The sequence below is a fragment of the Schistocerca piceifrons genome, chromosome 9 (assembly GCF_021461385.2).
Source record: "Schistocerca piceifrons isolate TAMUIC-IGC-003096 chromosome 9, iqSchPice1.1, whole genome shotgun sequence".
Taxonomy (NCBI): domain Eukaryota; kingdom Metazoa; phylum Arthropoda; class Insecta; order Orthoptera; family Acrididae; genus Schistocerca; species Schistocerca piceifrons.
The window spans coordinates 50,547,294-50,835,651 of NC_060146.1; the positions used below are offsets into that span (position 1 = coordinate 50,547,294).

General features: G+C 44.0%; 1 protein-coding gene across 1 annotated transcript; it reads right to left on the bottom strand.

Annotated features, from left to right (window-relative positions):
• Positions 1 to 93,275: 93,275 nt before the first annotated feature.
• On the bottom strand, positions 93,276 to 224,716 carry LOC124716695 (homeobox protein Hox-D11-like). Its single transcript, XM_047243236.1, has 4 exons — positions 224,191 to 224,716; positions 129,589 to 129,761; positions 115,481 to 115,588; positions 93,276 to 93,500 (listed from the first exon to the last, which is right to left on the bottom strand). The coding sequence occupies exons 1-4, from the start codon at positions 224,714 to 224,716 to the stop codon at positions 93,276 to 93,278; spliced, it is 1,032 nt and encodes a 343-aa protein (XP_047099192.1).
• Positions 224,717 to 288,358: the final 63,642 nt, after the last annotated feature.

A 288,358-nucleotide genomic window follows, 5' to 3' on the forward strand; every position in this document is an offset into this window, starting at 1 on the left:
TCTACTCAACGCTGGTGACTACTTTGAACGACAGTAACAGGCGCAAACATGTAACTCTTTTGTATCGGTAGTGAATAAATAGTTGCCACTATTTAAGTTCCAAACCTCGTATAATATATTATTTTTCAAGCTAACATCGCGTTTCCTCAACACATACTAGTTTTACAGGGATGAGTCAAGGGTCATTAGCAAGATTTTTTGACCGGCTTCTGACACTACGTACAGATTTTGCGCTAAAAATTACTATTCTTGGTTATTTTTTCCGTGAAAGATACTTTTAACTATCATAGACAAAGGGGTATCATGGACGCCCAGCTTAAAACGTATATTTTTCGGAGCTAACTTATTAATCAAGAATAAGAGACTCCGTTGTCATATTATCTTATTACAAATATCATTTCGTTTGTTTTAAAGTACTTATTGACTGAATAATTCGCATATAGCATTGTAGTAGATCATAGCCGTCACCATTGCGGTATCCCATAACCTGTCGTACTAGTTGACTTTCTGAACGAATGTACTTTCCGAAGCGACAAACATATCTGTAGTTGTCTCATTGAATTGTGATTTACCTTTTGCTACTATGGCCTAACGTGCTTACATGGAGTACGATGTGCAATTAAAAGTATAAAAATACAGTTGCCTATTAAAAGTTGGATTTCCTATCACCACAAACAAGCCGCAGGTGGAAACGCTTCGAAGAGCAGGATTGTCTTTACCAAATCCCGTCTTTACTCACGGACAATCGCACATAGCCTTATCGAACGCAGATAAGTCAAGTGAAAAACAAGAAGTACACGAAGATTACATTTTTACGTCAAGCATCGTTTATATTGAGGTATTGTAATGCTTTGCCAAGAATTTTGTTCAAAATTATGTGCCTGGAAATGAATATACAAGCATGTATAATAAATGCATGATTATTCTTTCACGTCGTTAAGTTCATTTCTAAATACGCTTTCTTCTCATTCCCAAAACTATTCTTATACCAACGACTACACTCATTTCAAAATCTGGGCAGCATCAGATAACACAGTCAATGACGTGGGGGGTTCAACAACCACACCCTCCCCCCTCCCACCCACCGCAACAATGCTTTGTGTACTGTCGAGTTCCACAGTAGCATTGGTGCTTAAACTGCAGGTGCTCCTATAACCTGGGTGTATCGTTAAAAGAAATTAAATATAAGAGGAACGCAATGGCATGCTGTGATGTGCGCCAATTCTCTTCAGCTCGTTGTTCTTCCCGCAAATAAATAACTGCGACCAATCGCTGTATTCTAAATCGATTGCTCCAGATGAAGATCGCTTTGTTCGTCATAACCAAACTTCAACACTGCTTGAAATTATCCGTCCCGTTCCTTCCATTTTTGTTACGAGGGGGTTCCCTAAACAACGCAACATTTTTTTCTGAAAGCTGGTTGGTTTTGTTAAGGATTCCCATACACCATATTTTTCGCCACTATTTTTGGCCACAAAGCTCTGTTTCTGAAGATAATTTTCCTTCTATGCGACGGCCTTATGCCACTTTAGTGGGAAAACCCCTTACCCGAGCCGGCCGGTGTGGCCGTGAGGTTCTAGGCGCTTCAGTCTGGACCTGCGCGACCGCTACGGTCGCAGGTTCGAATCCTGCCTCGGGCATGGATGTGTGTGATGTCCTTAGGTTAGCTAGGTTTAAGTAGTTCTAAGTTGTAGGGGACTGATGACCTCAGACGTTAAGTCCCATAGTGCTCAGAGCCATTTTTGAACCCCTTACCCGCATGCTACCACGTAACTGTCCGCCCGGGTAGCTGAGTGGTCAGCGTGACAGACTGTCAATCCTAAGGGCCCGGGTTCGATTCCCGGCTGGGTCGGCGATTTTCTCCGCTCAGGGACTGGGTGTTGTGTTGTCCTAATCATCATCATTTCATCCCCATCGACGCACAGGTCGCCGAAGTGGCGTCAAATCGAAAGACCTGCACCAGGCGAACGGTCTACCCGACGGGAGGCCCTAGTCACACGACATTTCCATTTACCACTTAACTGGTCGACATCGGAACTAACATTTTGCTGCATCAGTAACCTCTCGCTCATCCACGTACTGCTTTCAGCGGAGTGCATCCTTCATTGAGACAAGGAAATGGAAGTCGGAAGGCACGAGATCCGGGCTGTAGGGCTAACGAGGAAGAACAGGTCAATGAACTTTTGTGAGCCGCTCTAGTCTGCGCAGACTTGGGTCAGGTCTTGCATTGTCACAGAGATGCAGAAGCTTGTCTGCATTTTTTTGGTGACCAACACGCTCAAGCCCTGTCTTCAGATTCATGAGTGTTGCACAATACTCCTTAGAGGTGATCGTTGCACGATGAGGGAGGACACCAAACAGAATAACTCCTTCAAGGTCCCAGAAGAAGGTCGCCATGAGTTTACCGGCTGACGATCCACTTTGAACTTTTTCTTCAGCGGAGAGATGGTACAGCGCCACTCTTTGGGTTGACGTTTTGTTTGTTGTACGAAGTGAGGAACGCATGTTTCGTCGCCTGTGAAGATGTTCAAAAATTTTCACTATCAGTGTCGTAGTGTTCAAGCAACTCCATACGGATGGTACGTCGTCGCTCTTTATAATTTTCTGTTAGGCCGGGTGGTGGGGGGTGAGGAGGGGTGGGGGGAAACCCAGCGGGCACTCATCGTTGAGTACACTAACTGGTAGACAACAATGACATCCAGTTTCGTAGCGACGTGTTTGATTGTGATCCGTCTGTCACGGCTATTGAGAGTGTCCACACGTTTCAACTTTGCAGAAATCACAGCCGTGTGCGGCCGGCAGGCACGCTGGAGGTCAGGCAGGTTTACGATGACGAGAGACCTCTGGTCCAACGACTTAACGTGCTTTTGTTCACTGTCAGGTCACCACAGACATCTTGCAAGCGCCTATGAATACCTGCCAGGCTGTGGTTTTCCGCCAAAACAAACTCAATGACAGCTCCCTGTTTGGAATGATTCTCCGTTACCTGACGCCAGGCGAAGTATAGTGCCGCCACCCATCGGAACTTCATGAACCATAGAATCTGAAGAAGGGATATTCCGCGATGTCCCACAACAATTTCCGCATTTTTTCAACCGAAACCGATCGATAAAAAATGTTTTCCATTGCTCATTGAGCGTCCCACTTCTATTCAGTTTATCAGCTTTCTTCGAGTAGTATTTGTTATCTTTTCTTAAATTGCACCAGCTTAACTAACATGTATTGAAAGTCAGGGCCATCCCGTATCCGCAGTGACTTAAGGGGGGTAGGACGTCAAACGGGCCGACTTGGAGCAGGAGAAGCAGCCCAGGACATTTTAATTTCCACTGTCTATACTTTTACAAATAAATTCATAAAACTTTAACAGAATGACCAGGCAGGATTCAGGATTCATACTCATAGCAGCGGAAGTTCAAAAACGCAACAGAACACATTTTTTTTACATGTGAAATTTCATCTTTTTTTTCACTTACAACTGGCTGCATTTGTTGCTATAGATACACTTTTCTTCCTAAGTAAGAGAGATTCTTCGATGACTTGTGCACAGCATACAAATCATGGTTACAGGTGTATGAAACTCTAGAAGTTATTTAATTTATGAAAAAATGAATCAACTGTTACATTTTAAACTTCATGTTTAGAAAAAATTCAAGTTTTATTGTTAATTGTCTCAATTTTTTCCACAGTTTTCTAATAGATTTGGAAAATTCTAGAGTTTCATACACCTATAATTACTGTTTGTATGCTATAAAAAATTCATCGAAGAACCTCTCTTAGTTAGGAAGAAAAGTGTACCTATAGCAACAAATGCAGCCAGTAATAAGTGAAAAAATGATGAAATTTCACGTTTTTGAACTTCCACTGCGATGTGTGTGAGTCCTCAATCCTTCCTGGTCATGGTGACAAACTTTTGTGAATTTATTTGTAAAAAGTATAGACAGTGGAAGTTAAAATATCCTGTGGTGACTCTCCTGCTCCAAGTCGGCCCGTTTGACGTCCTACCCCCGTTAAAGGTTTTGTGGCGTAATAGGTTCCATCAAACAATCTTGCCACTGGACTCGCATTCGGGAGGACGACGGTTCAATCCCGCGTCCGTCCATCCTGATTTAGGTTTTCCGTGATTTCCCTAAATCACTCCAGGCAAATGCCGGGATGGTTCCTTTCAAAGGGCACGGCCGACGTCCTTCCCCGTCCTTCCCTAATCCGATGACACCGATGACCTCGCTGTCTGGTCTCCTTCCCCAAAAACAACCAACCAACCAATCTTGCAGAGGCTGATAGGAGAACACTGCTCCTCTTAAATTTGATACTTCTTTTAGAGAAGTGTTTTGAAGCTGTGGGTTTATTTCAATCGAAGAAGGATATCGATTCTGATAACTACACGGAAGCGCTAAAGAAACTGCTATAGGTATGCGTATTCAAATACAGAAATATGTTGTTAACAGGCAAAATACAGTGCTGCGGTCGGGAACGCCTATGTAAGACAACAAGTGGCTGGCGCAGTGGTTAGATAGGTTACTGCCCCTACAATCGCAGGTTATCAAGATTAAAATGAGTTTGAACGTGGTGTTATAGTTGGCGCAGGAGCTGTGGAACAGTATTTCTGAGGTAGTGATGAAGTGGGGATTTTCCCGTACGCCCATTTCACGAGTGTACCGTGAATATCAGGAATCTGGTAAAACATCAAATCTCCGACGTCACTGGGGCCGGAAAAAGATCCTGCACGAATGGGACCAATCACGACTGAAGAGAATCGTTCAGCGTATCAGAAGTGCCACCCTACCGCTGTAGATTTCAATGTTCGGCTATCAACAAGTGTCAGCGTGCGAACCACTGACCTAAATATCATCCACATGTGCTTTCGGAGCCGAACGTCCATTCGTGTACTGCACGACACACAGCTTTACGCCTCGCCTGGGCGCGTCAACACCGACACCGGACTGTTGATGACTGGAAACATGTTGCCTGGTCGGACGAGTCTAGTTTCAATTTGTATAGAGCATATGGACGTGTATGGGTATGAAGACAACCTAATGAATCCATGGACCCTGCATGTCAACAGGGAACTGTTCAAGGTAGTGGAGGCTCTGTAATGGTGTGGGACGTGTGCAGCTGGAGTGATACGGGACCCCAGATACGTGTAGGTACGACTCTGAAAGGTGACACCCACGTAAGCATACTGTCTGATCACCTGCATCCATTCATGTCCATTGTGCATTCCGACGGACTTTGACAATTCCAGCAGGACGATGCGACACCCCACACGTGCAGAATTGCTGCATAGTGACACCAGGAACACTCTTATGAGTTTAAAAACTTCCGCTGTCCGCCAAATTCCCCAGACATGAACATTATTGAGCATATCTGGGATGCCTTGCAACGTTATGTTTAGAACTCCACTCCCTCGTGCTCTTAAGGATTTATGGATAGCCCTGCAGGATTCATGGTGTCAGTTCCCTCCAGCACTGCTTCAGACGTAAGTGGAGTCCATGCCACGTCGTGCTGCAGCACTTACGCGTTTTCGCGGGGGCGCTACACGATATTAGGCAGGTGTACCAGTATCTTTGGCTCTTCAGTGTAGTTTCACTTTAAAAGTGATATTTTGAAATTGGAAATATTTTGTGTTTGCGGAGTCGAACAGTTTTCAGATAGGTTTACAACTTCAGCATAAAACACACAGTTATACTACAATTCTTTTAATAGAACCTAATCGACTTCAGTCCAACATCAGACCATCGTCGCGTCTCATAATCACCTCAGCTATGAGTTCTCAAATTGCGATACCAACTGAAGCTGAACTGTTGAGTGACGCAAACGCGGCAGAGCGAGGTTTCCTAGCAGTTAACTTTCGATGAGAAACCATTTCTCTGTCTTCGGGAACCTCCAACTGACAGACTTCCGCAATGGGAGGCGCCCTCCGCCTACCTATAGTGCCGGCTGAGCCGATGTATTGTGGACTTGGAAAGGTTTTAGGCTGATGTGCGCTTAGCCGGTTGCGAGGTAGGGAGATACGGGAAGACTTAGACAAAATTTTCAGTTGGTGTCAGGAATGGCAGATGTGGAAAAATGTGAGTTAATGCGAATGAGTAGGAAAATCAAACCTGTAATGCACGGATACAGTATTTCTAGTGTCCTGCTTGACACGGTCAACTCGTATAAATATCTGGGCGAAGCGTTGCAAAACGGTATCAGGTAGAACGAACGTGTGAGAACTGTGGTAGGGAAGGCGAATGGTTTACTTCGGTTTATTGGTAGAATTTTAGGAAAGAGTGGTTCACCTGTAAAGGAGAGCGCATGTAGGACGCTGTTGCCACCTATTCTTGAGTGCAGCTCGGATTGAAGGACGAAGTAATTCAGAAGCGGGCTGCTAAATTTTTTACCGGTAGGTTCGAACAACACGTAAGTGTTGCGGAGATGCTACGGGAACTCAAATGGGAATGCGGGGAGGGAAGGAGACATTCTTTTCGAGAAATACTATTGAGAAAATTTAGAAAACTGCCATTGAAGCTGACTGTTGATCGAATTTACTGTCGCGAACATACACTGCACGTAAAACCTACGAAGATAAAAACGAGAAATTAGGGCTCTTGCGATGGCATATAGACAATCGTTTTCCCCACGCTGTATTTGCGAGCGGAACAGATGGTTCAAATGGCTCTGAGCACTATGGGACTTAACATCTGTGGTCATCAGTCCCCTAGAACTTGGAACTACTTAAACCTAACTAACCTAAAGACATCACACACATCCATGCCCGAGGCAGGATTCGAACCTGCGACCGTAGCGGTCACGCTGTTCCAGACTGAAGCGCCTAGAACCGCACGGCCACGACGGCGGGCAGCGGAACAGAAACGGAAATTTCAAGTAGTGGTACAGTGTACCCTCCGCCACACACCGCACAGTGGCTTGCGGAGTATCTATGTACGAGGGTAATCCCAAAAGAAAGGTCTCCTATTTTTTCATAATTGCATTGCCCTGTTTATTTCTACAAATAGTTTACATCAGTTTACAGCTTGAACATTTAGCTATTTTTCGACATAATCACCATTTATGTCGACGCATTTTTATAGACGCCGTAGCAGTTTTTGTATGCCCATGTCATACCTGCTCGCCGCCATGCTGTTCAGAAAGCTATGAACCTCTTCTTTCACCTTGTCGTTGGAGCTGAATCGCTTTCCGGCCAAATGTTCTTTTAACCCAGGGGACAGGTGATAGTCACTGGGCGCCAAGTCAGGACTATACGGAGCGTGGGTGATTATGTTCCACTGAAACTGTTGCAGGAGAGCAACGGTTTGCCGAGCGATGTGTGGGCAAGCGTTGTCATGGAGAATGTGTACGCCCTTGCTCAACATTCCTCTTCTCCGGTTGTGAATTGCCCGTTTGAATTTCTTCAGTGTCTCACAGTACCTGTCAGCGTTAATTGTGGTCCCAGTGGGCATAAAGTCGACCAACAATACCCCTTTCCGATCCCAAAACAGGTTGTCGTGACTTTACCGGCAGACTGTGTTTGTTTGAATTTGCGCGGCTTTGGCGAAGAATGATGCCGCCACTGGCGTGATTGTTGCTCGGTCTCAGCTGTAAAGTGGTATGCCCAGGTTTCGTCACCCGTGACAACTGAGTCCAGAAAGTTGTCCTGTTCGGGTGCAAGGCGGTGAAGAAATGCGCGGGAAGCATCAACTCGTTGCCGTATGTGGTCCTCAGTCAGCATGCGTGGCACCCATCTTGCGCACACCTTCCGGTAGTTCAATGTTTCCGTTAAAATTCTGTGAGCGGTGCTTCGGGAAACTTCGGGAACGAATGTGCAGAGATCATCCAGGGTGATCCGCCGATCTTCACGCATGCTTTGCTCAACCTTCAACACTGTCTCCGGCCGGCCGAAGTGGTCGAGCGGTTCTAGGCGCTACAGTCTGGAACCTCGCAACCGCTACGGTCGCAGGTTCGAATCCTGCCTCGGGCATGGATGTGTGTGATGTCCTTAGGTTAGTTAGGTTTAAGTAGTTCTAAGTTCTAGGGGACTGATGGCCACAGCAGTTAAGTCCCATAGTGCTCAGAGCCATTTTTGAACACTGTCTCCTCAGAAGTTTACTGTCTCCCGCTCCTTTGTTCGTCGTCAATTTCGGTTCGACCAGCTGCAAACTCTCTACACCACTTACGAACATTTTTGACATCCACGCACGGCTCACCATACAGTTCCCTCAATTGGCGATGGATTTCAATCAGCGCAGTGCCCTTTGGGATCAAAAACCGAATAACTGTGCGCAACTTGCACTTGGCGGTAACATCCAACGGGAGCTCCATTCCCAACGGCTGCCAAGCCAGGACTAGACTCGGCCACCGTTTCTATGTTTCGATACAGTGTATCGACACGTGCAACTGTTTCAGTGTTTCGGTACGGCTGTGGTTCACTGTTTCGAAACAGTGGTGTTTCATTCCGCCCCTGTCTCGGATTCGATCTCGAACGAGACACAGAAACTGTATCGTTGTTTCAAAATAAGGCTGTTTCAGTCCACCTGTGCTTCGAACGGACTAATTGTATCGAAACAGTGATGTTTCATTCCGCTCTGTGTCGCACGGGATTCGGGCTCGGCACAGGTACTGAAACAACATACCACTTTATGAAACACTTTCAAAGAGTGTCGAAATGAAGCTTAAGATATGTGAAAATAAAGTTTCGTTTCTAGCTGACTGTCCTATTCCGAAATGGCGTAACATCTGCTTTATAAACACTAACCAAACAATAAAACAACGCATACTATTCACATTCAAAATAATAAATATATGAAAATCATTCAAATAAATTACACTTTTTTTTATAACATACGCTTCTCTGTTAATGTACAGTAATCATTTTAAGAAACGCAAGTAAGCCTACAACATTTTGAATAAAAAAAAAGGCGTAGAGTGATAGTTATTAGACATATACATAAATTTGATGTAGGTATAATTGCAATCAATCTGTCTGACATATCACTTATAGTGTAATGATGAACGGGAAGTGCTGGGGAGCATGGTGGATTTATAGTAACGGTTCGAAACACCTTGAAAGACAAAATTTTTTTCTGTTGTATTTTGTTATTTATTCGAATTATTTAGCGTTATTTGTGAGTCTATAGTCAATGTGCCTATTATCCACAATGATTCCCTTTGTGTGCATGGAAATTAGCAGGATGGGTATATTACCCATACTAACGGAATGTGGGAATCCCAGTAGAATATCCGCAGTTTCTGCAGTTTGCTCCCACCTCCAGTTCCGTTCGTGGTGGTTCTTCTGTCTTCAGCTATGGCTGTCCTCAGCCAATTGAAAAGTATGAAAGTCACACGACACGAAAACAGCACATTTGCTGCAGGAAATACGAGACTGCCAAGACGCCTAAGTGATAATTTCACACTTCCTGCGACATGATTAGCGCTGTCGCACCTCATATTTGTTTATATGGACATACTTATACAGTAGACAGTCAAGATGATAAAATGTGTAGGTTTATTAGATTACAAAACACCAACTGTTTCACTGTTCCGAAACAGCGTATCGAAACATTACATTGTACTGTCTCATTTGTTTCGAAACAGTTAAGAGTTTCAGTTTGCCCATCTCTAGCCAGGACTCAGCGCGGCGTTCGCGTGTTTACACACAGCGCGTGAAGCACTCTTCATAACAGTATGACCAACTGCCGCACAATCAGAGTTCTGTGCTTGTAAAAAAATAGGAAACCTTACTTTTGGGATTGCCCTCGTAGATGTAGGAGTAGGCGCTTGCAGAACGTCTACGGAGAAATGGCAGAGAACGAAACTAAGGTAAGCCGCTGGTGAGGCCATCTGCCATCATCGTAACAAGATCGCGCAAATGAGTCCGATTTCACGCGTCCCAGTCGACTGCGAACAGATATGCTACCATCCGAAAGTTGAAGAAAAGATACCAGCGTGTTCGTCGCCACGAAAATGCCAATCAACTTCTCCTTTTCCATGACAACGCAAGGCGTCACACACGTCTGCGCACACTGGAGGAGCTCACAGGACTTCATTGAACTGTTCTTCCTCATCCCTCCTACAGCCCGGATCTCGCACCTGCTTGGCCCAAGAAAGGATGCTCTGCGCAGGAAGCACTACCTGGGTGACGGGGAGGTTATTCATGCACTAAGACCTTGATTCTGACGTCGACCAGTGGAGTGGTACCATGTGGGCATACAGTAAGGCCGTCGCATTTAGCGGAGATTGCACTGTTGGCCATTAAAATTGCTACACCAAGAAGAAATGCAGATGATAAACGGGTATTCATTGGACAGATATATTATACTAGAACTAACATGTGATTACATTTTCACGCAATTTGGGTGCATAGATCCTGAGGAATCAGTACCCAGAGCAACCACCTCTGGCCGTAATAACGGCCTCGATACGCCTGGGCATTGAGTCAAACGGAGCTTGGATGGCGTGTACAGGTACAGCTGCCCATGCAGCTTCAACACGATACCTCAGTTCATCAAGAGTAGTGATTGGCGTATTGTGACGAGCCAGTTGCTCGTCCACCATTGACCAGATGTTTTCAGTTGGTGAGAGATCTGGAGAATGTGCTGGCCGGGGCAGCAGTCGAACATTTTCTGTATCCAGAAAGGGCCGTACAGAACTTGCTACATGCGGTCGTGCATTATCGTGCTGAAATGTAGGGTTTCGTAAGGATAGAATGAACGGTAGAGCCAAGGGTCGTAACACATCTGAAATGCAACGTCCACTGTTCAAAGTGCCGTCAATGCGAACAAGAGGTGACCGAGATGTGTATCCAATGGTACCCCATACCATCACGCCGGGTGATACGCCAGTACGGCGATGACAAATACACGCTTCCAATGTGCGTTCACCGCGATGTCGCCAAACACGGATGAGACCATCATGATGCTGTAAACAGAACCTGGATTCATCCGAAAAAATGACGTTTTGCCATTAGTGCATCCAGGTTCGTCGTTGAGTACACCATCGTAGGCGCTCCTGTCTGTGATGCAGCGTCAAGTGTAACCGCAGCCATGATCTGTGAGCTGATAGTCCATGCTGCTGTAAACGTCGTCGAACTGTTCGTGCAGATGGTTGTTGTCTTGCAAACGTCCCCATCTGTTGACTCAGGGATCGAGACGTGGCTGCACGATCCGTTACAGCAATGCGGATAAGATGCCTGTCATCTCGACTGCTAGTGATACGAGGCCGTTGGGATCCAGCACGGCGTTCCGTATTACCCTCCTGAACCCACCGATTCCATTTTCTGCTAACAGTCATTGGATATCGACCATCGCGAGCAGCAATGTCGCGATACGATGAACTGTAATCGCGATAGGCTACAATCCGACCTTTATAAAAGTCGGAAACGTGATGGTACGCATTTCTTCTCCTTACACGCGGCATCACAACAACGTTTCACCAGGCAACGCTGGTCAACTGCTGTTCGTGTATGAGAAATCGGGTGTCAGCACCGGCGCGAATCTTGTGTGAATGCTCTGAAATGCTAATCATTTACATATCACAGCATCTTATTCATGTCAGTTAAATTTCGCGTCTGTAGCACGTCATATTCGTTGTGTAGCAATTTTAATGCGAGTAGTGTATGTTGAAAAATAGGGTTTTGTAGCCAACAGAGTGGGGAATAATATGGTGTATTGGAATCCTTAATAAACCAAACTCCCTTTCAGGAAAAAATAATGTGTTGCATTACACCATCTAGGCTTACTTTGCAGTTTTAAAATCAAGTTACCTTACGCTGTCTATGGAATTGCGTGTGAATTTTTTTTTTTTTTTTAATTTGTAAAGGGGCTTTATGGACGCGACTGAGTGTTTGGTGACCACATCGCGAAAGGACCGCAATGCGATGATGACGCAAATTGTGTACAGAGTTACGCCATGTCCGGAACGGGTTAGCGGGTTGGGAATGGAGGACGGATAGATACACAGAGCGCCTGGGGCTCCAGTCCCACCTAAATGGCTTCGCTCGCGTACGAGCAGAGCCGGCCAGTAATGAGCAATATTCAAATCATCAGCGGCTGTAGCAGTGCGTGCACGCAGCCACGCATCTCTGCGTGCGGCCCGGGGCGGTAGCGGTAGCGATGCGACGCGACGCGAGCTCGGCGCATAATTCACTGCCCAGCCGGCCGCGACAATCCTTCCCTCCACCTCTCCTCCCATCTACGCACACGCCCACGCACACACACGCACACACACACACACACACACACACACACACACACACATCCCTCCTGCCCGTCGCTACTACACGTTTACAATCAATACTCCCATGGAGTTGGAACTGTTCTACCATTTCGCACAGATCATCCGTGTTGTGTATACGTGACCGTGCAAAATATCTCTAACGTACTTCTAGAGGTCGTACAGTGAGGCCTGCATACGAAACATGCGAGGTGTGTGAGAGAAAAGTAATGGAGATTGACAAGACAGCAGGTGATCTGGCAACGCTGTATTGTTCTACTTTTGTAGACCAGTGTGTTCATCCGTTCCAGATGCTCAGTCCGAGTTTCAGCTTTGTATTGACACCACGCGATTTTTTTTTTGGGGGGGGGGGGGGGGTGTCGTCAGCGGAATTGTGGTTTTGTTTGTGTGTTACGAAATTTGGAACCGCAGAAAGTAGAGCAACGTTATGCCACCAAGTTTTGAAAAATTAATGAATTACTGTGCTGATAAACCTCTTAAATTATTTGATTTTCAGACAGCTGAGCAGAACTGAACGTACTCAGACATTTCGCTCTTTGCGTATTCTGATCAACACTAAACTGACGCACAATATTTTTAGCGCAACGGAATCTGACTTCCAAGAAAGGCCCTTACTAACAATAATCTATACCTTTCATCAATCGCTTACCTCAATAGCCCTGACTAACAATAATCTGTACCTTTCATCAATCACTTACCTCACAAAAATCTTCGTTACTCGAACTACTGCAATACAGCGAGCGCCACTACTGCCAGCTAAATAAAATATTCAAACTACTTAAGTCGCTAACTACTGATAGGCACAGTTAGCAAATGAAAGATTTTGATAGAGAACAAACAATGTATTTACCTTAATAGTGTTGAAAAGTCATTATATATATATATATATATATATATATATATATATATATATATATATATATATATATATATATAGCAGTTCATGACATCCAGTCTTACAATTTTACTGTCTCTGATGGACACACGTCCAGATCATCCGCTCTCAAAACTCCGCCATTTCTCTCCCCACATCCACCACTGCTGGCGGTTCACCTCCAACTGCGCAACGCTACGCGCTGTTAACAGCCAACTGCCCAACACTACAATAGCAAATTCCAACAATGCCACCCAGCCACAGACTGCACACAGCACAGCCAGTGATTTTCATACAGAGCGCTACGTGGCGGTAGCGTTACCAATATAAAAACCTAAACAGCCTACTTACAAATTCAGTGGCGGCTCGTGAGTATAAATTCTGGTCATTCAAAAATTCAGATACATTGAGAGTGTGAAATTAATATAACCTGCTATATAACAGTTATGTTTATCAACAAGTTTACACAACTACAGTCACTGTTAATAATAATAATAATATGCCAGAATGAAATTTTCACTCTGTAGCGGAGTGTGCGCTGATATATCCTTTCTTCCAGGAGTGCTAGTTCTGCAAGGTATGCAGGAAAGCTTCTGCGAAGTTTGGAAGGTAGGAGACGAGGTACTGGCGGAATTAAAGCTGTGAGGACGGGGCGTCGGTAGTGCATGGGTAGCTCAGTCGGTAGAGCACTTGCCCCCGAAAGGCAAAGGTCCCGAGTTCGAGTCTCGGTACGGCACACAGTTTTAATCTGCCAGGAAGTTTCCATAATAATATGCGTAACATAAGGGAAGGCTGATTTTGAGGAAGATCTTAGGTCCCATCAAAGGCAATGGGGGACACAGAAGACGACATAATCATGAACTGGATTCCCACATAGAGAAGATAACTCAACCATCCGGAAAAGAAGGATTATGTTTTGTGGACATATGACCCGAATGAGCCCTGGAAGACTCACCAATCATATGGTCGCCTACTTTCAGTACAGGAAAACAAAATGGGCCTGGTTCACAGAGGTGGAGAAAGATCTTAAAGAAGTGAGGATCACCCATTATGGCATCTTGGAGCGTGTCCCAATCAAGGAGAAACTCATGGCGTGGCAGGGTTTCCAAGAAAAGCCAAAACTAAAAGCAGGAAGGGCTTGGACCCAGGGGAGGAAGAAGCAACACCGAGAACGAATGCGGGAGCACTGGGCAAACATCAGAACACGTGAAGCAAGACAGTTGAAAACGCGTGGTCCAAAGATGGCCTATACGAAATGAATGAATGAATAAAAGAATATGCATAACTTGTTGTTTTTTACATAATTAAGTACAGTTTAGCGCAGGAACGAAATAATGTGTAAGCTTTCGTTACTCTCCGTTTTACATTTTTGTAAGTGTGAGTTTTCGTGCTAATTTATTTTTTCCGACAAATGTACAAGATCCGTAATACATGTATTAGTTCACGAATTAACTTCTGGGCTGAAAATAAGAGACTTTTACTTTGCCCCATCTGAACAACGTATGGTATTGTACAATCTTTGATAAATGTTCGCTTGTACAGACGCTTATTTGATTTCGTCACGTTCTCAATCGACGGGAGGCCCTAATTCCTTTGCGGCTAACTTTTCCTGGCAAAATTATTTTCTGCTAGCACTTAAAAACACATTCAGCAGAGTTAATGTTGACACTGCACACGAAATCTGTTTGCCGGCCGCGGTGGTCTCGCGGTTCTAGGCGCGCAGTCCGGAACCGTACGACTGCTACGGTCGCAGGTTCGTATCCTGCCTCGGGCATGGATGTGTGTGATGTCCTTAGGTTAGTTAGGTTTAAGTAGTTCTAAGTTCTAGGGGACTGATGACCACAGCGGTTGAGTCCGATAGTGCTCAGAGCCATTTCAACCATTTTTGAACGAAATCTGTTTCCGGCACAGTAAACAATCAACTCCGAACAAAAACTGCTGTTTGTGGAAATGATTAAATTCAAGTAGTAATGTCTGCCGACACGGTGATTTGACTAGAATACAAATGATTTGCTCAGAAGTACAAGGATCAAAAGCACACCGTCGTCTGTCCCACATTTAAGTGAATATCATAGAAACTAAGACAGCTTTTCGTGAATGTTCGTACTCATATATGAGGACCTGCAGTACAGAAACCTGTCTCACAGCAAGATCAACAGACGTCAGGAGCATGAATTAATGCCACAATCTCACAAGCTATAGGGCCTCATGGTTCCCACCGCCTCAAATGGGTTACTGTATGACAAAATCCAAAACTTAATATACTATAACTCATTCACAAACCACAACATATGTTTTTCTATCAGTATAAATGTAACGTGTTCTAACGTCCGATCTAATTTTTCTATACAGTGAGTGAATTGGCTTATCTGCGGACTGTGCTACCGTCTAACGCTATTTCCGCCAAGTGAACGCAGACAGAGGTTAGCTGCAGTGTGCTACCACCTGGTGGCATAAACGTGAACTTGTAGTTGAGTGCTAGGGGCCAGTGGTGCACGCCATGAGCTGTGCACGCTGTTTCTCAGACCCATGTGTGTTTGGCCCGTAAGGCAATGACGTCGCGCCAGTTGCGCATGTGCAACAGCGCCTTGAAATGTGCACAACTGAAGAGGTGCTCACGACCCTTATGCCAAGTTTCGCAGAGTTTAAAGCAGTAGCAATACTTACCACAGTAGAGTTAATGTTGTGTATTTCAGATTACCTCAACAGTGTAACAGCATTCAAAGAAAAATAACCAACAAATTTGCAAGTTGGCAAAAATAGGCTGTTCATGTGCTCTGGTGCCCTTATACAGCAGTCGCCACTGGTTGAAGTTGGGGAATCCGCGAATGTAACCTTTGAAAAGTTGAAATAGGCCTATGGGGTACATTCCTTATCAAGAGCACAAGTTCTTCGACGGCACAAATCATTTTTGAAGGTCCGAGAACACCTTGAACATGAACCTCCCTCAAGTAGACCATCAGTGTCAAGAAACGAGGAAATGTCGAACGTGTGCATCCTCCAGATCAAACTTTCAAACAAGTATTTTTTAAAAAAATGGCCTTAACAGGCAAAGAAGAGGGTCAGTCGACTGAAACCGGACATTGCAGACAAGTTGTGAGATTGTCCGCACTTTCTATACACAGAGCGAGTGGACTAATGGGTGCAAACTTAGCTTACCACTTAGCGCACATATGGACAAAACATCTGAACTGTCTTCTCAAGCCCAGGGTGTTAAACAGACATTCTAAATAAATATGACCCTGGCCCTTTAAGTCAGTTAATATCATGTGCGGATCGTAACAAAAATCATTAGAAATGCTGCTGTCAGTTAACTAGAATGCATGAATTAATAAAAGTGAAAGTTTGGGGTCTATTCTAGAAAGATAAAGCAGCTATTCCCTTTTTATTCTACATATAATTTATCAACTGTGCTTTCAGCGGTCAAGTGATACACAACAATCATGTTCATTACACTCGCAATACACAATAACAAAACATTTAACTCTTGGACATTCGAATTTACTATTACTAGAATCGTTATCTCTAACTATGAAAAAAAAATTATCACAGGAAACAATGATTAAAATCTTCATTACCTCATTTACATCTATGATGTTGTAGGTGGTCAATGCACTGAGTTGGTGGAGAATAAATTTACTTTTTGAACCAATGGAGAAACTCTCATGTAATCAATGTGAGGGTAGGTTAGTACCCTAGCTTTTGACATTCAATGGTCAAAGTGTATGCAAGTTGGAGTGTGCAAAATCTCGACTCAAGATTTACTGTGGTGTAATATCCGATGGTACTTTACCGAGCGCCATCTGCTACTGCCTTATCTCCGTGCTGGATCTGAAACGCTAATTCCCTACACTGGCCTTGACTGAATTCACTCAGTCTCAACTTTCCTGCGTTCCATAGACTGTTAACTTCTCCCTACTCGAAATAAAGGCTACTGCACACTTGCTAAGGGTTGGAACGACGAGCATAATTTCATTGTGCAAAAAAATTCCCACAGGAATGATTAACTACCTCTTTGCTGTCTGTCGCCACGATACGTGAAGCGAATCGTCCACACTTCGCAGAAAGCAAAGCTCTCAACGCCCCCACTATTTTCCACACACTTGTGTGGTCCATCGCAAGACGAGAGAGATATCTATAAATTTTAGTTCTGAAAATGCTATTATATAACGGGGATTCCTCACCATGCTGCGTTTGTGTTGTGCGGTATGGATTGAGCAAATCACTGCCTCTCTAGAGATGAATTTTATTTATCTTGCCGGGTCACAGCCTAGCCCTGTTGAAGCTGTCCAGCCACTTACCCTCAGTCCCGACCGTATTTATGTTAAAAGGAAGAATGTATTGTTCTGGGCTTAGCCCTTTCTGTGCTGAATCTCGCTGTTCTCTTGTTAAGTGGGGTTTTCCGATGCCATTAACCACCTGCTCGGTTCGTCTCCAAACTGCGTTTCACTTTAAGCTATTTATTCATGCACCTGTCAATATTGATGGTTATTGTTTTGTTAGTTTTCGGTACATGAGATTGCCGGCCGCGGTGGTCTAGCGGTTCTAGGCGCTCAGTCCGGAACCGCGCGACAGCTACGGTGACAGGTTCGAATCCTGCATCGGGTATGGATGTGTGTGATGTCATTAGGTTAGTTAGGTTTAAGTAGTTCTAAGTTCTAGGGGACTCATGACCACAGATGTTAAGTTCCATAGTGCTCAGAGCCATTTGGACCGGTACATGAGATTACTGCAATTGCCTTTTGTTGATGCAATATAATTATTTTTTTCTGAGGATCTCATACTATATCATACTGTCGCTTTGGATCAAGCTCTTGAAAGGTCCGTAAAATCCGGACGCCTTTCAAAGTGGACACTGCATCATGCCGCCCCATGTCACAAGGCCACATCCATCACGGAATGTTTGACCTCAGAAACCATTCTTATTGTTCTAGGGCCCTCCCATTCACCTGATCTGAGTCCTTGGGACTTTCCTCCTTTCCAAATATTGAAAAATGTCTTAAAAGGACGTCATTCTGGGACTCTGAAGAACCTTCAAAAGAATGTGGCCGACATGTTAAAGGCCCTACCAGGTGAAGACTTTCAGTGCTGCTGCCAAGACAGGCAACAACGATTCCGCCGTTGTATAGCTGCCGAATGGAACTACTTTGTAGGGGAGAACATTGTAGTTAAATAAAATAAAAAAATAAAAACTTTGATACATGAAAATCAGTCTTGTTACTTTTCATGCACCTCGCATGTCCTTTTCTGTGTTAAAAGGAAAACTAAATCAATTGACAGTCAAGGAACATGGAGAATTACAAGTCAAAATTCATCAATTCTACACGATAACTATGAAGTCTCTTATATCATTCGTTACCTTTGGCTGCTATAAAACGCAATCTCGCGTCTAAAATAGCGTTATGCTGACTGATTCCGTGACAGGGACGATGGCCGGCCGGGGTGGCAGAGCGATTCTAGGCGCTACAGTCTGGCACTGCGCGACCGCTACGGTCGCAGGTTCGAACCCTGCCTCGGGCATGGATGTGTGTGATGTCCCTAGGTTAGTTAGATTTAAGTAGTTCTACGTTCTAGGGGACTGATGACCTTAGAAGTTGAGTCCCATAGTGCTCAGAGCCATTTGAACCATTTGAACAGGGACGATGTTGTTGTTGTTGTTGTTGTTGTTGTTGTTGTCATGGTCTTCAGTCCTGAGACTGGTTTGATGCAGGTCTCCATGCTACTCTATCCTGTGTAAGCTTCTTCATCTCCCAGTACGTACTGCAGCCTGCATCCTTCTGAATCTGCTTAGCGTATTCATCTCCTCGTCTCCCTCTACGATTTTTAGCCTCCACGCTGCCCTCCAATGCTAAATTTGTGATCCCCTGATGCCTCAGAACATGTCCTAGCAACTGGTCCCTTCTTCTTGTCAAGTTGTGCCACAAACTCTTCCTCTCCCCCCAATTGTATTCAATACCTTCTCATTAGTTATGTGATCTATCCATCTAGCACCACATTGCGAAAGCTTATATTCTCTTCTCGTCCAAACTATTTATCGTCCATGTTTCACTTCCATACATGGCTACACTCCATACAAATACTTTGAGAAACGACTTCCTGACACTAAAATCTATACTCGATGTTAACAAATTTCTCTTCTTCAGCAACGCTTTCCTTGCCATTGCCAGTCTACATTTTATATCCTCTCTACTTCGACCATCATCAGTTATTTTGCTCCCCAAATAGCAAAACTCCTTTACTACTTTAAGTAGTTCTAAGTCTAGGGGACTGGTGACCTCAGATGTTGAGTTCAATAGTGATAGGGATGATGGAGACGGGTAAATGAATCAATTTGACGTAAGGGAACCTAGATCGAAAATAGCTGTGTCGAAAGTTATAACCGAAAATTATCATCATACTTCAGACAGTGGACCTCTTCCACTGCAGGCTCTTTACTTTCCATATTTCTGGAAACGATAGAATGGACCAAAACAAGAAAAAAAATCCTGGTAATCATGGGCTCTAAAATGCATACTTCAATGGATCCTTTCTCAGACTATCCTGATAATTTCAGGAAACTTTTGTAACAGACATAAAAGAGATCTGTTACTTCTGAAATACGATCTGGACGCAGCCGAGAAGGACACATCGGGATTTTTCTTATCATCATGGGCTTATTCGGTTTCTTCAAATACGTTGTCTACCGCTACGCAGAGTTCACCACGCGCTGCTACATTACCGAGGATGACTGATCTGCCCTCAAATCCAGAAACGTTTCTTCTAAATACGACGCAAACTACTTCGGGAAAGTGAACTGTTGTAGAATTACTATTCAGGGTTTATGAATTTCTAACCATTACATGTGTACGTACAACACTGAATAAAGTACCACAGTACCTGAACTTACAAAAAAAATGCACTTTCATGGTGGTGTTTGTAATGTCACTCAAACACTTTACGCAGGAGAAGCAGCAAGCCGAAAACAGATATCCTGCTTCCTCACAGCAGCTAATATTAGTTGGTCTAGAAATTGGAAACCGTCTGGAGTCGTTATGTAACATTCGTTGCATTGTTGTTTATGTTAAGAAAGGTCACGAAACATCGCACACGAGCTATACTGACGTAACAAAAGTCATGGGATACCGATATGCAGATGGCGGTAGTGTCGAGTGCACAAGGTATAAAAATGGTTCAAATGGCTCTAAGCACTATTGGACTTAACATCTGAGATCATCAGTCCCCTAGACGTAGAACTACTTAGACCTAACTAACCTAAGGACATCACAGACATCCATGCCCGAGACAGGATTCGAACCTGCGACCGTAGCAGCAGCGCGGTTCCGGACTGAAGCGCCTAGAACCGCTTGGCCACAGCGGCTAGCACATGGTATAAAAGGCCAGTGCATTAGCGGAGCTGTCGTTTGTACTCACTTGATTCATGTGAAAAGGTTTGAGACGTGATTACAGCCACTTGACGGGAACTAACAGAATTACACGGAATGGTATGATTCTTCAGTTTCTCCTGGCGTATTTGATAATCAAAATATCCACGGATGTAGTGCCGGTCTACAGTGTCCAACGGGCACAATATTTCGGCGATCATACATGTCGCCATCATCAGATGAACTGACGGACTGAGCTCCTGTGAACGTGCCGGCACGGAGATCCGTACACTATGGCTGCTCAGGGGGAACTGGGTTCGGTCGCGGCGGCGGCAGACAGCTGCCACCACCCTTCACAGAGGAATGGGATACTTAAAACTCTAGTACATAGGGTGCGCACTATCTCTGACGCAGAGAGTGTACCCCAGTAATTGGAACATCTGAGAACTGTATTTCGAAAAAATGGGTACTCAGAGTGGCAGATTCGACGTGCTCTCCGCCCAACCACTACAGCACAATCTGTGGAGATGGATGAAATCAGGAGGGAGAAGGTAGGCACTGCGTTTATTCCATATACAGGCGCACTCTCGGGGAAAATCGCCAGCATTTTGAAGAAGCACCGGGTCGGAACTGTGTTTTGTCCTCCGAATAAAACTCGTGCGCTGGTGGGGAGCGCCAAAGATGACCTCGGTTTGAGGAAGGCCGGCGTGTACCACATTCCGTGTCAGTGTGGTAAGTCGTATATTGGTCAGACGATGCGTACCGTCGAGGATCGATACCGTGAACACCAGAGGCACACTCGATTGATGTATCCGAGCAAGTCGGCGGTCGCTGAACATTGTTTGTCGGAAAATCACGCTAAGGAGTATGAACGCACGAGGATTCTGGTACAGACGTCGAGATACTGGGACAGCGTTGTTAGAGAGGCCATCGAAATTCGCACCAATGACGACCTCATAAACCGAGACTGTGGCTATAATCTTAGCAAGGCTCGGGAACCAGCGATTCGGTTAATCAAGAGTGAGTCGAGTAAACGTATAGTTGTGACGACCACGGCGGACAGAGCCATCACACCGACGTCATCTCAGACGCCGTCGCAATCTGTTCCACCGCGCGACCGTGGCGCGGGGCGCGGACGGCGGAGGCAGCGCGCCGCGGGCGGAGGGTATTTAAATCGGCCGCCGCCGCGACCGAAGCCAGTTCCCCCGGAGCAGCCATAGTGTACGGATCTCCGTGCCGGCACGTTCACAGGAGCTCAGTCCGTCAGTTCACCTGATGATGGCGACATGTATGATCGCCGAAATATTGTGCCCGTTGGACACTGTAGACCGGCAGTACACCCGTGGATATTTTAACATGGAGTGGTAGTTGGAGCTAGACGCTTGGGACACTCCGTTTCGGAAATCGTTAGAGAATACAAAATTCCGAGATCGTGTCAAGAGTATGCAGTGAATAACAAGTTCCACACATTACCTCTCACCATGGGCAACGCATTGGCCGACGGCCTTCACTTAACGACTGAGAGCAGCACCGTTTGCCTAGATGTGTCAGTGTTAGCACACAAGCAACACTGCCTGGAAAAACTGCAGAGATCAATGTGGGACGTAGTACTAACGTATCCTTTAGGACGCTGCGGCGAAATTTGGCGCTAGTGATCTGTGGCAGAAGACGACAGACGTGGGTGCCTTTGCTGGCAGCAGGACTCCGCCTTCTGCGCCTCACCTGCTCTCGTTACCACATTGGCTGGACCCTAGACGACTGGAAAACTGTGGCCCGGTGAGATGAGTTCAGATTTCAGTCGGTACGAGCTGATGGGAGGCTTCGCGTGTGGCCCAGACCCCACGACGCCAAGGATCCGAGTTATCAACAAGGCACTGTGGCTCCAAAGTGGTGTGGGCTGTGTTTACATGGAGTGAACCTATCACTGACTCGAAATGGTTATGTTCGGCTACTACTGGATCATCTGCAGCCATTCATGGACTTCGTGTTCCCAAACAACGATAGAATTTTTGTGGATGCCAACAGGCCGCACTTGTTCTCGAATGGTTTGAAGAAGCAGTAGCCCAAACTCTTTTAAGTCCAAACTGAAGAGTTTCCTCATGGCTCACTCCTTCTATTCTGTCGAGGAGCTCCTGGAAGAGCTAAAAAATTAAGCAAATTCCAGTGTTACATTGTTGATTTTCTTTATTTAAACTTACGACTTGTCGCCTGAATATGTTTCTTACATTTCATTTTATCTGTTTCTACAATCGTGTTATAATTTCGTGTGTTGACTCGTTCCATGACCATGGAGTCTTCTCCTTAATTTGGTCCCACGGAAGAATAAATAAATAAATAAATAAAAAACATTCTGGACAATACAAGTGAATGATTTTGCCACCCACATCGCCCGACATGAATGCCATCGAACATTTATGGAAGGTAATCGAGAGGTCGGCCAACGGCCTTGCCGCATTGTTTCCTGAAATTATCAGGAAAGTTTCCTGAAGTTTCCTGAAATTATCAGGATAGTCTGAAAAAGAATCCATTGAAGTATGCATTTTAGAGCCCATGATTACCAGGATAATTTTTTTCTTTTTTTGGTCCATTCTATCGTCTCCAGAAATATGGATGGTAAAGATCCTGCAGTGGAAGAGGTCCACTTTCTGAAGTATGATGACAATTTTCGGTTATAACTTTCGACACAGCTATTTTCGATCTAGGTTCTCTTATCTCAAATTGATTCATTTACCCGTCTCCATCATCCCTATCACTATTGGACTCAACATCTGAGGTCATCAACCCCCTAGGCTTACAACTACTTAAAGTAGTAAAGGAGTTTTGCTATTTGGGGAGCAAAATAACTGATGATGGTCGAAGTAGAGAGGATATAAAATGTAGACCGGCAATGGCAAGGAAAGCGTTTCTGAAGAAGAGAAATTTGTTAACATCGAGTATAGATTTAAGTGTCAGGAAGTCGTTTCTGAAAGTATTTGTATGGAGTGTAGCCATGTAAGGAAGTGAAACGTGGATGATAAGTAGTTTGGACAACAAGAGAATATAAGCTTTCGAAATGTGGTGCTACAGAAGAATGTTGAAGATTAAATGGGTAGATCACATAACTAATGAGGAGGTATTGAATAGAATTGGGGAGAAGAGGAGTTTGTGGCACAACTTGACTAGAAGAAGGGACCGGTTGGTAGAACATGTTCTGAGGCATCAAGGGATCACCAATTTGGTACCGGAGGGCAGCGTGGAGGGAAAAAATCGTACAGGGAGAGCAAGAGATGAATACACTAAGCAGATTCAGAAGGATGTAGGCTGCAGTACGTACTGGGAGATGAAGAAGCTTACACTGGATAGAGTAGCATGGAGAGCTGCATCAAACCAGTCTCAGGACTGAAGACCATAACAACAACAACAACAACATCGTCGCTGTCACAGAATTAGTCAGCATAACGCTATTTTAGACGTGAGATTAACTGTATTGCGTTATATAGCAGCCAAAGGTAATGCATGATATGAGAGACTTCATAATTATCGTGTAGAACTGATGACTTTTCACTTGTTTTTCTCCATGTTCCTTGACTGTCAGTTGATTTAGTTTTCCTTTTAACACAGAAAAGGACATGCGAGGTGCGAGAAAAGTAACAATACTGATTTTCATGTATCAAAGTTTTTTTTTTTTACTACAATGTTCTCCCCTACAAAGTAGTTCCTTTCGGCAGCTATACAACGGCGGAATCGTTATCGGGCTGGGCTAGCACGAAGGGTTTGGCTAAATTCTTTAGCAGCCAGAGCCTTATGACACCAGTCAGTAGCGCATCATGAGTCACTTCTTTAACTTTTACTTGCGATCCAGCATGAATTCCAAACATTGAGCAAGCTCCATCTGTGCATATTCCACTGAACTTTTTATTGATATTCCGTTTTTACGAAAAAAGTGTTAATCTTTTCAGAAAGGTTCTGAGTTGCAACTATTTTCAGTATCAGCTCACAAAAAAGCAGTTCCTCTAGAATGCTAAACTCGTCAACGAAACTAAGATAAGCAGAGAAATGAGCATCTTTGTCACTCGCGTCGTCCACTTGAAGTCCTAAACACTTGTTGCACACTTTATCGATTAACTGCGAGTGTCATAAGAATTATCTAATTTTTTTTTACGGACTGTGTCGCTGAAGATAGGAATACTTCTTAAGCGTTTAGGAATGAGTCACCGTACATTGTTGACAGCATATCAGTCGCTGCAGCTGTGTGTGTTTCTTTTCCAATTAGCAATCCTATGCAAAATCTGGTAAGATGCTAAAGGGCCTTAGAAGACACATTCCTCGTTTTAGCGAAGTTCTTCTGAATAGACAATAAAACATTTAGTTTCCTGACAAAAAATTTCTTTGTTTTTCGCGTTAATTAAAGATGTTTGGTTGAAAGATGTGTCGTTAATTTGTTAGGTTTCATGCTATGAGCCGCAAAAATGATTAAACAAATTATGCACTACTGATGGTCTTTACTATAGGTCTTAATTCTCGTGAAGCCTAGGAATGAATAGTTCACATCATATCTTCTCGTTGTTGCCATTGGAGTAACTGCTTCCTTTCCGACAGTTGATGGACCACAGGCGTCTTCATGCCCGTCACTACCCAGGAATCGCTTCACACTGCGGTCAAGTCTTCCTCGCAAAGTCTGAAGGAGACCTCGAGATACGTGAGACAAAGCTTTCACTGCACGCGATATTTAAGGATACGGTCGCGGTGCAACAGACAACGGCCGATTCCGCAGCCCAGCTCACCGACTGCGGGCGAAATTCAGTCCAGATCAACAGCGTCTTCTCTGTCCGAAGGAAAAAAATTGGCGTAATTGTTTGTTACTAGGAAGATATTTTGAATTTTTAACTTCCTTAACTTGCTCCGCTCGCGTAGATTGCATGGCGTGCAGAGATTTTTTTGTTTTTTATGTGTCTGACATATTGCAACACCTTGTAGGCTTTTCCCGCTAATTAAGGCCATATAAGCATGGTCTTTTCCTAACGCACTTCTGACCAAAAAGCCATTCTGATAGTTGGAGTACAAAGTTAGACTATTACTAATAATGCCTTTCGCTTTCTTGTGGAGATATTTATTTTGTGGCGGCGTTCGTAGCGACAAGCAATTCGCTGTAGAAACGGCTTACGAAGTCACCGCCACACTTTTAATAGCGGGCCGACCGGTCCGCTGGAACAGTGAACAGAAAGATGAAAACCCAAACACTCTGATTAAATAAAAGTCGGTACTTATCTTTATTAACGAAGATACAGATACACAGTAGTGAACTCCGTGACTACAGAAATCTGTCTAGTTCGAGTCGGAGCGGCTAGGTCAGCGTCGGCTGACGACAAACAACAACTCTGCTGCGATGAACACACAACTGACTAGCAAGTACACAATTCGGAGGCGAGTATACAACTGAGCGGCGAATACAGAACTGTCCTAGCGCTCGCGACTCTAGCGCTTAAGAAACCAGAAGCCAGCGGTGGCGCGCGCAGACTTGCGGCGATTTCCTGTCTCGCTGGCGCTGCTTATGCTGACGGCGTCCAGACTTCGATGCTGCCAACCTTTTGGCAGCGGGCTCGGGTGGCATTACTGGCTAGGATATAACAATTTACATAGCAGTTTTCATCCTCCAACAAATATTTGCTTGCATCCAACCGAGAAATGAAATAACAATTTTCATAAATTTAGCTTTAAAATTTATTTAACGTAACGATATATTTTCTTAAATATTTTCGTCTCTTATTGCACTCCCTTACGGGCCGAATTTCCATAAACACTGAAAAAGTCTTTTTTCTAAACGAGAAGTCAAATACCAATTCTTATACACTGAAGCGCCAAACAAACTGGTATAAGCATGTGTATTCAAATACAAAGATATGCAAAACAGGCAGAATATGGCGGTACGGTCGACAACCTCTATGTAAGACGAGTTTCTGGCGCAGTTGTGAGATCGGTTACTGGTGCTTCAATGACAGGTTATCAAGATTTGAGTGAGTTTGAACGTGGTGTCATAGTCCGCGCACGAGAGATGGGACACAGCATCGCCGAGGTATCGTTGAACTGGAGATTTTCCCGTACGACTATTTTATGACTGTGCCGAGAATTTCACGAATCCGGTAAAACATCCGGCATCGCTGTGGCCAGAAAAAGATCCTGCAAGAACGGGACCAACGACGACTGAACAGAATCATTCAGTGACAGAAGTGCAGCCCTTCCGCAGATTGCTGCAGATTTCAGTGCTGGACCATTAACAAGTGTCAGTGTGCGAACAATTCAACGAAACATCATCGACACGCGCTTTTGGAGTCGAAGGCCCACTCTTGCACTCTTCATGACTGCACGACACAAAGCTTTACGGTTCGCCTGGGACCGTCAACAGCTATGGACTGTTGATGACTTGAAACATGTTGCCTGGTCGAACGAGTATCGTTTCAAATAGTATCGAGTGGCTGGACGAATACGGGTGTGGAGACAACCTCATGAATCCATCGACCCTGCATGTCAACAGGGGACTGTTCAAGCTGGCGGAGGCTCTGTAATGGTGTGGGGTGTGTACAGTTGGAGTGATATGGGACCCCTGATATGTCTAGATACGACTATGACAGGTGACACGTACATAAGCATCCTGTCTGATCACCTGAATCCATTCATGTCCATTGTGCATTCCGACTGACTTGGGTAATTCCAGCAGGACAGTGCTACACCCCACACGTTCAGAATTGGTACAGAGTGTTTCCGGGAACACTCTTCTGAGTTCGTCCACTGGGCACCAAACTCCCCAGACATGAACACTATTCAGCATGTCTGGGATAGCTTAAACGTGCTGTTCAGAAGAGACCTCCACGCCCTCATACTCTTATGTATTTATGGACAGCGTTGCAGGATTCATGGTGTCAGTTCGCTCCAGCACAGCTTCATACGTTAGTCGAGTCCATGCCACACCGTGCTGCGGCGCTTCTGCATGCTGGCGGGGGCCCTACACTATTAGACGGGTGTACCAGTTTCTTTGTTTCTTCAGTGTATATGTATCCTCAAAAAATTTTTAGTAGTTGTTTACCAATTAATTATTTTTTTAAATATTTCACCCAACATTTTATTTCTTTAGTGGCTGAATTTCCAAAAACGCTGTAACACGTTTTTTTTTTTTTTTTTTTTTTTTTGACTGAGAAACCAAATATCAGTTTTCCTAGTTGTACCTTCAAAGTTCCCTAAATAGCGACGTACTTTAAAAACGCCTTTTATCCCTTTTTTATCTCCATAGGAATGGAATTTCGGACTTTCCTTTCATAAACGAAGCCTAAGGTATAAGGTCCACATCCTCTCCAATCTTCAAGTTTTCATTCTTAGCGGTTTAGGCTTGTCGATCATCCTATTTCACGCTCTTAAGGCTTGAACTTCCAAAAACAGTGAAACATGTATTTTCCCATCTCTAAACGTAAGCCAAACACCAATTTTCAAAGAATTAGCTTCAAAAATGCTCTCGCGATAGATTTAACTTCAAATATGCTTGCACAATGAAATATTTCCATGAAAACATACGTGCCCCGTTTCAACCCCATGGGGGTTGAATCTCGAAAAAGAGTGAAACATTTCTTTTTTATTTCTAACTGAGAAGCCAAATTTTAATTTTCATAGATTTAGTTTTAAAAGGCGTTCATAATAAAATATTTTCATGAATAATTTCACCCCCCAGTTTCATTCCCTTAGGGTTGGAATTTCGAAAAATCCTTCTTAAGCGACCCTGAAAGTATTAGATCCACACTTTCTCCAAATCTTAAATTCCTATCCGTAGCGTCGCAGGTTCGAATCCTGCCTCGGGCATGGATGTGTGTGATATCCTTAGGTTAGTTGGGTTTAAGTAGTTCTAAGTTCTAGGCGACTGATGACCTCAGAAGTTAAGTCGCATAGTGCTCAGAGCCATTTGAACCATTTGAACCTATCCGTAGCGGTTTTGACTGGGTGATGACGAGTCAGTCAATCAGTGAGTCACGACATTGCCTTCTATACAGGGTGTTACAAAAAGGTACGGCCAAACTTTCAGGAAACATTCCTCACACACAAAGAAAGAAAATATATTATGTGGACATGTGTCCGGAAACGCTTACTTTCCATGTTGGAGCTCATTTTATTACTTCTTTTCAAATCACATTAATCATGGAATGGAAACACACAGCAACAGAACGTTCTAGCGTGATTTCAAACACTTTGTTACAGGAAATGTTCAAAATGTCCTCCGTTAGCGAGGATACATGCATCCACACTCCGTCGCATGGAATCCCTGATGCAGCCCTGGAGAATGGCGTATTGTATCACAGCCGTCCACAATACGACCACGAAGAGTCTCTACATTTGGTACCCGGGTTGCGTAGACAAGAGCTTTCAAATGCCCCCGTAAACGAAAGTCAAGAGGGTTGGGGTCAGGAGAGCGTGGAGGCCATGGAATTGGTCCGCCTCTACCAATCCATCGGTCACCGAATCTGTTGTTGAGAAGCGTACGAACACTTCGACTGAAATGTGTAGGAGCTCCACCGTGCATAAACCACGTGTTGTGTCGTACTTGTAAAGGCACACGTTCTAGCAGCACAGGTAGAGTATCCCGTATGAAATTATGATAATGTGCTCCATTGAGCGTAGGTGGAAGAACATGGGGCCCAATCGAGACATCACCAACAATGCCTGCCCAAACGTTCATAGAAAATCTGTGTTGATGACGTGATTGCACAATTACGTGCGGATTCTCGTCAGCCTACACATGTTAATTGTGAAAATTTACAATTTGATCACGTTGGAATGAAGCCTCATCCGTAAAGAGAACATTTGCACTGACATGAGGATTGACACATTGTTGGATGAACCATTCGCAGAAGTGTACCCGTGGAGGCCAATCAGCTGCTGATAGTGCCTGCACACGCTGAACATGGTACGGAAACAACTGGTTCTCCCGTAGCACTCTCCATACAGTGACGTGGTCAACGTTACCTTGTACAGCAGCAACTTCTCTGACGCTGACATTAGGGTTATCGTCAACTGCACGAAGAATTGCCTCGTCCACTGCAGGTGTCCTCGTCGTTCTAGGTCTTCCCCAGTCGCGAGTCATAGGCTGGAATGTTCCGTGCTCCCTAAGACGCCGATCAATTGCTTCGAACGTCTTCCTGTCGGGACACCTTCGTTCTGGAAATCTGTCTCGATACAAACGTACCGTGCCACGGCTATTGGCCCGTGCTAATCCATACATCAAATGGGCATCTGCCAACTCCGCATTTTAAAACATTGCACTGACTGCGAAACCACGTTCGTGATGAACACTAACCTGTTGATGCTACGTACTGATGTGATTGATGCTAGTACTGTAGAGCAATGAGTCGCATGTCAACACAAGCACCGAAGTCAACATTACCTTCCTTCAATTGGGCCAACTGGCGGTGAATCCAGGAAGTACAGTACATATTGACGAAACTATAATGAGCTCTAACATGGAAATTAAGCGTTTCCGGACACATGCCCACATAACATTTTTTCTTTATTTGTGTGTGAGGAATGTTTCCTGAAAGTTTGGCCGGACCTTTTTGTAACACCCTGTACACAGATATACAACGCGCCCCTCTTGAACGCTACTGGCCCCCTCCCCCAGGGGGGTCGCGCCCCACCGTTTGTAGAAGCACAGTGGTATCCGAACGAGAGGTGGTCGTGTTGTGTACCCAGTGGAACCCACAACCAACACGCCATCTTCTCGGCCCGTGCGATGGTGACGAACGCAGTCCTTAGAGCCTCCACGCTTGGCTATCTCCACTGTGATGCAGCACACAGTACCAGCACGTTTTCATGGACGACGTGGGGCCGCTCCAGTGTCCAGTGGTCCAGTGTTACCGCTGGACACACCCATGTCGGCGCTCCTCTCCCTAAGGCGACGTCAAAGGAAGCCGCAACAATGGTTGCCGTGCTGACTGTCTCTGTTGCACCAGATGTCTTCTCACTGTCCATGTGGATACTTGTCTTGCTGCAAACAAGACAATTTCCAGGTCCAAGTTTTGTGATGTTGTGTACCAAGCAAGAGGTGCTCAACAGATACGGCGAGAGGCAGTCACCATGCAGTCGTAACCACTCGGCTGGCCCCTCTCATTTCCCTGCGTCGGACTCCAGATGGCGCTCACAACCCCGGACCTCTTCCTTCAGTGCGTCTGCCATTAATGACTGTAACCGCCGTAATCGGCGCTTTCGACCACGGACTACATTGTCATTGCCTGCTATGGGTGGACAGGGAAGTTCTTCCACTGACAGGCACAAAACACGACGCGCTGCAGGCACTCATGGCCGAGTGCACCAACCTCGGTTTAAAATTAACAACAGTAAAGTCGACGTTTAACCCTATTGAACGCAAAATTCTGGTGCACCCACTTCGATCAAGGGAAAACAAGAGAGTTGACCGTGGTTAAATTTGACCACTGCTCATGCCTAGTTTTCGCGATATGACCAGGGTTTTATAGGCGTACGATATTAAGATTGCAGCATGTTTCGATGTACTGAGATGGCCTCAAGGTATTGCATACGGTACCCTATACGTACGATGAACCTCGAAAGTTTATTAATTTATGAATAAAAGTTATCAGGAATAGAATATAATTGTGCCTCTATGAGGTTCATTCAAGTTCTATGGCCTCCGATTTTTTTTCTCCGGACTGGAAAGAGATAGAAACATGCGCATTGTCTTAAAATGAGGCCGCGTTCATTGTCAATACGTCCCAGATATGGCAGCACCGTACGGGAGATGGAATTTTACCGCCAGCGGCGAGAATGAGAACTGTTTTAAACACTTAAAATGGCGACGTTTTCCTTTCTTGAACAGCGTGCTATCATTCGTTTTCTGAATTTGCGTTGTGTGAAACCAATTGAAATTCATCGACAGTTGAAGGAGACATGTGGTGATGGAGTTATGGATGTGTCGAAAGTGCGTTCGTGGGTGAGACAGTTTAATGAAGGCAGAACATCATGTGACAACAAACCAAAACAACCTCGGGCTCGCACAAGCCGGTCTGACGACATGATCGAGAAAGTGGAGAGAATTGTTTTGGGGGATCGCCGAATGACTGTTGAACAGATCGCCTCCATAGTTGGCATTTCTGTGGGTTCTGTGCACACAATCCTGCATGACGACCTGAAAATGCGAAAAGTGTCATCCAGGTGGGTGCCACGAATGCTGACGGACACCCACACGGCTGCCCGTGTGGCATGTTGCCAAGTAAAAAAATGGTTCAAATGGCTCTGAGCACTATGGGACTTAACATCTGTGGTCATCAGTCTCCTAGAATTTAGAACTACTTAAACCTAACTAACCTAAGGACATCACACACATCCATGCCTGAGTCAGGATTCGAACCTGCGACCGTAGCAGTTGCCCAGCAATGTTGACGCGCAACGACAGCATGAATGGGACTTTCTTTTCGTCGGTTGTGACAATGGATGAGACGTGGATGCCATTTTTCAATCCAGAAACAAAGAGCCAGTCAGCTCAATGGAAGCACACAGATTCACCGCCACCAAAAAAACTTCGGGTAACCGCCAGTGCTGAAAAAATGATGGTGTCCATGTTCTGGGACAGTGAGGGCGTAATCCTTACCCGTTGCGTTCCAAAGGGCACTACGGTAACAGGTGCATCCTACGAAAATGTTTTGAAGAACAAATTCCTTCCTGCACTGCAACAAAAACGTCCGGGAAGGGCTGCGCGTGTGCTGTTTCACCAAGACAACGCACCGGCACATCGAGCTAACGTTACGCAACAGTTTCTTCGTGGTAACAACTTTGAAGTGATTCCTCATGCTCCCTACTCACCTGACCTGACTCCTAGTGACTATTGGCTTTTTCCAACAATGAAAGACACTCTCCGTGGCCGCACATTCACCAGCCGTGCTGCTATTGCCTCAGCGATTTTCCAGTGGTCAAAACAGACTCCTAAAGGAGCCTTCGCCGCTGCCATGGAATCATGGCGTTAGCAATGTTAAAAATGTGTACGTCTGCAGGGCGATTACGTCGAGAAGTAACGCCAGTTTCATCGATTTCGGGAGAGTAGTTAATTAGAAAAAGAATCGGAGGCCTTAGAACTTGGATGCACTTCGTACATGTGACCACATTGCTTTTTTTTTCTCTAACAAAGGGCCACATGAAAACTGGATTTTTTTTACATTTACTGAAAGTTCGATGCAACTCGCATAAAACTCTCGAGAAAATCGGCCAAGTTTAATATGCTAGAAAAAAAAGGATTGACTTTTTCCAACAAGTAGTATGGTACTGGGTTAACGTCCTTGCTCGTAACGTGAGGCGCTCGTCCTCGGTTCCACGTACATTACAATCTTTTATAAGAGATCGTAATTGAACATTCTTATTTGCAACGAAAAATAGGATTTTGTATGTAGAACGCAACCGGAAATAAGAAGACGTGCCTTTTTACGCACATTACAGATGTGTTGATTAGCATGTATTTGATAAATTTTATGCTTTAATGATGTAGCAGGTATTCGAACTCAATGGGAAAAAACGAGAAAATAATGTAGAAATAATTCAGAAGCCAAGATCGCTTAAATACTGTTTGCTGGATGACCGGTTTCAACACACTAAAGGTGCCATCATCAGATGTGAATGTAGACTAACAACATTTATAAACCATTTGGATATAACGATACATGAGGCAGACCAGCTGATATGAAATCATTGTCACAAAAATAAAAAATAAAATAAGTGGTCTCATGGGCATTCTTTTCCATAAGATATGTAAAACCGGCGTCACAAGATAAAACTATTTGGTACATGACCGCTGCTCGAGTAACTTGTTAAGGCTTTCTTTTAACTGGTACTTGTATTAGTACCCATGTTTAACATCTCTTATAGTTGTCTCACCAAATATATTTTACTTGGTTCATTTATTTAATAGAAACTGTTACATAGCCACAGTTTTGAATGTGATGTTAATGTTAAAATGCAGTACCACCACACTCTCAAAGGTTGCATTTACAGTATGTTCCCTCAAAAACCTAGATTTTCCTACATTTATATTTTCTGTTTATCTGACGCATATTGCTTAAGTTCCGTATGTATTCTGTAGTTACATTGATAATTGTTTCTTCTTTTAATTGGTTTGTGTATCACTCTCCATGTTTTATACCTCCTGATGTAGGTTTGTCAAGTACTAATTTTATTTTATTAGTTTTGATTATTGATAGAAACTGTTACGTAGGCATGCTGTTCCTATTTTGTGTTAAAGTTTTTCCTGTCTACTCCATTTTTATTTATTTACTCTTCAATTTTTTATTTTTTGATTGAATTACCACCCACTGTCAGAGATGTTACTGTATGTTTCTGCTTCAGTCTAGATGTGCTAATTCTCTTCCAATGTTGTTTGCAAACATTGTAACTTCTTTGGTGACAATACTCAGTAGATGTTTGAAGATGGCCATGTAAGCCGAAAACCGGTTAACACAATAAAAGTAATATTGTACAACAAAAGTAAACTGGTGCTTTTCATTTATTACAATGTTGTTTTATCAACAACAGACTGAAGATTCTGTTTACATAATTTTATAGACTGTGAAGAAACACCAAAGTTATTTAGATTTCACTGTATTAAGTTTAGGACAACAAGTGTCTTGCATCAAACTAACTACGGAACTAAACAAAACCTCCGTCCGAACAGGTCACGGAAGAACCTAACGGTGCTGACCGACCGCCGTATCATCCTATGGGCTACACTGGATACGGATATGGAGGGCGTGAGGTCAACACATCGACCTCCTCACAGTTGTCAGTTTTTGTGACCGGAGCCGTTAGTTCTCATCAAGCAACTCCTGAATTTGCCTCACAAGGGTTGAGTGCAGCCCGCTTGCCAACACCGCTCGGCAAACCGGACGGTAACCCATCCTAGCGTTAGCCAAGCCCGACAGCGCTTAACTTCGGTGATGGGACGGGAACCGGTGTTACCTCTGCCCCAAGGCCGTTGACGCCAAAATACTACAACAGGGAAACATTGTTCTGCTAGCATGGATGTTTTGGATAAACTGTTAGTAGCACTGAATTACTACTTTCACAACAGGTGATACGCTCGTGCATGGCCGAGCGACGAATTCGTGTGTGCTCTCGGGCAGTAGAGTCGTGATACGCTTCATATTCGCATGACAGTCGCGAGGTCCCGACCAGCGCGTGCAGAAGTATGGCGAAACAACAAACGGCGGTCTCTAAGCGGCGCAATCCTCTTCTTTTTCTTCTACATCTATTCCCTCTACGATAACTTTTTCCCTTTCCTTTTACTGGATCTGCATTATTGTACGAGCTGAGGCAATCTTAATGACAGTGGGTGGCCAGATGCTGTTGGTGACGTCACTACCCCGCCGGCCACGGAATCTTCAAAATGGTTGAAATGGCTCTAAGCACCACGGGACTTGACATCTGAGGTCATCAGTCCACCATACTTAGAACTACTTAAACCTAACTAACCTAAAGACATCACACACATCCATGCCCGCGGCAGGATTCGAAGCTGCGACCGTAGAAGCAGCGCGGTTCCGGACTGAAGCGCCTAGAACCGCTCGGCCACAGCGGTCTGCGGACGAAATCTTGCGTCCCTCATCTGTCTCCTTTTAGAGTACGTCGGTGTTCAAGTGTCAGAACGTCATTTTAATTGCCTGCGTAGCATACATCTGAGAGGGGCGTGGGTTCCAGATTGAGATTCACCTAGCTGGATGAGTCAAATGGTGAACAGCCTAGAAACCACATAGCGGCTGGCAAGTGAACTATACTTCGAGTGGCTTGTAGATAGGTGCTCGATTGCGTGGGTAATGGTTGTCGTGGATAAAAATTTCGAAATAGTAGGAAAATCAACGGTAAAAATATCATAACAATTGATATAAACGAAAGACTAGCCTCAGGGTCAAGACGTCTGTACTCATTAAGCCACTAAAAAGCAAAGCTTTGTCAATCACCACAATGATGAAGGTATACAACACTATCATCTGCCCCCTAGTACTCTACGGATCAGAAAGCTGGACACTTACAAAGAATGAAAGAGAAAAACTGAATGTTTTCGAGAGAAAAGTAATGAGCAAAATCTGGGGACCTGTGTTGGAGAGTGCTGTACGGAGAATTCGAAAGAACAATGAAATTCATCAGTTAATGAGGCAACCCACTATCATCCAGAAATTAAAAAGTAGGAGACTGCAATGGGCTGGACATGTGGCCAGAATGGAAAACAACAGAATCACCAAGAAAGCATTTGAGGGAACTCTCCAGGCAACAATACCACTGGGCCGACCTCGTACAAGGTGGAAAGATGACATAGAGAAGGACATCGCAGCATTAGGAATTTCCGCAGGGTGGAGAGAGGCTGCGGGAGATAGAAGGCGGTGGAAGCAGATGGTTGATGCAGCGCGTGGTCTGCAGGGTCTGTGATCGCTGAGAAGAGAGAGAGGAAAAATACTATTAAACGCGTGAGCGACTACTGGCGATCGATATCTCTGCACCATCAACTGGCAATACGAATCATGCCATAAAATTTTAATCCTGAAAGGGAAAAAAGAGCAGGCAACATTTCTATCTAGAAAGAACTACGCGGACGCTGTAAAAAAAGGGATAAGTCTCACCATAAGCCAGTGTGGACATTTATTCCTATCTTGTTACAGTCCATAAATTTCGATACAATGTTAGCATAGCCGCGCGGGATTGGCCGAGCGGTCTAGGGCGCTGCAGTCGTGGACTGTGCGGCTGGTCCCGGCGGAGCTTCGAGTCCTCCCTCAGGCATGGGTGTGTGTGTTTGTCCTTAGGATAATTTAGGTTAAGTAGTGTGTAAGCTTGGAGACTGATGACCTTATCAGTTAAGTCCCATAAGGTTTCACACACATTTGAACATTTTGAATGTCAGCATAATTAAGACGGCACTCTCCTTGTCAAAGTCTGGACACATTCAACTTCCCTCATGAATCGATATAGAGGCCAACTACTTCATTCCTTCGTAAGATAGTGCATAACGAAGAAAATAGTGGGCAGAGAGAAAAATACGAACTGAAGGCAAAAGACAGTAGGAACTCTTACGAAAGAAGACGGTTTAACAAAATGGTACTAACCCGCCCGTGTTCGACGACAACACGCAATAGCCACTCAGAGACTGGAGTGGTAGCACTAGCAGTGCAGGGTATATAAAACGTGTCGGGCGGACGCGGAAAACAGTAAAGTCGTTGTCGTTATGGGGAAATAGAGCGATTTATCTGACGTTCAAAATAGCATGAGTATTGGCTTCCGTGCGAAGGGAGAAAGCATTTCCGAAACGGTTAACTTCTGAAATTGTTTCCGTGGCGTCGTGGTTAAAGTACTCAGCCCATGGCAAAACGGCGCTATCCAAAACCGGCTCCGAGGCAACTACGGTGCAGCATGGGCCACAGATGACAGGGGAGATGTGTTCGGGCGAACATGCTCGTACAAGGGGCGTTTGAAAAGTCCGTGCAAAGACCGAGGGATGGCACCACCGGTGCGTATCGAGGTCATGTTTAATTAGTAGCAACTTTGGAAAGAACGCACACCAAGTTTCAGCCACATTGGTCTATTTTTTTGTGTTTGGCATTCGTGTGAATTAAGAAAGTCGAGTGATTGTCAAAAAATGGACGAAAAAGAATCAAGTGTGGTGATTAAACATTACTTTATGAAAGGCAAAACGCCTCAGGAGACTAAAGAGAAGCTTGATAAACATTACGGTGACTCTGCACCTTCGACTAGAACAGCTTATAAGTAGTTTCAAAATTTTCGAAGTGGCCATATGGGCACAAGTGATGCTGAACGTTCTGGACGCCCTGTGGAGGCTGCGACTCCAGAAATCATTGATAAAATCCATGATATGGTGACGGATGACAGAAGAGTTCAGATTCGTGAGATTTCTAGTGCTGTGGGCATCTGAAATGAACGGGTACATACTATTTTGCTTAAACATTTGCACATGAGAAAGCTATGCGCAAGATGAGTTGCGGGATTGTTCACGCTTGACCAAACACAGAATCGTGTGAAGTGTTGCAAGGATGGTTTGCAGCTGTTCAGGAAGAATCCGCAGGACTTTAAGCACCGTTTCGTCACTTTGGATGAAACAGGGATACAGTACTATACTCCTGAGACCAAACAACAATCTAAACAATGGGTTAACATGGGAGAATCTGCACCAAAAAAGGCGAAGACCAATTCTTCGGCCGGAAAGGTTATGGCGACTGTCTTTTGTGATTCGCAAGGGATAATCCTCATCGACTATCTGGAAAAGGGTATAACTATTACAGGTGAATATTATTCATCGTTATTGGACCGTTTGAAAACCGAGCTGCAAGAAAGATGCCGGCGATTGGACCGCAAAAAAGTCCTTTTCCAGCACGACAATGCACCAGAACACACCGCAGCAGTAGTGGTCGCAAAATTAATGTAAATAGGATTCCAGCTCGTTTCACATCCCCCCTAGTTTCCAGACTTGGCTCCTTCGGACTACTATTTGTTCCCCAATTTGAAGAAATTGCTGGCGGGACAAAGATTTTATCCAAACGAGGAGGTGATTGCAGCAACTAATAGCTATTTGCAGACTTGGACAATTCCTATTATTCGGAAGGGATGAACAAATTAGAACAGCGTTGGACGAAGTGTATACGTCTAAAATGAGGCTATATCGAAAAATAAAAAAGGTTTACCCCAAACACGTAAGTAGTTTTTATTTTAGAACGGACTTTTCAAACGCACCTCGTATGTGCAACTGTTGAGAAACTGATCACTCATATTAGCGAATGTGCTGCCGCCAACGACCGTTCAGCGGAAGTTGTTGTGGCGGGCGATTCATGCACCCATGGTGACTGCTGTTCGTCTACGACAAAGGCTGGAATTTGGAAGCCAGTACTGGAACTGGATATCAGTTAAATCACGTTACATGCTCCAACGGACAGATGGCAGTTAACATGTGCGACGTGAACACCCTGCAACAATGATCGGGTGGGTCAAGGCCAGAGAGGATTTCCTGGGTGAATTCGTCGTTCTCGAAGGCACAGTGGACCAACACGAGTATGCATCCACCCTTAGGAACCACGTCCTCTCCTACATGCAGCTTGTTTTTACCTCGACACGATGGCATCTTTCAGCAGGACAATGCAACGTATCGCACACCACGTAGTATACGCGCGTCATTTGAATAGAATCAGGACGAGTTTCCGTATTCCCCTGGCCACTGAACTCCCCGGACATAAACCCAGTCGATAATCTGTAGGAGCACTTCGATCGGGTCGTCCGCGCCATGAATCCTTAACCCAGAATGTGGCGGAGCTGACCACGACAGTGGAGTCAGCATGGTTTCACCTCCCTGTCGACTCCGTCCAGAACCTCTCCGGCTCTCTTCCTGCACGTCTCGCAGTCGTCCGCACTGCAGAAGGTGGTTATTCAGCTTTTCGACGCGTGGCCGCATTGATGTAGATGTCACAGTCATGACAATAAAATGCATTTTTCTTCACACTGATTGTTTGTTTATATTGTAAATGGTGGCTGAAGCGGCTTCTTTGTTAGTTAGCGAGGCGGATCCGATGCGGGGCAGGCTCCTCTCACCGTATCCTAAAGCCGTCGGCACACGGACCGTGCTGTCGAACGTTAACATTGCGCGTGCCAACTTCAACGTGCTGCTGAACACTCAGGAACGGTGCGACTTGTGCATACGGTACGTGGGCCCCAACGTGGCGTACGCGATCGCAACGCACTCCAGCGGCAGTTGAGGGGTGTTTCTAGTTCGTAAATCACACTGTTTACTCAACGGACGCGCGTAAAATTCCCACGTTAGCCCTATTAAAACGCACATTTCCTCCATCGTCCACGAAAAGGAAAGTACCATGTCCAATCAATAAGGACACAGGCTTATAAAAGTTCCATTACAAGCAGTGCGGTACAAATTTGGAATACTTCTCCGCATAACATAAACATTATTTCATCAGTCCCGACGGCCGAAGTGGCCGAGCGGTTCTAGGCGCTAGAGTCTGGAACCGCGCGGCCGCTATGGTCGCAGGTTCGAATCCTGCCTCGGGCATGGATGTGTGTGATGTCCTTAGGTTAGTTAGGTTTAAGTAGTTCTAAGTTCTAGGGGAGTGATGACCTCAGAAGTTGAGTCCCATAGTGCTCAGAGCCATTTGAACCATTTTGAACCATCATCAGTCCCACAGTTTAGTAAAACCCCAAGGTCAGTCTTACTTGATCACTGTTCCTACCCACGCAGCAGAATCTTTGCAACATGTGAATTACGAACCGTAAAAGAAAAAGGAGCAAAATATCTTTATACAAGTAGCGCAAGCTGTCCTGTAGATTAAGCCAAAAAGGTGAACTTTTTACATAACATAAAATATTATAGGATATACTTATATTAAACTAATAATAAAGTATCAGAACCTAATAAAAACGCGAATGTTAGGGGAAAAAAATGGAAGTGTTGAGACACGAACCACTGCCCCAACAAAAAACTCATTAGGTAGCAGAGACGCTTTTCACTACGCTAGACCAACAGTAAGCTCCTTATATTTAATTAAATTGTTTTCCCCCTTGATAAAAACGTTAATCGTAGATAATTATATTACTAATTGAAATTATAACAAATTGTACCAAGAATAATGCGTTTTGGGTGGATCTTCAGTCTGTCACTGGCTTCAAATAGCCTACTATCACAATACGCAAGTTACAATAATTCTTTTGCCACGAATACGATGTTTCTCCTTATTTTATTTGAACGAAACACACAAGTAACAATGGGTTTTCCAGTTATTCTCAATTTGCTGGTGTTCAGAAACGGCATATGAACATATAGGCTTGAAATGAATGCCAATACGCCCGCATCTCGTGGTCGTGCGGTAGCGTTCTCGCTTCCCACGCCCGGGTTCCCGGGTTCGATTACCGGCGGGGTCAGGGATTTTCTCTGCCTCGTGATGGCTGGGTGTTGTGTGCTGTCCTTAGGTTAGTTAGGTTTAAGTAGTTCTAAGTTCTAGGGGACTGATAACCATAGATGTTAAGTCCCATAGTGCTCAGAGCCAGCCATTGAATGCCAATATGGCGCCTCACAACCCTGTAGTGAACGGAGACGGCGTGCGTGTGACGTAGGTGGCGTTGTGCCATCTGATTGGTCAACGCTCAGACGCACGCTCGGAATATCTGACATACCAGATACTGCTCTGCACATTCGGAAAGACTTCCGAACGTGCTATTCCACGCTATGACGTCAGAAACTCGGCACGCTCGACGCTCAAAGTTCGGATGCACAGTCCGTGTGCCGGCGGCTTTAGTGTGGTCATTGAAATGCTTATCATCTGCTTATCTAACAAGGGAACCTCCCCATCGCACCCCCCTCAGATTTAGTTATAAGTTGGCACAGTGGATAGGCCTTGAAAAACTGAACACAAATCAATCGAGAAAACAGGAAGAAGTTGGGTGGAACTATGAAAGAACTAAGCAAAAATATACAAACTGAGTAGTCCATGTGCAAGATAGGCAATATCTAGGAGAGTCCGCGTTCAGCAGCGCCGTGGTCCCGTGGTTAGCGTGAGCAACTGCGGAACGAGAGGTTCTTGGTTCAAATCTTCCCTAGAGTGAAAAGTTTCCTATCTTTATTTTTGCAAAGTTATGATCTGTCCGTTCGTTCATTGACGTCTCTGTTCAGTGTAATAAGTTTAGTGTCTGTGTTTTGCGACCGCACCGCAAAACCGTGCGATTAGTAGCCGAAAGGACGTGCCTGTCCAATGGAAACCGAAAACATTTGATTGCAAGGTCATAGGTCAACCGATTCCTCCACAGGAAAACACGTCTGATATATTCTATACTACACTGGTGACGGCATGTGCGTCACATGACAGGAATATGCTGTCGACCCACCTAACTTGGACACTTGGTGAATGGGTAAAAAGATTCTTCTACCTTGCCCGATATAGGTTTTCTTGTGGACGTGATAATCAGTCCCAAAAAAGTGATGAAAACATAAGAGTTTATCACATAAACTGCAACAAATGAATGCAACAGTTTCACAGTCGCACAGTTTTGTCTGTGCTCTGTCAAAACATATGTTTTTAACGTTTTCAAATTTTTCCGTGTGTAGACCGTCAAATCCTGCATATGTCCAAGCAAATCTGAACATGTCCTGGAATTTTGGAGAGCGAAGTTGATTATATGTGAGTGCCTGAACTTTGATAATTGTCTGAAAACAAAAAATTAAAATTTTCTCATGAGGGAAGACTTGAACCAAGGACCTATCGTTCCGCAGCTGCACACGCTAACTACGGGACCATGGCGCTCGTTGGTTCACCCCGACCTGGATGTTGCCTATCTTACACATGGACTACTCAGTTTGTATATTTTAGTTTATTTTTTCATAGTCCCACACAACTTCTTCCTGTTTTGTCGATTGATCTGTGTTCAGTTTTTCAAGGCCTATCCACTGTGCCAACTTATAACTAAATCTGAGGGGGGCGCGATGGGGAGGTTCCCTTGTAGGCACCACTTCATGTCAGTTCGATGTTTGTTGCTTGCCGTACGCATGCTGTTGCAACTTTAATGGCCGGAGGTGTACGTTGCGCTGTTTATGGTCGCTCAGCAGTGTAGCTGCGGAATGCAAAACGTTTCCGAAGTGGCCCGGTATTTCTCGGAGTAACGGGGCTGGTTGCAACTGAACTGTTAGGCGTGTGCCCTTTCAGCCGTGTTCACGGCATTCGCGTGATGCGCCACTGTTCTGTAGTCGACATAAAAGAGGCGTACGTCCGCAAACGCAGAGGGGTCGGTGTACATAGAGAGAGAGAGAGAGAGAGAGAGAGAGAGAGAGAGAGAAAGAAATGACGACAGACACGGGTGGAGTATTAATGTCAGCTCGCAGCACAGCGAACACCGATAGCGTGCGTTTCAAAATTTCCGGACTGGGTCCCGCGGTTTTGATCTGAATCCGCACAAAGCGGCGCGGCTGCCGGCTCCGAAAAACCTCGTTGTGTCCGCTGGGCCCAACACTGCCTCTGCTATTCGTAGCTTCCCCCCACCCCCCCCCTGCCTTCAGCGCCCGCCCCCACCACCTGCTGTGTCTCCCCCCCACCACCCCACCCCCTCCACGCGCCACAGCTACGGCGCCCAAAGTTCCCCCCCCCCCCCCCCCACCACCACCACACCCACGCGCGCGTCCACTCTCCCCCGCCAACCGTCCCCTCCCGCTCATCCTTCCCACCACCCCCGCCTCTAACCGCGTTTCAACATGGCCGGATGGCGCACTGTATCGATGCAATAAGGGGGAAATATGCAATTGTGGCGATGCAGGACCGCGCAAACGCGTCTGCAAAGCCAGCGTTTCTGCTCTGCACTACACGGTACGTGACGGCGAGCGCTTAAAGCACGCGAGGCTCTCCAAATCGTCGACGTACTGCACCTGCTGAGATGCAGCTACAACTGGAAAGTTACACCTGAGTAGAGATGGGCAAACTGAAACACGTAATTGTTTCGAAACAAATGAAACAGTACAATGTAATGTTCCGATACGTTGTTTCGAAACAGTGAAACAGTTTGTGTTTTGTATTCTAATAAACCTACACATTTTATCATCTTGAATGTCTACTGTATAAGCATGTCCATATAAACACAAATGAGGTGCGAGAGCGCCAATCGTGACGCAGATAGTATGAAACTATCACGCAGGCGTCTTGGCAGTTTCGTATTTCATGCAGCAAATGCGCTGCTTTCGTGTCGCGTGACTTTCATACTTTTCAATTGGCTGAGGACAGCCATAGCTGAAGACAGAAGAACCACCACGAACGGAACTGGAGGTGGGAGCAAACTGCAGAAACACACATTCCGTTAGTATGGGTAATATACCCATCCTGCTAATTTCCATCTACATAAAGGGTATCATTGTGGATAATAGGCACAGTGACTATAGACTCACAAATAACGCCAAATAATTCGAATAAATAACAACATATAACAGGAAATTTTTTTGTCTTTCAAGGTGTTTCGAACTGTTACTATAAATTCACCATGCTTCCCAGCCCTTCCCGTACACCATTACACTATCAGTGATTTGTCAAACAGATTGCTTGCAATTGTACCTACATCAAATTTATGTATATGTCTAATAACTGTCACTCTACGCAATTTTTTTATTCAAAATGTTGTAGGCTTACTTTTGTTTCTTAATATGATTACTGTACGTGAACAGAGAAGCGTATGTTATAAAAAAAGTGTAATTTAACTGAATGATTTTTCACATATTTGTTATTTTGAATGTGAATAGTATGCGTTGTTTTATTGTTTGGTTAGTGTTTATGAAACAGATGTTACGCCATTTCGAAACAGGACAGTCAGCTAGAAACAAAGCTTTATTTTCGGATATCTTAAGCTTCATGCTTATTGCTTGTCAAAAAGATTTCGACACTCTTGAAAGAGTTTCATGAAGTGGTATGTTGTGTTTCAGTACCTGCGCCGAGCCCGAATCTCGTCCGACACAGAGTGGAATGAAACATCACTGTTTCGATACAATTAGTCCCTTCCAGGCACAGGTGGACTTAAACAGCCTTATTTTGAAACAACGATACAGTTTCCGTGTCTGGCTCGAGATCGAATCTGGTCCGAGACAGGGGCGGAATGAAACACCACTGTTTCGGAACAGTGAACCACAACCGTTCCGAAACACTGAAACAGTTCCACGTATCGGTACACTGTATCGAAACATAGAAGCAGTGGCCAAGTCTACACCTGAGTACAACCGTGCCTCCAAAGTTGGCACGGTGCCCTCCGGAGACCGTTATTTCACTAAAAGCGTTTACATCGACCGCCCAGAAATTCCCGAAACTGATTGTACTAAGCCACGTCAGTGCAGTAACTATAGTCCGATTACAATTACCTGATAGTTGACGTGCGTCACTTGCCACTACACTGTTGCCATATCCGCTGCCAGCTGGCGCACGATTATAGGAAACACGCAAACACGGCGGGTTACTTCACAGATGCTGTTAATCTGAAATGCTGAGCAATTTTGGAATAGGGATGAGGAAAACCGACCTGTTGACACCGATACCGGTATTTCAGTTCTGAATAACCGGCATTTTTCGCTATTTGTTAGGGATCGGTTACAACAGCTTCTTTAAATTTTATACAAATAAACGGGTTAAACCGATTTATCAATTTGCCATTGAAGCAGTGCTAAGACTTTGTTTTTGAGTAAAACTTTTCCATCAAATTTCAACCGCTTTGAAATACGGGGTTATTATAGAATATTGGAAAAGCGATCAATGCTGTTTTTGTAACAACGCCGTTAGAAACGGGCAACAAACACACGACACGTCGTAAGAATCGGTGCAGCATTTGCTGAGAGAACAATGTAGCTGGTATACCGTCTGGCGTTGACTCTTATAAAGTACGTGTCTACGTGCAGTGTGCCAGCCTTGCTCTCACTTCCTCTACGTGATCTACCTTTACATGGATACTCTGCAAATCACATTCAAGTGCCTGGCAGAGGGTTCATTGAACCACCTTCACAATTCTGTGTTATTCCAATCTCGTATAGCGCGCGAGAAGAATGAACAGCTATATCTTTCTGTACGAGCTCTGATTTCCCTTATTTAATCGTGGTGGTCGTTCCTCTCTATGTAGGTCGGTGTCAACAAAATATTTTCGCATTCGGAGGAGAAAGTTGGTGATTGGAGTTTCGTGAGAAGATTCCGTCGCAACGAAAAACGCCTTTCTTTTAATGATGTCCAGCCCAAATCCATTTCTGTGACTCTCTCTCCCATATTTCGCGATAATACAAAACGTGCTGCCTTTCTTTGAACATTTTCGATGTACTCCGTCAGTCCTATCTGGTAAGATACACCGCGCAGCAGTATTCTAAAAGACGACGGACAAGCGTAGTGTAGGCAGTCTCCTTAGTAGGTCAGTTATATTTTCTAAGGGTCCTCCCAATAAAACGCAGTCTTTGGTTAGCCTTCCCCACAACATTTTTTATGTGTTCCTTCCAATTTAAGTTGTTCGTAATTGCAATACCTAGGTACTTAGTTGAATTTACGGCTTTTAGATTAGCCTGATTTATTGTGTAGCCGAAGTTTACCGCGTTGTATGTAAGTCTGCAGCCTTTCGTGGCCGTTGTCACTGAAGTTAAAATCTTCTGGGTTATTAGGCCGCGTCATGTTTCTTCTAAAATGTTCGACGTTTCGACCCCTCTGCTGGGATCTTCCTCAGGATCTTCTGGTGTCCACTACTGCTGGAACACAGTGTTCTAGCAGTAGTGGACACCAATAGATAACCCAGAAGATTTGAACTCATGTGGATGACCTCACACGTTTCGTTATTTAGGATCAACTGCCACTTTTCGCATCATTCACATATCTTTTCTAAATCGTTTTGCAGTTTGTTTTGATCTTCTGATGACTTTATTAGTCGATAAACGACAGCGTCATTTGCAAACAAGACAGTTGCTTAGATTGGCCCCAAAATCGTTTACATAGATAAGGAACAGCAAAGCAGATAGTTTCTTGCTGTCGTCACCGAACATTGGTTGTATTCTGTAAGCGTTTTACAAAGTAGTACTAATAATGTTCACTGCTCGTTTCGCTTCAAAGGATTAAAGATTTGTCTGCCCCGCGCGGAGTGGCCGCGCGGTTTGAGGCGTCATGTCACGGACTGCGCTGCCCATCCCGCCGGAGGTTCGAGTCCTTCCTCGGGCATGTGTGTGTGTGTGTGTGTGTGTGTGTGTGTGTGTGTGTGTGTGTGTGTGTGTGTGTGTGTGTTGTTCGTAGCGTAAGTTAGTTTAAGTGGTGTGTAAGTCTAGGGACCGATGACCTCAGCAGTCTGGTCCCATAGGAATTCACACACATTTGAACATTTGTCTGCCATTTCTATGAAATAATAAGAGAGACAGGAAAGTATGACAACAGTAACAAAGTAAAAATCTAACAATACATTCGCTGGTACAACAGAAACAGAAAGTAGCAGATCTGCTTCTTCTGTCTACATAATATCCCTTTATCTGCTTGTAATCCATGGAAACGGAAAACTCGATACGAAAATTGATCCTCGAGTACAACATGATTTTTGAGCAGAGTTTCCAAAAAAGTTAGAGTCATTGGGAGAGTACAGGCAACTTTTTGTGGATTTCAACCCCTTCTTACTTTTCGCGAAAAGCGAATGTTGGATGTAATAAGTTTTCTTTTATTTTAATATATTATTTGATATTTTGATTTTGCACACCTTGAAACTTACCAGTACAACGCATAAGTCTACCAAAGTGATCTACATTTTTAAGCTCAAACAGAAATAACAAAAACAGAAAATCGGTTACTTCAGAAACCGGTTATTGTGAGCAGTTTTAAAGATCAACACCTAGTGTGGCTTAAGCACTCATCACCGTAGGCTTCCTGCATCATTTGGTTCAAATGGTTCAAATGGCTCTGAGCACTATGCGACTTAACTTCTGATGTCATCAGTGCCCTAGAACTTAGAACTACTTAAACCTGACTAACCTAAGGACATCACACACATCCATGCCCGAGGCAGGATTTGAACCTGCGACTGTAGTGGTCTCGTGGTTTCAGACTGCAGCGCCTAGAACCGCTCGGCCACTTCGGCCGCCCCATCATTTGGTGTGACTAAACATTTTCCTTAGCTTCACGCAAAATTTAATGCAGATGCATTGCTCCTATAACTCTGCCAACTGTCCGGCACAACATTCTACTCTATACAGCACTGAACAACAACTAGGAGACATACAACAATGAAACTTCCTGAAGTTACACATTCAACACAGTCGTGTGCAGGGATGCCAATCGTATTTCTCTCCAACACAGCATTGGCACGAAATTTCGGATGTTCCGGAAGTTTTTGATCAGTCCTCGTACAGTTTTCATGCCTACGAGCTACCTCCCTTCGGCGTGTCGGACGTCGCCGATTGTTTCCGGATGGTTCCGACGCAAACGGCGTGCCTACTCGGCCCGCCGGCGGTCCGTTGTGCGGTGGAAGCGACTGTAGCGCCGCCATCGACGCAATTTAAAGCGCCCTAATGAAGTGCTGTTCTGCTGCCGGTGCCAATACCGCCCGAGCGATGCGATGGCATGGCACGCCGTGGCGTGGGTTGGGCCGTGACGGCACGGGGTGGACGCCTCCTCCCTCGCTCCGTGAGGTGCTGACAGTTATGACGCCGCCGAATGACAGCCCCTGTGTGTGTGTGTGTGTGTGTGTGTGTGTGTGTGTGTGTGTGTGCGAGCGATGCAGATCAGGCATTTTTCCCCGCCGCCAGCCCGTATCGTATCCAATCGCTTCGCGTCACATTTTATAGCAGAGCTCAGCAACAGTGTTGTTGCGCTGAGGGATAATACACCGCGCCTCTGTTGCTAATGCGTCGGAACTACACTACTGGTCATTAAAATTGCTACAACAAGAAAAAATGCAGATGATAAACGGGTATTCACTGGAAAAATATATTATACAAGAACTGACATGTGATTACATTTTCACGCAATTTGGGTGCATAGATTCTGAGAAATCAGTACCCAGAACAACCACCTCTGACCGTAATAACGGCCTTGATACGCCTGGGCATTGGGTCAAACAGGGCTTGGATGGCGTGTACAGGTACAGCTGACCATGCAGCTTCAACACGATAGCGCAGTTCATCAAGAGTAGTGACGTTTTCAATTGGTGAGAGATCTGGAGAATGTGCTGGCCAGGGCAGCAGTCGAACATTTTCTGTATCCAGAAAGGCCCGTACAGGACCTGCAGCATGCGGTCGTGCATTATCCTGTTGAAGTGTGGGGTTTCGTAGGGATCGAATGAAGGGTAGAGCCACGGGTCGTAACACATTTGAAAAGTAACGTCCACTGTTCAAAGTGCTGTCAGTGCGAACAAGAGGTGACCGAGACGTGTAACCAATGACACCCCATACCATCACGCTGGGTGATACGCCAGGATGGCGATGACGAATACACGTTTCCAGTGTGCGTTCACCGTGATGTCGTCAAACACGGATGCGACCATCATGATGCTGTAAACAGAACCTCTATTCATCCGGAAAAATGACGTTTTGCCATTCGTGCATCCAGGTTCGTCGTCGAGTACACAATCGCAGGCGCTCCTGTCTGTGATGCCGCGTCAAGGGTAACCGCAGCCATGGTCTCCGAGCTGATAGTCCATACTGCTGTAAACGTCGTCGAACTGTTCGTGCAGATGGTTGTTGTCTTGCGAACGTCCCCATCTGTTGACTCAGGGATCGAGACGTGGCTGCACGATCCGTTACAGCCGTGCGGATAAGATGCCTGTCATCTGGACTGCTAGTGATACGAGGCCGTTGAGATCCAGCACGGCGTTCCGTATTACCCTCCTGAACCCACCGATTCCGTATTCTGCTAACAGTCATTGGATCTCGACGAACGCGAGCAGCAATGTCGCGATACGATAAACCGTAATCGCGATAGGCTACAATCAGACCTTTATCAAAGTCGGAAACGTGATGGTACGCATTTCTCCTCCTTACACAAGGCATCACAACAACGTTTCACTAGGCAACGCCGGTGAAATGATGTTTGTGTATGAGAAATCAGTTGGAAAGTTTCCTCATGTCAGCACGTTGTAGGTGTCGCCGCCGGCGCCGACCTTGTGTGAATGCTCTGAAAAGCTAATCATTTGCATATCACAGCATCTTCTTCCTGTCGGTTAAATTTCGCGTCTGTAGCACGACATCTTCGTGGTGTAGCAGCTTCAATGGCCAGTAGTGTACAAGGCGCCTCTGTTGCTAATACGTCGGAACTAGTTCGCGTAAATACGAAACCCGTGCCGCCGTGCTGCTATAACATCCTGATTCAGAGAGTGTCAGGCGAATTACCTAATACAGTTACGAACTGATATTGTGAACGTTCAAAATGGCTCTAAGCACTATGGGACTTAACATCTGAAGTCATCAGTCCCCTAGACTTAGAAGTACTAACAAACCTAAGGACATCACACACATCCATGCCCGAGGCAGGATTCGAACCTGCGGCCGTAGCAGCAGCGCGATTCCGGACTGAAGCGGCTGGAACCTCTCGGCTATAGAGGCCGGCTATTGTGAAAGTGCGGCTTTGCTGTGTTCGTTTGAGGCGAAATCTCCTTACGTTAGCTATTCACACTGTCCAATCCATTAATGTGACCACCTGTCAAAAGGCTGAGCAACAAGTTCGGGAAGCGTGGACCACTGCGAGACTTAAAGGAATGGAGTCACTTAGGTTCTGGAAGGGACCGACAGGGATGTGGAGCCATCCCGACTCCAGTGGCTTGTCCAGATTTGGTTGGGGACACACAGAGCGAAAAGGCCGATCGAGGTGGTCTCATAGATTCTCGATTGAGGTAAATCCTGAGGGTTTGTATCGTAAACTTACTCTGGTGCTCTTTTTCTAATTATTGGTTCTCGGGACGTGTCCATCCAGTCTTCTCAATAGTGGAAAGTCAATTATGACGTTACGAACGTAAGGACAACACGACACTCAGTCTCCGAGCAGAGAAAAATCCCCTACCTGGCCGGGAATCGAGCCCGGGCCCCTTCGCTTAGTAACCCACTGTACTGACCGCGCAGCTACCGGGGCAGACATCTTCGAATCACGCACATACACTGCGAGCTGTCCGCCCCCGGTAGCTGAGTGGTCAGCGCTACAGAATGGCAGTCCTAAGGACCCGGGTTCGATTCCCGACTGGGTGGGAGATTTTCTCCGCTCAGGGACTGGGTGTTGTGTTGTCCTAATCATCAATCATCATTTCATTCCCCCCGACGCGCAAGTCGCCGAAGTGGCGTCAAATCGAAAGACTTGCACCCAGCGAACGGTCTACCCGACGGGAGGCCCTAGCCACACGGCATCATCATCACTGCGAGCTCTGTGACATGTTGCATTGTCCTGCTGGTAGATGTCATCGTGCCAGGGTAAAAACGAGCTGTATCTCAAGTTGGGCATGGTCCCCAAGGATAGATCCGCACTTGTCCTGACCCGTTGTGCGTTCTACCACGACAAGATCACCCAGTGATGCCTACCGGCTCGGACACTTCTGACGATTGTTGAGGGCTTTTGCTTTCAGACGCTTCAGCCGTACTCGCCAAAGAGCAACTGTCCGATGCAGCAAAAAACGTGATTCATCTGCAAAGGCTATTTCTCGCCATTCACAGCACGTCCAGATGAGGTACTGGCTGAACGGTCGTTGAGGATACAATGTTAGTAGGCCCTTGGTTCTTCTAGGCGGAGACATCTATTCACTCGTGGTTCAGCACACTTCCCTCGGCGCCGGTTTTGGATGGCATCATTCCGTCATTCACGATAGGGACTATACTTTAACCACGGCAGCACTTGATCAGCTTGTAAACTAAGCCATTTCGGAAGTGTTACCACCCTTGAACCGAAAGCCAACATCATGTCCTTTTGGATGTCAGATGAATCGCTCCGTTTCCGCACTGCACTGTTATCCGCGTCTCACCGACAAGCTTTATATACCGTCCACTGCTAGTGCTGCCACCTGCTGTCACCGACTGTGAGTGGTTATGGCACGTTGACGTCGAACACAGGCGGCTGCCACATTAATACGAGTGGACCGTGTCGCTGGGATCTTTGTGCTTTTCGTTTTATGGACAGTGGTCCAAGAGACATTTGTCCGCCTAACGTTTCGTCTTCCATTGCTGGAGACAACATCAGAGGCTATAATGATTCAAAAAGCTGTCAAAGTGTCAGTATGTATATCCAGGTAACGGTCGGTTCGTAACGTTATCAGACCGATGGCTAAGATTCCGGAGTGGCGCATCTATGTGCTATGACGCTTATAGTGGGGAAGAGCTAGCGCTGTTTGCTCTGTTAGCGCTACGGCACCCAACCTAGCTAATTTCAAGCTTATTTTCTGTCAGATCTACTTCTCTTTGCTTCTGAATTACTATGGCCTCTCTGTACATCCTAGCATAGTAATGATTAGACCTTGCCAGAACCACAGCGACTGAGCGACCGATTTGTTGGGGCTCCCCCGTCGGAGGTTTGAGTCCTCCCTTGGGCATGGGTGTGTGTGTTGTCGTTAGTGTAAGCTAGTTTAAGTTAGATTAAGTAATGTGTAAGCCTAGGGACCGACGACCTCAGCAGTTTGGTCCTATAGAACTTACCACAAATTTTTCCGGGTTTGGTGCTTCCCTGATCCCTGCGCATGATCTGCTACTCCCAATTTGTCCACGTTCCCAAGTTGACAATCCTCTTGTGTACCCTAAGGTCGCTTTTAACGCTGCCTTTTGTAGTTCCTACGTACGCTTGACTGCATGCGCTAGTAATTTTATACACTCTCGCTCTGGCAGGCAGCAGGTGTAAGTTCATGCTGTGCTCAAATGTTCACGCTCCCTTCTTGTTGCTTTATATACTGTGTGAATACCCTATCGTTAAACGTCCTGATGGTATCTCCAGGTCCACAGCCTAATGCCTGTAAAACCAACATTAGCAAAAATGTAGTTAATGAAGAGGAGAGTTAGTCAACACGTTTGAGATTTGGATTATTGGTCAGTACTGAGATATGTTTTGTGGCACTCGATCTGAATTCCACAATGGAAAATAGCATTTTGTCCTACAATACCAAAATCAAAGTTACATGCTAAATAGCCTAACTCGCATAACAGAGCGAGTGGTTCTGATGACGACATCGCTCCGCTTATGGAACTCTCTGATGTCTTTGACAGCTGTCCTCAACAAATTGCTTTCTACTACGTCACAACCCACACTGAAAATGGCTATATCAAAAGAGTACGTATATTGCTCGAGAGCGGGTGTGCTTCTCTTTGAAGTTCTTTTTACTGTACACACGGTATTGAGGATGTAAGACTGTGTTGTATACTACTTTGCACACAACTGTAAGGAGAGGTGTGCTACAGACAGCTGCAGCAGCTGTCGTCGTAGGCAAGCTGGGCATGAGCAGAAATGATTAGCGAACATGCAAAAGGAGTAAAAGGAAGTTTCATTTAATTTGTAGCTTTCTCCACGTATTGTGAAGAAACTTTACGTAAGACCGAACAGCAGTTAAGTCTAGCTATGACAAGAAGCAACCTAAAGAGTGTTGTGCAGTGTGAGAATCCCACTGTAAATACATGAGCGAACTGTCGAAGGCTGACCAAGTCTGAAGACTGTCGGAGACTGCGACAGCCTGGGTCGTGCAGCTGTCGACAGCCAGCCCATATTGCGGCGCCGGCGGGAGTGGCCGTGCGGTTCTAGGCGCTGCAGTCTGGAACCGAGCGACCGCCTCGGGCATGGATGTGTGTTATGTCCTTAGGTTAGTTAGGTTTAATTAGTTCTAAGTTCTAGGCGACTGATGGCCTCAGACGTTAAGTCGCATAGTGCTCAGAGCCATTTGAACCACATTGCGGCAGCAGAGGTCGCTGGTAGTGGCTCAACGGGCGCGCATCACTGGATCCGCCAGCTCCACGCGCGACCGCTTTCGACGTCTGTCGGAAACGTGCGTTTCCGTTCCCAAGTGCGAGGCACCGGTGACGGCGGTATCGACCTATGATTGGTTCATACAACAAACCCCATTGTTGCTGTAAAATACACGCTGCATCTGTAATATATCAAGCAGGGGCGGTTCTAGAAGTCGGTCAAGGGGGGGGGGGGGAAGGGGGGCTAATGGCGGGGGGGGGGGGGGTGAAGGGGGTTTGGGGGAATGGAATATCGCTTAACAAAAGGAGAGGAGAGCTGGGTTCCTCCACCGACAAACTGGTAACTGTTTTGGAGTTCCGGGTAGAAACGTGCTACAGAATATGCGAGCCCGGGAAAAGAATACGATTTGACCCAGATGTCCGGCGATTTCAAAGTTTTTGTCTGGAGTCAGCAATTTAAGTGTTGGTAGGCATACCCAGCATATTTAGCTTTCATATTAACAGAATCTTCCGTCGGTTCTTGATAGAACAACATTATAATAAATGAAAAGCACCAGTTTGCCTTTCGTCCGCAGCTCGTGGTCGTGCGGTGGCGTTCTCGCTTCCCGCGCCCGGGTTCCCGGGTTCGATTCCCAGCGGGGTCAGGGATTTTCTCTGCCTCGTGATGACTGGGTGTTGGGTGATGTCCTTAGGTTAGTTAGGTTTAAGTAGTTCTAAGTTCTAGGGGACTGATGACCATAGATGTTAAGTCCCATAGTGCTCAGAGCCATTAGAACCATTTGAACCAGTTTGCTTTTGTTCTACAATATTACTTTTATTGTAAGTGCCTGAAGATGGCCTTGTAAGCCGAAAACCGGTTTACAATAAAAGTGATATTGTAGAACAAAAGCAAACTGGTGCTTTTCGTCTATTATATTTAGCTTTCTTGATTATTGTAAGTGGTACTTGTACTTTACTACACATCCAGTGTATATTAATAAATAATAAGACGCCATTTTAAGTTGAATAATATTTATTGGTTTAGATAGTAAGCAATTTTCCGCTCTTATTCTTTTGTTAAAATGTATTTGAAATACATTGCAACCTATATTGTTGCATAATTATTAAAAAAATGATTGACTGTGTTGAAGTAATATATTTGCTGATTTCTGAAGTCCTTTTATCCAGTGTAATATGATACTTCATAGCCCCCCCCCCCCCATGCCACCACCCGTGATATCAAGGTAAAATTACTCTATAACAGCTGGCTGAGAACCATGTATTTCTTCCAACAAACTTCTTAGCACAGTATCCGAACGCATTTCAAAAACTTTGTTTATAGGGATTGTTTCCACCCTACACTTGGCGGACCACTTTTGATCGTAATTAATGATGATGATACCGGTAAAGGGAGAGAGAAGGCGGGAAGTAGGGAGGGAGGGAGGGATGGAGGGAGGGAGAAGGGGAGGGAGGGAGGGGGGGGATGGAGGGAGGGAGGGACGGAGGGAGGAAGAGAGAGAGAGAGAGAGAGAGAGAAAGAGAGAGAGAGAGAGAGAGAGAGAGAGAGGAAGAGGGAGAGACTGAAACATACCAACAGGAGCACAGTCAGTTATTGTTCTGTGTGCATAGGCATAACTTACATAGTAAAGTTGTAGTACATGCACGCCTTTTGTTATTGGCTGTCCACTCATAGGCATTTTTCATCGAATAGATATAGACTAGTAACCCCGTCCCCTCTGATTCTCTGGTTCTTTCAAGAATCGAACTCCTGTGAGTAAAACAGCAATTGTAAAGTGTGTCGGAAGTCGCTAAGAGCTGTCATTCTCAAATACTTGACGAATATAGACTGCGTAATTGGCGCGTTATGCGTTACGCTGACGCTGCCTCAGAACTTATAAACAGTTTCTGACTTTAATACTTGACTTTCTGTGTTAAACTTTGGACTGAAAAGTACACCGCTAATGAATACTTTATGACAGCTTTCGAAATTTACAAAGCTAGTAAAAATGCCGAAAATCAAATTTTTGTTGCTCCCGGAAGCAATCTGCAACGAGGAGTTGGGTGAACGTTTCAGACGTTGAGTATTATGGAAGTAACTGGTTTGTCAGGTAGGTCTGGTGATGGAACGTTTATTTCAAAATCGATATAAGAATAGTCGTAATCAATAAATGAATTATCAACACTAACAATATGCTTGCAAACCAGCCTGAAATGCTTGTACAGGTGTAGCAGAGTAAGCTGTGCTGAGAAACAATTTCTAAGAAATAAATCGGGCGTTACGGCATTTCAGATTTAATTAGAATTGAATTTAGCCAATCAGGCCGTCGCACGCGCGAATTCGAGCGGCTCGCCAGATACAATCAGTGTCAGTTGCTCTCACAGCGTAGATGACAATGCACAAGTCTGCTCACTTTACTCGGGTACGATCCTTATTTTTGTCCCGTGTCCAATTTTAATACCACTCTCTTGTTCGACTTCAGGAAACCAAACGAAGGAGACGTTTGGTGACAACGAATATGGCGGGCCGCTTGAATTTACGTGCGTTCTGAGCTGGATGGCTAACTTCAATGCTAATTAACTCGAAAACGGCGCAACATATCGAACTTTTTTCTTAACAATTATTTCTCAGCAAAACCTACCCTACAACACACTTTTCAGACTGTGTGCGCATTTAGAATACAGCCTTCTCCTCTACATACGAGTAGATATACATATAACGTTCACCTATGCAATCTTAACACCCACATAACTTCGAGCCTGGTGCCACAGATTAGTGCGTGTTGCTCACGTGACATTTCTTCTTGTGCTCCTTCAGGTGGGTCTTAATGCTTCTTTTTGTAGCTCATATGGACACTTTACCCCTCATCAGTGGTAGGACTATGAAATCATTCACAGGGACCAATGAGCCACCAACTTTTTCCTGCGATACTGTTGTTTTTTAGACCATAGAAATTTAAAAAAAAACTTAAATGAAAAGAAGAAAGATTGAAATTTGACAAGTTGTTGGACTAAGTGCTAAAGAGAAAAAACAGAGCCAGCTCTTTCCCACTATAATATCCAAGCTCCATAAACACATGTATATGCAGCCCGACGATCTTTGCCAGCGCTCTGATGACGTCACGAACCGCGTGGATACGTTCAAATAGTTCGACTTGCTGAGCTTGTTTGAGGCAGCATCTGTTTTCTGATGTCGTCTCCATAACTGAAGACAAATCGATGGGTAGAGATATACGACTTGGACCTCGTTCTTACACCCGCAAAATGCAAATCAGCAAGAATGCAGGTACTGGGTGCAGAAGCTTGCATATTGTGATTATTTATTGTTTCTTTAGTTACGTTCATACAATATATGTTACATGACGTATCGAAACCTATATATAAAATATTTACATGCATATTTTGTGTAAGTATGGGATGTGTTTCGCCTCTAGCCAGCCCTGTAATAGGAGTTTAATAAATAATTTCTGTTTCCATTTAGAAATGATGACAGCAATGCAATTGTGTGTGTGTGGGGGGGGGGGGGGGGGATGAGAGCCACACACATGCAACAGGAGAGGAGGTGGAGGTCAAAGTGGGGTGTCTAAGAAGAACAAGCCAGAGCGCCGCCTGCCAGTTGGAGTTCCTGCATGCCGGCTATGCTTAGCAGGTTGCGTCACCGCCCCCCCCCCCCACCACCTCCCCCACCACTGGCGCAATATGTGGAGCAAGTCTGCAGCAACTCATTAGATTTAGAGTTGTACCTCTTTAACGCCTGAGGCAACTTCCAGTAAACTGGGCACATGTATCACCTGGAAACTGGAAAAAAAAGTTACAGTGATTGCAAGACCCCCAACACCGCTGCAACTGAGGGTGGAGGTAATATTGAGTGATATGAAAGCTTAACCCTCGGACGCCTGGAGCAATTTCAACCACATCTGATATAAAAAATGACAAATTTGTACCAAACAGACAAGAGACTGTGTTAATAAGAAACGTCATTTTTTTATACCAAATGTGGTTGAAATTGTTCCAGGCCTCTGTGAGCTCATTATCGCCCATTGTTACCCCCACTCTCAGTTGCAGCGGTGCGAGGGGGTCTTGCTATCACAGTAATTTTTTTCCAGCTTCCAAGTGATACGTGTGCCCAATTTGGTGGAAGTTGCCTCAGGCGATAAAGAGGTGCAGCTCTAAATATAATGACTTGCTGCAGACTCACTCCACACGTTGCGCCTGTGGGGGCCGTGACGCAACCTGCTAAGCACAGCCGGCGTGCAGAAACTCCAACCGGCAGGCGGCGCTCTGGCTTATCCTTGTTCGACACCTCACTTTGACCTCCACCTCCTCTCCTGTTGCAGGTGTGTGCCTTCTCACCGCCCCCCCCCCCCTCCCCCCACAATTGCATTGTCGTCTAGTTCCAAGATGTGTTTAAAATTTCAAGTCTCTAGCTCTTCTGGAGATTAGTTTAAAACCAAACGAGCAAACATAAGTAAGTGACCCAATAAAATCATGTTAACAAAGTCATGATGATCTACCCACTGGCAAGGGATTCTGGGTTAGTCCTTCATTCAGATCTCTGGGAGGGGCCTAGCAAGGCGGAGGTAACCACTAGAAAAAGATAAAATAGGTGAGTCAAAAGGCCCAGTTTTCGCACAAACAGTCATTTTCGTCCTCGCCAATAGCGCACTGTGCACTTGACCTCGACCTCATTGTTCGGAACCTTTACCCAAAACCACTCCTTTACAGCCATCCTGGTATTCTTGTTAAAATTATGAGGAAGATTATTCCACACGGCTATTTTAAATTCTGCCGAAAAGTCTTCTCTCCAACAATGGCGGGTGCTTTTAAATTTACTTTTCTTGTTTTCAGGTAAAAAAGGACTGAGACCCTTCAAATACGTTATTGTTGCCAGCACTGCGTAGATTGTTCTTGAACACCATCCTCTTCCACGTGTTCCTTGGTACTCGATAGGAGGTTGCGGTTTTGAAAAGATTTTTCGCTGTCTGGGCTCCTCTCTCTGTGCCACCTGGATGACACAATCGACTCTCGCCTTTGCGGTTATTTGTATGGAAAAATTAAATTTTTGTATTATTTAATAATAATAATTATTTATTATTATAATAAGTTATTATATCTATGGTTATTAATATTACTATTATTACTATTATTATTACTATTACTGTTTTTTATGATTCACTGTTTATTATAGTTACATTCAATATTTGTTCACAGAAACAACAGTAAAACCGAAAGGTCAGAGTGGGCATTTTGGTCACTAAATAGCCACTGTGCCCACCTAGACGCCATTCCACGAAAGTTGGCAAGGTGTCTAGCGAAGCAACTGTCGCCATGGGAATCTGCTACTAATTAACTATTCTTTCAGTGTAATTATGCTAGAAAACCTAACTCGGTATGTAAATTTCTTGCAACTACATGAAGTGAGAACTTTCGTTAGAGCAGAAGGTCCGATACCGGACAAAAGATGACTGCGAGACAAGGTTGGTTTTTTTTTTTTTTTTTTTTTTTGCTTTAGGGCGTAAAAAACAACTGGGGTCATACGCGACCAAGTCAAAACTATAGAACACGGAGACAGAGAGGAGTTAAGAAATGACTATACGTCAGTCCCAAGTGACATAAGAGAAGACAGCTAAAAACAGGGACGTCGAGAAGGAGCTAAAAGACACCATACAGAAACGAAGATCCAAAACTAAAAATTAAATGGCCTTTGCCATATCACTTTGGCGGATAAAAAATTAAACGTGGTCGACAGCCCGCGCGCCATTTCATAAAACGGCCGGTAACTGAGACGGCAAACCCAAGCGGCTACGTAAACGGTTAAAAAATGGGCAGTCCGTCAGGAAGTGGCGGACTGTTAAAATTTGAGCGCAACGCGTGCAAAGTGTTGGCGTAGCGTCACTTAGAAAATGACGATGGCTCCTTCAGATGACTATGCATAACTGATGGGGTTTTGAGAGTCACCTCTGTGCTGGCGACGTGAGACTGCAGTACTGTGCAGAAATTCAAATGATAGTATGCCCTTCCATATAATGGGAGTAGCATTAATTGAGAATAGGAAGGTAGGGTACTTAGTGATTTGTAGTGAACAGTTCAATGACAGGGTTGTTCTCATCAGAATCAACAGCAATCCAACGGCAACAACAGAAGCTCAGGTACCTATGCCAACATCACAGGCATAAGATGAAGTGATAGAGGAAATAAGTTAATTAAAATAAAACTGTGAAGTTGCCATAATTCAAATTTTAAGTCCTACGTAGATATTTTTCTGTAACACAAATTTCTGAATCTCATCCCAGAGCTACATATTAAGAGACAAGTGATTTCCGTTTTAAGGTAACTCCTGACATCTTTAAAAGATTTTAGTTAAAGCAGAAAGAACTAGCCCCATTGTGTTGCTCTGGGTTCAGTAAACGTATGTTACATATTAAACTAAATTACAATAGGAGACGAGGTACTGGCGGGAGTAAAGCTGTGAGGACGGGGCGTGAGTCGTGCTTGGGTAGCTCAGTTGGTAGAGCACTTGCCCGCGAAAGGCAAAGGTCCCGAGTTCGAGTCTTGGTCCGGCACAGTTTTAATTTGCCAGGAAGTTTCAATATGAAATTTGTTAGTTTTTTAATTTAATACGGAAAGTTTCAGTTCCATAGTTCGCAAATTATTTCATTTACCATCACATAAGGTGAGAGGGACTTCTAAAACAAGGTACCATCCAATTTTATACTGAAGTGTTGAACACAAGACAGTGTTTAACTGCGTAAGTTGTATGTTATACGCGAACAAAACTTCCGAGTAAGTACACACTGCTATGACAGTTGTTGAAAACTCATAAACATTCTAAAATTTTTTGTGTATGCAACTGCAAAGGAAAAGATTAAGAAGTTTGTCTTCAATAATAAAGTCTTGTATAATTTCCTATAGTTGTTCAGTTACATAACAAAAAAAATTTTCCCTTGGACAAAAACATTATTTTAACAGTTTCGTAGCCTTTAACTTAGCAAAATCTTCCGATGTATAATCTGAATCTCCTGACTTCAAGGTACCGCGTTCAGTGGCTGCTGTTCATAGTGCACACAATCGTTCTTGAGAAATTGTTAGATGAAGGTATGTCTTCATCAGCCTTTTCACCACTGGCTTCACAAAGAGATGCGGTCAAGGGGATTCATAAATTTACAAAATTATTTGGATAAATGTCAACAAAATTTCTTTTTCAATACAAGGTTATGAGCTCCCTGCTCGAAGAAGGGGCGTTAAAGTCAAAAGTTCATCGTTACCCAATGAAGTTACTTTCGACGCTATTGTGGGGGTTTTCCGGTCTCGAGGTTTCAAAAATTAGTTTTTTTTAATATCTTGACTCCTTATAGCCTTAAGAATGTCGGATCAAAAAAATTATGTCCGGACACGTTTCAATGCAAGCGCGCATAAACCCATTCTAGCGTCTCTCGGCTCTTAGGTTGCTTACAACTCCAATCGGTATCTTCTTCTCCGTAAAGCTATTGTAACATTTTAGGTCAAAGAAAATAGCGGCATAGGTGTTGCGCTTTTCCGTCAATATATCCTTCGACAAAACTGAGATGAGGAAAGCGCTTATGGCGGCAATTTATCACACGAATTCAACGAATGGCAATCTACAACACGATTTCTGTTCTGAAAGTTGGTCTGAATTGAAGTAAGGTGAGATGAACAGGACACTCGATACTTTTTATCGCAACCTGTCACTGAAGAGTGACGTTAATGAAACCATTGATGATGTGCACAAACATCATAATGACAACAATTTCATGGAGAGATCCCTTGAGACCTATACGCAGAACCACAATGAAGCACTGAATTCATTAATTTTGACTTACGCTCCAAAACACACGTTTCCGACTGTAAAAGTCGTCCAAATTGCTAACAATCTGGTTCAAAATGGTTCAAATGGCTCTGAGCACAATGGGACTTGAACATCTGAAGTCATCAGTCTCCTAGAACTTAGAACTACTTAAACCTAACTAAGCTAAGGACATCACACAAATCCATGCTCGAGGCAGGATTCGAACCTGCGACCGTAGCAGTCTCGCTGTTCCGGACTGAAGCGCCTAGAACCGCTCGGCCACCTCGGCCGGCGCTAACAGTCTAGAGTGCGTTGTTTTTAACGGCCTGTTTTACGGGTGCCCCACATAAAACGAAAGTCACAGAAGTCGTTATCGACACCGCGGCTTGCTCATTCGTCACGAAAACCGACGAGAAACGCCTCGAGCGTGCGGACCAGCGCTCGGTGCAGAGCACAGCCGAGGCTGGAACTGCGGCTAGAGAGACTCGCGCCTTAGGAAATGAGATCTTTGAAGAAGAGAAAGGTTAACTCTGTGGCTCAGGAATAGCAGATTAATGGTAAGTTCAATTGTTTTAAAGAAATACACACAAATATCAAACCAAAAAGTTTAAATATGTATTTCTCGAGACAACATTTGTCTCTATGCATGTCTTTGTTTTTGTTTCTTTTAAAGACTTGGTAAAACAAAACAAAAAAAATGGTTCAAATGGCTCTGAGCTCTATGGGACTTAACTGCAATGGTCATCAGTCCCTAGAATTTAGAACTACTTAAACCTACGGACAGCACACACATCCATGCCCAAGGCAGGATTCGAACCTGCGACCGTAGTGGTCGCGCGGTTCCAGACTGTAGCTCCTAGAAGCGCTCGGCCACTCCGGCCGGTGCTTGGTAAAACACCTGGGAAAATAGGAAGCCGTTTTGAATTTTATAAAATAGAGACTTGTAAATTTGGCGTGAACCTCAAAAAATAATACTTTTTCATAATGTTTGTCATTTATTTACATTGAAAGGGAACAAATCAGGCCGAAGAATGAAAATTTTTACAAAGTCCGGGATTGCTCATTGGAACCATATAGCTCCATTTGGTTAAATCATCTGTGCCTGGGCCGCAGGCAGGTTCACCGGCTTCTTTCGGTGCTGAGGTGCTGTTTCAACACAGTTTGAGAGCATCTGGAATGCCGTTCCAGTTTAGGGGGAATACCAAGTGGTCTGAAGCGTGAGTGGGAATCTGGACAGAGGATGCAGGCGTGCTGGAGTAATAGGTGCGGTCGTGCAGAGGCACTGCGCCAGGGTGGCGTAGTGATTGGCGCACCTGCGTATTGAGTAGGGTGCCCGGTTTTGAATACCAGCTTTGGTACAAATTTGCATTCGTCGATTCCATTTGCATGTTGTTGTTGTTGTGGTCTTCAGTCCTGAGACTGGTTTGATGAAGCTCTCCATGCTACTCTATCCTGCGCAAGCTTCTTCATCTCACAGTATCTACTGCAACCTACATCCTTCTGAATCTGCTTAGTGTATTCATCTCTTGGTCTCCCTCTACGATTTTTACCCTCAACGTTGCCCTCCAATACTAAATTGGCGATCCCTCGATGTCTCAAAACATGTCCTACCAACCGATCCCTTCTTCTAGTCAAGTTGTGCCACAAAGTCCTCTTCTCCCCAATTCTATTCAATACCTCCTCATTTGTTATGTGATCTATACATTTAATCTTCAGCATTCTTCTGTAGCGCCACATTTCGAAAGCTTATATTCTCTTCTTGCCCAAACTAGTTATCGTCCATGTTTCACTTCCATACATGGCTACACTCCATACAAATACTTTCAGTAACGACTTCCTGGCACATAAATCTATACTCGATGTTAACAAATTCCTCTTCTTCAGAAACGCTTTCCTTGCCATTGCCAGTCTACATTTTATATCCTCTCTACTTGCTCCATCACCAATTATTTTGCTCCCCAAATAGCAAAACTCCTTTACTACTTTAAGTGTCTCATTTGCTAATCTAATTCCCTCAGCATCACCCCACTTTATTCGACTACATTCCATTATCCTCGTTTTGCTTTTGTTGATGTTCATCTTATATGCTCCTTTCAAGACAATGTCCATTTCGTTCAACTGCTCTTCCAGGTCCTTTGCTGTTTCTGACAGAATTACAATGTCATCGGCGAACCTCAAAGTTTTTATTTCTTCTCCATGGATTTTAATACCTACTCCGAATTTCTCTTTTGTTTCCTTCACTGCTTGCTCAATATAGAGATTGAATAACAGCGGGGAGAGGCTACAACCCTGTCTCACTCCCTTGCCAACCACTGCTTCCCTTTCCTGCCCGTCGACTCTTATAACTGCCATCTGGTTTCTGTACAAATTCTAAATAGCTTTTCGGTCCCTCTATTTTAGCCCTTCCACCTTCAGAATTTGAAAGAGAGTATTCAAATCAACATTGTCAAAAGCTTTCCCTAAGTCTACAAATGCTAGAAACGTAGGTTTGCCTTTCCTTAATCTAGCTTCTAAGATAAGTCGTAGGGTCAGTATTGCCTCACGTGTTCCCATATTTCTACGGAATCCAAACTGATTTTCCCCGAGGTCGGCTTCTACCAGTTTTTACATTCGTCTGTAGAGAATTCGCATTAGTATTTTGCGGCCGTGACTTATTAAACTGATAGTTCGGTAATTTTCAGATCTGTCAACACCTGCTTCCTTTGTGATTGGAATTATTATATTCTTCTTGAAGTCTGAGGGTATTTCGCCTGTCTCATAGATCTTGCTCACCAGATATGTGCATCAAAAAGTACCTGCTAGATCTTAAACGGACATTCGTGACTTCAGTCTCTATATATGCATCAAAGGGTGCAAAGTGTGTGGCTTGGGCCTTAAGCCGGCACTGTGCATTGCGTCCCAAAGGTGGATCAGGATGCTGTTAATCAGATATGGTCATAATCAAACGTCGGCCGAACAATTCGATGCGAAAGCGAACACCCACTATGTCAATTGCAGCTGTACTAGGGTTATTTTAAGGCGAGACAAGAACAGGCGCAAACTGTACTTTAGCGAAGCAGGAGGGGTGGGGGAGGGGTAACTAGGGAGGAGGAGTCATTGGAAGCTCAGTACGGATGGAAAAGGTGGGGAGGGGGGAGGGGGAGGAAGTGTAATGCTCTACGGCACGTCTAAGACGATATCATTAAAGATGGAGTTCGAACTGGGGAAGTACAGAGAAAGAAATAATCTGTGTTCTTTAGACTGAACCATCCCGGAATTCGCCTTAACGCTTTCGTGAGCCGTAGGAAACATGCTTCCCACTACAATGAACTCGCTGCTAGTCCCGTGGGATTCACAGTTCCCACCTCTCTATGGTGCTACCACCTAGTGAACAGTATAGGGCACTACTTCCAATCGGAAGTTCCCGCAGTTTTTGCTGTACCTTCGCGCAGAGGCATTGTATAGCTGAGTGTTGCTCTGTAGAGGAGCCTTTCAGTGCTGTTTGAGTGATTTTTTCCTCAAATCTTTAGTATAAGGTAAATACTTTTGATTTACTCAAATTTACGAAGGAAAACGTAAAATTGGAACGAGGAGAATTCCAGTTTGAAACAAAGGGAGCCATTTCAGCAGTAAAATGGATGGATAACCGTCGACTCACTTTTCTGTCCTCAGTTTATGACCCATGAGAAACAGCCACAGGGAAAAGAGAATCAAGGATGGTACTAGTACAGAGATTTCTTGTCCTGAAGTTGTGGCAGAAGGCAACAAAATAATGGGTGGTGTCGATAAGTTTGACCAATTACGAGGAAGGTATGCTATTGGCAGACGTTCTGTAAAATGGTGGCGCAGAATATTTTATTTCCTGGTGGACGTTGCTGCGGTGAACAGTTTTATCCTGTGGAAAATAAGTAAAAGAGAACGTGGACAGCATGATCAGCTCACATACAGGATCCACCTAGCCAGACAACTGATCGCTGGCTTCTCATCCCGAAAAAGGCGTGGACAAAAACGTGTCCTTCTGGCAAAAAGGGGTAAAGTACCTGAAAATTTTCGTCATGTGGCTGTAGGGGAGCATCTACCCATTTTAGGAGAAACCTACTGGACGTGTCGTCATTGTAGTACCAATGCTGCGGAAAAGAGCACTCACTGTGTTTGTACATATTGTCAAATACCACTTTGCATAGATCCATGTTTCAGAAAATTTCATGGCAAGTAATTGTGAACAATCATTGTAACAAGAGAAGTAAATTTATCAAATAAATATGACATATATTGAAAAAGTTGTTTTTGTCATTTAACTCCAAGGAAGGGCAGTGGGAAGAATACTTCCCGCCTTGTTGTGTGACCTGACTTTCACAGTTGGAGCAAATTTGATATTCTGTGTGATAAATATACCTATCTGTTAACTACTATCTGCTCTCCATTCATTAAAAAAACTGCTGAATAATTTTGCCCACGAAAGGGTTAAGTGATTTAAGGAAAGTACAGATGGCGAGAAATCCGGATAGCGAGACGGGGATTGATCCTCTGCCCTCCCGGCTCCACTATCTCACCTCTGCGCCATCGCCGCAGTGTGGATGGACGGAGGACCAGATGCCAGATTGAGAGGGCTAAGAGCTAGGGGGCTTTGAGTGCATTACCTGTGGGGGAGCGGAGTGGGCAGCTTTCGTGCAGCTTAAGGCGCGCGCGGTCTGCAGGGTAGAGGGCTAACGAGATAACGGCGGGCAGCATCCGCCACCTGTTAGGGGGCGAGCAGATCTGGGGAACGACGGCTTCCAGCCCACAGGCCTCGCCAAGTCTAGAGCAGTGCTACACAAATCATGAGCTAGTGAGTGGCCACGCTTTTTATTTTCGTCGTCAGTCCTCTAACTGGTCTGATACGGCTCTCTCTGGATGACCTCTCCGGAGCCAACCTCCTCCGCTCAGAAGATGCAACGGCGGTGGCGAATCTGAACCACATCATACTGGCGTATGACAAGTATTCGGCCGCACAGGCGTTCTTGTACGAAAAATTCGCTGCGAGGTACCACCCCTTTTCTACAAGAGTAACTGCTTTACTTCACGGGTTGGACATACGAGGTGCGACAGCAAAGTAATGAGACTGATTTTCTTTGCAAGATGTGTCAACCCCGCAGGCTTGCGTAGGCACAACATCTTTGACCTTGGTGTATAAGCTGCTTCTAGTCCAAGCGGCACATCGATGCAACTGCTCAGTCGTAAGTTGTGCTGCAATAAGTTAACACGTGTTTGTGTCTCTCGTCACGGAAATGGAACGGTCGCAGGTTCGAATCCTGCCTCGGGCATGGATGTGTGTGATGTCCTTAGGTTAGTTAGGTTTAAGTAGTTCTAAGTTCTAGGGGACTGATGACCACAGCTGTTAAGTTCCATAGTGCTCAGAGCCATTTGAACCATTTGAACGGAAATGGAACCGCATAATATTGCGCAACGGTATGCCATTTCTTTTTGCGTTAAATTGGGTGAAAACGCGACGACAACTTACGGTAAGCTTCAGAAGGCTTTTGGAGAGGAGGTTATGTCAAGAGCTCAAGGTTTTCTTTGGCATAAAATGTTTAGTGAAGGCAGAACGAATGTTGAAGATGAAGACCGCAGTGGACGACCATCAACCTCACGGACGGATGACAACTTGGCCAGGGTGCGTGAACTCGTACGACCTGATCGAAGATTATCCGTGAAAATGATTGCAGAAGAACTGAACATCAATCGAGAAACGGTTCGTCTAATAATAACTGAAGATCTTGGTATGAGAAAGATTTGTGCAAAAATGGTCTCCAAAAACCTCCCACCACAACAGCGAGAAACACGGGAAAATGTGGTAGCCGATCTGTTAGGGCAAATGGAAATCAATCCAGAATTATTGAGCCGTTTTATCACTGGTAATGAAAGTTAGTTTTTTCAGTATGATCCAGAGGCAAAACGCCAAAGTAAGCAATGGTGCTCAAAGGGATCACCCAGACCAAAAAAAGCTCGCATGTCAAAGTCAAAAGTGAAATGCATGCTTGTGTGCTTGTTTGATTCTAAGGGAATTGTTCATACAGTGTGGGTGACTCCTGGACGAACAGTTAACCAATATTACCACAAATAAATTTTAGAAAGACTTCGTAACAGAGCTCTTCGTGTCCGTGCCAACATTGCTGATAATTAGATTCTGCATCACGATAATGCACCATCCCGTACTGCTCTGCCAGTACAGCAATTTTTAACCTCAAAACAAATTTCAGTACCACCACAGCCACCTTATTCACCAGATATCGCTCCGTGCGATTTTTTCTATTTCCAAGGCGGTCAAGGGACGCCATTTTCAAACAACACAAGATGTCCAAAAAGCTGTGACGAGGGTCGTGGAGGATATTACAGAAGATGTTTCAGAAATGTTACCATCAATGGCAAAAGCTCTGGAAAAAGTGTGTGCAATCAGAAGGGAACTAGTCTGAAAGAAAGAACACTAAACTTGATTAAAATGGTAAGTAACATTTTTTTTCACTTCAGTTTCATCACTTTATTGTCGCACCTCGTATGTATGGGTATTATTTACTTACGAGCTATGTAAAAGACGCCAGCCTTGACGTATAAGTTGTGTGGATTTTGTTCTCCCATATATTTTTAAACAAAGTTATTTTCCAGCTTTCAATTTTAAGTTGTTGTATATACCATACTCCTCTTTTCGAAACCAGGATCTTAATATTCTCTTTCTTTTTTTTTTTTAATTTAACAAACTTACACACTAACGTAAACAGTCGTTTTATTGCCGCGTCCCCGGTGACCTAAGAAATTGCGAAGGAATTATTTGAGCTCAAGTCTTCCAAAGCTCTTCTAAGTTTTGATTCTAGTACTGTATCCCCTATCTCTTCACTGTCGACTCCTGTTTCTTCTTCCATGACGTCATCAGACAACTCCTCCCCCTCATAGAGGCGTCAATGTACTCTTTCCACCTATCCACTTTCTCCTCTGCATTTAACAGTGAAATTCCCATTGCAGTCTTAATGATACCGCCCTTACTTTTAATTTGACCATCTGTTAAACAATATCGTTTCATCTTGAGTGGCACTTGTCTTATATAGGCGTTACCGACCGCCGTATTCTGCGTGTTTACATATCTCTGTATTTGAATACGCATGCCTATGCCAGTTTCTTTGGTACTTCAGTACATACACAGCCGTAGGAGATAGACTTTCACGGCATCATATACCATTAACGACTCCTATATAAAGTAACTCTTAGTATGTCTGGGGGTATGACTTGTTGTTATGTTAAATTCGTGAGTGATGTAGGGTGCAGCACGTAAAACTGGCTCGTCGTACGCAACGAAAATGTGGGTGCCCACGCGTCACTAATAATAGAAAACGAGTAACGCTCCCCTCCAAACTGTCGCGCACGACTAACCATTTCCTCTGATGTACCGACACTACACAGAACTTTGTTGTTGTGTAAGGCAGCTGACACCGCATCCAGTGAACATTGTCGAAACCAGGTGAGAAAAAGGCCACATTGTGTCAAGCCGGGTTAGTGTGAGTGTGTGATAATGCAGTACACGTTACCCGAGCGTATTGCCATTGTGGGAGCGTTTATTCACTCTGGATCTTTTGTGGAAGCAATTTGTTTCAGGAGAAATTTCCAGTGCGTTATGTACCAGCTAAAAGCACCGCACAGGAAGTGATTGAAAAATGTCGGCGTACAGGATCGATTGAAGAAACGCCCAAGAACTGACGACCACCTGTCTGCACACATGAATTAAAGAGGCAAGTGCTGGAGACAAAGGCGAGAAGTACTCGTTACTCAACAAGGAGACTGAGTCAACGGGGTCATGCGCGAGAGAGAAGTTACAGGCGTGTTTTAAGGAGACTGCAGTTAAAACCGTACCGGCAAGTGTTGTGCAGGACCTGAAGGAGCCTGACCTGTAGAAGAGAGTGCATTTCTGTTCGTGGCTCTTCACGAGTGAAGAGGCGTGGTTCTACCTGTGTGACTACGTAAGTTCCCAAAACAACCAGCATTGGTCGACAGAAAATCCACACGCCATCCGCCAGATACCCTTTTATGACGAGAAGTTTGGTATTTGGTTTGCTATCACCGCCACACGTGTTATGGGGCCCATATTCTTTGAGAGAACAGTGAACAGTGACGTGTATTTGGGAATCCCGGAGGAGTTTTATTCAGACTTGACAGAAGAGGAGCGTCAGTTATGTTACTTTCAGCAGGACAGTGCAACACGCCGCACACCAGCTGCATAATTGTCTCGTGTGCTTGAGATGTTTACACCAGGGGGAACAATCACCAAAGGCTTGTTGCCTCCTCGGTCGTCAGACTTGTCCATCTGTGACTTCTACTTGTGGGGACTGTTAAAGGGAAGAGTATAGGAAACGAATCCACACACAATTGAAGAACTCGAGACCAGGATCTAGGATGTCATCAACAGCATCACAAGAAAAGAACTAAGAAGGGTATATATGAATGTCTTCAAGCTGATGAATATTTCTCGGGTTATCAGCCGAGTGGTGGCGTCGTCTTGTTGCAACGTTTCAATGAGTTTCGTACCCATTATCTTCATCGCCAGAAGATGATGGGTACGAAACCCATTGAAACGTTGCAACAAGACGACGCCACCACTCGGCTGATAACCCGAGAAAAACGCATCAGTGGAATACGCCGAGAAAGACTGCAATCGCATATCTCTTCAAGCTGTTCACATGTTTGTTCACGTGGGCGGAGGACACTTAAGTACCTAATATGAAGGTGAGTAATCATATTTAATACATTACATCTCATTTTATACTGAAGCGACAAAGAAACTGGTACAGGCATGCGTATTCAAATACAGAGATATCTAGACAGGCAGAATACCACGCTGCAGTCGGCAACGCCTGTACGAGACAACAAGTGTCTGACGCAGTTTTTAGACCACTTACTGCTGCTAGAAACACAGGTTATCAAGATGATTTTGAACGTGGTGTTACAGTCGGCGCACGAGCGATGGGACACAGAAACTCCGACGTAGTGATGATGTGGGCGTTTACCCGTACGACCACTTCATGAGTGTACAGTAAATATCACGAATTCGGTAAAACATCCAATCGACGACATCGGTGCTGCTGGAAAAAGATCATGCAACAACGGGACCAACGACGTCTGAAGATAATCATTCAACGTGGCAGAAGTGCAACCTTTCCGCAAATTGCTGCAGATTACAGTTCTGGGCCATCAGGAAGTGTCAGCGTGAGAACCATTGAACGAAACACCATCGATGTGGGCTTTCGGAGCCGAAGGCTCACTCGTGTATCCTTGATGACTGCACGACGCATAGCTTGACGCCTCGCCTGAGCCTATCAACACCGACGTTGGACTGTCGATGACTGGAAACATGTTGCCTGGTCGGACGAGTCTCCTTTCAAAGTGTAACCGAGCGGAAGGATGTGTACGGGTATATACACAACCGCATGAATCCATTGAATACGCGTGTCAGCACGGGGCTGTTCAAGCTAGTGGAGGCTCTGTAATGGTGTGGGGCGTGTGCAATTTGAGTGATATGTGACCCCTGATACGTCTAGATACGACTCTGACGAGTGACACGTACGTAAGCATCCTGTCTGATGACCTGCATCCATTCATGTCCTTTGTGCATTCCAACGGACTTGGGCAATTCCAGCAGGACAATGCGACACCCCATAGGTCCAGAATTGCTACAGAGTCGCTACATTAACACTGTTCTGAGATTAAACACTTCCGCTGGAAACCAAACTCCCCAGACGTGAACATTATTGATCATATCTGGGAGGAGGTAGCGTCGGTTGTGCACCCAAGGAAGAGTGGCAGAAGTGCTCTACTTCTCAGCATATGTAAATGTCTGATGGACAGGGTGATAAGCAATACTCGACTGCTTCCTGACAACGCTCAGTGTATTGGAAAGTGTCGTCATTGAGTGACTATGGGAGATTACAAGTTGACTTACAGAGTAATTATTTGGTGTGCTGAATGGTAGCTTGCTCTAAATGTAGAAAAATGTAAGTTGCTGCAGGTGAGTAGGAAAAACAGGCCCGTAATACTCTAATGCAGTACTAGATGTGTGGTGCCTGACAGAGTCACGTCGATTCAATACCTAGATATAGCGTTGCAAAGCGATATGAAGGGAACGAACACGTATGGTCGTCAATAGTCGTCAATAGGGAAGCGACTGATTGACTTCGCTTTATTGGGAGAATTTCAGGAAGGCGTGACTCATGTACAAAGGCGACCGCGTACAGAAAACAAGTGCAACTCATTCTTGAGTAGTGCTGGAGTGTTTCCGATCTGTACCAGAGCGATTAATGGGAGACGTCGAAGTAATTTAGAGGCTCGCTGTTAAGATCTGTCTCAGGTAGATTCGATGAACCGGCGAGTATTTCGGAAATGCTTCGTGAATTAAGATTGTAATCTCTGGAAGGATAACCACATTTTTTTGGTCGAACGCTATTGAGAATCTGTAGGTAACTGGCATCTGAGGCTTACTGCAGAACAATTCTATTGCTGTTAAATTACATTTTCCGAAAGAACCGCGAAGAGAAGGTAACTTAGAGTTCATGTGATAGTATGCAGACAGCCGTTGTTCCCTCGGTCTGTTTGATACCCTCCGCCAGGTACTGTTTGGTGGCTTGCGAGTATGTATGTAGATGCACATAATTATGTCCTCTTGTATAGACAAGCCACAGAAATTTTTATACATCGTGATTATTTTAGTAGAAGGGAAGAAGGAATTAAATAAAATAAACTATGAATGTCAGCTTCGCGTAAAATCACGAACTGTGGCGACTGATTACTTGTAGTTGGTAATAAGGTCGCCTGTCAGAGACAACCTACATTCAGCATGATGGAGGTCTCCTGTACAGGATGGAATCGAGTTGCAGCAATAAAATCTCGGTTTCTCAGCGATATTTTCCGAGTAGTTTGGTGCAATGGACCCAAGCTCTCCGGGCCGCGTTACGCACTAATTGCATTTCGATTGATTTAATATCCCCATGTAACTTTACATCTCAAACGCACTTAAAATATCTCCAGAACTCAACAGGGGACGACGCTTTGCACTGTGTGTCATACCTTGTTTCGTTCATTCACAGTACTGTACTTGCTGTTAAGCCGGCCGAAGTGGCCGTGCGGTTAAAGGCGCTGCAGTCTGGAACCGCAAGACCGCTACGGTCGCAGGTTCGAATCCTGCCTCGGGCATGGATGTTTGTGATGTCCTTAGGTTAGTTAGGTTTAACTAGTTCTAAGTTCTAGGGGACTAATGACCTCAGAAGTTGAGTCCCATAGTGCTCAGAGCCATTTGAACCATTTTTGAACTTGCTGTTAACAAAACGTCCTGCTTAACTCTTGGCCGGAAACCACCATTTTTGCGTCGGAGGGCAGTTGCTCTACACTGTGTTTTGTGTTGTACGTTCTGTTGACTGCATATGCAGGCTTTCTCACTGTTCATACAAGTACTAGTAACTGAGGCAGCATACCGAAAAATTTATAATTACATTTTTACTCTGTAAAGAATTACTGGAGAGCCTATGCCCGTTATCCCCCCCCCCCTCTAGACGTTTATTTGATTCCGACTCTCCGTGGCCTCATAAACTACAGCACGCCAATTTCTTCTGTTCTGCACTACCCACCGTCGACTATGAGTACAATGTCATAGATCAGCTGTTTCATGTGATTCTGAGCTGATCAGTTCAGATAACACTAATAATAAAAATTCGCAAATTTTTCAACCTCCCATACTGAAATGTTATGGCTCCAGACGTACTCTTCCTGTCGCAGCGTTGACGTACCTGCATCCATCACGGGCCTGTTGGACCGCGGGTCGCCAACGGTTGTCGATGATAAGACGCAAGCGCTGGGAGGGTGGGGGAGGGTGTGACACCGGGGGTGGAAAATTGTGAAAGGAAGCTGGGAGGGGGAGGGGGAGCAAAGCCTGGCTGCCTTCCTCACTCACGACTGCCCGCCTTATTGGATCACACAGAACCTTTGGTTCATCGCGCCGCCCCAGTGTGTGGGGGGGATGGGGATTGCGAGCGTACATAGGGGGGGGGGGGGGGGGAGAGGGAGAGGGGGACAAGAGAATTCTGAGGAGTACGTGGCTGAACTACCGTCTGAGGCGGAGGGGAAAACACTCCGAGCCACGCATGTGAGGGGCGTGGTCTTTGTTTAATTTCTGCTTCGAATCCTGCTCTCTCCCAGGGCAAACTACAGAGAAGCATCATTAGTCTTACTGCCACAAACGGTTTTAATTATATTCACAGACGATACCTTCTGATATCGAAAATCTTTGACTGTGTGGAAGCACTAATTATTTACGGTGTGTTGTTGTTGTGGTCTTCAGTCCGAAGACTGGTTTGATGCAGCTCTCCATGCTACTCTACCCTGTGCAAGCTTCTTCATCTCCCAGTACCTACTGGAACCTACATCCTTCTGAATCTGTTTAGTGGATTCATCTCTTGGTCTCCCTCTTCGATTTTGACCCTCAGCGCTGCCGTCCAATACTAAATTGATGATCCCTTGATGCCTCAGAATATGTCCTACCAACCGATCTCTTCTTCTAGTCAAGTTCTGCCACAAATTTCTCTTCTCCCCAATCCTATTCAATACTTCATTATTAGTTATGTGATCTACCCATCTAATCTTCAGCATTCTTTTGTAGCACCACATTTCGAAAGCTTCTATTCTCTTTTTGTCTAAACTATTTATTGTCCACGTTTCACTTCCATACAAATACTTTCGGAAAATACTTCCTGACACTTAAATCTATGCTCGATGTTAACAAATTTTTCTTCTTCAGAAACGCTTTCCTTACCATTGCCAGTCTACATTTTATATCCTCTCTACTTCGACCATCATCAGTTATTTTGCTCCCCAAAAAGCAAAACTCCTTTACTACTTTAAGTGTCTCGTTTCCTAATCTAATACCCTCAGCATCACCCGATGTAATTCGACTACATTCCATTATCCTGGTTTTGTTTTTGTTGATGTTCATCTTATATCCTCCTTTCAAGACACTGTCCATTCCGTTCAGCTGCTCTTCCAGGTCCTTTGCTATCTCTGACAGAATTACAACGTCATCGGCGAACCTTAAAGTTTTTATTTCTTCTCCATGGATTTTAATGCCTACTCCGAACTTTTCTTTCGTTTCCTTTACAGCTTGCTCAATATACAGATTGAATAGCATCAGGGAGAGGCTACAACCCTGCCCCATCCCTCCCCATATAGTGCTTCCCTTTCATGTCCCTCGACTCTTATAACTGCCATCTGCTTTCTGTACAAATTGTAAATAGCCTTTCGCTCCCTCCATTTTACCCTTGCCACCTTTAGAATTTGAAAGAGAGTATTCCAGTCAACATTGTCAAAAGCTTTCTCTAAGTCTACAAATGCTAGAAACGTAGGTTTGCCTTTCCTTAATCTTTCTTCTAAGATAAGTCGTAGGGTCAGTATTGCCTCCCGTGTTCCAACATTTCTGCGTAATCCAAACTGATCTTCCCCAAGGTCGGCTTCTACCAGTTTTTACATTCGTCTGTAAAGAATACGTGTTAGTATTTTGCAGCCGTGACTTATTAAACTGATAGTTCGGTAATTTTCACATCTGTCAATACTTGCTTTCTTTGGGATTAGAATTACTATATTCTTCTTGAAGTATGAGGGTATTTCGCCTGTCTCATACATGTTGCTCACCAGATGGTAGAGTTTTGTCAGGACTGGCTCTCCCAAGGCCGTCTGTAGTTCTAATGGAATGTTGTCTACTCTCGGGGTCTTGTTTCGGCTTAGGTATTTCAGTGCTCTGTCAAACTCTTCACGCATCTCCCGTTTCATCTACATCGTCTTTCATTTCCACAATATTGTCCTCGAGAACATCGCCTTTGTATAGACTCTCTATATACTCGTTCCACCTTTCTGCTTTTCCTTCTTTGGTTAGAACTGTGTTTCCATCTGAGCTCCTGATATTCATGCAAGTGGTTCTCTTTCCTCCAAAGGTCTCTTTAATTTTCCTATAGGCAGTATCTATCTTACCCCTAGTGATATACGCCTCTACCTCCTTATTTTTGTCTTATAGCCATCCCTGCTTAGCCATTTTGCATTCCTGTCTATCTCATTTTTGAGACGTTTGTATTCCTTTTTGCCCGCTTCATTTACTGCATTTTTGTATTTTCTCCTTTCATCAATTAAATGCAGTATCTCTTCTGTTACCCAAGGACTTCTATTAGCCCTCGTCTTTTTAACTACTTGCTTTCTACGGTCTGTAAATAGTAAATATGACCAAACAATGGAAAATCCAGGATGAACTGTAACAATGTGGGTGTGGCTTCAGCTGCCAGAGACTGCAGTCATGTGTGTGTGTGTGTGTGTGTGTGTGTGTGTGTGTGTGTGTGTGGTCTATTTTTGAGAAAGGCCTTGTTGCCCTGAAGCTTATTCTGTCAGTCCTTTTGCTGTCCCTATCTGCGACGCAGCATCTCTGCTGTGTGGTAAATATAATACAAACAGTATTCGGTTGGTGCAGAAATTCGTAGCGTTTTTTCATACGTTTAATAAGTACAGCAGATACACATAAAACAGACACTAATCATCAATAATCCACTGATGGCCATTAAAATTGCTACACCACGAAGATGACGTGCTACAGATGCGAAATTTAACCGACAGCAAGAAGATGCTGTGATATGCAAATGATTAGCTTTGCAGAGCATTCACACAAGGTTGGCGCCGGTGCCGACACCTACAACGCCCTGACATGACGAAAGTTTCCAACCGATTTCTCATACACAAACAGCAGTTGACCGGCGTTGCCTGGTGAAACGTTGTTGTAATGCCTCGTGTAAGAAGGAGAAATGCGTACCATCACGTTTCCGACTTTGTTAAAGGTCGGATTGTAGCCTATCGCGATTGCGGTTTATCGTATCGCGACACTGCCGCTCTCGTTGGTCGAGATCCAATGACTGTTAGCAGAATATGGAATCGGTGGGTTCAGGAGGGCAATACGGAAGTCTGTGCTGCATCCCAACGGCCTCGTATCACTAGCAGTCGAGATGACAGGCATCTTATCCGCATGGCTGTAACGAATTGTGCAGCCACGTCTCGATCCCTGAGTCAAGAGATGGGGACGTTTGCAAGACAACGACCATCTGCACGAACAGTTCGACGACGTTTGTAGCAGCACGGACTATCAGCTCGGGGACCGTGGCTGCGGTTACCCTTGACGCTGCATCACAGACAGGAGCGCCTACGATGGTGTACTCAACGACGAACCTGGATGCACTAATGGCAAAACGTCATTTTTTCGGATGAATCCGGGTTCTGTTTACAGCATCATGATGGTCTCATCAGTGTTTGGCGACATCGCGGTGAACGCACATTGGAAGCGTGTATTTGTCATCGCCATACTGGCGTATCACCCGGCGTGATGGTATGGGGTACCATTGGTTACACATCTCGGTCACCTCTTAATCGCATTGACGGCACTTTGAACAGTGGACGTTGCATTTCAGATGTGTTACGACCCTTGGCTCTACCCTTCATTCTGTCCTTACGAAACCCTGCATTTCAGCACTATAATGCACGACCGCACGTAGCAGGCTCTGTACGGCCCTTTCTGGATACAGAAAATGTTCGACTGCTGCCCCGGCCAGCACATTCTCCAGATCTCTCACCAATTGAAAACATCTGGTCAATGGTGGCCGAGCAACTGGCTCGTCACAATACGCCAATCACTACTCTTGATGAACTGAGGTATCGTGTTGAAGCTGCATGGGCAACTGTAACTGCACGCGCCATCCAAGCTCTGTTTGACTCCATGTCCAGGCGTATCAAGGCCGTTATTACGGCCAGAGGTGGTTGTTCTGGGTACTGATTTCTCAGGATCTACGCACCCAAATTGCGTGAAAATGTAATCCTATGTCTGTTGTAGTATCATCTGCATTTCTTCTTGGTGCAGCAATTTTAATGGCCCGTAGGGTATATCCTCCTTTAGTATTTACAACAGTCTGCCGATGCTGAGGCAAGTTTCCGGTTCAGCAACTGCAGAAATCACATGGTTTTGAGGCGAAGAATTCATCGAGCTACGTTCGGAGCCAATTTTCATCCGGGAGGGAAGTTCCTTGAACGTTGTTCGATAGAGAACGGGGAAGGTGAAAATCTGAGGTCGCAAGATCAGGTGAATAATGTGGGTGCGGAATGACTATCCAGCCCAACTCGTCTATAATGATTTTAATCTGTCTAGCACGATGTGGGCGAGCGTCATCGTGGAGTAGCGTCACTTCACGCAGTCTTCATGGTCGTTGGCCTTGGACTGTGGCTGCTAGAAGTCTCAGCTGTTGACACTAAATGCTAGCAGTGAACGTCACGACACCAACCAGTCGCTGATCCACCAGATGCATAGCATTATCTTTTGTGGATGAGCGTAGGTCAATGTACGCGGAGTTGGTGCTTGTTTTGGGCTCAGCCATTCCTTTATTTTCCTTATGTTAGGATAAAGACACCATTACTCTCCACCAGTACCGATACAGTATAAGATTGCTCGGTGTTGTTCACGAGCCAATTAATGACGAGCATGCAGAGATGCACATGAGCCCACCGGCTGTTTTTTGTGATAACTTGGCTTAGAGCAGGCGGTACTCGGACACCAGATTTGTGAACCTCTCCCATTGCATGCAAATGTCGCACGATAGTGAAATGATGACAGTTCGCAACATTTCCCAGTTCTAGGGTGCTGTGACGTGAATCACTGTGGATTAATGCGTTTAAACGATCTTCATCAAACTCCGTAGGTCTCCCTGAACGTGGAGGGTCACTAACGTGAAAATGATCCTCCTTGAAACGAGATAGCCATTCGTGCCATTGTCCCCATACACGGTACAAATGTTTCTAGCTGCCTCCGCTGCTGTCACCCCGCTATTGAACTGACACAGAAGAATGTCCTGATGGTCCAGAACATTATGACCACCGACATTCTATCGATATAAACCTGTCCAGGCGATAACAGCGTCACCTGGCGAGGAATGACTGCTAGTCAGACACACGCACGATGCATGTAGTATCTGTGTGTAGAATGGAGGACGCGGGTGATCTACACTACTGGCCATTAAAATTGCACACCAAGAAGAAATGCAGATGATAAACGGGTATTCATTGGACAAATATATTATACTAGAACTGACATGTGATTACATTTTCACGCAATTTGGGTGTATAGCTCGACATCTGCAATGAGGCTTGACCGTCCAACCCCGACGACCATTGGATGTGGTTTCACCTTGTTTTCAACTTGTGTGTAGAAGACGCTCACCACAGCACTCCTCGAACACCCGACAAGTTGTGCAGTTTCAGAAATTCTCGTGTCGAGCCTCCAGGTCATCACAATCCACCCTCGGTCAAACTCAAATACACTACTGGAGGTTAAAATTGCTACACCACAAAGATAACCTGCGATAGACGCGAAATTTAACCGACAGGAAGAAGATGCTGTGATATGCAAATGATTAGCTTGCTCACCAGATGGTAGAGTTTTGTCAGGACTGGCTCTCCCAAGGCCGTCAGTAATTCCCATGGAATGTTGTCTACTCCCGGGGCCTTGTTTAGATTCAGGTCTTTCAGTGCTCTGTCAAACTCTTCACGCAGTATCGTATCTCCCATTTCATCTTCATCTACATCCTCTTCCATTTCCATAATATTGTCCTGAAGTACATTGCCCTTGTATAGACCCTCTATATACTCCTTCCACCTTTCTGCTTTCCCTTCTTTGCTTAGAACTGGGTTTCCATCTGAGCTCTTGATGTTCATGCAAGTGGTTCTCTTATCTCCAAAGGTCTCTTTAATTTTCCTGTAGGCAGTATCTATCTTACCCCTAGTGAGATAAGCCTCTACATCCTTACATTTGTCCTCTAGCCATTCCTGCTTAGCCATTTTGCACTTCCTGTCGATCTTATTTTTCAGACGTTTGTATTCCTTTTTACCTGCTTCATTTACTGCGTTTTTATATTTTCTTCTTTCAGCAATTAAATTCAATATTTCTTCTGTTACCCAAGGATTTCTATTAGCCCTCGTCTTTTTACCTAGTTGATCCTCTGCTGCATTCACTACTTCATCACTCAGAGCTACCCATTCTTCTTCTACCGTATTTCTTTCCCCCATTCGTGACAATTGTTCCCTTATGCTCTCCCTGAAACTCTGTACAACCTTTGGTTTAGTCAGTTTATCCAGGTCCCATCTCCTTAAATTCCCACCTTTTTGCAGTTTCTTCAGTTTTATCTACAGTTCATAACCAATAGATTGTGGTCAGAGTCCACATCTGCCCCTGGAAATGTCTTACAATTTAAAAGCTGGTTCCTAAATCCCTGTCTTACCATTATATAATCTATCTGATACCTTTTAGTATCTCCAGGATTCTTCCATGTATACAACCTTCTTTTATGATTCTTGGCTATGATTAAGTTATGCGCTGTGCAAAATTCTACAAGTCACCGATGGCTATTAAATTTTCGTCTCCCTTCACTATCTGAATAATTTCTTTTATCTCATCATACATTTCATCAATTTCTTCATCATCTGCAGAGCTAGTTGGCATATAAACTTGTACTACTGTAGTAGGCATGGGCTTCGTGTCTATCTTGGCCACAATAATGCGTTCGCTATTCTGTTTGTAGTAGCTTACCCGCACTGCTATTTTTTTTATTCATTATTAAACCTATTCCTGCATTACACCTTTTTGATTTTGTATTTGTAACCCTATATTCACCTGACCAAAAGTCTTGTTCCTCCTGCCACCAAACTTCACTAATTCCCACTATATCTAACTTTAACCTATCCATTTCCCTTTTTAAATTTTCTAACCTACCTGCCCGATTAAGGAATCTGACATTCCACGCTCCGATCCGTAGAACGCCAGTTTTCTTTCTCCTGATAACGACGTCCTCCTGAGTAGTCTCCGCCCGGAGATTCGAACGGGGGACTATTTTACCTCCGGAATATTTTACGCAAGATGACGCCATCATCATTTAACCATACAGTAAAGGTGCATGCCCTCGGGAAAAATTAATGCTGTAGTTTCCCCTTGATTTCAGCCGTTCGCAGTACCAGCACAGCAAGGCCATTTTGGTTAGTGTTACAAGGCCAGATCAGTCAATCATCCTGGCTGTTGCCCCTGCGACTACTGAAAAGGCTGCTGCCCCTCTTCAGGAACAACACGTTTGTCTGGCCTCTCTACAGATACCCCTTCGTTGTGGTTGCACCTACGGTACGGCTACCTGTATCGCTGAGGCACGAAAGGCTCTCCACCAAAGGCAGGTCAATGGTTCATGGGGGGTGTGGGGGGGGGGGGGCGGGAGGGGGACTTTGGGTTACTCTATTTGAAATATCTACTCTTTGTAAAATTTTAACTAACTATTAATTCGAAATACAATTACCGTTTTTCGGCTCTTGGGTCATTTCGTACTACAGAATTTAATATAATATTCGTTTCTGAATACCCACTCTCTAAAGAGCGGTTGCACAGGCCAAATAATAGTCAAATGCTAGACCCAGAAAGGTAATCTACTTCGCATCTGTTTGCGTTTTTTCCTTCCTCGCGTTGTCGACTACAACTTTCAAGAAAATGATCGCTTACAGATTCTGCTTCTTTAATTAATTCCGTTTATTTGAAGGTCATTTGATGTCATGCTTTTAATACGTGACGGGAGCATATATTTGCTTCAACTATTTTTCTTGCACATGATGAGGGCAATTTATTTTGCGGACGCTGTATTACGAAATCCATAACTCTCTTACCAACATTTATCGGTAAGTCCAGATTTTAATTTTCTTAATTTCGTCCAGTCCGAAGGCAGAGTCACGGCTTTCTAATTCGATTATATTTTAATGTTGGTCAGTCGGAATATGCCTTGAATTGGGCAAAACGCGCGTCATTGATGAGTAAACAAATAGTAATCTCAACATCGCAACCAAAACTGTTTTCTTCTCCTCATCCTACATACTGATTGCTGTAGCACCAAACCATGGAGTGGCAAAACTTTGTAAACTTAATTACGTATGTAGATATTTCATATACAGGTATTGATGAGTGAGATTACGACTATCAAAATTTGTGACATAAATAGCTGTATCGCTCAACTGCATTAATTCACAAGTTTTACAGCGCCATGGACCATAGGCTTAAGTTGTTTTACATAGATTTCAATTTAGTACCTCTTCCCCTACCTCAGAAAAAGGGAGTCTCAACAGACGGACAGAAAGACGTACAAGAAAGTGATCCTCCAAGCGTTCCGTTTTTATCGATTGATGTGGGGCCTACGGAATCCTAAAAAGGTCGGTAAGTAGGCGAAGTACGGATACTAGAATGGTCTCCGAAACAGAAGAAATAGTTTGTCTTTCATATGCAGCATAGGATAAAAAACAAATTTTGCTGAACCAACGGAATTATGACAACAAATAATACGATACAGAAATCAAATTCAGAGCTCACCAATAGCTGACGTCACAGCAGCCATCACGTGTCAGAGTCGACGCTCAGTTTTACAGGTTAATCTTGACCCCTGACTGTCAGCTGGGGAATCTTTTGTCTCTGGTACGGAAACCCGGGGTAATTCCGTTCTTTTTCGCGGCACGGCCCCTCTGAAAATATTTAACGTCCTCTTGTCCGACTCATAAGGTTGCCCAGTCCATTAACTACCGGGGACTGTCTCATCTGCTCTTATTTTTCACAATGTTTCCTGCACACTCTCCTTTCATAAAGGGCCTTTCTGTTTCCTTCCCCTCGTGAAAAAGCACAAAGAGTGTTCTTGCGAGAAACTTTTGTACTCACATTATGCAGCCGAAAATCTTTTTACCGTGATTATGTTAAGCTGCATGTGTTTTTCAGCACTTAACAACAGGAATGTAATTTCAAAATAATTATCTTCAAGTAAGCAGAATGTTCCTTTTGTCACTCCTTACGTCAAAAATATAATAAAAGCAATGTACTCTCATGTTAGGTGGTGCTAAAGTCGTAAGCAGTTAATTGCAATGCTGTGTCCTCAGGGGCTGTACGGTTTATTTTTGCTGCGTCAGTTCTAGCGTTTCGTAGCAGGAAGCCATTAGCCCTTGCTACAGCTCGTCTGAATGGTACGTCTGATAGAGTTCAAGGATTTTCTTCGCCGCTAACGATTCATTGTTGGCCGGGTAGAAAAATTAGCTCTATAGACTGAATAATAAGACACTGGTCGCCCTGGAGCACTGTAGAACTGTTACCAGGCACTCATGTGAACTTTCAACACTGACAACTTAATGGCAGAAAGGAGCTGTTGAGGTTGGATATCACCAACACTACACAGCTGCCCAGTCTGATGGTGTATCGCATACTGTCCGACGTGTTGTAATTGAGCAGACGCATCCAAATGGCTCAAATGGCTCTGAGCACTATGCGACTTAACTTCAGAGGTCATCAGTCGCCTAGAACTTAGAACTAATTAAACCTAACTAACCTAAGGACATCACACACATCCATGCCCGAGGCAGGATTCGAACCCGCGACCGTAGCGGTCGCTCGGTTCCAGACTGTAGCGCCTAGAACCGCACGGCCACTCCGGCCGGCGGACGCAGCCAAACCTGCAGACGGAATGCCGGGAACCCTAGCGTTGACTGCCGCTGGACATCGCTCAGCCTGATCAGCAAATCATCAGAAGCAGCTGCTTCTGTGTTGCCAGATTTCCACGTGTCGGCGGCCTGATACTCTGGCTAGCCTTACCCGAAATGCATACTGGAGGCAGCAGAATCGTTTGGAAATCATCTTCTGATGCCGGGTCCCTAAATTTTCTCACTAGCGTTCCTCGTCGAAATGAACGTCGCATTCCCTCTACGGATTCCCATTCGAGTTCCCGATATATCTCTGTAACACTTGCGCGACATTCGAACCTACCGGCAACAAACCTAGCTGCTGGCCCTGAGTTACTTCGACGACTTCCTGTAATCTGACCAGGTGCGGATCCCAAACGCTCGAGCAATACTCAAGAACATCTCGCACAAGCGTCGTACATTCAGTCATATTTACAGATGAACCACACTTTCCCAGAATTCTCCCAATAAGCTTTCCCCAGTACAATCTTTACATCCTCATGCCATTTCATGTCGTTTTGCATCGTTACGTCCAAATATTTAAGCGACATGACTGTGTCCAGAAGGACCCAATAATGCTGTATATTATTGGTGTGTTTTTCTTACTCATCCGCATTCACTTACATTTTTCTACATTTAGAACTTGAGCTTTCGAAATTTGTTGCTACAGAAGAATGCTGAAGATTAGATGGGTAGAGCACGTAACTAATCAGCAGGTATTGAATAGAATAGAGGAGGAGTATGTGGCACAACTTGACAGGAAGAAGGGACCGATTGGTAGGGCATGTTCTGAGGCATCAAGGGATCACAAATTTAGCCTTGGAGGGCAGCGTGGAGGGTAAAAATCGTATAGGGAGACCAAGAGATGAATACATTAAGCAGATTCAGAAGGATGTAGGTTGCAGTAGGTAGTGGGAGATGAAGAAGCTTGCACAGGATAGAGTAGCATGGAGAGCTGCATCAAACCAGTCTCAGGACTGAAGACCACAACAACTACAACAGAACTAGGTGTCATTCATCACACCAACTAAATCAACTTTGTCGTCCTGCAGCCACTCATCTTCGACGCCATGAACACTCGCCGACGAGCAGAACGCACAGGGTTCTTTCTTTTAAGAAATCTTCGAGCTACTCATGTATCTGGAAACCTATCCCGTATGCTCACACTTTGGTTGATACAATGCAGTGGTGTAACGCGTCAAACACTTTTCGAAAATCTAGAAATATGGAATCTGCATGTTGCCCCTCATCCATAGTTGACAGTATATGATGCTTTCCAGAACTGTGTCGATTCGTTCACATAAGCTTTTCGGTCTCTAGGAAATTTATTACAATCGAACTCTGAAAATATTCTAGAATTCTGCAGCAAACCGATGTTATGGATACTGGTCTGTAGTTCCGAGAGGCCATTCTTTTACCGTTCTTATATACAGGAGTCGCATGGACTTTTTTTTACAGTCTGTTGGGACATCCCGCTGCGCGAGAGATTCGCGATAAATGCAAGCTAAGTAAGAGGTCAGTGCCGTACAGTTCTCTTTCTAAACGACTAGAGACGGTGTTAAACAGTACTAGCGTTAAATATTCTGGAAATGACTAATTATTTGCATTTTGTGGCTAGAGTAATGTGACCATTTGACTTTCTGTGTTTCCGGACAGTTACTCCTAGGTATTTTACAACTGTTAGTGTACTTAGGCATCTATCGCCAGCAACGTAATCGGGCAGTAATTTCTATCTCAGCTCATTTATCTGCTTCATGCATTTCTTCCTACACATTTTGAGCCTACACAGAGGTGCAGAACCAGCGTTCGCTTTTGGAGAGGGATATCCTACTGCCATAGTCTCCCCACCCCCCTCCCTCCCCCCTGTCAGAAATGCCTTGTCGTCATTCCCATATTCAACGTCTGCGGATGAGTACGATTCGGATAGAAATAACAAGAAAATATATAGAAAATAATAAAGCTGAAATAGAAACAAAAAACAGGGTACCATGAAATAAAAGTCCGCAAGGGAGCGGGGATAACATAACTTGGTATGCCACAAAAAAACATTTTTAAACGAAAAATTCACGAATGCATAGAGGGTCCGTCGGAGAACAGAAGGTCTGAATAGTGGATAAGGGGCCCTTCTGAGAGAATGAAAGTGATATCGGCACATGGAAAAGCTAAAATAAAAACTCTGAAAGTGACCTTCGTTGAACAGTGCGAAGTCTACTAGAGCCCTAACGTCAATAATAATAATAAAAATAAATATATGGACCACTGTCTAGTAAAGTAATTTTGATCAAGAGGCCAACAAGAGAAATCTAAAAAGACAGCGAAACAGCAACGGACATCTTTAGAAATAGAAGGATGAAATATTATGGACATATCAGCAGGATGAATAAGAACAGGCTCACAAGTCAATTCTTTGACATAGCAAACACTACCAAAAACAAGACAAAGTGGATCACTGAAGGACAGTAAGGAACTAGGAAACACACAAGACAACTTAAACAATCGAGAACAGTTCAGGAACATCATAAAGAAAGATACACTTAAAGAAAAACACTCTGTGTGTAGAACAGGAAATAAATGGTAGGAAGAACACAAGAGAGGGCGCAGAGAGTACATGAAAAGAATTTGGGAAGAACGAAGGAAGAAGAGGATGTCATGACTACTGAAGTTCAATCGTTCCATTAAAAGGTAATAATCGAAAATAATAAATAATAATAATAGTAGTAATTTGTTTAGTTACCATAAAATTCGCTGCCTGACGAAAAAAATTGCAGTGCCCAGAAAGGGAGCAGGAAACGGATTGATAGTTAACGGGTTGGAGGGTATGTGATGTTACTGCAATATCGAGTCAAACTTCGCACTTTGAGTCCACTTGTAAGTGTGACGTTTCACCGCGTCTGGCCTGTGCGCATGCGCTGATCCGGTTGGGGAGGTTGTCATAAAGCAGCTGTATCCTCTTCTTTGACAAGCTGCCCCGTCTCTGTTCTAACTGGTCCTCGGTATTTTTGATACTGGGGCTGGGATGAGACTGCCGTCCGAGCTGGTCGCAGGAATGCTCTCTTGAGAACCGATCTCGAGATTTGCTGGCCACGCGAATATCTCAAAATCACGCAGACAGTTCGAGGAGACACATGCCATGTCCTGTTGAGAAATGGTACCAATTCACAGTCGCATGAGACGTAACACGTGAGGACTCAGGGTTTCCCTGTGTCATCCTGCCACCACTAGACTGGCAGCTACCGGAGCACGGAATTACTTTCCAATGCCTAGGCTGCCGTCGACAACACAGCACAAACGGCTGCTTTTTCTTGTGTACATTAATGACCTCTCGTCTGTTACACTGCCAGATACTAGTTTTATTTTGTTTGCAGATGATACAAAGATTGCAATAAGTAGCCAGTCAAGTACATATTTAGAAATGACTGCTAATCAAATTTTCACTGGCGTTAATAAATGGTTTAAAGCTAATTCACTGTCATTAAACTTGGAAAAGACCCACTATATGCGGTTCAGAACCTGTAAGAGATTTCCTTACAGCATGTGTTTAACATGCGAATACATACAGACTGAAGAGGTTGACAGTGTGACATTCCTGGGATTGCAACTCGATAATAAATTCAGTTGGTTCAAATGGCTCTGAGCACTATGCGACTTAACTTCTGAGGTCATCAGTCGCCTTGAACTTAGAACTAATTAAACCTAACTAACCTAAGGACATCACACACATCCATGTCCGACGCAGGATTCAAACCTGCGACCGCAGCGGGCGCTCGGCTCCAGACTGTAGCGCCTAGAACCGCGCGGCCACTCCGGCCAGCAATTGAGTTGGGAAGAGCATACCACAGAATTGGTGAAGCGCCTGAACAAGTCTATATTTTCAGTGAGAATGATATCAGCTGTAGGAGATATAAGTATAAAAAAGCTTGCAGAATTAGCTTAATTTCATTCTATTGTATCAAATGTGTTCATATTCTGGGATCACTCCTCAACCGAGCAAAAGTTTTTAGCGTGCAAAAGCGTGTCATAAAATTCATTTGTGATGTAAACTCAAGATCATATAGAAATCTACTCAAGAAATTTTGTATACTAACAACTGCTCCTCAGTATATTTATTTCTGAATGAACCCCGCGCGTGTTAACCGTGCGGTCTGGGGCGTCTTGCCACGGTTCTCGCGGCTACCCCCGTCGGAGGTTCGAGTCCTCCCTCGCGCATGGGTGTACGTGTTGTCCTTAGCGTTACTTAGTTAAAGTTGGACTAAGTAGCGTGTAAACTTAGGGACCGATGATCTCCGCATACGAACTTACCACAAATTAAAAAACAAAATTCTTAATGAACTTTGTTGCAAGTAATATGTCTCTGTTACAAACCAATAGCTCAATACATAGTGTCAATACTAGGCATAACAACAACCTACATAATGGCCTAAATTATCTTGGTCCGAAAATGCGTCCAATACTCAGGAATACTCATTTTCAATAAATTGTCAGCTACCACTAAAAACCTGGTTTCAGATAAAGCGTAGTTTAAACAGAGTTTTTGATAGGCAACTCCTTCTATTCTATAGATGAATATCTTAACAGGGACTGTTAGACCAGCTTAAGTAAAAAAGTCTGTTCGATTTCAATTTTGACAGCACTTTGTCACAACGGTCAAGATAAGGTATTTTATGTAAGATAAATTTATCAAAAGTGCATAACTATGTAAATATTAGCAGTTCCACCACGCTATAATGTATTCACATGTTTTGACAATCTTTTGACAAATGAGCAGGGTAGTGAGTATTATATTCAGATGTTTTATGTTTTATATATTTTAGATTTTCTGACTTGCTTCACATCCACGAGAACCATCTCATTTTTGGGTTTATGGAGCGAAAACAATATAATCTAATCTAATCTCTGCATTTGGAGTGGCGCTATGACCACGAAGCATGGAATGGCGTCGCATTGTGTTCAGTGATGAGTTGGGGTTCCGCGCTATCCCGAATGATCACCATGGCCGTTATTTCAGCAACTCGGAGAGAGATTCCATTCACCCAATTTTCTGGAGAGACACCGATGTTACTCCTGGTTTCGTGATGTGGGCAGCTATCCGGTATAGCCCTGTGTCATGGTAGGGTGTGATTGGAGGAAACTCAGTTTACAGAGAAACACTCAATATTCTTCTAAAAACACATTAAGAATTTCTTCTGTTGCAGTCTTTGTCGTGGCATTTATTACACCCTTTACCAAAAGTATTGAGCACCCTAGAAATTTTGCACGTTTGCAATACACAAAACAGTAAATAAACTCTTTGGTTTAAAAAGTAGTATGTGGGCATCGGAAAAGGCCATAAATAATGATACACCTCAAAGCCAACAATAAAATATCTGCTGTAATAAAATGTGTCATTTGAACGTTTTTCGGCGTGCTAATCAGTTCGCCACATTCGCTCATTATGGACACATATCACTGATATAGTGCTATTTCGCTGTTTAGATCTGTGGCATCTGTGATACTGCTGCATTACGCATACAAGAAACGAACTTTGTTCAGAAAAACGAGCGCAGAGAAAGATTTTGCATGAGCAAGGGAAATCGCAGGTGGGGATTTCCAGAACAGTGAAATGTTCACTGCAATCTGTACAATATGCAACTGAACGATTCGCCATGAGCGGGTCTCATGTTAATAGGCCCAGAAACGGGTGCAAACGGATCACAACAGACTGAAGGACCGAATGATATTGAGAGAGTCGTCAAAAAATAGTGAGAAAACCTCTTTAGATCTCACCGCTGAGTTCCTGAAAGTTTTACCAAAACAACATCTGTTCGCACCACTCTTAGACGACTTCAAGAGGCTGGTTCAAAAGGCCGTAAAGCTGGGAAGAAGCCATCGTTCTCTGACAAGAATTGCAGGGATGGTATAAGTGAGCTGCAAAACACCAAACGTTCACCGAAAAAGATTAGTCAAATATCGTGTGGTCTGAGGAAGCAAACATTCAGGAAGTTTTGCCAAGGAGATGCACTAACAACACATATCAACTTGAGCAGAAAAGAAAATGTATTACTTTAAAAGCTCATGAAAGAATTCATTACGGTATTTATTCACATTTCAGACTTTTGGTACACCGGGTGTGACCTATGTACGTCGCCGGATGGGCGTGGTATGTAACCCAGAGTATGTACTGCAAAACATGGCGGAGGGAGCTACATTATCTGGGTTGCATGAGCGCTGCAGGAGTGGGACAAATGGTCCTATGTGAAGGCCGCGTGGATTTCACAAAGTACACAGACCTTCTAGAATCTGCTTCACTGCTCTCTTTTATAACCCTTTTTGTCGATACAAACATGGGTGGCGTTAAATTCCAGCACGATAACGCAACCTGCCATAAATTTGTCCGCATAATGACATGGCTTCGGGAAAACAGCATCGATCTTCTGGACTGGCCTGCCCAATCACCGGACCTGAACCCCTTAGAGCATTTAAGGAGTTTATTGAAGAGCAAAGTCAGGCGACACACAATAAAGTCAAAAGAAGAATTAAAACCACCTCCGCCGAAAGTGGAACGCCGTGAGTGCGGAAGATTGTAAAAAGCTATTGTATTCTCTACCAAAAAGAATTTCTGCTGTAATAAGGGCAAAAGGTGGACCCGTATTTCTGCTGTAATAAGGGCAAAAGGTGGACCCACTCAATATTGATTTTGTGTTACTAATAAACATTATAACCTCGAACATATTGTTTCTATTTATTTAATCTTCTTATTTCTCACAACACTCAAAGTTGCCTTGAGTCCTCAATGCATTTGGCCAATGATGTATGTCATTGGTATCATCCGAAAGAAGTATCAATTCTGCTTGATGAATATGAATGATAATGGAAAGTTTTATTTATTATTTATCGTATGACATACATACAAAAATTGTCATTACGATGCAAAGGAATATATATATATATATATATATATATATATATATATATATATATTGATAAGTATGGAGGTGTGATTACACATGTCAATCACATCGCGATTACGGGCAGCATGGGTTTACGCCTGAGCCTCAGGACGTGCGCTAGCAGCGCATGTCGGGTGTTTCAAGCGTCAACTTCGCGTCTCAATATCTCGGGATGTAATGGGAATATTGCGATGCAATCAACGCCATTGTGTATGTGCTTTGTCATGCTATGGATTGCTGAAGAAAAAATATGGGAGGTCCATTTAAAAAAAGATAAGTTTGTGTCAAAAAACACGTATGCTTTCGTTTTAGAATGTTTCCAAATATGTACATTCATGGGCCCCAGCCCTACATTGATACCGGTGAAAGTCGTTGTCCAGTAGCTGTTATTGTTCCAGAGATATTTTGGGTGGACAAGATAGCTGGGACACCCTGTATATATATATATATATATATATATATATATATATATATATATATATAGTTCCCTAGCCGAGCCTCAGGTACAGGGCGGGTCGCAGGTGGCGGATAGCGAACGATCCATCAGATATGGTGGACAGCTGCGAATAAGGGGAAACCCAAATAAGCAGTCCCGGACCGAGGCGGCAGCATCACGAGGGTGTGGGAGGGTGACTTTTGGCAAGGGTCACACTCATTCAAAAACCACAGAACCCGAAGACGTTGCTGTGTCATGGCGAGTAAGTGCCGCCATTACAATAAGCACTGTCAACACCCAAATCCAGGACGCGTCTGAAGTGGGAACCATCGGCATCCTGGTCAGCGTCTGTTCACACAATGTGCGGCTGGTCATAATGCGCCAGGAACTAACAATCCCTGGTCTAAACACCCAGTGGAAACACTGGACCAACTTGATTACAAGCAAGTATGACTCGTGCAAGTAATAACAACATTACCCCAGGTGGTAACCAATCCACCCATCAACAGATGGCAACCAGGAATTCGGATTCTGGGGAACCTGGACTTACACGATTACACCAGAGAAAGTCGGAGCTCTCTGGCAAACTTCCACTTAAAACACCTACATACATTGGAACCTTTAACATAAATACATTAATCCAACCGGGAAAACTTCTAAACCTTACAACAGAACTTGAAAAGCAAAAGATAGTAATACTAGCTTTACAGGAGACACGTTTTACAGATGAAGAAACATCAGATTATGGCAACTATCGCATCTTTAAGAGCAAGACGGATAAACGAATCGGAAGAGGAGCCCCCCATCTCGGGATGGCGTTTATCATACACAAGAGCGTGCTCAGCTCCATCAAGGAAGTTACTCCCGTAAATAATAGGATAATGACGATGCGCTTACAATGTGCCAACAAAACATACACAATGGTTAATGTTCATGCTCCCACAAACGGAGACAACAAGAAAAACCCCATAGAAACAGAAAAGTTCTGGGAAAATTTGGAGAATATAATGGCCAAGATTCCAAAAGATGATACAAAAGTTCTACTCGGCGATTTTAATGCCCAAATTGGTAGAGAGAAAATCCACCAAAAAACCGTAGGCAAATATCCTGCACATAAATTTACCAATAAAAATGGTACAAGGCTCGTCGAACTATGTAAGCAGAATAACCTGAAGATAATGTCAACATCTCTAAGAAAATGTCCAAGAAAACAAAAGACATGGAGATCTCCTATACAACAAATTGGCGAGTTTCAAATAGATCATGTGGCGATTTCATACCCAGTACAAAAAGAAATTTACGACGTCCAAGTACGCAGAGGAGCAAACATTGATTCAGACCATTACCTAACTAGAATTAAAATCAAGTTTAGAGCACGAAGAAGTCATCAGAAGAAAACAGAAATACAGAAATATGACACCAAGAAGATTAAAGAATCTAAAGTAAAAGAAGAATGGGAGAAGGAAAAGGCAAACACATGGGAAGAATTTCATTCTAAAATCACGCGAATAGCTAAGGAAACTATTCCCTTGAAAAAGATATTCAAACACCCTTGGTGGGATTCAGACTGTGAAAATGCATTGGAAAGGAGAAAAAAGGCATTTCAAGAATATAACAGTAAAAAATCACAAGAAAGTCTACATTTATTAAACGAGGTTAGAAAACAGGTTTCAAAATCCATTAGGCAAGCAAAAAGGAAGTACACAAAGGCACAACTGGATGCCATAGAAGAAAATTTCCAAAACTATAATACAAGAAACTTCTACAGAACTTTCGCAGATAAAATACGAGGATATATCCCTCAAAATTTATGTTTCAGAAAACCTGATGGTAAATTAGCCCTAACAAACCAGGAAAACTGTCAAGTATTGGCTCAATATTTTTCTAACCTACTAAATTGCCCAGAACCTAGTTTAAGGTTTCCCAAAGAAATCAGTGCCAACGCTCAACCGGATTCATTACCACCAACACAGGAAGAAATCAAATGTCACATTAAAAACTTAAAAAATAATAGAACATCTGGCGAAGATGGCATTGTTGCAGAGCTATTAAAAAACCTAGGACCAAAGACGTTGCAAGAGCTCACAAAAATAATAACAAAAACATGGGAAACAGAAAAATTACCAGAGGATTGGAAATGTGCCCTTATTCACCCGCTACATAAAAAAGGAGACAGAACAAATGTCAATAACTACAGGGGAATCTCACTTTTACAAGTCACCTACAAAATTCTCTCAACATGCCTGCTGAAAAGAACACAAGAGCAGCTGGAACGCCAAATTGGTGATTATCAAGCAGGCTTCCGCCCCGGTCGCTCATGCATAGAACAAATATTTAATTTAAAGACAATATTAAAACACAAAGCAATTAGAAATGCCCCCATAATTTGTACATTTGTAGATTTTAAGAAAGCCTATGACTCAATTGACCGGCAATCTTTGTCTAACATTTTAGAGGAACTTGGACTTGACTCCAAAACACTAAGGCTTATCAAAGAATCACTGACAGACACTGTATCTAAAGTTAAATTCAGGGGAGAAATCTCTGAACCTTTTCTCATAAAAACTGGAGTACGTCAAGGTGACGGGCTATCTCCACTTCTGTTTAATATAGTCCTGGATAAAGTCATTAAGGAATGGGAAAAAGAATTAAAAAATCAATCCTACTGGAAACCAATCCATCTTGGTAGAACCAAAGACAACGTGGAGATATCTTGTTTAGCATTCGCGGACGACTTGGCCATACTTGCAGATGATGAAGAAATCGCCACCAAACAAATAGAGATCCTTAAGGAATGCGCGGATAAAGTAGGTTTACAAATTTCGTTTCAAAAGACAGAATTTTTCTGTACGAAATTCCATATACACAGTTTGAACACAAAATATGGAAAAATAAATAGAGTAAAACATTTTAAATACCTAGGTGAAATTTTGGAGCCAACCGGAGGAGAGAAAGTTGCACAGAAGATCAGACAACAGAAAATGAAGAGAGCATATGGTATGACACATGAAATATACAATAAAAAATGCATCTCCTCGAACACAAAAATCAGACACTACTGCGCAGTAATTAAGCCAGCAGCACTATATGCTAGTGAAACGCTCACACTCCACACAAAATGTGATTTAGAAAAAATACTAAAAGAAGAACGCAAAATTATGAGAAAGATTTTAGGTCCAAAATTAACAGAAGAAGGATACCGGATACAATCAAGAAGAACCACAGAAACTATATCAAACCTGGCAGCAGACATAAGAAGGCGAAGATTAAAATTTTATGGACATGTCACTAGACTTCCCCCCACACGACTCACCAACAGAATTCTCACTTACATAGAAAAAGTCAAATCAACAACACCATGGATTAGCCAAGTAAAATTAGATTTACAAAAAGCAAATATTGAACTTAAAGATGTCAAAGATAGAAAAACTTTTAGAAATAAGGTGGAAAAGTGGATTGTATTGTCGGAGAAGGAAGCACTAAAGAGACCAGGAACAAAATGGACAGAAGAAAGAAAAAGAAAACATGGAGAACGAATGAAAGAAGTATGGAAGAAACGACGTCAGAAAGCTTTGCGTGATCCTTCTGGGTCCATTCGCGATAAGTAAGTATATATATAGTTCAAATAATGAACTAGTGAATAAAAAGTATTTCTTATACATGCAAGTGGTCAATGTGATATGATATACAGAAATATGACATGTATCATGCGAGACTAGACGCTATTGGTTACACCTCGATGACCAGTTCTTGGTCGCACTTCATAGCTCCAGGTGTAGCTTCTATGAAGTCCTCTTCTGATCCGCAGAATTTCCTAGTAGGGCACGCTTTTGTGATGTGGTCCACAGTTTGCTCAGCTGCTTCACAGTCACAGCTTGGGTTACCAACGAATCCCCATTTGGGGCTCCCTTTGTGATTTCTCCCCGTCGAAAAAAATTCTCTCTGCTTCTTCGTCTACGTGGGTATGTAACCCACACTGGGTTATATACCTCGCCTATCCGGCGACTGACATAGGCCTCACCCGGTGTACGAAAAGTCTGAAATGTGAATAAATACCATCGTGAATTGTTTCATCAGTTTAAAAATTAACACGTTTTGTTTTCTGTCGAAATTGATATGTGTTGTTAGAGCACCGAGTTGACAAACCTTGCATCTAGTGTGGCCACTTCGGATAGGGTTGAACTTAACCCAGTCCTTCCTAGCAAAGTCAAACCCTTTTAGCGCTTTTGAGGGGTCAGTTATAAGGTGATAATTACTGCCTGAATTCTCCCATTCCTTTTTCCAAGCCCCTGTAAAATTGAAGGCGTCCTCTTCTCTTATTTAGCTGTTATTCCATACCGGGTTTCCTGACTTCAATCGGAACTGGTTCGCCCACATATGGCTGAAATATAAGCATCAGTGTGTATTACAGCTGCAGGCAGTCAAGATGGGTCTGGACAAGGTGAAGAGGACTTTACTCGCAAAGCTTTTATTATCAAAGCTACAACTATAGGCGCGTTGCTTGTGAGGTCACTTGCTTACTCCGTAGCACATCTGAAGAAACCGAATCATTGGCCGATCTTTCCGAACTACATGGCAACCAAGAAGACCAGCTTTCAATACGTGTGATTTCTGGCTGTGGGATTACCTCAATGACAGGGTTTATCAACGGGACTCTGACGTAAGTTGGAGGTTGAAGATGAACATAGCGAAGGAGGTACCCAGCTGAGATGTTTTCGCCTGAGATGCTTCTGTAGCAGCTGTCATGCAAGCAGGTGGTCGTCACACTGAGCAATGTCTGTAGCCCGGAACGTAAACATGGCACGCAAGAAACAAGTGTTAATCTCTTCTGTTGAAATTAAAATGTGTCCTTCCTTGGTTTGTCCGTTGTTTCTCCTTCGCATGTCCTTACAAACATCTACATCTACATCTAAATCTACATCTACGTGATTACTCTGCTATTCACAATAAAGTGCCTGGCAGAGGATTCAATGAACCACCTTCAAGCTGCCTCTCCACCGTTCCACTCCCGAACAGCACGCGGGAAAAACGAGCACTAAAATTTTTCTGTGGTAGCCCTGATTTCTCTTATTTTATCGTGATGATCATTTCTCCCTGTGTAGTTGGGTGCCAACAGAATGTTTTCGCAATCGGAGGAGAAAACTGGTGATTGAAATTTCATGAGAAGATCCCGTCACAACGATAAACGCTTTTGCTTTAATGATTGCCACGCCAATTCATGTATCACGTCTGTGACACTATCTCCCTTATTTCCCGATAATAGAAAACGAGCTGCCCTCCTTTGTACTTTTTCGTTGTCATCCGTCAGTCCCACCTGATGCGGATCCCACACCGCACAGCAATACTGCAGAATAGGGCGGACAAGCGTGGTGTAAGCAGTCTCTTTAGTAGACCTGTTGCACCCTCTTAGTGTTCTGCCAAAGAATCGCAGTCTTTGGTTTGCCCTTACCCACAATATTCTCTATGTAATCGTTCCAATTGAGGTTATTTGTAATTGTAATCCCTAAGTATTTAGTTGAATTTACAGCCTTCAGATTTGTGTGACCTATCGCGTAATCGAAATTTAGCTGATTTCTAGTAGTCTTGTGAATAACTTCACACTATTCCTTATTCAGGGTCAATTGCCACTTTTCGCACCATACACATATCTTATCTAAATCATTTTGCAAGTCGTTTTGATCATATGATGACTTTAGAAGACGGTAAATGACAGCATCATCTGCAAACAATCTTAGACCACTCCTCAGATTGTCTCCTATGTCGTTAATATAGATCAAGAACAATAGAGGGCCTCTAACACTCTAGATTACTTCTGTTTTGCTTGATGGCTTTCCATCTATTACTACGAATTGTGACCTTTCTGACAGGAAATCACGAATCCAGTCGCACAACTGAGGCGATACTCCGTAGGCACGCAGTTTGGTTAGAAGACGCTTGTGAGGAACGGTGTCGAAAGCCTTCTGGAAATCTAGAAATATGGAATCAATTTGACATCCCCTGTCGACGGCACTTATTACTTCATGAGCATAAAGAGCTAGTTGCGTTTCACAAGAACGGTGTTTTCTGAAACCGTGCTATGTGTCAATAAATCGCTTTCTTCGAGGTACTTCATAATGTTCGAATACAGTATATGTTCCAAAACCCTACTGCAAATCGACATTAGTGATATAGGCCTGTAACAAACGTTTCCCAAAGTTCCATTGTGCTCTGATCAGTCGTTTTTCATGGATGCCCTCTCAGACAGTGAAAGTCTAATTATAACCACCCTGTACTTCGGCTCAGGCTACGGTTTATCATGCGAATGGCACCGAGCACGAGGCGGCTTGTATCCCCCCCCCCCCCCCCCCCCCTGCCCGAGGCCAGGGGATCAGTGGTCGTTAGTGGCGACCCTTTCCGGCGCGCTCGGATATTGTCCGATAATTGGACAGCTGTTTTCACACAAAACTGGAGTGTAGCGGACCGCGGCCCGGCCGGCGGACTCTGCCGGACCAGAGAGCCGAATATAAAGCGGCGGGCTTTAACGCGATTTGCGCGCCTCTGGCGGACGCTGATGCGATTACCGCGACGCCAGCGCCATCTACCCTGGCGGCTCCCGGCCCGGATATGCGCCGCTCCAGAGAGAGAGGGAGAGAGAGAGAGAGAGAGAGAGAGAGAGAGAGAGAGAGAGATGGTCAGTGTACATCGGCGGGTGAGTTCTCTGAAAAGCACGGAGCTGCTATCCATTACATGCCTAATGGTCGCTGGAGCATCCTACCCCGCCTGTCCCAATCAAGACAGAGACCAGTAGCAGTCGTGAGGCTAACGCGCCATTTCCAGGCATCAACTTGTTCACGGGCAGTGGCTGAATGACTACTGATTCTAGCAGTCAACAGATAGTTTCCCCATCATCATTGCCTCTATCCTCAGCCCAAAACTAAAGGGTCCATTTTGCAGTCTTCAGACCAAAGACTGGTCTGATGGAGCTGTTCACACCTGTCTATCCAGTACAAGTCTCTCTATTTATACGCAACTACTGTGCAACCGCCCCCCCCCCCCCGCCCCCTCAGACACACACACACACCTGCGTCAACTTTATCCAGCAAGAAATTATGTAGTCGTTGGTACCTTAGGACAAAACACACCGTGGGATGCCAAACTTCAATTGGGTCAAGGGTGCAGGCTGAGGTGTTCGGCTTGTCTTTGTGTACCTTAGGAAAGGCCATATATGGGCTGCCCCGGCTGCTCTCGTTTTGACACCCTTAATGACGTCACGTGGTGAGCTTGACTCACTGAGAATATCACTCATCTTCCTCTCAGTTATATTCGTAAGATCGATATATATGTGTAAGCTATTGTCCACAGCTGGTTCTAATCCATGCTGCAAGTAAACATAGCAGCCCAGGTTGCAACAACTGAATAAAGCGATTCGATCAACCGTCTAAATATTGTGTGGAAGGAAACAAACTCGGTTAAACTAAAGGAACGAGTCCGTCAATAAAACGCCGAGTAAACCAGAGAAATCAAGTAGAACTTTGCTGTTATGGTTTCCACTCTGGATTGCTTTCCACGCTACTCTATACTGCGCAAGCCCCATGAGCTCTGGATGGCTACTGGAATCACTGAAATCTACATCCGTTTGAACCAGCTTACTGGTTTCGACCTTAAGAGTCTATCTACCATTGTTACCTCACCCCCTTTCCCACCCTTTCCCCACGCACTGAAGCATCCACAACTCTCTTGTGGTTCCCTTTTTAGGTACTCCACGTCGACGTCTGCCCGTAGATACGTATCGTAGGTAGGATTTCGGGCTTTACTTCCCGACGTGACAGCGACGACTCTCCGATGAGGGGCGGACCTTGTGTTTTGCTATTACTGCGAGTCTTGTAAATATCGCTTTTATTTAGTAATTTGCCCGGCTAAAGCTCTCCCCTTTTATGATTAAGACAGCCTGCGCCACCTTTCGGAGGGAGTGGGGACGTCAAAGAGTCACAAAACTTTATATTAAGCAGTCCGTAAAACACGTAAACGTTCATTTCAGTTACTTTGTTAGTTAATGTCTACGCTTTCCGCTAGATGGTGCTGACTTACTGCTGAATAGCTTTAGTTCCGTAGAACCTTCTCTGATTAGTACTAGGTAAATGAAATCAGTACAACACTCTTGTATTTCACTTTCACTCTATATTCAAGAATTAATATAGTGATGGATGATGGTCTATTTAAAAGGTTCATAGCCTTTTGCCGATACGCACGCGCTCTACGTCCAGATTCGCAACTAATGGCACACGACTCTTTCAAAAGTCCATACGTTAATATCTGAATACCGGTACCTCTGACTTCGCTCGTATCAGCAGATAATTTGAGTTTCTGTAGTCTATATGTCCGTAAAGTTCCAATCTAGCACTAAAGTCCTAAAATCCCTTTAATACCCCGTTGTTACCAACAGTCAGAGATCGTACACTACATCACTTTTAATCTTCGTAGTATTCTAACAGTCTATCATGAATCTTAACACGATAAAGTCCAATCTAATTATTGTCTCTCTGACTGACACGGGTTCCCCGCCCTTTAACGAAACAATCAAGGAAAAAAGGCGGCAATAATGACGATCAGGCCTTTTTATAGGTTTTTCATCACAACAGTTTAACGTCACTGCCTTTTCCATGACGGAGCTTCCGTGGCTTAGACGTTAAACTACTTGCTGATATACTATAATTTTGATCTGCAATTACCGAACTCTGATTCTACACTATTTTCCCCTCTAAAAATTCTATTCTTAATTTTAAATTATTCTTTCTATAGCTTTTATCACTGTAAACTGAACCGAGGTGTTACAGGACAAACTTCTCTCCATTACCACTAGCAAATTAACTATCCATTGATGCCACAGGGCCCGTCTTATCGGCCTGTCTATTTACCAGTCACGTTTTACCACACACACCCCACTCACGTTACAGTCCAATTCAGTTCACGCAGCTAATGCGGCATCATCGTCTTGCAGGCAGTCGAGCTGACCAGCAACGGTTATCCTCCTTGCAGGTCAACTGGTCATTTTCCACATTCATTGGCGAACTCAACTAAAACAAAAATGGTTCAAATGGGTCTGAGCACTATGGGACTTAACATCTGAGGTCATCAGTCCCCTAGAACTTAGAACTACTTAAACCTAACTGACCTAAGGACATCACACACATCCATGCCCGAGGCAGGATTCGAACCTGCAACCGTAGCTGTCGCGCGGTTCCAGACTGGAGCGCCTAGAACCGCTTGGCCACACCGGCCGGCCAACTAAAACACCAAACGATACAAAATACGAGGAGCATTCAATAGATAATGCAACTCATTATTTTTCTCGGCCAGTTTAGATTGAAAAATGCGGAATTTGTTGTGGGTCATCGTGGAATATTGCCGCTTTAGCCCCTGTAGTTTCACGAATTTCCGATAGGTGGCTGCACTACACATAGGCTTCAAAATGGCGTCTGTATAGGAGCTGCGTTCCAAGCAGGGAGTTTCTTTTGGCGGAAAACCAGAGCATCGCAGATATTCATAGGCGCTTGCAGAATGTCTACGGAGACGATGGCAGCGAACAAAAGCACGGTGAGTCTTTGGGCGGGGTGCCAGTCATCATCGTCAATCGATTCGGGCAAACGTGTTCGATATTCCGGGGGCGGTCTCCCGTGCAAAGCAGTGATCGCTGCCGTGTTGGAACGTGTGGACAGTCTCATTCTAGGTGACCCACGGATCAACCGGACCTCTCTGTTGGTAGTGCTGATACACCGTCCGCCACTTGGGTTGCTCAGAGGCTTTGCCTGTTGTGTTCCTCGCCGCAAGACGGAAGACCATACAGAGCAACAAAGGACCATCTATGCAGAAATGCCGCGAGTGTTGCGAGACTGGTCGTGACAATTTTGTGTCAATATCGGCACAGGCGATGAAACATGGGTTCGTCACTTCGAACCGGAAACAAAAGAGCAGTCCATGGAGTGGCGCTACGCCACCTGTCATCCGAAGAAAGAGTTCAAGGCCACACCCTCAGTTGGTAAAGTTATGGCGACGGTCACCTAGGATACTGAAGGGATAAATCTGTCTGCTGTCCTCCCTGATGGTGCAACGATCAGTTCGAAACTGTATTGTGCAAACTTCACAAAAATGCAAACGAACCACTCCTTCTCCATGACAGTGCAGGGCATCATACAATTCTGCGCATCCGAGAGGAGGAGCTCGCAAAATTTCATTGGACTGTTTTTCCTCATCCATCCCTCGGACCGACATCGCATCTTCCGACTTCCATCTGATTGGACAAAAAAAGAATGCTCTTTGCGGTGAGCAGTAGTGGCGTATGCCGAGGTTATTAACGCAGCAAGACGTTGGCTTCGACGTCCACCAGTAGGGTGGTACCATGCGAACATACAGGACCTCCCAGTAAGGTGGAGTAAGGCTGTCGCATTGAAAGGAGAGTATATTGAAAAATAAGCTTTTGTAGCCAAAAGAATAGGGAATAATATGGTATACTGGAATCCTGAATAAAACCACAATGTGTTGCATCACTTATTGAACGCCACTCCTAAATTAGTTTTGTGGCGAGTCCAGTATGTTGCCAAACAGCTGCATAGAGGATATCCTTTTCGGCCCCAAGTTACCGGACATGTAACGAACAGTATCTAGGGACTCCTCTAGCTGAAACAACTTCATTTAATATTCAAGGTGGTTTTTCTGTAAAAATATGTTCTGATACTTTACTTTCAAATCAGCAGGGAGTAAATTTTCATGCTACAACCTTGCCATTCAGGCATTAGTTTGAGCCCAGTGACTCCCTTAGATAGAGGGGTAGGAGGGAGAAGGGGATAGGAGGGCGTCAACACCTCACCCCTCATTCTATTTGTTGGTATTTTAATGACTAAAAGACTACAACAAACCTAATGCATGTATTAATCACTTATTTATTTCTTAAACGTAATCTGATTAGGTCCATCAGACTCTCTCTTACACTGGGCCAGAGTTTGACAAACAGTATTTTTTTCGCTTCATAATTACCCAATAAATAAGAAATTAATATCACAAACAGTATAAAAATGATTTGAGTTTCTACAACGACAATGTGAGTAAATAATACTCTCTACGAACTTACATAGTTAATGCTGTAGTACTGATGCTGCTGCTACTAACAGTGTTAATGGTAATAATAATAATAATAATAATAATACTTCGACCACCAAAAAATACAGAGGTATGGAAATTAAGAAGCAATGAAGAAGTTCATCGCAACATAGAAAACATAAATGAAACACTACGTAAGAGGCGACTGCTATTTTTTGGACGCTTATACAGAATGAACAGTAACAAGTTAACCAAAGAGATTTTTTAATATCTTTGAGACAAGAAGTCAACAATAGCCTGGATTCAAGAAGTTAGGAAAGATTTGGAAAGAAACAGCATAAGTGAAAAAGATGCAACAGAAAGACAGAGTTTCAAGAGGAAAGTGTTAAAAATGGAAGGATTCAAAGGCAGAAGGAAGAAGAAGACAAGGTCATAATGGTCCGAGGAGAGAAAAAGGATACAAAGTGAAAAGATGAAAGAATACTGGAGGAAAAGGAAAGAACAACAAAGAAGGAAGCAGTGAAATTGGTGCGTGGTCTTTAGATGACCCAAACTAAGAAAGAAAAAAAGAATAATAATAATAACAATAATTATAATAAAACAATATTGATAGTGGTAGATATAAAAAGAATTTATAAGTGTAGAAAACGAAAGTTTTCTGATACAGCGTGTTTTGGGGAAACGAAGCTTAAGGAGACTGTGGGAAATGAGGAAGATCTGATTGGAAAGAAGGATGTACAAAGGTAACGAGTGTGGGACTATTGTATTAATTTTTCTTGCTTCAGTAGATATGCCTTAACTGTCTTCTGAAGCTGGAGATGTTATTCATTTGTCTAATATAACGCAGCATATTACTCCAGAGCCGGTTTCATGGTACTGTGAACGACTTCGAGAGTGGCTGAGCGATGGTGTCGAACGGAAAGGGTTTTTCTCTGCGTTGATCAGATAGTAGAGGAGATACAGTGTGTATAAATCTGTGTGCTGTGTGCATGCAACCGGGACGGGTGTTTAAAATCTGGGCAAGACATAGACATAACGAACAGAGGCATTAATAACCTCCTCAAAGCGCTGTGAGCTCTCTGAGAAAGGCTTTTCAGGATAACACCGCTGTAATCAGTAATTGGAAGTTTAAGTGCTTGTACAAGTTTCTTTTTGCGGGTCAGGAGGGAAGAGCTTTATTTTTATGGAGTATGGAGAGATGCTGATGCCTTCCTGCATACTGCAAATAAGTGCTCAGCGCAATTTATATTTTCATCTATTATTGGGCCTAGACTCTTTACCGAGGGAGAGAAGTCGGTATTAGTCCCATGTAGGTTAAAATGTGGTAGGGATTCCCCATATTTCGGGCTAGTGAGAGCAGAATGCCAAAAAGTACAGCTTGGGGTTTGGATAGGCAGAGTTTTAACCCTATATCCCGCGCCTATTTCGATAGTGCGCACAGGTTGGCACTAGGATAGGTATCTGCAGCTTTATTGGTTTTACATGTAGATACAGCTGGAGGTCATAAGCGTACATGTAATATTTGCAGTAGCACAAAGCTGAGGACACATCATTGACACACAAGAAAAGAGTACAAGAACTAATACGGAACCCTGAGTAAGGGTCGTCTGATAGTATCTGCTTTTTGCCTGAACTCATTCACATTAGTATCAAAAGGAAACTGCTAAATTTCGGTTACACAACTCACACAAATCTAAAAGCTGTAAATCAAACTAAATGCTTAGAGATTACAATTATGAATAACTTAAGTTGGAACGATTACGTAGATAATATCGTAGGTAAAGCAATCCAAAGGCTGCGATATACTGGCAGAACACTGAGAAAATGCAACAGGTCTAGAATACTGTCTGTACTACTTTTGTACATCCTCTTCTAGTGTATTGCTGCGTGATGTGGGATCCATATCAGATAGGATGGACGGAGGACATCGAGAAAGTTCAAAGAAGGACAGCTCGTTTCGTATTACAACGAAATACGGAAAAGAGCGCCACGGATATGATACATGAATTGGAGACAACCATAAAAAAACAGCGTTTTTCCTTGCGGTAGGATGTTCTCGTGAAATTTCAATCACCAAATTTCTGCTCAGAGTTTGGAAATATTTTATTGGCGGCCATCTACATAGGGAGGAATGATCATTATAATAAAATGTATGAGAAATCGGAGCTCGCACAGAAATATTTAAGGGTTCACTTTTCCTGCGCAGTGTTCAAGAGTAGGACGGTAGAGAAATAGCTTGAAGGTAGGTCTATGAACTGTCACAGAGGCATTTAATTGTGAATTGCAGAGTAATCATGAAGATGTAGAGGTGACTTGATGGCACTAGCCATGACCCATTGCTGACGAGACGTCAGGTATTGCGAAATCACTGAACTGCATTTACCGAGAAATTTAGATTACTGAGTTTGTCCAGTAAAATGTCGAAGTTGACAGTGCCAAAGACTTTTGCTGAATTCTAAGAGGCTCTTGACAGTCGCCTCTTGTGCATCCGCGGCAGGCTTCAGGTCATCTGTTATCTTTATTAAGACAGATGTCGTGTTGCGAAGTTTACGGAAACCTGATCGGTGTTCGTCTAGAAGCTTCACGTTGGTATCATTGTAATTCGTTTGAACCCACTGATGAACAAAGCACAATCGATCAAACTGCTGTCTTCGTGAAGTACGAGGTGCATTCAAGTTCTCCGATTTTTTTTCTAATTAACTACTCACCCGAAATCGATGAAACTGGCGTTACTTCTCGACGTAATCGCCCTGCAGACGTACACATTTTTCACAACGCTGACGCCATGATTCCATGGCAGCGGCGAAGGCTTCTTTAGGAGTCTGTTTTGACCACTGGAAAATCGCTGAGGCAATAGCAGCACGGGTGGTGAATGTGCGGCCACGGAGAGTGTCTTTCATTGTTGGAAAAAGCCAAAAGTCACTAGGAGCCAGGTCAGGTGAGTAGGGAGCATGAGGAATCACTTCAAAGTTGTTATCACGAAGAAACTGTTGCGTAACGTTAGCTCGATGTGCGGGTGCGTTGTCTTGGTGAAACAGCACACGCGCAGCCCTTCCCGGACGTTTTTGTTGCAGTGCAGGAAGGGATTTGTTCTTCAAAACATTTTCGTAGGATGCACCTGTTACCGTAGTGCCCTTTGGAACGCAATGCGTAAGGATTACGCCCTCGCTGTCCCAGAACATGGACACCATCATGTTTTCAGCACTGGCGGTTACCCGAAATTTTTTTGGTAGCGGTGAATCTGTGTGCGTCCATTGAGCTGACTGGCGCTTTGTTTCTGGATTGAAAAATGGCATCCACGTCTCATCCATTGTCACAACCGACGAAAAGAAAGTCCCATTCATGCTGTCGTTGCGCGTCAACATTGCTTGGCAACATGCCACACGCGCAGCCGTGTGGTCGTCCGTCAGCATTCGTGGCACTCACTTGGGTGACACTTTTCGCATTTTCAGGTCGTCATGCAGGATTGTGCGCACAGAACCCACAGAAATGCCAACTCTGGAGGCGATCTGTTCAACAGTCATTCGGCGATCCCCCAAAACAATTCTCTCCACTTTTCCGATCGTGTCGTCAGACCGGCTTGTGCGAGCCCGAGGTTGTTTCGGTTTGTTGTCACACGATGTTCTGCCTTCATTAAACTGTCACACCCACAAACGCACTTTCGACACATCCATAACTCCATCACCACATGTCTCCTTCAACTGTCGATGAATTTCAATTGGTTTCACACCACGCAAATTCAGAAAACGCATGATTGCGCGCTGTTCAAGTAAGGAAAACGTCGCCATTTTAAGTATTTAAAACAGTTCTCATTCTCGCCGCTGGCAGTAAAATTCCATCTGCCGTACAGTGCTGCCATCTCTGGGATGTATTGACAATGAACGCGGCCTCATTTTAAAACAATGCGCATGTTTCTATCTCTTTCCAGTCCGGAGAAAAAAAATCGTAGGCCTTAGAACTTGAATGCACCTCGTAGTAGACCGTTCAGGGCGTTGTGAGCCTGAGTGGCATCCCTGCAAGCTAGACTTCCTTGCAGAGACAGATGTTGAGCGGATCAGCCTATACAGGCAGGCGCATCCAGTTTGATATCAATTGTAAGTGCAGCTACGAAGGTCTCCAGCAGCGTCGCAAGCATCAAGCGGAACAAAATAATGCGCAGTTTAGTATTACTGCGCCATAGGATATAAGTCAGGCTTTGCGGCTTAACAGTTCCTGCACAGTGTCTTCGACGGGGCGCTCCAGTTTTCCTGAGAGGTTTTCAGTGAGAGTAGTCAGCGCTAAAACTCCAGACATCGCAGTTCACCTATCCGTATCTGGTGCTCTGCGACACACTATTATGCTTAAGAGCAGGATGTCACAAGCTAGGAACACTGCACAACGATCTTCAAAGTTGAATGTTTGTGTGTCTCATTGAATCGGTGCCGGCCGCAGTGGCCGAGCGGTTCTAGGCGCTTCAGGTTGGAACCGCGCGACCGCCACGGTCGCAGTTTAGAATCCTGCCTCTGACATGGATGTGTGTGATGTCCCTAGGTTAGTTAGGTTTAAGGCGGGTAGGACGTCAAACGGGCCGACTTGGAGCAGTAGAGGCACCACAGGACATTTCAATTTCCGCTGTCTATACTTTTACAAATAAATTCATAAAACTTTGTCAGCATGACCAGGAAGGATTCAGAATTTACACTCATAGCAGTGGAAGTTTCAAAAGCATAAAGAAGTAATTTTTTTACGTGTGAAATTTCATCACTTTTTCACTTACTAATGGCAGCATTTGTTTCTATAGGTATACATTTCTTCATAAGTAAGACAGATTCTTCGATGAATTTTGCACAGCATACAAACCATACTTAAAGGTGTATGAAACTCTAGAATTTTCCAAATCTATTAAAAACTGTGGTAAAATTTGAGGTAATTAACTATAAAATCTGTGTTTTTTCTAAACATGAAGTTTAAAATATAACAGTTCATTCGTTTTTTCATAAATTAAATAAATTTTAGAGTTTTATACACCTGTGAGTGTGGTATGTATGCTGTACAAAATTCATCGAAGAATCTCTCTAACTTATGAAGAAAAGTGTACCTATAGCAACAAATGCAGCCATTAGTAAGTGAAAAAATGATAAAATTTCGCACGTAAAAAAAATTTATTTTGTTACGTTTTCGAACTTCCACTACGATCAGCGTAAATCCTGAATCCTTCCTGGTGATGCTGATAAAGTCTTATGAATTTATTTGTAAAAGTATAGACACTGGAAATTAGAATGTACTGAGATGTCTCTCCTGCTCCAAGTCGGCCCGTTTGACGTCCTACCCTCCTTAAGTAGTTCTAAGTTCTAGGGGACTGACGACCTCAAATGTTAAGTCCCGTAGTGCTCTGAACCATTTGAACTGAATCGGTGCGTATTTTCGGAATAGAACTGTAATCATTTCAGTAGCTGTGCTTGTAGGTACGGGTGCCTGATGTTTGGGTGGGAATAAAGTCACTGCTCACCCTGATATCGGCGGCATCAGACTGCATGATGTCAACACGTACGTTGGCGCCGAGATGCAGGTACAGTGGCTACAAGCGTAAAGTTGCAGGTGGTACGTAATCCATGGGACTACAGAAAGTATTAGTTTTAAATCCATTTCTAGATACTGGCACATCGACATGCCTTCAACTTCTGCTAGATAAATTCATCATACGAATATTTTTGTGGCCACTGCGCTTAACTGAGCAAACGGCCTTGTCGCTATGGTAACACCGGTTCCATTCAGACCAGCGAAGTTAAACGCTGTCGGGCTGGGATACGTCTCGGATGGCCGATCGTTCGGTCCCTCAAACGCTGTTGGCAAGCGGGGTGCACTCAGCCCTCGTGAAGTCAACTGTGGAGCTAATTGGTTGAAAAGCAGCGGCTCCGGTCACGTAAACTGATAAGTGCTGGGAGACCTGTACGCTGACCACATGCCCCTCCATATCCGCGTCTAGTGGCACTTGTCGGCTGAGGCTGACATGGCCGTCGGTCGGTACCGTTGGGCCTTTCGGGGTCTGTTTGGACGGAGAGAGTTCCACTTAAATTACTAACTCCTTACTTAGACTCCCTGATTAACTCTGCTGAATCAGTTCAAAGAAAACAATGACAGTCCACATCAAAGCAGTTTTCACTGTTATGAAAAACATTAACAAAGCGATTTTCGTCAAAGCTGTGAAGGAAGTCGTAACGCCGGAAATGCATATCCCCCTATTTCCATCTATTGCACTGCAAATATTTTTTCTTATTTTGTTACCTGAAGATATAACATTTCTGTGTCTCTGTATATTGTAATTGTTTTACTATTTGTATATATTTATGCATTTATGTCGATGTATAATTGGTTTGTCTTGTAAATATTATTTGTATTTTTACGCTGGGTCTGGCCTACGGAAAACTATGTTGTCGAACGAATACATCGATAGGTCGTGTGGAGAACCAAAGTGTTTAGGATCTTTGGTAGTGTTAACTCTGTCGCGTGGAGCGCGGGCAGAGGGAGAGTCTGGCTGGAGTAGCGAGTGGAGCAGGTGTGTTGTGTGAAGCTCCCGCGAGTTGCCGCGCTTTCGGGGTTTGGCAGCATGTAATTGCGCTCGACTTGCGATGATAGTTTCTGACATGGCGTCGCGGACGGGAAGCATTAGCTGGCGCACATCAAGAGCCCGTTTCGTCTGGTGACCGTGTCGAGAAGAAGGCGCGCCAACATCCAGCTTCTGCAACAGCGACGGCCGACAATGAGTGACTGTCGCCATCTCCTCGATCGACGGCTTCAAACCTTCAATCAGCCAACAAGGAAGACTGGAAGCACGTAAAGTTTTAGAACTGTATGGCAGACCTCAGCTTTTCAAACTTTTAAAATTGTTGCATCACAAAATTACAGCAACTTAGCATGAACCTTTGTTGTTCATTGTCCCAATTGCATTGCCAAGCAGGGTCCCTTCCTTTTCCGAAATGAGCCCGAGTGTCGTTGAAATTCAAACGCCAGCATCATTCGATTTCACTGCTTTAATTTCAAAGTTCAGTTAAGGTATTCATAGCTGGCTACAATATTTAGATTGCACAAGCACAAATTAAAAGTGCGAGTTTCGTTACCGTATTTTAGTTACCTGTGACTGCAGCTCAGCTTGGTACGTACTAAATTTTACTATTGTTAATTGTTCAGAATCATTTAATTCAAGTTCAAAGTTAAATTTCTTATTTCTCAATTGCGTAGATTCAAGTAGCTTTTGAAATGATTGTTGAGGTAGTCCAAGACTAACCGTATTTTACTGAATTTCGATGTGCTTCAGAAAGAAAGCTCACTATTAACTTCAGTCACTAAATTAACTTTCGATTTTCCGGTTTTAATAATTCTTTTGCTAAATTAAGTCAGAGTGTAGCGAAATTTATTACTTCTGACAAACTTTCAGTTTTCACACTACACGTGTCAACCTTCAGTTGCCACGCTTCTAGTGCTAATTATATGTATAATAACCTTTCTTTTTTCAGTTACTATAGTAATTGCCCTTAGGACTGTCGACCATAATTTCCCCCAAATCTCAAATATCTAATTACCGCTAGTTAATTGTTAACGTAACGGCCGCACATTTACTTTCTTTATTAACTTTACCCCTTTTCAAAATTAATTTCCACCAGTTTCATTTGCATTTTTCCTTTCATTTAGATGTAACCCTTTCCTCCCTCTTTACCGACAAATTGACTTCGCTGACGATTGCTTTTCCCAAATCTCCATTAGGTACACGCGGTTTAATTTTTCACTGTCATTAAGGTCGATAAGTGAGGGGGAGGTTACAAAGTGTCTCTTACATTACCACAAATCCTGAAGTACTTAACAAAAGTTGGTGTACTTTAAAGTGAAGTATGGTCTGGAAAATTAAAGTTTAGTGAGCTCCGGGCGAAAATCATTTTTAATCCTTATACGTGATGTAGAATTATCTAAACTAAACAGTATTTTAAACATAGCTGCACAACAGCAATGGTTCCACGTAACAAAATTATAAACAGCCGACCAGTTGCAATGGATAAAGAATTCTTTGCCTAGGTTTCGACAAATATAAATTTGTCTTCTTCAGAACGTGGCGGTAAATCTCAGATTCTTACACCCTTCTCCAGTTAAATTTAATAAAACGTTTCTTATTATGACAGTTCCAAACATAGCAACCAAAGTGAAACTATAACTTTGGTTGCTACGTTTGGAACTGTCGTAATAAGAAACGTTTTATTAAAACTCACTGTTAAGAAATTGAAATTATCACTTTGGTTGCTACGTTTGGAACTGTCGTAATAAGAAACGTTTTATTAAATTTAACTGGAGAAGGGTGTAAGAATCTGAGATTTACCGCCACCTTCTAAAGAAGACAAATTTATATTTGTCGAAACCTAGGTAAAGAATTCTTTATCCATTGCAACTGGTCGGCTGTTTATAATTTTATTACTAAACTAAACACCTTTTTATCATTTCTCGTAAGTATATCTTGGACTCATTTATCTTCTGTAAAATGACCTGACAATCTGAAACATAGCTCGAAATTAAAGTTTTATGAAAGAAGCCAAAAAAGTGGTTCCTTTAGTTACTTCAGTATAAGACTCTCTCTCTTGCCGAGATCGCTTACGCAAGCCTGTACCATGGCGACTGTCTCGGAGGTGCGCCGGTTCGAATCCCGGTTGTGGATGAAATTTTCTCGTCAATATTTGTCCGTGTCGTACAGTTCCTGGTCATCAATCTTCGGGCCCATACCCTGGATTAGATTCAAAGTTTCTCCGGAGTGTCTCATGAAATGAGGGTTTGCGACACTGTTGACGGTGATCCGTCCCTCGGATGGTGACGTCAAGCTCGCCGACCCCTCGGGAGAAGTAGACCGTGCGCGGAGGCCAGTTTCATCCGCTGCCTTCCCTCATTGTCATCATCGCACCAGGCAAACATACCACTACACAATACACGCATCCATTCCACTCACCTGCGCTTTACAACGAAATGTACAACACACCTCTCACATATCCACAAGGGAAAGGGTCAGTGTGTGAGAAGGAGAACACTTTCACTGACAGACGGCTGAACCCACCCCGTGGGTTATCCCAACCAACAATACCATACGACATTTACGTTTGTTCTATATACAGGGTTATTACAAATGATTGAAGCGATTTCACAGCTCTACAATAACTTTATTATTTGAGATATTTTCACAATGCTTTGCACACACATACAAAAACTCAAAAAGTTTGTTTAGGCATTCACAAATGTTCGATATGTGCCCCTTTAGTGATTCGGCAGACATCAAGCCAATAATCAAGTTCCTCCCACACTCGGCGCAGCATGTCCCCATCAATGAGTTCGAAAGCATCGTTGATGCGAGCTCGCAGTTCTGGCACGTTTCTTGGTAGAGGAGGTTTAAACACTGAATCTTTCACATAACCCCACAGAAAGAAATCGCATGGGGTTAAGTCGGGAGAGCGTGGAGGCCATGACATGAATTGCTGATCATGATCTCCACCACGACCGATCCATCGGTTTTCCAATCTCCTGTTTAAGAAATGCCGAACATCATGATGGAAGTGCGGTGGAGCACCATCCTGTTGAAAGATGAAGTCGGTGCTGTCGGTCTCCAGTTGTGGCATGACCCAATTTTCCAGCGTGTCCAGATACACGAGTCCTGTAACGTGTTTTTCGCAGAAGAAAAAGGGGCCGTAAACTTTAAACCGTGAGATTGCACAAAACACGTTAACTTTTGGTGAATTGCGAATTTGCTGCACGAATGCGTGAGGATTCTCTACCACCCAGATTCGCACATTGTGTCTGTTCACTTCACCATTTAGAAAAAATGTTGCTTCATCACTGAAAACAAGTTTCGCACTGAACGCATCCTCTTCCATGAGCTGTTGCAACCGCGCCGAAAATTCAAAGCGTTTGACTTTGTCATCGGGTGTCAGGGCTTGTAGCAATTGTAAACGGTAAGGCTTCTGCTTTAGCCTTTTCCGTAAGATTTTCCAAACCGTCGGCTGTGGTACGTTTAGCTCCCTGCTTGCTTTATTCGTCGACTTCCGCGGGCTACGCGTGAAACCTGCCCGCACGCGTTCAACCGTTTCTTCGCTCACTGCAGGCCGACACGTTGATTTCCCCTTACAGAGGCATCCAGAAGCTTTAAACTGTGCATACCATCGCCGAATGGAGTTAGCAGTTGGTGGATCTTTGTTGAACTGCCGGCCGCGGTGGTCTCTTGGTTCTAGGCGCGCAGTCCGGAACCGAGCGACTGCTGCGGTCGCAGGTTCGAATTTGTGTGCTGTCCTTAGGTTAGTTAGGTTTAAGTATTTCTAAGTTCTAGGGGACTGATGACCACAGCAGTTGAGTCCCATAGTGCTCAGAGCCATTTGAACCATTTTTTGTTGAACTTTGTCCTGAAGTGTCGTTGCACTGTTATGACTGACTGATGTGAGTGCATTTCAAGCACGACATACGCTTTCTCGGCTCCTGTCGCCATTTTGTCTCACTGCGCTCTCGAGCGCTCTGGCGGCAGAAACCTGAAATGCGGCTTCAGCCGAACAAGACTTTATGAGTTTTTCTACGTATCTGTAGTGTGTCGTGACCATATGTCAATGAATGGAGCTACAGTGAATTTATGAAATCGCTTCAATCATTTGTAATAGCCCTGTACAATGTCCTGCCAAGCACTGACAGTCAAATCAGTTAAAAACAGCATAACAATTCCACAATCAAGACTGCACTGCTGACAGATAGTTTAGCTCTCTCACCTAGCTACTCTGGACACTAAGGAGCACAGTTAGTGGTTGGTTGGTTGGTTGGTTGGCTGACTTGGTTGAAGAGACCAAACAGCGAGGTCATCGGTCTCATCGGACTGTGGAGGGATAGGGAAGGAAGACAAAAAATGGTTCAAATGGCTCTGAGCACTATGGGACTTAACATCTGAGTTCATCAGTCCCCTAGAACTTAGAACTACTTAAACCTGACTAACCTAAGGACATCACATACATCCATGCCCAAGGCAGGATTCGAACCTGCGACCGTAGCGGTCGTGCGGTTCCAGACTGAAGCGCCCAGAACCGCTTGGCCACACCTGCCGGCTAGGGAAGGAGGGAAGTCGGCCGTGCCCTTTCAAAGGAACCATCCCGGCATTTGCCTGAACCGATTTACGGAAATCACGGAAAGCACAAATCAGGATGGCCGGACGCGGGATTGAACCGTCGTCCTCCAGAATGCGAGTCCAGTGTGCTAACTATTGCTTCAGTTCGCTTGGTCCACAATTAGTGAACAGCATCTTTCGAGTTTTTTTTTTTTAAAATGTCCTCAAACGGAATAGAAATGTTAATGGGGAAGACTTGGCCCTTTGCAAATTTTCAAAGTGCAGGGAAATATTGTGAGAAGTACTACATATATTGGCGAAACTATCATTTCCCAGTACAGTAGCCTCTAACTCTTGATTACATTTCTAATTTTAGCTTCCGCGTTAGGAAACAATAGTGACACAAAATTTTAATTCCTATTGTAGTTTTCGTATGCCGTTTAATACTACACTTCAAAGCCAATTTCATCAACTATAACTATATTTTTCACTGTGTTTGAATTCTGCTTTATGCGAATAATTGTGTCGTCTAGAATAAGAATGTAAGTTTTTCATGTAACACGCCCATTATAAAATATGTACTATGTGTTTCTGGTCAAACATACAGGTATATAGTATATACGATGGCTAGACATGAGTTACAGAGACAGTTCCCAAATCGTTGGATTAGACGCGGAGGAGATGTGTCGTGGCCGGCTCGTTCGGCAGACTTGACGCCTATGGATTTTTTGTTTTTGTAGGGATTCGTAAAAGACGTTGTTTATAAAGACGTTCCAACTACACCTGAAGATATGCAAGGGAGAATTGTCGGAGCATGTGGTTCGATAAGTGCCGATGTGATACGGAATACCACTCAATCCATGATAAGAAGGTTGTAGCACTGCATTGATAGCAATGGTCATCACTTCGAACACGTTCTGTAAATGGACGTTCATGCCACCTTTGTGACCTTAGTTGACCTTCACACACCTTACTGTTACACATCATTGAATTCGTCTTGACGCCGCTATGAGAAAATAAGTACCAAATTACAGCATCCCATTTAAAAAAAAAAAAGAAAAAAGGTTGACCTTCATATCTCTGACGCGACCTCACCTGGCAACAAAAAACCAACGTCATATTATGGCCCCCGTTGTCCCATGCAACATTTATGCCACATTACTATCATAATTTTGGAGTTATTCTAGGTGGCAGTAGTTAGTGACTCACCCTATATATTTTACACAAATCCAAGTTCTGGGGTAGGTCTTTGTATGATTGTAATGAGAACACAACGTAAATCACGTAACTTCAATCTGACTGAAGAAAAATTACGATAACGCCTACGGTAAATAAGCCAGCGTGACACACAGTGTAATCCAACAAGAACAAATTCTCCCTTCTGTATACATGCTGTTGTCCCGTGCATCACATCAGGCTGGATAACCAAGATATGATGTGCATTTACATGTGAAGACATAAACAGAACTGTTCATGCCAATCATATCTTAAATGTGAATAAGTGACTTGAAAGCGTGTAAACTAGTCACATCTAATTAAAAAGAAGTTTTGCTGTTAAAATGTCATTTCTCCAATAACTGAGAGGTGCAAGACAGGACGTATTAATGAAGTTGTTCTTTGTAGAGCATTTATGTTTTATATGATAAAACAACAGCCATGAAACTAAAAAAAAACGTTCACTATTTAATGCTATTTCGTTTCTTTCATTAATTTAATTGAAACGATTAAACTGCTTTTGGTATACGGTAGCACTAAAGAGTCGTGGAGCTTGCACTGATGTCCCATGCAGAGGTCATTGCAGAACTATTTCCGTGTTTTAATTCTACTGTTGGTTCAATTGGAACCACTTCTTCTCCTAGCAATTTATTCAAATGTGAAGCATTTCTTAGCAATATTAAAGTATTTTCAAACTGTGGAAAGTAAGTTTGCCTCGAAAGTTCCTGGGCAGCAGCTGTTTCGCAGTCTCGTTATTGCGCTCTGCAACAGCCTTACACTGCAAGGCCACGGTAATCAATAGCAGATCACTTCATATGTCTGGAGAATTTCTGTTGCGTTATATGCGCGCGTCTATGACTAATCATTGCTGAAGATTGTTACATCACTTTATAATATTACTTCTTATTTTGTTCATGGCTGTAATTTTCAGGAGCTGTAGTATTTATTTCACAATAAAATTCAGTCTTCAGTTGCAAATATACTTTTATTTTGCCTTACTGTTTTCGACAAATTAACTTGCCATCTTCAGAAGCAAAATGTGATGATATGTCCAAAAATGTATATATTGCATGCCATTATTGTAAACACAGATTGATAATTTACAGAAAGGTTACAATAATGACATACAATTGGTATATTTTTGGAAATATCATGACATTATGCTTCTATGAAGAAAATACTGACATGTGCTAAACCAGTACTAAGTTTCTGAAGATGACAAATTAACTTGTCCAAACCGATAAAGCAAAATAAAAAAATGTGACTGAATTTTATTCTGTAATGTTATTTTATTTGGGCACTATTCACTTCTTAGACTGTCTGGCCTGCGAAGAATTTTTTGGTTTTTATTTAATCGAATTTTTATCTGGTTCAAAAATTGCAACACCTAAGTTTTTCGCGCTAATTAAGACCATATAAGCATGGTCTGTTCCTAAGGTAATTGTGACCAAAATGCGTTTCTGGTAGCTGGAGCCCAATTTTTTGTTAATAATGCCCTTTGCTTTCTCGTGGAGATATTTCCATAGCTAATTTCATCCCCTAATAAATATTTCTTTATATCTAGATGAGAACTGAAATACCAGTTTCCATAAATTTAGCTTCAAAATTTTTTTCACTCTAACCGAAAAGACAAATACAAATTTTCATAGCTTTGGCTTCATAAATGCTTGCAAAATGAAATACTTCCATAAAAACTTTCATCCACCGTTTCACCTCCACAATGGCTGAATTTACAAGAACAGTGAAACATGCATTTTTTAAATTTCTGACTGAGAAGTCAAATATAATTTTTCATAGATTTAGCTTTAAAATGCTTTCATAATAAAATGTTGTCATAAAAAATCTCATTGCCCTTTTCGCTGCCTTAGGGGTTCAATTTCCAAAAACGCTGAAACACGTATTTTTTAAAATGTAATGGAGAAGTCAAATACCAGTATTCATAAATGCAGCTTCAAAAATACTTCAGTATTTCCAAAAAAAAAAAAAAGCTTACACGGAATATTTCACCCCCATAGAGTTCAATTTCCAAAAACACTGAAACATGTACTTCTTTATTTCTGTCCGAGTAAGCGAATACCAATTTTCGTAGGTCTAGCTTCAAAATTGTCTTAATAACGACTTTTTTTTAAAAAAATCTTCATTTCTGTTCCAGCCGTTAGGGTTGGCATTTTGAAAGACAGCTTGTTAAATGACGCACCCAGTGTAAGCTCCACATTCTTTCCTTAGCGGTTTTGTCTGGGGGATGAATAGTAAGTCAGAAATGACATTGCCTTTTATACAGTATACAGAGACAAAGAGAGCATCTTTAATCAAGGCCGTTTCACCTGGAATACTAATATCCACTGCTATTAGCGAAGTCACTTCCAATGTAAAAGACATCATACAGTTTGATATGGAATAAACCAATGACAGTGATCAAGACTTGTCAATGAAGATACAGTATAAACAATATATGTAGACTGTGGTGGCAGTGAACGGGTTTTGTTCACTGTACAAGATTACATTTGGAGTTGTGGCTTCAACCACAGCTAGGCCGTATAAGGAGTCGGTGTGTTTGTCCTACCTGTATGCGGGCCTCGTTGAGCTTGGTGGTCCGAGCCAGCTCCTCGCGGCAGTAGATGTCTGGGTAGTGCGACTTGGAGAAGGCCGCCTCGAGCTCAGCCAGCTGCTCCTGCGGGAATTACAAGACGTCTCAGCATCACCAGTCCGGCAAGCAGGGAGGCCTGTCGTCAAAGACACTTACTGACTCTTCACTTTCCTCTGCCCCCCACACGTAGTTCAGGACTTCGCAGAGCATGCGACAGAAGGAGGAGTGTAGAGAGATGGGATGGACAACTTGGAGAGCAATGCGTGTAGCAGCTGTGGGGAGAGAGTTTGGTGTGGAAGAACGGAAGTTATGAAGCTGTCAAATGTACAATTTGGTTTTAGAAATGGTTTGACAACTGAACATGCTATATTCTCTTTTCTCTGTGAGGTTTTGGAAGGATTAAATAAAAGGTTGCGAACGCTAGGTGTTTTCTTTGATTTAACGAAGGCTTTTGACTGTGTTGACCACAAAATATTACTGCAGAAGTTGAACCATTATGAAGTAAAGGGAGTAGCTTACAATTGGTTCGCCTCTTACTTTAAGAACAGAAAACAGAAGGTAATTCTCCGCAATATTGAGAATGGTAGTGATGTTCAGTCCCAATGGGGCACTGTTAAGTGGGGTGTTCCCCAAGGGTCGGTGTTGGGGCCACTGTTCTTTCTTATTTTTTAAATGATGTGTCTTCTAGTATTACAGGTAAGTCAAAAATATTTCTGTTTGCTGATGACACCTGCTTGCTAGTGAAGGATCTTGTGTGTAATATTGAAACAGTGTCAAATAATGTAGTTTACGAAATAAGTTTGTGGCTTGTGGAAAATAATTTGATGCTAAATCACAGTAAGACTCAGTTTTTACAGTTTCTAACTCACAATTCAACAAGAACCGATATTTTGATCAGACAGAATGGGCATATTATAAGCGAGACGGAACAGTTTAAGTTCCTAGGCGTTCGGATAGAGAGTAAACTGTTGTGGAAAGCCCATGTGTAGGATCTTGTTCAGAAACTAAATGCTGCTTTATTTACCATTAGAACAGTATTTGAAATAAGAGACAGTTCAACACGAAAAGTAGTCTACTTCGTATATTTTCATACGCTTATGTCGTATGGTATTATTTTTTGGGGTAATTCTTCTGATTAAAAAAGGGTATTTTTGGCTCAAAAACGGGCTGTTCGATCTATATGTGGTGTACGTTCGAGAACCTCTTGTCGACCCCTATTCAATAGTCTGGGAATTCTGACATTCCCCTCACAGTATGTATTTTCTTTAATGTCGTTTGTTGTTAGCAATATTACCTTATTCCCAAGAGTTAACAGCTTTCACTCAGTTAATACTAGGCAGAAATCAAATCTGCATGTGGAATGCAGTTCCTTGACTCTTGTGCAGAAAGGAGTGCAGTATTCTGCTGCATCCATTTTCAATAAGCTACCACAAGAACTCAAAAATCTTAGCAGTAGCCCAAACACTTAAGTCTAAACTGAAGAGTTTTTTCATGGCTCACTGCTTCTATTCTGTCGAGGAGCTCCTGGAAGAGCTGAAAAATTTAGCAAATTCCAGTGTTACATTGTTGATTTTCTTTATTTAAACTTACGACTTGTCGCCTGAATATGTTTCTTATATTTCATTTTATCTGTTTCTACTATCGTGTTATAATTTCATGTATTGACTCGTTCCATGATCATGGAGACTTCTCCTTAATTTGGTCCCAGGGAACAATAAATAAATAAATAAAATAAAAAAATAAAAGACGTACGGAATAGTTCGTTTCCCTCTTCGCACCATAGTGCCTCTCTCCTTCTCTTCACTCATAATCTAGAACATAAACGAATTCATAAAATCAGAAACCCCTTATGTCCAGTACCAGAAACGTTTCAAGAGAAGCTAAAAACGTGATTATCAGAAGATCCAATAACTGAAAGCCGTTGAGAAAAATCCCACATTTTATACTGCAGAGTATGTTATTCTAGATCCAAAAGCTTGCGCATGCCTATAATAGGAACCGAAATATTAATATGTCTAACTACTGGACATGAGCGGTTTGTTCTCAACAGTGTGGGCATGAGGGTTTCTACATCAAATCAATTGCAACAAATACCGTTTTAGTGCGATTTATTAATATATCAACAAACAAATAATGCACAATATGTGCTGCATTGTAAACCATGAGCTTTGGCCTAAACATCCTCCCCGTTCTAGTTTGTGTATTTTCTGTTTTTCAGTGTTGCTTCCTTTATAACATCATATTTCCGTATGTTGCAGAAGCCTTTCCTTCTCTTTCTTCGTGGTTCTGTATTACTCATGTTAGAAATGCTTCAACAATGCTCAATTAATAGTCAAACAATGTAATAATTTAATGAAAACTGAGTGTCATACTACTTTCAATATAGTCATACAACGTTTATGTACAGGGTGATTATAATTAAACTTTCAAAACGCTATAGAAATAAGATCACTGGTCATAATGAAATCAAATTGCAACAAAATATTATCGGAGAAGGGGGGAAATGTTGTCAGAAGAAAAACCAATAATGTGAAAATTTTGTCAATAGATGGCGCTGTATGTGGCGGAATACATACATGAAAACGTCTGTCACCCGCATAACCCACTGAAGCTGGTACAAACACGCCGGGTACAAGGCTTTTCCTCCTTTCGCGTCTGCGACGTTCGCCACGACTGTCTCAATGCAGGATCGCGCTCTGCTTGTAAAGCTGTATTACAAGAATGATGACTGTGCACACGTCGCTCTGCAGAAGTTCCGGACACTGAAGGGTTTAAAAAAGGCGTTGGTTCGATGAATGCCGTGGGTCTGGAGAAAATGATTCGGAAATTCGAAAAGACGGGTTCTTTTGGTGTGCTACCTGGTAGAGGGAGGAAACGAATTGATTCGGCGTCAGCGGAAGCAGCAGCCATAGCAATGCAGGAGGAGACGAGTGGTGGTGTGCTAACGTGTAGTGCACGGAGAACTGCCCGAACAGTGGACATACCCATGAGCACGGTGCGTAAAATCCTACGAAACATCCTTCTTTGCTATCCGTTCAAAACTACCAATGTGCACGAGTTGCTTCCTGTTGACCTCCAGCAAGAGAGACTTTTACTTTAGAATTTATTGCTCGCATGGAAGTGGACAACGGTTGGCCGTGGCAGATTGTGTGGAAAGACGAACCCCACTTCCCTCTGACAAGATATGTCAATACACAGAATTGACGAATATGGACATCGGAAAATCCGCTCGCAAATCAACCAGAAACACTTCACACTGGAAAGGCCACTGTTTGGTGCGGGTTTACGGCATCATTTATCGTGCGGCCATATTTTTTCGAAGAGACAGGTGCTTTCTGTCTTGTTACCTGTACCGTCACTGGTAAGCGCTATGAGTGTCTTTTGCGCAACCACGTCATTCCAGCTCTCCAACAGCGTAGATGTATGGATGGGATCATTTTTATGCAAGATGGCGCACATCCGCACATTACAAATCCAGTTAAGCAGCTGCTGAAGGTACATTTCGGAAATGCTAGAATTATCAACCGCCTTTTCTCTAAAGGCTGGCCGTCCCGTGTGACTTCCGGCTGTGGTTCTATCTGGAAGATGTTGCGTTCAGTGTTCCGACTGCAAACTTAGCTGCATTCAAGGCCGGCATTGCGCAACACATTCTGAACGTGACCTCGGAAACATTTCGATCAGTTGTGGAACGTGCTGTTTCTCCGTTTCAACTTGTTTCAGAAAACGGTGGGCAGCATATTGAACATGTTGTGCGCCAGTCATACGGAAATTAATAATGGGATTTGATTTTGATTGATGCTTTTTATGAAGTTTTTGGCCTCAGGACATTTAAAAACCAATGTGAGTGATGCTTTTAATGCGGTTTTTTTGCCTCAGGACACTTAAATGTCAATTTTTCCCATCCGATGTGATATGACATAACCGTGGTGGATGGTCTTACGTAACTAACAGTAACACACCTGTAAACTCATGCACACTGAGTATTACAGTTTGTCTAACGTCACACTTACACTTTAGGCATTGTTGTATGATTAATTTGTCATTTGTAGCAGACCACTATTAAATTATGATGGTTACAACGCCATCTATTTCTACATTTTGTAACTGTTTTTTTCCTCTGACATACGTTTTACCTCTTCTCCGATAATATTCCGTTGCAATTTCACGTCATTCTGACCAGTGATGTTATTTCTACAGCGGTTTGAAAGTTTAACTTTAATTATAATCACTATGTACATTATTAACTGTCCATTTTTTAGCACTCAGGTACAACAACCCTAGAAAACAAAGTAAACTACCAATGAAATCAACGAGAAAACAACGAGAATGATATTTCCACTCACTAAACGTAGAAATGCGTCATTTCACTCGACATGAGATGTTTCTGAACAAAACGGTAACGTTTACCATCTCATAACACGGAAACCATTAAGTGGACATGAGGTATTCCTATCACAATCAATGTCGCTACCTTCAAAGATACATAATCCGCCATTATCCCATTTCGCAAAATATGTGGATATGAGAAGTTTCTGATTTTATCGATTCAAATAGTAAATCGAAGTTCGAGTTCTTGCCCTGGTACATATTTGTATTCGTTACACGAGGGAGATAAAAATGTATCTTCTACAGTTAATAGCTAGTCCCAGGAAAATATGTTTTGTACATATTTTATTGAGTAAGGCTGGTCAGTTACACATTATGCAGTCATGAATTCCTGATGGCAGAAGAAGCAAGTTTGCGTCGGGACAGCTTTTTCCTTAATATACGTAACCGCTTTTGCAGTACCAACATTGTTTACCAACTATGGCATACGCACACTCCACGAACAGAACTAGCAATTGTACACAAGCACTGAAGTAGGCCTATGAAGATCCGTCGTCGTAATTTATGACTCAAAATAATATATTACTGCAGTGCAGTGATACGCTTTAACGTCAGTAAATGCCGCTTGAAAGGCGTAGAATTTGTAATGACAGCCAATCGGACTGTCCGCGGGTAGGATTATGTAAGTAAGTTATAGACAGTGTTATGTCATGGAATGAAGTTATGGTCGTACATGTATATTGAGACGCACCATAGGAATAATACCAAAACACAGCAAAAATTCTCATAGGCAAGGATGCACTAAACACCTCGATGAAATGTTAACACTTGTCACAACGTTATATATCCAAGCAATACCGCAAAAATACATTCGATTTAAATATGAGTTCCAAGAAACAAAACTGTACGCCTATAAAATCATTTTTCCCAACTGCTGCGTGACAAAAATGAGGAGTAAGGAAGTGTCCGGTAAAGTGGTCACTGGGGTTCTGAAGGCTATGGTGTACTGGCATGGCGTGGGAATTGCTTTAGCTTATTCTCCCTGGGGGGCCCTGTCATGCCGTGAAGCCTAAACTGTTTGCTGTGCTGTGTAATATATGACTCCATAATCGTACTATAGTTATTGAAATTTCGGTCCCGCTATTAGAGAGTATACAATTTCTGTATAATGACATCACTGCGGGCAAAGCGGTCATTCGGCGGTTAGTTCTGCTCACTTCGTGCAGCGGTAAAAGTAGCTGCAGCGGCCGAAAGAAGGTGGCGGCGGCGGTACTTGCAGCATGTCCTTGTTAGAATGATCCAGAAACGGAAAATAAAGAAACAGAAGAAAAATAAAATGAAAGAAAGCAAAAAGTTGCCAAAGAAAAGAAAGGCAGAAACAAGAAGAGTGCGAAGAGCATGAAACACAACCCTAGAAGACCTCGTTTCGACGACAGTGATGGAGACAGAGAGAGCACTTACTCTGAAGAAAAGTTTTCAAATTGAGAACCAGAGGAGCAGTTGCTTTAGTCCGAATTGTGCTCGCTCTGGGCCCACGAATTCAGTACAGGATCTGAGGAACACAGTTTCACTTTCATCTGTGAAAAGTGCGAATAATAAGGTTTTGCATCACGCCAGTTCCCAGAACTCCTGAAGATGGATGTTGACTGTGATAATTCTATCACAGACACAGTACCTTTGACTGTTCAGAGAAGTCACTAACCCGCCCAGAGATGTAAACAACCATGCATGACCAGCGCCTATTATACGGAGGGGGTCCGACAGCTAATCCGTTCCTCTCAATCCACCACGAAGGAGGTATAAGGCTCGTGTTGTCTGTGGTTCAACTATGCCTAGATGGTCAACACCGCGGTTCGATCGCGTCTGCATTGTTACTTTGTGCCAGGAAGTGCTCTCAACAAGGGAAGTATCCAGGCGTCTCGGAGTCAACCAAAGCGATGTTGTCCGGACATGGAGGAGATACAGAGAGACAGGTACTGTCGATGACATGCCTCGCTCAGGCCGCCCAGGGGCTACTACTGCAGTGGATGACCATTATCTACGGATTTAGCTCGGAGGAATCCTGACAGCAACGCCACCATGTTGAATAATGCTTTTTGTGCAGCCACAGGACGCCGTGTTACGACTCAAACAGTGCGCAATAGGCTGCATGATGCGCAACTTCAATCCCGACGTCCATGGCGAAGTTCATCTTTACAACTACCACACCATGCAGCGCGGTACAGATGGACCCAACAACATGCCGAATGAACCATCCAGGATTAGCATAACGTTCTCTTCGCCGATGAGTGTCGCATATTCCTTCAACCAGACATTCGCCGGAGACGTGTTTGGACGCAACCCGGTAAGGCTGAAGGCCTTAGACACACTGTCCAGCGAGTGCAGCAAGGTGGAGGTTCCCTGCTGTTTTGGGGTGGCATTATGTGGCGCCGACGTACGCCGCTGATGGCAAAGAAGGCGTCGTAATGGCTATATGATACGTGAATCCCATCCTCCGACCGATAGTCGATCCCTGTCCGCAGCATATTGGCGTGGCATTCGTTTTCATGGACGACAATTCGCGCCCCCATCATGCACATCTTGTGAATGACTTCCTTCAGGATAATGCCATTGCTCGACTAGAGTGGTCAGCATGTTCTCTAGACATGAACACTATCGAACAAGTCTGGGGTAGATTGAAACGGGCTGTTTAAGGACGACGTGATTCTCTGAGGGATCTACGCCGAATCGACATTGAGGAGTAGGACAACCTGGACCAACAGTGCTTTGATGAACTTGTGGATATAGTGCCACGACGAATACAGGCATGCATCAATGCAAGAGGACGTGCCACTGGGTATTAGAGGTACCAGTGTGTACAACAATCTGGACCACCAACTCTAAAAGTCTCGCTGTATGGTGGTACAACATGCAATGTTTGGTTTTCATGAGCAAGAAAAAGGGTGGAAGTGGTGTTTATGTTGATCTCTCTTCCAGTTTTCCGTACATGTTTCGGAATAATCGGAACCGAGGTGATGCAAAACTTCTTTTGTTGTATATATATACAGCGTGAGTCACCTAACGTTACCGCTGGATATATTTCGTAAACCACATCAAATACTGACGAACCGATTCCACAGACCGAACGTGAGGAGAGGGGCTAGTGTAATTGTTTAACACAAACCATACAAAAGTGCACGGAAGTATGTTTTTTAACACAAACCTACGTTTTTTTTAAATGGAACCACGTTAGTTTTGTTAGCACATCTGAACATATAAACAAATAGTGCCGTTTGTCGCATTGTAAAATGTTAATTACATCCGGAGATATTGTAACCTAAAGTTGACGCTTGAGTACCACTCCTCCGCTGTTCGATCGTGTATATCGGAGAGCACCGAATTACGTAGGGATCCAAAGGGAACGGTGATGGACCTTAGGTACAGAAGTGACTGGAACAGCACATTACGTCCACATGCTAACACCTTTTTATTGGTCTTTTTCACTGACGCACATGTACATTACCATGAGGGGTGAGGTACACGTACACACGTGGTTTATGTTTTCAGTTACGGAGTAGAGTAGAGTGTGTCCCGTCATGTCAGGCCAATAGATGTTCAATGTGGTGGCCATCATTTGCTGCACACAATTGCAATCTCTGGCGTAATGAAATGTCGTACACCGCGCAGTACATCTGGTGTAATGTCGCCGCAGGCTGCCACAATACGTTGTTTCATATCCTCTGGGGTTGTAGGCACATCACGGTACACATTCTCCTTTAAAGTACCCCACAGAAAAAAGTCCAGAGGTGTAAGATCAGGAGAACGGGCTGGCCAATTTATGCGTCCTCCACGTCCTATGAAACGCCCGTCGAACATCCTGTCAAGGGTCAGCCTAGTGTTAATTGCGGAATGTGCAGGTGCACCATCATGCTGATACCACATACGTCGACGCGTTTCCAGTGGGACAAAATGGTTCAAATGGCTCTGAGCACTATGGGACTCAACTGCTGAGGTCATTAGTCCCCTAGAACTTAGAACTAGTTAAACCTAACTAACCTAAGGACATCACAAACATCCATGCCCGAGGCAGGATTCGAACCTGCGACCGTAGCGGTCTTGCGGTTCCAGACTGCAGCGCCTTTAACCGCACGGCCACTTCGGCCGGCTCCAGTGGGACATTTTCGAGCAACGTTGGCAGATCATTCTGTAGAAACGCGATGTATGTTGCAGCTGTTTGGGGCCCTGCAATGAAGTGAGGACCAATGAGGTGGTCGCCATTGATTCCGCACCATACATTTACAGTCCACGGTCGCTGTCGCTCTACCTGTCCGAGCCAGCGAGGATTGTCCACCGACCAGTAATGCATGTTCCGTAGATTCACTGCCCCGTGGTTTGTGAAATCCGCTTCATCGGTAAACAGGTAGAACTGCAACGCATTCTCTGTTAATGCCCATTGACAGAATTGCACTCGATGATTAAAGTCATCGCCGGCCAAAGTGGCCGTGCGGTTAAGGGCGCTGCAGTCTGGAACCGCAAGACCGCTACGGTCGCAGGTTCGAATCCTGCCTCGGGCATGGATGTTTGTGATGTCCTTAGGTTAGTTAGGTTTAACTAGTTCTAAGTTCTAGGGGACTAATGACCTCAGCAGTTGAGTCCCATAGTGCTCAGAGCCATTAAAGTCATCACCATGTAATTGCTGATGTAGCGACACATGAAACAGGTGAAAGCGGTGACGATGGATTATGCGCATGACACTACTTTGACTCACTCCGCCGGCTCTGGCAATGTCCCGTGTACTCATTTATGGGTTCATGGCAACAGCAGCTAACACACCAACTGCACCCGCTTCTCCTGTGACGGGCCTGTTACGGACCCGTTTGCGTGCTACGACCATACCTGTTTCATACAGTTGGCGGTAGATGTTTTGCAATGTGCGGCACGCTGGATGCTCTGTGTCCGGGTACCGTTCTGCATACAACCTGTAGGCTTCAGCTGCATTTCGTCGACACTCGCCATAGATGCGTATCATCTCCGCCTTTTCAGAGTTCGAATACACCATGGTCACAGTTCCTACAACACTACACTATCACAGACGTCTGGTAACACGGTGTACTACAGTTGGTCGGCGTGCGGAGACGAATGCAGAATAACAATAGCAGCAAGCGCTGCATGCGGACACTGCGACAGCTAGACCAAACCACAACAGTGCACTACAGCCACACTCGTAAACACGGTCGTCATTGTAAACATGTCCCTGCAGATGCTGCTCGCCGACCGTGGCCCGTGTTTGTTACAACACGCAACTGTACGTCGGAGGTTTCAAGCGTCAACTTTAGGTTACAATATCTCCGGATGTAATTAACATTTTACAATGCAACAAACAGCACTGATTACGTATTTGTTTATATGTTCATATGTGCTAACAAAACTAACGTGGTTCCATTTAAAAAAACGTAGGTTTGTGTTAAAAAACATACTTCCGTGCATTTTTGTATGGTTTGTATTAAACAATTACACTAGCCCCTCTCCTCACGTTCGGTCTGTGGAATCGGTTCGTCAGTATTTGATGTGGTTTGCGAAATATATCCAGCAGTAACGTTAGGCGACTCACCATATATATATATATATATATATATATATATATATATATATATATATATATATAAAGCAGTTTTTATCCCTTATTTTTGAGTGGCCACCTGGTGAAACTTCAAGTGTTAAATGTACTTAATGTAATCCTGAGGTAATTAAACTAGTCGATATTATACTTAACTAGTTGCAAATTGCAATCACTCATTTCTACGCATTGCCGTCTCTTGCTACTTAACTTAAAAAGCGGGAATACCTTCGCCTGGTTACTTTGCTCAGCTCTCCGTCAGATGAATTTACGCGAATGCGTGAGTGAATTAATCTTGTTTCGTTATTGTTGGCGATACTGTTTTTTTTAACGAAGTGTTTTCGACAGCGTTGATTGGATATAAGCCGTTGTGATCAGCGTTGATATTTAAATTGTGCTGTGCCTCTTTTCCCCTGAAATTTTTAATTCTGCTGTTCCATGTGTTTTGGTACTGATTGGTTTTGTTTGTTTGTGTGTGTGTGTGTGTGTGTGTGTGTGTGTGTTGGGGCTGTCTAAAGCTCCATGAATATGTGTCGCTTCCGCTACTTAAAATTGCCTAGTAATTAGGTAATTAATTCTACCTGCCAAAAGTCCGATTGCCAATTATTGGATGAACAGTTTGGCTTCACCGGCCACGAGAAGCTGCTGTAATTGCGTGGTTACCCACGGACAATCAGGTTTGGCCAAGCGACCGTCTTCAAGTAACGGGTTAACATTAGATCGGGTTAAAGGAAGCTTCCTTTACATCAAATACATAATTACCATCAATTGCAGAGCCACGTGTTTCACATCAAGTAATGTTCCGTTAACCTAGTGTAATATTAACCCGTGACTTGATGGTGGTCGCTTGATCAAAACTATTTGTGAACAAAGGCGATGCCACTCTGTGAATACACTGAAGCTGTGCATCACTGTTGACAGTAAACCAGCATTAATTCGGAAAGGAGGCTTCCCGTCATAAATTCTGCGACATGCGATTGTGATTTTCTAGTTTTGATGAACCTCTGACATGTTGTATATTTCATGTAAGTAGGTAGGCGCTGTAAATCCACGATTATTGTTGACCAGTAATTAAAAATGGTTTGTGTAGATGAATTGATTATCATTGCATTTTATGTGAATAGCACATTCATTGCAATGATGTAGTGGGAAACAGGAGAAATTTTGTTTCAGCTTATCTTGTTGGGGCGTCAGTGTGCAGGGATAGTTAAATTACATTCAAGTATGCCAAAAAATGAGGTCAGGGCTTGCTAAGAAATGACTGAAATATTTTTGTGAGATTCCACGCATTTTTCCACAGACTTAGCCGTCATACCGATAAAACTCACAAACTTTTGTATGTAACTTGGTATAGTCTTGAAACAGATGCATTAACAGCGGTACTGTTCGTTACAAGTCCTTTACGTTACCAACTCAATCGCTAACTCAGCCACAACTGCTCACAACACATCGCGCTAACTTACTACTAAAGACCATGATGTACCAAAGATAACTTTCAAAGATGTTACATTGATATTAAAACGCAAACTGTGATAATAATTTTAGGTACATTAAAAAGTATAAATTCATTCGTTATTGCAGAATACAATTTTTCTTAATACAGGGTGTTCAAAAAGTCTCTCTGCAGTGAGGTATGATTGTTAGCCGCACGTGCCGTATCCCACGGTGAATATACCGAAATGAAACTCAGTGAAATACAAGCTATTAATTTCTTGATTATTCATTTTTACTTACAAATTTTCAGGTTAAATGTTGAAAGTGTCCCTCCTGTTGTTGAATACACTATTAAATTCGTCTAATCATGTTTCCAAACACAAGCCTTAACATTTCTTCTGTAACAGAAGCAGTGAAAGTGGATATTGCAGTTTTCAATTCATTGATGGATTTTGGACGGTTTTTGTAGACAATTGCTTTCGTTGCACCCCAGAATAAAAAGTCAGGTGGTGTTAGGTCAGGCGATCGTGGAGGCCAAAGTCCCTGTGAAGTTATGCGATGACCAAAAACATCAACAAGCAGTGACATTGAAACGCATGCTTTATGCGCGGTCGCACCATCTTGTTGAAAATAACCGTTCCGTATTTCACTTCACACGAGGTCTCCTATGAATGGGTACAGAATATCACTGCAGTATCGTTGTGCGTTTATTGTTTCGTTGAAAAATATGGGACCCACAATCTGACGTCTAGAAATTGCAATCCAACCTCCTATTTTCACAGAATTAAGTGGTTCCTCATGAATACACACGAGAATTTTGCGAGTTCATGTACCCGGATAAATGAAACCACGCGTCATCAGTGAACAACTTTTCATTAAGAATATCCCTTCCATTTTGTTGAACGAAATTTTAGAACGATTGACACTAATGCAGTCTTTTGCCATAATCAGTATTTTTCAGTTCTTGCACGAACGTCACTTTGTATGGGAAAAGTTCTAAATTTTTCCTTACAGCTGTGTGGGCCGTTCCGACACTATCATCGGTTTCCTGGGAGAGTTTTCTTATTGACTTGTTCGGACTCATGGACATTTTATCGGAAATATCGAGTAGTTTATCCTCGGACAAAACACAAGGACGATCACTTCTCGGTGCATCTGTCACTGAACCCGTACATCGAAATTTGTAAATCAAATCTCGCACAGTATCGCGATGTGGGATTGTTGTCTCTGGGAAAACTGAATCAAATGTTTGACGAACTGAAACTGTGTATTTACTGCCAGCTTTGAACACTTGTTCGACTAAAAACACACGTTCTTCAATGGTTAGAATTTTGACAGTGGCAACAAGGAAACAAAGGAACTAAACTTAAACGTTCACGTCAACACGTAACGACACACACCAAAGATGCTACTGACGCTGGCTGAGATAAACGAAAAAGTGGAATGTTGGGAGAGTCCACTTGAAGGGAAGTAACCCAGGCAGGCGAACAATCATACGGCACGCGCGGCTAACAACCATACGGCACTGCGGAGAGACTTTTTGATCACCCCGTATTTGTAATTATTATTTTAACCAATTCGGTTTTAACTAAACACAAGAATCCTTGGATGACTAATCTTTTCGGAGTCATCATAATGGTATCTTCTCAGTAAGTACAAGACACTCCAGCAATAAGCTTCAAATAGGACAAATCTATGTGGATACAATGAGCTCCCCAGCAGTTGCGAATACGAAGCTCCATCAGCTGTATGAGGGAATGAGGACAATGAAAATTTGTGCCGAACTGGGAATCAAACTCGGATTTCCTGCTTTGCGTGGGCAGTCCCCTTAACGGCTTTGGCTATCTGTGCGTGGGGCTCAAGCCAGGATTTCGTGATTTGTGAGGGTGGTCCCCTTAATGGGTTTGGCTATCTGTGTGTGGGGCTCGAACCTGGATTTCCTGCTTTATGCGGGCAGTCCACTTAAAGGCTTTGGTTATGTGTGCGTGACTCACAGCCAGATCCGAACTTTCACATATTATGAAATTCTCGCATGAGGGAAGACATTTTAATTGAGAGTGACTGTCTGGTATTGGCAGATAAAACCGATGTTGCAGTGTTTGTGTGGGTGCCATCGGACATGCATTTTTTTTTTTTTTTTTTTTTTGAATGGACTTGTAGTCCGGGGTGATAAGTTACAATACAGCATCACCGGTCTATTGCGGTCTAACTGTGTCGGTGAGGCAGTAAATTTCCACAGGGCAGTGACTGCGTCACTGCAATTCACTTTGGAGGTGTGGCGGTGGGACTGGTAGTCCCGTACCACCCTCTGACGGTGATAGTACTACATGAGTCAGGCAGAAAAATTTTGCCTAACATGGGCAGATGAAGGTGTGGCAGTGGGACTTGTAGTCCCGTACTGGGGATCTACAGCCATTATTGAATACACGAATTGTATTCACAGCTGCGAGTATGAACAACCAACAGCTGTGTTTGGAAGTTTAGGTTTAGCCTTGAGTCGTGCACGGGTAGCCAAAACTCTTAAGTGACCGCTAGTGCAAAGTCGGAAATTCGGCTTCGGGTACCGATCCGACACAAATTTTCATTTTGGTCATTGCCATATATAGATGAATAATACATTTCACGTACATCATAACTGTTTTAGTCACCGCAGTGCGAAAGAAGGTAGTGCTGAATGCAGTAAGGATCACAAGACATAAACCAGGGTAGAGTGTCGTTGGTCGCTTACCTGGGTGAAGGTGGTCCTGTGGCGACGTCGCGCGGGCGTGGGGCAGGAGGCAGTGGTAGGCGTGTGGCCGGCGTGCGGGGGCGGCGCGGGCGACGGTCCGCCCCCAGAGCCGCCCCCCAGCAGCGCCGCGGTCGCCGGCTCCGGCTTGAGCTTCTTGAAGGCGCCCTCGGCTCCTGCAGCACACAGTGGCCACCGGCCGTCTGCAGAGGGCGGGCGCTCAGCGCTCACCGCCAACGGATCTCTCAATGGTGGAGGGGCGCGAGCGAGGCTCTGGCTGAGCTCTGCTGCCAAACAGGATGTTGGGGGTCTGCAGGAGCGAAAGGTAGCAGCGAGGTGGCTCTGCATGAGAAGGGTGGAGCATGGGTACGAGGGGAGCTGGGATCGTCATGGATCAGATAGCTATGTGGTGTTAGGAGTTTGTCAGGACCAATCTTAGCAGCGAGGTGGTTCTGTTTGGAGTATGAGGGAGGTCAATATCATCGATGGTCTGAGAGATGTCTTGTGTCAAACGGAGTCTTGGGGCTCTACAGGGACCAAGGTTGGTAGCTGCTCTCCTATTGTGGAGTGACACTTAAGTGGTGCAGGGCCACAAAGGAGGGTAGGCTCCTTATGAATCTGATGAATGATTAGTGGAAAAGAGAATGTTGAAATGTTGGGAGTGACTAACGCTAGCAGCATTGTAGCCCTACTGGAGAGGGATTCTGTAGCAGTGCAGGGGCAAGAATAGGGCTAAGATACTTGTGGATCCGAATGATGTTTAGTGCCAAAGAGAATTTTGAAATTTTTGGATTTCTGAGCGTGGTAGTCCTATGGCAGAGTGCCTCTACAGCGGTACAGGAACATAAGGAAGGCCAAGATCCTCACAGGTCTGATGTACAAAAGGAATGTTCGAGGTCTGCAATTAACAAGACTAGCAATATGGGAGTCCTAGAAGAGAGAACTTCTACACTAGTGTAGGGGTATGAGGAGGTCAGGATCAACATGGATCTAATGTTTGGAGAGATAAGGAATGTTGGGCATTTAAATGGTCCTGAACTAGCACAGTGATGGCTCTACAGGGAAAAGTCTCTGCAAAGATGCAGAGGTACACCAGAGGCTAGGACCATCATGGATCAGGGGTCAAGAGGGGAACATCAGCAATCTGTAGATACCACGCATAGCAGTTGAGTGGTTTTAATTCAGAGATCTTCTACAACTGTAGAGAAAGACCAGGGTCATCGCTGTTCTGATATCGAATGGCAATGGGAATGATGGAAGTCTTCAAGGAACAAAGCTGGCAGTGTGGAGGCACTGGAGAATGCCTCTATAAAAGTGTAGGGGCACAAAGGAGCGTAGGGACGATGTCAAGCAGTAAATCAAATATTGCAGGCCTGCAGGGACCAAGGCTAGCAGCATGGTAGGTATACTGAAGAGTACATTTACAATGGTGTTGGAACACAGTGGAGGCTGAAGTATTGTGGTAATGGGAACGGTGAGACTTTTTAGGGACCAATGGTAGCAACATGCTAGTCCTACTGGGGAGTGGCTAAAATGGTGCAGGGGTGTAAGGGAAGCTATGGACGTCGTTTAACTCATTGATGTCTAGTGCCAAAAGGAAAGTTTGGACGATGACTAGCAGCAAATGGTACTGGAGAGTGCCGCTACAATTGTACAGAGGAATAAGGAAGACTAAGAGACTCATGGACTGGATTGCTGTATAGTACAAAAAGCTATGTTGGGAATCTCAAAGCAGCTTTACCTACTGGGGTGATGCTGTGCGATGGTGCACAGTCATAAAGGAGGATTGGGTCATGACAGAGTAAGGGTGGGAAATGCTGTGTGACAAGTACTTTTGTAGTGAAACGCAAACTGATACAATGCGACAATGGAAAAACACAATGCCACATGGGATAAAGTACACCGGGTGCTCCACAGGAATCCATCATGGGGCCGCTACTTTCCCCGCACTGTGTTAAAGATCATTCATTTTTACAAATCATCATTCATTTTTTCAAATGATACTTTTTTGACGGTCAAGGCAAGTACATAAGCATCAGCATATGCAATAGTAAATTATGTCTATGTGAAAGTTCTTAATTGATAGTTTTGGATTACCATTTGAGAAACTACACCTCAACCAGATTTGTGCTTTAAAAATTCCGCATGCCGAATTAACGTACAGTAGCAACAGTAATAGATAATAAACAATACAAAAATTTTAAATTATAAGATGTGCACGTTGCTAAAAACTTAAACTGAAGAAATGTGTAAGTGGAGGTGAGGTACCGTGTAACATGGAGCACACAGTAACATTTGGATCTGAGTAATTTATCACCTTAGCAGCCTTGTGTTTAACCTATTTGCAAACGTCATTTGTTACCCTATTTGGCCAGCGTACTATGGAAGTGATTAACATTCATATTTAATATGTAGTGAAGAAAAAGTGTTTTGAGGTATGTGAAATAAATTTTTATCACAATAAAATATTCTTTCTTTTGTTTACAGTAATCAACAATTGCTGTAATTCTGAGAACTACGATCATAGTCATATACTAGTGTTTCATACCGTATTAAACGTCAAAATGAGAGCCAAGAGGAACTCTTTAGAACAGCTGTGCGAGGTGATCGTGTTTTAACATGGTTTCCTGGCAAGAGTCCATTTTACTGTATCGGGTAGGTGATCACGAACGAGGATGATGATTATGATAACTATGAAGTGACATTTTTCCGTAGAGGAGCCAAAAATGCAAATGGATTTGTGCATCCTCATATATCCTATACAACGTACGTGTAAGGAAAAAGTATGATAATGGTTTTACCAAAACATCTTATCTTGGGAAAATCCAGAAGGGAGAACGGACATCTTAATTATGATGCCAGTCTAAAAAGTTTTAATATTCGACGAATACTGTAAAAAAATTGAATTTATTTTTAAAGACTCTAAATATGAATTTTATCAGGCATTTAATTGCAGCTTGTACTCTGAAGCACTTGAATAATACAAGTTACGCCAATGTAGTTTTTTATACCTGTTACACTGTATGCCAGTACGTATTACACTCTGCCCCGCTCTGGCGCACACTGTAACAGTTTACATTCACACATAACATTCTCGGTAGGCAAATCAAATTGAAAGCCACTCCGAGTATGTAAGCTGCAAATGACTGCTAAAAGATCCTTAAAGAAAAATGCTTAAAAGGAAGAATGTCTTCACAAATATGTTTTCCAAAATTGGAGAAAATAACTTTTCTGTTACACTGTGTCCCCCTTTCCCCTACAGTAGACCCGATGAAGCATACAGACCAACTACTTATGTCCTATGAATAAATCACACTTTGGGACACGGAAATCAGCAAGTTTACAAACTTTGTTCATGTATACATATTGAAAGTAATTAGGTTATATACTATTTGTAACAGCGTGTGATGCGCATCAGTCAATATCCCTACAACTTCTTGTTTCTATGGGACTTGGTCGTGATCCCAGTTCTTTAAAAAAATCGAACTCCCACGCAAACTTGTGAGTACTCTACAAATCACAGTTAATGATTTAAATATTTGAGGTTATACATGTAAGTGAGAAAAAAGTTTATAAAAGATTTGAAATTATATGTAAAATTTGTTGGAAGTTGCTAAGATCTCTCATTATGAAACACTTGTTGAGTATACGCTGGATAATTTGAGCTGATTTTTAAGAAAAAGCTAGTTTTCCACGCAGCTCAATGTTAATGACGTCATATTGTTGTCGTTGCGGTCTTCAGTCCTGAGACTGGTTTGATGCAGCTCTCCATGCAACTCTATCCTATGCAAGCTTCTTCATCTCCCAGTACTTACTGCATCCTACGTCGTTCTGAATCCGCTTAGTGTATTCATCTCTTAGTCTCCCTCTACGATTTTTACCCTCCAGTTGCCCTCCAATGCTAAATTTGGGACCACTTGATGCCTCACAACATGTCCTACCAACCGGTCCCTTCTTCTAGTCAAGTAGTGCCACAAACTCCTCTTCTCCCCAATTCTATTCAATACCTCCTCATTAGTTATGTGATCTACCCATCTAATCTTCAGCATTCTTCTGTAGCACCACATTTCGAAAGCTTCTATTCTCTTCTTGTCCAAACTATTTATCGTCCATTTTTCAGTTCCATACATGACTACACTCCATACAAATACTTTCAGAAACGACTTCCTGACACTTAAATCTATACTCGATGTTAACAAATTTCTCTTCTTCAGAAACGCTTTCCTTGCCACTGCCAGTCTACATTTTATATCTTCGCTACTTCGACCATCATCAGTTATTTTGCTCCCCAAATAGCAAAACGCCTTTACTACTTTAAGTGTCTCATTTACTAATCTGATTCCCTCAGCATCACCCGACTTAATTCGACTACATTCCATTATCTTTGTTTTGCTTTTGTTCATGTTCATCTTATATCCTCCTTTCAAGAGATTGTCCATTCCGTTCAACTGCTCTTCCAAGTCCTTTGCTGTCTCTGACAGAATTACAATGTCATCGGCGAACCTCAAAGTTTTTATTTCTTCTCCATGGATTTTAATACCTACTCCGAATTTTTCTTTTGTTTCCTTTACCGCTTGCTCAGTATACAGATTGAATAACATCGGGGATAGGCTTCAACCGTGTCTCACTCTCTTCCCAACCACTGCTTCCCTTTCATGCCCATCGACTCTTATAACTGCCATCTGGTTTCTGTACGAAGTGTAAATAGCCTTTCGCTCCCTGTATTTTACCCCTGCCACATTTAGAATTTGAAAGACAGTATTCCAGTCAACATTGTCAAAAGCTTTCTCTAACTCTACAGATTCTAGAAACTTTCCTTAGTCTTTCTTCTAAGATAAGCCGTAAGGTCAGTATTGCCTCACCTGTTCCAACATTTCTACGGAATCCAGACTGATCTTCCCCGAGGTCGGTTTATACCAGTTTTTCCATTCGTCTGTAAAGCATTCGCATTAGTATTTTGCAGCTGTGACTTATTAAACCGATAGTTCGGTAATTTTCACATCTGTCAACACCTGGTATCCTTGGGATTGGAATTATTATATTCTTCTTGAAGTTTGAGGGTATTTCGCCTGTCTTATACATCTTGCTCACCAGATGGTAGAGTTTTGTCACGACTAGCTCGCCCAATGCCGTCAGTCATATATGACGTCGTATATCCTGAAAAATGTGTCATACGATGACATAATTTTGCCGGTACATTCAGTGGCACATGTGATACCGTCTACAAAATGTGTTGCGAATAGATTTAGTAGTAAAGAAATAATAACTTAAAACGTCACGCCTGATGCTGAAGAATTACTGCATGAACAGCAAAATTGTAGTGAATGATGACCGTTTTTCCTTTGACCATTTTGAGTGGGTGGGTTTATCAGTAGGATAAAGTTTCTGAAAGATTTAAAAATACGTGTAAAGTTTGATGGAAGTTGCTAAGTGCCCTCTTCTCAGCTGCTGGGTGAATAAAGTTTCGGTGATTTGCGAGCCGTCAGTTAGGTTGCCTCAAGGTATCTACAAAGTTTCTAACTGTATTGCTTGTCTTACTGTGTGAAGCACTCAACGTTAGATTATACCATGTGATGAATTGACTAGACGTCGGGTTTCCACCAATGATAAGAAATAATAAAAACACCAATAAAGACCTTCTAACATCTTCCTCTTCATCCTTAACAGCCTATCAGAATTAGATAACAGCGACGCCTGCAGGTATATAAGAAACAAAGTTTTCTCATTCACAGTAAACAAAAAGACCCTGAAGAAGATCACTTGAAACAGTGACTGAAACGACGGTAGTTTTATATATACTGACAATGCGGTCATAAGCCCAGAAAAATTTTATTCACTGAGACAATGGCCGCAGAAGCCTACGTTTATGTTTCTCTATTCTCCCAATCTCGAACAGCGGGCTGGGAAAACGAACTCTTATATCTTTCCGCCCGAACCCTGATTTCTCACATTTTATTATGACGATAATATCTCTCTGTGTAGATGGACACTAAAAAAATATTTTCGCAGTCGGAAGAAAAAGTTAGTGATTCAGACTTAGTGAAACGAACTAGTCGCAACTAAAAACGGTTTTGCCACCCCCCAACTCGGTTATCATATTCCGTGACGCTTTCTACCCTTTTTCGCAGTAACACAAAACGAGTCGCCGTTCTTTGAAATTGTTCGATATCGTCCTTCAATCCTAATTAGTAACGACCTCATACGAGTGCAGAAATACTCCAGAAGAGGACAGACAAGAGTAGTACAGGCGATCTCTTTAGTAGATCTGCTGTATTTTTTTAAATGTTCTGTCAATAAATCGCAGTCCTTGGTTTGCTTTCCCCACAATATTATCTGCGTAATCCTCCCAATTCAAGTTGTTCGTAATTGTTATCCCTCAGTACTTACCTGAATTTACAGCCTTTAGATTTGTGTGATTTATGGTGTAACGGAAATTTAGCGGGTTTTATTTTACTATTCACGTGGACGATCTCACATTTCTCGTGATTTAGAGTCAACTGCCACTTTTCGCACCATACAGATATCTTGTCTGAATCAGTTTGCAACTGGTTCTGCTCATCTGCAAACAATTTTAGGTCGCTGCTTAGATTGTCTCCTAAATCGTTTATATAGATCACACGCACTTTCTTGGGGAGCGTCCCATATTACGAGGGTTGTCCAGAAATTAAATTGCGATGGGTCATGAAATGGAAACCACAGTGAAAACCAGTTAGGAACACCTTCTATGTACTTTTCTACATAGTGTCGTAGTGTTGTATCAACTTTCCAGTACCCTCGTCATAGAAAGCACTGCCTGTGCTTTCGGCCAGTTATCTGCACTGGTCTGCAGCTCGCTGTCTGTGGAAAAATTTTGTCTTCATAGCCAGCGGTTCTTGTGACCAGAGATGAGACTCAGGGGGAGCCAATTACGGACTGTATTGTGGATGACCAAACACTTCTAATCGGAAACGCTGCAGGAGCGTCTTCATTGCCCCCGCAGTGTGCGGCCGAGAATCGGCGTAAGGAAGGAACTGCTCGACAGTTGTGTTATGTGGGCTGCATGACAGAGGCGAAATCTCTAACCAGGCCCTCATACTTGGAGGCAGACGATATTCCCTACGCATCTTTACGTGCTCACTGTTCACTCAAAACTGAAAAGAGCGACGCGACACGATTGATGGGCATATTAGAGACACTGCCCAACACATCTGTGCAAAGCATTACCGGATTTTGCCAGGGGTTTCCATTTCGCGACCGATCGGAACTTACATTTTGGACAGCCATCGTATTTCTGATTTAATCGATGACTTTCCGTCAATACCACGAATTGTGACCTTTCTTACGGGAAATTACTAATCGATTCGCACAACTGAGACGATACTCCAGAGCCACGCAATTTGATTAGAAGTCGCTTTTTAGGAACGGGGTCAAAAGCCTTCCAGAAATCCGAAAATACGGAATCTATTTGACATACCCTTCTGATTGCACTCGGTACTTCGTGAGAATAAAGGGGCTCTTGAGTTTCACAAGAACGGTATTTTCTGAATTTGTATTGGTTGTGTATCCACAGATGGTTTCAGTCGAGGTAGTTCATACTATTTGAATACAGTATATGTTCCAAAATTCTACAGCAAATGGACGTCAATGATACGGACCTATGATTCATCACATAACTCGTACTTCCTTTCTTGAGCGTTGGCGTGACCTGATATTTCGACTACCGTGCGGTTGTAGGTGATTGCTAAGCATGGTGCAATTGTACTGAGGACTTTGTGAAGTCTAGAAGGGCGTTTGTAGCGCATTAGCGTGATGAATCGTTGGGTGACTACTTTCTTCAATGATGTGCTTCTCTTTGGACAGTTAGATGTCCTATTACGCATCCTTGGTGTGGTGTCACCGCCAGACACCACACTTGCTAGGTGGTAGCCTTTAAATCGGCCGCGCTCCGTTAGTATACGTCGGACCCGCGTGTCGCCACTATCAGTGATTGCAGACCGAGCGCCGCCACACGGCAGGTCTAGTCTAGAGAGACTCCCTAGCACTCGCCCCAGTTGTAGAGCCGACTTTGCTAGCGATGGTTCACTGCCTACATACGCTCTCATTTGCAGAGACGACAGTTTAGCATAGCCTTCAGCTACGTCATTTGCTACGACCTAGCAAGGCGCCATATTCAGTTACTATGTCTTCTGAACAGATAACTGGACTCGCATTCGGGAGGACGACGGTTCAATCCCGTCTCCGGCCATCCTGATTTAGGTTTTCCGTGATTTCCCTAAATCGCTTCAGCCAAATGCCGGGATGGTTCCTTTGAAAGGGCACGGCCGATTTCCTTCCCCATCCTTCACTCACCCGAGCTTGCGCTCCGTCTCTAATGACCTCGTTGTCGACGGGACGTTAAACACTAATATCCTCCTCCTCCTGAACAGATAATATTGTGAATCATGTACCGTCAAGAGCGACGTTCATCATTAATGGAATAAAGTTAAGTATCAAACTAATTACGTTCGTTTTCTGAATTCTAATTCCTTGTCATGTTCCAGACCTCACGTCAGTATAGTCCTTCCCTTCTCACGCCAGCCTGCGTGAGCTAAAACGCGAGCATTTCGGCCTCCTCTAGTAACACGGTGTTGGCTCTTCTGCCAACACAACACTTGGGACATGCCTGATGTTACTTTCAAGTCTGATGAACATTCGTCGTCCAGCATAATGTAGGCGAGACCAACAAATTAATGATGTTAACAGATTACCATCTATTTTTTTCTCCTTGCATTAATTAACAAAAGAAAATGGTTCAAATGGGTTTGAGTACTATGGCACTCAACATCTGAGGTCATCAGTCCGCTAGAACTTAGAACTACTTAAACCTAACTAACATAAGAACATCACACACATCCATGCCCGAGGCAGGATTCCAACCTGCGACCGTAGTGGTCGCGCGGGCTGAAGCGCCTAGAACCGCTCGGCCACACCGGCCGGCATTAATTAACAGAAATGCCTTGTCGTATTGTACCTAGTTGTACAATTTCTTTTTAATTTCTTGGAAGAGGTTGGCGAAAGTGCACAGCACTTAGATGGTCTAGTCATGTTACTGCGACCACCTGTCAGAAACCAGTATAGCCACATTTTAAAGTTAGAATCGCTGCGACAAATGCGGCACGAGACTGCATGAGGTAGCGACAAGGGTATGGAGCCATGGCGACTACAGTGCTGTGGCTAACTGCGTCAGTTTCTCGGCTGAGCATCCACGGCGCGAACAGGCTGCTCGATGTGGTCCCATAGATTCTCAAAAGCGTTTTAATCCGGGAGATTGGGTGGTCAGAGGAGTACGGTAAACTCATGCTGGTGCTCTTCATAACGCGCACGTACACTGCGAGGTATGTGACACGCCTTACGTTGTCATGCTGGTAGATGCCATCGAACCTATAAAAAAAATAAAAAAACTGTATTTAAGGGTGGATATGGTCCTCAAGGATAGACGCATAGTTGTATTGATCCCTTGTGTCATCCAGAATGACAGGATCACCCAGGTAATGCACTAAAACAATTCCCAGATCATGAAACTCCCTCCTCCGAAATGGACCCTTCCAACGGCATTTGTCCGATGGAGCATAAAACGTTATGGGTGAATGCATTTCATCTGTCCTTCACTTTCTATAGCGCCTTTCTCTTACCATACTGTAACAACAAAATAATTGTCTAATTAGTTACTTGTGATGAAGAATACACTAGGAAATTCACCACACCATTATAAACATTACGTTGCACTAACAATCTAAATTCATTTTAAAGCTCGCTATACGAGCAAGCTTCTTAATTTGTATTGGTACAATATCGGAAACTTAGAGCGGTACATTATAGGCAACGTCGTTGTTTTCTCTTTGTTAGTTTCGTACAAACTAGTACAAACTGAGGACTGTCTGTAAACTAAGGTTCTTCCATATACAGTCACCTACAAATAAAACATAACAGGTGCACAGAGATTAGGTGGAAACTAGAACAACATCAGCGTTGTTTTCAAACGGTCTGAGCCTCAGGACACAGAACTCATAGTTGACAATATGGCTCCAAGAAGCACGCAGTTCATGTTGACTTCATCAAATGTCGGACGGTATAAGAGGTATGAATTCTGTAGTAGTGGTACTAGTTAGGAGAAGGTACAGTGGAGGCAACTTTCCCCTACATTTGTTGACGTAGATGTGTGCGGCACGTGCTGTCTCTCCAGGTGCCTCGTGGGCAGCAGCTGTGACAGTCCCAGAGGACAGAGAGCGAGCCCGGCCAACTGGACGCGGCCAGACCAGCTGTTCCCGAGTTTAGCGCAGGCCTGCCTAATGGGCTCGGCGTCGAAACTTTGGCCCTGCCGGGGGATCAGCGGCCCTAATCCCATCACACGGCGCCCGCACCTGGTCAGCGCTGCTCCGCCCGCCGCAGTGGTCAGTGCTAGGCCGCGGCCGTCACCAGCCGTCAGCCGGGTCCGCGCTCTGACCGTGCCAGCACCTGGCTGGGACACTAGTTGTCTCCACCTCTGCACGGACACTTCAACGAAGTTACGAGGATAACATCACATGCAGTACAAAATTGAAGACACTGCACTTCCATCTTATGCAAATGTAACGGGACTGCGGCTGGTATAAGTCTTGAATTTTATTATTTATGTAGATAAATCACCTAAACATCTATGCTACACTACTGTACATTAAAATTGCTACACCAAGAAGAAATGCAGATGATAAACGGGTATTCATTGGACAAATATATTATACTAGAACTGACATGTGATCACATTTTCACAGAATTTGGGTGCATAGATCCTGAGAAATCAGTACCCAGAACAGCCACTTCAGGCCGTAATAACGGCCTTGATACGCCTGGGCATACAGTCAAACAGGGCTTGGATGGCGTGAATAGGTACAGCTGCCAATGCAGCTTCAACACGATACCACAGTTCATCAACAGTAGTGGCTGGCGTATTGTGACGAGACAGTTGCACGGCCACCACTGACCAGACGTTTTCAATTGGTGAGAGATCTGGAGAATGTGCTGGTTAGGGCAGCAGTCGAACATTTTCTGTATCCAGAAAGGCCCGTACAGGACCTGCAACATGCGGTCGTGCATTATCCTGTTCAAATGTAGGGTTTCGCAGGGATCGAATGAAGGGTAGAGCCACGGGTCGTAACACATCTGAAATGTAACGTCCACTGTTCAAAGTGTCGTCAATGCGAACAAAAGGTGACCGAGACGTGCAACCAATGGCACCCCATACCATCACGCCGGTTGATACGCTACTATGGCGATGACGAATACACGCTTCCAATGTGCGTTCACCGCGATGTCGCCAACCACGGATGCGACCATCATGATGCTGTAAACAGATCCTGGATTCATCCGAAAAAATGACGTTTTGCCATTCGTGCACCCAGGTTCGCCGTTGAGTACACCATCGCAGGCTCTTCTGTCTGTGATGCAGCGTCAAGGGTAACAACAGCCATGGTCTCCGAGCTGATAGACCACGCTGCTGTAAACATCGTCGAACTGTTCGTGCAGATGGTTGTTGTCTTGCAATCGTCCCCATCTGTTGACTCAGGGATCGAGACGTGGCTGCACGATCCGTTACAGTCATGCGGATAGGATGCCTGTCATCTCGACTGCTAGGGATACGAGGCCGTTGGGATCCAGCACGGGGTTCCGCATTACGCTCCTGAACCCACCGATTCCATATTCTGCTAACAGTCATTGGATCTCGACCAACGCGAGCAGCAATGTCGCGATACGATAAATCGCAACCGCGATAGGCTACAATCCGACCTTTATCAAAGTCGGAAACGTGATGGTACGCATTTCTCCTCCTTAGACGAGGCATCACAGCAACGTTCACCAGGCAACGCCGGTCAACTGCTGTTTGTGTATCAGAAATCGGTTCGAAACTTTCCTCATGTCAGCACATTGTGGGTGTCGCCACCGGCGCCAACCTTGTGTTAATGCTCTGAAAAGCTAATAAACTGCATATCACAGCACCTTCTTCCTGTCGGCTAAATGTCGCGTCTATAGCACGTCATCTTCGTGGTGTAGCAATTTTAATGGCCAGTAGTGTATTATAAGGATAACAAATTTCAATTGGCTTCCGTGCATTTCTCAAACGTTTCTTTAGACATCTAACAAAGACACAGTCATGATCCGCGTAATTTGTGAGCCCTGTAATAGCACAGGTGCTTAAATCACTTATCTACCTACGGGCATACGGGCGTAAAGATGGTGCTAAAGAGGCACCGAAACTGAAAGTTAAATAATACACACATCAAAAAAAGGTTTGTATCATCCCGGTTCCCAGAACTCCTGAAGATAGACGATGACTGTTCAGAGATGTCACTAAACTCGTCCAAAGATGTAAACAACCAAACATGGGCAGCGCCTATTAGACGGAGGGGGTCCGACAGCTGATCAGTTCCAGTCAGCCCACCAGGTAGGAAGTACACAGCTCGTGTTGTCTGTAGTTCAACCATGCCTAGACGGTCAATGCCGCGGTTCGATCGCGTCCGTATTGTTACTTTGTGCCAGGAAGAGCTCACAACAAAGGAAGCGTTCAGGTGTCTCGGAGTGAACCAAAGCGATGTTGTTCGGACATGGAGGAGATGCAGGGAGACAGGAACTGTCGATGACGTCCCTCGCTTAGGCCGCCCAGGGGCTACTACTGCAGTGGATGACCGCTACCTACGGATTTAGCTCGGAGGAAGCCTGACAGCAACGCCACCATGTTGAATAATGCTTTCGTGCAGCCACAGGACGTCGTGTTACGACTCAAAGTGTGCGCAATAGGCTGCATGAGGCGCAGCTTAAATCTCGACGTCCATGGTGAGGTCCGTCTTTGCAACCACGACACCATGCAGCATGATACAGATGGGTCCAACAACATGCCGAATGGACCGCTCAGAATTGGAATCACGTTCTATTCACCGATGAGTGAGGTGTATGCCGTCATCCAGACAATCGTCGGAGACGTGTTTGGAGGCAACCCGGTCAGGCTGAACGCCTTACACACACTGTCCAGCAAGTGCAGCAAGGTGGAGGTTCCCTGCTGTTTTGGGGTTGCATTATGTGGGGCCGACGTACGCCTCTGGTGGTCATGGAAGGCGCCGTAACGGTTGTACCATACGTGAATGGCACCCTCCGAACGATACTGCAACCATATCAGCAGCATACTGGCTAGGCTTCGTCTCCATGGACGACAATTCGCGCCCCCGTCGTTCACATCTTGTGAGTGACTTCCTTCAGGATAACGTCATCGCTCGAAAAGAGTGGCGAGCATGTTCTCCCGACATGAACCCTGTCGAACATGCCTGGGATAACTTCCTGGCAGATTAAAACTGTGTGCCCGACCGAGACTCGAACTCGGGACCTTTGCCTTCCGCGGGCAAGTGCTCTGCCATCTGAGCTACCGAAGCACGACTCACGCCCAGTACTCACAGCTTTACTTCTGCCAGTATCTCGTCTCCTACCTTCCAAACTTTACAGAAGCTCTTCTGTTCACCGCGATGTCGCCAAACACGGATGCGACCATCATAATGCCGTAAACAGAGGCTGGATTCATCCGAAAAAATGACGTTTTGCCATTCGTGCACCCAGGTTCGTCGTCGAGTACACCATCGCAGGCGCCCCTGTCTGTGATTCAGCGTCAAGGGTAACCGCAGCCACGGTCTACAATCTAATAGTCTATGCTGCTGGAAACGTCGTCGAACTGTTCGTGCAGATGGTTGTTGTCATACAAACATCCCCATCTCTTGTCTCAGGGATCGAGATGTGGCTGCACGATCCGTTACAGCCATCCAAGCTCTGATTGACTCAATGCCCAGGCGTATCGAGGGTTTATTACGGCCAGAGGTGGTTGTTCTGGGTACTGATTTCTCAGGATCTATGCACCCAAGTTGCGTTAAAATGTAATCACATCTCAGTTCTAGTATAATATATTTGTCCAAAGAATACCCGTTTGTCATCTGCATTTCTTCTTGGTGTAGCAATTTTAATGGCCAGTAGTGTAGATGTGGATTTAGACGTTACTTGTACTAATTTCAGCACTGTACATTGATTATTCTTGGTGTTGGCATTTGTTTTATCCATCGGTGTGTGTTGTTGCAGATGGTTGGGAACGTCAACAGTGTATGGGAGTCCCGGCCTGGTGTGGCCGTGCGGTTCTAGGCGCTCCAGTCTACAACCGCGCGACCGCTACGGTCGCAGGTTCGAATCCTGCCTCGGGCATGGATGCGTGAGATGTCCTTAGGTTAGTTAGGTTTAAGTAGTTCTAAGTTCTAGGGAACTGATGACCACAGATGTTAACTGCTATAGTGCTCAGAGCCATTTGAACCATTTTTTGCGTATGGGAGATAACTGGTCACATCGCTGTTGTACAGGTGCAGTTACGTTGAGAATACAAGAGTGGCTGTTGTTTAATGTTACGTAGTGCGGAACCACAGCAGTTTCTCAATCCGTATTGAACGCGAATAAAATTACTTTGCTGGTGAGGTTCGGGTCCCATAATCACTCGCCGGACAACCGCGTCCCTACAGGCTTATAAAAGACGCGTTACAATGTGCAGAGCACGGCGATTACACAGGGCGGAGGGTGTGTTATTCATGAGGAGTGGTGAGCAGGGCTGGGGTTGTGAGTGTGGTGGTGTGAGTGTGTGGAGTGCCGCCCCGGGCCCTGGGGGCAGCAGCGCAGGTGCGGAGGAGTCGAGTGTGGGGGGGGGGACGGCTGGACGCGCGCCGACAAAGCCGACAGATGGGGCGGCCAGGGGAGGCTGCCAAGTCCGCCTGCGGAACATTTGGCGAGCCGGTCGGCCGCAGGTGCCCGCGCCGGCGGGGTCGCGTCCTGTCGCACTCAGGGGCGCTGCTCCGACAGTAACCAGGCAGAAAGAGGGGTAAAGATTTAATCAGCACCTCCGAACAATCAGGCTGCGACCGGAAGCTGGCTAAGGTTAGAAATAAGTTTAGCCGAAAAACTTTTGCAAAGGGCTCAACAGCGTTTAAATGTAGTGGGCTGTGACGTTTTTGTTGCTGTTAGAAGTAGTTTATCTTGTGGTGAAACTGAAGCTCATTATTGCTGTGAAAGGTCCCAGAACTGCTCTCATTAACAAACGGTCACAATGCCCACATAGTACTGGGGACAGATAGTTGGCTGAAACCAGATGTAAACAGTACTGAAATTCTAAACTCAGGTTGGAATGTATACCGCAGAGACAGGCTGGGCAGTGAAGGGGGAGGCGTGTTCATAGCGATAAGAAGTGCAATAGTATCGAAGGAAATTGACGGAAATCCGAAATGTGAAATGATTTGGGTGAAGGTCACGGTTAAAGCAGGCTCAAACATGGTAATTGGATGTCTCTATAGGCCCCCTGGCTCAGCAGCTGTTGTGGCTGAGCACCTGAAGGATAATTTGGAAAATATTTCGAGTAGATTTCCCCACCATGTTATAGTTCTGGGTGGAGATTTTAATTTGCCGGATATAGACTGGCAGACACAAACGTTGATAATGGGTGGCAGGGACAAAGAATCCAGTGAAATTTTTTGTAAGTGCTTTATCTGAAAACTACCTTGAGCAGTTAAACAGAGAACCTGCTCGTGGCGATAACATATTAGACCTTCTGGTGACAAACAGACCCGAACTATTTGAAACAGTTAACGCAGAACAGGGAATCAGCGATCATAAAGCGGTTAGTGCATCGATGATTTCATCCGTAAATAGAAATATTAAAAAAGGTAGGAAAATTTTTCTGTTTAGCAAAAGCGACAAAAACCAGATTTCAGAGTACCTGATGGCTCAACACAAAAGTTCTGTCTCAAGTACAGATAGTGTTGAGGATCAGTGGACAAAGTTCAAAACCATCGTACAATATGTGTTAGAGGAGTATGTGCCAAGCAAGATCGTAAGAGATGGAAAAGAGCCACCGTGCTACAACAACCGAGTTAGAAAACTGCTGTGGAAGCAAAGGGAACTTCACAGCAAACATAAACATACCCAAAGCCTTGCAGACAAACAAAAATTACGCGAAGTGAAATGTAGTGTGAGGAGGGCTATGCGAGAGGCGTTCATTGAATTCGAAAGTAAAGTTCTATGTACTGACTTGGCAGAAAATCCTAAGAAATTTTGGCCTTATGTCAAAGCGGTAGGTGGATCAAAACAAAATGTCCCGACACTCTGTGACCAAAATGGTAGTGAAACAGAGGATGACAGAGTAAAGGCCGAAATACTAAATGTCTTTTTCCAAAGCTGTTTCACAGAGGAAAACTGCACTGTAATTCCTTCTCTAGATTGTTGCACAGATGACAAAATGGTAGATATCGAAATAGACGACAGAGGGACAGAGAAACAATTAAAATCGCTCAAAAGAGGAAATGCCGCTGGACCTGATGGGATACCAGTTCGATTTTACACACAGTACGCGAAGGAACTTGCCCCCCTTCTTGCAGCGGTGTACCGTAGGTCTCTAGAAGAGCGTAGCGTTCGAAAGGATTGGAAAAGGGCACAGGTCATCCCCGTTTTCAAGAAGGGACGTCGAACAGATGTGCAGAACTATAGAACTCTAACGTCGATCAGTTGTAGAATTTTGGAACACGTATTATGTTCGAGTATAATGACTTTTCTGGAGACTAGAAATCTACTCTGTAGGAATCAGCATGCGTTTCGAAAAAGACGATCGTGTGAAACCCAGCTCGCGCTATTCGTTCACCAGACTCAGAGGGCCATAGACACGGGTTCCCAAGTAGATGCCGTGTTTCTTGACTTCCCCAAGGCGTTCGATACAGTTACCCACAGTCGTTTAATGAACAAAGTATGAGCATACGGACTATCAGACCAATTGTGTGATTGGATTGGAGAGTTCCTACATAACAGAACGCAGCATGTCATTCTCAATGGAGAGAAATCTTCCGAAGTAAGAGTGATTTCAGGTGTGCCGCAGGGGAGTGTCGTAGGACCGTTGCTAATCGCAATATACGTAAATGACCTGGTGGATGACATCGGAAGTTCACTGAGGCTTTTTGCGGATGATGCTGTGGTATATCGAGAGGTTGTAACAATGGAAAATTGTACTGAAATGCAGGAGGGTCTGCAGCGAATTGACGCATGGTGCAGGGAATGGCAATTGAATCTCGATGTAGACAAGTGTAATGTTCTGCGAATACATAGAAAGCAAGATCCCTTATCATTTAGCTACAATATAGCAGGTCAGAAACTGGAAGCAGTTAATTACATAAATTATCTGAGAGTACGCATTCGGAGTGATTTAAAATGGAATGAGCACATAAAGTTGATCGTCGGTAAAGCAGATGCCAGACTGAGATTCACTGGAAGAATCCTAAGGAAATGCAATCAGAAAACAAAGGAAGTAGGTTACAGTACGCTTATTCGCCCACTGCTTGAATACTGCTCAGCAGTGTGGGATCCGTACCAGATAGGGTTGATAGAAGAGATAGAGAAGATCCAACGGAGAGCAGCGCGCTTAGTTACAGGATCATTTAGTAATCGCGAAAGCGTTGCGGAGATGATAGATAAACTCCAGTGGAAGACTTTGCAGGAGAGACGTTCAGTAGCTCGGTATGGGTTTTTGTTGAAGTTTCGAGAACATACCTTCACGGAGGAGTCAAGCAATATATTGCTCCCTCCTACGTATATCTCGCGAAGAGACCATGAGGATAAAATCAGAGATATTAGAGCCCCACGAACAACACGAGACTGGAATAGAAGGGAGGACAGATAGAGCTACTCATGGTACCCTCCGCCACACACCGTCAGGTGGCTTGCGGAGTGTGGATGTAGATGTAGATGTAGATGTTGACATCAAAATCACCATTCTTAAGTCGTTGAAAACATTCCCTGTACGTTCTCCCACTAATAGTGCCATCACCATTGGTCTTACCCAGCATTTTAAGAGCCACAGCCGCAGATTTCTTCACGTTAAAGCAGAAAATTAAAACTTCCCGCAAATGGCGAGAAACTCGTACGTAATTTGACGTACTTAATCGAGAATAACCTTATCATGCAATCACAACTCGCCTAATATTTTTATGGCATTATGTTTACAGAGGCCTAAGCTTATTGTATTACACCTACGACCAACCACCCGAACCCGACATGCCGCTACAGCCGTCTATTGCAAAACGGCGGAAGCAAAGTTGTAGACCCAATAATGCAAATAAGTTTCAACTCATATGTGGCGCAGTACACAGAATTCTGAGTGACAGGGAAGGATACAAAGCTACATTTTCACGAATAAATGGCTGCCTCTGGTCTAACATACAGAAGCTAAACTTGAACATTAATTAAGAAATCAAAAGAAGAATGTTGTCGATTGAAATGAAATTTTTAGAAATAAACTATACAGTCAGAGATCAAATAGAGAACAAAATTATTAGAGAACAACTTAATACATACTGTTTAAATTAAAGAGAACATATATGGAGCAAGACCGTATGAAATGGAGAGAATATATCAACAGAACAAGGGAAGATACATTAGGTAAACGAGTAATCTACACGGTGATTCCGTTGTGGTGTATCAATTTCAGGTTAGGGGTCCATGTCTAGAAATGACCGAGCCGAAAGATGTAAGTGAAAATCGTGGTGGTACCACTGACAGTGTTACTAAAATTCAAGGGTTTGCAACTTTCGCTGGTGGTAGTATGGACCAAAGCAAGGAAAAATTGTATAGCTAAAACGGTCTCCAAAATTTATACCTTAAGAGCTATGGGCACTTGGTCAGCGGAGGAGATATGTTTGAGAGTAGCAAAGATGAACAGGTGGTTATAGCTCTTAAGATATACATTTTAGAGCCTACATCTACTGGACTTTTTTTCATATTTTAGTCCATTCTACTTTCTCAAAAAATATGGAAGGCAAAGAGCTTACAGTAGACAAGATGTGTTTCACAATATTGAAGATGAACCAAAATTCATAGCTGTTAAAAGCTATACACTTGGAGCCCATATGTACTGGACATTTTTTTCATATTTTAGTCCATTGTACCTCCTCCAAAACTATGGAAAGCAAAGAGCTTGCAGTAGAAGAGATGAGTTGCACAATATCGGAAGCAGTGTTCATAGCTCTTAATGTATAAAACTGCTCTAGACACTTGTTGTCTTATATAGGCGTTGCCGTGTTCTGACTGTTTACATATTTCTGTAATTGAATACGGACGCCTATACCAGTTTCTTTGGCGCTTCAATGTATATGCGCCTTGAAAGATAATATGACCATTCAGCGCAGAGCACCCGTCGCCCCATCTCGAGCGGGGCTTCGCGTGATGCGGCGAGCAAAAAGAAGGAAAAGAGCTAGGCGACGCTTCTTTGGTAGTGCGCGGTAGATGGTGGTTTGGATTGCGGTGGGGGTGGGGGGGACGTGCTTGGGTAGTCTGTGCAGTTGTGTCCAACGACTGTGCTAGGGTGGCACAGATCATTAACGCATCTGCTTAGTGAGCAGCAGACCTGGGTTCGAATCCCAGTCTTGGTACAAATTGTCATTTGTTGAGAATGAATTGTTTCGTTGCCTGAGTTTGCGGAAGTCAAGTTTACAGCCTTTACCGTTGTGTGATTTATCGTGTGGCTGAAATGTAGCGGACTCCCTTTAGTGCTGATGTGAATGACTTCAAACTTTTTACTATTTAGAGCCAATTGGCAATTTTTGCACCGTACAGATATCTTTTCTAAATTTATTTTGTATTCTTTTTGATCATCTAATGACTTTACATGACGTTAAATGACAGCATAAACTGCAAACAATCTATACTTGACAACGGGAATAAATTACCAACGCTCTCCCCCCACCCCCTTTCAAATGATACAGTTACTCAAGAGTTGAAAGAAAACGTAAGTCGCGTCACAAAAAGATACCCTACTCATACAATTATAGTTGTTGCTGACTTATCTTCCCTCGATTTGTTGACAAAAATATGTATTCAAAGCCAATGGTAGGTATAAAACATCGTCAAAAATTTACCAAATCCAATAAAAGTAAACGCAAAATGTTTCTATTTATAAAAGCAGATAAAAGTTCACTTGACGTCTTCCTAAGATACAGCCTCCACTCCTTCCCAACTAACTATGTAAGTGTAGACCAGATGCGGTTTAAATTCAGACATTGTGTCTGAGGCAGTAGAAATATTTATACCCAATAAATTAATATGAGATGGTACTGATCTCCCGTGGTACACGAAACAGGACAGAACACTGTTGCAGAAGGAACGATAAAAGGTTACCGAATTTATAGCAACACAAAATCTCCAAGATAGGCTATGTTTCACTGAAGCTCGAAATTAAGCAAGAACCTCAATGCGAAAAGCTTTTAATAGTTTCCACAACGAAGCTCTGTCTCGAAATCTGACCGAAACTAGAAAGGCATTCTGGTCATATCTACAGACGCGAAATTTAACTGGCAGAAAGAAGATGCTGTGATATGCAAATGATTAGCTTTTCAGAGTATTCACACAAGATTGCCGCCGGTGGCGACACCTACAACGTGCTGACATGAGGAAAGTTTCCAACCGATTTCTCATACACAAACAGCAGTTGACCGGCGTTGCCTGGTGAAACGTTGTTATAGCCTATCACAGCTGCCTGTGCAGCTTCAACACGATACCACAGTTCATCAAGAGTAGTGACTGGCGTACTGTGACGAGCCAGTTGCTCGGCCACCATCGACCAGACGTTTTCAATTGGTGAGTGATCTGGAGAATGTGCTGGCCAGGGCAGCAGTTGAACATTTTCTGTATCCAGAATGGATGCAACATGCGGTCGTGGATTATCCTGCTGAAATGTAGGGTTTCGCAGGGATCGAATGAAGGGTGGAGCTACGGGTCGTAACGTCCACTGTTCAAAGTGCCGTAAATGCGAACAAGAGGTGATCGAGACGTGTAACCAGTGGCACCCCATACCATCACACCGGGTGATACGCCAGTATGGCGATGACAAATACACGCTTCCAATGTGCGTTCACCGCGATGCCGCCAAACACGGATGCGTCCATCATGATGCTCAAAACAGAACCTGGATTCATCCGAAAAAATAACATTTTGCCATTCGTGCAACCACGTTCGTCGTTGAGTACACCATCGCTGGCGCTCCTGTCTGTGATGCAGCGTCAAGGGTAACCGCAGCCATGCTCTCCGAGCTGGTAGTCCATGCCGCTGCAAACGTCGTCGCAGTGTTCGTGCAGATGGTTGTTGTCTTGCAAACGTCCCCATCTGTTGACTCAGGGATCGAGACGTGGCTGCACGATCCGTTATAGACATGCCGATAAGATGCCTGTCATCTCGACTGCTAGTGATATGAGGCCGTTGGGACCCATCAAGGCGTTCCGTATTACCCTCCTGAACCCACCGATTCCGTATTCTGCTAACAGTCTAGGATCTCGATCACCGCGAGCAGCAATGTCGCGATACGATAAACCGCAATCGTGATAGGCTATAACCCGACCTTTATCAAAGTCGGAAACGTGATGGTACGCATTTCTCCTCCTTACACGAGGCGTCACAACAACGTTTCACCAGGCAACGCCGGTCAACTGCTGTTTGTGTCTGAGAAATCGGTTGGAAACTTTCCTCATGTCAGCACATTGTAGGTGTCGCCACCGGCGCCAACCTTGTGTGAATGCTCTGAAAAGCTTATGATTTGCATATCAGAGCAACATCTTCCTGTAGGTTAAATTTCGCGTCTGTAGCACGTCATCTTCGTGGTGTAGCAATTTTAATGGCCAGTAGTGTACATAAGCCAAGAGGAAACGATTAGAGTGGAAGACCATGAACAAAGTGTTCGGATTAAAACGGTGTAAGACAGGGAAGTAGTCCTTCGCCCTTACTGTTCAATCCATACATCGATGAAGGAATTAGTCAAATAAGAGAAACGTTCGAGAGTGGAACTAAAATTCAATGTGAAGCAAAAAATGTTCAGCGTGTGTGAATTCCTAAGGGACCAGACTGCTGAGGTCATCGGTCCCTAGATTTACAGACTACTTGAGTTGACTTAAACTAACTCATGCTAAGAACAATACACACACCCACGCACGGCGCAGGACTCGAACCTCCGGCAGCCAGGACCGCGCAATCCATGACATGGCTCCTCTAACCACGCGGCCAGGTGAAACAATATCATTGATAAGATTAGGTGATAACATTACTATTTTTTGTGATACACCAGCATTTCACATTTTCAATGACTTTTTTCGCACTTACACTAACCTGTGATCTTGCGTGTTAATGAGTTAAGTACGTTGCTATCGACAGTGATCGTCAAATTAATTCTGCATTTTTAGATCTCCCCAAGGCTTTCGACACCGTTCTTCACAAAAGTTTCCTCTCATCAAATTGCGTGCCTATGAAGTATGCGCGACTGCATTGATGAGTTCCCGTTAGGTAGGTCACAGTTCGCAGTAATTGACGGAAAGTCATCGAGTAAAACAGATGTAATGTCTGGCGTTCCCCAAAGAAGTGTTATAGGCCCTCTGCTGTTCCTGATCTCCATAAACGACATAGGAGACAATCTGAGCAGCCGTCTTAGATTGTTTGCAGATGATGCTTCATTTACCGTCTTGTAAAGTCATCAGATGATCAAAACCAACTGCAAAATGATTTAGACAGGATATCTGTATGGCGCAAAAAGTGGCAACCGACCGTAAATAATGAAAAATGTGAATATCCACATGAGTGCTAAAAGAAATCTGTTAAATTTCGGTTCGAATCCTGCCTCGGGCATGGATGTGTGTGATGTCCTTAGGTTAGTTAGGTTTAACTAGTTCTAAGTTCTAGGGGACTTGTGACCACAGCAGTTGAGTCCCACAGTGCTCAGAGCCATTTGAACCATTTAAATTTCGGTTACACGATAAATTACACAAATCTAAAGGTTGTAAATTCAATTAAATACTTAGTCATTACAATTAGGCATAACTTAAATTGGAACGATCACATAGATGATGTTGAGTGTAAAGCAAACCAAAACTGCGATTTATTGGTAGAACGCAGGGAATCCAACAGGTCGACTGAAGATACTGAGTACACCACGCTTGTCCGACCTCTTCTGGAGTACTGCTGTGCGTTGTGGGATCCGCATGAGGTGGGACTGACGAAGGAGATCGAAAAAGTTTAAAGAACGACAGCTCAATTTGTATTATCGCGGAATACGGGAGAGAGAGCAAGAACATGATACGTGAATTAGGTTGGTAGTCATTAAAACACAGGCGTTTTTCGCTGTGGCAGAGTCTTCTTGTGAAATTTCTTCAACTTCCTCCTCCGAATGCAAAAATATTATGTTAGGTCCCACCTACACAGCAAGAAACAATCATCATGATAAAATAAGAGAAATCAGAGCTCGCACAGGAAGATTGAAGTGCTTGTTTTCCCCGCGCGCTGTTAGAGAGTGGAAACGTAAAGTAATGGCTTGAAGGTGGTTCGATGAACCCTCTGCCACGCACTTAATTGTGAATGGCAGAGTAATCATGTACACTACTGGCCGTCACTGGCACCGAGCCAGAACCACTGTCATCAGAAAATACAACAGACCTCTACATCGCCGTCCAATCACCTCTAGCATGACAGAGCTGAAGTCGCAAACGGCAGTAGTTTAGGACCAATCGAATGTTCACTTCAAGGAGCCTGGCTCGAGCTGTCCCTGAAGTAACCGATCTGTAACAGTTCGTTGTGTCACTGTGGCGTCGACATTGTTGCTGCAGACGCCAGAGCCATTCCCCGAACGCCACGGTCTTCCCTCTCGGTAGTGTCTCGTCGCCCTCCGGACCGTACCGTCCTGTGACCACACGTCTCACCTGTCATGTGCAGTGGCTACATTCCTGCCAAGTCTTTCCTTTCGGAAGGAACATCAGGCTTCTCGTATCCCTATTACACGACCTCGTTCAAAGTCAGAGAGCTATTGGCAACGGCGTCTTCGTTGTCTTGAAGGCTACTTCGTCCAATCTGAGAGGTAACTAACGCTCACGAACATTACAGCGCGTATTTGAAGCAAACCTGCTTTACGTCCTCATAGTGGCACTACTAGCGCCACTCTTGACCGATTGGCACGAAATAAGAGGATTGGAACTTTAATAACAGCAACTACACTACTCGCCATTAAAATTGCTACACCAGGAAGAAATGCAGATAATAAACGGGTATTCATTGGACAAATATATTATACTAGAACTGACATGTGATTACATTTTCACACAATTTGGGTGCATAGATCCTGAGAAATCAGTATCCAGAACCACCACCTTTGGCCGTATTAACGGCCTTGATGCGCCTGGCCATTGAGTCAAACAGAGCTTGGCTGGCGTGTACAGGTATAGCTGCCCCTGCAGCTTCAACACGATGCCACAGTTCATCAACAGTAGTGACTGGCGTATTGTGACGAGCCAGTTGCTCGGCCACCACTGACCAGACGATTTCAGTTGGCGAGAGACCTGGAGAATGTGCTGGCCAGGGCAGCAGTCGAACATTGTCTGAATCCAGAAAGGATACAACATGCGGTCGTGCATTATCCTGCTGCAATGTAGGGTTTCGTAGGGATCGAATGAAGGGTCGTAACACATCGGAAACGTAACGTCCACTGTTCAAAGTGCCGTCGATGCGAACAAGAGGTGTCCGAGACGTGTAACCAATGGCACCCCATACCATCACGCCGGGTGATACGTCAGTATGGCGATGACGAATACACGCTTCCAATGTGCGTTCACCACAATGTCGCAAAACACGGATGCGACCATCATGATGCTGTAGACTGAACCTGGATCCATCCGAAAAAATGACGTTTTGCCATTCGTGCAGCCAGGTTCGTCGTTGAGTACACCATCGCAGGCGCTCCTGTCTGTGATGCAGCGTCAAGGGTAACCGCAACCAAGGTCTCCGAGCTGATAGTCCATGCTGCTGCAAACGTCGTCGAACTGTTCGTGCAGATGGTTGTTTTCTTGTAAACGTCCCCATCTGTTGACTCAGGGATCGAGACGTGGCTGCACGATCCGTTACAGCCATGTGGATAAGATACCTGTCATCTCGACTGCTAGTGATACGAGGGATCTCGACCAACGCGAGCAGCAAAGTCGCGATACGATAAACCACAATCGTGATAGACTACAATTCGACGTTTATCAAAGTGGGAAACGTGATGGTACGCATTTCTCCTCCTTACACGAGGCAACGCCGGTCAACTGCTGTTTGTGTATGAGAAATCGGTTGGAAACTTTGCTCATGTCAGCACGTTGTAGGTGTCGCCACTGGCGCCAACCTTGTGTGAATCCTCTGAAAAGCTAATCATTTCCATATCACAGCATCTTCTTCCTGTCTGTTAAATTTCACGTATGTAGCACGTTATCTTCATGCTGTAGCAATTTTAATGCCCAGTAGTGTATTTATTTATGGCTCGTACAAAATAGTAGCGTGTTTAAAAGTTTTACTGACCCTCAAAGTAGTCACCAGTATTGTGTATAACCCGTTGGCAGTGATGTGGAAGTCGCAGGATACTCTTAGCAGTGCCAGATGTGTTGACGCTTCGAGCGGCGCGGTCTATTGCCCTACGAATTTGTAGCAGTTCTGAAGCGAATGTCGTGAACTGTTTCCTTCAGTTTAGAAATAGAGTTGAACTTACGAGGGCTTAAGTTAAGGGAGTGCAGTCAAACAAATCAGTAACAGCTTGCACTGTACGGGCTTGAGCATTGTCCTGCAAAATGATGGTCAGGTCCTGCAGAAAGTGTCATCACTTCTGTCTCTAAGCTGGTCGTAGGTTGTGTTCCAAAAATGAACAGCTTAGAGACAGAAGTGATGACACTTTCTGCAGGACATTTTGTCCTTTGTAGGACAATGCTCAAGCACGTACAGTGCAAGCTGTTACTAAGGCGTGGACGTCCAATACCTTGTAGCCCACTAGCCCTTCCAAAATCTTTCGACTGCCTTCCAGAGATGTTTACGACAATAGCACGCAAGCAGTAGACCAGCTTCGCCATTTCTGAGTTGCTCATTTTCTGGCGCCGGGCCGTAGCAAACTGTCCTTTCTCAGGGTCGCTTATTTGAGTGCATTTCCCCATTTTTGGCCCGTATCGTCAATAGAATGATTCCCCGTTCGTCTCTCATACGGTTACAACCCTTTCTTATTGCGTCATGTGAGCGGAATGGCACCAGACGACATTTAGTATCGCGGAGATCAGTCGTAATAATGTATGGCTCATCACCATTTACGAGAAGGCAAGTCAATTATTATCCGTAAAGTAGTTACAAAATTTTATTGTAATCAAATAGGAAACTTACAAGAACATCATTTTTCGACATAGTCTCCTTGCGTTTCAATGCACTTGATCCGTCGCGTTGTACAAGCTTCCTGATGCCCTCATAGAAGAAGGCTCTTAGTTGAGGTGCGAGCCAGGAATGCGCTGCTTCTGTCACTGCTTCGTCCGAAGCAAATCGACGGCCCCTTAATGCCTGCTTGAGTGGACCAAACAAGTGATAGAAGGGGCAAGATCGGGACTGTATGGATGATCCAGTACTTGAAATTTGAGTTTCTGGAGCGTTTCAGCAGTGTGGGCAGCAGTACGCGGACGGGTATTGTCCTGCAACAACACAACACCTTTTGACATCAATCCTTGGCGTTTACTTCGAATTGCAGGCTTTAGCCTGGCAGTAAGCATCTCGCTGTAAGGTACACTGTTTATTGTCGTGTCCCTTTCTCAACGATGTTGCAATACTGGACCCTGTACGTCCGAAAAAACAGGAAGCGTTAGTTTTCCTGCGAACGGTTGGGTCTTGAATTTCTTCTTGGATGTTTCCATTCCATACTCTTCCGTTTACTCTCCGGCTCGTAATGACTGATCGATGTTTCGCCACCAGTAATGATCCTGCATAAGAAGTTCACCTTTCGTTACCACAGCGATCCAAATGTTTTTTGCAGATGTCCAACCGCGTTTGTTTATGGAACTGTTTGAGTTGTTTTGGGACCCATCTTGCACAAACTTTATAAAACCCAAGTCTGTTGTGGATGATTTCGTAAGCAGAACCGTGACTATTTTGCATAGGATGTGCCACTTCGCCAATAGTTAATCGTCTGTCGAAGAGAATGATTTCTCGTGAACGCTCAATGGTTTCGTCATTTGGGGTGGTGAACGGTCTTTCGGCTCTTTCATCGTGTGTATCACTTGTGCGACCATTTCGGAATTTTTCAATGCATTCGTAGACACTACGTTGTGGCAAAAATCTGTTCCCGTGCTGTACCGAATGTCTTCGATGGATGTCGGCCCCTGATACGCCTTCCGACCACAAAAAACGGATCACTGAAAGTTGCTCTTCTTTGGTGCAAACAGACAGCGGAGCAGCCATGATTAACAGCACGGCAGCGATAACGAAACCTAGCAGCTTGAAAATTGAAGAGGTATAACAACAAATAAACAAAGCATGCGTCATCTACGTAAAACGACAGTACTGCCAAATTAACAAAAATATAACTAAGTTGCGGATAATAATTGACATACACACACATGTCACTTAACATCTGAGGTCATCAGTCCCCTAGAACGTAGAACTACTTAAACCTAACTAACCTAAGGACATCAGACACATCCATGGCCGAGGCAGGATTCGAACCTGCGACCGTAGCGGTCGCGCGGTTCCAGACTATAGCGCCTAGAACCGCTCAGCTGCCGCGGCCGGCAAAGAAAGGAATGTCCGAGTCCAAACAAAGCAGCAACCCCCTGTACAAAGACCTGCGCTCATCCACAATTGATAATGTTCCGGCAAGTGAGGCGTCTTGCAGACGCAATGCAAGAACAATGACCGGTAAGACTACACAAACTGGTGCTACTCAGCGATAACGCCCTCCCGCATTCTGCTAGACTGACAAAAAGACTGTGCAGGAGTTGGGCTGGGAACTGATTCCGCAACCACCTTATTCGCCTGATCTAGCGCCCTCAGATTTCCACCTTTCCCGCTCTCTATCGAACAACCTTGATGTAAAGCCCTTTCCGGATGAAAATGTGCGTCGAGCATGACTCGACGACTTCGCCTCAAAACCACGTGATTTCTATAGTCGCGGAATCGAGAAGATACCCTAGCGTTGGCAGACTGTTGTAAATAGTGAAAGAGAATATGTTATTGACGACTAAAGTCTCTTCATGTGTACCTGTTGTGCTCATTAAACTTATGGAATGTAATACGAACTTACGCATCAACCAAATATTAAGCTTTGGTTTATGTAACACGTTGAAAAATTCACTCATTTTATTCCGAGCTCGTCTAGGTCTTGTGTGATACACCAACAGTAGCCAGAAAATAAAGTGGAGGTGCGAACAGATAGGAAATCCTAAAACAAACTCCATGTCCCCTTGTGGTAGCATTCAGTAATTACAAAAAGTGACTTTTGTTAATTTAAGTGAAACTGGAATGACTGAGACACTTGTCAGCCACAATTGTGTGGAAGTGCAGGAAGAGAGCCAATTTGCCATCTTTAATACTTGCAGCGGTCAACAATGCTTTTAACTCTCTAGAAAAAAAAATCGACTATAGAGCGAACCAAATACTTTTTCTAAATATACTGTAGTACATCTTAAAATTCGAAGATTTTAAATTAATCATTGAACTTCACATTCTCAAATGACACATCAGCTGCTGTAATGATTTGGAACTTCATTCAAAGCTACGCCACATGTTTCTCTAATCTGATTAATTTCTTACTTTTGGACAAATCATTTCACAGAACGTCTGGTGGCTTTTTTTAAAAGTTTTCTTCAGAAAATTTTCTTGTCATCAGTCCGCTGACTGGTCTGATGCGGTCCACCACGAATTCTTCTCCTGTGCCAAGATTATCATCTCAAAGCCACACTTGCAACCTACGGACTCAGCTGATTGCTGGACGTCCTTAAATTTCTGTATTCCTCTAAAACTTTTACACTAAGTAGCTCCATCTACTACGAAGGAAGCCATTCCCTGATGTCGTAACGTATTTCCTACCATCCCGTCGTTATTGCCAGTGTGTTCCACATATTCCTTTCCTTGCCGATTCTGCAGAGAATCTCCTCAATCCTTACCTTGTCAGTCCATCTAACTTTTAGTATCCTTCTGAAGCACCACATTTCAAATGCTTGGATTCTCTTCTGTTCTGTTTTTCACACTGTTGTACGATGCTGTGTTCCATAGAGACATTCTTAGAAATTTCTTTCTCAAATTAAGGCCTATTTTTGATACTAGTAGACTTCTCTTGGCAAGAATACCTTTTTTCCAGTGCTAGTCTGATTTTTATGTCCTCCTCGCTCTGTCCGCCATTGGCTACTTTGCTGACTAGGTGGTAGCAGTCCTTAATTTCGCCTACTTCATGACCCCCAATTCCGATGTTGAATTTATCGCCGTTTTCATTCCAGCTACATCTCATCTTTCTTTCGATTTACTCTTAATGCGTATTTTGTACTCATTAGACTGTTCATTCCATTCAACTGAGCCTGTAATTATCCTTCACGTTCGTAGCAATGTTATCAGCGAATTCAATCACTGATGTTATTTCACTTTGAATTTTAATGCCACTCTTGAACCTTCCTTTTATTTTCATCGTTGCTTCGTCGATGCATAAATTGAACAGGAGGGCCGAAAGACTACACCCGTCTCTCTTGACACTTTTTGTGTAGCCGTTTCGACTTAGCTTCCCTGCACTTCCTATTTATATCATTCCTAAGTGACTTGCGTTTCTGTATTCCTGAATTACTCTAATAACTACATTAACAGTATTATATATTGACCGGTATTCTATCATAATTAATAGTATATGGAACAAGAAAAGCTCAGAAATTTCAGTTTATGCTGTGATATGATATTTTTGACACTTGATTTATATAACTAACAACAGCTATTAGTGAAATTCTTAAATTTTCCCTCAATTAACTAATTACATATTTCTTAATTACTCTGATGACTTCCAAGTTTTTTTTTTTAATCAAGACCTCACGCTGGTCAGTTTGATACCCTATTTATCCACTTCCAAATCTTCTTTTCGGTATGAAAATTAAGACAAAAATCCAAGAATCCATTGTATAATTTCGAGGATGTCTTGTTTTTACTCCGCTCAAACATTCGACCAAATATGATGGGCGAATACGTAGGGCAAGACTAAACCATCATCAAGTTTCGCGATTTCAGTTTGATTTTTAACGAGGTGATCATCGAATCCTTTATGATTACGTTTCGCGAAATGAGCGCGACCGAAAAAATCAGAGCTATGAGAAAGTACGGGAAGGGTAGTCCACACTTGTGCTTCCATTCGCGAATCGGACAGGGATAAAGAAAACGACATCGGTACCCTCCGCCAAACACCATTAGATGCCTTACGGAGCACAGACGTAGATGTCGATGTAGATTTCGCACGGCTGCTTGTCCTTCATCAGGCAGGAGACAGAAGCGCGACGCTGCGGTGACTGTAAACACTACTGGATAGGGAGAGCCGCCTAGGATCAGGGAGCAGTCACAGAAACCCAGTTCCGGAACCTTGTTTACATGATAAACATGTAAACAAGCCGGGCGGCGCGCCACGGACAAGTCACTAACTCGCGCAAATTCACTTGCTTCCCCTCCCTTCGAGTCTCCAGGGCGGCGGCGGTGGTTATCCTGCAGCACACCCCGCCCGGCCAACACTTCCACCACCCCAGTACCCCTCACCGCTTCTGCCAAGCTATAAACAACCGTCGTATCGTTTCTCATGCGGACGTTCGCAATACAAAATAGTTCTTCCTACAGCAGTCGAACTGGAAAAAGCATTCGACAATGTAAAATGGTGCAAGATGTTCGGAATCCTGAGAAAAATAGGGGTAAGCTATAGGGAAAGACGGGTAATATACAATATGTGCATAAACCAAGAGGAAACGATTAGAGTGGAAGACCATGAACGAAGTGCTCGGATTAAAACGATGTAAGACAGGGAAGTAGTCTTTCGCCCCTACTGTTCAATCCACACATCGATGAAGGAATTACGCAAATAAGAGAAACGTTCAGGAGTGGAACTAAAATTCAAGGTGAAGCAAAAAATGTTCAAATATGTGTGAATTCCTAAGGGACCAGACTGCTGAGGTCATCGGTCCCTAGACTTTCAGACTACTTGAACTAACTTGTGCAAAGAACAATACACACACCCATGCACGACGGAGGGCTCGAACCTTCGGGAGGAGGGGCCGCGCAATCCACAACATGGTTCCTCTAACCGCGCGGCCAGAGGAAACAATATCATTGATAAGATTAGGTGATGACATTACTATTTTTGTGAAAGTGAAGACTTACAGGAAGAGTTGAATGAAATGAACAATGTATTGAGTACAAAATACAGGGTGGACCATTGCTCGTGACCGGGCGAAATATCTCACGAAATAAGCGTCAAACGAAAAAACTACAAAGAACGAAACTTGTCTAGCTTGAAGGGGGAAACCAGATGGCGCTATGGTTGGCCCGCTGGATGGCGCTGCCATAGATCAAACGGATATCAACTGCGTTTATTTAAATTGGAACCCCCATTTTTTATTACACATTCGTGTAGTACGTAAAGATATATGAATGTTTTAGTTGGACCACTTAGTATCTATGTCGTACAGGATTCAACGTCCCCACCAAAACAAATTTGACTGTAGTGTAGCCTTTTCTACTAATAATAGTTTAAAAAATAATCTTATTTATAATTTGAAACCAGGGCATTCTCCATTTCAAAATTTGTCCGTCTACAAATTTAGCAGATTGTATAGGACAAATAGGAGAGCAATTTCTGTTAGGTTCGAAGCACATCTCTTAGGAAAAACTCGGTACCAACGTATATCATGCATCCTTCGCCGATAATTTATTAATTACAGGCCACATGCCTAAAGAAGTTCGGGACGTCAGTATGCTTCACACATAGAGGAAAGACTTTAGACTTAATATTCTTGAAAATCTAGATATTTGCAAACACCTTTCTTTTAAAGTCGGTTACATTCAAAACGAACAGTGGGAATTACGTAATAAAAAAAATTATGGTGTAAAGCCGTCACTTAGGAATGCCTAAAGTTGAGCCGTTTTATTCCTCAGAGTAGACTCTATAACACTTTTCTCTCTATTTTTCATCTATTACATACAAAAATGTACCTAGTATTTGCTGTTGCATTGTCCTATACAATTTTTTATTTTGCATAATACTGATACTGATATTTGAAATAAACACTTATATGCTATTTACAATATTTTTCGTAATTTAAGCAGCTCTTATCGTGTACCGTGCAACTCCAAGTGGCTGTGTTACTAACAGTTACCAGCCTCATGTCAGTTTAAAAGTCTTTAATGCATATTGTTAATACGAACTTCCTAACGAAGTATTTTACTACATATACAGTTTTCTTGTAAATATGTTTTCAATAAAAACTAGTTTATCTTTAGTTTTTATCTCTGTTAATGCTGAAGGCAGCAGAGGATCAAATAGGTAAAAAGACGAGGCCTAGTAGAAATCGTCGGGTGATACTGAATTTAACTGATGAAATGAGAATATATAAAAACGCAGTAAATGAAGTAGGCGAAAGGGAATAAAAAGTCTAAAAATCAGATTGACAGGAAGAGCAAAATGACTAAGCAGGAATGGCTAGAGCACAACTGTAAGGATTTAGAAACATATATCACTGGCGGAAATGTAGATACAGCCAATAGGAAGACTAAAGAGGCCTTTGAAGAAAAGAAAATCACCTGTATCACTGTCAAGAGTTCAGATCGGAAAGCAGTCCTAAGGAAAGAAGGGAAAGGTGAAAAGAGTGGGGAGTATGTAAAGGGTCTATACAAGTGAAATGTACTTGACAGGAGTTTTATAGAAATGGAAGAGAACGTAGATGAAAATGAAATGGGAGATATGATGCCGCGAAGGAATGTGCCATAGCACTGAAAGACTTAGGTCGAAACAAGCCCCGCGAATAGACGGCATTCTGTTAGAACTATTGTTCCATGACGTTTCCTCCTGCATCAATAATATGCTGTTCAAATTTGACGTCATCCTGAGCAGTGGTTCTCTGTTTAAGGCGTTTTGAAAGTGGAACTTTAATTATGGACAGTATGTAGGTGTAACATTGTAAATTGACACATGGATTCGAAAGAGCACGTATGTTCGGTTATAGGTAAAGTGTGTGGAAGACTTCGACCTACTGGAGGAATACTTGGAAAGTGTAAGCCATCTACAAAGTTGGCCCCATACATAACCTTCTGCGGCCCACTCTTGTGTACTTGTCCAGTTGTTGGGATCCACAACAGGTAGGGTTAAAGACATCGAAGCAATTCATACCTGTGCTATTGGCTTTGTTACTGGTGGGTTATATCAATACGCTCGCGTTACACAGCTGTTCCGGTAATTCAAGTGGGAATGCCTGGAGAGAAGAAGGCGTTCTCTTCGCGTAACACTGGAGTTGCACTATTTCAACACTTTGCTTCGGCAGTTTTGATACAGTACATAAATGACGTAGTAAATGGAGGGGTTACCGGCAGTATTGGTGACGTTGGTAGAGGAAGAAACATAAATAAGCGTATGCGATAAAAACTGGGAACAGACGACTTCTCTTTGTTTTTTGTTTTTCACATAACTACAAGCGCACTTCGCTCAGTGTTAGTCCATTGCATATTTTATATCTCAACAAAATGTAGAAATTAGTTCGTCAAATGACTCCTGTACTTACACGCAACCAAAGCAGTTAGTTTTGATGCAAATGTTCAAACACAAAATAATGTATGTAGTTACTAGTGTTGTTTTATACTCAGAGGAACGTTCATCATCATTATGAAAGGCAAGGTGTGGGCATATGAATAGTATTTTGGTCACACGGTAAATTCTGTTTCTTTCGTAAATATCGATACACATAATTCAAACGGCGCTAAATCATGTAGCTGAGTAATCTTTGACTATTGCTATAATATCTGTGCGTTGCTTAAATCCGCAAAAAGGCGTTTGCAAAGACAAGAGGTAAGTGAAAATATAGTTTAGGCCAGGAACTTCTGCGGAAGTCGAGTTGCACATTTATTTCAGAAGTCAGGTTACATTCTAGGTAGCGTTGCATTTTTATACAAAAAGTTAACTTCAATTTGTAGAGAGTGTTGGGCAAACGATATTAAGTCTTTGTATAATTCAGTATAGTCAGACTTTTGCGCAGTGCACTAGTTTAAGTTAGGAATTAGTGTGGCTGGTAATAATTTAGGAGAAATTTTGTTAGGCAGTTTTAAGAAGATTCATTCAGAGAGATACAGAAATACGGTTAAGTTACAAAATGTTTATTGTTGTTACTGAAAAGTGCGAAAGATGTTTATGGACAACAGGAAAATGTTTTATACAATTCCGTCGAAGTACTGAAGCGATGTTTCATATGTTTTGTTTTAATTTTTTAAAATTTTACTTTTTTTTTAGGAAATTGCGATTTCTGGTACAACATGACACATTTGTACTGCCTTTCTTACATGTTTGAAACAACAGTCCTCCGTTTCACGTTACAGATCAACAATTTGCAAATAAAACTTGAATTACACATAGACAATTTCAATTTTTCAGTAAATACTGTTTATTTATAGGTAACTGACTGAAGGATAACGTTGTAGAGCAAATACGTTCCATACGTTACGCGGCCCTTAACACAGGGTGTTTCCGTAAGAGTGTGCAAAAAATGTAACAGGACACAGAGAATGCTCTCTTACGCAGATATGGAAGTGTACTTGTCTACCACTTTGTCCGATATTACAGTTTTCCAGCTTATTTACAACTAACATGCGTACAAGTTTACATGTATTGTACTGTTTATTTACGTGTACATTCTTTATTTCCTGCGAGGAAAGGAGGAGGTCTAACCTGATTTCTGGGAAGTATTTCCTGGTCGCTGAACTGGAAGGAGGATGTCCTGTTCCATGGCTGCGAGATCACTTACGTGAACCCCTCTGATTATTTCCAATGGGGATATCTAAAGTCACTTGTGTATGAGACGCCAGTGGATACGGAGATAGAATCTGTTGGCTGAACTGTAGCTGCCTGTGGTGTGATCCGACAAACACCAGGGATACTTGTCAGGCTGCGTCAGAAGCTTATTCGCCGATGTCATTTTGTAAGATACAGTGCAAATGGTACATCGACTGTGTCAATCACGGCATTTGCAGTTAACTGTTACTAATGTAAATGAAAAGCTGCACAGTAATTTGATTTTATTTCTATTATCTCCTTAATATGGCTTCTCCGGCCCTGGGTTCCCTATCTCTAATTGTTCAGTAGAGCATCCTCTATGTCGTGCTCAATTTTGGGCTCAAAAGGCTCAAATGACTGAGCACTATGGGACTTAACTTCTGAGGTCATCAGTCCCCTGGAACATAGAACTACTTAAACCTAACTAACCTAAGAACATCACACACATCCATGCCCGAGGCAGGATTCGAACCTGACTGTAGCGCTTAGAACCGCTCGGCCACCGCGGCCGGCTGTTCAATTTTTGCACGCTCTTTCGAAAACACCCTGTGTATTCTCACTCGGCTTCTGAATGGTGTGCAACACACTTATCGCACAAGCAACGCGGTTACTATCGTAACAGTCCAGGGCTACTAGGAAACCTACGTTTACTTCTAACCGTCTATGGCAGCCGACGATAGTTTTGCATCTCAACGAAATACTATTAAGAAATTTTAGAGAACCGCCATTTGCGCTCAGTGCAGAACATCCCCGCTGCTACCAACATGTATATCGCGTGGGCGCCGTGAAGGCAAGAAAACTCAGGGCTCACATGGAAGCATACAGACAGTCGTTTTTCCATCGCTCCATTTGCGAGTCGAACAGGAGAGGAAATGACTACTAGTGGTACGAGGTACCCTCCGCTAAACATCGTATGGTAGCTTGCGGAGCATGTTTGCAGATGTAGATGTAGGACAAAAATGGTAACTGAGCACCATGTAAAGGTGGTCCTGAACAGCTGGGGATTGTAACTGCTCTATGTGGGTACATCTACCAAACTGTTGCGAACATCAAGAGAAACATCAGTATATACGTTACAACAGAAGCATCCTTGAGAATGGAACAACTACTAAACTATAGCAGTCTTACGTTCATCGAGAGTAAGCATACATGAAACACGAAACAGTATTTCCTACGAGACAATAAAAATTGCCCAAAGAGATTAAAGAGACAATAGAATTCAATTGTTTTAAAAGTCAGTGAAAGGATACCTCCTAATAAACTGCGAAGTCAAGGATTATTTGGAGAACACAGGGGGTGAACCATAATAATTTATATTATTTAGCAATGAATGACTGCCATTCCACAGTAAACTCAGTTTAATGAGCTCTACAGTAAAATCTTACTCCTGTGATGGAAAATTCTAAGTTTTACCACATTCTGAATTCAACATTTTATTCATTGTGTTGAGGTGCTGACTCGAACTTCTTCAGATAGGCCAAGGGAACGACACGGAGAATTCGATAGAATGTAGGAAGGTCTTGTTGCCAGTCGAAATTGTGTGTGTGTGTGTGTGTGTGTGTGTGTGTGTGTGTGTGTGTGTGTGTGTGTGTGTGTGTGTGCGTGCGTGCATGTGCAAATTCCAATGTAGCGTGTGTTAGGGCGTAAGGTGGGGAATGACGAATGATGTGATACAAATGACAAGTGTACAATATAGTATTACTGTATGCATGAATTAGCTTTTTTTGAATTGTTACATTTTTCAATTAAGATTATATCTGATATCATTTCATAAACGATCTATGAATAACTAACTAAATAGCTTAATACTGAATGTGACCTACTAATAAAAACATCGTTAACAGAAGCCGGAAGATGATTAAATATAATTCCATTCCCATACAAGTGAACACACATTTGATTCTTGTAGTCTCTCTGTATTTCAAAAGCAACTTTGTTGGTCAGGGAAAGCTCACATACAACTCCACTTCAGATATACCCTACAGAAACACCAATTCCGCTCCATGAGGGTTCACGACTTCTACACCCAATGCGGGCTACCAACCGATTCCTTGATCTTGAAAGTTACAGATCCGTCCACCAGACTGCTTCATAATCGAGTTTTCTACCAGACAGCTTCAGGAGTCCAGTGCAGCCGTTTTCTGCTCGCACTACTCAGTTTGGCTTCAGAAAACATAAAAGGTTTGTATATGCGGTGTTTGTTCTTTAGGACATGTCCGAAAGAACTGACTTTATTTTTGATTCAGCAACTACTATGAATTAAAACAGAAGGGAACTGTAGACCTTGACTGAGAGCGGGCATTGATTGGAATCAGTGTGGAAAGCTGAAAATTGTGCCGTACCGGGATTCGAACCTGGGTCTCCGAAAGAACAGAATAGTAGCCCATACATTTGCAGTGCTCGCTGTGTCCGGATGGCTGAGCGGTCAGAGTAACTGCCTAGCAATCGGGAGACCTGTATTCGAATCCCAGGCGAGCACAAATTTTGAACATTCTCTATTGATTTCAATCAATGGCCACTTGCAGCCAAGATCTGTAATTCCTTTGTGTCTTAACGATAAAAGGAACAAGAGAGGCAGTCCTGACTGTGGTAAATAATGGGAGCGAGACAAGAAAACTCAAGACACGTTCATAGAATACGTCAAATGCAAAATGTTGGAAATTCTCCGGAAAATTGGTGTACGGTATAAGGAAAGACACGTAATGCACGATATTTATAAGAACCACAGTGAACAATAACTATGGAAGACCAAGAACGAGATGCTCTGATTAAAAGGGGTGGAGAACGGGCATGAAATCTACCGTCACTACTGTTTGATCTACATGTAGAAGAAGGAATGACAGAAATAAAAGAAAGGATCGGGAGTGTGATTAAAATTCATGGTGGAAGGATATGAGTGACAAAAACTGCTGAAGACATTGAAGCATGAGGTAGAATAGAAGGTCCAGTTGAACAGAGTGAGCAGTCTGATGAGTTTGAGAGTAAACTGAAGAAAGTAGAAAGTGACTGGGGGGAGTAGGAAATGAGCTTAGTATAAACTTTACATCAGAACTGAGGAAACCATAACTGGTAAACGTAACTTTATTAAAACAACCAGTTTTGGTCAAACAACATGCTATCGTGACTTAAACTACGAGCTTATACCAGAGGACTGTGTGATGTTCGACCGAAACTGGTTATTTTAATGAAGTCACAAAGCAGATGTTGTGCTGCATCATTATTTCTCAAAAGCTGAGTGAAATTCACTGAAGGAATGTAAATAATGAATTAAGGGAGCCGCTGAGACTTGGAGACTGTGACGAGGAGAGTCGATTCATCGCTGACGCTATCTGTTCAAAAGTTTCCGGACCTCCCTATGTAATGCGGAACTGACCGCTAGATGTCGCGCAAGGTGGACCTGCCAGTGTTGAAGGAGGACGGGAGTTTTGGTTCAAATGGCTCTGAGCACTATGGGGCGTAACTTCTAAGGTCATCAGTCCCCTAGAACTTGGAACTACGTAAACCTAACTAACCTAAGGACATCACACACATCCATGCCTGAGACAGGATTCGAACCTGCGACCGTAGCGGTCGCGCGGTTCTAGACTGTAGTGCCTAGGACCGCTCGGCCACCGCGGCCGGCACGGGAGTTTTCGTGTTATCAATAGAGAAGCGGTAACGGCGGAGTGTATAGGTCGGGAGAGCTCAGTGATTTCGAAAATGAACCAATCATTGGACGTCACTCTAGAAACAAATAGATCAGGCACAGTTCAGCCCTTATAATAAAGCCACCTAAGCTGCCTATTGCTGACGTGGTTGTGAAGAGGAAATTTTAAAGCAACACCCACAGCTAAATAGAGACCAGAAAGATCTCATCTCCGTGACTTATAGGCAGTCGTTTTTCCCTCGCTCTGTTTGCTAGGGGAACAGGGAACGGTATGATTAGTATTGGTACAAGATACCCTACGCCATGCACCGCAAGATGGCTCGCGGAGTATGTATGTAGATGTACACGTACCGACGGACAGGGACAGCCAAGCATTGCGCAGAGTGGTTGTAAAAAATGGCCCAAAATCAGCAGTAGAAATCGCCCCTGATTTGCAAAGTGTTTCCAGCAGTACAGCTAGCGCAATGAGTGTCCGTATGTAGTTAAATGAAATGGGGTACAATGATCGAGCAACTCCTCATGAGCCACACAGTTCTCTACTCAGTGCTAAGCGACATTTGAGGGCGTTGTAAAGAGCCGCGCCACTGGATGGCAGATGACAGGAACCGAGTAATTTGGAGTGATGAATCACGCTGGAACTTGTGGCAGTCCGATGGAACGGTTTGCGTTTGGCGAATTCCCGAAAAACGTTGTCTGCCAAGGTGTGTATTGCCAGCCCCGAAGTACAGAGGAGATGGTGTTAAGTTATGTGTTTGTTTTTCGTGTTTGGGGTATGATCCCCCTTTCGCACTTAAGAAAAAGCTAAATAGAGAAGGATATGGACACATTCCACAGTGACTGTATCAGCATGAAAATGCCCCATGACATCTAATAGGCAATGGCTTCAGGACCATAAAAAATTCCTGAAATGGACTGGCATACCCAAAGTCCCGTCGTGAACCAAATGGAACACCTCTGTGATGAATCGGAAAGTCGGCTTTATTTCAGGCCACTCCCTCCTCTGGCTCTGGCTCATGAGGAAGAATGGGCTCCACAGACATTCAGATAACTCATGTAAAATCGGCAGACTTCAAACCGTCATAAAGGCGAAGGGTGGATACGCCGGATATCAATGTCCACTGGTAGGTGTTCACATATTTTTGATCAGATAGCGTAGCTGTTGAAACTTGGCGACCCTGACTGGGAAAGTATTTCTCATTATATTTGCCAGTAAGATGCTGCGCTCCCATAACAAAGAATTGTAATTTCCGTGCAGTCCTACTCTATGAAGGATAACAGGTGGCAATTAGACACAAAAAATGTCATGGTGACAAAAGGCAGACAAGTTCCTCCTCGGAGGGAGGAGACTGGAGCTAAATGCGAAGTCGGCGCGGTTTCTGCGCCGCTATAAAGGCGTTGCGGTGTGTGGCGGAGGGTGCGAGACTCACCGGCGACGGCGGCGGCGCGCACGAAGGCGTCCATGCGGGCCCACGCCGCAGGCTCGGCGTCCGCGCAGCGGCTACAGCAGCAGCCCGGACTAGCCACGTCCGCGCCTAATCACACACAGCTGGCCGATCCCCAGTGTGTACGGCGGAGCCGCGGCCGCGTTTACCTGCGCCGCTGCAGCGCGCAGTCGCGAAAAAACGACGACAAAAATATTCTGCCGTCCCCACACCCCTCTCGCACACCCCGCCCCCTGTAAAGCCTCCCCCTCCCCCTTTCCCCAACCCCCTGCTGCTCCGACCATCATTCCGTGCCTACCCGGCGTGTAATGCAGACGTAACTGATCCCATTACTGCAGCAGCGAAACTGAATTATTAAAACACACTAAACAGGAAAACCTTTTTTACCGCCAAAAACAAAGCTCTCGAAACAATGAGATTTCTTCGTTAAGAGTAATTGCGTTGCTTCGTGCACTCTCCGCTGGCGCCGCCGTTGCTGTTTCGCTATTTTTGAACAGAACGAAACGGCACGAAAATATATGGCGATGGGGCAGGGGGTATGGCGGACGGGTGGGGGTGGAGACGGGGGCTGACGCATGTGCGACCCGGCATTTTTAATCTCGCCGGCTGCCAAAATTTCTGGTATTATTTGCTGCTGTTATTGCCCCCGCTAAGCGGATTAAAAACGGGGCCCGGAAAGGCAGCCACTCTGCGAATCATGAACGCCCTCTCTCCCCCCTCCCCCACTTGTATACATTTGCCTCTACCGCCCCCCCCCTTCCCAACCCTCCCTGCAGGCACGCCCCGGAGTGACCGCCAAAACCAACCCGCTACCCAAAACCACCGACCACCAAAGCTCAATTTCACTGCATTACGGGCCAATTTCCAGGTATCTGATAGAATTACCTGGCAGTTATCTTGAGCGAGTACCTACCTGGGCTCCGTCCGCTGCTGGCGGGTATGCTAAGCGTGTCGGAAAACTCGTGCGGTTGTAAGCACTTTCTGCGCAGAACCACTACGTACAAGCCACAGACATCTCTTGACACTTAAATCATGAATTACACTTGTTCCGCACCTACATCTATATGTAAACTCCGCAAGCCATTTTCGAATACACAGTATCTCTCTAAAGTATTTTTTAGTAAAAAAAAATGGCCCTGAGTACTATGGGACTTAACTTCTAAGGTCATTAGTCCCCTAGAACTTAGAACTACTTAAACCTAACTAACCTAAGGACATCACACACATCCATGCCCGAGGCAGGATTCGAACCTGCGACCGTAGCGGTCTAGCGGTTCCAGACTGGGCGCCTACAACCGCTTGGCCACCCCTGCCGGCTTTTAGTTGAACTAGTAGGGTGGTCGGAGTGTTCATCTGTACGCAGAATAAAAAAAATCGTCTGTTCTGACGGAAGACTGCTCGACCTCGCCGCGGTTACATGTATAAATTGCTCAGTGCAGGTAACCAGAACAACAAAGGAAGTAGGTTACAGAACACTTGTTCGCCCACTGCTTGAATACTGCTCACCAGTATGGGATCCGTACCAGATAGGGTTAATAGAAGAGATAGAGAAGATCCAACGGAAAGCAGCGCGCTTCGTTACAGGATCATTTTAGTAATCGCGAAAGCGTTACGAAGATGATAGATAAACTCCAGTGGAAGACTCTGCAGAAGAGACGCTCAGTAGCTCGGTACGGGCTTTTGTTGAAGTTTCGAGAACATACTTTCACCGAAGAGTCAAGTATTATATTGCTCCCTCCTATGTATATCTCGCGTAGAGACCATGAGGATAAAATCTTAGAGATTAGAGCCCACAGAGAGACATACCGACAATCCTTCTTTCAACGAACAATACGAGACTGGAATAGAAGTGAGAACTGATAGAGCTACTCAAGGTTCCCTCCGCCACACACCGCCAGGTGGCTTGCGGAGTATGGATGTAGATGTAGATTGTGAATTAGACACAGAACGAAGATAAAACAGTTTGTTCCTTTAATTTTGGACACCAGTGTACTTACGAACCTCTTGTTCTGTTTACGGCTAAAGCCATTTCATAAATTCACTGTAGCTCCATTCATTGGCATATGGTCACGACACACTACAGATATGTAGAAAAACTCATAAAGTTTTGTTCGGCTGAAGCCGCACTTCAGGTTTCTGCCTCCAGAGCGCTCGAGAGCGCAGTGAGACAAAATGGCGACAGGAGTCGAGAAAGCGTATGTCGTGCTTGAAATGCACTTACATCAGTCAGTCATAACAGTGCAACGACACTTCAGGACGAAGTTCAACAAAGATCCACCAACTGCTAACTCCATTCGGCGATGGTATGCGCAGTTTAAAGCTTCTGGATGCCTCTGTAAGGGGAAATCAACGGGTCGGCCTGCAGTGAGCGAAGAAACGGTTGAACGCGTGCGGGCAAGTTTCACGCGTAGCCCGCGGAAGTCGACGAATAAAGCAAGCAGGGAGCTAAACGTACCACAGCCGACGGTTTGGAAAATCTTACGGAAAAGGCTAAAGCAGAAGCCTTACCGTTTACAATTGCTACCAGTCCTGACACCCGATGACAAAGTCAAATGCTTTGAATATTCGGCGCGGTTGCAACAGCTCATGGAAGAGGATGCGTTCAGTGCGAAACTTGTTTTCAGTGATGACGCAACATTTTTTCTTAATGGTGAAGTGAACAGACACAATGTGCGAATCTGGGCGGTAGAGAATCCTCACGCATTCGTGTAGCAAATTCGCAATTCACCAAAAGTTAACGTGTTTTGTGCAATCTCACGATTTAATGTTTAGGGCCCCTTTTTCTTCTGCTGGAAAATTGGCTGATGCCAAAACTGGAGACCGACAGCGCCGACTTCATCTTTCAACAGGATGGTGCTCCACCGCACTTCCATCGTGATGTTCGGCATTTCTTAAAAACAGGAGATTGGAAAACCGATGGATCGGTCGTGGTGGACATCATGATCAGCAATTCATGTCATGGCCTCCACGCTCTCCCGACTTAACCCCATGCGATTTCTTTCTGTGGGGTTATGTGAAAGATTCAGTGTTTAAACCTGCTCTACCAAGAAACGTGCCAGAATTGCGAGTTCGCATCAACGATGCTTTCGAACTCATTGATGGGGACATGCTGCGCCGAGTGTGGGAGGAACTTGATTATCGGCTTGACACATATCGAACATCTGTGAATGCCTAAAAAAACTTTTTGAGTTTTTGTATGTGTGTGCAAAGCACTGTGAAAATATCTCAAATAGTAAAGTTATTGTAGAGCTGTGAAATCGCTTCAATCATTTGTAATAACCCTGTACATACGTTAGGAGGTTAAGATTAGGAGGGACGTGGAACAGGAGTTCGGGGCCAAAACATTGTGGAAAGAGGCCGATATCGAGGAGGATCCGTAATGGTGTGGGCAGGGACCACTCGACCGCTCTAATACCAATTCATGAAATTGTGTAGCTGAATCAGCAAGGTTTAACTGCTGACGGGTATCGAACTCAGTGTGGTTTTGCGAGGTGCTGTGGGCCCAGACTTTGTAACGATGGACGGTTATGCTCGCCCTCATACAGAACAGGTGGTTGATGTTTCCGTGGGAACAGAAGATATTGCACGCATCGCGTGGCCTGCCGCTCTCCCGATTTGAATTCCACAGAGCACGTCAGGGATGCACGAGGGAGACGGGCTGTGTCACGTCAGCATCCACCGACGTGTGAACAGCTCTGCAGGAAGAACGAGAGCCATTCCTCAGCGTGAAACTGAGGACACCATTCACAGCGTGCCCCGTCGTTGTCAGGGCTGTGTTTCTGTCAGAGGTGGTCACTCTACATATTGAGCACAGTAATCAGTCATCAGAACGTGTGTGCAAATCCATCAATTTGGAAGAAATGGAAAACGTTTTTGTCTACCATTACGCATCTTGCAGCTGTTTGTGTTCTGTATTCTTTACTATCACCTGTTTGCACCGTTTTGTGGCAAAATAAATACAACCTTGCAAAATTGGTTTAATTTTGGACACCAGTGTATTTTGTAGAATGGAAAGACTGCAAGAAACCTAACTGCATCATGCAAACGTTTTGATGTTTTCATTTACTTGCAGCATTGACTAAAACTAGAGAATATTCAGTAGATTCTAGACCAGCTGTCTCAACAATGCTGAATGTAGACCACACTCGGTCCTTGGGTGTTTGCCATCTCACAACAGCTTGTGAGTGTCTGCGTCCGGTTTAAAAAAAAAAGGGAGGGGGTGGTATAGAGAATAATGCAAGAAGTGGTCGGTCCCGAAAAATCACCCAAAAAATAAGATAGCATTATCCGAAGACAATCGACGGGTGATCCCAAAAAAATGTGTTCGGCCAATAAGCGATGATCTACAGGGAAAACACGGGATAGAAGTCCATGTTTCGACATGCTTATTAGCTGTAGATGCGATAGGTAGATGATCTTCTCGAAAACGTATGATAAGTGTGAAAGGCCAGACCATAGTTTGCTATGGTATACGCTCCACGGACCACTGAAGACTGGCAAAAATTCTATGCAGTGATGAACGCAAGTTTCATCTCTTCTCCTCAGATGGGGTACACTATGTCTGACAGCCGAAAAACGAGATGAATGACAGAAAGTAGCAAGTATTCACCATCAATCACGTAGGAGGAACTACCATGGGTTGGGACTCATTCTCGCGAAGTGGCGAGCGTACCCTCGCCAAAAATCATGGGGGTAATTGATAGTCAACAGTACAGAGAAACATTAACTGACCTTACGATACCTCACGGAAGACGAAATATGCTTCGTAATTGGCAATTAAAACATGGCAACGATTCGAAGCACAATTGTGGCCATATGAAGACAGTTCGTAAGCAGCACAGAGTAAAGGTATTCGAATAGCCAAGCCAAAGTCAAGACTTAAACGCCATAGAACATATTTTGGGTGAGCCGGATGGATGTTTTGGCCAACTAAACTCACCAAAAAGGAGGCTTTCTACGAAGAATTGTGTGAGAAATGGAAGAAGTTTCCTCAGGCGCGACTGGCCGAACTCGTGTATTCTGTGCCATCCACGTGTGCTGCAGTAATTTACGTAAGGAGCTGTTTAACCAAGTATTAAGCGAAGAATCATGACTTCTTTATTGTTTTATTTCTTTCTAGTTTTCTTCTGTTAAGTTTAAAAAAATACCTTTGAGCCAATCTAACTTGTTCATTTGTCTTTTACTAGTGATGCAATGATTAGAGATTTAGTGATTAAGTTCTTTCATTTAAATTTTTCCTAAAAGATTCCTCCTTAGGATTTATTATCTATACCCCCGTCCCCCGTCCCCACTGCACCACCACCATTTTCCTCTTCCACTTGCTAACAGCACTCGGAAAAAGAAGTCTGTATGTATGTATGACAGTACAGCGTTAACATTAGTTTCGCAGAGGGTATTTGGAATCACTAGAACGACATCTCTTCAAAAGTTCACTGTGGTGTATATTAGGAAATTGATTCGCAGTTTGCAAATCCGGCCTGACGCCAGTTGTTTGCGACAGATGAAGATTTATTCCGGACCGGAACTCGAACCCGTATTCCCTGCATATCGCGAGTGGTCACCTTAACCACTTCGGCCATCCGATCACACTTCCTATGGCGATTCAAAGCTTTGTACATGCGGGAGCCCAGAAGCGTTACTCTCACGCATATCGTGATTCTTTCACAGGGGGAGACCAATATTTTTTTCGTCATTTTAAACCGTGCAGGAAGAGATACATAATTCATGGTTACAATGTCTGTTTATACAGTGTCTATACAGGGTGTTCAGAAATTACCATTGCAAACATGTAGGACTTGTAGAGGGGAGTGAGTACACAATATTTTGAATAGGGATCCACGTGCAGAAACGTACCGTTTCCGTTCTACGATGGTTTCAGTACAGATGTGTAGCGCTTCCGCGTCTGCTGAGGGAAAGGTCATTGTAAGCATTAGGGCAGATAATATGATGTGTACTACTTCAGACTGTAGCCTGATGTCACTTAACGTTCGCCTTGCCGAGAGACCTATACAGTGCATGTGTGTCTCCGATACAGTAAACATGTCTCGGCACACATTTTTGGAATACACAGAAATGTGCCTTGTCTATGGCGAAGCTCGAGGCAACGGAAGGGTTGCTAGTCGACTGTATCACGAACGCCATCACACAAACTTTTCGCCCAAACTATGCAGCGGCTTCGAGGAAAAAGGAGGTAAAGACTGTAGTGCTTCATTGCAACGTCGCACGCCTATATTTGAAGAACGCGTTGAACAGGACCCGTCAACGAGAACTCAAACAATTGGGCTTGCAATGGGTGTTAGTTGCAGTGTCGCATGGGACGTCCTTACAAAGGGTTCACGCTATGGGTCCAGCCGATTTTTCACAACGCGTTGACTACTGCATGTGGTTCCTCTACCGCTGCATCGACACGCCCTGTTTCCACGTCGAGATCTGTTCACAGATGAGTGTAAGTTCACTAAGGACTGTCTTCTGAATTCCGGAAATGGCTATGTCTGGGCAGACGAGAAGCCTTATGCCAAGCAAACTCAGGGATTTCAACACCGGTTTTGTTTTAACCTGTGGGCAGATATTCTGGACAGTCATGTAATTGGGCCATACCTCCTTCCGCTCAAACCAACTGGTCCTGCATACTTGATCTTCCTAAAAAACGTACTAGACTCGTTCTTGGAAGCTGTGCCACCGACTGTCCGTCAGGAAACGCGATTTCAGCATGCTAGTGCACCATCTCACTTCTCACGTGCAGTTCGGAGACATCTCAGCAGATGATGTGGTGAAAGATGGATAGGGCGAGATGGTCCAACAGCGTGGCCACCACTATCGCCGGATATAACTTCTATTGGCGATTTCTTGTGGGGTCGTATGCGAAGTTTAACTTACGAGACTCCTGTAGAGACAGAGGAACAGCTGCCAGCAAGAGTTCTGCCGGCAGCACTCCAAACTCAAGAGACACCAGGTGGGACGGAGAGTGTGTACCAGAACATGCTTCGCAGGTACAATGTCTGTAACAGTGTTGGTGCTCACCGCATCGAGCCGCTGTCGTAATGCACCAGTATTGTTCTGTACGTAAAACATGCCGTTACCTTTTTTGTTTTGGACGCTACGGTCGCAGGTTCGAATCCTGCCTCGGGCATGGATGTTTGTGATGTCCTTAGGTTAGTTAGGTTTAACTAGTTCTAAGTTCTAGGGGACTGATGACCTCAGCAGTTGAGTCCCGTAGTGCTCAGAGCCATTTGAACCATTTTGTTTTGGAATACTGCAAACACGTAGTGTTTAAGTGTTAAAGCTCTGAGCACTATGGGACTTAACTTCTGAAGTCATCAGTCCCCTAGAACTTAGAACTACTTAAACCTAACTAACCTAAGGACATCACACACATCCATGCCCGAGGCAGGATTCGAACCCGCGGCCATAGCTGTGGAGCGCTTCCAGACCGTAGCGCCTAGAACGGCTCGGCCACTCCGGCCGGCTGAATGTAGTTCTTGGTGCGCGGTATCGTCTTTTTTCAACACAAATGGACACGTGGATTAATACTGGTCTTTATTTAGATGAACTGAAAACATTTACTTAACTTGAATAGAGTCCACGTTTTGTGGTACGAGCTCATCAGTAATAGTCGTCTTGCAGACTGATGTAATATTAATGTCGGTAGTATTGCTATTACGAAGTTCAGTTGCTCACTGCTAGTAAAGTACAATTCTGGTTGAAGTAAAGTAGTCCCGCTATAGTCACTAATCTGGTCGCTATGTACTGTCGTAGGCTGTGACAAACTAAACCCGTTCTGTGAGCAAACTGACAGACGCCAAAGTGGATCATTGAGTGAGGACCCTCCGGTCAGTGATGGCGGCCTAAGTACATGCTGTCGAGAGGACGCTGTCGGCGCGTTTCTTGTGGGTGTGTCTCTGGTCTCTCTCGTGATAGGCGCACATGATCCAGCGCCTGATAACCGCGCTTCATCTTTGTCCACAGGTGTGCTGACGACGGCTTACGCCAACACAGGATTGCTGTTTAAAATATGTACTCACTCCCCTCCAAAAATCCTACAAGTTTGTTGCGGGAATTTCCCAATATGCTGTGTATTCACTTTATAATGTCCTTAAAGACATAGATGCACGCATGCGTCTGCTTTCGCAAAATGTGAATCAATTTCGAGTTCGAGTCTCGGTCCGGCACACAGTTTTAGTCTGCTAGGAAGTTTCAATTTCGTAATATTTAACAAAACTCTAAATCTGTTCCTTTAGACGTGCTTACATGCCTGAAGGACATTGAAATATGAAGATCAGAGGTCTGTTCAAAAAATTTCACATCAATGGTGTGTTGGAACGAATGCAGTTGGCAACAATGCACACACCTGTGTTTAATTTGTAACTGCCGCAAGTTTCATTGTTGTATGTCTGTTGGTTATTCTTCAGTGCTGTATTGAGTAGAACGTTGTGTCGCACAGTTTGCGAATTTCTAGATGGCAGAGTCAGAGGAGCAACGCGTCTGCACTAAATTTAGCGTGAAACTCAAGGAAGCCTTTACAGAGACGCACCAAATGCTGCAGGAAGCCTACGGTGGTGAGTGCTTAGGCCGTACTCGGTGTTACGAATAGTTCACAGGGTTTGGAGGCTGAAGATGACGCTCGTTCAGGACGCTTTCGGCGTCTACCGACGACTCTCGTGTCACGAATGTAAACGGAATTGTGCGTGCCAATCGAAGACTGACTGTCCGAGACGCTGCAGAAGAATGTACTTATCAGTTGGATTATGTCATGAAATCCTGACACAACATCTTGGTTTGCATCGTGTTGCCGCCAAGTTCGTCCCACGGCTCATGAGTCAAGACCAGAAAGACCTTCACGTCCCAGTCTGTGAAGAGCTTCTGGATGGCGCAAAATGAGAACTAGATGTTCCTAACGAGACTTATAACTGTTGATGAAACGTGGGTCTAAGGTTATGAAGTTGCGGCCAAGGTTCAGTCTTCACAATGGGTCGGGAAAGGTTCTCCAAGACAAAAGAAAAATCTCCAGGTCAGGTCAAATGTCAAAGCCATGCTGATAAGTTTTCTTTGGCTTTGAAGGATTAGTTCGTCATGATTTCGTTCCACAGGGGTAAACTTTTAATATATGGCACGTTTTGCGACGCGTGCGAGAAAATGTGAGAAGGAAACGGCCTGAAATGTGGCGAGGCAATTCGTGGCTCTTGCATCACGATAATGCACGCGCACATGCGTGTCTGTTGGGCAAAATACGAAATCACTATACTGCCTCATCCTCTGTAATCTCCAGACCTGGACCCTGCCGACTTTTTTATTTCCAAAGTGAAAACCCCGTTTAAAGGACAAAGATTTGCAACGATATACGTGATAAAAGACAATTCGCAGACGGCGCTTCGAACGATCCAGCAAGAGTCGTACCAAGACTGTTCCCGGAAGTGGAAACGGCGTTGGGAGCGGTGTATTAACTGTGGAGGAGAGTATTTCGAAGGAGAACATGCACAATACGTAAAAGGCAAGCGTAAAAAAGTTGCGGAAAAAGTTCCGGCATTTTCTGAACAGGCATCGTACACACTGTGTCTGATGGTCAGATAACTGAAGGATCCGTAAACGCGACTGAACTTAGAGCCTAAATTTAATGGTACTTGTACACAAATGGATACAAAATATGTGTCTCTGCAGGACCTGCATTTTTTGATGACCTTGGACAATGGGTCAGCCTTCGTTGTTACCTATAAGAGCCTCGGATTGACCAAATTGTAATATGTATGAACACGGCAAGTGCCCTAGTCTCTTACGAGGTCAACCGCAGGAAAAATGTAAGCATCAGGGCCTCTCGGCGTACTAACAAGTGTCAACTGATCAAAGGAGCTGCGTCAACTAATTCATCTACAACGGATGCCCGGGTATGTATTTGGCCAGTAGGTGTACCGAACGCGCAGACCAATTCAACTAGCTAAAATGGTGCAGCATCTACTGCCCACCGACATTTCTCCATCATACGGTGATTTCCATAGAAATGAAAAATGTTTGTGGACTAGGACGGCAACATCAAAGGCGTGTGATACTGGATGATTCAGCACAGATTTCACATCACCCTCGGTTTCTCAAGAGGGCGGTCACGAGAAATGTAGTATTTATTATTAGCGCAAATAAAAAGAGGTGTCTTAAAATTAATTCCGAAGGCAACAGGAATAAAAAAACAGAAAGTGAAAGTCATATATGTAGCTTGTGCAGAATCCAGACTGCAGCTGTAAGATTCGGAGGTATGAAGGCTGCAGTTTAGAACTGAGAGCGACGAGATCGTAGCCTAAGCCCGTTGTTATTCAATCTGTACATTGACCAAGCACTAAAGGAGATCAAGGTGAAATTTGGATAAGCAGTTAAAGTTCGTGGGGAAGGTATAAAAATTTTGAGGTTTGCCAGTTACATTGTGATGCTATCAGAGTTGTCAAAGGACTTGAAAGAGCAATTGAATGGAATGGGTAGTGTCTTCAGAAGAGGTTATAAGGTGAACACAAACAAAAATATAACAGAGGTAATGGAACGTAGTCGAATTACATCTGGCAATGCTTAAGGAATTAGATTACTAAATGAGACTCTAGAAATGACAGATGAGTTTTGCTATTTAAGCAGGAAAATAAGTGATGATGGCTGACGTAAAGAGGATATAAATGGCGCACTCGTTATTAATTTAGCATATGGGACACACGGATTTGGTATAATATATAAAAATAATATGTATAAAACAAAGTGATAAATGTGATGAAGAGTCTGATGAGATTCTCTGCAGTCGCAGGTCGGTGATTCGGTTAGCCCCCGTTTGTAAAATGAATCACGAAAGATGTCGTGTGATGTTCTTATTCTGTTGTTTCCCATACGTAGCGAGGAAGTTCCATTTCTGGTTTTGGTGAATTAGTGGGGGGAGCTTCAGCCGGTTTTAAGATCTCTCAGGGTTCTTTCCACATGTCGTTAATTTTGAAAGTGTCTTTCAAATACCTGGCAATGGTGGTGGAGGAGATCTAGGCTTTATCCTCGGCAGAGCTGCGTTAGAAGGGTCACTGTCGAGTGGAAGGACCGGTTCGACTAAAATTTTGTTTTATTCCTTAACGATTGTTTCCTATCTGCGAAAATGAGGAGAGGCTATATGTTCGAAACAGGTAGCCAAGAAATGGGAATACTGTTTATACAGGCACAAATTATTCTCATTGTCTCATTTAGTTTGGTGTGAATCTTCTTCACGCGGTGGCTGTTTGACCAGACTGGAGAGCAGTTTTCGGCAGTAAGTGCTGATGGTAAGTGGCACCGAAAAATTTATATTATGGCCGGTGTGGAGTTCTGCTGCGGTGTTCAAATGGTTCAATTGGCTCTGAGCACTATGGGACTTAACATCTGAGGTCATCAGTACCCTAGAACTTAGAACTACTTAAACCTAACCAACCTAAGGACACCACACATAGCCATGCCCGAGGCTGGATTCGAACCTGCGACCGTATCCGCGCGGTTCCGGACTGAAGCGTCTAGAACCGTTCGGCCACCGCGGCCGGCGCTGCGGTGTTTTCTTGATGCCTTTTAGAAAGATAATGTTTGGTCTGTTGTTATTCCCAAATATTTTGGGTAAGGATTATAGCAAGCTAAGTTATTGTTGAAGTATACTTCGGACTTTAGACGCGGTTGCATATTACTGATGTGAAAGCACGACACTTCAATTTCGTTCTTGTTTGGAATTAGTCTCCTGTCAGAAAAATATCTCCCCCGCTCTGTCAGGTTTTCCAGTAAGATGTTGCTGCCTTCCTCCATGAACTTAATGCGGGAGGGAACGGCAAGGTCGTTGGTGTACACAACTTTTGTAGTTGCTGTATTTGTTAAATCCGAAATATATCGGTTAAACAGAAACGGGGCGAGTACTGAGCCTTGAGGCAGACCTTATTTAGAAGTCTCGTTTTACTCTTACTGTTATATGTTATTAATTGGGAAGGTCCGTCGCAGAGCATATTATTTAATAAAGCTGATATTCTGCAGCATAATACCACGTTGAGGAGTTTATAAATAATACGTTCTCCCCAAACAGAGTTCTATGCTGGAGTCAAGTTAATGCACACCACTGTGGTATTCAACCGTTTCTGAAACCTAGTCTTAATGTGAAATGTTAGGCTGAGTACCTGGGCGGCTCCACTGCCATGGCGTAGAGTGGTAACAGCAAGGAAAACGTTTCCGAAAAAGAGTCATGTGTCAGCATCGAATGAAAATTTAAATGTTAAGAAGTCTTCTTCTGAACGTATTTGTCTGGATTGTAGTCTTGTACGGAGGTATAACGTGGACGATGAGAAGTTCAGACAAGAAGAAAAGATCTTGGGATTTGAAGCTACAGAAGATTGCTGAAAATGATGTTTGTAGACCAAATAAGTAACAGGGAGAATTGAATCGAACCAGGAAAAAATGAAATATGTGGCATAGCTAAACTAAAGGAAGGTATGGGTTGATAAGGAGCATCCTGAAACATCAAGGAATTCTTTAAAATAAGACAGTCTTGGTTGCAAATTGTTTTGTCTGTTCACTGGCAATGACACGTTTCGCCCTTGTGGGCCATCTTAGAACTAACGTAGCGGTGTACAAAAACAACACTGTTAGGCATAGGAACTTTAAAACTGGGTGGGGATTGGGATGAAATGAGACAAAGTTCCGGGGTGTGTAGCCGTTTCTACAACTAACTTACGTAAGAAGTAATATGGTGAGCCAACATCCGCCCTTTAATGCAAGCATATGACATTAAGACAAAAATTATAAGGAAACATCGTACTATCGTCATTCGGAAAGTAAAAAACAAGAGACTTGTTACGTAGGACATCCGAAACTGAGAGACATGAAAAAGATGGTTCAAATGGCTCTGAGCACTATGGGACTTAACTTCTAAGGTCATCAGTCCCCTAGAACTTAGAACTACGTAAACCTAAATAACCTAAGGAGATCACACACATCCATGACCGAGGCAGGATTCGAACTTGCGACCGTAGCGGTCGCGCGGTTCCAGACTGTAGCGCCTTTAACCGCTTGGCCACCCCGGCCGGCCTGAGAGGCATGAAATTAATTTAGAGAGATGCGCTTCAGTTGTACCAATATTTACTTAAATAAAAATAAAAGGGACCTGAAAGCGGGAATAAGGTGCCAAAGTATAACTACAAAATCTACTAGGAAGAGGAACTGTAGTAAATGAAGAAATATATTTAAAAGCGCTTACGTAATACTGAGCCAACCGCTTTCCGACGCACCACCATGGAGCGCTGCATACAGGGACGAAATGTAAATATAACGCGGTCGAGAACACAAGATGTGTCAGACCTAGCGGCCGGTCACACAAACATAAAGACGTAAAGACAAGGGTGTATAGCCGCAGTAACAGATATTAAGGGTAGATGGCTCTGGCCAACCAACCTACCTAAGAAAACCGGTTGCGCAGCTAAATTACGTAAGTGGAAACCATACATTAGATAAACATTAAAATTACTAAAATTAAATTAGTTCAGACACAAACTCTGTAGGGGATAGGCCCTCTAAAAAGTATGAAACTGTTGAAACCCTGGCCGGCCAGTGTGACCGAGCGGTTCTAGGCGCTTCAGTCTGGAACCGCGCGACCGCTACGGTCGCAGGTTCGAATCCTGCCTTGGGCATGGATGTGTGTGATGTCCGTAGGTTAGTTAGATTTAAATAGTTCTAAGTTCTAGCGGACTGATGACCTCAGATGTTAAGTCTCATAGTGCTCAGAGCCATTTGAACTACTTTTTTTGTTGAAACCTGTGAGAAATAAAACTTAAAATGAGAGTAAAACAAAACAAGTCAGAACATAAAAAACCGGTTAAAAGATAAAGGACTGAATAACGTAGGGTAACATTCACGATAAAGAACTACTGATAGGTTAGTGTAGTAGGTGTCATAATATGACAATAAAACTTGTTTCTGCTAACCAATTGATCATTCAATAATCTACATTGCTCGGCACCGGATTGTATAAGTATTTACATTTCCTCTGAATGATTTAGCTTTTTCCCTTTGCGGGCGGTGCGGAGGATATGTAAATTCTTCAACGGCGGGGACCGGTGGTCACTAGATTTCAGGTGCTCAGTAAAAGCCAGATGCTGTTCAATCTGTCCTTTTTTGTTCATTTTCGTTAGGTCTTGTTCGAAATTTCCTACTAGTCGGGCCCACACAAGAAGCTTCGCAGTCGACGCACTCGATTCTACTCTATAAAACCCGAAGTCAGCGTATTTGTCTTTGGTACACAGTTTATTATGGGTGTACCGATGGTGTACGTTATTTGTCGACGAAAAGGTAACGTAAAAAACCGTATTTTCTAAACAGCATTGCGAGGTCACAAGACAGAAGGCCTTGAAAAGAGATTTTGACAATTGTAGTATTAGCTGGTAATAGATTTAGCGGAAATTTAGATTCATCAGGTTTCTTGCTGATAAAAATCATATATAATATTAAGGTCGTATTGTTTGCTGATTGCAATATATCTAAGGTTCGATAACTTTTTTTCTCGATGGAAGACTGACTTAGGGGAAGTTCTGTGTTATCGTGAATAATTAACATGAAAGAGCTCGTCTCGTGGCGATATGAAAGACAAGAAGAGGAGTGAATGGTGTAAACGCTTTTCGTTGTTTTGTGGACTCACTGCCCCCGTTCTTAATGTACCTTTGCCTCTCAATGTAGTTTTTTATACCTCTAGGTTAATCTAAAGTTCAAACTGGACTGCAGACGACGACAACAACCAATAACAACAGGACAATCAAACAACAATGCGTTCTTCGCCTATTTTTGTAAAATACGTTAAATTAATTTACGTTCGGGTCACAGCCCAGTCATTGCAGCACGTGTGGGTCCTTTGCGTGTCTTTCAGCATTTCGCGACAGTTTTCAGGCGTTGTGACTTCTCTAAATACGCTGGTCTGCAAAACGTATACACGAAAGTAATTTTAGAGCGATGTGTCACTGCTAAGTAACATACACATCATGACCACCTACCTAACAGCTAGTATGTCGGATAACAGCGGCGACGCGTCGTGGCGTGGAAGCAATGATGCCTTGGTAGGTTGTTGGAGGGAGTGGGCGCCACACATGTCACCTGTTGTTGTTGTGGTCTTCAGTCCAGAGACTGGTTTGATGCAGCTCTCAATGCTACTCTATCCTGTGCAAGCTTCTTCATCTCCCAACCTACATCCTTCTGAATCTGCTTAGTGTATTCATCTCTTGGTCTCTCTCTACAATTTTTACCATCCACGCTGCCCTCCAATACTAAATTGGTGATCCCTTGATGCCTCAGAACATGTCCCACCAACCGATCCCTTCTTCTAGTCAAGTTGTGCCACAAATTTCTCTCCTCCCCAAATCTATTCAGTATCTCCTCATTAGTTATGTGATCTACCCATCTAATCTTCAGCATTCTTCTGTAGCACCACATTTCGAAAGCTTCTATTCTCTTCTTGTCTAAACTCTTTATCGTCCACGTTTCACTTCCATACATGGCTACACTCCATACAAATACTTTAAGAAACGACTTCCAGACACTTAAATCTATACTCGATGTTGACATATTTCTCTTCTTAAAAAACGCTTTCCTTACCATTGCCAGTCTACATTTTATATCCTCTATACTTCTACCATCATCAGTTATTTTGCTCTCCAAACAGCAAAACTCATTTACTACTTTAAGCGTCTCATTTCCTAATCTAATTTCCGCAGTATCATCCTATGTAATTCGACTACATTCGATTATCCTCGTTTTGGTTTTGTTGATGTTCATCTTATATCCTCCTTTCAAGACACTGTCCATTCCGTTCAGCTGCTCTTCCAAGTCCTTTGCTGTCTCTGACACAATTACAATGTCATCGGCGAACCTCAAAGTTTTTAATTCTTTTCCATGGATTTTCATTCCTACTCCGAATTCTTCTTTTGTTTCCTTTACTGCTTGCTCAATATACAAATACACCTACTACCAGTAAATTCCTCTGAGGCGTGGCGGGGGGAGGGGGTGGGCAAGGGGGGGGGAGGGGGTTGGTCTCTGGGTTCTCGACGTGTGACGTGACCCACCAAACGTTCTGAGGGATCTACGGTGAATCGCAGTTGATGAGTGGGACAATCTGGACCAACAGAACTGTTATAAACTTGTGGACAGTATGCCACGGCGAATACAGGCATGCAGCAATGCAAGACGACGTGCTACTGGGTATTAGAGGTAGCGGTGTGTACAGTTGTCTGGACCATGCAATGTGTGGCTTTGATGAGTAATAAAAAGGACGGAAATGATGTTTATGTTGATCTCTATACCAATTTTCTCTACAGGTACCGGAAGTCTCGGAGCCGAGGTGAGGCAAAACTTTTTTTGATGTGTTTACTTCAGTTGATCGATGAAAGAAGGAAGCACAAAAACGTCCAGAAAAAATGAGGAGTACAGATAAACAAGTCACTTAGAAATAAATTAAATTAGAAGTGCAGAAAAGCTGAGGCGAAATGTCTGCTTGAAAAATGTGAAGAAATCGAAAAAGAAATGATTATCGGAAGAACTGACTCAGTATATAAAAAAGTCAAAACAACCTTCGGTGAAACTAAAAGCAGGAGTGGTAGCATTAAGACTGCAACGGGAATCCCACAGTTAAATGCAGAGGAGAGAGCGGATAGGTTGAAAGAATACATGCAAGCCCTCTATGAGGGGTAAAACTTGTCTAATTACGTGACAGAAGAAGAAACAGAAGTCAGTACAGAAGACACCTCTGGCAACATACTCTCTCACTTTCATTCATTTCTACCGATTTTTAACACGTTATCCATCTCATCCTTAAGTTTTGCAGAGCCGTGTATATATCGTGACTAATAATGGCTCTGTTATATTCCCTTTGAGGGTAAAAAAATCTTCTCGGGTGATCAGCCCAGAGATCTCTTCATGTTGTTGCAATTTTTCGATGAGTGTCATGCTCAACATCTTCAAGGAACACTTACCTAAAACTCTACTAATAAAGTGAAGTTGATACTACCGAGACTAAGTGCTCGTTCCGTTTCATATCACTTTGCAACGTTACGCATAGATGTTTAATGGACGTGGCTGTGACAATCAGCAAACTACTGTTGCATGTCCGAAGGAACTTCTGAGCACAACACAGGCACTCCAATATCGTGGCGTATTACAGAGGAACGCCGTAGGCATCTTTGAGCCAAATTTCAAACTTCTGCATCGCAGTGGGGAAAATGACAGAATTTCAAATAAAGTGAGAATTTACTTCTTTTGCGCAATGTCATACATTTTTTAGTTTTCTGTTCCTGTGAATCTATTTTGAGTAGTCGTTTGCAACATTTTCCAAAGGGTATCAGTAAAGGTTTAAAAAACGTCCAGTGTTCCTTTTTGTGCAATTATTTTAGAATGCTATGTCCTAAATTCCTGATCTGGTAGAAAATTGCATGAACGATCATTTTGTGGGCATTAGTTAATTTATGAGGTATTATCGGTTCATTACTCACATCATCGGAACCGCTCAACGCTTTTTTTTTCTGTTGAAAATTTACCGAGAGCATTATTTCGAAAGGCGTTACGTCCGGTGTAAAAGCACTCTGGACGTTTTTTCCATTTGCTAGTGCATCGTCATGTACCCTGAATACCATGACTGTGACTACAGAGTGTCTGATTATATTAGAATTTACTTTTGAAGAAATAGATTAGGATTAATATCTCCTCGATGGAAATGAGGTTGCTATAGACGTAAAATGATCTAAATGGAAGGCTTTTGGCTCACGAAATCACCCCTAGAACTTTTTGAAGTGACAATTTTGGCGTTCGTCTTAAGTTCTACACAGAAACGACAGAAAACCAATTCTTAAAATCTGCTCAAACCAGGAGATAACTGTCAGAATGTACTGCAGTGTTCAATGGGCGCTGACGTGTTGACACCTTTGTTACTGCTGCTGAGCATTTAGTGCAGTGTCTCCCAACCTTTCTGAGATCATTATTTCTAAGTACAATCAGATATTAATTACGATGGTTGGCCAGGAAGTAATGCAACGCATTTTTTTTCTTCGACAGTTCTTTACTGAACATAATGTGAATTACACACACGAAAGAATCATGTTTTATCTACACACCGTATTTTTGCATGTAATCTCCATGACGTTCTACGGCCTTCCTCCAGCGCAAAAAAAGGACATGTATGCCTTGTCGGCACCAATCCTTGTCCTGGTGGCGGAGCCAGTGCTTCACTGTGTGGATCACCTCCTCATCGTCCTCAAAATGTCTTCCACGAATGGTATCTTTTAATGCCCCAAACAATTTGAAGCTAGCAGCAACATGTCTGGTGTGACAGCCGTGGATGGTCTCCCGGACAGCAGCAAATCGTGGAGCTCCGCCGAACCGCCTTCTGATGACGTCACCCTCCGTGCCCAGCGACTAACTGTACTTCTGTCGACAGCTGATGCTCCGTAGACTTTGCACAAACGTTTGTGAATATTCCCCACAGTTTCTTTCTCTGCAGTGAGAAATACAATGACGACACATTGCTTGTAACGTACGTCACCTACAGACGCCATGTTGAAACTGTCTTGCAACTATGCTATCTGTCGGAAGTGACGGAAAGTTGTCGCGCTCACTCTGGAGACTTCGAATAATACCAGGTGTACCGGTATGAAATGAGCGTTAAGATACAAATGTGTCGATAGGGAACATTTGTTGTGAAAGAGCCTTAATCTTTTTTTGTTTGGTTGGTATGACATCTGTCAAAGATATTTAGTATACATCAAGTCATGGAACAAACAACGTCATATGTTTTCATCGTGTTAACAATGGCGAATTTTATACGAGAAAGTGATGATTTGCGGAAAGCATTAATTTTTTGTTTTCATTTGAAAAAAAGTGCTGCAGAGTCGCATCGAATGCTTGTCGAGGCATATGGTGATCATGCTCTATCAGAAGCAACATGCAAAAGATGGTTTCAACGGTTCATAAATAATGATTTTGATGTAAGAAATGAAGAACGTGGAAGACCACCAACAAATTTCTAAGACGCCGAAGTGCAAGCAATATTGGATGAAGGCGATACTTTGAGTCAGAAGCAAATGGCAGCAATGCTAAATGTTGCACAACAAACAATTTCTGACCGTTTGAAAGCTATGGGAAAGATCCAAAAGTGTGTAAAATGGGTGCCACATGAACTGAATGAAAGACAGATGGAAAACCGAAAAACCATTTGTCAAATTTTGCTTCAAAGACATGAAAGAAATTCAATTTTGTATCGAAAGGTTACTGGCGATGAAAAATGGATTTATTTTAAGAATCATAAACGGGAAAAATCATGGGTTAATCCGGGACAACCATCAACATCGACTGCAAAACCAAATCGATTCGACTAGAAGACAATGCTCTGTGTTTGGTGGGATCAGAAAGGTGTGGTGTATCATTAGGTTCTAAAACCCGGTGAAACTGTGAATGCTAATCGCTTCAGACAACAAATGATCAATTTGAACTATGCATTGATCGAAAAAAGACCAGAATGGGCCGGAAGACTTGGCAAAGTAATTTTTTTACACGACAATGCACCTGCACACAAAGCAAAACTGGTTCAGGATACAATCAAAACACATGGCTGGGAGCTGCTACACTACCCGCCGTATTCACCAGACTTGACCCCTTCGCCTACCATTTGTTTTCATCAATGGAACACGCATTGGCTGAGGAACACTTCGATTCCTACGAAGAAGTCGAAAACTGGATGTCTGATTCGTGTGCTTCAAAAGACGAACATTTCTATTGGCGTGGTGTCCACAAATCGCCAGAAAAGTGGTCAAAATATATAGAAAGCGGTGGTCAGTACTTTGAATAAAATGTTTTTACTTTTCAGTTCAAAATTAGTGTTTCATTTTCACAAAAAAACGCTCATTTCATTCCGGTACACCTGGTACATACGTAACGTTTCTCATTCGTAGCACTGTTTTCGGCTGAGAAAAAAGGTGCGGTACATTATGTTCTAAGCAACGTTCGTGGTAATCCCGCATTACCATTAGCACGTAACAAAAATTTACAAAAAAAATATAACATTCTTTGAACACTTTTACTTTTGAACGGGATACGGCCTGACCGAGGCGAACTGCTGCTCGAAATATGAACAGGGCCACTGTAGTGTGGGGTATGTTCGACTGGGCTCCGATGAGACTCGTGGTAGTAACAGAAGGTATCGTGGCAGCAGCGGACTACGTGAGTATCATTGCGGACCACCAGTATGTCTTCATGCCTGATGACAAACAAAACCTGAACGAAGTGAAAATGAGAGTAAGGAGATCAATGAGCGGGCCAATGAAGTTACGTAGGTTGGAGCTTAAATAGTGGCAACATTGCTGTGGAGACACTATGCGATGGAATCTACTATTGTCGCTGATAGCAAACGTTGTTGACGTACCTAGCTCACCTCCGAGCAAATGGACTCGTCCTTCCCACGTCACCGGCGTGCGCACAATCGAGGTAAACATAGTCACTTGCAAGGGAGAGGTCTAACGTAACGGTGTCACTATGTTTTCGGAACACGAACAACGAGTTGGATCAAGATTGAATGTGCCAGAGGTCGTACAGCACGACAGTCTCATCAAGGTCTCCAAAAGACGTGCCGGGAATCGGTATTGCCGTAGAGAACAGTGCCACGTTGGGTAAAAGCCTTCAACGAAGGTCGGCAAACTGTGGAAGACATGCATCGGGCAGGTCGTCCTAGCGCCTCTGAAGAAGAATTGCATGCTGTTGCCGCGTTAGTGGACAGTGATCGACGCCATACGATTCGTGAGCTCGCCCACGAAATGGGCTAAGCCTGGGCATGCGAAAAATTTCATAACGACGGGTTCCACATGACTTGACTGAAATGCAGAAATTGATGCGTTACGACGCTGCCCAGACGCACTTGGAGCGCTATGAGAACGAAGAAGAAGCTTTTTTATGCCGTTCGTAAGATTGGATGAGACATGGGCCACGTCGTACGAGCCAAAACTGAAACGCCAATCCAACGAATGGCGTCATTGTGGGTCGCCGCGAAAGTCGAAAGTGCATCAGAGCCGCAGTATGGTGAAAGTTATGGTGATTCTCGTGTACGACAGTGATGCTGTTATCCTAACGCATTACGTTGCTCCACGGCAGACGCTCAATGCACAGTACAGGGTGTCCGAAAAGACTTTCCCTGATTACATAAATTGATAACTCAGGCTAGAAGTAAGATATAAATATGAAACTTATGTCGAATTGTTTACAACTATCAAAGTTTTTTTTCTGTTTTAGGTTCGCAGTACGTAAGTAGTGGATGAGGTGCAGTGCCCAAGAAGCCATGTTAACCAATCAGGAGAAGGCACAGTGTGTCCTGTGGTACCATGAGACACGATCACCAACCACAGTGCAGAGACACTTCCAGACAACATTGGGAAGGAATCCACCTGATGTCAAGAGCATTAAAGTCTGGTATGAGAGGTTCAAGAACACAGGATCGGTTGCTTACCTTCCGAGGTCTGGTCGACCAAGAACCTCAGCAGACAGGGTGGAAGCTGTAAGGCAGTCTTTTCTGCGAAGTCCAAAGAAATCGGTGCGCAGGGCCTCACGTGAATTACAGATGCCAAAAAGCTCTCTCCATGACATTTTACACAACCGTATATTGTTTCGTGCATACAAAGTGCAAATCGTTCAGGCTTTGTTGCCCAATGACAGTACACGTCGATATGACTTTGCGGTCGAAATGCTATCACGTATTGATGACGATGATGGTTATCTCAAACGAATTGCCTTTTCCGACGAAGTGACCCTTTTTGTCAGTGGAGTAGTCAATCGCCATAAAGTGCGCATTTGAGGTTCACAACCCCCTGGCGAGGTCATGGAGTGCACCAGAGGCAGTCCAAAGGGGAATGGTTGGTGCGCGCTATTGCACGATCGAATTATCGGACCATTCTTCTTCGCTGAGGCTACCATCACATCTGCAGTGTATCTGGACATGTTGCAACTGTATGCTGTTCCTCAGCTGCTTCAGTATCACCCCGATGTCTTGTTTCAGCAAGACGGTGCACCGCCTCATTGGGGTTTGGACGTCCGTGCCTGTCTCGATTGGACCTTTCCTGGGCGATGGATTGGTCGTGATGGGCCAACGGTTTGTCCTCCACGCTCTCCTGACATAACCCCATTAGACTTCCTTTTATGGAGTTCTGTCAAGGACGAGGTCTACCGAACACGTGTACCAGATCTTGAAACCCTGCGGCAACGGATAACCACAATCGTTGAATCGATCCCTCTAGTGATGTTGGCTAATGTCTGGACAGAAATTGAATATCGCCTAGATGTGGTACGTGTTACCAAGGGTGCTCATGTGGAAGTTTACTGATGTGGGAAAAAAACTTTGATAGTTTGTAAACAATTAGACACCAGTTTCAATTTGTATCTTACTTCTAGCCTGAGTTATCAATTTATGTACTCAGGAGAAGATTTTTCGGACACCCTGTATTATTGTTCGTTTTAGGCGCAACACCTGCGATCAGCTTTGCGAAAGAAGTGGCGACCCTTTCTGCGCGACCCACCCATCATTTTGTACTACAAATCGCGGGCGCATACAGCGCAAGCTCTGACCGCTCTGTTCGATCGGTGGGATTGGTAAGTACTGTACCATCCACCATACTACCCGGACTTAAGTCCTTCTGACTTTGATTTGATTCTGAAGATGAAGGAACCACTTCGTGGCATTCGCTTCAGAACTGTTCCAGAGATTCGAGAGGCAGTTGACCGCTCCATTCGCACTATCAACAGAACAGGCTCTGATAACGGTATACTACGCCTTCCACACCGCTAGCAACGGGTTCTACACAACGCTGGTGACAACTTTGAAGGACAGTAACAGGTGCAAACATGAAACTCTTTTGTATCGATAGTGAATAAATAGTTGCCACTATTTAAGTTCCAACCGTCGGCAACTTGACTGTGAATCCGCTTAAAAAAATCGACTGATATAAAACAATGGTTAAAAGACTGAATTAGACATCGGGAAGCAGTTCCAAAATCAAATGAAAGATCTTTCGGTGTGCGTCCACACCCATGTCTCCGCTGCTTTCACACACCAGTGTTATCATTAGACTCCTGTTCGAGGAGCATATACTACATAACTGTTTTTCAAGTTGACAGCCCTGTTAGAAGATACGCTTTGCGATGCTCTTATGTTTCCCTTGAGTATCTTTGGTTTTCGAGCGTTGTTTTCCTTATTAACTTTTCCGTAGTTTCAGTTGTTGCTGTTTTAGCATTCTCGAAGGTATTATGCCTGAAATAGTGGCAACTGAGCCGTTGTTACTAAAACAGTGCTGATCGTCTCTCCCAGCTTCTGTAATATCCCTATATATCAGGGCAATGGAAATTTAACCAATTAACATCACTCGTTAAAAAACAAAAATATTTAAAACTCAACATTTTAGCACTGATGCTATTGTACATTTTTTCGGTATTTTAACTCAGTTTCACGTAAAAAAATGAAAAAAAAACTATCAATTGAAGACATGAAGTCTGTAAATGAGTCAGCAGTAATTTTATTTTTGGCACTTTTATTTTCACAAGTCCGCTTGATCACACAGATTTCTGTAAAATTTATTACCGGTTTCGGCTTACCGCCATCTTCAGATCTGTTGTAAATATAAATATTGTGTAAGCGACCAATTAGTCAAGACTAAATCTATACAGTATTAATGATGTGTGAAATATTAAAATATTTATAGCCATGTATAGCAGCCATACATACCGTTAAAATATTCTGATAAAGAAAATCATCGTCAAGTTGAACATGTGAGTACATGGTACGTGCTGAAAATACTCAGATTGCGTCAGGTATTTATACAAGAACTTAATGCCAGCAGAGGACACTTTAGTTAGAGTACATAGTAGACCAGTGTCGCCAATATAAAGATTAAAATGCAGTGTGCACTGTCTTTAGTTAAAATTTTCCTTTGGCTAAGTGAGCGTCTGACATAAAAAACATGCTGATATACTGTATGTGAAACTGGACTCATACTTGAAATCCATAAAAAGCACAAATACTAGTCCAATTTCACATATAGTATATCAGTATATAGTAGTTTAATGTCAGACGCTCATTTAGCCAAAGGAAAAAGTTTTTAACTAAAGACAGTGCATATTGCATTTTAATCTTTATACTTTTTATACTGGCTTTCATAAAAGGTTGTATGTTACCTAACCAGGCTAAGGGCTGTATTGTATAGTAGTTGTGCTTTTTATGGATTTCAAGTATGAGTCCAATTTCACATGTAGTAGCATATCAGCATGTTTTTAATGTCACACGCTCATTTAGCCAAAGAAAAATTTTAACTAAAGACAGTGCATACTACTTTTTAATCTTTATATTGGCGACACTGGTTTACTGTGTACTCTAACTAAAGTGCCCTCTGCTGGCATTAAGTTCTTGTATAAATACCTGACGCAATCTGAGTATTATCAGCACGTACCATGTACTCAAATGTTTCACTTGACGATGATTTTTTTATTAGAATATTTTAACGGTATGGATGGCTGTTACACATGGATATAAATATTTTAATATTTCACGCATCATTAACATTGTACAGATTTAGTCTTGACTAACTGGTCGCTTACACAATAATTATACCCTCCTGGAAATTGAAATAAGAACACCGTGAATTCATTGTCCCAGGAAGGGGAAACTTTATTGACACATTCCTGGGGTCAGGTACATCACATGATCACACTGACAGAACCACAGGCACATAGACACAGGCAACAGAGCATGCACAATGTCGGCACTAGTACAGTGTATATCCACCTTTCGCAGCAATGCAGGCTGCTATTCTCCCATGGAGACGATCGTAGAGATGCTGGATGTAGTCCTGTGGAACGGCTTGCCATGCCATTTCCACCTGGCGCCTCAGTTGGACCAGCGTTCGTGCTGGACGTGCAGACCGCGTGAGACGACGCTTCATCCAGTCCCAAACATGCTCAATGGGGGACAGATCCGGAGATCTTGCTGGCCAGGGTAGTTGACTTACACCTTCTAGAGCGCGTTGGGTGGCACGGGATACATGCGGACGTGTATTGTCCTGTTGGAACAGCAAGTTCCCTTGCCGGTCTAGGAATGGTAGAACGATGGGTTCGATGACGGTTTGGATGTACCGTGCACTATTCAGTGTCCCCTCGACGATCACCAGTGGTGTACGGCCAGTGTAGGAGATCGCTCCCCACACCATGCTGCCGGGTGTTGGCCCTATGTGCCTCGGTCGTATGCAGTCCTGATTGTGGCGCTCACCTGCACGGCGCCAAACACGCATACGACCATCATTGGCACCAAGGCAGAAGCGACTCTCATCGCTGAATACGACACGTCTCCATTCGTCCCTCCATTCACGCCTGTCGCGACACCACTGGAGGCGGGCTGCACGATGTTGGGGCGTGAGCGGAAGACGGCCTAACGGTGTGCGGGACCGTAGCCCAGCTTCATGGGGACGGTTGCGAATGGTCCTCGCCGATACCCCAGGAGCAACAGTGTCCCTAATTTGCTGGGAAGTGGCGGTGCGGTCCCCTACGGCACTGCGTAGGATCCTACGGTCTTGGCGTGCATCCGTGCGTCGCTGCGGTCCGGTCCCAGGTCGACGGGCACGTGCACCTTCCGCCGACCACTGGCGACAACATCGATGTACTGTGGAGACCTCACGCCCCACGTGTTGAGCAATTCGGCGGTACGTCCACCCGGCCTCCCGCATGCCCACTATACGCCCTCGCTCAAAGTCCGTCAACTGCACATACGGTTCACGTCCACGCTGTCGCGGCGTGCTACCAGTGTTAAAGACTGCGATGGAGCTCCGTATGCCACGGCAAACTGGCTGACACTGACGGCGGCGGTGCACAAATGCTGCGCAGCTAGCGCCATTCGACGGCCAACACCGCGGTTCCTGGTGTGTCCGCTGTGCCGTGCGTGTGATCATTGCTTGTACAGCCCTCTCGCAGTGTCCGGAGCAAGTATGGTGGGTCTGACACACCGGTGTCAATGTGTTCTTTTTTCCATTTCCAGGAGTGTATTTACAACAGATCTGAAGATAGTGGTAAGCCGAAACCGGTAATAAAGTGTAAAGAAATCTGTGTGATCAAGGCGGACTTATGAAAATAAAAGGAAAAAAAAACCTGTTGCAACTGAGACGAAACAAACACGGAAAAACACACATTATGAGGCCAGTTCAATAAGTAATGCAACACATCTTTTTTCTCGGCCAATTTTGGTTGAAAAAACCGGAAATTTCTTGTGGAATATTTTCAAACATTCCCGCTTCGTCTCGTATAGTTTCATTGACTTCCGACAGGTGGCAGCGCTGTACGGAGCTGTTAAAATGGCGTCTGTAACGGATGTGCGTTGCAAACAACGGGCAGTGATCGAGTTTCTTTTGGCGGAAAACCAGGGCATCTCAGATATTCATAGGCGCTTGCAGAATGTCTACGGTGATCTGGCAGTGGACAAAAGCACGGTGAGTCGTTGGGCAAAGCGTGTGTCATCATCGCCGCAAGGTCAAGCAAGACTGTCTGATCTCCCGCGTGCGGGCCTGCCGTGCACAGCTGTGACTCCTGCAATGGCGGAGCGTGCGAACACAATCGTTCGAGATGATCGACGGATCACCATCAAACAACTCAGTGCTCAACTTGACATCTCTGTTGGTAGTGCTGTCACAATTGTTCACCAGATGGGATATTCAAAGGTTTGTTCCCGCTGGGTCCCTCGTTGTCTAACCGAACACCATAAAGAGCAAAGGAGAACCATCTGTGCGGAATTGCTTGCTCGTCATGTGGCTGAGGGTGACAATTTCTTGTCAAAGATTGTTACAGGCGATGAAACATGGGTTCATCACTTCGAACCTGAAACAAAACGGCAATCAATGGAGTGGCGCCACACCCGCTCCCCTACCAAGAAAAAGTTTAAAGCCATACCCTCAGCTGGTAAAGTCATGGTTACAGTCTTCTGGGACGTTGAAGGGGTTATTCTGTTCGCTGTCCTTCCCCATGGTCAAACGATCAACTCTGAAGTGTATTGTGCTACTCTTCAGAAATTGAAGAAACGACTTCAGCGTGTTCGTAGGCACAAAAATCCGAACGAACTTCTCCTTCTTCATGACAACGCAAGACCTCACACAAGTCTTCGCACCCGAGAGGAGCTCACAAAACTTCAGTGGACTGTTCTTCCTCATGCACCCTACAGCCCCGATCTCGCACCATCAGATTTCCATATGTTTGGCCCAATGAAGGACGCAATCCGTGGGAGGCACTATGCGGATGATGAAGAAGTTATTGATGCAGTACGACGTTGGCTCCGACATCGACCAGTGGAATGGTACCGTGCAGGCATACAGACCCTCATTTCAAGGTGGCGTAAGGCCGTAGCATTGAATGGAGATTACGTTGAAAAATAGTGTTGTGTAGCTAAAAGATTGGGGAATAACCTGGTGTATTTCAATGCTGAATAAAACAACCCCTGTTTCAGAAAAAAAAATGTGTTGCATTACTTATTGAACTGCCCTCGTATTAAGAACTAAAGTGCCAGCATCCGTTTTAATAGGTCCGTTTTTGCCATCGCTCCTCTATAGTCGCTTCTAGTCTAGGGACAGCGGTTATCGCTCACACAACATTGTTTTCTTTTCACACAAGTTTAACCCAACTGTTAAAACCGCTCAAAATAAGCACATTCTGAAGTAAATGATTTTCGGTTTTTTATTCATATTATTTCGTGTAGTAAACGTAGAAATCGAAAAAAACTTAAAAAATTTTAACTCATTTCAGTTTCAAGATACAAAGAATGAAAATAGTAAATTATACAGGCAAATAAAAGAAAACTTAGTCTGTCCACTATTCCTTCTTTCCTTGAAAAGTGATTGAATATTACAAAAAATCACGAATAGTCTCCCACGGATACTAATTTTTTTGAAACTCTGCTAAAAGATCGTGCAGTAATCGGAGGTTATACCAGTATTGCGGCATTACGAATAGTCAATGCTAAATGGTGAAAACTAGTGTTGAAGAGCTCTATTTTTGGTGTTAATATGTCCGTTTTCCAGGGCTACAAGCAAATAAAGGCGCATTATGTAGACACTGACAGCAGATCAGCTATTTTATACTTTTATTGTATTCTGTGAATGAATTCTTGTTAAGTTTTTAATTCCGTTGCTCTTGTACTACTACATAGAAATAACAGACAAATCTTTTTAATCTTCTAAAGCAAATGACCCATTGTACTTCATTCCTACGTTACTTCATAAAAATATTTCTAGGGAAGGGCTGGTGGCATTTTAGAATACAAGGGATTCCTGCAGCGACAGGGAGAAATTGCCGGACAGACCTGGTTGGGGCCAGTCCTGCACACGACACACGGCAACAGGGCTGTTATTGTCTCAGGAAGCAGTGCGGCACTAGTTCTTACACCATGTGTCTGTTGTTAGTTTCTGTCGGCGTTGCTATTAAAATAGCGCTGATCGCTTTTCGCACTTTCTATAACAACGAAATATTTCAAACCAATGTAAATTTTATGAATAAAAATAACCCCTTTTTTGGGAAAGGGTTATTTAAAAACGAAAAATTTCAGCACCGCTACTATGTCTAAATGACATTTCCGTGTTTTACTCGATTATTAGCAAAAATAAAAAAAGTACGTGTTATAACAGAGACCAAAATAACGGCGAAAAATACCGGTTATTCAGAACTAAACTACCTGTACGGGTTTCGCCGGTCAGTTTTTTCCATCCCAATCGTCTAATAGGTCCCGCCACTCGATAAGAGATACATTATATTCTCTGAAATGTTGCACCGAGGTTTTTGTCATGTATTTGGTGCTATTTTCTAACTGAGCCTTTGTTACTAAAACAGTGCTGATCCCATTTCCCTCTATTTTAAAGCAATGGATATTTTACGAATAACATTGCTTGTTTTTTTAAAACAGTTTTATTTACGAGGGCTTTTCGGAAAGTAAGGAATAATAGGTCGCGACATGGAAACCACAGTGAAAATCAAAACTGTTTTATTTGCAACAGTTAGCTACAACTGCCAGCTACTTATCTCCATAGTCGCCGATCCGACTTAGACGTTTGTCGTAGCGTTGTACCAACTTTCGAGTGCCCTCGTTGTAGGAGGCAGTCGCCAGTGCTTTCCGCCAATTCTTTACGCTGGCCTACAGCTCGTTCCCTGTGTCAAAGTATTGCCTTCATAGCCAGCGATTCATGTGAGCAGAGATGAAACTCAGAGGGACACAATTCCGGGCTGTATTGTGGGTAATCAAACGTTTACAATTGAAAACGATGCAGGAGCATCTTAATTGACCCTGCAGAATGCGGCTGAGAATTGTCTTGAAGAAGAAGACACACGACAGTTATGTAATGTTGGCTGCATAGCTTCAGGCGAAATTTCCCACCAGCCCCTCATACTTGGCCGGAGACACTATTGTTCTACGTATCTTTACGTGCTCCCTGTGTGCTCAGAACTAAAAAGAACGACGTAACGCGATCGACAGGCATGCTAGAGACACTGCCCAACACACCTGTCCAAAACTTCATCGGATTTTCGATGTGGTTTCCATTTAGCGACCGATCATTCCTTACTTTCCAAATAACACCCGTAAAACCCAAAAATTTTGGTACTGCTGCTATGGTAAATTGCCTGGCATTTTTTTATTCTATTATTGGCTATTTGCGAGTATGACTTACGCACTGAAGATTACATACAAACTTAATTATGTATACGGTCAGTTCATCCACTGCAGTATTCGAGAATATCGACCATCTTTGCCTGTTATCAACATTGAAACTTGCAAGATATCGCTCCCAGGGATTTCAAGATTTTCGAGAATTTTTTAATTTCAGTAACATAAATGTGACATAAAGTCATCCAGCAGACAGGCTATCATTTTTATAATGATCAGTAATTCTCCATTCAGGCTGACTGGGTCACTACGATAGAAATCAGACATCAGGCAAGGAATTACTTTACTGCTGATGTGACGCGTTTCGGAATTTATCCATTATCAGATGTCACCGAGCGAATGTTGCACGTGGTTATGGCGTTTCAAGGTGTATCTGAAACAAACACTGGCAGAGAAGTCTCCGAATACTTGTTTCACATACAAATCGAAATGCCATGTCTACGTGCAGTAATCGCTCCTGGACATCTGATGATGGATCAATTCCGAAACGCGTCAATTGAACAGTAAAATCATTCCTTGCCTGATGTCAGACTTTCACCATTGTGATACACTGAGCCTGAATGCAGAATTTCAAGTCTGACGTCTGATAACAAATGAAAAAAGAAATACTATTTTCGTGTGATGAAATTAAAATTTATAATTTTCGGATTTTTTTCCTTCCTTGTACTGTGAAACTTTGCTTATTAGCAAATTTCATGGCTCCAGCACAACGGGAAGTATCCTATGGGTTTTTATGACTGAGTTCGCCAGTATCAAAATATGTGACATAAACTGCCTTACCTTTCGGATGCACTGACTCAGAAGCTTTAGATCTTTGTATGTGACATAAATGTCAACTTAATATATCAACCCGTCATTGAGAAAAGGGAGTTTTTAACAGTCGGAAGGACAGACAGAAGGATAGCAAATTGATTCTACACTACTGGCTATTAAAATTGCTACACCAAGAAAAAATGCAGGTGATAAACGGGTATTCATTGAACAAATATATTATACTAGAACTGACATGTGATTACATTTTCACGTAGTTTGGGTGCATAGATCCTGAGAAATCAGTACCCAAAACAAACACCTCTGGCTGTAATATCGGCCTTGATATGCGTGGGCATTGAGTCAAGCAGAGCTTGGATGGCGTGTACAGGTACAGCTGCCCATGCAGCTTCAACACGATTCCACAGTTCATCAAGAGTACTGACTGGCGTATTGTGACGAACCAGTTGCTCGGCCACCATTGGCCAGACGTTTTCAGTTGGTGAGAGATCTGGAGAATGTGCTGGCCAGGGCAGCAGTGGAACATTTTCTGTATCCAGAAAGGCCCGTACAGGACCTGCAACATGCGGTCGTGCATTATCCTGGTGAAATGTAGGCTTTCGCAGGGATCGAATCAAGGGTAGAGCCACGGGTCGTAACACATCTGAAATGTAACGTCCACTGTTCAAAGTGCCGTCAGTGCGAACAAGAGGTGACCCAGACGTGTAACCAATGGCATCCCATACCATCACGCCGGGTGATACGCCAGTATGGCGATGACGAATACACACTTCCAATGTGCGTTCACCGCGATGTCGCCAAACATGGATGCGACCATCATGGTACTGTGAACATAACCTGGATTCATCCGAAAAAATGACGTTTTGCCATTCGTGCACCCAGGTTCGTCGTCGGGTACACCAACGCAGGCGCTCCTGTCTGGGTTGCAGCGTCAAGGGTAACCGCAGCCATGGTCTCCGAGCTGATAGTCCATGCTGCTGCAAACGTCGTCGAACTGTTCGTGCAGATGGTTGTTGTCTTGCAAACGTCCCCATATGTTGACTGAGGGATCGAGACGTGGCCATGCGGATAAGATGCCTGTCATCTCGACTGCTAGTGATACGAGGCCGTTGGGATCCAGCGCGGCGTTCCGTATTATCCTCCTGAACCCACCGATTCCATATTCTGCTAACAGTCATTGGATCTCGACCAACGCGAGCAGCAATGTCGCGATACGATAAACCGCAATCGCGATAGGCTACAATCCGACCATTATCAAAGTCAGAAACGTGCTGGTACGCATTTCTCCTCCTTACACGTGGCATCACAACAACGTTTCACCAGGCAACGCCGGTCAACTGCTGTTTGTGTATGAGGAATGGGTTGGAAAATTTCCTCATGCCAGCACGTTGTAGGTGTCGCCACCGGCGCCAACCTTGTGTGAATGCTCTGAAAAGCTAATCATTTTCATATCACAGCATCTTCTTCCTGTCAGTTAAATTTCACGTCTGTAGCACGTCATCTTCATGTTGCAGCAATTTTAGTGGTCAGTAGTGTATAAGCCTTCCGTTTCTACAGGCAAGGAGGCCAAACAATGAGAAACACCTCCTACAACCGACGCCAAATAGATACAGACAATACCGGTTAATAAGAATTAAAGTACCGGTATCGGTTTTAACTGGTCTGTTTCTCCCGATCCGACTTTAAAGTCACCCCTAGCCTGCAGGTCTGCTGCGCTGTGACCCGCAGTATATCTCGGTACAGAGGGCGGTTTTGTATCACGCACGCCCCCAGCCGCCCTGCCACAAAACAGAGACGCGCAGCCAGTGTTTCGTCGGCGCTCGCCCGGGGGTTGCAATCTGCGCCCGCCGAGGCGGTCTGCGGCTGATGGCATTACGGCTACCTGAAATAGCCAATCTATAGCAGGGGGCTTTGACGGGCGCGCCGCGCGCAATCTTTTGACCCCATCAGCTCGGCTGCCCCCAGGGCACAATGGAAACAGTCGCTCGCCGCCCACCGACGGCTTTTCTTTGTCCGCCGCGTTTGCCGAGTTGTCATACACGCTCGACGTTTCGTCTGTTCTGCGTGAGACGGCAGGATCGGGCAGGCGAAGCGCTTCTATAAGCGCTCTGTGGGATCGCAACGGTATTACTTCCAAAAGAACTGAACAGCAACAGTCATCTTTCTATCCTTTACAACAGCTTGTGTACAAAGTCACTCGCAGGGGACGCGTGCCACATATCGTACGTCAGTTCGCAACCGATTCGCCTCCAGTGCCTGTTTCACTACTGCGTCAGACCATCACCCTGTGGCCACTAAAGAGCAGTTAGTAAGCACAGTTTTCCGAACCCTTCAGCGAAGAAGACGAAGTAAATATTCCAGAATTCAAAGCAAGAGCCAGTGCCAGCATAAATAGCTTGCAAGGGAAGCCACGGCGTTCGAATCACGGATTTGCTTCAAACTTTGCACACTTTTCATTGTTTTTAAGGACAACATAGTTAGGCGTACTACTAACGCGACTTCGCTAAAATTATACGGGAAGTTTTATGCATCAGAGACGCGCCCGTGCGTTGCTACGAAATGGTTCGAATGGCTCTACGCACTATGGGACTTAACATCTGAGGTCATCAGTCCCCTAGAACCTAGAACTACTTAAACCTAACTAACGTAAGGACATCACACACAGCCATTCCCGAGGCAGGATTCGAACCTGCGACCGTAGCAGTCGCGCGCTTTCGGACTGAAGCGCCTAGAACCGCTCGGCCACAGCGGCCGGCTGCGTTGCTACGCGGACAGGGGAAACCCTCCCGTCGGATTCCGTTGAGATTTAGTGGTAATATGACCCAGTGGATATCAAGTCAGAAACTGAACACAGATCAAGCATGAAAACAGTAAGAATGTAAACTGATCTGCAACAAAAGAAGCAAAATAGACAGTGAAACGTCCAAGCTCTATGTACAACATCGAGCGAACTTCAATGGCCGAGGCGTCGTGTATATGCGGTCACAGTGTTTGACTGCGAAGGGGGGAGATCCTTGATCAAATCTCCCTCGAGCCCTATATATATTTCTTCAAAATTATGAACTGTCCGTCCGATCACTGACGTGTCAGTTCGCTATATTCAAATTTGTATCTGTATCATAATGTAACGTCCTTTTGCAAGAGTAAGGTCTAAGGAAAGGGATCTCCAGACGTGTATGCCCAGTCTTTGTTCCACACAAGATATTAGACTTACGTGTTCCGTTTAGGAAGTTTTAACTCTTGAATTCCACTGTTGTAACATGCACTGAAGCGCCAAAGAGGCTGGTATTCAAATACACAGATATGTAAACAGGCACAACACAGCGCGGCGATCGGCAACGCCTATATAGGACAACAAGTGTCTGCTGCAGTTGTTAGATCGATTACTGCTGTTCCAATTGCACGTTATCAAAATTTAAGTGAGGCTGAACGTTGTTTCATAGTCGGCGCAAGAGCGATGGCGCACAGCATCTCAGAGGTAGTCATGAAGTGGCTATTTTCCAGTACGACCATTTATCGAGTGTACCGTGAATATCAGGAATCTGGTGCAGCATTAAATCTCCGACATCGCTGCGGCTGGAAAAAGATCCTGAAAGAACAGGACCAACGACGACTGAAGAGAATCGTTCAACATGACAGAAGTACAACCCTTCCGCAAATTGCTACAGATTTCAATGCTGGGTCATCAACAAGTGTCAGCGCAGGAACCATTCAAGGAAACATAATCGATATGGGCTTTCTGAGCCGGAAGCACTCATGTGCCCTTGATGACTGCACGGCACAAAGCTTTACGCCTCGCCTGTGCCCGTCAACACCAACATTGGATAGTTGATGACCGGAAACACGTTGCGTGGCGGGACGAGTCTCGTTTCAAATTGTATAGAGCAGATGGACGTGTACAGATGTGGAGACAACCCCATGAATCCATGGACCCTGCATGTCAGCAGGGACTGTTCAAGCTAGTGCAGGCTGTGTAATGGTGTGGGGCGTGTGCAGTTGGAGTGATGTGAGACCGGTGATATGTCTAGACACCAATTTGACAGGTGACACGTATCTAAGCATCCCGTCTGATCATCTTCATTCATTCATGTCCATGGTGCATCCCGACGAATTTGGGCAATTCCAGCAGGACAATGCGACATCCTACATGTGCAGCATTGCTATAGAGCGGCCCCAGGAACACTATTGTGAGTCTAAACGCTTTCGCTGGCCACCAAACTACCCAGACAAGAACGTTATTGAGCATATCTGGGATGCCTTGCAACGTGTTGTTCAGAAGGGAGCTCCACCCCCTCGTACTCTTACGGATTTATGGACAACACTGAAGGATTCATGATGTCAGTTCCCGCCAGCACTACTTCAGACATTGGTCGAGTCCATGCCGCGTCGTATTGCGGCACTTGTGCCTGCTCGCGGGGACCCTACACGATATTAGGAAGATGTACCAGTTTCTTCGGCTCTTCAGTGTATTTCACACTTGTTTATTTGTTATTTTGACTTCAGTGAGAGGTCTAAGCGGGATATCGCCTGCTCTCACTATTCATCACATTTACTTGCGACGGTAAAATATTCTTACCGCATGACTCATAGTCTATACCCAATATACAGTAAGGCAGCTGCCAAGAGTTCAGAAGGAGAACAGACACGTCACTGACCGAATAGAAAGTTCGTAATTTTATGAAAAAGGAAATGGTGTGTGAGAGAGCTTTGAAGGCGGATCCCCCGCTTCGCAATTCAAAACCGTGACCACACAGCTACGAGGCCATAGTTTCTGCTTTCCGCTCGATGTTGCACATGTTGGGCATGGAGCGTTCACTGTGTGTATTTGGCTTCCTTTTCGCAGTTCAGTACACCTCATTCCTGTTTGAGTGCTTAACCTGCGTTCATCTTTTGACATTTAACGACTAAATCTGAGGGGGGTGTGATGTGAAGTTTCCCTTGTGAGCACGAGATGGCAGCGGTCATGTGGTCAGAACTCTGTATTCGGCGGATCGCCGGATCGAGTCCCGTTCATTTCTTTTTAATTTATATTTTTTCAACACTAATCATCAGTGCAACGGGAATTCCACTGTTAAATGCAGAGGAGAGAGCAGATAGGTGGAAAGAATACATTGAAAGCCTCTATGAGGGTGAAGATTTGTCTGATGTGATAGAAGAAGAAACAGGAGTCGATTTAGAAGAGATAGGGGATCCAGTATTAGAATCGGAATTTAAAAGAGCTTTGGAGGACTTACGGTCAAATAAGGCAGAAGGGATAGATAACATTCCATCAGAATTTCTAAAATCATTGGGGGAAGTGGCAACAAAACGACTATTCACGTTGGTGTGTAGAATATATGAGTCTGGCGATATACCATTTGACTTTCGGAAAAGCATCATCCACAAAATTCCGAAGACGGCAAGAGCTGACAAGTGCGAGAATTATCGCACAATCAGCTTAACAGCTCATGCATCGAAGCTGCTTACAAGAATAATATACAGAAGAATGGAGAAGAAAATTGAGAATGCGCTAGGTGACGATCAGTTTGGCTTTAGGAAAAGTAAAGGGACGAGAGAGGCAATTCTGACGTTACGGCTAATAATGGAAGCAAGGCTAAAGAAAAATCAAGACACTTTCATAGGATTTGTCGACCTGGAAAAAGCGTTCGACAATATAAAATGGTGCAAGCTGTTCGAGATTCTGAAAAAAGTAGGGGTAAGCTATATGGCGAGACGGGTCATATACAATATGTACAACAACCAAGAGGGAATAATAAGAGTGGACGATCAAGATCGAAGTGCTCGTATTAAGAAGGGTGTAAGACAAGGCTGTAGCCTTTCGCCCCTACTCTTCAATCTGTACATCGAGGAAGCAATGATGGAAATAAAAGAAAGGTTCAGGAGTGGAATTAAAATACAAGGTGAAAGGATATCAATGATACGATTCGCTGATGACATTGCTATCCTGAGTGAAAGTGAAGAAGAATTAAATGATCTGCTGAACGGAATGAACAGTCTAATGAGTATACAGTATGGTTTGAGAGTAAATCGGAGAAAGACGAAGGTAATGCGAAGTAGTAGAAATGAGAACAGCGAGAAACTTAACATCAGGATTGATGGTCACGAAGTCAATGAAGTTAAGGAATTTTGCTACCTAGGGAGTAAAATAACCAATGACGAACGGGGCAAGGAGGACATCAAAAGCAGACTCGCTATGGCAAAAAAGGCATTTATGGCCAAGAGAAGTCTACTAATATCAAATACCGGCCTTAATTTGAGGAAGAAATTTCTGAGGATGTACGTCTGGAGTATAGCATTGTATGGTAGTGAAACATGGACTGTGGGAAAACCGGAACAGAAGAGAATCGAAGCATTTGAGATGTGGTGCTATAGACGAATGTTGAAAATTAGGTGGACTGTTAAGGTAAGGAATGAGGAGGTTCTACGCAGGAGCGGAGAGGAAAGGAATATGTGTGAAAACACTGATAAGGAGAAGGGACAGGATGATAGGACACCTGCTAAGACATGAGGGAATGACTTCCATGGTGCTAGAGGGAGCTGTAGAGGGCAAAAACTGTAGAGGAAGACAGAGATTGGAATACGTCAAGCAAATAATTGAGGACGTAGGTTGCAAGTGCTACTCTGAGATGAAGAGGTTAGCACAGGAAAGGAATTCGTGGCGGGCCGCATCAACCAGTCAGTAGACTGATGACCAAAAAAAAAATCATACTACTTCGTATATATTACATTTGTAAGGTGTTATGATGAAAAGACAGGTGTATCTGCATGAACTTTTGTAGAACTTCCAACGTTATTTGCTTATTTACCAATTTCTATTACTACGACAAATATCATGCGACTTTCATTTGTGCAGCCAAGTTAAAAACTTTATCAAGCACCTTTTGACTTGTTCATACGCAACTTACAACGAGCGAGAAATTATTTCTCTTGAATATGCTGTTACAATACATTCAATGTAGATCGCTAATTTTTACCACCGATATATTTATGAAAATGTAGCGTTACGCGTGGTTTCCATTAAAATTGTCGGGAGAAAGAGAAATTTTTCAAAATGTCAACGAGCTTTTTTCCCCGTAGAAATTCTGATCGTTCTTTGAGCGGGCAAGGAAACTGCACGCAGTCGAAGCCGTTTTAATTGATGTTTCCCGTGTCTGCATCGCACACGTCATCCTGCAACTTGTATTATCGAAAGTGTTGTGGGTTGGCAGGAGAGCCAACACCGTCTTATTAGAGGAAGCCGAAAGGCACGCGTTTTAGCTCACGCAGGCTGGCGTGAGTCTGGAACAGGACAAGGAAATTAGAATTTAGAAAAAAACTGACGTAGCTGGTGGAATACTTAACTTTAATCCTAAATGATGAGCGTCGGTCTTGACGGTACATGTTTTACAGCATCAATAGTAACTGGTAACGGCGCCTTGCTAGGTCGTAGCAAATGACGTAGCTGAAGGCTATGCTAACTATCGTCGCGGCAAATGAGAGCGTATTTTGTCAGTGAACCATCGCTAGCAAAGTCGATTGTACAACTGGGGCGAGTGCTAGGAAGTCTCTCTAGACCTGCCGTGTGGCGGCGCTCGGTCTGCAATCACATAGTGGCGACACGCGGGTCCGACGTATACTAACGGACCGCGGCCGATTTAAAGGCTACCATCTAGCAAGTGTGGTGTCTGGCGGTGATACCACAGAAAGCACAGCCCACGATTAATCGTACATTACTTCATAATCTGGCTTATATTCTAACAGTGAATGAATTTGTTTACACACTTATTTATCGACGTTGTAAGTAGGCTATTTAGGTTTTCTTATTGGTAACGCCACGTAGCGCTCTGTCTGAAAATCGCTGGCTGTGCTGTGTGCAGTCTGTGGCTAGTTTGCATTGTTGTCTGCCATTGTAGTGTTGGGCAGCTGGATGTTAACAGCGCATAGCGTTCGGCAGTTGGAGGTGAGCCGCCAGCAGTGGTGGATGTGGGGAGAGAGATGGCGGAGTTTTGAAATTTGTAAGACTGGATGTCATGAACTGCTATATATATTATGACTATTAAGGTAAATACATCATTTGTTCTCTATCAAAATCTTTCATTTGGTAACTATGCCTATCAGTAGTTAGTGCCTTCAGTAGTTAGAATCTTTTATTTAGCTGGCAGTAGTGGCGCTCGCTGTATTGCAGTAGTTCGAGTAACGAAGATTTTTGTGAGGTAGGTGATTTGTGAAAGGTATAGGTTAATGTTAGTCAGGGCCATTTTTTTGTAGAGATTTTTGAAATTCAGATTGTGTTGCGCTAAAAATATTGTGTGTCAGTTTAACCCCAGTCACGTATATAATTTTTCAAAAGGGGACGTTTCAACGTTTGATTTGCGCTTTTCTGGCCTGCTCTCGTCGTTGAAACCTATGTCTGCAGGTTGAAGCGTCCAGGCGTAAGGCAGTTTTCGGTATCTTACCCGACTGCAGGTGCACTGATGAAGCAAAACATTGTGATCACTGTCCATCACTGTCCACCGCGAGGTTGAACGCCTCCTGGTGGTGCTGCGACTATGTGACGCGTTAAAAACAAAATGTACGCCGAAAAGAGATGAATAGGCACTCATTATAGCGAAGATACAGGCCGCAAATGTTGAAATCCACTGATATAAGAGGTGCTGAAAAAGGTCACATTGATTTTGTGCTGCGGCCGGAAACGAGAACCTGGTCGCTTGTTGGCATACTGCTGTCGTGAGCACCTATGGAAAGTCGTTGAAGGATGGTGAAACAACGAATGGGCCTATGGTATTGGACGATCACGTTTCATCACAAAACGTAGAGGTCCGTGGATACCCCACAGTATAATCCACGATAGGCAGCGATCTGTAGCAGGTGAGGCGACAGAGTACAGTGCTGGTGGAGGCGCAAGTGTTTCGGAGCACACCGTTCACAGGACATTGGAGCTCTACGTCAGACTATCTATCCGTTGCCCTGTGTTGACCGAGAAACATCATCAGTTACCAGAATGAAATTTTCACTCTGCAGCGGAGTGTGAGCTGATATGAAACTTCCTGGCAGATTAAAACTGTGTGCCGGACCGAGACTCGAACTCGGGACCTTTGCCTTTCGCGGGCAAGTGCTCTACCATCTGAGCTACCCAAGCACGACTCACGCCCCGTACTCACAGCTTTACTTCTGCCAGTACCTCGTCTCCTACCTTCCAAACTCTACAGATGCTCTCCTGCGAACCTTGCAGAACTAGCACTCCTGAAAGAAAGGATATTGCGGAGACATGGCTTAGCCACAGCCTGGGGGATGTTTCCAGAACATTTAAGAAAACCATGAGAGGGACTCTATCCAGCGATCCATCGATTACGGAGCTTGAATGCTAACCACATGAACGCCGCCAGCCCCTGTTGCAGGTCGCAACGCACTGGAACATCATTGCCGAGTAAAATTTCTCTTGCGAATTCCTCGAAATCGCCTTCTTACAGTTATGTTGTCCTAATGGACTATTAAAAGAGTACAAAGTCTGGAGTAATCCGTAATACGAACGCCGTGATTTCTCTTTGTTAGAAGTAGTAGCTGCTTAAATTACTTAAAAAAGGCAAAGCCTCCCGTTCAGATTGTACGCCTATTAGATTGCTTTGAGAGTATGCTGATACAATACTTAGCAATCGTTTTCAACCGCACACACGACGACCGTAAAATTGCACACACTCAGGAAAGGAAAAAGGCCCGCTGAATTACAGATCATTATCTCTGACGTCCATTTCCATTAGGATTATGGAACGCGTACTGTATTTGGGTCAAATGGTTCAAATGGCTGTAAGCACTATGGGACTTAACTTCTGAGGTCATCAGTCCCCTAGAACTTAGAACTACTTAAACCTAATTAACCTAAGGACATCACACACATCCATGCCCGAGGCAGGATTCGAACCTGCGACAGTAGCAGCAGCGCGGTTCGAGACTGAAGCGCCTAGAACCGCTCCGCCACAGTGGCCAGCTACTGTATTTGAACATTATGAATTACCTCGAACATAACGGTGAGTGGAAACATAATCAGCACGAATTCGGAAAATATCGTCTTGTGAAACAGAACGTGGTCTTTATTCGCACGAGGTAATGAGTGTTATCGACAGGGGATCTCTAATGTATTCCATATTTCTAGATTTGCAGATTTTTTACACCGTTTTTTGCAAGTGACTTCTAATTAAACTGCTTGCCTTTGCAGTATGGGGGTAATTTTGTGACTGCATTCGTGATTTCCTGTAAGAAAGGTCACAGTACGCAAGTAATCGTCCGAAAATCATTGAATAAAACAGAAGTTACGTCTGGTGTTCTCCAGGAAAATGATAAAGGCTCTTTGCTGCTCCCAGCCTACACAAACGATTTAGAAGATTGTCTGAGCGGCTCCCATAGATTGTTTCCTGATAATTCATTTATCGTCTAGTAAAGTTACCATAACAACAAAACCAATTACGAAATGGCTTACACACGATATCTGAATGGTGCGAAAAGTGGCAACTGTCTATCAGTACTTCTTCAGGCAAATGCCGGGATGGTTCCTTTGAAAGGGCACGGCCGATTTCCTTCCCCATCCTTCCCTCACCCGAGCTTGCGCTCCGTCTCTAATGACCTCGTTGTCGACGGGACGTTAAATACTAATATCCTCCTCCTCCTCTATCAGTAAGGAAAAGTCTGAGGGTATCCGCATGAGTACTAAAAGGTATCCGCTGAATTTCGGTTACACGATAAATCACACAAATCTAAAGAGTGTACATTCAATTAAATGCTTTTGGTTAACACTTACGAGTAACTAAAATTGGAGCGACCACATAGACAACGTCGTGGAGAAAAATTAGTAAAAACTGCGATCTATTAACAAAACAATTATAAAACACGTCTCCTAAACAGACGGCCTACACTACGCCTCTCTTTCCTCTTCTGGAGTACTGCTGCGTAGTAATGGAGCCGCGTCAGGAAGGACTGACGTAGAACATCGATAAAGTTCAAAGAACGGCAACTCGTTTTCTATTATCACAAAATAGGGCAGAGAGTGTTACATGTATGATACGCGAGTTCAACTCTGAACGTGCAAATATTTTACTGTCGCCCATCTACATGCGAAGAGATGATGATCATAATAAAATATGAGAAATCAGAGCTCGTACAGAAAGATTTACAAGTTCATTTTTGCCACGCGCTGTTAGAGAGTAGGATGGCACAGAAGTGGTCTGATGGTGGTTCTAGGAACACTCTGCCAGGCACTTGCAGAATTGCATTATTCCGTGATTTATTCAGTTTTTTTTAGGTCGGCCAGTGTGGCCGAGCGGTTCTAGGCGCTACAGTCTGGAATCGCGCGACCGCTACGGTTGCAGGTACGAATCCTGCCTCGGCCATGGATGTGTGTGATGTCCTTAGGTTAATTAGGTTTAAGTAGTTCTACGTTCTAGGGGACTGATGACCTCAGATGTTAAGTCCCATGCTCTGAGCCATTTGAACCACTTTATTCAGTTTTCAAATATATACTGACTTTTTGATCACCCGGCACATACATAATTTTAGTTGTAATTGCTCCATACGTACCTACTACTATTACGACCCTCTTCAACCGTGGGCGGTCTCTGTCAGTCAACAGACGAGGTCGGCCTGTACGCTTTTGAGCTGTACGTGTCCTTCACGTTTCCACATCACTATCACATCGGAAACAGTGGACCTAGGGATGATTAGGAGTGTGGAAATCTCACGTACAGACGTATGGCACAAGTGACACCCAATCACCTGACCATGTTCGAAGCCAGTTGAGTTCCGCGGAGCGCCCCAGTCTGCTCTCTCACGATGCCTAATGACTACAGAGGTCGCTGATATGGAGCACCTGGCAGTAGGTGGCAACAGAAAGCGCCTAATATGAAACACGTATGTTTCAGGGGCTGTCCGGATAGTTTTGATCACATAGTGAGGGTGGTATCCTCCGCCATGCGCAATACGGTGGTTTGCGGATTATGAATGTAGATGTAGATGATAACATCGGTTACAAAAGCAACGCGTCCTGTTTATTAACAAAATAATCCTGTGACGTAACGTAAATTTCTCCGATGAGTTGGACGCCTCGTTTTTGTAACCAGCACAACCGGATCTGAGTATTGTTCAAACGGTATAAAAATGAAAACTTTCGAGAAACACAGTAAAATCTTTTGTATGCAATCCCATTTTTTCATCCTCACAGCTGTTAGTGAACATTAATACAGGACGTGTCCTTTCCTCGCCTTGATTACAGCCTGCAGTCTGTTGGGAACACTTTTAGTTAGGTGTGTGAACGTTTGTGGAGGAATGGCAGCCTATACCGCCCCTTTCTTTGGGTAATTTTGTTGGTTACGTGGTGCGACACCCGTGTTTCATTCTAATCCGACAGTATCAATTTCACATTCACAGTCTGGCAGTGTATTCCCCCCCCTCCCCCCCCCCCTCCGCCCACCATTATTATAACAAATATGTGTCACGTAGTATACATTATCTTATTATAGTTTCTGCATTTTCCTGTTGCAGTCTTATCCACCTGAAGGTAAGAATATCATCGCCCCAGACCGCTCATAACTGAACCAACAAAACTATTTACTACTGAAGCGATTTGTTATCTCATTCAACAATAATTATACATTTTTTATGTTTGTGCATGTAAACTGTGCTTTCGCTAAATAAAAGCGCAGAAGTAAGGCGATATAATAATTCTATTAATTATAAAACGCAATTTATATCCTGTAAGGATATAAAACACACATCGGACTGTAGTAATCCACTCACTTACGTCACTGGGCTCAACGGCCGGCTGTAAAGACAGCGTCACATGTTTGCGTTTAGTTGACTGCACAGTTTATTTTTACACACTTTAATATGTAACAGCATTGTCACTAATTTATAAAACATATGCATGTACAGTAACACTTATTGATCGAGTCAGAAAAAAGTTATTTTATTCTGAAACTGATAGAACTATCGCAGGTAGCAACAGTCAATTGGCTATTGACCCCTGTAGCAGGCGATGGCTCGTCGACAGGTCCACATCTGGCTATACCAGGAGCTCGGTGTAACTGAACAAACACCGAAAATAGTGTGGTCGGACCAAGCGTGGTGTCGGACAAAAGCAACGTTTTCAAATCTCAGCAAGAGGCGGAAAACTGGAGTGTTGTCCCACCTGCAGTACCCGCAACTATGTCAACTACCTCATTTGCAAATACAGGTTATAAAACTTCACCCCGACTTCTCATATACCTTCATGGCACAAACACACTGGAAACGTTGCCGGGAGTGGCTGAGCGGTTCTAGGCACTACAGTCTGGAACCGCGCGACCGCTACGGTCGCAGGTTCGAATCCTGCCTCGGGCATGGATGTGTGTGATGTCGTCAGGTTAGTTAGGTTTAAGTAATTCTAAGTTCTAGGGGACTGATGACCACAGCAGTTAAGTCCCATAGTGCTCAGAGCCATTTGAACCATTTTTGAAACGTTGCCGTCATTGTCGCCTTAAGGGCATTGTTGACTAACATCAACGCACCACAGCCACTCTGAACGGAAACTAACGGTTCTCACTAAGTTTCTGGGTGATTCACCACTTCCGGTTTCTAGGATAATCTGGTAAGACACCGATTCATAAGCAAACAAAGAGTTCGAAATGAGGTAACGCCCAATAGGTATGCAACACACCTTATCTGCAGGTAATGCGGTAACGATGTTAATGACCAAAGTTTCTAGCAAAACTACCGCAGTCTACTGTTACTTAAGATGGTCTGGGGGTTAATGGGAGATTTGCAACTGTAATTTTATATAAAGTTTCACGTCTTCTCGTAAACCACTGGATCTATTTCAGCGTATCACTTACTATCCGCAAAGAAGCACTGTATGGATAAGAAGTACATACCTCCAGTAGGGGTGGTAGTGTGACGAGGGTGACGTAGAAGTGCAGAAGCATGCAAGTAATAGTAGTAGGTACGTATGGAGCAATTACAACTAAAATTATGTATATGCCGGGTGATCAAAAAGTCAGTATATATTTGAAAAGTGAATAAAATGGTTCAAATGGCTCAGAGCACTATGGGACTTAACATCTGAGGTCATCAGTCACCTAGAACTTACAACTACTTAAACCTAACTAACCTAAGGACATCACACACATCCATGCCCGAGGCAGGATTCGTACCGTAGCGGTCGCGCGGTTCCAGACTGTAGCGCCTAGAACCGCTCGGCCAACCTGGCCGGCCTAAAAAAATTGAATAAATCACGGAATAATGTAGATAGAGAGGTACAAATTGACATACATGCTTGGAATACATGGGGTTTTATTAGAACCAAAAAAATACAAAAATTCAAAAAATGTCCGACAGATGGCGCTTCATCTGATCAGAATAGCAATAATTAGCATAAAAAAGTAAGACAAAGCAAAGATGATGTTCTTTACAGGAAATGCTCAATATGTCCACCGTCATTCCTCAACAATAGCTGTAGTAGAGGAATAATGTTGTGAACAGCACTGAAAAGCATGTCCGAAGTTATGGTGAGGCATTGGCGTCGGATGTTGTCTTTCAGCATCCCTAGAGATGTCGGTCGATCACGATACACTTGCGACTTCAGGTAACCCCAAATCCAATAATCGCACGGACTGAGGTCTGGGGACCTGGGAGGACGAAAGTGGCGGCTGAGCACACGATCATCACCAAACGACGCGCGCAAGAGATTTTCTACGCGTCTTGCAATATCGGGTGGTTCTAATAAAACCCCATGTCATTCCAAGCATGTGTGTCAATTTTTACCTCTCTATCTGCTTTATTCCGTGGTTTCTTAAGTTTTCAAATTTATACTGACTTTTTGATCACCCGGTATGTGTATGATTCAGTAAGTGAATTATCTGTATGAAAATACTGTGGGATATAAAGCCCTGCCGCCTCTAGGTATGAAGCTATGACATGTCAAAATATCAATCTTTTCGATCCAATATTACTCTGGATAATTGTAAACATAGTCTAAATGGCTAAAGGTCAGTGCCGCCCTCCACCACAGTAAAAGGTGGAGAATGCAGCGAAGCTGATAACGCGAGCATATAGCACGTGCTTCCATGTGCCACACGGGGAACTCCCTCTGCACTCGGCGCGTGCTGGAGACGGCCACTTGCACCTGCTCCGGCAGACACTTCGGCAGTGCTGCCAACTGCGCGCGCTCGGCGTCGCCAGGTCTGCCAAGTTGGCAGGGAGGCGGCGGGCTGGCGGCAGTTTCCTTTCATTAATTTCAAGTCGCAACTGAGGGAAACTCGATTAGTGGCGGTTACGCTCGACAGCGACGTGGGAAGGGGTGAGAGGGGGGGTGAGTTGTAGAGTGGTAGGGGGGGGGGTGAGGGAGTGATGGGGGGGGGGGAGGGGGTGCAGCAGACTGGAGGAAACCGCGACAGCTGTTGGGGCTTCACAAGACGAGGCGCTGCTTGCTGCGACGGAGAATTATGAAACGTGACGGCTCTGGAGTAAGTCATAACTCCTGTGTTTTTTCGAGAGAGATGGAGAGCTTTGAGGTAATAGCAACATAAGATATTTCTTACGGTAATCTTCCCATAGAAAAGCAAGAGGAAGCAGATGAAGGTATGTTGGGGGATGTGACATTTCGAGAAGAATTTGACAAGGCACTGAATGACCAAAGTCGATACCAGCAACTGACGCAGGCGATATTCCCACACAATTACCGAGGTCCTTGGGAGGATCATCCACGATAAAAATATTCCACCTGGTTTGCAAGGTAATTTTCGGCTATGGCCGCGCGGGATTAGCCGAGCGGTCTAGGGGCGCTACAGTCATGGACCGTGCGGCTGATCCCGGCGGAGGTTCGAGTCCTCCCTTGGGCATGGCTGTGTGTGTTTGTCCTTAGGATAATTTAGGTTAAGTAGTGTGTAAGCTTAGGGACTGATGACCTTAGCAGTTAAGTCCCGTAAGATTTCACACACATTTGAACTTTTTTTTTTTGTCTATGGGACAGGAGAAATATCATGAGACTGCAATAAGTCTGTGATACCTCAATTTCCGACAAAGGAATGTGCTGACATGTGTGAAAATTATACAGAGTGAGTCACTAAGTATTGCCACCAAGAATAACTCCGAAAGTATGATAGGAGCTGAAAAGTTTGTGACATTGGGGCCATAATATCACGTTGCTTTTTTGTTGCTAGGTATGGTCGCTTCAGAGATATGAATGTCAACATTGTTTTTTTTTTTTTTTTTTAAATGGGATGCTATAGTTTGGTACTTATTTTATGATAGCGGCTACCGAGGCGAATCCAGTGATGTGTAACAGTAAGGTCTTTGAAGGTCAACGAAGGTCACAAAGATGGCATGAACATCCATTTACAGAAGGTGTTGGAAACGATGACCATTGGTGTCAATGCAGTGCCGCAATCTTCTTATCGTGGACTGAGTGGTATTCATCACTACGACACTTATCGAAGCACATATCTGACAACGCAGTCGTCTACAAATGATAAAATGCAGTAATACTTATGAACAGTATGTGTTTCTTCCTCATTACGGTCTGGTAGACAGTTTTTTAGAATGAGTGGGTAAGACCATTGCCGCCAAATAGAGAGGTAAATTTTCGCCTAGTAAATACAAAGAGAAACCGATTCACAATATAAGAGTCTTGCAGCTCAGAAACCTCATTCATAGTGTAGTAAACACTATTTCAACTCTAAAAGTCACAGGAACCTCAAAACATAAGACTTCCCTACATTATGTTCAACCATTCTGTTGCTCTTCCAGTGGTTAGAAAAAGATAGATGATTTGTAGGAAATAGTCGTATACATACGGCAGGCTTTCCGCAAATTTTGTGAAACTCCTTCTATTAGGCTCAGTACTGAGGCGTAGACTGACACTGCAGTTCGCCATATTTTTAAATTTATCGATCTCTAAGTGTTGTGCATCTAGCTGATGCACAATTTGAGTAGTAAGTTTGTAAATTTTCGTTTGTATCTGTAAAACATCTTTGTCGTGCAACGATAATTTGGGTTTCAGAAAAAGTATAGAAATAATAGAGAAGTGAACAGATAAAACAACATGTGACTGGAAGATATTAAGAAAGCAGAAAGACAGGAGACAAGAGTTCCTGATAAACAGCCACCGAACAATGAGGTTAGTCCTGTTAGTGATGTCTGGTTATTCTTTTTGGATGGAACCGTTCGATGATCCCGTTGCTGCGAGTGTTCGGTTTCCATTTGACTGCCCCTCATGTAAACCTGCTAATGTGTAGTCTGGTTCGATCAAAGGTAGCGTTTCTGTGGAGCCGAATTCAAGTAAATGTTCACTGTTAATCGCAAATCCCGATCGACTGGTAATAATACTCAGCTATCCTCCGTTTTCCGAACATAATCTAACCCTAACACTCTGTCGCCATCTCGCTCACTTCTTCTCTCGTGTCCATTTCTATTTGCTCTCGTTGTTTGTTGTAACTTGCCTCTATTGTTGTACTCATCACCGAATGTAAACTGTATTTATTTTTTCTCTTTCTGTGCTATAGTAGTTAATAAACTTTTGTAATTCACCATATTAGATGTAACGTGTAACACGCTTATCGTAATGAATGTAACGCAAAATACGCTGAGTGTCTAGTTAGATGTAAGGAAGGGGCCGATGGCTCAGGTTAAATAGGCAAATAGATAAATACGCTCCAAGACAAAAAAGACTCACAGCAAAGGAATTATCCGAATGGGACGGAAATCGGTAGATATGACGTACGTCTACAGACAAACAGTCGATTACAGAATGAGATTTTCACTCTGCAGCGGAGTGTGCGCTGATATGAAACTTCCTGGCAGATAAAAACTGTGTGCCCGACCGAGACTCGAACTCGGGACCATTGCCTTTCGCGGGCAAGTGCTCTACCATCTGAGCTCCTTTCTTTCAGGAGTGCTAGTTCTGCAAGGTTCGCAGGAGAGCTTCTGTAAAGTTTGGAAGGTAGGAGACGAGATACTGGCAGAAGTAAAGCTGTGAGTACCGGACGGTAGTCGTGCTTCGGTAGCTCAGATGGTAGAGCACTTGCCCGCGAAAGGCAAAGGTCCCGAGTTCGAGTCTCGGTCGGGCACACAGTTTGAATCTGCCAGGAAGTTTCATATCAGCGCACACTCCGCCGGAGAGTGAAAATCTCATTCTGGAAACATCCCCCAGGTTGTGGCTAAGCCATGTCTCCGCTATATCCTTTCTTTCAGGAGTGCTAGTTCTGCAAGGTTCGCAGGAGAGCTTCTGTAAAGTTTGGAAGGTAGGAGACGAGATACTGGCAGAAGTAAAGCTGTGAGTACCGGACGTGAGTCGTGCTTCGGTAGCTCAGATGGTAGAGCACTTGCCCGCGAAAGGCAAAGGTCCCGAGTTCGAGTCTCGGTCGGGCACACAGTTTTAATCTGCCAGGAAGTTACAGTCGATTACAGTTTGAGAAAAATTGGTTGATTTATTCAAGCGAAAGAGCTACACAAATTAAGCAAGTGAATAACGTTATAATCCACCTCTGGCCTTTATGTAAGCAGTTATTCGGCTTGGCATTGATTGATAGAATTGTTAGATGCTCTCCTAAGTGATATGGCACTAGGCCACCGCTCCTGGTTGTTGGGCGGTATGGCAAGCGACAGTCAAGGTGGTACCCCTCCACTGCCTGGAGTGCCACCAGACGCGCCTTCGTTGGTCAGCGGGCCTCAGTCCAAAGCGCGACAACACTGAAGACAATTCTACTCCAGTCAATGAGATTCCAGGCCGAAGACGTGCCTCGAGACGACCGAAAAGCAGTGCGATAACATCCTGACTGTCACCCACCTTACGGCACGACAACCAGGAATGAAAGTGTGGGTGTGCCATTTGTTTGGATGTCATCTGTGGCACACTTAACAGGCACAGCGGTACGTCGACAGTATTCTACGCACCGTTTTGTTGTCGTCCATGGCAAGCCATCGTGTACTTACGTTTCAGCAAGATAATGCCCGCCCGCACACTGAGAGAGTTTCTACTGGTAGTCTTCGTGCTCGCCAATACCTACCTTGGTCTGCGAGGTCGCCAGATCTCTCCCCCACGGATAACGTTTGTAGCACTGTAGGCGGGGCGCTTCAACAGTCTGGGGATTTTGACGATCTAACACGCCAGTTGCACTGACTTTGGAACGATATCTCTCAGGAGGACATTCGATAACTCTGTCAATCAATCCCAAGGCGAATAGTTCCTTGCATAAGGGCCAGAGGTAGACCAAAGACTGCTCAATTGGTGAAACTCCTCCTCTTGAATAAATTGTCGTCATTTGTTTGTCTCTACAAGCACATCGCATCTACCGATTTCAGTCCCTTTTGGATATTTCTTTCGTGGTGCTTACTTTATTTTCTTAGAGTGTATAATAACAGGTAACATTGTGGTGTCACCGCCAGACACCACACTCGCTAGGTGGTAGCCTTTAAATCGGCCGCGGTCCGTTAGTACACGTCAGACCCGCGTGTCGCCACTATCAGTGATTGCAGACCGAGCACCGCCACACGGCAGGTCTAGTCTAGACAGACTCCCTAGCACTCGCCCCAGTTGTACAGCCGACTTTGCTAGCGATGGTTCACTGTCTACATACGCTCTCATTTGCAGAGACGACAGTTTAAAATAGCCTTCAGCTACATCATTTGCTACGACCTAGCAAGGCGCGATAACAAGTTATTATATGTCTTCTGAACAGATAATATTGTGAATCATGTACCGTCAAGAGCGACGTTCATCATTAATGGATTAAAGTATCAAACTAATTATGTCCGCTTTCTGAATTCTAATTCCTTGTCATGTTCCAGACCTCACGTCAGTATAGTTCTTCCCTTAAAACGCCAGCCTGCGTGAGCTAAAACGCGGGCATTTCGGCCTCCATTTGTAACACGGTGTTGGCTCTTCTGCCAACACAACGAACATAGGTACAAATTCAGACATGTGAAAAGTTTCATTCTGGGAACATCCCCTAGGATGTGGCTAATCCTTGTCTGCGCAATATCCTTTCTTCCAGGAGTGTTAGATCTGCTAGGTTCGCAGAAGAGCTTACTTGAAGTTTGGAAAGTAGGAGACGAGGTACTGGCGGAAGTAAAGCTGTGAGGACGGGGCGTGAGTCGTGCTTGGGTAGCTCAGTTGGTAGAGCACTTGCCCGCGAAAGGCAATGGTCCTGAGTTCGAGTCTCGGTCCAGCACACAGATTTAATCTGCCAGGAGAGTTTCATGCGAAAAGTTGTATGATGTACTGATAGTACAGTGTTTACTGTTGTTATCCATAGGTGCTATGCAATGGAAGTTGGCCTTAGATTATGTTATAACAGCAGGTAGTGAAGGTGTGAATACGAAAATATATCAAGTCACTTTGGCAGTATATATGTTGTTCCATTAAGTTTCGAGTGTGCAGTCGCCAGACATCTCCTTCTTCTTCTAATATTTCGGCTGTATACCGTCCAGCCATCTTCAGAGTGAGTGGCAAGACTGCCGCTCCAGTGCTCGCTTCGTCCCTTTATAGCCGTGTACCGCGCGACTGCGCATGCGGCCACAGATGCAAATGCGCCACAGACGTTGATCGGCGGCAGAGACGTGCATAATGCGCGAGTGTATCTATGACTCCGCAGTCGATGTATATATGTTATTAGGTCACTGCTTACAGGGGTAAAGGTAGTTACCCACATGCTATGAGGGCAAGGATATGCAGCCTATGCATTAGAAAGGCAGGTAATGGAGGTATGAATACGGACACATGATAGCTTACACGGATAGCAGGCGTCTCACGAGAGATGGGACGATGCTGCACTGTATGTCATTGCGATCTGATGGTTCTACATAGATAATATTGTGGGTAGAGCAAACCAAAGACTGCGATTCATTGGCAGAACACGTAGAAGGTGCAACAGGTCTACTAAAGAGACTGCTTACACCAAGCTTGTCCGCCCTATTCTGGAGTATTTCAGTGCGGTGTGGGATCCGCATCAGGTGAGACTGACGGATGACATCGAAAAATTACAATGAAGGGCAGCTCGTTTTGTATTATCGTCAAATAGGGGAGATAGTGTCACAGACATGATACGTGAATTGGAGTGGCAATCATTAAAACAAAGGCGTTTTTCGTTGCGACGGGATCTTCTCATGAAATTTCAATCACCAGTTTTCTCCTCCGATTGCGAAAACATTCTGTTGGCACCCACCTACATATGGAGAAATGATCATCACGATAAAATAAGAGAAATCAGGGATCACACAGAAAAATTTATGTGCTCGTTTTTCCCGCGTGCCGTTCGAGAGTGAAACGGTAGAGAGACAGCTTGAAGGCTGTTCATTGAACGCTCTGCTGCCAAGCACTTTATCGTGAATAGCAGAGTAATCACGTAGATGTACAGATTTATTCAAGTCTGAGGAAAGAACATCGCGCCAGCCTGGTAAAAAGTGGTCAGAATAAAAGAAGAAGGAGTATTCTGAGAGGATGAAGGGTTTCTGGGGAACAAAGGAGAAAAATGTCTGGAGATGAAATTATGCATACAGGTCCAATCGCTCTCCTAAAGGCGAACAATCGTTATAATAATAAATAAATAAAAAGATGCAGCGTGAAGGAATTATCCAAATAGGACGGATATCGTTAGATGTGATGCACATGTATACACTAATGACTTATTACAGTTCCCTCACGTGCTTCAGAGAATGGCTGCTTGAAAATTGTAAGGTGTACAGAAAATCAACACGTATCGGGGGATAGAGCGACTCTCTGAGTTTTTAACTCACATAACAGATGCCTAATGTGTATATTGTTTGCCTTGCAGAAAGCGCCTACACGCATGTGAAGTTCACTGAAGTCGCTGCTACAGCACGATAGCAACTCAATTTGGCAATCAGTTCATTAGGCTGCCTGTCTATAGTCACGACCTAATTCGATGTGACATTACGCTGCGGATGGTATGTCTTCATGTTCTTACACATATGTCTGTCCAGAAGAATGACGCCACGGCGTATAATAAGAATTAATACTATGGCAGATGTTGTATTTACTAACATACATCACCTTTTTGAAACCGTGGTGGTATTCACGAATAACCCTGTATTCTATGACGACTGCCTACGTGCAGTGCTCAAAAGAATTAGGCAACATGTGTATCAGCGTCCGGTATATTTGTGGTGTCACCGCCAGACACCACACTTGCTAGGTGGTAGCCTTTAAATCGGCCGCGGTCCGCTAGTATACGTCGGACCCGCGTGTCGCCACTGTCAGTGATTGCAGACCGAGCGCCGCCACACGGCAGGTCTAGAGAGACTTACTAGCACTCGCCCCAGTTGTACAGCCGACGTTGCTAGGAAAGGTTCACTGAGAATTACGCTCTCAATTGCCGAGACGATAGTTAGCGTAGCCTTCAGCTAAGTCAATTGCTACGACCTAGCAAGGCGCCATTTATCCTTTGCTATGTATCTAATGAAGCATGTACAGTAACAAGACCAATTTTCACCAATTGTGGATTAAAGTTAAGTATTCCAGCAGCTACGTACTTTTCTTTATAGCATTCATTACGTATCCTGTTTCAGACCTCACGCCAGCCTGCATGAGTTTAAGCGCGTGCCTTCCGGTTACCCGTCACTGTGGACTGGCTGTCTTGTCAGTCCACAACAATATTAAATGTATTTTGATACAGGCAGTACCTGTGGTCTTATTACATAACTTGAGATTGTCTCTCAGTGTATGCGACAGCTAAATTCATTCGCCAACTATCGCCTGTTTTATGGGTTGCAGTGTGAGGTTGTCCCTCAGAAGGAAATCAGTACCAGTGTTCTCTGCTGAGGTACACAGACGGTAGTTGTCATTTGTGAACGTTGTATTCGACCAAGCACACGCAATCCGACATTTTAATGCAGTCAAAATTACAAGGGCAATCTGTTCGATCCAAGAAGGATGGGCTCCCCTTGGTTTTGCTGCACTTGCCAATGTCTCTCCATTTGTCATCCATAGGTAGTGGACACACTGCATGGAGGCAGGGCAGTACACAAGGCGAGTAGGGTAACGTCCTCGAGGCATTACAACGCAACGTGAAGATCGGACTATCTGGCCATCTCCGCCTTGCGACGTCTTTCGGATACCACCAGAGCACTGCAGGACGGTCTCAAAAGGGCAACAGGAGGCGATCACAAGGTAATGGACGGATTACGAGAAAGGAACTCACGACCCAGAAGTCCTGTTCGAGTGCCTCGCTTGACATGACATCGCCTCGCAGTTCGCCTTGGATTCTGCCGTTCCCATGTCAAATGGCAACTTCGCCACTGGTGAAACGTGTTATTCACAGACGGGTCCAGATTTTCTCTGACGCAAGGTAATGATGGCCGTGTTCGTGTGTGGAAAGAGTGTGATGAGCAGTATATGGCAAATGCTGTCCACGGCATCGACAGACACGCCCAAGGTTCTGTGATGGTGTGGGCAGGCATCAGTATTGACAGCTATAAGGATCTTATACTTACCGCCACGCAGTACATCGAACAGAGCCTGTTGGGCCATGTGGTGGTTGCTGCAAACGGTGGTGGCACTGAATTCGTTCTAATGGCACGACTTTCGTGGAAGGCGTCAGTAGGGACGCCTCGCAAAACCAGGACACTGAAGTGACTAGAATGGCTAGCAGTGAGTCCCGACCAAAAACCCCTTCGAAGAGGAGTGGGACATGCTTGAGAAACACGTACGTGGTCATCCTGTTCCACCACAGACTCACCAAGAACTCTCAATGGCTCTCATTGAAGAATGGTAATTGATGCCACAAATTGACCTCCATACAGAGCATGCCACGTAAGTGTCAAGTGGCGACAAACGCTCACGGAGCGCATACACATTATGGATACTCTTGAAGTCCAACGAAAAGCACCCTGGACGACTGGGCGAATGATTGTATTCCCTTTGATTCGATACCTGTCGATCATTTCTTTACCTGTTACGTAGATGAATGACGATGTAATGATGTTTTGCAGTATACTTCATTTTTGAAAGATAAAACTATAATTTGGTAATATAAATGATTCTCAATTTTTGCTCAGTGAGATGTAGCAGACACCCATAATCACGTTCTCTTAAGCCTTTTGAGCAATAAATTATGTTATAGCAGTAGATAATGTAGGTATCCAAGCGAACGTACATCGAGGCACTCCGACAGAATACGCGTTGTAGCGCAGTACTTACCGGCGTGGTCCGCCAGGTTGCGGCCGAGCGGCGTCGGGGGCGTGTGCTGACCGCCCCCGGCTGCGCTCTGTGGGGGAGGCTGCTGCGCCGGAGGCGGCGTCTGGTCCGCTCCCGCGGAGGCGGCAGCGGCCGCCGCAGCCGCCGCCGCGGCAGCCGCCGCCGCCGCCGCGTGCGGGGGCGGCAGCGCGTACAGCGCCGAGAAGTCTTCCGCCGCGGCCGCCGCCGCCGCCGCGGCCGCCGCCGAGCCCGCTCCGCCGCCGCCGGAGCCCGCTCCGCCCCCGGAGGCGCCGCCCGCCGCCCCGGACTTGATGCCGCGCTTGCTGTCGTGGTGGTGCGACGACGCCGAGCCGCCTCCGCCCCCGCCGCCGGAGGCGTTGCCGCCCCCGGCGGAGGCGGCGGCGTGGTGCGCGGCGGCAGCCGAGTGGTGCGCCGCGGCAGCCGCCGCCAGGTGGTGGTGGTGGTGGTGGTGATGGTGGTGGTGGTCGTCCACGAGGCCCAGCAGGCCTCCGACGCGCAGCTCCTCCATCAGCTTGCCGCCTCCGTTGCCGGCGCCGGCGCCTCCGCCTCCGCCTCCTCCGCCGCCCCCGCCGCCGCCGCCGGGTGACTGCATGCCGCCCCCGACGACGCCGACGCCGCCGCAGGGGCTACCGCCCGCCGCCGTAGCCGCGGCGAAGTTGAGCTGGCGCGAGAAGATGGCGGGGAAGATGTTGAACTGGTGCTGCTGGTGCTGCTGCTGGTGCTGGGGGTGCGGGGGCTGGTCGGCCCCCTCGGGGGAGCCCGCCTTGAACTCCACGGTGAGGCCGGGGGCGGAGGTGGGGGCGGAGTCCGCTAGCGGGGGCGGCTGCCAGCCGGCCTTGGCATGAACCGCTTCCGGCACCAGGCCCCACACCAGCGTCGCCGGCAGCGGCGGGTCACCAGTCGTGCTCTACTCCCAGGAGTAGCCTCTAGGATGGTGGCACCGACCGATCCGAAATGACACCGCCCTGGACAGAAAAAAATACACTACGTTTTACCAAGAAGGAAAGACAAAAATTTTTCTTCTTTGAACATGGTTGACGTTTGCAGCAAGCGTATACACAAATTTGAAAAATATCTAAAAATCAGCCAACCTGTTGCACAGGTTTTCTATATACCTTGACCAGGTTTCGTCACCTCTAAGGGTGACTTCATCAGAAGGTAAGGTAATTACATGAAGAACGTATCGTCAAAGATATACAGCAGTGATTTAAGAGCTGAGTAGCTCAAGTCATACATTAAAATATAAAACATAATGTTCTTGAAAAGGTCAAACATTAAAACATAAGTAACACCGGTGTTACTTACTTACTTACTTTCCAATTTTTACATATTTTTCAGACAAAAATTGGCTTTAACAAACAATGAAGCCTTTTGTAGACAGAGGTTTCCCGCGAGACCCACAACTGACATATTGTTTCCGTTTTCTTTATTTGAACACAAACATCAGTGCATACTTCCAGCATGCTGTATGTTGTGGGAGAACAACTCTGTTTGTATTATGATGTAAAAAGGTAGCCATAGTTGCGGATAAAATAGATGTTTATTCATTACGTGACAGGTTTCGTGTTAACACCCACTTTCGAACCAACCGATGCTGGTTGTCATTTTATTCCCCTCGCTCTACATGGGTGAGGGAGTGGTCTGTCAATGGATACAAGTAGCCGCTCTGCAGGCAGATGAGAGTAAACATTTAAAACATGCTGTAAAATTGGACACGGCAGTTGACAAAGTGAATGCTTGACTCAATAAAAAGACATAGATTCAGTTGCATACTTTAAAACATATAAAAGGCGGATTTATGATTAAGTAAAAGACTCACATAGATGAAATGGCAAATGAACGTTTCAAAAAAGATAAAAGATGGAGGGACAGTTGCATAAGTCAAAAAGTGAAATGTCGGTGTGCTGAATAATTGAGATAGAGAGACACATGAATGGAATGCTCAGTGGGCTTAGACTGTGGTATCATGGAAATTTAGCAGTTGGGGTAGTGCGTAAGACTGTGTTTGTGTTGACAGATGTTTGGACGAGGAATGCGGGAGAAAATTAACAATTTTCTGATGGTTTTCCGTTACTTGGTCTGCAAATCTTGCTCCTCGCCAAATTTCATGATTATGCGTCAAGGGAAGCACCCTATAGGTTTTAATGAGTGACTTTGCGAGTGTGATAATACAGAGGGGTCCAGAAAAATGTAGACACTCTTTGATAATTAATATCTTCGGAACAAAATGACATATCGTTGCAATTTTGCACAGTAGCGTAGTCCATTGTTTTCGCAACAGATCTTGGCGCGCTTTTTCCAGCAAATAACAGAGCAGCAATGAATGAAATAAGATTGTCGTTTTAGTAACGCAAGACCGTATTGATGTGGTGCTGGAAGTATGAAAACATAATAGAAGTACAACTGCAATGGCGTAATGAGTACGGAACTCAGCCACCTACACGGACAACAAATTATCGTATTCGGGATTAATGTGAAGCCGAGGAAACTGTTGAGGGTGTGCATAAGGAAATTTCTGGCCAATCAAAAGTATCAAGAAGTCCAGCTTCCAGCGCTGCTGTGTTGCAAGATTTTACTAGGTCACTTCAAAAATCTGTGAAGCTGGGTACACGTGAAAGCGGGTTAGGCCGATCAGGTGTACGACGAATTCTGAAGGCTGTAAAGAGGAAAGTGTACATTCCAAGATCGCTGCACGCTATGAACGAGGACGGCCTGGTTCGAAGGCGGAATTACTACGAGTGGTTTGAAAACGCGCGTCGCGAGGATGAACGGTTTGCGGGGAGAGTTATCTAGGCAGACGAGGCGAAGTTCAAACTGAACAGTAATCTAAACCAGCACGACTGCGTGTACCGGTCTCCTGAAAATCCTCGCGTTCACGTGGACAAACATGCTAATCTACCGGGTGTCGAGTGGTGTGGGCTGTCATCAAGCAGTTTGAGTGGCCCTTGGTTGTTTGAAGGTACCGTAACTGGTGAGGTGTACCTACATAGGCTGCAAACATCGATTTTACCAGCCATCCGAGAGGTGTTTGAAAATGAAAGATGGCACTCCGCCTCACTACCACAGGGGTGTCAGAGCCTACTTGGATGAAAATCTACACTCATGCTTATAAATAAAGGCTAACGCTGATACATGGTGAAACCGCGCTCTGGTGGGCGGTTTGCGGGTTTAAATCACGTCGGGGTATGACCATGCGGTGCATCTGACCTGCGGTCGTCGCACGGTGGCACTGGCAGCAGTCCACATACGCAGAGGTGTGTTGATGCATGTCAGAGTACGGTGCAGCCAATAAGTGTGCAGACGTTTTCTAACGCGGTAATGGTGAGTGTGCGTTGAAAATGGCTCAAAGAACATGTGCTGATGACGTTATGAGGGGTAGAATACTAGGGCGACTGGAGGATGGTCAATCACAGCAGGTCGTAGCACGGGCCCTCCGTGTGCCACAAAGTGTGACCTCAAAATTATGGCAACGATTCCAGCAGTCAGAAAACGTGTCCAGGCGCTACAATACGGGACGTCCACAGTGTACAACACCACAAGGAACCGATATCTCATTATCAGTGCCCGCAGACGGCCACGGAGTACTGCAGGTAGTCTTGCTCGGGACCTTACCGCAGCCACTGTAACAGTTGTCTCCAGACACACAGTCTACAGACGACTGAACAGACATGGTTTATTCGCCCGGAGACCTGCAAGGTGTGTTCCACTAACCCCTGGTCACAGGAGAGCCCGTAAAGCCTGCTGTCAAGAAACAATTACATGGTCTTTGGAACAGTGGTCCCAGGTTATGTTCACGGACGAGTGAAGGTATAGTCTGAACAGTGATTCTCGCCGGGTTTTCATCTGGCGTGAACCAGGATGCAGATACCACCCTTTAATGTCCTTGAAAGGGACCTGTATGGAGGTCGTGGTTTGATGGTGTGGGGTGGGATTATGACTGGCGCACGTACAACCCTGCATGTCTTTGACAGAAGAACTGTAACAGGTCAGGTGTATCGGGACGTCATTTTGCACCAGTGTGTCCGCCTTTTCAGGGGTGCAGTGGGACCCACCTTCCTCCTGATGGATGATAACGCACGGCCCCACCGAACTGCCATCGTGGAGGAATACCTTGAAACAGAAGATATCAGGCGAATGGAGTGGCCTGTCTGTTCTCCAGACCTAAACCCCATCGAGCACATCTGGGATGCTCTCTGTCGACGTATCGCTGCACGTCTGCAAACCCCTACGACACTTCAGGAGCTCCGACAGGCACTGGTGCAAGAATGGGAGGCTACACCCCAGCAGCAGCTCGACCACCTGCTCCAGAGTATGTGCGGCCTGTGTACATGAGCATGGCGATCATATCCTGTACTGGTGCGCAGGAAGCAGTGGCGTTTTGTAACACATGTGTTTCGGGACGGTTTTCTCAACTTACGACCAATACCGTGGACTTACAGATCTGTGTCGTGTGTGTTCCCTATGTGCGTACGCTATTAGCGCCAGTTTTGTGTAGTGCCACGTTGTGTGGCACCACATTCTGCAGTTATCCTTAATTTATGAGCATGAGTGTACCTGGATGATGGGTCGGTCGAAGAGGGACTGTTGAGTATCCACCAAGGCCTCCACACCTTACACCTCTTTACTTCTACCTATGGGGGACCTTGCTTTTTTGGTTTGGGTGGAGTAAAGGGACCAGACTGCTATGGTCATCGGTCCCTTTTTCCAAAGACAAAGAACACCCACAGAGAATAAAAACGAGGAACAGAAGAGATCACAGACGATACAGAACAAGAGAAACTGAGACAAGGACAAGACAAAACGAACTAAAACCACACAGAGTGTGACGGTGGTTGGCCGACCATAGAAATAAAAAAGGAAAAGCCAACCACTTAGAAATACATTTAAAAAAATCAGTTGAAAATCATTGGCCAAAGGCCAGAATCAACACAAAACAATAAAATAAAACAGAAACACTCAGATTAAATGATAAAATCCCCCTGCCCGAATAAAACGGAAAACTAAGTCAGCCATAGTGGAGTCGTCTGTTAAAAGGGCAGGGAGCGTATCAGGCAGCGCAAATGTCTGCCTGACCACAGCTAAAAGGGGGCAGGCCAACAGAATGTGGGCCACTGTCAAAGCTGCCCCACAGCGACACGGAGGAGGGTCCTCCCGGCGCAGTAAATAACTGTGTGTTAGCCGGGAGTGGCCAATGCGGAGCCGACAAAGGACGACGGAGTCCCTGCGGTTGGCTCGCAGGGATGACCGCCACACAGTCGTCGTCTCCTTAATGGCACGGAGTTTATTGGGTGTAATCCGATCGCGCCATTCAGCGTCCCAAAGCGCAAAAACTTTTCGGCGGAGGACTGCCCGCAAATCAGTCTCTGGGAGGCCAACATCCAGAGATGGTTTACACGTGGCCTCTTTCGCCAGGCGGTCAACATGTTCATTGCCCGGGATACCGACATGACCGGCGGTCCACACAAAGACCACAGAGCGGCCGCAACGCGCAAGAGTATGCAGGGACTCATGGATAGCCATCACCAGACGAGAACGAGGAAAACACTGGTCGAGAGCTCGTAAACCGCTCAGGGAATCGCTACAGATCACGAAGGACTCATCTGAGCAGGAGCGGATATACTCTAGGGCTCGAAAGATGGCGACTAGCTCAGCAGTGTAAACGCTGCAGCCAGCCGCCAAGGACCGTTGTTCGGAATGGTCCCCTAGAGTTAGCGCATACCCGACACGACCAGCAACCATCGAACCGTCGGCGTAAACAATTCCAGAGCCCTGATACGTGGCAAGGATGGAATAAAAGCGGCGGCGGAAGGCCTCTGGAGGGACCGAGTCCTTCGAGCCCTGTGCCAAGTCGAGCCGAAGGCAAGGGCGAGGAACACACCACGGGGGTGTACGCAGAGGCGCCTGGAAAGGAGGCGGAACAGGGAAAAACCCAAGCCCGCAGAGAAGCTCCTTGACGCGTACGGCGATCGGACAACCCGACCGGGGCCGACGGTCCGGCAGATGGACGACCGACTGCGGGAACAGGACACGGTAATTTGGATGCCCGGGCAAACTAAAAACATGGTCAGCATAAGCAGCCAGTAATTGTTGGCGTCGTACCCGCAGTGGAGGTACACCTGCCTCCACTAGTACGCTGTCCACAGGGCTGGTGCGGAAAGCACCAGTGGCAAGGCGTATCCCGCTGTGGAGAATTGGGTCCAGCACCCGAAACGCAGATGGGGATGCTGAGCCATAAGCCAGGCTCCCATAATCCAGACGGGACTGGATTAACGCCTGGTAGAGCCGCAACAGGGTAGAGCGGTCGGCGCCCCAGCGGGTGTGGCTCAAGCATCTCAGAGCGTTTAGATGCCGCCAACACGTCTGTTTAAGCTGCCGGATATGAGGCAGCCAAGTCAACTGGGCATCGAAAACCACCCCCAAAAACCTGTGGGTCTCCACCACAGCAAGGAGTTCGTCGGCAAGATAAAGCCGCGGCTCAGGATGGACTGTTCGGCGCCGGTCGAAATGCATAACGCGGGTCTTGGCTGCCGAAAACTGAAACCCATGGGCTACAGCCCAAGACTGCGCCTTACAGATAGCGCCCTGTAGCTGACGTTCAACAACTGCAATGCCAGTAGAGCTGTAATAAAGGCAGAAGTCGTCAGCATACAGGGAAGCGGAGACAGAAGTTCCCACGGCCGCAGCAAGCCCGTTAATGGCTATTAAAAACAGACAGACACTTAAAACAGAGCCCTGTGGCACACCGTTCTCCTGGACGTGGGAGGAACTATACGAGGCCGCGACTTGCACGCGGAAGGTACGACACGACAGAAAATTGCGGATAAAAATCGGCAGAGGACCCCGAAGACCCCATCCATGGAGCGTAGAAAGAATGTGATGACGCCACGTCGTATCGTACGCCTTCCGCATGTCGAAAAAGACAGCGACCAGGTGCTGACGGCGGGAAAAGGCAGTACAGATGGCCGACTCCAGGCTCACCAGATTGTCGGCGGCGGAGCGGCCTTTACGGAACCCACCCTGAGATGGAGCCAGAAGGCCCCGAGACTCCAGTACCCAAGTCAAGCGCCGGCTCACCATCCGTTCAAGCAACTTGCAAAGAACGTTGGTGAGGCTAATGGGACGGTAGCTGTCCACCTCCAGAGGGGTCTTTCCAGGTTTCAAAACGGGGATGACAATGACTTCCCGCCATTGCGACGGAAACTCCCCCTCGACCCAAAGACGCGAGAAGGCGCCGCTGGCAGTCCACTGAAAGGTGTTTCAGCATCTGACAGTGGATGCCATCTGGCCCAGGAGCGGTATCAGGGCAAGCAGCTAGGGCACTGCGAAATTCCCACTCACTGAGTGGAGCATTGTAAGATTTCGGGTGGTTGGTGCGAAACGAAAGGCTCCGACGTTCCAGCCGCTCTTTAATGGAGCGGAAGGCCTGGGGGTAAGTCGCAGAAGCGGAACTCATAGCAAAATGCTCTGCTAAGCGATTTGCAATGACGTCGGAGTCAGTACACACGGCTCCATTCAGGGAGAGCGCAGGGACGCTGGCAGGGGTCCGATAGCCGTAGACGCGTCGAATCTTGGCCCAGACCTGCGAGGGAGTGACATGGAGGCCAATGGTGGACACATACCGCTCCCAGCACTCCTTCTTGCCTTGGCGGATAAGGAGACGGGCCCGCGCACGCAGCCGTTTGAAGGCGATAAGGTGCGCTAAGGAGGGATGTCGCTTGTGACGCTGGAGCGCCCGCCGGTGATCTTTAATCGCTTCAGCGATCGCAGGCGACCACCAAGGCACAGCCTTCCGCCGAGGATACCCAGAAGAACGGGGAATGGCAGATTCGGCGGCAGTAACGATGCCGGTGGTGACCGATTGAACCACCGCATCAATGTCATCAGTAGAGAGAGGCTCAAAAGCGGCAGTGGAGGAGAACAAATCCCAGTCAGCCTTATTCATAGCCCATCTGCTAGGGCGCCCAGAAGAGTGACGCTGTGGTAGTGACAAAAAGAGCGGAAAGTGGTCACTACCACACAGGTCGTCATGCACACTCCATTGGACAGATGGTAAGAGGCTATGGCTACAGATGGAAAGGTCAATGGCGGAGTAGGTGCCATGCGCCACACTGAAGTGTGTGAAGGCACCATCATTTAACAGCGAGAGATCGAGCTGTGACAATAAATGCTCAACGATGGCGCCCCGACCTGTGGCCACTGACCCACCCCACAGAGGGTTATGGGCGTTGAAGTCGCCCAATAGCAAGAAAGGTGGCGGCAATTGGGCGACCAGTGCAGCCAGGACAGGCTGCAAGACATCACCATCCGGTGGAATTTAAAGACTGCAGACGGTAACAGCCTGTGGCGTCCACACGCGTACAGCGACAGCCTCTAAAGGCGTCTGGAGAGGGACAGACTCGCTGTGCAGAGTGTGAAGGACATATATGCAGACGCCACCAGACACCCTTTCATAAGCTGCTCGGTTCTTATAATAACCCCGATAGCCACGGAGGGCGGGGGTTCGCATCGCTGGAAACCAAGTTTCCTGGAGAGCAATGCAGAAGAAAGGGCGAAGGCTGAGAAGTTGGCGGAGCTCAGCTAAATGGTGGAAGAAACCGCTGCAGTTCCACTGGAGGATGGTATTGGCCATGGCTGGGAAACGCGTGACGTGTCGGGGAAGGCAGATTACGCCGCTGGGTCACCGGCTGCCTCCAAGTGAGCACCTGTGCCAGTGCTTTCCATGGCGTCGGAGGGACTGGCGAGATCAAGGTCCTCAGCAGAAGCCAGGATCTCCACCTCGTCCTCAGACGCAGAGTTTGAAGGCTGCGGTGGGACAGGTGCCACCGCAATGTCAGGATGCTTGGGAGCCTTTTTCTTCAACTGCTTCGCACGCTGTGCCTTGGGAGGGTCTGGCTGGGAGGGCCCCACTGGGTCAGTCTCAGGGACGGACGACGACCGTGAAGCCCTATGACCAGCGACCGGTTGTCGTTTCATAACTTTGCGGGTGTCCGCTTTGACACTGGGCAAAGCCTGGGAAGGGAGGGCGCCAAGGGACCCCTTCCTGGCTAGAGTAGCCGAAGAAGCCCTACCTTTCTCCGGCTGGGAAGGGGGGACGAATGTCCCCGATGGTTGGGGTGGTGTTGCTCCTGGAGTAGATGGAGCAACAGAGGGCGAAGTGCCCCCCACAACCAAGGGGGCCGGTTCATTGTGACATAGCTGAGAGGCAACAGTACGTGACGACACGGGAGAGGGTCGGACCCTTGTGCGGCAGCGGCATAGGTGGATGTCATGGGCACGGGATGTAGCCGCTCATATTTCCGCCTTGCCTCGGTGTAGGTCAGGCGGTCCAGAGTCTTATATTCCATTATCTTCCTTTCTTTCTGGAAGATCCTACAGTCCGGCGAGCAGGGGGAATGGTGTTCTCCGCAGTTAACACAGATAGGAGGCGGGGCACATGGAGTGTCAGGATGCGAAGGACGTCCACAATCCCGACACGTGATGCTGGAGGTACAGCGAGATGACATGTGCCCGAACTTCCAGCATTTAAAACACCGCATCGGAGGAGGGATATATGGTTTCACATCACAACGGTAAACCATCACCTTAACCTTTTCGGGTAAGACATCACCCTCAAAGGCCAAGATGAAGGCACCGGTGGCCACCTGATTATCCCTCGGACCCCGATAGACGCGCCGGACGAAGTGAACACCTCGTCGTTCGAGGTTGGCGCGTAATTCATCGTCGGACTGCAGAAGAAGATCCCTGTGGAATATAATACCCTGGACCATGTTGAGACTCTTATGCGGCGTGATGGTAACTGAAACATCCCCCAACTTGTCACAATTGAGCAACCTCCGTGACTGGGCAGAGGATGCCGTTTTGATGAGCACAGAACCAGAGCGCATCTTGGACAAGCCCTCCACCTCCCCGAACTTGTCCTCTAAATGCTCCACAAAAAACTGGGGCTTGGTCGACACGAACGATTCTCCATCAACCCACGTACACACAAGGTACCGGGGTGAATATTCTCCACTGCCTTCCTTAGCAAGACGTTCCTCCCATGGAGTAGCTAGGGAGGGAAACGATCTCTGATCAAATTTCTTCCCGTTGAGGTTAGACCTCGATCGCTTAGAGACTGCTGGTGGAGGCCCACCAGCGATAGATGATGTACCACGCTTCATTGCGGGTCATCCGCCCTGATGCCACCTACTCCGACCAAGGGCCCTCCCCACGGGCGCCACCCAGCCACAGCAATAGCCACCTGGCAGGATGGCCATTGCCGGGAGTCCCGATGCCCCAGGGCGATGGGCATCTACTCCTTGGCATACGTGGGGAGTGAACGGCGCAGGCATCAGTAGAGTGATCACTGTGTTGTCAGGGGGCTACAACCAAGAGGGTACATGGCGGCCCCACCACAACGGACTGGCTACCGTGCTGGATGTTAGGTGCCATGTGATCCATGGTCGCCGTCAGTGCAGAAAATGGCGCTGCACAGTGCTTGGCAGAAAGTGCACGCAGGAGCGCATCCATGCACAAGCAATGGAGAGCGGGCAAGACTGCAATGCAACGACGAATAAGATGGCGAAAGTTCACAACACAACATTGACACAATGCACCAAGTAAGGGGCCCTTCCCCAATCGGCTCGCTCTTCGGAAAAATTTTGAGATATGGAGGTCAAACCCGACAGGGGACCATCACATAAGGCCGAAACGTTTGAGACTCCTTTTAGTCGCCTCTTACGACAGGCAGGAATGCCGCGGGCCTATTCTAACCCCCGAACCCGCAGGGGGTGGGGGACCTTGAAAAATGAAGTTTATCAACAAAGACAGCTGCTCTGAATGAGCGACCAGAAAACCATGGAGACGGCCACTACACCAGCAAGAATGACAGCCGTCTTTCTGTCAACAGTCCAGCGGCATCGACGTTGTAAGGCTGTTAATGGGGGACTATTTGAACCTTCTTCCCGTGCAAGAATTGTAACGGTATATCAGTTTGTTCCATTACTACTGGCTGTCAAACAGCATCATCGTTTTCCTGGACCCCTCTGTACGTGCCATAAATGGCCGATCTTCTGATTGTATTGACTTAAGCTTAGCACTTTTACGCTACCAAAGGACTATAGACCTCAGTATGTGATATACATTTCACCTTGATACGTCTACCCGTTCCTGTGAAAAAGGTGCCTGACCAGGCGGACAGACAATTGCATAACAAATGACAAAAAATTATTTATCGTGTGATGTAACTAAAAGTTCAGTTTCGGACTTTTCTCTTTACTTGTAGCGTGAAACAATGGCTGTCTCTTACGATTGCATCGACTTAGATGCTTCACGTTTTTACCTCGCCAAAGGACCGTAGACTTTATTATGCGACATAAATTTCAAGTTGATGCGTCTACCCGCTCTTGACAAAAAGGGTTTTTAGCAGTCGGACAGACAAATAGACAAACAACAAAGTGATCCATAAGGGTTCATTTTCTACCGGTACCCAGAGTAACATGTGAATATTCAGCATGTTGTCGTATTTTTCGGTAAGAAAGTGCAATTTAATTGTGAAACTGACTTGTGCTAAACAATAGCCACAGGTCGAAATCATGATCCAAGGAACATCCAAAGAAAGAACTAACCAAGTGATCTCTGTGCCACATAGGGCTACCAGGCACTCCGTTGTTGACTGAGTCTTCCGTTTCTTCGCAAGTTTTCTTCGTCCGCTTTTTTCTGTTTACGTGGACTGAATAAGGATCCATTATTGTATTTAGGCTATTACGAATTATATTTAATGGAACAAAAATTATCTTAAAACATATCTTCTCGAAAAACGACTTTGTTATAGGTTCTTTGGTTATGTTGAATTTCCTGAATGCTGCCAATGCTGCAGCTTTCAAAACGAAGTAACAACCAACCTACATGGTTCGCAGAAAAGCTTTTGTGAAGTTTGGAAAGTAGGAGACGAGGTACTGGCAGAATTGAAGCTGTGAGGACGGATCGTGAGTCCTGCTTGGGTACATCAGATGGTAGAGCACTTGACCGCGAAAGGCAAAGGTGCTGAGTTCGAGTCTCGGTCAGGAACATAGTTTTAATCTGCCATGTAGTTTCATATCAACGCACACTCCGTTGCAGAGTGAAAATCTCATTCTGCAAACATCCCCCAGGCTGTGGCTAAGCCATGTCTCCGCAGTATCCTTTCTTCCAGGAGTGCTAGTTCTGCAAGGTTCCCAGAAGAGCTTCCGTGAAGTTCAGAAGGTAGGAGGCGAGGTACTGGCAGAAGTAAGGCTGTGAGGACGGGTCGTGAGTCCTGATTGGGTAGCTGAGATGGTGGAGCACTTGCTCGCGAAAGGCAAAGGTCCCGAGTTCGAGTCTCGGACCGACACACAGTGTTAATCTGCCAGGAAGTTTTACATCAGCGCACACTCCGCTGCAGAGGGAAAATCTCATTCTCGAACCAACAATACTAATTTAAATTGCTTTCTCCAGCGTCTCTGGTCTCATTCAATGGTGTTTCAGAGTGTTTCGACTTCGCTAGAAAATTACAGTAGTTTCAGGTTAAAAATGTCTGAGGGCGAATAGGACCCAACAAAGACTGCTCCAAGAAAGAAGTTCAACTATAACCAAATACATCTCAAGAAATGGGAAGAAATGCTTTCTTGGGTTAAGCCAGGACTAGACGGCAGCCTAGCGTTTTGTATGCTGTGTAGGAATCGTTTTAATATTTTGGACGGTGGACAAACTGACCCGAGTCAACATGCACATTACAAGGAACATTAAATGAAGCAAAAGCAAAATTCTGGAAGTTCAAATAAACAACCGAACTATTTTGTGAACTCATAGGGTAAAGAAGATTATGCTGAAAGCACTGCGTGTGAATTTGGTTTAGTATACTATACTGTGATTAATCTAAGATATTCAAGACTGGACTGCGGAAACAAACTTGTGTCTTACATTTGTAATGATTCTGCAATTCCTTCCAGACATCCATATGGACGCACTAAAGTGAAAATCATTTTGAAACACGTTCTTGCTCCTAAATGACCTAGTATTTATTTTAAGGTGTCTAGAAAAGACTTCAATTTTTTTTCCTTGGCAACCGATATATCAAACAAAAGGGATCGTAAAATGTTCCGAGTTTGTATCCCGTAGTTCGATCCTTTAAAGAGAGTGGAGAAAAAAATTTTAGATTTTGTTTAAAGTGCTAAGGAAACAACTATGGCAACTACTGATATGGTAACGCAGAGCTTAGAAAAACATTATTTGGTTTTGAATTGTGTCTTATTAAACTTTTAAAAAAGTCTTAATTTACTGAAAGGTAATTGTTCAAAGCGTGTCATTCATAATTCATTTGAAATTGGCAGAGTTGGTCTTGATGTTGGAAATATGGACTTAAAGATATATAATCACTTCTCTGTCTGTGACAAAGTAAGAGAAAAATTAAAATCATTTTTGGAGTTTATGAATTTGGAACAGACTGAAATTTTGCGGAATTTTCTAGCTAGGTGGCTCTCATTAGCATTATTTACAGACTGCTTCAGAACTGGAAAGCTATTAAAATTTACTTCAATATTATTCCTGACAGTCCAAAATTGCTATCGTTCATGAAACGTGACCCAGAGGAAGCAGTGTTACACGAAATCTACTTTAATTTCTTAAGTAATATCGGAAGTCAAGAGGTTGTAGCTAAAGATTTAGAAAGGTCTTAATTAAATGTACTAGTCACGTACAAACGAAAGAAACTTTTCAGTTCTAAAATGCAGTATAGAAGAACAGACAGCTGTTTGAGCAACAAAGCAAAAGAACTCCTAAATAATCTGTGTGCGCCTTTAAAGAAAAAAGAAACAGAAGACATTAACAGCTTCAATAGCAATATGTTTCACTACCTGTAATACAGGCACGATGTGACAGATGAGAACCTCTACACATCGCTTGCAGCATTTTCTTTATAGGAAGAGACTGAGTTCAAAGATTCCCAAAAGGCAGTAGAATGGTTTCAGCAAAGTGAAAATATTCGCATGGATGACATATACGGAGAGCTCAGCAGTCATCGAGATTGCCTTAGCAGCCGTGTGAACAAATATGGTAACTATGTTGTAAACTGGCTTAAAATCTTTTCTTCTGCACCTGGACAAGGTGACCAACTATATATCCAAAGCACTTGGACTTTGGTTCTTCAGCATCCCCGTTTCCAGTGGAAGTGGAGGGGGGGGGAGGGGGGGGGGGACGAATCTTTTCATTCATGAAGAACAAGCGGAGTGACACAAGAAACAGATTTCAAGGGAGAACTCCAGGTGACAGTGAACTATGAAAGCATGCCCTGTTCGGAATATTTTAAATTTGCGACGATGGGTCTTTTATGAATGATAATGTGAAGGGTCACCGGGCCAAAATTGATCGCGATTGGTCTGAAGAATATTCTGAATAATTGATCGAATGATGTGGCCATCCAGATCGCCCGAAATGAATCCTATAGAATATTTATCAAGAGGTGAGTTCGTGTACAAAATCTTGCACCGGCAACACTTTCGTAATTACCGACGGCTGTAGAGGCACGGGACTTCCAACGTCGAGTTCCTGCAGTGCGTCTGGTAAAAGGAGGACGACGCGATATTAGGAGATATCCCTTGTCTTTTGTCACCTCAGTGTTCATTGATGCGAGAGAGACTGAAGACGTTCCGTTGACCATTACGGTGTAACGGCGACCACTTCAAACACTCATGTCTCCCCTATCACGACAGCCGCCGTTTTGGACTTTATTCCAACTCTTCATCAGAACGTCTGCTTAAGGGCGGGGATTCTACAGAAAATTTAAATATTCCTTCAAATATTAGTAAGTTTGAGGTCTGAAATCTTGCATGTGCAAAGCATAAGAGCTATATTTTAATGCAAAAATTTAGTAAAAGGCCTAGGATTCGTAATTTCGCCAAACACATTAATTTTTAAAATATTTTTATTGTCTTATTTTAATAATCTGTAGCTGAAATTATAATCATGCAATCAGTCTGTAAAATTTTATCGTAAAATCCTAAGAGGGTTACAAGATCAGTGACTTATAATCATTAATTTGCGTTTAGAATTTAATTATTTACCAAGTTTAGAATTTTGTGTAAACAGAATTAATTATTTTTTGCACATATACAATTCCATAAATCAGAAATCAACTCAAGGTATTATAATTTCTTAGTTCCAATAGGACAGCAATGTGTTCGGGTCGTTCCCGAATATTTCACAGCTTTAATTCCCACCTATATTTTTTCAGAAAAGATTTGAAAATTGTAGAACTGGGAAAAATCAGTTTAATAACTTAGTTCAGATATATCAACATGTAATAGGTTTACCTGCGTTTTGAAATGCTCCATATCGTTACTCCTCGTCCTCCATGTTTCCCTTTTCCCCTCTTCTGACCTGGATTTATAAGTTAAACAGTTTCACCAGCTGCGACATAGTCGCGTATATGAAGACTGATCCAATACTGTCCAGTGCCAGTTGCAAAAATGACTGTGTGAACGATGTAGTCTATTCTACAGCTTATTTTAGATTTGTGTGACGATGTTGTGCTGAGTATATTTATACGTTTTGGCGATGCCATTACGGCCTTATCTCTTTAGGTCATGGCGTAGAAAAGATCTGAGGATGGTCATTACTGACTGACACCAGTCATCGCCAAAAGAGTTGATATTGTGATCAAAGACTGGAATAAAAAACATTAGGTTAAACAGTTCTCTGTCAGCTTTTTTTATCCGATCGACGGTGTAAAATCCTTTCGCAGCAAACACACATGGATTTACACTAAAACCCTATAGCACTTCAAACCTGCCGTTAATTCTCTCATTGAAATATGAAATAGCTTCGTGGATACCTATTTTCATTACATCTACTCCAGATAATGTCCTTTTTGAGCATTTAATCGACATTAAATTATCTAGGCTGTCATTCACATTTTGTGTTTTCCCACGAAGGCGCTTCCCCAGTAAATAAGCGTTTGCAAGAAACCTGACTGTGGACGTAATTGCGTTCATAACAGGTTCTCGTCGGGAGCACATATGTGAACAGGTCTAATTTATTCTGTTGTACCTACACCAGTCATCTTCAGGGCGCGGATTATGCATTGGTTTTTAGTCGGTAGATAGCTTTTGAGAGCAAATTGCGAAGCAGAATACCTTGTTGTCTCTAAACTGTTTGTATTTTTCCTAATAATTGTCCAATGATACTGGCAGTTTGTCACCCATCTCACTGTTTGTGATTTCATATCTCTTGATACATGTGTCATGAAATAATACAATTTTATAGGTACATTCAGCGGCACATGTAGATACTGTCTGCAGCAAAATATGTTCCAAATAGAGTTAACTACAAAGAAGTAATTAGTTTAAACGCCATGCACAATGCGACAGTTTGCTATGATCACGGTGTTTATGACGTCACGTTTCCTGAACTATGAGTGGTACTATTATATGATTTTGTAGGTGCGTTAACTGCATATTTGAATACTGTCGCACGCTCGCTCAGTTCAGAAGACAAAATGCGTTTCTAAACCTGTTAACTCGAAGCTGCGCGTGTAAGTACTAACGAGAATTGCATCTTCCACTGGAACCTGCTATTATGAAGTCTTACTGATCAGCAGTACTACAGCAAAATTTAATTTAAGATCAATACTCGGTATAAACGACATAACAGCTTATTTACTGCATTTAGTCTTTTCTGCTTAACAATACTCATTACATGCTGGAAGTGGTGCCTTATGCTACTGATAAACGTTTTAGCATGATTTTATTTTATTGTACGCCAGTACAGCCGTAACAAATTATAAGTAGGCCCATGGGCTTCCCATCATTATAGGACTAACAACAGTAAGATTCCATAATAGCGGATTCCAGTAGAAGACTCAGTTTTCGTTTGCACGGACACGCCTAGTTACGAGTTAACAGGTGTGGAAACGTAGTCTGTCTGCTGATTTGAGCGAGCGAGCGCAGGACTACCTTCGTGACGTACGCGCCGCGGACTGTCTTTCTCATACCTACTAAACTGTGACAGGTAGGTGGTTCTTACCCCCACAGCGACTGTTGGCTGACAGTGATACGCGTACGAAGTTTGGTTGAAGATGTTTAGCTGGAGCTGTGGAACATACATACTCACATATACACACACACATACGTACATCCATTTTTATAATGTGTGGATATGAGAGGGCTATGTATTTTTGTATAATATAATTGTGTAGTTTTCAAAATATTGTCATAAGCAAATAACGAGTCGTCACTCCCTTTTTTTTATTTCACAAAATCTGATAACCCTGCACCACAGTACCGTAGCACGTCGCGAAGGAAGCCAAAACGACGTGATCCCATTGACGGGGTTGGCTGCATACTTCTATGCCACTGCTTAACGTTTTCATAATTGAAGAGCGCAGTTACTGTAACAGCAAGCCTGCCTTTTACCCGTGGTGTTTTTCCAGCCTGAAGCGCTTCACATTTCTTCTCCTTCAGCAAGCGACGATGCGTAACGCCGAGCCTCTTCTGGAGGTAGCCAACATGTTACGTCTTTCCTATTAGAGTATTGTGTTGTTGTTGCGGTCTTCAGTCCTGAGACTGGTTTGATGCAGCTCTCCATGCTACTCTATCCTGTGCAAGCTTCATCATCTCCCAGTACTTACTGCAACCTACATCCTTCTGAATCTGCTTAGTGTATTCGTCTCTTGGTCTCCCTCTACGATTTTTACCCTTCACGCTGCCCTCCAACGCTAAATTTGTGATCCCTTGATGCCTCAGAACATGCCCTACCAACCGGTCCCTTCTTCTTGTCAAGTTGTGACACAAACTGCTCTTATCCCCTATTCTATTCAATACCTCCTCATTAGTTACGTGATCTACCCACCTTATCTTCAGCATTCTTTTGTAGCACCACATTTCGAAAGCTTCTATTCTCTTCTTGTCCAAACTATTTACTGTCCACGTTTCACTTCCATACATGGCTACACTCCATAGAAATACTTTCAGAAACGACTTCCTGACACTTAAACCTATACTCGATGTTAACAAATTTCTCTTCTTCAGAAACGCTTTCCTTGCCATTTTCAGTCTACATTTTATATCCTCTCTACTTCGACCATCATCAGTTACTTTGCTCCCCAAATAGCAAAACTCCTTTACTACTTAAAGTGTCTCATTTCCTAATCTAATTCCCTCAGCATCACCCGACTTAATTCGACTACATTCCCTTATCCTGGTTTTGCTTTTGTTGATGTTCATCTTATATCCTCCTTTCAAGACACTGTCCATTTCGTTCAACTGGTCTTCCAAGTCCTTTGCTGTTTCTGACAGAATTACAATGTCATCGGCGAACCTCAAAGTATTTATTTCTTCTCCATGGATTTTAATACCTACTCCGAACTTTTCTTTTGTTTCCTTTACTGCTTGCTCAATATACAGATTGAATGACATCGGGGAGAGGCTACAACCCTGCCTCACTCCCTTGCCAACCACTGCTTCCCTTTCATGCCCATCCACTCTTATAACTGCCATCTGGTTTCTGTAGAAATTGTAGATAGCCTTTCGCTCCCTGTATTTTACCCCTGCCACCTTTAGTATTGTACAATGTTCAAAAGAAAAGGTACCAAACGACACTGCCGCTATAACTGAAGTCTTTATTCAAAAGTAATCATCCGAGACCTAAGCACAACTACTTCACTGTCTCACGAGGCGAAGGATACTCTGTCCCCATAATTCCTGTGGCTCTGACAGGATCCATTCCTCCTATGTGTCCTTCAGCTGGTCGTCCGAGTAGAAACACTTCCCTTTGAGGTGTCTTTTTAGCGGACCAATCACACGGAAGTCGCAAGGCGACATGTCCACGCTGTAGGGCGGATGTGCAACCTGTTCCCATTTCCCATGTGAACATGGCCATCACGCTTTCCGCGACCTTGGAGACGTGTGGACGCGCGTTATCATAGAGCAGAATCACTTCCTCAACGAGCAGCCCAAGCTGTTTTCTCTTGATACACTTGAGTAGGCTACGGAATTGTCTCACAGAACGCATCACTGATCATGGTTTTTCTGTGCTCGAGTAATTTGATCACTACCGGACGTCAGACGTCGAAAAAGTCGGTGAGCATCACTATGCCTGCTGAGAGTATAGCCTTGAATATTTCAGGTGGAGTTGACATTGGCGTCCCTAGATGTCTCACTGAGTTATCCCAAAGCAGCATATGCAAATTTCAACCGGTTTAATTATTACGACATTTCGTACCTTTTTGAGCAGTCCATACATCAGAGTTTTGAAAGGAGGAGAACCTTCATCACCATTTGTCTGAAAAGACGGGAGTGGCTGCGAGTCCAATGCTCAATATTTTAAGAGCATTTCTGATGCTGATATCAAGACAAAATTTATACAAAACATAGATTGAACTGTATATGTCAAAAAAATTGAGAAAAATCGATCTTTAACACAAAATCCGTAGCATACACCGCTTAAAACAGAGCAGAAAATACTAACAAACAGAATTAAAACTCAAACAAATTTTAGTGTTCATTCATAGCCACTTGAATACATTTTACGGTAATTGACCAACGGAACAGGTACTCAGAATACAAAAGCGTCTTTACTCTGACTGTCAGCCTAGCCCGTGAAAATAACCTGTGTTGCCAATACTGTGCGGCAAGCAGGCTATAGCGGACCAGAAGATGCAAATAGAACTGTTATGTTTGTTGGCAGTACATGAAATATGGCTTAATGAAGGAGGACTGCATCAAATATATTGCTCAGGCGTCCGGAAACATACACAATTTTATGTCCGTTTTCTATTCCGTCCAGTAGCTTGCAATCTCTGCACTGCCATGCACACAAAATGTTGAGCAATGTTCTTCCAGTACTTAGACCACCCTATCAGTGGGCGGTATCATGTTGTTTTGGCTTCCCTTGCGGCTTGCTATGGTACTGTGGCGTAGCGTCATCAGATTTTGTAAAATAAAAAAGGGAGTGATGGCTCCTTATTTGGTTATAACAAAGTTTTGAAAACTACAATATTATATCATGCAAATAATACATAGCCCTATCATATCCACACATATTATAAAAATGGATGTACGTATGTGTGTATATGTGTGTGTGTATATATGTTCCAAACCTCCTCGTACACATTTCGCTTACTGTCAGCCAACAACCGCTGTGTGGGTAGGACCACCTACCTATCATAGTTCAGTAGATTTGACGTCATAGACAACGAGATGCGTGAGAACCTGTAGCATCAAGCATGACGTTAATACTTCTTTGCTACTGACTCTACTCGCAACATATTTCGCGGGCTGTATCCATGTATGCTGCTGAATGCAGCTACACAAATCTATCATTGTTCGACATATACTTCAAGAGATATGACGTCATAGGCACTGAAGTGCGTTTAAAAATGCCGCGTCATATATGATGTTTTAATACATTTATTCCTCACTACTGAGAAAATCATACAGCCGATTCAACTTAAGGAAATCCCTGACACCTGACAGTGCTTTTGACCGCTTTCAACCGTGAAGCGCAAATGGCTGTAGGCGAAAATAGTAGTCGTCTATGGAACTAAGAAGAGGCACTGTCATAGACGCAACACACGAAGCACCTGCGCTCAGCGTACAGAAACTTTCTGGGGTACTGTACTTACACATTTGTAAATTATGCACATTTATTTCTATGACGGTTTCATAATTTCAAAGGTGTTTTCACGAGTATATAGAAATGAAATTTTTTTGGTATTACGCTGCTAACATACTTTAATTTTTCTTTTCGTTTCTAATAGAAAATAGGCAAAATGAATACACGAGCACTGCTTGGTTTGTTATCTGGTATTTTATAGAGTTTAACTTAACTTCCACTGTTGTTTTCCCTGTACGTAAACTGCTTTCTACCTAATATACACAATAAGCAGAATTAGTTCTGTTTGCAGATGACACTAGTAATAAATCCAAATATATATGCAGCAACAGGACAAATTCCAAATAATGTTGTTAAAAAGTATTACTGAGTGATTTTCTTTCAGTTTAAGAAAGGCCCTCATTTCAGATATGCACATCTAGAGTTAACACACCAATGATAAATGTAACACACACGGTGAAGAAATAGTAAGTTCGATGGAAACTTCAAAAATTCCCGTAGCGCGGCTGTTGTGGATGAGAATTTAAACTGAAAAGCGAACACAGTTTTGCACTCCTTAAGCAACATTGTTCATCCACTTGTGCATTTCGAATCATTCCAAATTTTTGGGGAGACACAAATCGATAAGTAAGTATGTTTGCACACTTTCGTTCAATAATGTTGTTTGGAACAATTTTCTGGGGTAACTCATATTTTCATTCAATAATGTCGTATGGAATAATGTTATGTCATAATTCATATATGCGTTGGTAAAGAACTTGCTGGAAGAGGAATATGTGTTCACCCACTCCTCTACAAGTTACTCATCTTGACTACTGCTTCACTTCACACTGTATTTATTCCCTCAAGAAGTTTGTTACAAATAACTCACTACTGCTCAGAAGCAACATTGATGAAGATATTTACAATGCAAGAAGCAAAATGACATTAATCATCGAAATAATTGACATTCATTATCCGACACTAAATTTCTTTTTAGCACAAAAGGCGGTGCACGATGCTGCCACCAAAATTTTTGATGGCTTCCCCAAAGATGTAAAATGTCTGACAGACTGCATATTTAAATAAATAAATAAATTTAAAAAAATAAATAAAAACAAACTGAAAAAGTTTCTGTCTGACAATTCCTTATGTCCCGTAGAAGAAATTTTATTTATTTAATAATCAAGCTAAAAATCTATGGCAGGATAACTGACTCACATCTGCATGAAAGAAAAAAACAGGTACTGTAAATGAACATCATGCAGCGATATTTACAGGTGACGGGCAGACATAGGAAACACCAAAAACGCAAAACACTGCCATGCCTAATACAGTGTAGGAAAACCATTGTCTTTCAAATCAGCTCTCAGTCGTATCGGAAAAGATAATTCCAGGTCCTGTGTGGTTTTTAAGGGACTCTTATAACAATCTCCTGCAAAATAGTGATTTCTTCAGGTAATGATGATGGAGGTGGATAGCGACTGAGCGCTCTTCTCGCCAAAGAAGGCACAAAGACTCAAGAATATTGAGATATGACGACTGTCGTTGCCAGAGAGATGCGGCAATTCATGTTAGTCCTCACAAAACCACTGCTGGACAATGCGAGCGTTGTGAAAGGAGCCATGTCGTCTTGGAACACAGTGTCACCATTGAGGAAAAATAACATTGCACCATGGGATGGGCCTGATCACGAAAAATGGCCATACAATCCTTGACGGCACTGTGGCAGTGCAGTGTGTAGCAAGACTCCACAGCCCATACGACTCTCTTCCATTACTCCATTGTTCATGGTTGTTATGGTTTCAAGTTCTCCCATTAAGGGCATTTGCATCACTGACGAACGATTTTGGAATTCCGTACTTATGGAGCTCCTTCCGTAGTTTCTTTTCCGGTCTGACAGGTTTCACCAGTACAGTATTCAGTTCTGCATGGGCTTTAGCAGCTTTCGCACTCTTATTTTTCCTCGCAATCGCCTTCAATGACACACGCTTTCGTCCGTAGCGTGGCTTATAACAGAAGAAGTATTGCACAAATACTGAATGGGTCACTTAAACGTCGTTAGTTAGTGAATGAATGAGATTAATATCACGCGATCCGGCACAACTCATCATCATCTACATCTACATCTACATCTACATCTACATGGATACTCTGAAAATCACATTTAAGTGTCTGGCAGAGGGTTCATCGCACTACCTTCACAATTCTCTATTATTCCAATCTCGTATAGCGCGCGGAAGGAACGAATACCTGTATCTTTCCGTACGAGCTCTGATTTCCCTTATTTTATCGAGGTGATCGTTCCTCCCTATGTAGGTCAGTGTCAACAAACTTCACATTCGCAGGAGAAAGTTGGTGATCGGAATTTCGTGAAAAGATTTCGTCGCAACGAAAACCGCCTTTCTTTTAATGATTTCCAAGCCAGTTCCTCTATCATTTCAGTGACTCTCTCTCCCATATTTCGCAATAATACAAAATGAGCTACCGTTATTTGAACGTTTTCGATGTACTCCGTCGGTACTATCTGGTAAGGATCCCACACAGTGCAGCAGTATTCTAAAAGACGACGGACAGGCGTAGTGTAGGCAGTCTCCTTAGTAGGTCTGTTACATTTTCTAAGTGTCCTGCCAATAAAATGCAGTCTTGGTTAGCCTTCCTCACAACATTTTCTATGTGTTTCTTGCAATTTAAGATGCTCGTAATTGTAATTCCTAGATATTTGGTTGATTTTATGGCCTTTAGATTTGACAGATTTATCGTGTAACCGAAGTTTCACGAATTCCTTCTGGCACCCATATGGATGACCTCACACTTTTCGTTATTTAGGGTCAACAGCCAATTTTCGCACCATTCAGATAACTTTTCTAAATCATTTTGCAATTTTTTCGATCTTCTGACGGTTATATTGGGCGATATGGCTTTATTAGTCGAAAAAAAAACTAAGACGGCTGCTCAGATTGTCTCCCAAATCGTTTATATAGATAAGGCACAGCAAAGGGCCTATAGTAGTACCCTGGGGAACGCCAGAAATCACTCCTGTTTTACTCGATGACTTTCGGTCGAGTACTACGAACTGTGACCTCTCTGACAGGAAATAACAAATCCAGTCACATAACTGAGACGATATTCCATAAGCACGCAATTTCACTACAAGCCGCTTGGGTGGTACAGTGTCAAAAGGCTTCCGGAAATCCAGAAATTCGGAATAGATCTGAAATGACTTGTCAATAGCACTCAACACTTCATGTGAATAAAGAGCTAGTTGTGTTTCACGAGAACGATGTTTTCTAAACCCATGTTGACTGTGTGTCAATAGACCGTTTTCTTCGAGGTAATTCATAATGTTCGAACACAATATATGTTCCAAAATCCTCCTGCATATCGACGTCAGTGATATGGGTTCAGTTCATCTGTACAACTCGATGTTACCCCAGAAACACGTAATATTAAAGTCTCTCATTCACCAGTCGATGTGTAACTGACCTATTCAGCATTTTTGCACTACTGTTATAATGACACAGTCAGTCACAAGATTCTGGTATGGCTTCTTGCCGCACCTTCAATTAGCGGATGATATTTTTCCGATTTCCCTTGGTGCGGCATAAATCTGTGAAACGCCATATACTTCGGCTACCTTGCTTGCGGAGGCATCCGCCAAACGATTACCTACAGTTTCTCCACGTTGGAATTTTTTTAGCTCCGACAAAATGCATTCACAACTACACAGAACAGTGTTGTGACCGCGACTCACACTTGCTATGTATTCAGGACATCCACAGCTGCCGTTCGGCGTCAAATACAACAGGGAACCTTGTGGGATTGTCTAGCATCTGCATTTATATTCGAGCATGCCGACCGTTGGCTAGTTGGTTGGTTTGTGGGGGTTGAAGGGACCAGACTGCAAAGGTCATCTGTCCCATGCCGACCGTCCTACATTTGTGTTTCAATAATTATTTGTTGAAACCTAAAGATGAAGTTTTATGCTTCGAAACCGGTCGTGCAACAAATATAAATTACTGGCAACTGAAATGAATTTTTTATCCTATCAATAACTATTTTTCATTTTGAAAAGGTTTGCATTCTCTGTGAATTTTATAATGTGCAAATTTTTATCTTATACTTGCCATTCAATATTTACCAATTTTATGCCACTACGCACTCAAGTTCCACTAATCAGAATATGTTTAGAATGAGTAACGTACTGAGGTACGAGTGATTTTATGTAGAACCTAGTTGGATTTTTAATTTGGGAACTTTGCTGCCCCCCGTCTTTCTTTATTCTTTACAAAAGGGAACGTCTCCATTCCGCAGCCTAGGTGACCGCACCACAAAGGAAGCCGCATGACAAAAAATTAAAATAAAAGAAATTAAATATCTAGGTGAAATAGAACAGTCGAAGATGACTTATTTAGGCCAAGAAAAATGGAAGCGGTTTTCCAGTTAACAAAAACTTGTATAATAGGAAACATTGGCCGGCCACAGTGGCCGTGCGGTTCTAGGTGCTACAGTCTGGAGCCGGGCGACTGCTACGGTCGCTGGTTCGAATCCTGCCTCGGGCATGGATGTGTGTGATGTCCTTAAGTTAGTTAGGTTTAATTAGTTCCAAGTTCTAGGCGACTGATGACCTCAGAAGTTAAGTCGCATAGTGCTCAGAGCCACTTGAACCATTTTGAATAGGAAACATTTATCCATAAATTCAGAACACTGGCAAGACAACACTGTTATTAGACCACAATGCTTTTATGCATCAGTATGCTTTTGTTAAATACACTGTTATTAGACCACAGTGCCTTTATGCATTAGTATGCTTTCGTTAAAAACACTCAAACAATTACGTGAAATAGAAAGGAAAGAATGGAAAATGGTAAGGAAAAACTTAGGCCCAAAATATGACAATGGAAAACGGAAATTAAGACACAATGAGAAAGAGAATAGTTGTATTCAGTGGGGACCTGAAAAACTGAATGAGAAAATAATAATGAAAAGAAATTTTAACTTTTTTTCATAGAAGCTCGACAACACAAATGATGTCGACCAAAGAAGTTAATGCCCTCCTGAGGGAAACAGAAACAGTGGAAGAAGAAATGGGAAACAGAGAAAAGCCGAGAGCAAATATAAAACATTTCAAGGGCTTCTCGGAGGAAATAAGGAAAAAAAGAAAGGCGCAATACGAACAGAAGAAAGAAGAGAAGAAACGTAGCGAGGAATTAAAAAACTACTGGAAAGAAAGAAAACAGAAACACAGAGGGTGTAAATTTTGTTGTCCTCTGTTGACCAAACCATTAAAAAAAGTTTTTGTTTCAATACTGTGATAATAATAATGAGTGCGCGGCATTGGTGGCCGGGGGACCCCTCGGGGGGTGGTTCGGCCGCCGCTCCACAAGTTCTTTAACGCCACTACGGCGACTTGCGCGTGAATGAGGATGAAATGATGATGAAAGACACACAACACCCAGTTATCTCGAGGCAGAGAAAATCTCCGATCCCGCCGGGAATCGAACCCGGGAAGTGAGAACGCTACAGAAAGACCACCAGCCGCGGACAATACTGTGATGCGGGCCCCTTATAATAGTAAAAGTCGGAGACGTAATTATTTTGTGTGGTTTTGAAGGACTGAGTGTTTCCGTGGGCGGCTGTTATGAATTGAGTTGGCATTCACTTCTCAAACCCCGACCCCTCGCATCATATTTACCCAGTGATCCACGGTCATACGTGTGGCATTTGAGTTGGCAAAGCGCTAAGACTTCTAAAACAATGGTTAACGGAGCCGCACGGCATTAGCCGAGCGGTCTGGGGCGCTCGAATCACGGACTGTGCGGCTGGTCCCGGCGGAGGTTGGAGTCCTCCCTCGGGCATGGGTGTGTGTGCTTGTCCTTAGAATAATTTAAGTTAAGTAGTGGTAAGCTAAGGGACTCATGACCTTAGCAGTAAAGTCCCATAAGATTTCACACACGTTTGAACATTTTTTGTTTAACGGAATTTTGGGCACCCTGAAATGAATTTGATTCCTCCAAAAGACAGTTTCTTCCTTGGCTCGTTTCTTTCAAGCTAAGGACCTTTAAAATATCAAAGACTATTTTCCTAATGTCCAGGTAGCTCTATGAATGTACTTATAAATAATGAACACAAACAACGGCAAGAAAGGGATATTTTCATGACTGAAGTTGATCAGAAAAAGAATTAGAATCTCAACGTTAAAAGACAGGCTCTACGATTTGGCATAACTGAATACTGAAAGTGATATTTCAAGACAAGTTATACTGTGTGGAGATGAAGAGACTTGCACAGGATAGAGTACCGTGAGCAGTTGCATCATATCATCCGTCCGAGTAGAGACGACTACAACAACAATAATAATAACGATAACAACAACATGTTATAAAGATATTACAGTACAAGTAGTTTCATTAGTACGAAATAGTTGGGGCAACCGATTAGCCAATAAGGTTATTCAAAACTTTCGTTTTAATGTTGGTTATTTGGGGAAATATTTTAGCCCATTTTAATACATTATATATGAATTTTCCTTAGTTGATATCTTGAATTTGCTTAACAAACATACTTGCTCATAGTTATCACATGGAATAGGGATTTTTGCATGGAGATGAATGTATTTTTTTTTCTGGAACATGTGGCCAGTCTATGCAAGTAAATGAAAGGCTATTTGTTTTGTGTCTCTTTTTAGTTATGAGGGAGCTTCAGTGGCTCATAATAATATTTGTTTTAGGAGTTACTGAACTAACCAGTGACCAGCTGCACAAAAGAAATTTTATTTTCTTAATCGGTTTGAGGCACCTAGCGCCCTTCTTCAGAAGGTTTTAACCATCGCATTATTTGGGAGTGTCAAAAATAACATTAAGCAGTATATGGCTTTGTTTTATGTGTATAAAAATAACAAACCCAGATTAAGTTACTCCATTACAGTTGACTTTTTAATCTCTTACTGGTAGATGGAAAAAATTTTCCGGAGCGCAGGTTGTGCAATGTTAAATTACTATCTGATTCTATGTCTCATCCTGGAACTGAACTTAGTGGGCCTGCGTACACCAGGGTGGCTGATTTTCGGGATTTTAGAAAGTTTATAGTCGAAATGTATTCGAGAAGATCGAAAATCAGGCCTCCTTGTGCAGGCTGACCAATTAGTTGCAACTCCGGGACAACACATATGGGGTAATAAGATCACGAAATTCCAAGTATGTCCAAATGGTAATTTAACCTTACAAAACTTGCGCTTTCGTGTGTGATGGAATCGACTGTGGCTAAAAAAAAGTAAATTGAGCTCCAAAAAACTATTGCAAAAGCAGTACAGAATAGTAACTTACCTGGAAACGCTATACACCGCAATTATTATACATATAAAACAAACTTCTATGGCAGGCAGCTGAGTATGCGTCACAAACGACAAACAGACTTTCATTTAGTTGCGTAGATGAACCACTTCTCCCAGAATTTAGGAGCAACAAAGAAACGACGGAAGACATAAAATATGACTATTTTTCTTCTTTGTTTAAGAAATATAATTGGTGATAGTGATGTTAGTAAATCGTGTTGAAAACTGTTATGATTTCAATTTTTTATAGTTTTTCATGTCACTATTTATTAAATAAAAACTTGGATAGTAAAATTTTAAATAATGAAATAACGGACGTTTAATATTGCATTATATCCTTTCATTCCAGGCATTCTCCAAAATACTGTTTTTGTTGCTCACTTGTCTCAGAATATCACCATAGGTTCAGTGTAAAGGTCAGTGGACACTGAATACAGCCCTGCATGATCTGAAGATGACCTGGTAATAAGTCAAGACAGCTAATAGTATAAACTGCTGACCTGAGGCTGAAATACAGTGTGGGCATAATACGAGGCCTATTCCTTTATTAATGTCCGATCGGTCGCAAAATTGAAACCACAATTAAAACCCGATCAAGTTTTACAGAAATGTGATGGGCAGTGTGTTTGTATGCCCATAGATAACGTCACGTCGCCCTTCACAATTCTGAGTGCATAGAGAGCGCCTAGGAATGCCTGGTAAATAATGTCATCCGCCGAGTATGGGTGCCAGCCGAAAGATTTCGCCTGATTCCATGCAACCACACATAACGTAACTGTCATGCGTTTCCTTTTCATGATTCTCGGCTGAACGCTGCAGGGGCAGTGAAGGCATACCTGCAGCGTTTTCGTCGGGAAGAGTTTGATCTTGCACTACACAGACTGGACTTCGCTCCCCTGTCTTCTCTGCTCAATTGAACAGCTGACTACGATGACAGCAGTCTAGCACAGGCAACAAGCTTCAGACCAGCACGTACAATTGGCAGAGAGCACAGGCTGCTGCCACCTATGGCTAGGGTATTGGAAGTTGGTACAACTCAACGATAAATGTCTAAGTCAGAGCGGCGACTATATAGAGAAATAGCTGGAAGGTGTAGCTAACTGTTGCAAATAATCAAACAGTTTTGATTTTCGCAACCGATCAGTCTTTAATAAACGAATAGCCCTCGTCAAACTGGCTTAGAAAATATTTCGTGTACGTTAAGATAAGCAATCCAGTGTAGAATGATGTCAATTGGGTTGCCTATCTTAAGGTGTATTAAATATTTCCCTGTCAATTCACTTTTTCCAACCTGAATATAGCAATAATAAAAATGGAACAGAAACAATTACTGGTCTCTGAGTCGAAACAGATAGAAGTACTTGCGCCTGCTAACGTATGCTAAGAAAAAATACTATAAAATTGTTTACAGATGTTTAAAATCCTTGGGACTTTGGGGCAAGTTCCAGAAGCGTTTGATCCACATTCGCAGTTTAGAAATTTTACGAAATGTTTCGCTACAGAGAAAAGGAGGGAAGTCTGCTACGGCCAATACTCGCTGCAAAAACTCCTATCGAGATGACGCAGTTCAAGCACACTGGTTTCGCATTTGGGAGACGATGGTTCAAATCCCTGTCCCGCCATCCAAATGTAGGCTTCCCTTGAGTAACATAAACTCCTCTAAGGGGCATGCCAAGGTAGTTCATTTGAAAGAATGCGTCCTATTTCTTTCTCCACCTTACCCAATCAGAGCTTGCGTCCCGTCTGTATTACATTGTCTTCAACAAGACTTTAAGCCCTGAATAGAGAGTAGCCCAAAAGTAACTACCCTTCATAGTCCAACTCAATACAAAAGACACAATTGCAATTTTAAAATAATTGAACAGTTTATTGTAGCTACAGCGTTATTTATAACAATCCTCCTCGAACTGTTCTCCATCGCTGTTAGTACATTTCGCCAGACGACCTAAGACGCTTAAGCGTAGTTGTTTACACAACCATTTACTAGACTCAATGTATTCAAAAGCGTTATAAATAGCTCCTTTCAAGTCCTCAATTTTTTGAGGCTTTGTTATTAATACCTTGTCTGTAACATGATCCCTGTAGAACATTTATTGGTGTAAATCCGGAAAATCTAGGTGACGTTTCTATTGCTCTTCGCCGTCCAATAACTTTCCTACCAAATACCTCGTCAACGCCGTTTCACACAGCTGTTGTGTGATGCGATGGGGCTCCATCGTGTTGAAAGTAAAGTGAGTTGAAGTCGTCGTGCGGTATTTCTAGTCCTGAAATGGCGTAAGTTGTCAACATTTCCAGGTATTTCTCTCCAGTTACTGTTCTGTCAGACAACTAAGGCCAAATTACTCAATGGCATGAGATATCACCCCAAACAGTAGCACCAGTTTCATTTAACTGCTTCTCAGAAATAATTCTTTGGGTCTCTGCCTTAAAATACTACAGTTGTGTCTGTTGACATTACCGGATAATTTGAAGGCTGCCTCATCACATCAAATGTATTAAAAATAACTATCACCTTCTATAAATTGATTTGACATTGTCTTGCAAAACTGAAGCGTACGATCAGAATCGCCTTCCAGTAGCCGGTGTGTGAGATTAGATATGAAATGTTCGAATTTGGCCTTATGTGAGATTCTCCGCACAGAAGTTCTACAAATATTCTATTCGAGAGGTAGCCTAGGAGTAGACTTTGTAGGGCTCTGGATAACTGCTTGTAAAACATAACGCTTAGTTTCATCACTTATTGATGAGCTACCTCACATGTGGCAATCTGCTGCAGATCCACATTTCTCAAAGCGTTCCCGTAAGTTGTAAACAGCCTTCTTTGTATGTGGAACGGTGTTTAAATTATTACTCCACTCATTAATTATGAAATTATAGCTACGTTTGTAGCACGTGTTTGAAGCAGAAACTCTGTCTTCATTACAAAACATCTTCACAGCAGGTTAGAAAGGACAATGAACGAAGTCAGACATGTTTAATTTAATATCAGTGCACTCTGTTGTTCGCATGAATAAATGCCTAAAAAAATGTAGCAGTGCGCTCTGGTGCTTATGTCTGTAGTTATCACAAACAAGCAAGATTATCTTAATGTATTCGTGGATTACGAGGGGTAGGGACTTTTTTCCGACTCCGTATAGCCCGGCAGTACAAAACGGTAACAATGCTGGCCACATGACATGCAGCAGCAACATATTCATTCATCGCATGGCGATTTTACGAATCAGAAACTACGAGGACAGCCACGTGCGTAAGCAAGCCTCTCCCGCGATGATGGGAGCCGCTCTTGCCCCGCAACGAATCCACCCGCCGAATTTACGACTTGAACCGGTTTCATGGCCAACCGAATTGTGGTTTTTAGGTGGTTTTCCCCACGCCGACCCCGTGTAGACATGGGGACAAAAACAAGAAGAAGAAGATTAATACAAATCACATCAATGACCATGAACTAAGACTCCATACATGCTATAAAATGTATATAAATACGCGTGTTCCGTACCTCCTTCTACACCAAAGCACCTCTTTCATCCAAACTTGATACACTTATCACTTACTGTCTGTAAAGAATCGGTGTGGAGGTAAGAACCACGTATCATCAGAGCGTTGGGGTGGGGGTGGAAAAGAAGCGCAGATTATGATGCACGATTACCCAGACTTAATTGATGGAGTATTTGAGAATGAAAGACTTCATGACTTGCAACAAAATTAATTTCAAACCCTTACAAAAATTTTCTCGCTGACTCCCCCTCCCCCTTCCTAGCTTACTAAATTTTCGCTGTTAATGTAGTAAATCTGCTGCACCAGGCATGACGTTTATGCTCCAAAAACATAAATTTTCACAAATGACTAAAAACGTGTTTTACAAGCGTCGTGCTCATGTCCCACATATTGACATCAGTATGTGCAAGAACAATGGCTATAAATCATTATGTATATTTCAGATTATGTTTGCTTATTGAGAAATTACAATTATTTAAGGTTATATTATGGATCATGTGAGTTTTGTTGATGAGCTATGGAACATGTAAGTTTTGACAATCCCCATTTTGGGTCTTGTGAGTTTTGGTACTGAGCTGTTTGGACAATGTTGGTTTCGCGGAAGCTATCGTGTTGCGACTCGATATGCAACATTTTTTGGTTCCGACCGCAAGCCACTTTCTCTTCTACAGTGTATTATTATATTTCCCAAAATAACTGAACAGAACAGAAATCACACTCCACTGCCATCAATATTTACTACTACACAAGAAAATGGCGCCGAGTGAGCTAATCGCTTATTCGTCAAGATGAGGTACGGGACAAAACTCACAAGATCCGGTGGCTCATGAGACTTTTGAAACTAACCATGAAGTTTAACACCGGTTTTCTCAATGATCTTGTGCCAAATGTGAATAACTGTTTCGTGAATTATGTTCTATGTATAAAGCTATATGAGAATATGTCGGCATCTCAATTTTCATTGTTTTGGAGCATGTGAGTTATGACTCGAACCTACACATTTATTAGTTCTTTACTAATACCTGCATTTGCAAAAAATGTAACAGACGGTGTTCACCTATACCACTGACTATACCTGCAAAATTATAACACTGTAGAGAATATAGTTGAGGATAAATAACGTCATAAGCACTGAGATGGGTGAAAAACTACCGCATAATGCGTGACATTTTAATTTATCATTTCTCTCCTACTAAATCTCTTCGCAGCAAATTTCGCAAAGTGTATCGACTTATGCCGCTGAATGTACCTGCAAAATTATATCATTGTACGACACATTTTTCAGGAGATATGGCGTCATAAAGTTGGAGCTGAGTGAAAACGAAACTGCAGGGCGTATTGCCTATAGCTACAGGTGAAATACGTATACAAATATGCCTGAAATATGTTACATATATGTGAAATAAACGCGAGACGTGCGTACTCTGTCAAAGCCGTGGGTAAATGGAGCAAAAAGCTCCTCCTAATCCCGTGGTTCGATTTTAATTAAACTTAGTACACTTATTACTTACTATCTGAAAGAAATACAGTGAGGGTAAGAACCGCCAGCCTGCGATTGTGGTAGGGTGATAAATTGCTGACGATGAGAGAATGTGGAGAGGAAGAGCTGGACACAGACAGAGCTGAGGAGGAGGTGGACACAGAGAGAGAGAAGAAGGAAATTGATAGGTGCAGGGAAGAGGATGAGATGGTTAAAGAGAGGGGGGAGGAGGATTAGAAAGTGGTGCAGGTAAAGAAGGGCAGAGGGGGAAAGAGGAGACAGACCAATAGAAGATTAGAGCAAATACATACCCGGGAAACGTCGGGAACTTCATAAAGAAACATCATGGTTACAGATACGTTTGCAACAATTGATTTCCGGGCGAGAAGTGTTTACACGGATACCACGGCCGTGAAATGGACGAAAGCGAGATTGAGTGCGATTCTCTACAAGAAAAAAAGTTAGCAATAAAACGAAAAATCTGGCTTTCTGCACGTGTTGTTTTCTAATTAGCTAACTGCTTTTAGAACTTTAAATCGTGAATTGATACTAGATACATTCCTTTTCCAAAACGCTGAAACTCTATTTTTAATATAGCGTTCAAAATAATTCGTCCGAGAGCTGTTTGGAGCAATTCCAATATGGCTGACTATATACACCCGCTATAGGTAGACTGGCAGTCACCCTTTGCTTTTCGTCTGCTGGTGGTTCATATTGAAGGTTGAAGTATTTGTAAAAGTGAACTTCTGAACTGCAAGTGTCTTAGTGCTAGACGTTCGCAACGCTTTGGTGCTAGAACTCAAGTAATTCATTAAACTAGTTTGAAACAACATTCAGACGAACAAATTTATCGTTGTTTGGGTTGCACACTTCGACATACTGTAAATAGGCTGTTTAGGTTTTTATGTGGGTAGCGCCACGTAGCGCTCTGTATGAAAATCACTGACTGTGCTGTGTGCAGTCTGTGGCTGGTTGGTATTTTTGGAATATTTGCTATTGTAGTGGTGGGCAGCTGGACGTGAACAGCGCGTAGCGTTGTGCAGTTGGAGGTGAGCCGCCAGCATTGGTGGATGTGGGAAGTGAGATGGCGGAGTTTTGAGAGCGGATGATCTGGACGTGTCCATCAGAGACAGTAAATTTGTAAGACTTGGTGTCATGAACTGATATAGATATTATGACTTATAAACACTATTAAGGTAAATACATTGTTTGTTCTCTATCAAAATCTTTCATTTGCTAACTATGCCTATCAGTAGGTACTGCCTTCAGTAGTTAGAATCTTTTATTTAGCTGGTAGTATTGGCGCTCGCTGTATTGCAGTAGTTCGAATAACGAAGATTTTTGTGAGGTAAGTGATTCATGAAAGGTATAGGTTATTGTTAGTCAGGGCCATTCTTTTGTAGGGATTATTGAAAGTCAGACTGCGTTGCGCTAAAAAAAATATTGTGTGTCAGTTTTGTGATGATCAGAATAAGTAAACAGAGAAATGTCTGAGTACGTTCAGTTTTACTCAGCTGTCTTTGCACCAAATTACGTAGAAGTTTATCAGCACAGTAATTCATAATTTTTCTAAGGGGACGTTTCAATACCTGTAGAAAACAAAATAAAACTACCACTTCTATATAAGCGCCGTTGAAATGGCTCTGAGCACTATGGGACTTAACTTCTGAGGTCATCAGTCCCCTAGAACTTAGAACTACGTAAACCTAACTAACCTAAGGACATCACACACATCCATACCCGAGGCAGGATTCGAACCTGCGACCGTAGCAGTCGCTCGGTTCCGGACTGAAGCGCCTAGACCCGCACGGCCACCGCGGCCGGCCCATAAGCGCTGTCTTTCGAACTCAAGCGAAGTAATATTGTTTCACCGCTCTGACTAAATAACTTGACATTGCAGAGCTGTCGGCTTGAGAAAGAGGATGCAAAGATCTGAGTGAGTCGCAAGGATAGGCAGACGAGGGCAGGGGTTTTTCCGGCCGTATGAAATATTCGCCAGCCACTGCTGACCAACACAACCAAAACTAAGGTAATACGTAGGCAAATACCTGCAAAAGATTGCCTTATTAACAATATTGCAGCCGGCCGGGGTGGCCGAGCGGTTCTAGGCGCTTCAGTGCGGAACCACGTGGCTGCTACGGTCTCAGGTTCGAATCCTGCTTCGGGCATGGATGTGTGTGATGTCCTTAGGTTAGTTAGGTTTACGTAGTTCTAAGTCTAGGGGACTGATGACCACCGACGTTAAGTCATAGTGCTTAGAGCCATTTGAACCAAGTGAACAATATTGCACGACCATACCTCAATACTGACGTGTATTGCAGCAATGTTGACTGCAACGCTTTTGCGGCCGCACATTGCCACGAAATAAGGTCCGTATAACCGCACCTTAACGGTTCTTCTTACCGGTACTAAACTTTCTCAGGATCAGTTCACTTCCATTGTCGTCGAGTAGGGTAACGTGTAATCTGTACGTAGCTTGACGCACTTATTACAAACATCCTATTAATTTCCCTTAAATTTCTCTCTGTCGCTCCCTTTTATCGTATACAAACACCTTATGAGCATTTCACCTAACGCTAGAGCTCTCCGCTGCATCAGCTACAGCTGTTCACATCCTCCGAGGTACTTGAGCAAAATTGCACGTGTCGCTGGTGTAAATTAGACCAACATTTTGATAGCACTTCTTCAACTTCAGCAACAATCACGTCATCGGGAGACGTGGAAGAGGCACAATACTTTATCAGTTCAAAAAGGCAACTACTTCATGAAAAATGCTTTAACGTTCTTCACGCATAAAATTCGGAGTCATTCCGTTTCATCAAGCCCACATATAATGGATCTCCGTTGCATGGACATGAACTGAGGGGAAGTTGGAAACCTAGCTGCTGATCGAATTCGCTAGAGGAAAGTGGTTGCCCCATCCCACATGCTGCTTAGCGATGGAGAAACTCAATCTAAGTCAACATCATCAGAAGCATATTGTAACGCTATAAATGCTTTAATTGTAGGTTTGTCACGATAGACAGCAAATTAAGAACATTTACGCTCAAACCGCAAAGTACTTTGACTATGAGAAAAGCATAATCGATTCGTTTCTAATGCGTTGCTACTAAAATAAGTTCTTCAGCAACGATTATGTGTAAGAAATTATGTCACCGGCAGAAATGGCGTATGTTCCAAAACCAACAATGTTGTACTGATGTGCGAAATAAACTAATCCAACATAAACACCTAGAGATTTTGGTTCTACACGTCTGATGAAGTTATCCTGCAGTTTAAATTCATGCATTACGGTCACTATGAACATCGTAGTCCATACGTATTATGAATACAACTGGACCGATTTCAACCAAACTTGGTACACATGTCCCTTACCATCAGACAACAATCGCTATTGGAGTAAGAAAGACCTACCTATCATAGATCAGGAGATATGACGTCATAGATAATGAGATGCGTAAAAAACTACCACGACACACATGAAGTTTTAATACCGGGTTTCCTTGCGTGGCCGTCCTCCGCAGCAAACACACAAGTACTTGTTTTGTAAGTAAAAGCGCCATCTCTTGCTGCACTGTGTTTTATTTTCCCAGCCGCGTTCGCCCTTTCTCACTTTCACACATCATCGGGGGGATCTTTAATGTTACAGAGTTATGATACACTTTTATTTTGTTATGTATTATTAGTAGATTATAAAACATTTCACTTGTCGCTTTTAATGTAAATAAGTGATTACCTACGGTTCTTCCTGTTTTAAGATGGCATCGGTGTTTTCTCTCATCTGCTCACATGGAGGTCGCACTACCGCTATATTTACGAAACATAAGCGTATTTTTTATGTTTCGAAAATAATACGTCAAAAAAAGTGCAAACAATTGCGCACCGAAAAGACGAAAAAGCGATTAGCGTGAAGGGAAATCGCGTAGATAATTTTTTTTAAACTACGGACTGGTTGTTGGTTTGAAACGGATACAGGTCAGTTTGGAAATAAACCCTTCAGTACATCCCTATACAGCCTTCAGTTTCAAATTTCCTTCGTTGCAAAACTCTTCTAGTTTCTAGATACGTTCAAGCTATGTTAGCATGAGAACTACACCACAGAAACTAATAACAGAAAACTCTAAAGGGCAATGAACGTATCCGGAAGCTTTAAATGTTCTGGCACGAAGGAATTTGACAGTGACGGTTGTATGTCTGTGGGCGGACGAATTACTGCGACAGTATTAGCTTGCAGAAAAGTGTGATAAATTCTAAATTATAATATTTATTTAAAAAAATAGGTAGATAAAACGATTATACATTGTCAGATTAAGGAGCATCGTAAATGGGTGCCGTGTGTCTTCTGTACAGATGAAAACTGCCGAAACCGAGCAGTAGTGTAAAGCTGACGGTACCTGCAAAACCAACCACCACAAGTCACTGATTTCTGTGTATGATTCTACCTCGGTTCCCTCCTTGTGCACTATAGTGGTTGTGTGTGGTTGTAGCTGTTGTTGGTCCGCACCTCGTGGTCGTGCGGTAGCGTTCTCGCTTCCCGCGCCCCGGTCCCGGATTCGATTCCCGGCGGGGTCAGGGATTTTCTCTGCCTCGTGATGACTGGGTGTTGTGTATTGTCCTTAGGTTAGTTACGTTTAAGTAGTTCTAAGTTCTAGGGGACTGATGACCATAGATGTTAAGTCCCATAGTGCTCAGAGCCATTTTTGTAGCTGTTGTTGTGGAGATGTGAGTTTTTGAAGTAACCGCCATCACATCGTGGTCACCGAGGTGTCTTCCGTCTCTTTCACACCAAGGGAAGAAACTTGAAGAGTTTTTCTATAAGGCTATCGAGCTTTTGCGAATATTCTCGAACGTGCTAGAACGTAACTTGAAAACAGTACATAACGCATCGATCCGTTTTCCGTCCAAATCGTCTTAACCGATGAGTTGAGCAATGAAGTAAAAGGCAGAAGAACAACCACTGCAAAACGTGTAGTTGACCCAGTTATAAAGAGAAAACTACGTAAACTTAGAACTGATGTGAGAATCAACAATTTTAGCAGGAAACAAAAAAAAATGACGTAGCTCAACAAACAAATCAGCAAAGACAGAGTATGATAACAGGAGAAGAAAAATGTTAAGAACCACTCATACAACGATGAACCGAAACGAAAGCGTAAACTTTCCAACAGAAATTCCAAAACTTGCTCAATTTTTCCGAACACAGTCAACCGAATAAGCACAAAATCTTGTTAGTGGAGATGCGGGTTGGAGTTCACGCTTAGAATTGCTGGGACACTAAAGAGAATGAGGAAATTACAGATAAATATGGAAATACGAAATTCACACTCAGCAATGAGTGTGGGCGGGCACTTCATACTGATTTTTTTTTACATCATTATCAGCTCCATCACGTTAGAGCGCCGTGGGCTGCTGAACAACCACTTTCTTTCCAGCAAAATATCACTTAATCTGACTTAAACTAACTTACGCTATGGACAACACACACATCCATGCCCGAGGGAGGACTCGAACCTCCGACGGGGGGGGGGGGGGGGGGCGCGAACCGTTCAAGACGCCTAAGACCACGCGGCTACCCGCGCGGCAAAGAGGAGTTTATTACGTGCTGCATCCCGCGAAGCGAACATAGTCGCTGGGAATGGGGTTTCATAGTCGATTTCACCGTCGGCGCCAACGTAATACCTGGTGACACCTGCCAGTACTCCATTGGTTACATACGAGTCCGGTTTAAACCGAAGTGACATATGCCGCCGCTTCGGGCGCCAGAGGCACCAAAGCTTGAAGATTCCTGATATGGATCGTGTCACAATTAGTAGCGCCGCTTGGGACCCAAGATGAAATTTGTGTACACTGTGCATCACAATTAATAGCGAACATTTAAATGGGTGAAAGCGTACAAGAGAAATAGGAGGGGGGGGTGGGGGGGGGGGCGCCAAATAAGTCGCTTCTGTGGAGCAATGATTTCGATTCTCGAACCGGCACTGGTTACATACACTGGATGCGCATTGTTCTGTCGACAAATTACAGAAGCAACCGACTGTCTTGTTTCCACGCTGTACGGGGACGGCTGCGAAGTTTCGGACCATTTTACCGTCGGCTCAGTTGATAAGTATTGCACATTTTTACAGCGTTTACATTGGCTGTAAATAATTGCAAATAGCCAAAACCGCGGTTAGAGAAACATCGCCAAAAATTCACTGTTACCGGGCGTCTCACAATTCGTTGAAACAACCTTCACGCATCGTACACCAGGCTTTTGAAAGAGGAGACCAGGTCAAAAAAGATGATTTACAAGCAACACTTCCTCGTGACGCTTCAGATATTTTGCACTCATTTTAAAATGCAACCGACAAAACAAACATTTCACTCTCACACTGTTTACCTACACACTGTGCAAAAGAGCATTGAGTACAGATCCGAGACCACAACCAGAGATTTCGCTCCGGACGTTACATTTAAAATTATGGAGTACACTTTCTTGCGCAACTGACTGTATAACTTAACTATTTTGTAAATATTTTTTATGTGTAGAAACAAATAAGCGAAACGCATTTTCAAATAACACAGTTCAATTATAGACTATTTAGTACGAGAGTTGGAACTTTAATAGTGGCAACTATTTATTTGCAGCTCGTAAATAATAGATACGAGTTTCAAAGTGTTAGTGACCTGCAAAGTAGTCATCAGAATTGTGGATAACCCGTCGCCAGCGATGTGGAAGTCGTAGGATACTCTTAGCAGTGCCAGTTGTGTTGACAGTTCGAGCGGCACGGTCTTTTGCCCGACGAATTTGTAGCAGTTGTGAGGTGAATGCCGTGAAGTGTTTCCTTCAGTTTAGAAATAGAGTTGAACCCACGAGGGCTTAAGTCAGGGGAGGGCAGTAGGTGGTATAGCACTTAGCAACCCCATCAGTCAAACAAATCAGTAACAGCCTTCCACTGTACGTGCTTGAGCATTGTCCTGCAAAATGATGGTCAGGTCCCGCAGGAAGTGTCATCACTTCTGTCTCTAAGCTGGTCGTAGGTTGTGTTCCAAAAATGAACAGCGTAGAGACGGAAGTGATGACACTTTCTGCAGGACCTGACCATCATTTTGCAGGACAGTGCTCAAGCAGGTACAGCACAAGCTGTTACTGACTTGTTTGACTGATGGAGCTGCTAAGTGCTATACCACCTACTGCGCTCCCCTGACTTAAGCCCTTGTAAGTTTAACTCTGTTTCTAAACTGAAGGAAACACTTCACGGCATTCGCTTCAGAACTGCTACAAATTCGTCGGGCAATAGACCACGCCGCTCGAACTATCAACACAAATGGCACTGCTAAGAGTATCCTACGACTTCCACATCACTGGCGACGGGTTATACACAATGCTGGTGACTACTTTGAAGGTCAGTAAAACTTTGAAAGATATATGTATTTTGTACGAGCTGTAAATAAATAATTGCCACTATTAAATTTCCAACCCTTGTAGTTTATCAAATGGCTATTGGTTCAAATGGCTCTGAGCACTATGGGACTTAACTTCTGAGGTCATCAGTCCCCTGGAACTTAGAACTACTTAAACCTAACTAACCTAAGGACATCACGTACATCCATACCCGAGGCCGCTTTTCGAACCTGCGACCGTAGTGGTCGCGCGGTTCCAGACTGAAGCGCCTAGAACCTTTCGGCCACACCGGTCGTATGTTATCCTTCTTCAGCAACTGCAAATGTATGTATTGAAATAATCGGCAGTCAATTGTATAAAAGGAATTCAGTTTCTTAACCGGTTTCAGGCACTTAGTGCCCTTCTTCAGAAGTTTCAGTCACAGTTTCCAGCCCCATGTTGAGCTTCGCACTCCGTTTCGTGCTGGCATACTAGTGCGAAGCGCAACATGGGGCTGGAAACTGTGACTGAAACTTCTGAAGAAGGGCACTAAGTGCCTGAAACCGGTTAAGAAACTGAATTCCTTTAATGCAACTAGTTGCTAATTATTTCACTATATTCAGTTTAATTGATTATTAATGAAGCAGTATAAATAACCAATAGTGATAGCTTATAACGATATGTTTACACAATGTGTATACATAAACATACAGCTATAAATGTCCCCGTTCGTAGTCGCTAATTATTAGCTATAATCAGCGGTGGAAATATATTTGCGAACGCCGACCGTGTGCGGCTGTTTCTTGTTGGATCGTCTGATCAGTCCGAAGTTGCATTGCAGAGGAGAGTAAATGCCTATTCAAAATATAATTATTTTTGAATATCTCAACATGAATTTCCTAAGAGACCGTAGTTTATCATGCATTTAGCAGTAGAATATGGCGCGGAGAAAATATTTCGCCGCATGCAACTTCCGTCCGATTTCGACGAAAGAATTCGTGACTGTGAACTCTCTATTTGGCAGAAACATAAAGAAAATTAAATAAATTCATGAAGGAGTGAGACATAGATTCTATACTAAATAAATAGTCCATACACCAGTTCCATTTAACTCTGAATATATGGCAATTAATAGATGAACTTACACTGCAATGAAGGATTTAACATGTATGCCGTTTTGACTGACACTTCTCTTCTCGTAATGAAAGTAATTCCTTTGACGTTTTCACATACACGTCGCACAATATATCTAGTGCTATGCAGTATTGAACTTTTAGTATTGCACTTTTCTTTACACTAAAATAATATTATTTTTATCAATAATAATACGGCGGCAAGGCATGCGCGTCCGACACAAGTTACAAGAGACAAGAGAATATGAGTAACTGAGTAACTGTTCGTCGAGAATATCTCGTACATCAAAAGAATGTGTAAAAGTGTTCTTCTTCTGTCCGTTTTTCGCGCCGCGGTTTTCAAAGTCAGTAACTCAGTGCATCTCTGACGGCGCTTCGACAATAAACACGTCACGTCACAGGACGTTCACCTTTTACATTCTCGCAGCATTATTTGCTAACTGTAGCTGTTGCCGAGCGACTGCTCGATTAGTGGATCATTTAAAATGATAAGGCAATCACATAATATTACAAGCTGACTTTACATGTAGCTTAGAATCTCTTCCTTCTGACTTTTTCGAGCTTAAGATGATTCTTAAACAGTCTGAAACAAAAAAATCTTTTTATGAGTCATATGAAAGAACCTGACAGTTTTTGTCAGCCTTACCTGGCCAGTACCTGCTGTGCACCGCACACCGCCACTTACTTCACTTAACAGAATAGGTGCTATCAACCAATCAAAGAGGAATGCTCAAATTATACGACCCGTGTGGATCACATATCATTCCAGAATTAAATATAAGGAAACAACACACGTCGACCAGTGAAAGATGCAGTTAATAGCGAATGACACAGGGACATTGAAACTCCAATGAACACATTGCCTGTTGAAAATAAAAAAATAGAAATCGTCCTGTGACAGAAAGAATAGTATGAAAGTTTATAAACAACAGGGGAAAGCTACGAAAGTTTACGTCAGTTCACAAAGAGGCAGCCGTGGTTTGCAGCGTCCATAACAGAGTAACAGCTTCCATTGTGAGAATGCGTCTCAATCATGGACTTTCCGCGCCCACTTACACAGAATCTAGAGGAACTTCCGGGACTTCTTCGATGCCCGCTTCCCTGCAGTATCCCAGTTCTTAGAGATTGCACCAGGAGTGCATATGACGCCATATCCAGGTTTACTGCACAAGCAGACACAAAAAACTTTTAAAACAGGGGTGTCCGACCAGCGGCCTGCGGGCCAAACGCTGCCCAAAGCATGTTCCAGCGGCTCAAGAGGTGAGCATCTATCTGTAACATACTTGGTAAAATAATCAAAATAAAAAAAAATAAAAAATTCCGTTTATGTAAAGTTAATTTTTAGTTTGAAATTTCTGCTACACGATGCTCTTCTCTCATTGATTCACCTCTCCCTCTTTTTGTAGTGTTATGTACAGTGTGTGCGGCCTGAAGGTACACGTCTGTTTCCAGTGCGGCCGAAGTAATCTAAAAGGCTGGGTACCCCTGATCTAAAAGGAACGGCGGATGTTGATTATACTTAAAGAACGGAATTAAATATTTTAATAGAACACGTTGTGAGCTATCAATTTACAATTAGGTGGTTGGTTGACTTGGGGGAGTGGACCAAACAGGGAGGTCAGCAGGAAAGGAAATCAGCCGTGCCCTTTCAAAGGAGCCATCTCGGCAGTTGTCTGAAGCGATTTAGGGAAATCACGGAAAATCTTAGGGATGGCCGAACGTGGGATTGAACCGTCGTCCTCCCTAATGCGAGTCCAGTGTCTAACCACTGCGCCACCTCGCTCGGTGGTATAATTACAAATCAGTAACAATTTCAAGATAACAACAATTTAAGAATTTGCGCCGTAAAATGTATGTGTGAAGATGGTTAAATGTTACTTTGCTTTGTGTGGAAATCCTTATAAGTTGTGACATCTAAAATGTATGTCTGCAAGATGCCAATAATAAATAATAATATAGTTATATCTGCGTAATTCCGTTATTTCTCCGACAGTCAGTTGCCTTAGTGACGCGGACAATGACGGATATTGTCGAAAGTTCGGCTTTTCGCCGAGAATTAAAGCGAAGAGTACACCGAGGACATTTAAGGGAGAGTTGGGTAATTGTATTTGGCGGTTATTCGTACGCATCCATTATTTCAAGCTCGCGATGAACATAACGACTTCTGACCAGAGCTTCTTTGTTCAGCTTGCTGCAGGCAACAAACATGAACAGGGAAACAGGCGCAGTTTGAGGTGTTGCAGTACCTGATTGTGAGGCAAATACGACAGACCAGCTATTTGTTTCTTTCTTTTTTTATTAACTGCAGGGGGAAGATAACAAGGTAAGTATCCAGTTACTACTGACTTGCTTTTGTCTGAATATGTTATTTAAAGCTGTAATTTATTGCATCACTGCATGCATACTTCGCTAGTATGAAGTCATCGCAAAACTGCACGATGTTAAAGAAAAGCAAGATTTCCACTTATTTTGTTGTTATTGATCAGCTGAATCTAATCTGCAGCAGTTTTCCACAACATCCAGAGAAGCTAAGAAGTAACTTCGTAGAATTTTTAACTTATTAACTACTTGACCCAACTTGTTTTCTAAATTCCAGAGAATGGCACAAAGTTTTCAACAGATGTTGTAGAGAATTTAATTTCGGAAAAAAGATGGTAATAACGTTAACTGAAACTGCATGAATGTGTCAGATAATCTGCTTTTATTAATACCACAGTACACGTGAATTCATGTTAAACCACAAAAACAAAGCTCAGTGTTAAGGAAGTTGTACAGTGTACATAAAATTTCACAATACATTCACAATAAATGTTCAAAAACGTCTCCACCGAGTTCAATGCATTTACTTGCATGTGTATCAAGTAATTTTGCAGGTCGTTTCAGTTTTCTTTGTTTCTCGGAAAACTACTGCAGATACACGTCTGGGACATGTTCTATAAGATTCACTAGATCAATAACAACAAAATAAATGGAAATCGTGCTTTACTTAAACCTCGTACAGTTTTGCGATGGCTTCATATTAGCGAAGTTTCTAAATTGTCGGCAAAATCATTTATTAGCCGCAACTCCGTAACTAAACATTTGCGGACCTATGATTGCACGAGCTTTTTTCTTTGGTTTTGCGTGTAGAATAACATATTAAAATATTTGCATACATTCGCGAATCAGCCTGCATAACCGCTGAACACGCAGAATGTGATGGAGTTAGCCGGCCGCCGTGACCGAGCGGTTCTAGGCGCTTCAGTCTGGAACCGCGCGGGTCCTACGGTCGCAGGTTCGAATCCTTCCTCGGGCATGGATGTGTGTGATGTCCTTAGGTTAGTTAGGTTTAAGTAGTTCTAAGTTTTAGGGGACTGATAACCTCAGATGTTAAGTCCCATAGTGCTCAGAGCCATTTGAACCATATTTTGTGATAGCGTTACTGCGTTACTGGGGTAATGATGCTCTCTATAAATCGCACAATAAGATGATATTTGTAGACAGTATATTCTAATCTTATAATAAGTTCCATAAATCTGTATTATCGGGGAAACTTCTTGACTACATGGCTATGATAGCTCATTTCCCAATATACTTCAAGATTATAGTGAGCAGTTTATTTATTTGACAGGCGTACTAGTTAAGACAGATATAGCAGTCTATTAGATATCTGAGTTTCTTCCGATTTTCCAGACCATCAGGTCCAACCAGTATCAAAGTACCAAATCGCTCACAACAATCCGAAGAATTGACAATGCATTTTTTCACGATACGTTCTTGAATAAATGATTCACCCTCTTTCTTACGCGTCATATTTGCATATTTGATCTCAAACTTTCGACGACTTCTTCCGTCAGCATCGTTAGAAGATGACGACTGAGCAAGTCGTCGAATGCTTGAGATTGAATACGAATCTGATGCGACTAAAGCCCTATGAAGCATTTAATCAGACTCACGTGCTATCCGAAAATTCTGAACCATCTACATTAAAAAAGCAATCTCCTTAATGGTAATTTCGTCAGTTCCTAAACCAAAAACGCAAATACCAACCAGTACTTCCATGAAAAGGAAGCTAGAAGAAGCAGAAATGAAGAAGAAACAAAGAGAACGAAAGGGAGCGTGCTTTACTGAGCAGACAGAAAGGAATAAAAAGAAAACCAGAGGTACAGAGGAAATACCGAAGCCATCGGATGTTTTCGGCAATTGTGATGACGACGAGGATGATGATTAAGACAACCACTTTACTGGCGGATTGAAATCACGAACTGCACGTAGTGAAGAAGCCAGTGAGTTATGTTGCATCCGTGGAGAAATGAGTCAAATCAAAACGAAATGTGATATATTTTTGCTTGGAAATATGCTATTTTTACCGCATTATAAAGAACAAAACTATGTGACGACTGATGATCCAAGAAATGACCGTCCTACAAATTGTTGAAATGTGAAAATGTAAGTGGTTACATATTCTGCGCTACTAATAAAATACATTTTGATATATTAATTTCCTAAAAGAAATTAGTAGGTAGTGGAAATGGTGACTATTTTGTGCCTATAACCCTACACGTAAACGGCTAAGATCACACAGTATCGTTTGCAGGCTGCCTATTTAGCGGTTTGGAGAGGCAAAAAAACCTTGATTCTTCCGTTTTTCACGTAGCCAATTATTGACCGAATTTAAGAATTTAATATAAAGTCATAACCCACTCATTAAGACATGTAATCTCACGTCAAAAGTTTAAACACAGTGAGTCAAGTATTAATCTGTGATTTGTCTTGAGGTAACGCAGCTCGCGGCACGCAAGTTACACAGATTGCCCCCACGGCAGTTGCGCGGTTAGTGCGGCAAATTACCAAGCAAGGCGGGTCTCGGGTTCAATTCCCGGCCGGATCGGAGATTTTCCCCGCTCGGGGGACAGGGTAGTGTATGTCCTTACGTTCGTGTCGTCGTAACTGACTGGCGTAATGTTCATTCAGGATTTAGAGCATTTACTCACTTCCATCAAACTTTACACAAAATTTCAAACCGTTTAGAAAGTTTTTCTCGCTGACACTCCTACACAACATAATAAAAGCAAACAAAAAAATTATCGTTTACCACGTTTTCGTTGCTTATGCAGCAAAATTTCAGCACAAGGCATGGCCTTTTAATTTATTACTTCTTCACAACTAACTCTATTTGCAACACATCTTGCTGGCAGTATCGACATATAAAAATTGAATGTACCTGCAAAATTTTGTGTCTGTACAACACATAGTTCAGGGGATATGACGTAATAACATTGAGGTGCTTGAAAACCTAGTTTTTGTTAAAACGGAGCGCAAATTTCTCAGATGATATTCATCCAGTTTTGATAGGCAACGACCTAAAGCTAACAATTAACTTCACCACACCCCACTGTCGATTCCTTATAGTATAAAAGTCCAGTGTATAAAAATGATTTGAACGGCTGATTACTTTATACAAGAGTTAATGTGTTAAATATTTGGCGTTAATTGAAAAAAATTACCGAATTCAGGTTCTGACTTTTTCATTAGTCAACAAATGAATAATCCGAAAGAAATAAAACCTACGTAACTAGGATTCTGCATCTTCAACAAAAAAGCTTTTACATTCTAGACGTCAAATATTTAAAACATTGCCTCATTTACAAAGTAATCAGACGTTTTGTAGGTAGGAGTTCGATTCCTTAAGGAAATGGGGGTGGTGGAGATTACTGGTTTAATATAAGCTTTCCTTCTGAATCTCACAGTTCCCCTATCACTACGAGTAATTACTCTGTGACGTGGGTAAGAGTTCGCGATCGCATCTTTTCTGATATTTGCAGTTAAACTCCATTCTACGAACTTTTGCAGATCCATACGCCAATCGGTCGAAACAGAACCCTATAGGATCACTTCGTTGTTTCTCTGTCTTTCTGTCGTCCGCCTTTACAGAATCATTTTTATAAGGAACGGGTAGACGTATTAAGTTGAAATTTATACTACATATTAATGTCTACAGTCCCTTGGCGATGAAAAAATGACAAGCTTTCAACTCGGTGCAAACAAAAGATACAGCCATTTATGTCACATACTTTGATACTCGGAAACTCACTCATGAAGACCTGCAGCAGCGGTTTCCAATCTGTGGATAATTACCCGATGAAGGGCGAAACGAAATTTTCTGAGGGGGGAAAATAAAAGGGTTCGACTGTATTTTGACCACGAAACGAAATTTTTTTTAATACCATTACTATTATCACTATTTCATAAGACTGTAATATTGATTAAATAAGTTAGCAATAATTACATTTATTTTTCAAATTCTAGCATTAGTTTGGGGTAGGGTATGGTGTAGCATACAGCTTGTGAAACGAAATTATGAACAACATCTTCCTCACATAGTTCATTCACTATACATGTACTGTGTATTTTGTACCATGTTTCTATGACAGTGAAAGCGAGACATGCACCTAATAATCTCTCATGAAAATACTCTCTCCGAGTTGTAGGTAGTTCCCGTAATAAATCAGGAACTGACTCATTAATTACATCCCAAGAGTGGAACGAACAATTTAACACCAGAATACATCGGTACCAGCATAGTAGCTACTGGAAACAATATTATTATTATTATTATTATTATTATTATTATTATTAGTGACAGTGGGCAGCCTGAAGTCTCCCAAGTTCTGACTGTTCAGATGTAACGAGTCGCGCAGTCAATTGATTTAAAAGCAGTACGGATAAGTATAGTATACATATTTTTATTTGGTTGGTTGTAAACGGGGGTGCATGATGTGCATGGAAGCAAGAGTCGCTAGGGAACGGATTGGTACAGACGAAATTTTGTTTGTGATAAGTCTCTAATCTCAATGTAAGTAATTAGCTTCCTTTTCTGAGAAGCAGTTGTAGATGGCACGCGCGGTGCACAGAGAATTGCTCCATCTTTCTATAAAATGATTTTTAGAAGTAAACAGTACCACTTGTCTCACAGACTCATTAGTTCATGATTTAATAAAATGCCTGGGAAAACTGAATATTTATCGTCCGTCATTTTAAAAATAAAAGTATTCAAAGAATGATCTTTTTCGTTCTTAAGTTTAGTTATACGATAATGCTGATAGTAGCGATGAGTCGGAGGGTAGAGGGGGTAGTGGGTGGGGGTAACTAGCTAATATCTCATGGCACTCAGGGGTAATGGTTCCAGAAAGGTTGGGGACCACTGATCTAAGGGTACATCCTGTGGACCTAGAATCATGAAATCTGCCTAGAAACAAGGCTACACACTACAGCCAAAGGAAAAAACCGCTAATTTGTAATTACACCATACGAAAAAGAGTTTTTGTTATTTGTTATGAAACTGTCTGCCCGTCCGTATCTTAAGCCCCCTTTTTCTCAGGAACATATGGACCTACCAAGTTGAAATTTATGTCTCATGCTAAGTACTATGGTCCGTTGGCGGTATAACTAACATTAGTTCCTAAGTCAATGTATCAAAAGATTTGACCATTTACGTCACATACTCTGATACTGGTAAACTCAGCTCATTAACACATATAGAGTACTTCCATTTGACGAAGAATCATAAAATTTGGCAAGAAGAAAGCTTACACATAGCAAGTAAAGGAAAAAAAATGAAAAATTATGAATTTGTAATTACATCACCAAAAAGAAAATATTTCTTTTGACATTGTTATCAGGCATCAAACTTGAAACTGAGATTCTCGAAAGTCTTGGAATCTTTGGACCGATATCTTGCCAGCATCAACCTCGATAACAGGAAATAAAAAGTCCAAATCTTCAATTCCCGCAATGCATAAACTGACAATAGGCCTATATACCGTACAAACAAATTTGTACGGAATCCTCAGGGCGCATGTGCTACTTGCATCTGGATAACGGTTTTGAAATTTAAAGCGATTTAGTACAATAAAAATAGAGAAACTACAACAATCTTACATGTAGATGGTTTTATGTCTCGAGGTAATAATTTCCGATCAAATATGCACTCTTCCCCCCTCCCTTTGGACAAAAAATATTATTTTGTGATGCATTCGCCGTAATGATGTTCACAGGACCGTTTCTATACAGAAAAGACACCAAAGAAACTGTTTATCGTTGATAACTACCACGAAGATGACGAATCTCAAGTTTTCGAGAGAAAAGCTAAGAAGAATGAACCAGCAAGACGGTATAGTTACCTGCGAGGTTTGCGCTGCCCAACAATGCATCCACACTCGTCACACGCAGTGCCACAAAAGGCTGAGCAGCGGGATCCCGAACTATATGACGAGGTCAGGCGCTGACAAACGCAACTAGTTGACAACCACTTGCGATGACACGTGAAAATCTATCATGTAAATATTTTCTCTCACGTTTCATAGCCACTTTTGTGATGTTCGCAGGTGAAGCGTGGTGATCGAAATACAATTACCACTAATGTTTATCCCATTCTACTGTCATTATTTGCAGAGCGTAAGGTACGTTTCCACCCAATCAAGCGCGCACACGACTTTTTCTTTGACGAGTCCACGGAATGGCGAGCCGGTATCGGAAGATGGCACGCAGCAAATTTTCGTCGCGCGAAGAAAAGGCGGTGAGAGTAAATTGGCGAGCAAACGCGGTTAATACTATTTTCGGCCACGCGCCCGCGTCTGCTTGCGGAATGTCCCGACCGACCGCCGCCGCTCTCGGACGTCCACTGCGGGGGCGGCGGAGGCGGTGGTGGGGGTGGCAGCCCCCATACCCCTCCACACAGCGCGGAAACCCGTGTGCTGCGGTGCGATGCCGGGTGCAAAAGCGATCTCTTATCCTCCGGCGGGCAAAACACTACTTAACACGGCGGCGGCTCCGTTTCAGCCAGCAAACAGACCCGCCACATTTTCCGAATATCGCACGCTCGCGTCTTCTGCCTCGCACTGCCGGCTGGACCCAGCAGGGGGGGCGGTCGGAGGAGGTAGCGACGCAGGCAACCGACGGCGCGTAACGCAATTAATAAACGGAGCAAGGCCAAACCAGCCGTTGTTGATTGCCTTACGCAATTACCACAGATCTCTGTTCCCCTCCGTCTCCCCTCCACCGTCCCGTCAAGCAGCCAGATGAGGGAGGGCAAAAAAATAAAAAAAAAGGAGTACGAGAGAACTGATGAGCTACACTTTGTACTCAGCCCGCCCCCCTCTCCGCCCTCACATTTCTTTACTTCCTTTCCTTTCCTTCTCCACCCCCACCCCCCCCTGCCCCCCCTGTCTCTCGACTTTCCCTCCCTCCACCAACCACATCAAAAACATTATTACTGAGAAACAGATTTCCGATATAATCGATCCGCTAAGCTAAAGACAGGTAATTACCGTCAAACAGGGAGGAGAATAAAGCAGAAATGGTGGTAACTAACCTGATTAGATGTCCACTCCTTTTCTATCTCCTGTGTTTCTCTCTCTCTCTCTCTCGCTTAGTGTGATTGAGAGGCCGGGTGAGAAAGGGAGAGAGAGCGAATGTTGTAGTTTCACTTCCCCCTCTTCTTCTTTTTTTTCCTGCAGAGGCGTGGCGGCGAATGAAATTACGGAAAATTTGGTTACGGAAATCTCGTTGATTTTCCGCGTTATTCCGTACCACGGTTGGCGCAGCCGAGGTCAGGGAACACGACAGCCTAGATCAGCTCTTACGCTCTTGTTTACACGTTCAACAGTTACTTCGGCGCCTGCTGCACTTCACTCACACGTCGGGACATTTCGTCCAAGTTTTCTTCTGTAAGCGTCCGTCAGTTTCTCTGGCGTCCGACGCGGGTCAATGACACGCTAAGTGCCACATGGTAGGCCAGCGCCAAAGGCTTTATGCTTCACATAAGAGTGCGTCGCTATTTAAAAATAACCGCCTATTTTTCAAGCTCGTGCGGGTAAGACTCAGTACCTTGAAATCAAGATAACACACGCATGCGAGTGAAAACGGGGCTGACACAGTTCCACAGAGGCCCAGGTTTGTTCCGCCAGCGTCGGGGTAAACAGGATCCCCCGCAGTCGGTCAGGAAAACTCTTTAAGCGAAGAGAATTGTCTGGGCGCCGGTGATTAGAGGCGTAGCCGGGAGATGAGCAGGTCTCCCCCGCTGCCGCTGCCGCTGGCGCTGATCTCGTTAAGGCGCCGTCGACGTCGGTGTTGCGGTGGTCGCGGCGCTCGCCGGCCACTTTTTTACGCAAAGCGGGCGCTGCCGGTCGGCGGGCAGCAGAAGGTCGCCGGCCGTGCTCACACAACAGCGAGCGGGCGCGCCGTAACGAAAAGTGACTAACCGAATTAGACTCAGATATATACTATAAGGGGTTTTATACACTGCCAGAAAGGGAGCCGAGCGTCCGCCCAGTTTCGCCCCCACCACGCGCGCTGTTTGTCTGCGCAGCCCCCCCACCATCACCCCCTCCCGGACCCCACCACTTCCGCCTGCGACGCTGGCGTCGTCTTCCGCATTCCCCGCACCGGCCGCTCGGCGCTGCGCAACGATTTGAACTGCGCGGCGCGGCCCCTACCACGCCAGTCTCCCCCACTTACTCACACAGCTACGCCGCCGATTGGCGGACTGCGGCCAATAGCGTTCCGCGCGCTAGCAGTTGTCACCGGACGATTCCACGCCGCCGGTGGGTGGGAGCCAGTCTTTCCCATCTCCGCGCGGCATCCCCTCCCCTCCGCTCTCACCCAATCCCGACCGCGCGCTCGCGAGAAGAAATGGCGCGTTACCATGGCAACGTCTCGTGTCGTCCCGGCGCTTCGGTGGGGGAGACGCAGGCACGTTCGGAACATGCGTGCTGGCGAAGAGTGCCGAGCAAAATGGCGCCCGAACAAGCTGCTATGACGCTCGCTCGCCGTGAAGGAAGGAGAATCGTTTCTACGAACTGTGTTCATACATCTCTGGCGACAGTGTTTCCTTCTTGTATCCCGTGTGTGATCGAAGCCTGTGCCGACACATTTGACGCTTCGTTTCTAGTGTTTATTCTGTGTCAAAAATATTCCATCGCTACCATTCGCTGCTTTGTTTTATTTTGAAAAAAGTTCATTTTCCGGTACAATCAAATATAATTTCAATAACCAATTTCGTCCGTCACAGACCATATTCGGATTGTGCTGGAGAATAAAGTATTTTCAAAACAAGTTTTGACCTCTCCAGTACAAACGAGATTGTCGTTTTTTCCATTTCATTTCCTTAATTCGGAAACCATCACAACTGGAATGGATTTTTGTGTTAACAACCTGTAACTAACTTGAACTTTTTTAATTACTATTAAAACTATATAATACAGTACTGATGCTCAACAACAATATTTATTTTATAGTTCGTTGTAAACTGGCTTTCGGCATTGTACGAAATCTTCAGACCACGTAAGTCTAAAACAGATAGTTCACATATAAGCGAAAGACTGTTTTCCGAAAGGTGTGTGATCTCTTAGACGTTGTATCTTTGAGCGTATTTAAGCTTCCCTGTGATTTTTGTATAGGTGTATAGTTATAAAAGGTCTCATTTCTCTGGAAAAAACAATCTTTAGACAGCTATAAATTCTCGCTGTTTTGTGGACTATCTATTTAATGCTGTCCGAGGAGGCCCTGCTAAGTGGAAGGCGGTTCAGAACGAATTATAAAATTAATTATACGGTGCATTTCAGTTTTTAGTATGTCTATGTTCCTCCATGTACCGACTGGATGGATATTCTACGAATGTTTGATTACTTCCAATGAACACATTTACAATAATGTCTGGTTTAAAACAGTTGTTCAGTGTTGTCAGTTCGTGTTCTAGAGCACAATTCACTGCAGATCCCTATAAATGATTCAAAATAGCACCCTTTAAAGTAAAAGGAAGTAAAAATGAGCATACTGTCATTGTTTGAGAATATCTGCAATCAGGTGAACAACAAATTGTATTGTCTCTCTAGATCGCATGTATTTGCAAAATCAGTGTACGATTTTGGTTTCGCCAAACCATCTTCAAATCCGAGTACGCCGACTAAACATATTTACGCCCAGCAGTATACTGCACCACGATGTAGCCTACAGGCTACGCCATGTTTAAGAAAGAAATCGATTAGTTGTTCCTGTAGCCGACATATTAAGATGCGCTATGTGGGTGGACAGGACAATGAATGTTGTTGTAAAGGAAGCTACGAACATCAACAGTCCTCATTCAGGTCACAGTGCTGCAACTAATAAAGGCATAAAGATTGTGATGAAAATGCACAAATCTAAATTTCAGTTCAGCACCGAACTATGGCGTAAACTTAACTGTTTAATAAACACGAAACTGGAACTGAACCATGTCATGAACTCTTTCCTCAACGAAAGTTAGCAAGGGAAGTTGTACTTAATTACTGATTTATTTGTTCACTGCCAGGACACTTAGGAAAACAGTTATAAAGATCACTGTCATTTACTTACACTGCTATTAGCTGATGTCGGCTGTTGCCGTCTTCTAGTGCGTAATCCTATATGCTACGCGTGTGGCTACATCGTAATCCTTTATGGCAGTATACAAATGTACATGTATTATTTTAATACGAAACCGCTGAGAGCAACACACTGTTAGCCAATCATAAACGTTTTAAAATAACATTGTTTCCTTAATGGCATACGTACGTAAACATAGAAGCTCACATGGCCCCTAAGCAAGGCACTACAGCGATAGGCCTAATGTTATTTTAAAGCGTACACGAATTACTTGATAAATTTATGAGTACAGGAGTAAGTTATGCACTTTCATATGGCAAACAGCCGAAATAAGCTGAGCGTGCTATAAATGACAAATGGGTGTGCAAAGTGTCCCACCTAAAAACCAGTACGCCTCATGCCCGAGGTTCAACAATGAACTAACTGAAGCAGAATAGGTAATAGTAATGTTAAAAGCATGTGGTTTCCTGTTTATACGAAAGTGGTGGCCCTCGGCATAGCTGACTTGGTGTGATGGCGTTACCAGCAACACGCTGTATTTCTACAGGCGTGACGTCGTTAATTTTTCTAATAATGTCCCCTTTAAGATCGTCTATTGTACGAGGATTGTCAGCATACTCTTTGCTTCTTAGTGTGCCCCATAAAGAAAAATCACACGACATTAAGTCCGAGGACCCTGAGGGTCAGAAGCATCCAGTGAGAAATCAGGCTTCAGGGAACACGTTAGTGATGTGAGCGGTTGCTCCATCTTGTTGAAATTCTGCATACAGCTTCTCTGCATAGAAAGAGTCAAAGATCTCTAGATATTTGGCACTGCTTAAGGTGTAATTGGAAAAATATGGGGCCAATAATGCGCATACCGGACAACGCACACCGCACAGCTAGCTCCTCTGAGCGGATATGTTCTTCATGCAGAATATGTGGGTTGTCCTGTGACCAGTATATGCAATTACGTGAGTATTCATAACCTGACAAGTGGACACTGACATCACCCAAGGTGAAGTAAAGCAAACGGTCCAAGCAACTGTTAGTAATTTATGTTAGCAGCCAGTTACAATTATGAACTATTTTTTCCGGATCGTCAGATTTCAACTTTGGCACCACACTCACACGACAGGGTTTTAATTTCATACCGTTTAGTACTCGATGTACGACCTGCTGCAATAACGTCCTTACCGACTTGCGGGGATTTCGCGTAATGTCCTAGCGAATTCTGTCTACAGTTTCAAAGGACTTCATTGCCGGTCGCCTTCTTTTCTGCACATGCTGTGCTGATTCTGCAGCCCTCCACTTCTTGTAAAGGTCCTGAATAGTGCTGGTCGTGGAGAGATTACTACCGGGATTCTTCGCTTGAAACATTTCTTTACATTCCTTGGTGGATCCTGTCTGTATGTAACACTCCACAATATTAATTAGAGGGTCTCAACCAGAGGCTGCGTCGACTCTGTGACGGTCTTGGCTGCAGATTTCTAGACTTGCGCTGTTGGGTGGGGAATTTTAGGACGCCGCTAGATAGGTCAGGGGTGCACTACACAAAAGAAGCGGCTACTCGGGTGGCAGAGTACTTGTGGCGTGCACATGGTTTTTTTTTAGGCTAGACAGTAGTGCGTGGTGTCCTGACGAACACTCACCAGTCGACGTGCAGGCAGGGAAATCAGGACGCGCTCAGTGTAAAGGCACTTCAGCTATCAAGGTATAAGCAGTAAATTTTCAGAGTGTTCGGAATAAAGTTCCTGAATGTACTGCCCTCCAGGAAGCGTGTGGCGTGCAAATTATTCTCGGGACTGAGGCCTGGCTGAACTCTGAGATAGGAAGTTCAGAAATATTTAATGAGGGTTAGGACGTGTATCGGAAAGACAGATTAGAAACCGTAGGAGGTGGTGTGTTCATTGCAGTTGACAAAAATATTGTGTCTACTGAGGTCGAAGAAGGGAAGGCAGAAAGGTGGAAGGAGTATATAGAGGGTTTATACAAGGGCGATGTACTTGAGGAGAATATTATGGAAATGGAAGAGGATGTAGATGAAGAAGAAATGGGAGATAAGATACTGCGTGAAGAGTTTGACAGAGCACTGAAAGACCTGAGTCGAAACAAGGCCCCGGGAGTAGACAACATTCCATTAGAACTACTGACGGCCTTGGGAGAGCCAGTCATGACAGAACTCTACCATCTGGTGAGCAAGATGTATGAGACAGGCGAAATACGCTGAGACTTCAAGAAGAATATAATAATTCCAATCCCAAAGAAAGCAGGTGTTGACAGATGTGAAAATTACCGAACTATCAGTTTAATAAGTCACAGCTGCAAAATACTAACGCGAAATCTTTACAGACGAATGGAAAAACTGGTAGAAGCGGACCTCGGGAAAGATCAGTTTGGATTCCATAGAAATGTTGGAACACGTGAGGCAATACTAACCTTACGACTTATCTTAGAAGAAAGATTAAGAAAAGGCAAACCTACGTTTCTAGCATTTGTAGACTTAGAGAAAGCTTTTGACAACGTTAACTGGAATACTCTCTTTCAAATTCTGAAGGTGGCAGGGGTAAAATACAGGGAGCGAAAGGCTAATTACAATTTGTACAGAAACCAGATGGCAGTTATAAGAGTCGAGGGGCACGAAAGGGAAGCAGTGGTTTGGAAAGGAGTGAGACAGGGTTGTAGCCTCTCCCCGATGTTATTCAATCTGTATATTGAGCAAGCAGTAAAGGAAACAAAAGAAAAATTCGGAGTAGGTATTAAAATTCACGGAGAAGAAGTAAAAACTTTGAGGTTCGCCGATGACACTGTAATTCTGTCAGAGACAGCAAAGGACTTGGAAGAGCAGTTGAACGGAATGGACGGTGTCTTGAAAGGAGGATATAAGATGAACATCAACAAAAGCAAAACGAGGATAATGGAATGTAGTCAAATTAAATCGGGTGATGCTGAGAGGATTAGATTAGGGAATGAGACACTTCAAGTAGTAAAGGAGTTTTGCTATTTAGGGAGTAAAATAACTGATGATGGTCGAAGTAGAGAGGATATAAAATGTAGACTGGCAATGGCAAGGAAATCGTTTCTGAAGAAGAGAAATTTGTTGACATCGAGTATAGATTTAAGTGTCAGGAAGTCGTTTCTGAAAGTATTTGTATGGAGTGTAGCCATGTATGGAAGTGAAACATGGACGATAACCAGTTTGGACAAGAAGAGAATAGAAGCTTTCGGAATGTGGTGCTACAGAAGAATGCTGAAGATAAGGTGGGTAGATTACGTAACTAATGAGGAGGTATTGAATAGGATTGGGGAGAAGAGAAGTTTGTGGCACAACTCGACTAGAAGAAGGGATCGGTTGGTAGGACATGTTTTGAGGCATCGAGGGATCACAAATTTAGTATTGGAGGGCAGCGTGGAGGGTAAAAACCGTAGAGGGAGACTAAGAGATCAATACACTAAGCAGATTCAGGAGGATGTAGGTTACAGTAGGTACTGGGAGATGAAGAAGCTTGCACAGGATAGGGTAGCATGGAGAGCTGCATCAAACCAGTCTCAGGACTGAAGACCACAACAACAACAACAACAACAACGAGACCGAAGTAGAGTGTGATTGTGAAGTTATTGAACACGTTTAACAGGGCTAGGAGAAATAAAATTAATTGTTGGGTGTTATTACCGGCCACCAGGTTCCACCGTGACAGTTCTAGAATCATTCAAAGGGAGTCTACACTCTGTATCGCAGAAGTACCCGGATCGTGCTATATTAGTCGGAGGCGACTTCAGCCTACCTAGTATAGACTGGGATGTCTATGGATTCATTACAGGTGGTACAGACAAGCCGTCGTGTGAACTACTTTTGAACACATTATCCGAAAACTGTCTTGAGCAGCTAAATCGACAGCCAACGCGTAGTGGAAATATTTTAGATCTGGTAGCCACGAACAGACCGGACCTCATCGACGGTGTCAGTGTTGAGACAGCGATTAGTGATCATGATGTTGTCATTACGAATATGGTTACGAAAGTTAAAAAGTCGGTCAAGAAGGTTAGGAGAGTATTCTTACTAGAAAGAGCAGTTGTTAGCACCCCACTTAGTAAATGAATCGACTTCATTTACTTTCGATACGATGGACGTGGAAGAATTATGGGCAAATGTTAAACACATTGTAAATCACGCATTGGACAAGTATGTGCCGAAAAAGTGGGTTACGGACGGAAAAGACCCACCGTGGTTTAACAGCGCAATTTGGAGAATGCTCAGGAAGCAAAGGCAGTTGCACTCGCGGTGCAAGAAAGATCGGGAGAATGAGGACAGGCAAAAGCTAGTAGAGATTCGTGCTGCTGTAAAAAGAGCGATGCGCGAAGCATTCAACCACTACCACCGTCATACCTTAGCAAAATATCTTGCTGAAAACGAAAGGAAATTCTGGTCTTACGTAAAATCGGTAAGCGGGTCGAAGGCTTCCATCCAGTCACTGACTGATCAATCTGGCCTGGCAACGGAAGACAGCAAAACGAAAGCTGAAATTTTGAATTTAGCATTGGAGAAATCTTTCACGCAGGAGGATCGTACAAACATACCGCCGTTTGAGTCTCGTACAGATTTCAGTATTGAGGACATAGTGATACACATCCTTGGGTTTGTGAATCAGCTGAATGGGTTAAAAATAAATAAATCGCCAGGTCCTGATGGGATTCCAATTCGGTTTAACAGAGAGTACTCTACTGCAGTGGCTCCTTACTTAGCTTGCATTTATCGCGAATTTCTTGCCCAACGTAAAGTCCCGAGTGACAGGAAAAAAGCGCAGGTGACGCCTGTATATAAGAAGGGTAGAATGACGGATCCTCAAAATTACAGACCAATATCCTTAACATCGGTTTGTTGCAGGATTCTCGAACACATTCTCAGTTCGAATATAATGAATTTCCTTGAGACAGAGAAGTTGCTGTCCATGCATCAGCAAGGCTTTAGAAAGCTTCGTTCCTGCGAAACGCAACTCCCGTTTTTTCACATGATATCTTGCGAACCATGGATGAAGGCTATCAGACGGATGCCATATTCCTTGAGTTCCGGAAAGCGTTTGACTCGGTGCCCCACTGCAGACTCCTAACTAAGGTAGGAGCGTATGGGATTGGTTCCCAAATATGTGAGTGGCTCGAAGACTTCTTAAGTTGTCCTCGATGGTGAGTGTTCATCGGAGGTGAGGGTATCATCTGGAGTGTCCCAAGGAAGTGTGGTAGGTCCGCTGTGGTTTTCTATCTACATAAATGATCTTTTGGATAGGGTGGATAGCAATGTGCGGCTGTTTGCTGATGATGCTATGGTGTACGGGAAGGTGTCGTCGTTGAGTGACTGTAGGAGGATACAAGATGACTTGGACAGGATTTGTGATTGGTGTAAAGAATGGCAGCTAACTCCAAATACAGATAAATGTAAATTAATGCAGATGAATAGGAAGAAGAATCCTATAATTTTTGAATATTCCATTAGTAGTGTAGCGCTTGACACAGTCACGTCGATTAAATATTTGGGCGTAACATTGCAGAGCGATATGAAGTGGGACAAGCATGTAATGGCAGTTGTGGGGAAGGCGGATAGTCGTCTTCGGTTCACTGGTAGAATTTTGGGAAGATGTGGTTCATCTGTAAAAGAGACCGCTTGTAAAACAATAATACGACCTATTCTTGAGAAATGCTCGAGCGTTGGGGATCCTTATCAGGTCGGATTGAAGGAGGACATAGAAGCAATTCAGAGGCGGGCTGCTAGATTTGTTACTGGTAGTTTTGATTATCACGCGAGTGTTACGGAAATGCTTCAGGAACTCGGGTGGGAGTCTCTAGAGGAAAGGAGGCGTTCTTTTCGTGAATCGCTACTGAGGAAATTTAGAGAACCAGCATTTGAGGCTGACTGCAGTACAATTTCACTGCTGCCAACTTACATTTCGCGGAAAGACCACAATGATAAGATAAGAGAGATTAGGGCTCTTACAGAGGCATATAGGCAGTCATTTTTCCCTCGTTCTGTTTGGGAGTGGAAGAGGGATGCTAGTTGTGGTACGAGGTACCCTCCACCACGCACCGTATGGTGGATTGCGGAGTATGTATGTAGATGCAGATGTAGATCAATTCGCTCTTCTAACGCAGACTGTCCCAATTTTTGTAACAACAATACGAGAATCTCACAACTGAAGCACGAAAACACTGCACTCAACTTAATGCAGTGCATTTAGCCACTTCACAAGGAATTCGACTAGAGATGATTACTCATGTGGGACACCATGTATCAGAGTCAGTGAGAACCCAGGAGGGCTGGGGAGCGCGGGGGGGGGGGGGGGGCGAGAATGCGATTGTCTTTCAATGTTTGGCCGTGACAATACACCTACTAAAGAGGCTGCCTAGGCAACGTTCGTGCGTCCTTCTCTGGAGTATTGCTGTGCGGTGTGGGATCCTCACCAGGTAGGATTAAAGGACGACATTGCAAATGTTCAAAGAAAGACAACTCAGTATTTACTAGGGAAGGGTTGCTATCGATGAGTACTTAAAGAAAATGTGTAGTGAAATCCTCGGAGACTGCAATAAACATTTTATTTTCAGTGGAACTTGAACATTATCTTTTTCATTTCACTGTAATAGACATAAATCATAAATATTCATTGTTATGAAATACACACGTCAAAAATGTTTTGCATCGCCCCCGTTCCGAGAACTTCTGAATATAGACGTTGACTGTGGATATTGTATCACAGACACAGTTCCTTTGACTGTTCAGAGATGTCACTAAACCCGCCCAAAGTTGGAAACAACCATGCATGAGCAGCGCCTATTAGACGGAGGTGGTCCGACAGCCGATCAGTTCCAGACATTCCAGCAGAAAGGAGGTACACGGCTCGTGTTGTCTGTAGTTCATCCACTCCTAGACGGTCAATACCGCTGTTCGATCGCGTCTGCATTGTTACTATGTGCCAGGAAGGGCTCTCAACAAGGGAAATGTCCAGGCGTCTGGCAGTAAACCAAAGCGATGTTGTTCGGACATGGAGCGCATACACAGAGAGGCCACCCGAGGGCTACTACTGCAGTGGATGCAGCTCCCTACGGATTATGGCTCGGAGAAACGCTGACATCAACGCCACCATGTTGAATAACGCTTTCGTGCAGCCACAGGACGTCGTGTTACGACTCAAACTGTGCGGAATACGCTCCCGACGTCCATGAGGAGGTCCATCTTTGCAACCACGACACCCTGCAGCGCGGTACGGATGGACCCAACAACATGCCGAATGGACTGCTCAGGATTGGCATAACGTTCTCTTCACCGATGAGTGTCGCATATCCCATCAACCATACCATCTTCGGAGACGTGAATCGAGGCAATCCGGTGAGGCTGAACACCAAGGTGGAGGTTCCCAGATTTTTCGGGATGGCATTACATGGGGCGACGTATGCCGCTGGTGGTTATGGAAGGCGCCGTAACGGCTGTACGATACGTGGATGCCATTATCCGATCGATAGTGAAACTACACTCCTGGAAATGGAAAAAAGAACACATTGACACCGGTGTGTCAGACCCACCATACTTGCTCCGGACACTGCGAGAGGGCTGTACAAGCAATGATCACACGCACGGCACAGCGGACACACCAGGAACCGCGGTGTTGGCCGTCGAATGGCGCTAGCTGCGCAGCATTTGTGCACCGCCGCCGTCAGTGTCAGCCAGTTTGCCGTGACATACGGAGCTCCATCGCAGTCTTTAACACTGGTAGCATGCCGCGACAGCGTGGACGTGAACCGTATGTGCAGTTGACGGACTTTGAGCGAGGGCGTATAGTGGGCATGCGGGAGGCCGGGTGGACGTACCGCCGAATTGCTCAACACGTGGGGCGTGAGGTCTCCACAGTACATCGATGTTGTCGCCAGTGGTCGGCGGAAGGTGCACGTGCCCGTCGACCTGGGACCGGACCGCAGCGACGCACGGATGCACGCCAAGACCGTAGGATCCTACGCAGTGCCGTAGGGGACCGCACCGCCACTTCCCAGCAAATTAGGGACACTGTTGCTCCTGGGGTATCGGCGAGGACCATTCGCAACCGTCTCCATGAAGCTGGGCTACGGTCCCACACACCGTTAGGCCGCCTTCCGCTCACGCCCCAACATCGTGCAGCCCGCCTCCAGTGGTGTCGCGACAGGCGTGAATGGAGGGACGAATGGAGACGTGTCGTCTTCAGCGATGAGAGTCGCTTCTGCCTTGGTGCCAATGATGGTCGTATGCATGTTTGGCGCCGTGCAGGTGAGCGCCACAATCAGGACTGCATACGACCGAGGCACACAGGGCCAACACCCGGCATCATGGTGTGGGGACCGATCTCCTACACAGGCCGTACACCACTGGTGATCGTCGAGGGGACACTGAATAGTGCACGGTACATCCAAACCGTCATCGAACCCATCGTTCTACCATTCCTAGACCGGCAAGGGAACTTGCTGTTCCAACAGGACAATGCACGTCCGCATGTATCCCGTGCCACCCAACGTGCTCTAGAAGGTGTAAGTCAACTACCCTGGCCAGCAAGATCTCCGGATCTGTCCCCCATTGAGCATGTTTGGGACTGGATGAAGCGTCGTCTCACGCGGTCTGCACGTCCAACACGAACGCTGGTCCAACTGAGGCGCCAGGTGGAAATGGCATGGCAAGCCGTTCCACAGGACTACATCCAGCATCTCTACGATCGTCTCCATGGGAGAATAGCAGCCTGCATTGCTGCGAAAGGTGGATATACACTGTACTAGTGCCGACATTGTGCATGCTCTGTTGCCTGTGTCTATGTGCCTGTGGTTCTGTCAGTGTGATCATGTGATGTATCTGACCCCAGGAATGTGTCAATAAAGTTTCCCCTTCCTGGGACAATGAATTCACGGTGTTCTTATTTCAATTTCCAGGAGTGTATATCGGCAGCATATTGGCGAGACATTCGTCTTCGTGGACGACATTTCGCGGCCCCATCGTGGACATCTTGTTCAAATCGTTGTAAGCACTATGGGACTTAACATCTGATATCATCAGTCCCCTAGATTTAGAACTACTTAAACCTAACTAACCTAAGAACATCACACACATCTATGCCCGAGGCAGGATTCGAACCTGCGACCGCAGCAGCAGAGCGGATCCGGGCTGAAGGGCCTATAACCGCTCGGTCACAGCGGCCGGCGCACATCTTGTGAATGACTTCCTTCAGGATAAAGAAATCGCTCGACTAGAGTGGCCAGCGTGTTCTCCAAACATGAACCCTATCGAACATGCCTGGCATAGATTAAAAAGAGCTGTTTATGGACGACGTGACCCACCAACCACTCTGAGGGATCCACGCCGAATCGCATTGAGGAGTGGGACAATCTGGACCAACAGTGCCTTGATCAACTTGTGGATAGTATGCCACGACGAATACAGCCACGCATCAATGCAAGAGGACGTGCTACTCGGTGTGTACAGCGATCTGGACCACCACCTCTGAAGGTATCCCTGTGTGGTGGTACAACATGCAATGTTTAGTTTTCATGAGCAATAAAAAGGGCGGAAATGATGTTTATGTTGATCTCTATTGCAATTTTCTGTAGATATTCCGTAGCTCTCGGAACCGAAGTTACGCAAAACTTTTTTTGATGTGTGTATATGGGAAAGTAAAAACAAGTGTCATTGGCGCAGTCGACTGGTTTCCTTCTTGGAGCCGGGCAGTTTGTATGATTAGCCTATAGTGAAACACTTGTTAAATACTATATACATCTAAATAAGTGTCAATACAATTAATATTATCATTTTAGGAGCTTTTTGTTGGCATGTAAAACAGAATAACGTCAATTCGAAACCAGGGATGGCAAAGGTAGAACGGTCGCCTTCGGAAAAAGGAACACACTTTTGACTGATTAACAAAATATTGCAAAACATATAAGGAAAACCGTTAGGACTAGATAAATTTTTTTCGTGGTGTTCTACCTAGGCCTAAGATTAGACAAAATTCTAAATGGCTCATTCAAGGCAATTCGCACAGCGCTGATGAACAGCAGCTAGTCTCTGTGCACGGTCCGTAACTTTGTACTGCGAATATGAAAAAAATGGTGTAAATTGCTCGTATTTGGCAGTAGTGGGTGCAGAAATTTAATCACTATTACCGCATCACCAAGAGGTTTCATGATTAATTCTAATCAATTACAGGAACACAGTGCAAATCGTATTTCCTTTCAATGTCGCTTCGCGTCCTCGTCAGCTCATCGCTAAGATGGTGAATCTTTGGCAACATGGGGTACAGTTAATAACAGCTAGAATGTGCCTATCGTCAACATCTACAGAGAAATCGAGATGGCCCATCGATGGTGCCGGTCCATCGATAACAACCTTATCCTGCGAGAAAAAATGG

Bases quoted from the DNA above. Each gene is read 5' to 3' on its own strand.
- LOC124716695 (XM_047243236.1), bottom strand. From the start codon at position 224,716: ATGGAGGAGCTGCGCGTCGGAGGCCTGCTGGGCCTCGTGGACGACCAC. The intron at 129,762-224,190 runs GTAAGTACTGCG...TGTGTGCTGCAG, and splicing joins CAACCTGGCGGACCACGCCG to GAGCCGAGGGCGCCTTCAAG. The intron at 115,589-129,588 runs GTAAGCGACCAA...TAATTCCCGCAG, and splicing joins ACAGGACCACCTTCACCCAG to GAGCAGCTGGCTGAGCTCGA.